The 288,358-nt window shown below is 42.1% G+C and overlaps 14 protein-coding genes and 2 long non-coding RNA genes across 38 annotated transcripts; 9 read left to right on the plus strand and 7 right to left on the minus strand.

Annotated features, from left to right (window-relative positions):
• The first annotated feature begins 11,843 nt into the window (after positions 1 to 11,843).
• On the plus strand, positions 11,844 to 18,432 carry LOC103994430 (mannose-P-dolichol utilization defect 1 protein homolog 2). Its single transcript, XM_009414757.3, has 8 exons — positions 11,844 to 12,087; positions 13,291 to 13,444; positions 13,570 to 13,642; positions 13,830 to 13,896; positions 14,026 to 14,085; positions 16,041 to 16,101; positions 16,544 to 16,585; positions 18,027 to 18,432. Exons 1-8 carry the CDS (start codon positions 11,935 to 11,937, stop codon positions 18,128 to 18,130), a joined length of 714 nt encoding a protein of 237 aa, XP_009413032.2. The 5' UTR covers positions 11,844 to 11,934; the 3' UTR covers positions 18,131 to 18,432.
• A 6,749-nt stretch (positions 18,433 to 25,181) lies between these two features.
• LOC135587544 (probable protein phosphatase 2C 60) lies at positions 25,182 to 28,469 on the plus strand. 5 transcript variants are annotated; one of them, XM_065079085.1, is made up of 7 exons: positions 25,182 to 25,313; positions 25,408 to 25,511; positions 25,610 to 25,758; positions 25,949 to 26,352; positions 26,610 to 26,977; positions 27,639 to 27,875; positions 28,044 to 28,469. In XM_065079085.1, exons 4-7 carry the CDS (start codon positions 26,049 to 26,051, stop codon positions 28,311 to 28,313), a joined length of 1,179 nt encoding a protein of 392 aa, XP_064935157.1. In that variant the 5' UTR covers positions 25,182 to 25,313; positions 25,408 to 25,511; positions 25,610 to 25,758; positions 25,949 to 26,048; the 3' UTR covers positions 28,314 to 28,469. The 5 variants fall into 5 exon arrangements, with proteins under 5 accessions (XP_064935157.1, XP_064935155.1, XP_064935156.1 ...); XM_065079083.1 differs by having other exon boundaries at positions 25,408 to 25,758; XM_065079084.1 differs by having other exon boundaries at positions 25,185 to 25,313; positions 25,453 to 25,758.
• Positions 28,470 to 29,287: 818 nt separating this feature from the next.
• On the minus strand, positions 29,288 to 61,310 carry LOC135587545 (protein CHAPERONE-LIKE PROTEIN OF POR1, chloroplastic-like). The gene is made up of 3 exons (XM_065079088.1): positions 60,938 to 61,310; positions 58,850 to 59,210; positions 29,288 to 29,719 (listed from the first exon to the last, which is right to left on the minus strand). Exons 1-3 carry the CDS (start codon positions 61,271 to 61,273, stop codon positions 29,544 to 29,546), a joined length of 873 nt encoding a protein of 290 aa, XP_064935160.1. The 5' UTR covers positions 61,274 to 61,310; the 3' UTR covers positions 29,288 to 29,543.
• Positions 61,311 to 64,592: 3,282 nt separating this feature from the next.
• On the minus strand, positions 64,593 to 67,729 carry LOC135587546 (uncharacterized). Its single transcript, XM_065079089.1, has 5 exons — positions 67,563 to 67,729; positions 67,339 to 67,461; positions 66,590 to 66,850; positions 66,323 to 66,487; positions 64,593 to 65,204 (listed from the first exon to the last, which is right to left on the minus strand). The coding sequence occupies exons 1-5, from the start codon at positions 67,689 to 67,691 to the stop codon at positions 64,890 to 64,892; spliced, it is 993 nt and encodes a 330-aa protein (XP_064935161.1). The 5' UTR covers positions 67,692 to 67,729; the 3' UTR covers positions 64,593 to 64,889.
• Positions 67,730 to 68,344: 615 nt separating this feature from the next.
• On the plus strand, positions 68,345 to 74,330 carry LOC135583358 (probable 26S proteasome non-ATPase regulatory subunit 3). 2 transcript variants are annotated; one of them, XM_065079090.1, is made up of 10 exons: positions 68,345 to 68,445; positions 68,558 to 68,657; positions 68,766 to 68,956; positions 71,662 to 71,799; positions 71,889 to 72,025; positions 72,159 to 72,213; positions 72,290 to 72,400; positions 72,589 to 72,828; positions 72,904 to 73,430; positions 74,063 to 74,330. In XM_065079090.1, the coding sequence occupies exons 2-9, from the start codon at positions 68,576 to 68,578 to the stop codon at positions 73,411 to 73,413; spliced, it is 1,464 nt and encodes a 487-aa protein (XP_064935162.1). In that variant the 5' UTR covers positions 68,345 to 68,445; positions 68,558 to 68,575; the 3' UTR covers positions 73,414 to 73,430; positions 74,063 to 74,330. The 2 variants fall into 2 exon arrangements, with proteins under 2 accessions (XP_064935162.1, XP_064935163.1); XM_065079091.1 differs by having other exon boundaries at positions 68,369 to 68,657; positions 74,106 to 74,330.
• Positions 74,331 to 75,391: 1,061 nt separating this feature from the next.
• Positions 75,392 to 79,518, plus strand: LOC135587548 (uncharacterized). 7 transcript variants are annotated; one of them, XR_010475901.1, is made up of 8 exons: positions 75,392 to 75,911; positions 76,031 to 76,693; positions 77,326 to 77,411; positions 77,660 to 77,763; positions 77,893 to 78,030; positions 78,408 to 78,990; positions 79,098 to 79,255; positions 79,379 to 79,518. It is a non-coding gene; the product is annotated as an uncharacterized LOC135587548 (long non-coding RNA). The 7 variants fall into 7 exon arrangements; XR_010475902.1 differs by having other exon boundaries at positions 77,692 to 77,763; XR_010475904.1 differs by having other exon boundaries at positions 76,031 to 76,307; positions 76,420 to 76,693; positions 77,326 to 77,763.
• On the minus strand, positions 78,464 to 81,246 carry LOC135587547 (F-box protein At4g35930-like). Of its 2 annotated transcripts, XM_065079093.1 has the most exons (6): positions 81,063 to 81,244; positions 80,940 to 80,976; positions 79,311 to 79,732; positions 79,161 to 79,235; positions 78,805 to 78,914; positions 78,464 to 78,710 (listed from the first exon to the last, which is right to left on the minus strand). In XM_065079093.1, exons 3-6 carry the CDS (start codon positions 79,662 to 79,664, stop codon positions 78,464 to 78,466), a joined length of 786 nt encoding a protein of 261 aa, XP_064935165.1. In that variant the 5' UTR covers positions 79,665 to 79,732; positions 80,940 to 80,976; positions 81,063 to 81,244. The 2 variants fall into 2 exon arrangements, with proteins under 2 accessions (XP_064935165.1, XP_064935164.1); XM_065079092.1 differs by having other exon boundaries at positions 78,474 to 78,914; positions 81,063 to 81,246.
• A 3,546-nt stretch (positions 81,247 to 84,792) lies between these two features.
• Positions 84,793 to 87,655, plus strand: LOC135587549 (uncharacterized). The gene is made up of 3 exons (XM_065079101.1): positions 84,793 to 85,385; positions 86,307 to 86,735; positions 86,823 to 87,655. The coding sequence occupies exons 1-3, from the start codon at positions 85,296 to 85,298 to the stop codon at positions 87,504 to 87,506; spliced, it is 1,203 nt and encodes a 400-aa protein (XP_064935173.1). The 5' UTR covers positions 84,793 to 85,295; the 3' UTR covers positions 87,507 to 87,655.
• A 962-nt stretch (positions 87,656 to 88,617) lies between these two features.
• Positions 88,618 to 94,872, plus strand: LOC103994423 (SKP1-like protein 1). Its single transcript, XM_009414749.3, has 2 exons — positions 88,618 to 89,078; positions 94,468 to 94,872. The coding sequence occupies exons 1-2, from the start codon at positions 88,746 to 88,748 to the stop codon at positions 94,639 to 94,641; spliced, it is 507 nt and encodes a 168-aa protein (XP_009413024.2). The 5' UTR covers positions 88,618 to 88,745; the 3' UTR covers positions 94,642 to 94,872.
• LOC135583350 (uncharacterized protein At4g18490-like) lies at positions 93,849 to 106,442 on the minus strand. Of its 8 annotated transcripts, XM_065079098.1 has the most exons (18): positions 106,310 to 106,441; positions 106,028 to 106,174; positions 105,883 to 105,924; positions 104,294 to 104,393; positions 103,905 to 104,028; positions 103,627 to 103,803; positions 103,311 to 103,414; positions 102,818 to 103,226; positions 102,063 to 102,242; positions 101,873 to 101,975; positions 100,808 to 100,872; positions 99,964 to 100,110; positions 99,716 to 99,875; positions 98,030 to 98,091; positions 97,911 to 97,950; positions 97,614 to 97,784; positions 95,402 to 95,553; positions 93,849 to 93,985 (listed from the first exon to the last, which is right to left on the minus strand). In XM_065079098.1, exons 4-18 carry the CDS (start codon positions 104,352 to 104,354, stop codon positions 93,937 to 93,939), a joined length of 2,004 nt encoding a protein of 667 aa, XP_064935170.1. In that variant the 5' UTR covers positions 104,355 to 104,393; positions 105,883 to 105,924; positions 106,028 to 106,174; positions 106,310 to 106,441; the 3' UTR covers positions 93,849 to 93,936. The 8 variants fall into 8 exon arrangements, 6 of the variants coding, with proteins under 6 accessions (XP_064935170.1, XP_064935169.1, XP_064935167.1 ...); XM_065079097.1 differs by lacking the exon at positions 93,849 to 93,985 and having other exon boundaries at positions 95,108 to 95,553; positions 106,055 to 106,174; XM_065079095.1 differs by lacking the exon at positions 93,849 to 93,985 and having other exon boundaries at positions 95,108 to 95,553.
• A 421-nt stretch (positions 106,443 to 106,863) lies between these two features.
• LOC135589012 (SKP1-like protein 1) lies at positions 106,864 to 109,088 on the plus strand. Its single transcript, XM_065081337.1, has 2 exons — positions 106,864 to 107,296; positions 108,687 to 109,088. Exons 1-2 carry the CDS (start codon positions 106,865 to 106,867, stop codon positions 108,852 to 108,854), a joined length of 600 nt encoding a protein of 199 aa, XP_064937409.1. The 5' UTR covers position 106,864; the 3' UTR covers positions 108,855 to 109,088.
• A 2,215-nt stretch (positions 109,089 to 111,303) lies between these two features.
• On the plus strand, positions 111,304 to 112,742 carry LOC108953510 (uncharacterized). The gene is made up of 2 exons (XR_010475909.1): positions 111,304 to 111,481; positions 111,557 to 112,742. It is a non-coding gene; the product is annotated as an uncharacterized LOC108953510 (long non-coding RNA).
• A 6,989-nt stretch (positions 112,743 to 119,731) lies between these two features.
• Positions 119,732 to 134,756, minus strand: LOC103994421 (E3 ubiquitin-protein ligase UPL3). 3 transcript variants are annotated; one of them, XR_672461.3, is made up of 18 exons: positions 133,467 to 134,756; positions 132,754 to 132,864; positions 132,486 to 132,602; positions 132,176 to 132,343; positions 131,945 to 132,106; positions 129,789 to 130,037; positions 129,586 to 129,707; positions 128,067 to 129,483; positions 125,051 to 125,140; positions 123,222 to 124,790; positions 122,914 to 123,141; positions 122,721 to 122,825; positions 120,881 to 120,961; positions 120,726 to 120,794; positions 120,510 to 120,638; positions 120,291 to 120,413; positions 120,055 to 120,214; positions 119,732 to 119,883 (listed from the first exon to the last, which is right to left on the minus strand). XR_672461.3 is itself a non-coding variant. In XM_009414747.3 (17 exons), exons 1-17 carry the CDS (start codon positions 134,340 to 134,342, stop codon positions 120,149 to 120,151), a joined length of 5,679 nt encoding a protein of 1,892 aa, XP_009413022.2. In that variant the 5' UTR covers positions 134,343 to 134,756; the 3' UTR covers positions 119,885 to 120,148. The 3 variants fall into 3 exon arrangements, 2 of the variants coding, with proteins under 2 accessions (XP_009413022.2, XP_009413020.2); XM_009414747.3 differs by lacking the exon at positions 119,732 to 119,883 and having other exon boundaries at positions 119,885 to 120,214; positions 125,054 to 125,140; XM_009414745.3 differs by lacking the exon at positions 119,732 to 119,883 and having other exon boundaries at positions 119,936 to 120,214.
• Positions 134,757 to 238,389: 103,633 nt separating this feature from the next.
• LOC103994419 (U11/U12 small nuclear ribonucleoprotein 25 kDa protein) lies at positions 238,390 to 249,774 on the plus strand. The gene is made up of 5 exons (XM_009414742.3): positions 238,390 to 238,524; positions 239,040 to 239,273; positions 239,905 to 240,010; positions 240,669 to 240,768; positions 249,552 to 249,774. The coding sequence occupies exons 2-5, from the start codon at positions 239,057 to 239,059 to the stop codon at positions 249,645 to 249,647; spliced, it is 519 nt and encodes a 172-aa protein (XP_009413017.2). The 5' UTR covers positions 238,390 to 238,524; positions 239,040 to 239,056; the 3' UTR covers positions 249,648 to 249,774.
• On the minus strand, positions 249,722 to 252,995 carry LOC135586572 (uncharacterized). Its single transcript, XM_065079102.1, has 3 exons — positions 252,787 to 252,995; positions 250,419 to 250,776; positions 249,722 to 250,341 (listed from the first exon to the last, which is right to left on the minus strand). The coding sequence occupies exons 1-3, from the start codon at positions 252,847 to 252,849 to the stop codon at positions 249,830 to 249,832; spliced, it is 933 nt and encodes a 310-aa protein (XP_064935174.1). The 5' UTR covers positions 252,850 to 252,995; the 3' UTR covers positions 249,722 to 249,829.
• A 585-nt stretch (positions 252,996 to 253,580) lies between these two features.
• On the minus strand, positions 253,581 to 275,545 carry LOC103994418 (DEAD-box ATP-dependent RNA helicase 28). 2 transcript variants are annotated; one of them, XM_018830485.2, is made up of 20 exons: positions 275,167 to 275,545; positions 273,991 to 274,164; positions 272,424 to 272,492; positions 272,238 to 272,344; positions 270,030 to 270,108; positions 268,226 to 268,399; positions 266,369 to 266,517; positions 265,466 to 265,561; positions 264,533 to 264,635; positions 263,984 to 264,046; positions 263,643 to 263,704; positions 258,790 to 258,886; positions 258,085 to 258,203; positions 257,964 to 258,006; positions 257,741 to 257,842; positions 256,366 to 256,464; positions 256,180 to 256,260; positions 255,585 to 255,874; positions 254,186 to 254,269; positions 253,581 to 253,873 (listed from the first exon to the last, which is right to left on the minus strand). In XM_018830485.2, exons 1-19 carry the CDS (start codon positions 275,437 to 275,439, stop codon positions 254,251 to 254,253), a joined length of 2,199 nt encoding a protein of 732 aa, XP_018686030.2. In that variant the 5' UTR covers positions 275,440 to 275,545; the 3' UTR covers positions 253,581 to 253,873; positions 254,186 to 254,250. The 2 variants fall into 2 exon arrangements, with proteins under 2 accessions (XP_018686030.2, XP_009413015.2); XM_009414740.3 differs by having other exon boundaries at positions 253,581 to 253,876.
• Positions 275,546 to 288,358: the final 12,813 nt, after the last annotated feature.

A 288,358-nucleotide genomic window follows, 5' to 3' on the forward strand; every position in this document is an offset into this window, starting at 1 on the left:
GAACACAGCCCCCATATGCTGACGACCAAGGTTTTCATCCGATGTAAAATTCAATGCACGCAGGGAAGACCCGCCTCTACGGTACCATGGCCTTCACTCCTTGAATCCATAGCCCTTCTTGTCGTCGTGTTGTTCACCGAAGTGGAGCTTCCAGTAGCTCCCAATCATACCTCCATATGATCTAGTCCCTTACGGGACTAGGTTGTGTGTATCGCCTTGGGATGGTCGCGAACATTCCATCGTCCACATACAAACCCATGCATGAGTACCGAATTCTTTGAGTTAACAATTCCCCTCACCTCTGTGAGCTTTACACAACTCTTTCGGTCACTAAGCAACTCATTCCACCTTGGATGGTCTCATCCTTTACCAAGCGCCTCACTTGCCTTGAGCACCATCAAGTATGGTTGTCAACGTTGAGTCGTAGCTCAAACTCAGCCATCCCAACCTTTGTGCGCCCCGCATTCTTCTAAGCTTGTCTATTCTCATGGTGCCTCTTACGCGAAGGGTTAGCCATTCCTCTGAATGCCAATCTCAGATGCCCACTCTTCCGAGTGACTCCTTTTCCCTATATCTCCATGCTCGTTTTCCCCCAAACGATCGCACGTGTGCTGATTGCCCTCAACGCAGCCCCGCTAGGTCCCCCACGTTTGCATGCTAAGTGTTTCTATGAGTGCTTGTCCCGCTCTGATACCATCTGTCATGGACTTAGCTGGTTTTGCCTAAGTCGTGCGGCACCTTTGCGTGTCCATCCGCAAAGGTCAGCCTCCTCGAAGCCTCCCATGGTCCCTTAGGACCTACAAAAGAGAGAACATGATAGAGAAAATACCTCACTCGGGATCCACAAGCAAACATCTCCGAAAACACTTCATAGACAATGCAAATTACAAACAGACTTTACAAGCTCTGAACAGTTGCACAACAAAGGGTAAAATGGTCTATTATAGATCAAAAATCTATCACACGTGTCCACATGACACAACCTTTATTTACAAGCCTAAAGCGGCCACCAACCTAACTAAAATGGGACTATTAAGCCTTCGGTCGTCCTTCTACATGCTGTACAAAGCATGAACATACCAAAAGACATGGACATACATAAGCATTACATCAAACATCCTGTTTAGAAGTTTGTCCGTGACAACGTGGTGAGGAAGGTCGCCATCTATCCTAGAGACGAGCAGACACGTCTTCCCACAAACGGAGCTCGGGGTCGACGGACCTTGGAAAGTCAACCATTGTATTCCCACCAAAAGTTCCCGACGTCGGCACGTGGGCCTAACCGTGCTGACTCATCAGTCGTAGTACCTTTGTTAACTAATAGATTGGTGCTAGAAGGAGGGCCCATGTCGCAGGAATAGTTGGCAGGAACGCGCCCCGAGAGGGAGCTCCCGACCGACCCCCCCTTCCATTGAGCCAGAAGGACAAGCCCTCTTCGCCTGATCGTTATTAGTGCCTGTTCAATGACTTGGGACTGTCGCCCCCGGGGCTCGCCCTGGGGGGCCCGACCGTGACACCCGAGGCGTTCCTTAGCCTAACCAAGCAAGTATAGACCGTGGCAGGCATGATGCACACACTCGCTCCGGTCATCCCCCAAATCGGATGGCCCCCGATGCCCCCAACTGATCCGGCCCGACAACCCCCGAACGAGGAACAACTCGGGGTTGGGGTAGCCTCTGGGCGGGCAACGGACCCGAGGGGTCCTCCCGAGCAGAACGCACCCACACCTTGCCGAGCCACCCCATCTCATCTGGAGCCCGACACTATATCATCCGACTCGGCAAACGACTCACTTAGAGCCTAGTTGTCCTGGGTCAATCAGCGCCTGGACGTGTTCTAGTGCGAGCTTCGGAGATCGCGTAGTAAGCCCAGTGAGGGCGCTTCGGGTGGGTCCCCCTTTACCTAGGAAGTACAAGACAAGCCGATACCCCTCAACTTTAGGTTCCCGACATTGGAAACATACGATGGAAGCTCCGATCCTATGGAGAATGTCTCTATATTTCGGGCCCATATGGCCCTTTACGGCGCCTCCGATGCGTTGATGTGCCGAGCATTTCCGACCACTCTGCGCGGCCCAACACGGACGTGGTTCAGCTGGCTGCGCCAAGCTTTAGTCTCGTCCTTCGACCAGCTGGCTCAGGAATTTGAGCAAAGTTTCCTCTCCAGCGCGTGGCCCAGGCCCTCCAAAGCCACTTTGCTCGCACTATCTCAACGCGAGGACGAGTCGCTCTCTCAGTTCGTGGCACGGTTTGTCGTCGAGATCCAAGGTTTTTCGGATGCTCACCCTTCTCTAATCTTGCAAGCCTTTCTGATAAGTCTCAAACCTTCAAGGTTCTTTTGGTCGCTGATCGAGAAGTTGCTAGCAACCATTTCTAAGATGCTTCAATGCGCCAACCAGTATGTTGCTACCGAGGCTTTGGTGGCAGGGAGGCACGTTGAAGGCAAGAAGCCGAGGATGGAGTTGTCTCGAGGAACAACCTCGGTTGTCCCGATGCCTCCCTGTCGGGGGCCCAACCGATAAGAGTTGTTGCTCCCAAGACCACCACCTCTCTCCCTAAACACATCCCGCATCGAGATCTTCATCCAGATCTCCCAACGGGCCTCTTGCAGTAGCCTCGCCCTATGAAGGCCGCCGTAGAGACCAATCTAAATACTGTAGGTTCCATTGGGACCACAGCCATGACACAGAGGACTACCATGACCTTCGAAACTAGATAGAAGCCCTAATCCAGAGAGGCCACCTCGGACGCTATCTCAAGTCCCGGGAGGCAACTTCGCGCCCCAGAGGGCCCCCCGAGAGACAGATCAACGTCATCTCTAGTGGGCTAGCAGCCGGCGGCACTAGCACGACAGCAAGAAAGGCCTACGCACGCAACGTAGTGGAGAAGCGTCCTCGGCTTGAGCATGAGCCTACAATTACCTTTGGAGCTGGAGAGGTCGAGCGCTCCCACCATGACAATGCTTTGGTGCTCTTCGTCCAAATTGCCAATGCTCGAGTCAAGAGGGTGATGGTTGATACAGGGAGTTCCGCCGACGTCCTCTACTTTGATGCTTTTGGGAGGCTCGGTTTGACCCAGGAAAACCTTACCCCTGTGACGTCAGCTCTTATAGGGTTCATCGGAGATTCCATCTCTTGCTCGGAACCACAGTGCTCCCCATCACCCTCGGGGAGGAACCAAGGATGAAAACAGTAATGACCATCTTCATGGTGGTCGGCCTACCATCGGCCTACAATGTCATCCTTGGTCGCCCGATCCTCAACAGGATCCAAGCGGTGGTCTCTACCTATCACAGAACCATCAAGTTCCCAACCTCGGCAGGGATTGGGGAGGCTTGGAGCGACCCAAGGGAGTCAAGGCGATGCTACCTCACTACAGTCGCTCTCCCACCAAAGCCTCGCCCAACCCCGATTCCCGACCCCCGTGAGGCACCTATACCACAAATGACGCTGGAGCCCCCGGAGCCGCTTATCGAGGTGCACTTGAAGCGGGGCAGACTCGACCAAATCGTTAGAGTCGGGACTGCGCTCCCCGAAGCAGACCAACTCCACCTTGTCGATTTCCTGAAGGAGAACACTAACCTATTTGCATGGTCCCCCGAGGAGATACTTGAGATCGACTTGGAGGTGGCGCAACATCGACTCAACGTTGACCCTGGGGCACGACCAGTAAGGCAAAAGCTTTGAAGGTTCGCCCTCGACTGGTAGAGGGTGATTCGAGACAAGGTCGATCGCCTCATAAAGGCCGGGTTCATCGTCGAGGTTAAGTACCCCCAGTGGTTACCTAATGTAGTCCTCGTCAGACAACCTAATGGAAGTTGGAGAATGTGTATTGATTATACCGATCTCAATCGAGCATGCCCCAAAGACTACTATCCACTCCTCAAGATAGACCAGTTGGTCGATGCCACCGCCAATCATGAATGGCTTATGTTCTTGGACGCATTCTCCGGCTACAACCAAATCCAGATGGCGACCCAAGACCGGGAAGATACTACCTTCATCACCAACCAAGGGGTGTACTGTTACAAAGTAATGTCTTTTGGCTTGAAGAACGCTAACGCGACCTACCAAAGGACGATCGATAAGCTTTTCAAACACCAGCTCGGGAGAAACATGGAGGTGTACATAGATGACATGAATGTAAAAAAGCAAGGTCCCAGGGACACATTTGGTCGACCTGGCGGAAACATTCTAAACCCTCAGACAGTTCAACTTGCGTCTGAACCCAGCAAAGTGCGTCTTCGGGGAATTGACGCCATCCCAGAGAAAGTTCATGCCATTACTAAGATGCACTCCCCTCACTCGGCCAAAGAAGTGCAACGACTTGCCGGGAGGCTGGCGGCGCTCAACAAGTTCGTATTGCATTCGGGCGACAAGAGCCTCCCCTTTGTCTGAGTTCTGCAACGGGCCGATAGCTTCATTTGGACCCCGGAATGTGAGGAGGCCTTCGAGACGTTGAAGGAATGCCTCATCCGCTTGCCCCGACTCACCTCAATTGAACCGGGCAAGACCCTCGACCTCTACCTAGTGGCCTCGCCACAAGCCGTCAGTTTAGTACTAGTTTGGGAGGTACCACCGATGCAATAGCCGGTGCATTACATTAGCCACGTCCTCGAAGGGCCTAAAATATGCTACCCCCCGATCGAAAGGCTAGCTCTTGCCCTGGTCCTGATGGCCCGGAAGTTGTGGCCCTACTTCCAAGCTCATACAATCAGCGAATTCGACATCCAGTACTCCCCCAGGATCGTCGATAAAGCTCAGGTGCTAACCGATTTCATTTCTGAGCTGACACCTGAGGACTAGGCTGTAGGAAGGCAAAGTGGCCGGGGCACGTGGACGTTGCACGTAGATGGCTCTTCCACTTCTGAGGGGGTCAGGGTCGGTTTCGTCCTCAGAGGTCGGTCGGGAGAGGCCTATGAAAGATCTCTCCAATTAAAGTTCCGGGCCACATCAACGGGGCGCTACTCCACGGTCTGCGTCTTGCTCTGGAGTTACATATGGGCGACCTTGAAGTCTTTAGTGACTCCCAACTAGTAACAGGGCACATCAACGGGAGCTACGAAGCCCGAGACCCCACAATGATATCATACCTGATGGAGGTAAAGCGGCTCGCATGCTATTTCGACCACTTTTCAATCACCAGAATACCTCGGGCGTAGAACGAGCGGGTCGGCGCGCTAGCCAAATCAGCCTCCACCTGCTCCCCTGAGTTGGTCCCGGCCACTAAGTCCATGGCAGTCCCGACCATACAGACTCATGAGGTCGCCGAAACAAATCTACCTCCGAATTGGATAGAAGAGATCCTCCGCTACAAGGCGGGTGGGAAAGAGCCCAATGATCCCGCGGCTGCAAGACGGCTGAGGCGAGCTCAAGCGTGGTACTGCATCATCGGCGGAAGATTGTACCGAAGGGCATTCTCTCAACCCCTCCTGCGCTGCCTCGCACCGTCGAAGGCTAAAGCCGTCCTCGCCGAGCTCCATGAGGGAATATGTGGGGAGCATGTTGGGGGGCGGACCTTGGCCTTTAAGACCCTTCGGCAGGAGTACTACTGGCCGACAGTGCACCAGGACGCCATGACGTACACACAACAGTGCCCGCAATGTCAGTAGCACGCCCGACTGCCACACCAGCCGACAGTCCCCCTGACCCCCATTGATGTGGCTTGGCCCTTTGCCCAATGGGGGCTCGATCTCCTCGGGCCTTTCACTTCGACGTCGGGCCAGCGATGTTTCCTCATTGTTGAGGTCGACTACTTCATGAAGTGGGTCAAGGCTGAACCCTTGGCCTCCATCACCGAGAGGCACATTCAGAACTTCACATGGAGGAACATTATCACCTGGTTCGGGATCCCAAGGGCTATCATCGCCGACAACGGGACCCAGTTCAACAATAATAAGTTCAAGGCATACTGCCAGTCCTATGGGATTCAGTTGAAGTTCAACTCGGTCAGACCAAGGTGATGAACCAAGCAATAATTGAAGGTCTCAGAAGAGAATCTCACGCACGCGCGGGGCCTAGGTGGATGAGCTCCCCAGCGTCCTATAGGCGATGTGAACTGTTGGGAAATCATGGGGGCAACATCACATGCACAACGGAAGAACAAGAAAACAAAATCCTCGATTCCCAAAAAGATGTTCGTCGTCGTGCGAAGATTGGTGCGCAAAATCCGCGAAACTTAAAACTGCGTATAGAGTAGATTGTGTTACCTAGGGAGATCGTATATCCCTGTTTCCTTGCAGATCCTTAGGAGAGGGTGAAGGAGGTCAAGCGTCCTCCTCTCTAGCGGTGATCCACACAGGAGGGTTGCGATGACGCTCCTCAAAACTCCAGGCCTGCTCTGAGGTGGAGAGGGAGAGGAGAATAGGAAAGGCAAGCAAAGGCTCTAGCCTATGAGGCTCTGAATCCCTCCTATTTATAGAGATCCCCTATCAAACCCTAATGGGTCCTCCCCTAGTGGGTATTGGATCTGCATCCAATAAGACAAGGGCTCCGTCGGATATCTCATATCCAAACCTCTACTCATCGCAATGCCTACCATATGTGTGTGATCCTCTAGGCCCAATATCGAGCTGGCCGTGAGTCATACCTGTCAGAACTCCTTCTAACTCAGTAAATTATTATCTCTGTAATAATTCACTCGACTCATCGACTACGGACGTACTAGGCCACTACGCCGTAGTCCCCAGACGATACAGGGGAATCCAATCCATTGGACCTGTCTGTCCTCAGTTACCGTGTACCTATAATCCCTCATCCATCTAATATCCCAGAGACCGTATATCGAGCATGGTGTTGTCAGACCCATACGGTTTCTACTCGAGTCTCGCTCTAATCGGATTCTCCCGGAGAACTCTTTCTCTCTCAACCCGAATGACCCTGGCTAGGGATTTGTCTGAGCAAGAACACATGGGATATTCCTCTCATGACGCCGAGAGTGGATGATCATCTATCGACACTCAATATTCCTCATAAGGTCGACTACCACTCCTAATGACCAGCTATACTAGATCTGGGACAGCCAAACCTATAAGTCTGGTATCAAAGAGTGGAGCACTCATACAGGACATCCTTGGTGTCTCAAGTCTAAGGACCAAATACACCACTAGGACTACGGAATCACTGTCTGACAATAAGGCATCATCAACCATCCAACATTCCGTAAGCGGATCAATCAGTGAACTCATTCTCCAATGAGCACTTGTACTGTCTCCCTAGTGTCCCTACATGAGCAGCTATGAGACCAGCAGCATCCATCATATGGACGGGTATACATCACACCAGTCTATCCGGTTATCACGATGTCCCTCTTGAGTAACCTATGACCGGGATTATTTAGGATATGTGTTTAAAGATGAATCGATCTCATTATCGTGATCTCATCACGATCCGATTCTCATTGCACAAATCCAAGGACATCACAATATATATATATGCACATATGCAATAGTTATAAAGTGATATACGCCAAAATATAATAAGCAAAATGATTCTGTATCAAGTCACATGTGCCATCACTCACGTGATTGGCTTGCTGGGCACCTATGACTAGCATGAACAACCCCCAAAGCCGCCTCAGGAGAGTCCCCGTTCAGCCTAGCGTACGGGACTAAAGCGGTTCTTCTGCCCGAGATGGTATTCCCAACCTTGCGCACCTCCCACTATGAGCGAAGGCACTCAGAGGAGGGCCTGCGGGCCAACTTGGACCTCCTCGAGGAGAGAAGAGCCGAGGCACACCTACGCACCCTGGCATACAAGAAAGCGACTGCTCGGATGTATAACCGAAGAGTTTGTCCGCGGCTGATTCAAGTCAGAGACATCATCCTCCGAAAAGCAGAAGTGAGCAATCCAGCCCAAGCAAGGGGAAAACTCGCACCCAATTGGGAAGGCCCCTACCGAGTCTACGACATGATGTAAGAAGGCACCTACCGACTTGAAACAATGGAGGGAAGCCCCCTCCCGAGGACGTGGAATGTCGTGAACCTGAAGAAATTCTACCCTTGAGGGGGGAGGAGTTGATTAGGATGCAATAAAGGTATAGAGAACTCGCACATACGTGGTCAGAGGAGAAGAATAAGCCAGGGTTCCCAAAATGAAATCGCTTCTTGATTGCAAAGTATGTACATATAGTGGTCGGGCGACCCGCCTCCGAGCCCGACCGGACAAAAGGAAAACGAAGGAAAGACAAAACAAAAACAAGGGAAGGTAGCCCCTAGCCCGAAGGAGGAGTTGGTGGCCCGTCATCAAAAGGCACATTCGCCGGCATGTCGACATTCTGGTCCGTAGGGTCTTCGGCAAATGGGTCCAGTTCCAGGTCCAGGTTCGGGAACTTCACCCAGAAATGAGCACAGGCCACCCGGAACCCGTACTCGTACGTGACCCGGCCTAACCTCACCAGGTCGTGCTCGAATGATCATGGACCACAACCTAATGTAATTAGATCCGAGCCAATAGGTCTGATCACTCACATCAAGATCTATGTATGTAATGATACATCTTCATGCCCTATGACCGTCCATCTCATCCTCGTCGGTTCCGTCAACATCTCGATGCATCTCCATGTATCGCAATCGTCCGTCTTGTGGGTCCCGCTATTGCATCCACGCTCCCGCTGCACCTCATCATGTGATTACAACTTAATCATTAGGCATGCAGGCCCGACAATAAATGAGAAATTTAATAAAGGCTCGCAGGCCCCAGTAATAATAATCACAAGTACACACATCGCACGGTCCATGATCATCCGTCCACACATCATACATCACATGTATAAATTATTATCATGCAGGACTACTAGATAAAAATAAAAATAATAATCAACAAAGCCTTTTAATTAATTAATATTTTTTGAAATCAAGGACATGTAGGGAATTTCTGAATTTCTAGGGGTATTTTTATAATTTGGACAAAAGACAGAAACTGGAATTTCTCAAATTCACAAGGGCAAAACTATCTTTTTGCCCAAGTATGCCCTAATGCCATACTCCCCTTTGTTGCTGTTGCCGCCGCCGCCCCCCAGCTGGCGGCGACCTGTGCGGCGGGGGCAAGGGCGCCGCCCCTGCAGGTGGGCGCCCCCGTGGGTTGGCGCCCCTGCGAGTGGCGTTGCCCCCGCGAGCGTTGTGCCCGCGGGTGTAGTGCCCCACCGGGCGGCCACCCCTGTGGGGTGGTTTGCCCACAGGAGCAACAACCGTAGGCACCGTTGCCCTACGACGCCTCAGTCCGCGGGCGCTGCGGCTGCAGGCGCCTCGCCCCGCGGGTCCAGCACTCGCAGGTGTCAACTGTGCCCGCACGCAGGTGGCCACCTTGCCTGCAGCCCTGCCTACCGGCGTCACTGTAGGCAGCGACCGCGGGTGGGGCTACGCTGCATGCACACAGATCGAAGCCAATGGAAGAACAAGAAAAACAAAATCCCTTATTCCCAAAGAGATGTTCGTCGTCGTGCAAAGATTGGTGCGCAAAATCTGCGAAACTTAAAACTGCGTATATAGTAGATTGTATTACCTAAGAAGATCGTATATCCCTATTTCCTTGCAGATCTTTAGGAGGGTAAAGGAGGTTAAGCGTCCTCCTCTCTAGCGGTCCTCCTCTCTAATAGTGATCCACATAGCTCCTCTCTAGCGGCTCCTCTCTAGCAGTGATCCACACAGCAGGGCTACGACGACGCTCCTCAAAACTCCAGGCCTGCTCTAAGGTGGAGAAGGGGAGGAGAATAGGAGAGGCAAGCAAAGGCTCTAGCCTATGAAGCTCTGAATCCCTCCTATTTATAGAGGCACCTTATCAAAACCTAATTGATCCTCCTCTAGTCGGTATTCGATCTGCATCCAATTATCCAAGCCTTTTAGATTAGTAGATCTCTATCTAATAATCTCTCATGGGCTCTTATTGGATCTCGTCTATAGGATCCAATAATTCAGGGGCTTCTTGGATATCTAATAAGATAGGGGCTCTGGTAGATATCTCATATTTGAACCTCTACTCATCGCAATGCCTACCACATGTGTGTAACCCTCTAGGCCCAATATCGAGCTGGCCGTGAGTCATATCTGTCAGAACTCCTTCTAACTTAGTGAATTATTATCTCTGTAATAGTTCACTCGACTCATCAACTACGAACGTACTAGGCCATTATGCCGTAGTCCCCAAACGATACAGGGGAATCCAATCCATTGGACCTGTCTGTCCTCAGTTACCGTGTACCTATAATCCCTCATCCATCTAATATCCCAGAGATCGTATATCGAGCATGGTGTTGTCAGACCCATACGGTTTCTACTCGAGTCTCGCTCTAATCGGATTCTCCCGGAGAACTCTTTCTCTCTCAACCCGAATGACCCTGGCCAGGGATTTGTCTGAGCAAGAACACATGGGATATTCCTCTCATGATGCCGAGAGTGGATGATCCTCTATCGACACTCAATATTCCTCGTAAGGTCGACTACCACTCCCAATGACCAGCTGTACTAGATCTGGGACATCCAAACTTATAAGTCTAGTATCAAAGAGTGGAGCACTCATACAGGACATCCTTGGTGTCTCAAGTCTAAGGACCAAATACACCACTAGGACTATAGAATCGCTGTCTAACAATAAGGCATCATCAACCATCTAACATTCCAAAAATGAATCAATCAGTGAACTCATTCTCCAATGAGCACTTGTACTGTATCCCTAGTGTCCCCACACATGCAGCTATGAGACTAACTGCATCCATCATATGGATGGGTATACAGCACACCAGTATGTCTGGTTATCATGATGTCCCTCTCAAGTAACCTATGACTGAGATTATTTAGGATCTATGTTTAAAGGTGAATCGGTCTCATTATTATGATCTCATCACAATCCGATTGCTATTGCATGGATCCAAGGACATCACAATATATACATGCATATATGCAATAATCAATATAAAGTGATAAATACCAAAATATAAGCAAAAAGATTTTGTGTCAAGTCACACGTGTCATTATTCACGTGATTGGCTTGCTGGGCACTTATGACTAGTATGAGACACATCCACCATGAGGCGACGTTTGGGCTCCCCGAGGGAAGAGATGATCACAGCATTTAAAACCCATCATGACTCCTTGGATTCCCCCAGATTCTCCAATCTCAAAGCTCCCGCCAAAAGCCACTTGTGGCAAGAGGCCTCCCGCCAGAAGCCGCTCATGACAAGAGATCTCCCACCAGAAGTCGCTCGTGACGAGAGATCTCCCGCCAGAAGCCACTCATGACAGGTCCAATCTTTACCCGAGTCACGCAGCTCAACCCTCGACTTGCGACTCTCCAGTCTCAAACCTGAGCCCAAGATCAGTCCCTCGTCCAACAGGTCCAGTTTTTGTCTGAGTCGCATAGCTCGACCCTTGACTTGTGACTCTCCAGTCTTATACCTGAGCTTGAGATCAGTCACTCGGCCAACAGGTCCGATCTTTACCCGAGTCGCATAGCTCGATCCCCTAACTAATGACTCACCAGTATCATCCTGCTTGGGCCCAGCCACTCGGCCAATAGTTCCAACCTTTCCCAAAGCACAGGGCGCAGCCCACCGAGCTGCCCCACGATGAGCTAGCCCGACTTTTGCGAGCAATCAATACATCTACGACACTTCGACCTAGGCGTGCCCCTTGCCCTCTCGCAAGGATTAGGCTCAGGTCTTGCCTACGTGGACAGCGTGGAAAGATTTGGGGTCGTATATCGCAGTCTCCCTCCGTTCATCGTGTGTTGTGCGCTCTTCGCGCTGTATGATTCGTGCAAAATCGATCGGCTCTCTTGGTCCCACAAAAGATACTAGCCCGGATCACTGGACCTGGCGCGAATCTTGTGGCACGGATTGTCGTAGCCAAAGCAAAGGATCTTCGCACACAAAGACGAAGCGGGGCATCGGAAAGAGGGAGAGAGGTAGAGAGAGAGAGAGAGGAGACGACGAACGGGAGACGATGGAGTTGGAGATCTTGGGAATCAACTTTGGGTGCGTGATCGGGGCGCTGCGAGCGTGGGAGTTCCCGGAGAAGGATTGCCTGCTTCCCCTCGTCGCCAAGATCCTCGGCTACTGCATCGTCGCCGCCTCCACCACCGTCAAAGTGCCCCAGGTCTGGTTGGGAATGTCCCTCCGATTTCCGAACCCTGATATTCGTTTCATATAGTCCTTGATCTATTTGATCTCCCACGTCTTGTTTCTTGGATACGATATTGTGAATTCTTACTGGTGCCATTAAGGATCTGGGCTACTTGCGATCTCAATTCTTCTGAGAATGCCCCTCCGATTTCCAAACTCAGATTGCGGTATAATTTGGAGGGAGATCCCTCTTCTTGGTTATTTTACGGGATGGGAAGCGAAAGGAGAAAGGACAAAAGAACTCGAGACCGGGTGAGGTGTTTAGGGTTTGTAGATAGGTTGGGGGTGAGACAACTCATTTTCACATGGATCTTTAGAATTGAATTATGCACAAGTGTTGAGATTTTGGGTTCTTACCAGAGAGTTAGTTGGCTGGGGAGACGTTTCATGGAATATTTGGAGCGGTCACTCTTTGGGATGGCAGCGGATCTGAGCCCGTCGATCAAATGGTCATGGCAAGGCCGTGAGTTCTTCACACATGGAGCAGTAGGAAGTGGGCTCTACTTTCACCCTTGTGCCAGGACAAAGAGTGACCTGTAATGGTCAAACATTTCAAGCATACTAGTTCATGGACATTATATGAAAATGTGTTTTTTTTTGTCTGAAAGCGTAACAAGATGTTAAGCGACACCATATTAAGCCGAGACATCTTAATATTTTTCGCTTTTTGTAGTCCATCAGCAGCTTTGATGTCCTGACTTACTCAACTATCTCATTGGTCTTCTGATCTTTGAATCTACAAGTGTTATGTTAACGGCATTCTTCTTAATTGTTTATTACCTTTTGTTTGGTAATTGGTAGTAGTTGCATTCTTTATTTTCTGAATGACTCTTGGCATGGTCAATCTAGAATTCTCTGTGCAAGATCGGAAGGATCCAAAACATCATTGTTCTTGTGAAATATATGCAGTTGCCTGCAGATAAGTACCAGGAGAAGGTTCCACATGTACATATTATCTCTAGAATTTAACTTATATTAATATGATCACGTATGTGATTTTGGCTGACTTCAGTATTCTTCTTTTGATCTCTTATTGCCATTTACCTCCAGTTGTTGCAAAGTAGCTTTTTCATTGGAGGCTTTGTTTATTTCTTTACTGTTATGACCTGTGAGCATCTGTGCATATTCTGTTAGTTTGTTATTAATCCCTTTTATTAATGCTTCTTTCCATTTACAGATACTTAAAATTTTGAAAAATAGCAGCGTCAGGGGACTTAGTGTTGTGGCCTTTGAGTTAGAAGCTGTTGGTTACACAATTGCTTTGGCATATTGTATTCACAAGGGGCTTTCCTTTTCAGCTTATGGAGAATTACTTTTTCTCTTAATTCAAGGTACATATGCTTCATTATCCAAGGGATGTTTTGCTAAAAACCATGCAATTCTCTTATTTTATTCAAATTTAGTATCTGCATCATTTCGTTATGGTTGTTCATGAATTTTATGGTTTCCCTTGCAGCCATAATTTTAGTTGCAATTATCTACTACTATTCCCAGCCAGTGGGAGGTAAAGCCTGGATAAAGCCTCTGCTGTATCCTGCATATAATTAGACAACTATGTCATTCAATGTTTTGTGAAATAGCTGCCTGGTATGTCGGGTTAAATTTGAATGCTGACTAATCCTTTATAAGGAATTGTCAGAGGCCTTTTGAATTTCCACATCTTCTTTGTGATTCATGATGTGCTGATTTGTTTTTCCTCAAGCAATGGTCTATTAGATATTGTGCTGTAGCACCAACTGTTTTAGCTGGCCAGATTGACCCATTACTTTTTGAAGCCCTATATGTAAGTAGGAACCAGTTCTACCATTTAGTTACATTAAATGTTATTTTATGGGTTTTATATTTTAATTTATTTAGGATTACATTTGTATTTCATATGCTCTTACTGCTGCTGACTTTCATTTTTTTACAGGCTTCTCAACATGCGATTTTTTTCTTTGCAAGAGTACCACAAATATGGGAGAACTATAAAGTAAGTAAACATTTTCGTAAGGTTTGAACTTTAAGCTCTAATTTCTGATGTTCAATCAACATATCCTCCTGTCTATGATAAACATTAGTTCTCTTTTCCTTATAGCAAAACATTAAAAATAAATACAGTGCGTGGTCTGACTAAAGAAGTTAGGCAATAGATCTTCAGAACAAGACCATCTTTAAGGCTTTGTGATAATTTTTGTATAGTGGATATTGCATTAAGTAGGACATCCTTTAGTTTCGAGCTGGTACACATCTTGGACAGATGATTTGTGGATTAGTAGTTGTCATACTTGAGGAATATCCTTATGTCCATACAAGAAATTGGACTTCTATATTGTGCTAGCTTTAGTTGTGCTACTTAAGTATATTGTACTGTATATACAGACCTAACACATTATGATCCATTAGAAGGTGGTATGTATTTCATCAGCACATGTGACGATGTTGTATCTCCAGAAGCACTCCGATAGCAGCAGATAGATATAGGAGGAGGAGGATGACGAGGAGATAGAAAGAAAAAGGGGAAAAGTGAGAACAAATAAAGAAGGGATTTATCTATAACTCCCGGATGATTAAGAGATCTGAACTAACACGAAAACCCATAAATAACAACAAAAATCCCTTTTAGGGGCCAGTGCTTTGCTGATAAAAGTTGTCGATATCAGGGGTACAGTTCTGATGCATTGTCATAAAATTGCAACATGACCAGGGAAGCAATTTATATATGTGGTATATAAAAAACACTTGAATTTTTTATTGGTGCCTCCTATCTCATAATTTTTTTTCTATTTCTTGGAGCAACTTTGTCATTCTTCTTAATTCCGTTGGAATATGATTTGCATATTTTTAACTAATTTTGTATGCCTAGTCTCTGAAAAGAATATGATTTCCTAATACCAAGGCCCGCCCTCAATGTATTTTATGGATACCACCAAAAATCCACCGAGAATAAGATATTATGCACTAAAATAAAGATATTGGTCTTGAGGCTTGAAACATGTCCTCAAAGTTTTTTGATAGTAGAGCTTTTAGTGACTAATACTGCCTTATCGCATTTAGCTAATCTATTGAGACTGGTTGCTGCACATAGTGCTTGGCGTCTTTCAACATGCATGTTTGCAAGTATCTGTCAATCATTCATCCATATTATTTTATTTGGGAGCAGGAAGATTTTGCTTTTTTTGGTATTCAGTCTGCTGATCATGGTGTTGAATATTAGTTGGATGGGTCCTTTCCCCCTTTCTGCATCAAGCATGTCAAATCTGGCCGTATGCTCTGTGTTCTTTATTGACTATGTTCAACAAATCTGAGCTAGTATTTTTTTCTTAAATCTGCAATAAATTCTTTACATGCCTGCATTATTATTATTATTTCTTTCTTTTCTTTCAACTGTTGCACAATTGTACACCAATGCTTCCTCTGGCTTACTTTTTCCTTACTCCATATTTTATTGTTTTTAGAGTATAAACTCTTGCACATGCCTGTACGATTTTTGTTTTCTTTTCTTTCTTTAAATTTGTCACACAAGTGCACACCGATGCTTCATCTGATAGACTTTCGTTTATACTCCATATTTTCTTGTTTTAAGAGTATCCATCAGTATAATCACGTTTCTTGTGTTGTATGCTACCACAGTTTTTTAAGTTTATTTTTTCTCTATTGCAAAATTTGTTTGGTTTCCTTAGCAAGAAATAGGCTCCAGTGCAAGATCATTGTCATTTCTGTCCTCTGTTATTACTCTGTGGTTTAAGTTTATATACTAGTCTTTCTTAAAGTTCATTCATAAATTATGAGAGAACAGGACAAAAAAATCCCAGGTTACTGCCAATATTCTTTAGCTCATTATGAACTTATATTGTAAACTTTAATCAAAACATGTTCAATTTAGGTTTCATTTATTCTTTATAAAATGAATGTGTCTTTTTTATGATCCGTGTCACATGTGTGCAGAACAAGAGTACTGGGGAATTGAGCTTCTTGACATGTTTTATGAACTTTTGTGGCTCTATTGGTAAGTCCCAGCACATAGTTCTTAACAAGAGATTAATGAGTTTGTGTCACTCATTTTCATCCCTAAAGCACTCCCTGAGCTTCAGCTTTCTTGATTTTACAATATTGCGGTGACTGACAATGACATCTTTCTTTTGTTTTCTAGGATAAACTAATTTTGACTGTTCTAATTACCAATGAAATTTCCTTATACCAACTTTTAACCATGTTTCAATCTTTCTTTTTCTTGCATATCCACTGGTAATATGTTGCTTACAGTATCTAATATCTTCTGAAGTTCTATTGGTTATTTTTTGGTTAAGAACCTTTACCGGATAGGTCATGGATTATTATAATATGCTTAAACTGCTGAGAATAGGTTATTGTTTTTTTCTGCAACTGTTGCTGCTTTATTCTTCCGGTTTTGATGACTTATGTGAACCTTCTATTTCTTTTCTTTGCAGTGAGAGTCTTTACTAGCATTCAGGAAAATGCTCCACTTAGTGGTATCCTTCAACTTGCAAACATAATTAGTTAATACTCTGATTTCATATGCTTAGTTTCATAAAATTGTTTAGTGCTGCACTAGTTGCCTAAGAACTCTCACATCCATTTTTCTTTTTTCTTTTCCTGATATTTGAGCTGCAGCTTCAGTTTAATAGAAATTTCATGACTGTTCCCTTCATGCAATTTTTATGATACTCTAAATTGCTCTCTTTTGTTTATGACTTTCCACAGCAATTGTTTTGATGCAGTTTTATGTATACTTGGGTTCTCTCCTATTTAATTAAAAAAGATCTCTTGTAGTGTCCGCACATTGCTAACCAAACACTGTACATATATCTCACAAGAATAACCATAACAAATAGGCACCATAAACAGATGCAAGGTCTTAATGAGTTTCTGTCATAAATTCACAATAACTATTATACTTATGTTGAATTTTTAAAAGTTTCCAATTGGAATGAGTAAGAACAGTAACTAAATTCTTGCTCTTTTGCTTACATGACTCTTGCCTAAAATGGAGGCCTTTTTGCCTTTTGACCCATATTTTTAAGAATAGCGATGATTCTGACTTGACCTCTCCTGTCTCTTCCAATACTTATAAGAAGCTAAAGTTTCACCTTCTGTTTTCTCTTTCTTATACATCCTTGCACAATAACAAACTGGAGCTCAATATCTCTTCAATCTCCTAACTGCCCTGGAAAAAACAGAAAAAGAACCAAAAGAGATGGGAAAACATGTACACTGGAAGGTTGTGTAACAAAGGTTACTACTCCTGTGCTTAATATAGATTTAAGTTGCATCTCAAGTCGAGCAGCAAGATGGCAGGAATATCAAGACCATTGCTTAAAAGAACTGCTTAAAGCAAGTATCTTCAACCACTTTCAAATGCTGATATTCTAAATCCTTGATAACCGGTTGGTATTATGACTGAATCTTGTTATCATCTGAATGCTTTCTTTACTAATTATATACCTATATATCTATGAATTACATAAATAGTTCTTGAGAAAGTATTGCCAAAGAAGCATGATTTTTCTCTAACACTGCTGTGTGCCAACATGCCAACATGGATCACAGTGTTGGCTGGCACACACTAACAATTTGAAAAGGGTATAGCAGGACATGCTTCACACGGTATAAATTCTTGCGCAATGCTACCTTTCACATATTACAACTTCCTGAAATGTCAAGAGATTATTAATCTTAATAGTTTTTCTGCCTATTTATCTTGTCCTTATCTTTTCCATTGAATGTGCAAACTACATACAAGATTGGTTAATTGTTTTGCCATCCTAAGATGTAATTATGTATGTTTATGTGCCATGCATCTTGCTACCAATTTAAGCAAGTCTATGACAAGAAAAATATTCAAACATCATATTCATAGTATACTTGCTTTGACGAATGAGCTGCCTCAGTTTGCCCTTAATTCATGCCAAGTGATTATGGGTTCGGTCATTGGTATTGCGACGAATGGCACCATCTTGAGTCAAATACTCGTGTACCAAAAACCAGATGCAAAGAAAGAGAAGAAAGTACAGTAAACTACGCCATTTTCATCCAAAGATTTGCTGCAACTTGTTACAAGATTACTTGTCAATGGAGCACTGGGAAGTCTTACCTGTTTCACTTTTCAAGACTATGAAAATGCAACTTGTACAATATTTATCCCTTGACCGAAGGCATTTCTTCTTGTAAGGCGACATATTTATAATCTGTACGAAATGCTTTCTGCTATACTGCTCAACAGTTTACATTTTAGATTGAGTTGTAAGTTATAATCATGGTCCTCATTTACATATGACGGGAAGGAAACATTTGATTCAATTATAGCCAGTTTTATCAACGCCTTGATTGCCAATTAACTGTTGTCTCTTATTTCTAGAATATTTTTTTTAAATAACTTAATATTCATTCTTGTATTATTATGCCAGAGCTTTCTTATCGGCTTCACGAATTGTGACCAACCGAACCACCAACCCCATTTGCACATACGCGTTTAATGTACGTCTTTGATTTGCATCTTTTTCCTGTTAATCAGTGCGTCATTCTTGTTTACATGTTTCTTAGCATTTGCATTAGAAATCCTGGAGATGCTTTATTCCGTGACATTCGTATTGGTAGGATATCGGGACGGTGACAGAGAAGTTAGAATGTGAGCATAAGGTGTGGATGCCGAAGCTGTGGTGCAAGCAAATCATATACGATGTACATAGAGAGAGAGATTGTTACGATGAATCGGTCCGACCCCGACTGCTTTATCTTCTCTCCTCTTGATTTATCCATATATATACGAATGGTCATTTCTTCTTTTGAAATCGAGATAGACAGACGCCAGCATGGTGGAACTCATCAGCCCGAAAGATGAGGTAATCTCAGTTCTATTTTGTTTTTTTCCTTGTGGGCTCAGCTGGGATTGGGATATAACCTTGTGATATCTATCGATTCTCCTGTCAGTGTGGATTGAAATGGGCTTCGATAGGACTTATTGGATGTGGGTCTATGGATTTGGGTTGTGATTCAGTGACGAGCCAAGCTGCAGCTGCATTGATCCAAGGCGGACAGGACAGGTATAATGTCACCATATAACAAGATTGAGCTTACGGTGATTGTGGTTTTAGCCTCCCGGTGGTCGGGATGTCTGTTTGCTGGCGATGCGAAGATGTCGATGCTGGTGCTCCTCTACGCGGTTGCAGCAGCGACAAGACTTTTGTTTATGGTATGACTCGATTGAAATGTTCTGCCTCTTCTTCTTCTTCTTCTTCTTCTTCTCTGGATTTCGTTTTTTTGGGACGCGACTTGATCCGTCTGAAACCTATATGCGATCGAAGAGAAGCCGTCACGAGGGACAAGGCCACATGTGACACCGTATTGCAACGATCAAACTAAATATGCTATCAGCATCCGCAAGCAAATGTAACACAATCGGACGATACGGAGTTGCCACCCAAGCAAAAGTTGCGAGGTGAAAGGAGGAGGAGGAGCAGCAGCAGCAGCAGCATCAGCATCAGAGGAGTGACGGTGATCGCATCCTGCTCACAGCGTGCCTCGGGATGCATCTCATCAAAGGAGAACATTGGGTTCCGCTTTAGGGAAGCAAGACAAGGAGCCTTTCCATGTGGATTGTTAGCTGCACTCAGCCATCGCTCGTCCTTGGAGAAAAAGAGGAGCGAGGGTTTCACTCCTCCATCACCCGAGATGACTGACTCCAACCCATAATATCCACCGAGGAGCAGACAGTGCCACCCTGAATCGTCCTCTCCATGTCCATGTCGAGGAACACTTGCTATTCCGAAAGAAAAAATACACGTGGTCTCACCTGCTATAGTTCCCATCAGTGTCGGAGTCTTACCTTCATCACCAGATCGACAGGAAGCGCAAAAAAATTATTGCAAAAACAACTTCTCGTCGTTGGGCTCCAAGTGTTCTCATGTTTAATATTTTATGTTGGATCTCAGTATTTATTAAATAAACGGGACACTTTCTTTTTCATCACCTGTATTGAATTTATTATTCTCCCATATCCAGGATATATTTTGACCAGTAAAATCTTATCGAACATGTTTTTATTTATATTTATCATCTCGGACGAATGATCAAAATGCTTCCATCCATCCATTAGATTAATTATTTGATTTAAATCTTCCATTCCACTTAAATGTATGTGCATTCGGTTTGCACATGAATATGATTCAGTCTGGACCGGACCCTATATAAATTGGGTCGTGGCGCTCCCAACAATGTCTCTCCTCTCCATAGCTTAAGTATGTTGATAAGTAAAAAAAATCAAACATTGAATATTCAATGTGTTTGCATGTACCTATTTACCCCCTTTTATGGTATGCACTTGGGGTTGTTATGTTCGTTCATTATATATCGTATAGTAACGAGAATGTGAAGTTCAATCAATACTGTCATCAGCCTACGTACTACATGACTCTTCTCCGTGTAGCATTCATTAGACGTAACCAACTAGCTTCACTTTCTAGTCAGTCAATGCGATGCGACCAAATGGGTTTGACATATCAATCAAGTAACTACCAACATGTCAACTCCGTCGAGCCACCATGTGGAGCTAACGTGTTAACAGTACCATTTTTCCATGATAATATATATATATATATATATATATATATTTGGTCGAGATCATAGTTAGGTCAGTTTCCAAACACTTTGGGATAGGCGTGACCAAGCTCGTGTGACAATTGGGTCACAAGTCGGTGGGCTCCAGCACAAATTAGCCCACATGTAAACCTTCTCCAACCACTCACGTCCCCATCCAAACCTAAACCACTTTATTTTCGCAGCTAAGCAAGTTTGGGATGTCCAAAGGTCGGGAGGGTTCGGCGAGAGATCCTATTAATAATATTAACAGAATTTCTCGAAACTTAAGTCAATAATAAAAAAAAAAGTATTTAGAAAATATTAATATGTTGTACTTAAATTGCTGGTGAGAGTTTAAAGAGTGCTCTTAAGTAAAGTGGGCGTTAAATAAGAAATTAATATATATGATGATTGTTGCAAGAAACAACTTAGAGCCGTGGCCTCGGGGCCGACGCGACTCGGTTCGGATCCGAACGACGGGGGATCTTTCCGGGACGGCCTTCGAGTCCGCGGGGTCGGTCTGATGCGGCGGTCCGATCGGGACAGGGTCGCCGTTTCCTCCGGGCAGGGACTCCTCGTCCGCGCGTCCGGCGGGGACCTTCGGCTTCGCACCTGCACAATGGTCGGGTCGGGAAGCACGACCCGACCCCTCCGACGATCAAGTTAGTGGATGCGGAGGGGATTTTTGTATGAAGAAGTGCTCTCTCCCCTTTCGTTTAAAACTCGGGGGTATTTATAAGTAAGTTTAGTGTTACCTGATGTGCCTGCCCGCTAGAGCAAGATTGTACCTCTGATGGCGTCTGACATTGCCGTTGGCGTTGCGTGGAGAACCGAACTGCCGCAGGGTATGGCCGAGCCTCGGTCGTCGTCCTCCTCTGCCCCGGCCAAGCGTGCGGGGTCAGGCAACGATGAAGTCGTTGTCCGAGAGTGGGTGACGTTGGCGCACATCGAGTTGGCATTATTGCCCTCTTCCTCGGGCAGAGTATCATCCAGGCGTGGCTGACGTTGTGGCACGTCATGTCGCCATTATTACCCTCATCATATTCCCCCCCCCCCCTCCGAAAGAAGCTATGCGTCGGCTGTCGCAAAAGGGGGAGTCTGAGGCATGGCTTCAACTTCCAGTACCGCGGTAGTTTCAGGCGACACGAGGTCGAGCACGTCCCGGGCGGCATGAGGCCGAGGAGCACGTCTCGGGTGGGCAGGCTGCACCGAGGAGGTGGTCTCGGGGAGCATGGAGCCGAGGAGCACGACGCAGGCGGGCTGGCCGCGCAGGCGTGTCTCGGGGCCGAGGAGCACGACGCAGGCGAGCTGGCCGCGTAGGTGTGTCTCGGGAACATGGAGCCGAGGAGCACGACGTAGGTGGGCTGGCCACGCAGGCGTGTCTCGGGGAGCATGGGGCCGAGGAGCACGATGCAGGCAGGCTGGCCGCGCAGGTGTGTCCCAGAAAGCATGGGGCCGAGGAGCATGACGCAGGCGGGCTGGCCACGCAGGTGTGTCCCGGAAAGCATGGGGCCGAGGAGCACGACGCAGGCGGGCTGGCCACGCAAGTGTGTCTTGGGAACATGGAGCCGAGGAGCACGACACAGGCGGGCTGGCCGTGCAGGTGTGCCCCGGAAAGCATGGGGCCGAGGAGCACGAAGCAGGCGGGCTGACCGCGCAGGTGTATCTCGGGGAGCATGGGGCCGAGGAGCACGACGCAGGCGGGCAGACCGTGCAAGCATGGTCTCGAGCATCATGCGGCCGAGTAGCATGACGCAAGCGGGTAGACCGCGCAGGCGTGGTCTCGAGCATCAAGCGGCTGAGTAGCACGACACAGGCGGGCAGACCGCGCAGGCATGGTCTCGAGCATCAAGCGGCTGAGTAGCACGACACAGGCGGGCAGACCGCGCAGGCGTGGTCTCGAGCGTCATGTGGCCGAGGGATGAGGTTCGGATGGGAAGGCCGCCCTGAGTGGAGCTCGGTCGTCTACGACCGAGGGAAGTGGCTCGGGCCGAGAGACACAACTCAGGCGGGCAGGCCACGCTGAGGTGGACTCGGGTAGTCCATGGCCGAGGGAAGTGGCTCGGACCGAAGGACAACTCAGGCGGGCAGGCCGCGCTGATGTGGACTCGGGCAAGGGCACTGCTCAAGCCGAGGGACACGGCTCAGGTGGGCAAGCTGCACTGAGGTAGACTCAAGTAGTCTACGGCCGAGCCGTGTAGATTCAGAAGGGTTTAGGCCGGGGCTAACCGTGAGCCGGGAGGTAGTCAGGTAGATACTGAACCTTCGCTCGGAAGAGACTGAGGCAGGGCTTAGATTTCCTTTCACGAGGACTACATCGGATAGCCACCGTGGGTGCTTGGCCTCTCTTATGGAGCCTGCGGTCGGAGGTTGTCCCTTCTCCTCACGGCCGCCCAGGCCTCGGCTGCGATGTACCGGTTAGCCCGCTGGAGCATCTCTGGCACCGTAGTGGGAGGTCGCTCCGCGAGGGACCAGAGGAATCTGGAAGGTCGCAGGCCTATCACAAACGCCTGCACTAACAGAGAGGGGTGAGTGTCCGGCAAGCCCCGAATTTGCATGGCAAAGCAATCCACAAAATGTGAGAGGGGTTCATCCTCCCTTTGTTTGAGTCCGAGGAGCAGTGCCGCAGAGGGCTTTGGCCGTGCATAGGTTACGAAGTGGAGCTCGAAGTCATTGGCGAGCTGGACGAAGGAAGTGATCGTTCCGGTCTTCAAGCCGCCATACCACGCGTGGGCTGGCCCTCTTAGAGTGGTAGGAAACGCTCTGCACATCAGGGTATCAGAGGTTCCATATAGCGCCATTTGGGCGCGAAAAGCAGCTACATGGTCCGCTGGGTCAGTGGAACCATGGTAAGCATCCAGAGAGGGGAGCTGGAAGTCCGGGGGGACTGTCAGATCCCGTATCTCGGGTGAGAAGGGAGACCCTCGGTGTGCGTCCTCCCCGAGCTCTCCCTTGGATCTGCGAACCTCTTCCTGCGCCTCGTCGAGGCGCTGGCTGACGAAGCACAACTGGGCCCATAGGGAGTCCAAAGAGAGTGCCTCGGGTTCCGGGTGACTTCTCGGGTTTACCATCACTGGATCCCCGAGTGGGGCCGGTCGGACCCGAGGAGAAGTGGGGGGCTCCGGTAGTGTCATGTGGGCCCGAACGGGCGCCTTGCGTTGTCGCAGTGGTTCGATCGCGGGCGGGTGCACCGGATGAGAAACGAGCGGGATAATGGTTTACACCATTTCCATCAGAGCTCGGACTTGACGGGCGAGGTCCTGAAAGGCCTCGGGTGACACGGGCGTTGAGTCGGCTAGGGCACCGTCGGGTGGCGACAAGCCCGGGTCGTTGAATATTCGCCAATATCGTTCATAGGTCGTGGCGAGGTGTTCGTCACAATGGTCTCCGTGCGAGGGATGTCCCCCCGAGGCTTCGATCGGGTGTGACCTCTTAGCCGTGGGCTCATCTGAGCCGCTCGGGTGATCACCCGACATTCCGGGCCCTCCTTTAGCGCCAATCTGTTGCGGGAAACAACTTAGAGTTGTGGCCTCGGGGCCGACGCGGCTCGGTTCGGGTCCGGACGACGGGGGATCTTCCCGGGACGGCCTTCGAGTCCACGGGGTCGGTCTGGTGTGGCGGTCCGATCGGGACGGGGTCGCCATTTCCTCCGGGCAGGGACTCCTCGTCCGCGCATCCGGCGGGGACCCTCGGCTTCGCACCTGCACAAAGGTCGGGTCGGGAAGCACGACCCGACCCCTCCGACGATCAAGTTAGTGGATGCGGAGGGGATTTTTGTATGAAGAAGTGCTCTCTCCCCTTTCGTTTAGAACTCGGGGGTATTTATAGGTAAGTTTAGTGTTACCTGATGTGCCTGCCCGCTGGAGCAGGATCGTACCTCTGATGGCGTCTGACATTGTCGTTGGCGTTGCGTGGAGAACCGAACTGCCGCAGGATATGGGCGAGCCTCGATCGTCGTCCTCCTCTGCCCCGGCCAAGCGTGCGGGGTCAGGCAACGATGAAGTCGTTGTTTGAGAGTGGGTGACGTCGGCGCACATCGAGTCGGCATTATTGCCCTCTTCCTCGGGCAGAGTGTCGTCCAAGCGTAATTGACGTCGTGGCGCGTCATGTCGCCATTATTACCCTCATCAATAATTATTTGAATTCATCGATTATTTTGACATCGAGATCGAACCCTCGAGCATTACGAGTGCTATGTGGATGGCACATCCATGATGGCTGAATGTCCAGGATGACATTGAGATGATGTCGGATGGATGGCGTGACATAATGTCGGATCATCGACATGTGAGAATTGTTATTTTGTTAATTAAAAAAATGCTTTTACGTCAAATCATAGATGAAAAGAAGCACGAGTTAAATCGCGAGAATTTCACTCGGTCAGTCTCTCCGTTACGACCGGGGAGATTCCTATTTTCCTGTACGGCATGGCATCCATCAAGCTTCCCTCGGGGGCTATATAATCCCATGAACTCGTTCTTCTGAGTCGGTCAACCTAAACACAGCGACGAGTGTCTCCTGTCAGTTATCCCCTGAGCTCTGATGCAGATGAGCAATCAGACGTAGAGCAGAAAGGAGGCTCCTTTTGCCTTCTCTCCGCCCTGGTTCTGCGGAATCAGAAAGGTAAGCATCGTGCGTTTGTGTTTCTGATCTCATGGCATTGTCTCTCACAAATTCTAATCTTAGAAACGTGTTCATTATAAATCTGATTTTTTAGTGAGAGATAATGGTGAGAACTGCGGCTAAAAGTGTCCTCTCACAGAGAGAGAGAGAGAGAGTCACTGTAAAGAGAGCGAGGAGGAACGATGGCAACATAACCCCGTAAACTTTTCCCAAGTGATTCAGTCACTTTTAGTAGCGGAAGAGCGATTCTTTGTTATTTATCCCGAGCTTCTTCTTCTGATTCTTTCCCCCGGCAGAGCTCGACGACGACGAGCGATTAGAACTGAGGCAAAAAGGAAGCTCCTTCGCGTTCTCTCCTGTTTGTTCCTGAGGATTTCTTGGACAAGTTTTTTCTTTGCTTCTTCTTCTTTCTCACGCATCCCATGCGATTTGGTGGCTCCCAAAGGTGCGGTTTTTACTGTTTCTTTTCTTTCCCTTTTTTTGCTTTGCCAACAAGTTTTGCTTCAATTCCTTTCTATTTGGTGGTATTACTCCATTGCCAAGATCAAAGAAAGGGGAAAGGAACGATCTTGCTGACATTAACGAGGGCAAATCCGGGTTTTGAGTGTTCTTTTTCCTCGTTTACCTGATTGCAGGGGAATTTGAAGACAAGGCAGCAATCGTCGAGATCGATGGATCGATGTTGTCGGGTGGTGGAAGGTGTTCTGGGGTGAGACGAGTGAGGTGGAGGCGCTTATGGACCTGCTCCGATACTGCTGGGGGCCGTCGTTAGCTCACTACGTCAACTCGGGCTCCGACGCCGTCGGGCGGCGGGACGGGCTGCTCTGGTACAAGGACTCAGGGCGGCACACGTGCGGCGAGTTCTCCATGGCCGTCGTCCAGGCCAACAACTTGCTCGAGGACCAGAGCCAGATCGAGTCAGGGCCGCTGAGCTCGGGTGAGTTGGGCTTATATGGCACATTTGTCGGGATCTATGATGGGCACGGTGGTCAGGAGACCTCGCGGTATGTCAACGATCATCTGTTCCACCATCTCAAGAGTAAGGTTCTGCAGCCGGAAGCTAATCCTTCTTCATCTGCTTCGCTACTTTTTCTTCTCATTGCATCTGTTGCTGCTGGTGAAAACCTGCCCGCATTCAATCCATTACCATCACCATCACCATCACCATTTGAGCTTTGCATACTAAATGTGCAGAGCGGTTATTGCACCTTCATATGACATGTTCTGATTCTAACATTCAAGAAACAACAACAATCCACCAAGTTTTCGACTGATTTCGCAGCAAATTGCTGTCAGGATTTGCGTCGGAACAGCAGACGATCTCTGTTGACGTTATTCGAAAGGCGATCCAAGCTACAGAGGAGGGGTTTTTAGCTCTGGTCGCCAAACAATGGCCTGCGAAGCCTCAGATTGCAGCTGTGGGTTCTTGCTGCCTGCTCGGCATAATCTGCAGCGGAACACTATACATTGCCAACCTTGGGGATTCTCGTGTTGTTTTGGGGAGGCTTGTGAAGGCAACCGGAGAAGTTCTTGCTGTACAATTATCGGCAGAACACAATGCAGGATTGGAGTCAGTCAGACAAGAATTGTGTTCTCTGCATCAGAATGATCCTCAAATTGTAGTCTTAAAACATGATGTTTGGCGTGTCAAAGGCCTCATTCAGGTAATGGACTACTTTGCTCATGCAGCACAGAGATCAAAAACTCAACATTGCTAGATCTTAGCTGCCACCTACTTATTTTGTTTGAATGTTTCATCCTTATCATGTTAGTGTTTCTCGAGTTGAATCGCATTTTTGCTTGGTAATGCACCTAACACTGGTTTCTTCTGTAGCCTAGCTTAGGTGTAGGATGGTATGGATCCTGTTTTCTTTATCTTCTTCTGACTTTTCTGCTACAGTTGATTAAGTAATGATCGATACATACAATTGTTCGTCATTGTCTACGCAGAGTTTAGTATAAATTAAGTGAGTTTTCGATGGACATGAACTCTATGAAAAGACAAGGGTTGCTTGAGAAAAAGATTGAGGATGAGGAAATACATCTGATTTCTTTTTCTATGTTCATTTACTGAATACAAAAACACAGGTGATGTTGGCCAAATAAGACCAATTAATCTTACAATGCACCTCATGCGGCACAGTGAAGTATGTTGATGCCTATGCAACTAGTTTTGGTGCTATAGATCGATACACTAGGTTATGTTCTTGATGCTACAACAGAAATAGCCAAACGCTAAATGCTCAGAATGCAAAGATTGTGTTCTTCTCTTTTCATCCAAAAATTGGTCATGTATCCACAGGATGTATGATTGTTTTGGTGCAGGTTTCTAGGACGATCGGAGACGCATATCTCAAAAGGGCAGAGTTCAACAGGGAGCCTCTGCAAGCCAAGTTTTGCCTTCAAGAACCTTTCAAGAAGCCAATACTTAGTTCTGAACCCTCCATTTCTGCACAACCGCTGCAACGAGAAGACCAGTTCCTTATATTTGCCTCCGATGGCCTTTGGGAGCACCTAAGCAATCAGGAGGCAGTCGACATCGTTCAACACCATCCCCGCAGCGTATGTTGTGCATTCTTCACGTCTATTAGACCATTGGTCACTAGACCAGCTCTGAACGTTCGATCTTTGTGCTTCTTATGGTTTTCGTATGATTATGGTATAGTGATGAGTTGAGACATTACGGCTTTGTTGAATCGATACTCTTGTATCGTTGGTTGATTGGTGCAGGGGAGTGCCAGGAGGCTGGTTAAAGCTGCACTGCAAGCAGCCGCAAAGAAGAGGGAGATTAGGTGCTCCGACCTTGAGAAGATCGATCGAGGGGTTCGCAGGCACTTCCATGATGACATGACTGTGATTGTTGTGTTCCTCAATTCAAATCTTACAAGCAGGGTGAGCTCGATCCGAGGTCCAAAGACGTCGATCAGAGGTGGTGCTATCAGTCTGCGTCCAAACTCTCTCACGCCATATGCCAAGCTCATACATCACAATAATTCTTGATTTCCTGTACTATAGTAAAGCAGATCCACCTACATGGCTCCCTTAGAGCGAAGTCGTTGTTGATGAGAGCTGCTAATAAGATTAAGCAGCTCTTTGCCTGTTTATATCTGCTTCGGTACAAATTACATGATGCGGCAAATCATTTCCAGCTTTCTAGTGCTCCTTGTTTAGAGGAATGCAATCTCTACGAACTTCTAGCTATTCTTTTTGTACTTTCTTCTTTGGGTTTGTCGTTCTTCGGGTTATGGCTAATTACTGCTCTGCTCTTAAGCTATGATGCAGTACATCAAATTCGTAGCATTAAATATTAATCTTCCTTCATTAGGTTGAAAATGAGTGCCTAATCTAGAAGAGGCTATCGTGCAGTCTGAGAATAACATAGTTGTCATTATACATCTTGATGTTTAATACAGGTTAATCCCTTCAAATATTAAGATCCTGTACATGCCATTTTGTTTGATATCCATCCACAAAATACAGGTTAGATATTTCTAATCATGATTAACATTAGTTTGTTTTAAGTATATTTCTAATATATATATATATATATATATATATATATATATATATATTAGAATTTTAACCAACAGTTATTTTACGAAAGCTAATGAAAATTAAATGCAATGGTGTATATGAAAGGATTTAGGTTTCCAAAAGATGTAAATGCTGAATTTGTAAAAACAAAAAAGTAGAATGACATATACAAAAATCACCTACAAATCCTTGTTTTTTTTCAATGAATCAGAGAGAAAACACTTGAATCATTCAACAAATTGCATGGTACGGAAAAAGGTATCCTTTTCCAATAATTTCTACCCTACTTGTAATTTACCAGTCCCTAAAAGTAGGAAAAAATGAGACTGAAAGAAGAATTATTTTAGCTCACTAAACAACCATTTAAACGGCATTCAAAGGCTGTTTGGATTGCCTACATATAATGTGACGATTTCACCAGCACAGACACAAATGCACAGTTAGAGAACCAAAGTTCAGCAGAACCGTATACAGGTGACAACTACAGAATTCAAAGCAGCCAACACAAATGCACAATTTGACCTTTGATCTACATACGTGCATATACCTATACTGTTTTAAAAGATCAAGTACTACATGGTTGCTATGCAAATTATTTTCAACATTCTGGATACAGTTGGTGGCTCTAATCATGATGAACAATGTACAAGAAAAATGGTTTCAGCTAATTGCAGGACACATGACTATTATTTGAACCTATCTTAGATACACAGACACCAAGAACTGTGAGAAGAGAATGAACTCGCTCACGACTACTGCAGGTGAATGAAGACCATAGAAAGGAACTATATCCACCTGCAACCAATGCTCAACTGCTGATCCAATTACCGCGCCTACCACAATGCCCCCGATAGTGATTACCGCCGCTTTTCCTGCAAAAAATGGCTCAAAAACCTCATTTCTAGATTCAGAATATGCAGCAGCGCGGAACATATTAAAACGGTAGCAAAAGCATGTGATGACATTAACATTACATTTCATGGTTTCCACTGGTGAGAAAGCTCTGTATGAGGATCGGTCAAGTAAAATTTGTCATTACAAGTTAACCAGACTTCATGCATGGGGGGCACTTCTGCATTTAGCAATGGAAAAAAGATAGGTGCTCGATGGGAGAATTATCATGGGCAGAACTGACATCCTAAACCTCAAACTAGTACTTTTTGTAATAGTATCTAGTTGGTTTGCTAATATACTCCGTCTTCATGAGAGAAACCTAGACAGTAACTAGTATTTGCTAGATGGCAAGTTCACTTTGCTCTGCAAGTAATTTATTGCAGATTCTTTGTGGCTATATACATAATGGTCATACTGGTCAGCTATAGAACTTTGAACTTTGGTTGATGGATTGAACCATGTTAAGATCCACACCAGCCCTGACCATGGCTCACCAAACACAATACGAGTTCGCCAGTGGCTGTTTAGCTCTTCCATCAAGTAGTTGGAAAGAGGAGAGTCTTGGCTACTGATTGACATGTGGAGGAGAGGAAGAATGGGAAGAAGTGCCATCAGCGAGTTGCCTAACTTAGGACACAACAAACAACAAGAAGAAATCATAAGCATCCCAAATCTCAGGGTCAACTCCTTGGATATTTTTCCCATCATTGAGCTTTGTTGAGAGCAATTCACTCGATAAATCGATCCTCGATTGTTTGTTTTATTCATTGCTGACTGTTTTTTTTCATTGCACGACAGATACCATTGGAACAACTAATATGGGTCTAAAGTGATTGCTATTAAAGGTGAGATAGGTGTGTGTGTGGACTTGTGGATAGGTCTAATAGAATACGGATGGTGGAATCACGCTATTGTTCATACATGATATGGCTGGATTACCATCTGAAAGGATATTGATGAACCAAACAATGGGCCACAGTGACATTTCTCATGTTCATTTTGCTCTTGAAGGAAACATATAGGGTCGAATAATTCTGGCATGTTCCTTAATTACTTTGGAATATGGAAGTTAACAACATCATCAAGGCTCACATGATCTCTAGAATCATTCCCTAATAGATGGCACATGGGACATATCTTATAGAGGCGGCTCCATCTTATGATGCACATATGCATTCATGGGAAGCTCTTCTTACTTGGCCCACTACCTGCATGTTCATCGTTCTGAGTTGGCTATGAAACCATAATTGTCAAAACTCAATAAAAAACATGTGGTTTTTACACCCAAATACAACTCAGGAATCAGTGTTTGAAGGTAGGTAATAGCTTGATTAACTTATTTGATAACTATTTGTAGCAAACATCTAATGCCTTTTCAGATCCCAGACAAAGACGTCCACTAGATTGATCCAACATGTGGCCTACTAATGCAATAACTGATATAGCATGTGACCTCAATTGTCACAATTGTTATGCTTCAAGTCTTTTCCTTTGCAAATATATTTAATCTAATAATGTCAAGGTTAAAGGTGTAATTACAAAGAGAGGAAGGCTAATTAAAATCAGTTTTAAGTCTCACTATGGTTTCAAGTGTTAGGTACAGAATTTATCTTAGATAAAGAGTTTCGACCTTGCTGTTCGGTCATGATTTACTGTTCGGTCATGATTTACGTATACTGCAAAATATTTTTGACATGTAATTGCCTAAATAGCAACCAAGGGAACCAATAAAATATTTTGTTTCTTGTAAAAAAGGTGATTCGACTCTATGGAAGCTGATCAGCTGAAATAAGACATCATGGAGATAGCATGAATAGAACAGGCTCTTGCTAGTCATAGGTGTCCTGCAAGCCAATCACGTGAGTGATGACACGTGTGACATGACACGTACTCTTTTTGTTTATTATATTATTATGACATTCTCTCACTTTATATATATATATATATATATATATATATATTGTGATGTCCATGGATATGTGCATTGGGAATCGGATCGCGATGAGATCACGATAATGAGACCAATTCACCTTTAAACGCACCCTAAATAATCCTGGTCATAGGTTACTCGAGAGAGACATCGAGATAACCGAACAGACTGGTGTGCTATATACTCGTCCATATGATAGAGGCAACTGGTCCCATAGTTGCTCGTGTGGGGATACTAAGGATACAGTGCAGGTGCTCATTAAAGAATGAGTTCATTAATTGATCCGCTCACGGAATACTAGATGGTTGATGATGCCTTATTGTCAGATAGCGATTCCGTAGTCCCAGTAGTGTATCTAGTCCTTAGACTTGAGACACCAAGGATGTCCTGTATGAGTACTCCACTCTTTGATATCATACTTATAGGTTTGGAAGTTCCAAATCTAGTACAACCGGTTATTGGGAATGGCAGCCAACCTTACGAGGGCTATTGAGTGTCGATAAAAGATCATCCGCTCTCGGTATCATGAGAGGAATATCCTATGTGTTCTTGCTCAAACAAATCCTTGGCCAAGGTCATTCGGATTAAGAGAAAAAGAGTTCTCCAAGAGAATCCGATTAGAGCGAGACTCAAGGAGAAACCGTATAGGCTTGACAGCACCATGCTCGGTATATAATCTCTGGGATATTAGATGAATGAGGGGCTATAGATACATGGTAACTGAGGACAGATAGGTTCAAAGGATTGGATTCCCCTGTATCGTCTGGGAACTAAGGCGTAGTGGCCTAGTACGTTCGTAGTCGATGAGTCGAGTGAATTGTTATTGAGATAATAATTCACTAAGCTGGAAGGAGTTCTAACAGGTGTGACTTACGGTCAGCTTGATATTGGGCCTAGGGGGCCACACACATATGGTAGGTGTTGCGACGAGTAGAGGTTCGGATATGAGATATCCGCTGGAGCCCCAATCTTATTGGATATCCAATAAGCTTCTGAATTATTGGATCCCATGGATAAGATCCAATAAGAGCTAATAAGAGATTATTGGGTAAAGACTCACTAATCTAAGAGGCTTGGGTAATTGGATGGAGATCCAGTACCCAATAGGGCAGAATCCATTATGGTTAACTGGGAGCCTCTATAAATAGGAGGGAACTAAAGGCCCATAGGCTAGGGTTTCTTGGTTGCCACCTCCTATTCTCCTCTCCCCTTCTCCTCCTCGAAGAGCAGGCGTGGAGATTTGAGGAGCGTCGTGGTAGCCCTACTGTGTGGATCACCACTAGAGAGGAGGACACTTGACCTTCTTTATCCTCTCCAACAGATCTATAGGGATTCAGAGATATACGATCTCCCTATGTAACACAACTTTCTGATATGTGATTTTGCGGGTTTCGCGCAACAATCTTCGCACGACGACGAACACATATTGGGAAATTTGGGTTTTTATTTTTTTGTTCTTCCGCTGCGCATGTGATGTCGGCCCTAGATTTCCATACAGTGGTATCAGAGCGGGGTTGTTCATGCGAAAAATTGGTTTTGAACTACGTGTGTTGTGTTATAGGAAGAGATATTGTCATCAAAATCGTTGACGCAAAAGGTGAGAGAGGGCAGCAATGAGGCCTGGCCACTTGCGTGCTGGTGGCTAGAAGGGCAGCAGCCGGCAGCCTGTAGCTCGCAGGCAGGCAGCCGCACGGGCGGGGCAACGATGCCTACGAGCGCTGCACCTACGGGGGCGGCGGTGCCCGCAGGGGCGGCACCCCCTCCCCCCGGCATCGTGGCCGTCGTCGGCAAGGTGGCGACGACCACAACGCAGCAAGCGTAGGGAAGGGGTTTAGGGTCTTTGGGCAGAAGGCATTTTTGCCCCTTGGAATTTAAGAAATTCTAATTTTTGTCCTTTTATCCAAATTACAAAAATACCCCTCATAATTTAAAAAATTCTCTACATGTCCCTAATTTCAAAAAATATTAATTAATTAAAAAAAGTAATTAATTATTTTTATTATTATCTAGTAGTCCTACATAACGATATTTACATGTGATATATGATGTGGACGGATGATTATGGACTATGTGATGTGTGTGTACACATGATTATTATTATTATTGGGGCCTACGAGCCTCCAATTTTATTCTCGTTTATTTTCGAGCCTGCATGCCTATGATTAATTGTAATCACACGAGGAGGCGCAACGGGAGCGTAGAAGTGATAGCGGGACCCACGAGGCCGGGACAGACGATCGCAATGCATGGAGACGCACCAAGATGCTGACAGAATTGACGAGGACGAGATGGACCATCACAAGGCATAGAGATACGCCTTGATTATTATCTAGTAGTCCTACATAACGATATTTACATGTGATATATGATGTGTACGGATGATTATGGACTATATGATGTGTGTGTACACATGATTATTATTATTATTGGGGCCTCGAGCCTCCAATTTTATTCTCGTTTATTTTCGAGCCTGCATGCCTATGATTAATTGTAATCACACGAGGAGGCGCAACGGGAGCGTAGAAGTGATAGCGGGACCCACGAGGCCGGGACAGACGATCGCAATGCATGGAGACGCACCAAGATGCTGACAGAATTGACGAGGACGAGATGGACCATCACAAGGCATAGAGATACGCCGCTGCACACATAGATCTTGATGTGAGTGATTTGACCCACTAGCTCGGGCCTGATCACATTAGGAAATGGTCCATGATCATCTGGTGTGATTGCTCATGTGATGTGTGATTATTTATACACTTACTCTACATATATATATATATATATATATATATATTTGCATGCAATGTAGATATATATTAAATATGTATGTGTGTGACACGTCATATTAGGAGACCAAATTAAAAATCCCCTCCCTTTATAATATTAAGTCAGTAAACATGAAGCAATTAGATTGACCCACGTTGTCACGGACAAACTTCTAAACAAGATGTTTGATGTAATGCTCATGTATGTCCGTGTCTTTTGGCATGTTCATGCCTTGTACAACATGGAGGGGGGCAGCCGAAGGCTTAATAATCCCATTTTAGTTGGGTTGGTGGCCTCTTTAGGCTTGTAAATAAAGGTTGTGTAATGTGGACACGTGCGAGAGATTTTCGGTCTGTAATGGACCATTTTACCCTTTGTTGTGCCACTGTTCAGAGCTTGTAAAGTCTGTTTGTAATTTGCATTGTCTATGAAGTGTTTTTCGGAGATGTTTGCTTGTGGATCCCGATTGAGGCGTTCTCTCTAGCCCGTTCTCTCTTTTGTTGGTCCTAAGGGACAATGGGAGACTTCGGGGAGGCTGACCTTTGCGGACGGACACGCAAGGGTGCCGCACGACTTAGGCAAAACCAGCTAAGTCCGTGACAACGTGGCCTTCCATCGTTATAGGTAGGGACCGATTCTCGACGTAGGTTGAGTTGGTCGAGTCACTCGTGGCTCACCTATTTCGTGATTTGCTATCTTGCCTACGACATAGAGATGTCACCGATGACCTGAGGACATGGTATGCTTAGTCGAGTCACCCGAGGGCATATTGTTGAATTAGACTCATCTTCTAACGATGGTGATAACTTAACCGAACACCATGGATGGTCGAGTCACTCAAGGTCATGGTGATTCGGAGGTCGAATAGGACGGGAATCACAAAGAGTTGTGATTGGCAAGAGTTGCCTACCTTTACGGGCTTAGCGTAATTGGTCGAGTCACTCAAGGTTACGTTAAGACGCCGATTGGATCCCAATCACCACAAGAGATCTGCTGGGGGTCTCCAATTCACATACCAGAGGGAGTTGTGTGATTTGCGAGAAAATAGTTGGAGTAGATTAAGATAGAAGTCCTTATCTTAATTATTTGTTTTTCTACAAAATCTACATGTTATTTATTTCTACTACATCTTTATTTTCAGAAATATGTCATATTTAAATCCCTTACGAGGCATACTTGATGTCAACCGCCTCACTGGTCTAAATTACTCTTATTGGCTCTACAACCTGAGAATCGTTCTCACAGCGGAAAAAATCGCGTACGTCCTTGATACAGTGATGCCTACGCCCGAGGAAGGGGCAAACAAGGATGAGATCGCTCGCTACGTGAAGTACATAGACGATTCCACTCTTGCTCAATATTACATGTTGGGCTCTATGACTCCGGAGTTACAGAGATAGCATAAAAACATGGATGCTAGATCCATTCTCCTATATCTCCGCAAATTATTTGAGGAACAGGGAATGACTCAATGATATGAAATATCCAAGTGTCTCTTCCGTATTAGGATGACTAAGGGGACACCGGTTCAGAACCATGTCATAAAGATGATTGAGCTGATAAAGAAACTCATAGGTCTAGGGATGGCCCTAAAGAATGACATGTATGTAGACTTTGTACTTCAGTCCCTACCAGATTTCTTTTCTCAGTTCATAATGAATTTTAATATGAACAAGCTTGAGGTGACTCTCCCTGAGCTCCTCAATATGTTGAGGGAGGCAAAGAGCACCATCAAGAAAGAGAAATTAATTCTCTGTGTTGGTGTGGCATTATAGGCCAGGTCATATTCATGAGAGAAGGATTCAAAAGTTGCTAAAGGATGAATAACTAGATCCATTCGACTATGAGTCATATGCAACTTGCGAGCCTTGCCTTCGTGGAAAGATGACCAACTCTCCATTCAGTGGAACTGGAGAGAGAGCCACAAAGTTGTTGGAACTCATACATAGTGATGTATGTGGTCCCATGTCAACTCATTCCATAAGTGGTTACTCCTACTTCATTACTTTTACTGATGATTTCTCAAGGTATACACATATGTACTTGCTGAAGTATAAGTCCGAGGCCTTCGAGAAATTCAGGGAGTATAAGAATGAAGTGGAGAATCAAACTGGAAAGAGTATCAAGACTCTTCGATCAGATCGTGGAAGTGAGTACTTGAGTACAGAGTTTACCCAGTTCCTCAAGGACCATGACATAATGTCTGAGTGGATACCTCCTTATACACCCCAGCTCAATGGTGTATCCGAAAGGAGGAATCACACACTATTAGACGTGGTGCGATCCATACTGAGTTTCGTCGACCTCCCCATCTCAATCTGAGGATATGCCCTAGAGACCGTAGCTTACCTTCTGAATAGAATTTCAACTAAGTTGGTGGTATCTACTCCATATGAGATATGGAAAGAGAAAAAGTCTGATCTTAAGGTTGTTAAGATTTGAGGTTGTCTTGCCCACATTAAAAGACACAACCCCGATAAGTTAGAATCAAGGACGGAGCGGTGCAAGTTCGTGAGATACCCCAAGGAAACTTATGGGTATTATTTATATTATTTCGAGGACCAAAAGGTCTTTGTAGCCAAGAGAGAGATGTTCCTTGAGAAGGAACACATTCTTGGCGGAGACAATAGGAGCGTGATAGAGTTGAGGAAGGTTAGAGAACCTAGCTCAAGCACCAGTCCACAGCCCGAGTCTGTTCAGGTACCTAGCACACAAGTTCCGACTTTATGTAAGTCCGACAAAGTATCTCATCCTCCTGAGAGATATATGGGACATATTAGAGGAGAGGATTGTCACGAACAAACTTCTAAACATGATGTTTGATGTAATGCTTATATATGTCCGTGTCTTTTGGTATGTTCATGCTTTGCACAACATGTAGAAGGACGGTCGAAGGTTTAGCCCCATTTTAGTTGGGTTTGGTGGTCGTTTTAGGCTTGTAAATAAAGGTTGTGTCATGTGAACACTTGTGAGAGATATTCGGTCTGTAGTGGACCATTTTGACCCTTTGTTGTGCAACCGTTCAGAGCTTGTAAAGTCTGTTTGTAATTTGCATTGGTTATGAAATGTTTTCTGAAATGTTTGCTTGTGGAAACCGAGTGAGGCGCTTTCTTTAACCCGTTTTCTCTTTTGTACGTCCTAAGGGACCATGGGAGGTTTCAGGGAGGCTAACCTTTGCAGACGGACACGTAAGGGTGTCGCACGACATAGGCAAAACCAGCTGCAAAGGCGGGTACTCTTGAAGAATATGTCACAATGCTACTATTCAAGTTGCCATAAAGGGAGCAGTGCGCAACAGAGATTGTGCTGGTAGGGGCAAAGGTCCAGGATCCAAATAATGGTACACCAATTTCAGCGAAGTCGGTAGACTTCGGGAGCTACTAGGCGACGGACTGTCCTAGAGCTGTGTTTCGTTTGAGTGTGACCCGAGAGCGGGTGGACGAAGGCCAATTGCCAAAGGAGCGAACAAAATTGAAGGTGGAAGAGACCATGCGATGTGTTGGCAGAGGCCACACATGGAGGGATCACAATCCGAGTTCATCCCACAATGATCAGACTGCAATGGAGATGTCACCAGGAAGCGACATGGTGCAGCGGATCGTGGTGGAACAGTTCGTGGCAATGCGATACGCACGAATATAGTCCTGTGAGGTATCATACGGAGGTATGATTGGGAGCTATCGGGAGCTCCACTTCTGTCACGGCCTTAGCTGGAATTGCCTAAGGCGTGAGGCACCCTTGCGGCCAAAGGCGCGAACTTAGCTTGCGTTGCCTAAATCGTGAGTCACCCTTGCGACAAAGACGCGAACTTAGCTTGCGTTGCCTAAGTCGCGCTTCGCCCTTGCGATATTGCTCCGCAAGGATCAGCCCACTTGTAACCTCTCGCAAGTCCCGAAGGACCTGTAAAAGAGAAAGTTGGTTAGTTCGAAAGAACGAGCAACGGACAAGTCCCGAAGTCTCGCGAAAAGGGGAAGCTTTACAAGCAATTCAGCGAGCACCTTGTGTGCACAAGAGAAAAGAGGGAGAGGGAGAAAACAAGGCTTTAGAAGGATGAACGAACAGCTGCAAGCCCACAAACAGCCGCTCACCTGGTCCCGGGCGCAAAGACAAGTTCCCGTAAAGGCCACGTGCGAACTTGCGAAAGAGAGTTCAACGTCCGGTATATAACCGAAGCCCCATCCAGCCCTGTGCCACCCGGGGGGTTCAAAGGGGCTGAGATGGCTGACGTTTTGGTGAGTGGAGGCAGATTGCAGAAATCAGCCCGCGGAACGCGAAAACGGAGCTGTTTTGGGCTGTTTTGGAGCTGTTTTGCTCGGTTCGGTGAGCGGTCGCTTTGTAACGCTGCAGCTTGTTCGAACTTACATTTTTACAAGCAAAATGACCCAAAACCAAGAGAAAACATGCTGTCAAGCAGCTGTACATGTAGGTGTGAGCGACGAACGGTTCGTTGAACGGAGTTGTTGCGGGTGCGCGACGACCGTTCGTGACATTCTCCCCCACTTAAACTGTCGACGCCCTCGTCGACGCTTGTTAGTAGTGGTTGATAACTTCTTCTTCTTCATGTCGCAGGGCGTTTTCAGGCTCCCAACTGGCTTCAGTTCGGGGAAGCTTTCGCCACTTCACCAAGTACTCTATCTGCTCAGCTCCGTTGGGTAGCTTCATCTTGCGGTCCGCTAGAATGGTTTCCACTCGCTTCTCGTAGGAGGCTGTGATGGGAGGTAGCCGAGTTGGAACACTTCGAGAAGCATCTTGCGGATCCGAATGGTAGGCCTTCAGGTTGCTGGCGTGAAGAACATTGTGAATTTTGAACCACACCGGCAACTGCAACTTGTAAGAAACATTGCCTACCCTGCTGATAATTGGGAAGGGCCCTTCATACTTACGCACCAATCCTTTGTGAACTCTGTTCCTGAAGAATTGGAGTGATGCTGGTTGGAGCTTTACCAACACCAAATCGCCAACTTTGAACTCTTGCGGTCGCCTTCCCAAGTCGGCCCACTTCTTCATCCTCTTTGCCGTCTTCTCCAAGTAAGCCCGCGCAATATCTGCATTTCGATGCCACTCCTTTACGAAATGATAGGCTGAAGGACTACTTCCAGTATACCCAATTGCCATGGTGTGCAGAGTCGACGGTTGTTGTCTTGTGATAATTTCGAAGGGGCTCTTGTTGGACGCAGAGCTCCGCTGCAAGTTGTAGGAGAATTGGGCAATGTCCAATAGCTTCACCCAATCTCGTTGATTGGCACTCACGTAGTGCTGGAGATATTGCTCCAAGAGCGAGTTTATTCTTTCAGTCTGACCATCCGTCTGGGGGTGGAGGCTTGTAGAGAAGTATAACTTTGACCCCAACAATTTGAATAGCTCGGTCCAGAATCGTTCCAGGAACCGAGCATCTCGATTACTAATGATATTGTGCGGGACTCCCCAATACTTCACTATATCCTTCATCATCAGTCTGGCCGCCTCTTCTGCTGAATAGTGTAGGGGAGCAGCAATGAAAGTTGTATACTTTGAAAACCGATCGACCACCACGAGTATCGATCCGAGTCCCCCTACAGGTGGCAAGCTTGATATGAAGTCTAAGGAAATGCTCTCCCATGGACTTTCTGGTACGGGCAACGGCTCCAAAAGTCCCACCGGCTTCCGCTGCTCCACCTTGTCTTGTTGGCAAATAAGGCATGTTCGAACATACTCCTTCACATCAATCCCCATCTTTGGCCAGTAGAAGGCCCTCTCCACGAGAGCCAACGTTCTGTGAATTCCGGGGTGTCCAGCCCAAAGGGAATCATGACACTCTTTTAAGAGTTAACGCCTTAAATTATCCATTCGGGGAACATAAACCCTATTCCCTTTTGTGTAAACAAGTCCCTCCTGGACCCAAAATCGTCGTGCCTTGCCTTCTTTGATGAGCTGCATCAGGATAACTACCTGGGGATCACTATACAGTCCATCTCTGATTCGGGAAAGGAAGTTGGAGTGTAACTGACTTGCTTGGCCTCTGCCCTCCAGTTGTGTAGCATTCACGCATTCCACTTTCCGACTCAGTGCATCGGCCATGACATTCGCCTTCCCGGGCTTGTATTCCATTGCCATATCAAATTCAGCCAGGAAGTCCTGCCACCGTGCCTGCTTTGGGGAGAGCTTCTTCTGAGTTTGGAAATAGCTCAGGGCGATGTTGTCTGTCCTCAGCACAAATCGTGACCCGAGAAGGTAGTGTCGCCAAACTCGTAGACAGTGGATCACTACTGTCATCTCCTTCTCATGCACTAGATACCGCCGCTCGGTCTCGTTGAGTTTACGACTCTCGTAGGCCACCGGATGACCTTCCTGCATGAGTACCCCCCCGATAGCAAAGTCCGAAGCATCTGTGTGGACTTCAAACGGCTCTCCATAGTTTGGCAATTTGAGCACTGGTTCTTCTAGAACAGCAGCCTTTAGATCCTGGAATGCTATCTCACATTTGTCAGACCACTTCCAAGGTTGCTCCTTCTTCAGCAACTCCGTCAGTGGGGTTGCCCGCTTCGAATATCCCGTAATGAAGCGTCGATAGTAGTTGACGAATCCAAGGAAGGATCTCAACTCTGGCACCTTCTTTGGAGTTTGCCATTCCGCAACTGCTTGCACCTTCGACTTATCCATCCGAATGGAGCCATCACCGATTCGATGCCCCAAGAATAGGATCTCAGTTTGAGCAAAGTAGCATTTCTCCTTTTTTATGAACAAAGTGTTCTCCCTGAGAACCTTGAAAATCGTCCGAAGGTGCTTGACGTGCTCCTCGAGCGTTTAGTTGTAGACGACGATATCATCCATGTAGACGACCACGAACTTATCCAGATACTCCTTGAATAGCTGGTTCATGAGAGTACAGAATGTGGTCGGAGCGTTGGTTAAGCCGAAAGGCATCACCAAGAACTCAAATGCTCCATATCTGGTCACACAAGTAGTCTTTGCTTCGTCGCCTTCAGCAATGCGCACCTGCCAATATCCCGACCGAAGGTCGAGTTTTGAGAAATACTTCGCCTTGCCCAATTGGTCGAACAAGTCTGCAATGAGCGGGATGGGATACTTGTTCTTCACTGTTACTTTATTGAGGGCTCGGTAGTCGATGCATAATCGGAGGCTCCCATCTTGTTTCTTCTGGAAGAGAACTGGAGCTCCGAAAGGTGCTTTTGAGCTGTGGATGAGATCACCGCTTAGCAGTTCACCTAACTGCTTTCTGAGTTCTGCCAACTCTGGCGGGGGCATGCGATAGGGTGGTCTCACTGGAGGCTTCACTCCTGGCTCCAGCTCGATACTGTGATCCACGCCTCTACGTGGTGGAAGAGTCTTCGGCAACTCGGGTGGCATAACGTCTTTGAACTCCTTCAGGACGTTTGCCACCATAGCAGGTTCTTGAATGACCTCTTCGTTGAGTGGCTCTAGCTTCATAGCAGCCACGAATGTCCGTTCGCCCTTTCGCACCCCTTTCTTCAATTGTAATGCCGAAATGTGTTGGGGCTCCTTGGTTCCTCTCCGAGAGACGGGAACCACGCAGGGGTCATCGCCTCCCATCATACATAGGGAATTCAAGAATGGCATCGGCACCAACTTCGCCGCGTGCATAAACTTCATTCTAAGAATCACTTGGAAGTCGTCCAGTGGCACGGCCATCATGTTGGTGTTCCCGCTCCATGTTCCGATTTTGATGGGAACTCCCTTCGCCAACCCGGAGATTCGCCTGGCCTCCGAGTTCACCGCTTTCATTCGGCTTGGGCTCTTCTCCAATGTCAACCCAAGTCGCTGTGCTTCACGATCGGCTATGAAGTTGTGGGTAGCGCCCGTGTCCACCATTGCACGGGTCGTTTGGCCATTCAGCTTGATGTCCACATACATCAGTTCACTACTTCCTGCTTTTTGTGCCTTTGTCTTCATATTCTCCCCCACTTGACCCCGCATAGCATTCAACAAACGCATGGCTCCCATTCGGGGTCCTTGCGATTCCTCGTCGTCGCTGCTGGATTCTGAACTGCTCGAACTAAGAGCAACAGCTTTGCCCTTGTCCGATCGGGGGGGGGGGGGGTGTATGGAAGCTGTTAAAGCATTGAGTGCCTGTTTTTGTGGGCACTCCCTTACCATGTGCGGTCCTCTGCACAAGAAGCATCCTCCAGGTTTTGAGGCCTTGCCTTTCGGGTTCGGCCCTTTGTGGGAGCTCTTCTTCTTCTGTTCGCCCCCGAGCTCCTTCCCTCGAGAATGTTTTGGAGGGCGATTGCTTGAAGATTGTTTCCTTCTCGCTGGGTCTTCAGAGGAAACAAAGTCGGTGAGCCTTTCTGCAGCTGCAATTGCCCCGACCACGTCGGTAACATTCCTTCGATTCAGCTCCTGTTGAGCCCATGGTTTCAAACCATCAAGGAAGCTGAACAACTTGTCCTTCTCGGACATGTCCTGTATGTCCAGCATTAGTGCAGAAAACTGCTTCACATAGCCTCGGATGGTGGTACTTTGGCGGAGTTATCTCAACTTCCTTCTTGCGATGAACTCTGTGTTCTCCGGTAGGAACTGAGTTCTCAACTCCCGCTTCAAGTCCTCCCATGTGTCGACTCGACACCGACCTTGTTGGATCTCCTCCCAACGAGTTCGCCACCAAAGTTTTGTATCTCCGTTCAGATACATTGTTGCTATAGAAACTTTGGTATCTTCAGAATCGGGCCTCGTAGCTCGGAAGTATTGCTCCATGTCAAACAGAAAGTTCTCGAGCTCTTTGGCATCTCTGGCCCCTCCATATCCATGAGGCTCAGGTGCCCTCAAATTTTGTGACGGTGCAACGCGGGTGTTGCCTCCTCCCGCATTTAGCGTTCTTGTGAGCATGGCCACCTTTGCAGTGAGTTCCGCCACAACATCCTGTAAGTGCTGCACGGAGTCCTTGGTGTCATCAGACAGTCGGTCGACTAGGGCCTCGACCTTGTCGATCCTGGACTTCGCTTCCTCTTGCGAGCTCTCTACCCTAACAAGTCTTTGTTGGCCATGGTAGAGTTCCTCCATGCTCGCTTCCAAAACATCCAGGCGGGTTTCCGCCGTCGTGAGTCTCTCCTTATGACTCTTTTTTCCAGTTAGCGCACCAGATTGCGCTTCCTCCGCTCGCGGAGAGTTGCCAACTTCTCGCTCATCCTGTTCGCTGCTGCGATCCTCGTGAGCGGCTCCAATAGCATGAGAGCGAGTGTGCACATGCAGCCCACCTGCGGCTGCTTGGGGCAAGGGTCCGGCTTGCCCCGTCTTGCTTGATTCGCCACGATGCTTTGCCATGGCGAAGTTGCGAAGTTCGTTCGCTGTTCGATCGAAGAGCTTGCCCGCTCTGATACCACAATGTCACGACCTTAGCTGGAATTGCCTAAGGCGTGAGGCACCCTTGCGGCCAAAGACGTGAACTTAGCTTGCGTTGCCTAAGTCGCGAGTCACCCTTGTGGCAAAGACGCGAACTTAGCTTGCATTGCCTAAGTCGCGCTTCGCCCTTGCGATCTTGCTCCGCAAGGATCAGCCCACTTTGTAACCTCTCGCAGGTCCCGAAGGACCTGTAAAAGAGAAAGAAGTTAGTTCGAAAGAACGAGCAAAGGACAAGTCCCGAAGTCTCGCGAAAAGGGAAGCTTTACAAGCAATTCGTCGAACACCTTGTGTGCACAAGAGAAAAGAGGAAGCGGTCGGTGAGCGGTCGCTTTGCAACGCTGCAGCTTGTTTTGGGGCTGTTTTGCTCGGTTCGGTGAGCGGTCGCTTTGCAACGCTGCAGCTTGTTTGAACTTACATATTTACAAGCAAAATGACCCAAAACCATGAGAAAACATGCTGTCAAGCAGCTGTACATACGGGTGTGAGCGACGAACGGTTCATTGAACGGAGTTGTTGCGGGTGCGCGACGACCGTTCGTGACAATAGGGCTACGGTACCTACGGCCGCTGCTCCCACGGGCAAAACCCCACTATAGAGGCGGTCGCCCGATGGGGCAGCACCACCAACGGGCATGTCGCTTGCAGGTGAGGGCACCGCCCCCGCCCTCCGCCGTATAGCCTACCACCGGTAGGGTGGCGGCAACGAAGGTGACGGCTGTAGCAGGGGAAAGGGGTTAGGGTTTTAGGCAAAAAGATATTTTTGCCCCTCGGAATTTGAGAAATTCCAATTTTTGTCTTTTGTCTAATTATGAAAATACCCCTAAGAATTCAGAAATTCCCTACATGTCCCTATTTTCAGAAAATATTAATTAATTAAAAGGTTTAGTTGATTATTATTTTTTTTTATTATCTAGTAGTCCTACATGATAATGATTGATACATGTGATGTTTGATGTGTGGACGAATGATCATGGATCGTGTAATGTGTGTACTTGTGATTATTATTATTGAGGTCTGCGAGCCTCCATTATATTTCTTATTTATTGTCGGGCTTGCGTGCGTATGATTAAGTTATAATCACATAAGGAGGTACAGCGGGAGCGTGGATGCGATAGCGAGACCCACGAGACAGATGATCGCGATGCATAAAGATGCATCAAGATGTCGATGGAACCGACGAGGATGAGATGGACGATCATAGGGTATGAAGATGCACCATTGCACACATAGATCTTGATGTGAGTGAGTAGGCCTACTGGCTCGGGCCTGATCACATTAGGTTGTGGTCCATAATCATCTAGTGTGATTGCTTATACACATATTAGATATGTATATATATTTGCATGTGATGTAGATATATATTAAATATGTATATGTGTGACATATCATATTAGGAGGCCAAATCATGGAAACATCTCTCTCAATAATATTAAGTTGGTAAACGTGAGGCAATTAAATTGACCCACGTGGCCTTCCATCATTATAGGTAGGAATCGATTCCCGGTGTAGGTTGAGTTAGTCAAGTCCCTCGAGGCTCACCTATATCGTGATTCGCTATCTTGCTTATGACATAGAGATGTCACCGGTGACTTGAGGATTTGGTATCCTTGGTCGAGTCCCTTGAGGGTATATCATCAAATCAGACTCATCTTGTAATGATGGTGTTAACTTAACCGAGTATCATGGTTGGTCGAGTCCCTCAAGACCATGGTGACTCAGAGGTTGAACAGGACGGGAATCACAAGGAATTATGATCGGCAAGAGTTGCTTACCTTTTGGGATTAGTGTGATTAGTTGAGTCCCTCAAGGTTACACTATGATGCTGATTGAATCCTAATCCCCATTAGAAGTCTACCGGAGACTTTCGTTTCACATGCTGAGGGTGTCGCATGACTCGCTAGTAAAATAGTGGGAGTATATTAAGATAGAAGCCCATATCTTGATTGTTTATTTCTTGTAAAATCTGTATGTCATTCATTTCTACTGCATCTTTATTTTCAGAAAATGTCAGTTTCAAATCCCTTACGTGGCATACTTGATGCCAATCGCCTCACTAGTCCAAATTATACGGATTAGCTCCACAACTTAAGAATTGTTCTCACGGTGGAGAAAATCGTGTACGTCTTTGATACAGTGATGCCTACACCCGAGGAAGGGGCAAGCGAGGATGAGATTGCTCGCTATATGAAGTACATTGATGACTCCACTCTTGCTCAGTGCTACATGTTGGGCTCTATGACTCCTAAGTTACAGAGACAACATGAAAAGATGGATGCCGATCCATTCTCCTACATGTTCGTAAATTATTTGAGGAATAGGGAAGGACTCAGCGATATGAGATATCCAAGAGCCTCTTCCGCACTAGGATGACTAAGGGGACACTAGTTCAGAACCATGTCTTAAAGATGATTGAGTGGATAGAGGAACTCATAGGACTAGGAATGGTCTTAGAGGAAAATTATGTGTAGACATTGTGCTTCAATTCCTACCAGATTCCTTTTCACAATTCATAATGAATTTTAATATGAACAAGCTTAAGGTGACTTTCCCATAGCTCCTCAATATGTTGAGGGAGGCAGAGAGTACTATTAAGAAAGAGAAGCCAGTTCTCTACACTAGTGAGACTAGAAAGAAAAGGAAAGTAGAAAAGTCCCTTAAGAAGGGCAAGGACAAGGGCAGACCAGGTAAAGCAAAGGTTGCTAAGAAATACCTAGCAAAGGACAAGGCCAATGCTTCCACTGTGGCAAAGATAGGCATTGGAAGAGGAACTGCAAAGAGTACCTTACAGAGAGGGCGAAACAAAAGCTTGGAGAAGTTCAGGTACATTCATGATCAGTCTCAATTTGTCAGACTCTTATGATAACACATGGGTATTGGATACCGATAGTGCTTATCATATATGCAATTCATTACAGGTTCTGGCAAGGTCTAGGAGACTAGAGAGAGGCGAGATGGACCTCAAGATGGGCAATGGAATAAAAATTGATGTAGTAGCTATTGACGAGATCGCTCTACATCTGCCTAGTGGAGCTTTTATTATATTAGATGCATGTTATTTTGTTCCTTCTATTATCAAAAATATTATCTCTATTTTATATTTGATAGTTAGTGGATATAAATTAGTTTTTGAGAACAATGGTTGTTCGATATTATTAGATGATGAAATCATCACAAAAGGAACATTGTATAATGGTTTATTTATACTATACACTACTCCACATATCATAAATGTAAGTGTGTCTAAGAGGAAACGAGATGAGGTGAACAGTGTATACCTATGACATTGTAGGCTAGGTCACATCCATGAGGAAAGGATTCAAAAGTTGTTAAATGATGGATATCTAGATCCATTTGACTATGAGTCATATGCAACTTGCGAGCCTTGCCTTTGTGGAAAACTGACCAACTCTCCATTTAGTGGAATTAGAGAGAGAGCCACTGAGCTGTTGGAACTCATACATAGTGATGTATGTGGACCCTCATACCATTGGTGGTTACTCCTATTTCATTACCTTTACTGATGATTTGGATATGTATACATAATGAAGTATAAGTCCGAGGCCTTTGAGAAATTCAGAGAGTATAAGAATGAAGTGGAGAACCAAACTGAAAAGAGTATCAAAACTCTTCGATCAGATCGAGGAGGTGAGTACTTAAGTACAGAGTTTACTCTGTTCCTTAAGGACCATGAGATATGGACTTCAAAGGGCTCTCCATAGTTCGGCAATTTGAGCACCGGTTCTTCTAGAACAGCAGCCTTCAGATCTTGGAATGCTATTTCACATTTGTCAAACCACTTCCAAGGCTGCTCCTTCTTCAGCAACTCCGTCAGTGGGGTTGCCCGCTTCGAATATCCCGCTATGAAGCGTCGATAGTAGTTGACGAAACCAAGGAAGGATCTCAACTCTGGCACCTTCTTCGGAGTTCGCCATTCCGCAACTGCTTGCACCTTCGACTTATCCATTCGAATGGAGCCATCACTGAATCGATGCTCCAAGAATAGGATCTCAGTTTGAGCAAAGTAGCATTTCTCCCTTTTCACGAACAAAGTGTTCTCCCTGAGAACCTTGAAAATCGTCCGAAGGTGCTTGACGTGCTCCTCGAGCGTTTGACTGTAGACGACGATATCGTCCAGATAGACGACCACGAACTTATCCAAATACTCCTTGAATAGCTGGTTCATGAGAGTGCAGAATGTGGCCGGAGCGTTGGTTAAGCCGAAAGGCATCACCAAGAACTCAAACGCTCTATACCTGGTCACACAGGTAGTCTTCGCTTCGTCGCCTTCAGCAATGCGCACCTGTCAATACCCCGACCGAAGGTCGAGTTTTGAGAAATACTTAGCCTTGCCCAATTGGTCGAACAAGTCCGCAGTGAGCGGGATGGGATACTTGTTCTTCACTGTCACTTTGTTGAAGACTCGGTAGTCGACGCATAATCGGAGGCTCCCATCTTGTTTCTTCTGGAAGAGAACTGGAGCTCCGAAAGGTGCTTTAGAGCTGTAGATGAGACCACCGCTTAGCAGTTCGCCTAACTGCTTCCTGAGTTCTGCCAACTCTGGCGGGGGCATGCGGTAGGGTGGTCTCGCTGGAGGCTTCACTCCTGGCTCCAACTCGATGCTGTGATCCACGCCTCTGCGCGGTGGAAGAGTCTTCGGCAACTCGGGTGGCATAACGTCTTTGAACTCTTTTAGGATGTTCTCCACCACAGCAGGTTCTTGAATGGCCTCCTCGATGAGTGGCTCTAGCTTCATAGCAGCCACGAATGTCAATTCGCCTTTTCGCACCCCTTTCTTCAGTTGTAATGCCGAAATGTGTTGGGGCTCCTTAGTTCCTCTCCGAGAGACGGGAACCACGCAGGGGTCATCGCCTCCCATCATACATATGGAGTTCAAGAACGGCATCGGCACCAACTTCGCCGCGTGCATAAACTTCATTCCAAGAATCACTTAGAAGTCGTCCATTGGCACGGCCATCATGTTGGTGTTTCCACTCCATGTCCCGATTTTGATGGGAACTCCCTTCGCCAACCTGGAGATTCGCCTGGCCTCCGAGTTCACCGCTTTCATTCGGCTTGGGCTCTTCTCCAAGATCAACCCAAGTCGCTGTGCTTCACGATCGGCTATGAAGTTGTGGGTAGCGCCCGTGTCCACCATTGCATGGGTAGTTTGGCCATTTAGCTTGATGTCCACATACATCAGCTCACTGTTTCCTGCTTTTTGTACCTTTGTCTTCATGTTCTCCCCCACTGGACCCCGCATAGCGTTCAACAAACGCATTGCTCCCATTCGGGGTCCTTGCGACTCCTTGTCGTCGCTGCTGGATTCAGAACTGCTCGAACTAAGAGCAACAGCTTTGCCCTTGTCCGATCGGGGGGGGGGGGTGGATGGAAGTCGTCAAAGCATTGAGTGCCAGTTTTTGTGGGCACTCCCTCACCATGTGCGGTCCTCCGTACAAGAAGCATCCTCCAGGTTTTGAGGTCTTGCCTTTCGGGTTCGGCCCTTTGTGGGAGCTCTTTTTCTTTTGTTGGCCCCCGAGCTCCTTCCCTCGAGAATGTTTTGGAGGGCGATTGCCTGAAGATTGTTTCCTTCTTGCTAGATCTTCAGAGGAAACAAAGTCGGTGAGCCTTTCTGCAGCAGCAATTGCCCCGACTACATCGGTAACATTCCTTCGATTTAGCTCCTGTTGAGCCCATGGTTTCAAACCATCGAGGAAGCTGAACAACTTGTCCTTCTCGGACATGTCCTGTATGTCCAGCATTAGTGCAGAAAATTATTTCACATAGTCTCGGATGGTGGTACTTTGGCGGAGTTGTCTCAACTTCCTTCTTGCAACGAATTCTGTGTTCTCTGGTAGGAACTGAGTTCTCAACTCTCGCTTCAAGTCCTCTCATATGTCGACTCGACACCGATCTTGTTGGATCTCCTCCCAACGGGTTTGCCACCAAAGTTTCGCATCTCCGTTCAGATACATGGTTGCTATAGAAACTTTGGTATCTTCAGAATCGGGCCTCGTAGCTCGGAAGTATTGTTCCATGTCGAACAGAAAGTTCTCGAGCTCTTTGGCATCTCTGGCCCCTCCATATCCATGAGGCTCAGGTGCCCTCAAATTTTGTGGCGGTGCAACGCGGGTGTTGCTTCCTCCCGCATTTAGTGTTCTTGTGAGCATAGCCACCTTTGCAGTGAGTTCCGCCACAACATCCTGTAAGTGTTGCACGGAGTCTTTGGTGTCATCAGACAATCGATCGACTAGGGCCTCGACCTTGTCGATCCTGGACTCTGCTTCCACTTGCGAGCTCTCTACCCCAACAAGCCTTTGTTGGCCATGGTAGAGTTCCTCCATGCTCGCTTCAAGAACATCCAGGCGAGTTTCCGCCGTTGTGAGTCTCTCCTTGTGACTCTTTTTCCCAGTTAGCGCACCAGATTACGCTTCCTCCGCTCGCAGAGAGTAGCCAACTTCTCGCTCATCATGTTCGCTGTCGCGCTCCTCTTGAGCGGCTCCAACAGCATGAGAGCGAGTGTGCACATGCAGCCCACCTGCGGCTGCTTGGGGCAAGGGTCCGGTTTGCCCCGTCTTGCTTGATTCGCCACGATGCTTTGCCATGGCGAAGTTGCGAAGTTCGTTCGCTGCTCGCTCGAAGTGCTTGCCCGCTCTGATACCACAATGTCACGGCCTTAGCTGGAATTGCCTAAGGCGTGAGGCACCCTTGCGGCCAAAGACGCGAACTTAGCTTGCGTTGCCTAAGTCGCGAGTCACCCTTGCGGCAAAGACGCGAACTTAGCTTGCGTTGCCTAAGTCGCGCTTCGCCCTTGCGATATTGCTCTACAAGGATCAGCCTACTTGTAACCTCTTGCAGGTCCCGAAGGACCTGTAAAAGAGAAAGTCGGTTAGTTCGAAAGAACGAGCAACGGACAAGTCCCGAAGTCTCGCGAAAAGGGGAAGCTTTACAAGCAATTCAGCGAGCACCTTGTGTGCACAAGAGAAAAGAGGGAGAGGGAGAAAACAAGGCTTTAGAAGGATGAACGAACAGCTGCAAGCCCACAAACAGCCGCTCACCTGGTCCCGGGCGCGAAGACAAGTTCCCGTAAAGGCCACGTGCGAACTTGCGAAAGAGAGTTCAACGCTCGGTATATAACCGAAGCCCCATCCAGCCCTGTGCCACCCGGGGGGTTCAAAGGGGCTGAGATGGCTGACGTTTTGGTGAGCGGAGGCAGATTGCAGAAATCAGCCCGCGGCACGCGAAAACGGAGCTGTTTTTGGACTGTTTTGCTCGGTTCGGTGAGCAGTCGCTTTGTAACGCTGCAGCTTGTTCGAACTTACATTTTTACAAGCAAAATGACCCAAAACCAAGAGAAAACATGCTGTCAAGCAGCTATACATGTAGGTGTAAGCGACGAACGGTTCGTTGAACGGAGTTGTTACGGGTGCGCGACGACCGTTCGTGACACTTCGGTGAACAACACGATGACAAGAAGGGCTATGGATTCAAGGAGTGAAAGCCATGGTGCCGCAAAGGCGTGTCTTCTGTGCGTATATCGAATTTTGCATCGGATGAAAGCCTTGGTCATCAACATATGGGGGCTGTATACCACCGAGGGAAAAGTTCGAATGTAAGTACCAGTAAGTCCCATGGGAGGGACTTGGTCATGCAGAGGTATGATCAAAGAAGCTGGAGAGTTGGATTGCTCTAGAGCCTATATTCGCTTAAGGAAGCCCGGCAAAGTCAGAGGACAAGGTTGAGTAAACGAACATTGCTACCAAGGAAGCTAAGGAGAACAGAATCGGTGCAAACCCTACAACATGATGGTAGAGGCCATGCATGGGAGTTGTAGTCTGTCTTTCTATCGACCAAGGGGAACTGCTTGGAGAACACAGATGTGTTGAAGCAGGGGGTCGAAAGGGGCGAGGAAACGACAACAAGTCCAAAGGAACTTAGCTACGCAAAACAAAGCATCGGTTAGAATGGAGGTGGACTCGAAGGAGTGCCACACAGGCAGATCTATAGATCATGAAGAAAAGGGATGTAGATGCGAGGTGACAGATAGTAGGGCCATGGGAATGGCAACGCCATAGTACCACAGAGGCGGGACTTCCGTGAAATCATCGATCCCTTGCTCTCATGGAGGGAGAGTGCTTGATCGTGAAAGGGGCCGAGGAGGTGGAGCATGCAGAGACAAACTCCAAATACCAGGACAAGGTTGAAGGGCAGAGGCTAAGGAACTTCGTAAGACCGGTGTCAACAAGCTTCTCATTAAGATAGCCGAAAATAAAGGACTCCGGGTCATGCAAGAGTGCACGACCAAGAAACGAAGCAGGCAGTACGCGGTGTTGTACCTTTGCTACTCAGTGGAGTAGGTGGCAGGGTTGATGGCGAAGACGGTACAATCCTAGAGGCGACCAAAACTATTAGAGACTTACTCCAAGTTGGGGTGAAAACTTCCTGCATTCTAAAAGTTCGATAGCATTGAGAAGGCGAATCATAGTAGCTAACTCAATGCAAGGAGTGCAAACAATTCAAGTGCTTCAGAAGTGTGAGCAAAGAGCAGACGAAGGCCAGTAACCAGCTCGATGCATGGAGTACAACCCTCGAGGAGATGGGCGAAGTCAAGTAACCTTTATCTTCTCAACTCTTAAGAGAATGGGCAAAACCGAGTACCTCAATTCTCTTATCTATCCAGCAGAGGAGCTCTGCGCAGGTTCAAAGACCCTTCGAAGATAATGGAAGATAATAGTTGTCAAATCCTCACCAATGGTGATCAGTGCCACTGAGAATAGATTATCCGCTTCATTTCCCAACAGAATGTCAATCGAAAGCGGACGTGATGCGAATATATTTGGAAGTGACAACTAAGTGAAAGAAGAGTTAATGGACAAATTTTATGGAGGAATGACCCAAAACTTTAAAAAGTTTACGAGGCGATGCTCGTTAAAGCTCCAACAAGTATCCACCTAGTTCAAGCAGCACGAGGCATTTGAGAGACTGACACAAAGTAAGGATAGTCTTTTCCTTCATCTAAAGGATCCGCAGGAACCAACAGGGATCAACACAACTCAGCCAACCCCACACTAGAGTCAGAGTCATTGGTGAGTTAAAGTAGCATGGCAGATCAAAAATTCGACTACTCAACAACAACAGCGGAGAGCAGTTGGGAGCCAAGAGGCGCATTACAGCTGGAGTAGAAGATTGGAGACTCAACAAAGGCGAGGAGTTGCAATGGAGGCAAAGGCTTCGACGAGGACGTCGAAGGAATGAGTGGGGGAGAATGTCACGGACAAACTTCTAAACAAGATGTTTGATGTAATACTTCTATATGTCCGTGTCTTTTGGTATGTTCATGCTTTGCACAACATGTAAAGGGACGATCGAAGGCTTAACAGCCCCATTTAAGTTGGGTTTGGTGGTCGTTTTAGGCTTGTAAATAAAGGTTGTGTCATGTGGACACTTGTGAGAGATATTCAGTCTGTAGTGGACCATTTTGACCCTTTGTTGTACAACCGTTCAGAGCTTATAAAGTTTGTTTGTAATTTGCATTGGTTATGAAGTGTTTTATGAAATATTTGTTTGTAGATCCTGAGTGAGGCGCTTTCTTTAACCCGTTTTATCTTTTGTACGTCCTAAGGGACCATAGGAGGTTTCGGGGAGGCTGACCTTTGCGGACGGACACACAAGGGTGCCACACGACTTAGGCAAAACCAACTAAGTCCGTGACAGGATGTTGAGGATATTGATCCTTAGACCTACGATGAGACTATTACGAGTATAGACTTCGGGAAGTGGCAAGAGGTCATGAATTCTGAGATAGATTCCATGTACTCCAACAAGGTTTGGAACCTAGTTATGCACCCAAGGGTATTGTACCCATTGGTTGCAAGTGGATCTTCAAGAAGAAGATTGGAGTAGATAGAAAAGTAGAGACCTATAAAGCAACGCTAGTGGCTAAGGGGTATTGTAAAAGACAAGGAGTTGACTATGACAAAACATTCTCACCTGTAGCCATGCTAAAATTCATCCGAATTATATTGGTTATTGCAGCACACTATGATTATGAGATCTGACAGATGGACGTGAAAACTACATTTCTCAATGGCAACCTCGAGGAGAAGGTGTATATAATACAACCTGAGGGATTCGTGTCCAAGGATAGTCCAGATAAAGTGTACAAGTTGCTTAGGTCCATCTATGGACTAAAGCAAGCTTTCCGAAGTTGGAACATAAGATTTGATAAAACGATCAAATCTTATGACTTCATTAAGAACGAAGATGAGCCTTGTGTGTATAGGAATGTGAGTGGGAGAGCTATCACCTTTTTGGTGTTATATATGAATGACATCCTGATCATTGGGAACGATGTATGAATGCTCTCCACAGTAAATGCTTGACTATCTAGACACTTCTCCATGAATGACTTAGAGGAAGCATCCTACATATTGAAGATTCGGATCTATAGAGATAGATCTAAGAGAATGCTTGACTTGTCTCAATCTAGGTACATAGACACCATTGTCAAAAGGTTTGGCATAGAAAATTCCAAGAGAGGACTTATACCGATAAGACATGAGATATTACTTTCTAGGAGTATGTTCCCAAAGACTCCTGAAGAAAGAGCAGACATGGATATGGATATAATATCCTATGCTTCAGTGATAGGGTCTATCATGTATGTTATGCTATGTACCAGGCCTAATATAGTGTATGTTCTGAGTGTCACGAGCAGGTATTAGGTGAATCCAGGCTTGGAGCACTGGAAAACAGTAAAGTGTATCCTTAAGTACTTGAGAATGACTAAGGATCTTTTACTGGTATATGGAGGAAGTAGTCTTAGGGCTAAGGGCTACACAGACTCGAGCTTCCAGTCCGATGTCGATGATAGCAAGTTTAATTCAAGGTATGTGTTCACCTTGAATGGAGTAGTGTGCTGGAAGAGTTCCAAGCAAGATACTACTGCTGACTCGACCATATAGGCGGAGTACATTGCTATGGTAGAGGCAGCAAAGAAGGGAGTCTGGATGAAGAAGTTCATCACAGATTTGGGAGTCGTGTCGGGCAACGAGTCAATTCCCTTATATTACGACAACAAAGAGGCGATTGCTCGAATGAGAGAACCCGGGTCTCATCAGAAACGTTCTGAGGAGGTTCCACCTGATTAGAGAGATTGTTGCCTAAAGAGATGTAGCAGTAGAAAGAGTTTCATCTAAAGATAACATCGCAGATCCACTAACAAAGTCGTTGTCTAAGATTATCTTTGAGCGTCACAGAGGTCTGATGGGGATCAGACATATAGGTGATTGGCTTTAGTTCAAGTGGGAGATTGCTAGTCATAGGTGCCCTGCAAGCCAATCACGTGAGTGATGACACGTGTGATATGACACACACTCTTTTTGTTTATTATATTATTATGACATTCTCTCACTTTATATTGCTTATTGCATATATATATTGTGATATCTATGGATCTGTGCATTGAGAATTGGATCGTGATGAGATCACGATAATGAGATCGATTCACCTATAAACACAGACCCTAAATAATCCTGGTCATAGGATACTCGAGAGGGACATCGAGATAACCGGACAGACTGGTGTATTGTATACCCATCCATATGATGGAGGCAGCTGGTCTCATAGCTGCTTGTGTGGGGGACACTAAGGATATAGTGCAGGTGCTCATTGGAGAAGAGTTTATTGATTGATTCGCTCACGGAATACTAGATGGTTAATGATGCCTTATTGTCAGACAGCGATTCCGTAGTCCCAATAGTGTATCTGATCCTTAGACTTGAAACACCAAGGATGTCCTGTATGAGTACTTCATTCTTTGACACCAGACTTATAGGTTTGGAAGTTTCAAATCTAGTACATCCAATTATTGGGAGTGGCAACCAACCTTACGATGGTTATTGAGTGTCGATAGAGGATTATCCGCTCTCGGTATCATGAGACGAATATCTTATGTGTTCTTGCTCAAACAAATCCTTGGCCAAAGTCATTCGGATTGAGAGAGAAAGAGTTCTCCAGGAGAATCCGATTAGAGCGAGACTTTAGGAGAAACCATATGGGTTTGACAGCACCATACCCGGTATATGGTCTCTAGGATATTAAATGAATGAGGGATTATAGGTACACGGTAACTTATGACATATAGGTCCAAAAGATTGGATTCTCCTGTATCGTCTAGGGACTGTGGCGTAGTGGCTTAGTATGTCCGTAGTCGATGAGTCGAGTGAATTATTATTGAGATAATAATTCACTGAGTCAGAAGGAGTTATAACAGGTATGACTCACGGCCAGCTCGATATTGAGCCTAGAGGGTCATACATATATGGTAGGTGTTGCGACGAGTAGAGATTCGGATATAAGATATTCGCTGGAGCCCCTATCTTATTGGATATCTAATAAGCCCCTAAATTATTGAATCACATGGATGAGATCCAATAAGAGCTAATAAGAGATTATTGGGTAGAAACCCACTAATCTAAGAAGCTTGGGTAATTGGATGGAGATCCAATACCCAATAGAGCATGATCCATTAGGGGTAACTAGGAGCCTCTATAAATAGGAGGGAATTAAAGGCCCATAGGTTGGAGCTTTTGAGTTGCCACCTCCTATTCTCCTCTCCCCTTCTCCTCCTCAGAGAGCAGGCGTGAAGATTTGAGGAGCGTCGTCGTAGCCCTGTTGTGTGGATCAGCGCTAGAGAGGAGGACATTTGACCTCATTTATTCTTTGCAATAGATCTATAGGGACTCAGGGATATACGATCTCCCTAGGTAACACAATTTTCTGACATGCGATTTTGCAGATTTCGCGCACCAATCTTCGCACGACGACAAACACATATTGGAAAATTTGGGGTTTTATTTTTTTTATTCTTCCGCTACGCATGTGATGTCGCCCCTAGATTTCCCTATAGCTCTCCTCTTATTTTCCTTCCTTCTAATTTCTTTTCTTATCCATTTCTCATTCTTTCACTCTATCATGCCTCATCCGAAAAAAAAAAACAAAAAAAAAAAAGAGCAAAGCTCTAGAAATAAGCCTGGTTTCATATCTCTAAAGCATGGGCACAGATTTTTCGAACAAATGTGTGCATATTTTATATTCATTTAAAAACTTTTTATATTATGTAATTTAGACCAAGGATTACAATTTCGAATAATACCGCCCGTACTAGGCGATATGTACCGGTCCATCAGTTGACCGGTATATAAACCGCTCATTACCGGATGGAATATATATATATATATATATATATATATATATAAAGCGATGTCACCCCGCGTGGGAGAAGGAAAAGGCGACGCAACGTCACCTTTTATAAAAATATTTATATATAAATATATATTTATTAATATATATATATATATATATAAACGAGGCGACGTCGTCCGCTTGGGAGAAGAGAGAGGCAACGTCGCCGAATTATATATATATATATATATATATATATATATATATATATATATATATATATATATATATATATATATATATCATCCATGGTATACCGCTCGGTATACAATATCGTATCGTACCGAGCGAATGTCGAAACTCCAATACAATACGATATTTCAATCTTTGATTTAGACAATCTATTATTATCAAAAATACAATTTTATAAGATGCATAACAAACAAACCTTTAGTATAAATTGCAAAATATTCACAAAAATACTTCAAATGCACCTTGAGTATTTAGAGATGTTAAAGGTAAATCTGTGTAACTCAAAAGCCTGCATACTTATTGTCAATATTCAGCATGTTTTGAAGCCTAACGAAGTATCCTATATATGCACCACGTGAATAACGTTAATAAGCATAGACCAAAATAGTTTGAATATCTAACATGTTGGGAAGTATCAGACAAGTGATTATATGCAACATGGATATGAAATGTATAAACAAGTATTTTGAAGAATTCTTGCTTATCAAACCATGAACGAAATATCCAGTCTGAATATGAGAACCGAAAACATGTTCAAAAATTTGTCTTTTGGTTCCATTTTGATCTTTTTACAATTATCCCAATATGTGTGTAGCTATCAAGAATTTATATAAGCAGACCTGTTGCGAGTATTTTGAAAAACCTTTTTTTTTCATTGACTTCTGTAAATGTCACTGCAACTAATCCTGCACCCTCCCTAGATTAACCACCTTGCCTTTCAAAGGAAAATTCTGATTTTGAATGCATATAATATCATCTTCATTGCTGTTCCCAATGAGCTTTATTTCATGAGTTTAATCAATTACGTTCATTCCTACAAAACATCTATCACAAATTTCTCATTTCCATTATATACATTTTTTCATAGGCCCCTCTTCAGCATCCAACATTCTGAACAGTGTCGTCTATGGCTGTCATAATGTAACATTCAATTGCTAGGAGCACCACCAGTCAGTTATATATTAACATGACCATCTAACTCTGGTACTTTTATGTAATCTGTGAAGTTCTTCTCTCCAACATCTTGTATGACAGGCCCTACATAGATAAATAAAGTTCCTTGCATCTCCTGTTTATTTCATCTAAATTCCTCTTGTAACAGATGAAAACTTCATGTGCTCTTGTAAGGTTTTAAATATCAGTCTGATACTGGTTTTGGTAATACGGCCAGGTATATCAGACAGTACACCAACATGTATCTCCTGGTATCATTGAATTGAATAATAAAAAAAGATGAACTGTATATCTGCCAGTATCGATCAACATCAAGTACTCGGTCAGACTGGTACTTAACAGTCAATATATAAACCTCTCTCTCTGCCAGTATCGATCAACATCAAGTACTTGGTCAGACTGGTACTTAACAGTCAATATATAAACCTCTCTCTCTCTCTCTCTCTCTCTCTCTCTCTCTCTCAATATATATATACATATATCATCCTACTGACTTTTAGACACTTATACTTCAAGGCTTTACTTCAAAAATCCAACATTTAGTTGTATCTTATGTAATATATATTTCTTTATAAATATTAAGCAAGACACTGCAGATAGTTTCTTTGCATTAAACACGACTTTAACTAAAATGAATAGGATAATAAGAATCTACAGTTACTTACCTAGGCTCATTCTCTTCTTTGACAAAAAGTACAAGGAAGCTCCAAAACTTGTAGCTAATAGTAGCCCAGAAACATCAGCTCCAATGTATTGACCTGCAGAAGTTGGGGAAGCGCCACTAACAAATGTAGAAACCATCAAGGCTCCATAAACACCTGCCTGTATGCCCAAATTGTTGGCAGATGGAGATTCAACAGAAACAGGAATGTTCTTGACCATCTTCTGCAGCCACTCTGGCATTGCACCTGTTGCTGTACTTCTTATAGGTTTAACATCGGCATATCTAATACTACTGTTTGCAACTTTGCCAGCTCTCCGTTGTGACAACCTCTGCATGAGCAACATGTCATATGCAGCCTCCACCTAAAACATAGCAACTAGCATGGCTTTAGGAGAAAACTATTAACACAATGAAGAAAGAGCAACATCATTTTTAGAGTGCTTTACCTAAGAAATAATAGCAACTAAGTCTAAGCAACATATGTTCAGTTCTATAGACCAGGGTAGATATAATCAGAAACTAGCTTGTATCATACTATCAGCTTGTTACCATCTGAACCAGCTCATGCTAGTAAGAATGGGAATGCCAGAAGTTTGCTATGAAACATTAGAGTGCTTTACAATTGTTCCAGGATTCAACTTTAAAGAAAAATACTCTAAGGCACTCTGTGGTATTGGTAAACGTACAGACGAAGGGGGAAAGAGAGAGAGAGAGAGAGAGAGCAGTGTACAATAGCAAAGCTTGGGGTTTCCTGCACTATGGCAGTAATTTCAATAAAAGAAAAAAATTTCATTTAAATGTAACCTAACTCACTAAAGCTTATCAAAGAAAACCTTCCTTTTTGTTGACTACAATTATGCAGGAAACTGGCCTTGAGAAATTTCAACAAGTTTAGCTGTGCATGGATCGTTTGCCTTTGCATAATTCTTGCATTTCCTTGTGTTAAGATCATAATCCTTATAGTCACCATAAACAGACACAGGATACGAAAACAACATGATCCAAACTCATGGTATGTCAATGTAAACAAGTGAAAACTAAAGATACACTACGATAGGTATATGATAACAGAAAATTATTACATATATATGACATAGATGATGCTTCTTATCTATAAACATGTCTATGTCACTTGAATTTATCTAACAAAATTGACTTGACAACAAAAGCATTGGTAAGCTTTATTCCTTCCCTTCCTACAAGCATCCCAAAAACATCCACTGGACCAACGAACAAAATGAAAGATAACTCAGTTTCATCTCCAATGGAAGCCTCTTTTTTAAAACCTAGAAGGCATCATCTGGAGATACCAACTCACAAGATTAACATTGGGCCACATATTTCATCACTCAAATGACTGATATCAGCACTATCATATCAGCAAATCAAGGGAAAGTTTCTATCATTTGCAAATGATAAGAGGAAAATAGAACATTTTCATTGTGTCATACCTGAGATACCCCTTTTAAACTCTACAAACCACAAAGAACTCATAAATGGCAAATTAGATCAAACCCTGAGGCAATAAGAAAACTAGAATTGCAGAGGATTACCTAAACTACATGTATCATCATTTGAGTTATGCATTTTGACCATTACTTAAACTATATCTTTTACAGGTTTCACTCTATATAACATACCAATTATCAGCTAATTGAAGTTACTTGTTTTTCCCAACTGATAGATAAAGATCGAATATTTCCATTGACCATTACCTAAATTATGCAATTAAAACCCTACAAAGAACCCACACATGGCGAAATAGATCGTACCCACGTTCCAATAGATACCCTAGAAGCTAATAGGCAAGCTAGAAATGTAGGCAATTATCCAAAATTGCCACTTACTACCGATCAGGAAACCAACGTAAACGATTTATGGAACCCAAAATTATACTTAATGAAAGCAAACTGCTTTAATATTACCCTCTTTCTTGAACAATAACCCTTTCTCATCGCGTTATGCTCTGCATTCGCCGGGATCACTTTCATTCGATGGCCAGCAATCACAACAAAATCCCACCAGTGAGGCACTAAAATACGACCCATGCTAAAAGATATCAAAGATTCCGAAGGAAAGAGGAAGGAACCTGGGCAGCGGATTCCACGTCGTCCTTGCAAGAGGCGAGGACAGCGTTCTTGGCCCCAAGGATGTCGTCAAAGGAGGCGCTTTCCGACACGCCGAGGAGCTTGAGAGCGCTCTCCACCGTCATCTCGTACGGGGCCGAGGAGTCGTCGGCCCTCGACCCCGCCGCTGGCGGCCGGCCAGCCGGGCCGATCCGGCGGTGGAAGATCCCCGGTCCCCACCACCGTCTTCGCCGCCACTGCTGCGCGACGCCGCGGGCGGCAACGGGGAAGGTCGCGGCCGTCTTCGGCAATGGGTGGACGCAGAGCACCGGACCCGAGAGAGAGAGAGGGGCCGCCATTCTTTTTTGTCTTCTCGCTCTCGCTTCTCATGGTCCTACTTTTTATTATTCTTTATGGAGCGATATACAGTTTTTGTTGTTTGTTTATTGGAGAGCGACATATAATTACGTTCGGTACCATCGTGTTTTTAATTTTTCCTGCTTTTAGAAAAAGAAAACACTTTATAGAACGATTTACAATTAACGTCAGGTAGATTTGTTTTTGTTTTTTGTTTTTTACAGAGCGATATGTAATCACGTTTGGCACCATCATGTTTTTATTTTTCTTGCTTTTAGAAATAGAAAAACACGACTAATGTTTCCATTTTGTTTGTTTTCCTCTCCACTTGGTTTTGATGATCCATGAGTTTGAAGCATGGGTTGCTACAGAATTCAAAATTTCTATGTAAATAAAAAAAATTAGAATGTCCATTGTAATCAAATCTCCAATTTAAGCATAATTTTTTTAATAATTTTTAAAAATAATTATTTAATATCTCGAGTAGGGATATTATTTTTATCAGTAAATTAAATGAAAATAAAAATTAAATAAATATACAAATGAAAAATCCTACTCTCACCTTCATAATTCTCCTTTTCCAAGTCTAGTAGTGAGATGAGTGAATAAGGAGAGGTAGGTTCTTTGTCCTTCTCGAAATTTTTTTTTTTATTTTTTGATGTATTTCAAATTTTGTTTTTAGATTAAAAATATTATGATTATTCGTATTATATGTCATTTCTAAAATTTTCTTCTATTCCTTTATATATCTAAATTTTTATTTTTATATTAAAAACATGTTTTAATTATTGATGTTATACGAAGTTTCTAAATTTTCTTTTATCTTTTTAAAGATTTAAAATTTTATTTTAGGATTAAAATATATTATAATTATTCATGTCAATTGTAGTTTCTAAAATTTTTATCTTAGATGCATAATAGTTGATTAAAAATATTATTCTCTCTCTTATGTAATTTTTTTAATCGATTACTATTTATTATTTTTTAGTGACTCAGAATAAATATTTTGATTATAATTTCATAATATTCATATTTTAAAATTTAAGAATTTAATTAGAATTTGGATTGAAATCAACTAGCCCAACCAATACATAAGTTGACCCAATCTAGTTTAGCTCATTGTCATTTTTTGTTTGATTTAGGCTAAAATGTTAATTGAATTAAATCAGATTTAAATCAACTCAGAATGCTTCCGAATACTTATTATAAATCTATCTAACCTAAATTAAATTTAAATCAACTCTCCTAAATTTAAAAACTGGATGAGATATGTTATATATCTGACACAATTTAGATATTATAGTTTTTCTCCTTGCATATTGATAACTGTTTTAGATCTAAAGACAATATCTGTGTAGATCATACATAAATCATTTTTAGATAGTATCAAAAGGTACACATCGTAAAATCAGATCTAATGTTATTTGATTTCAATCATAACATAAAAGATTATTTCTGCATTATATATAGTATATAATAGTTTTATGCTTATAAAAAAAAAAAACCTTCATACAATTTGATGAATTGTGTAAGGAGTGTTTTTTTTTTTTGTCCAATTGAACTTTTTCAGCATGGTAAATTTTATCTGTTTTGTTTTTTTTTTGGGAAGGGAACATGCTAACTAGTTGGCATATTTTAATCGAACCTCCAAGTCCTCTTATATTTGGAGTTCTTGAAGAGTGAAGCTTGATCCATTTTTGTGACACGAGAGTAGGACTTAGCTTGTCTTAGATTTCTTCAGTAATATTTTATATTTTTTTAAGAAATATAATATTTTCTTAAAACCCGTGTGATCGGAATTTTAATGTTGTGTCATAAAAAAAAAGAGATATATATGTCTACTAATTTTGTCAATAGGACAACTCTATTTTTTTTTTGAGTTTATGGTTGACTTTGCTATCATTTATTTGCAAAGGACATCCATTTTTATTTGAACACAATAGTTTTATGTGTATAAAATGACTAGCAAACATAGAGCATTTGTCACAATAACTTTTGTAATTCCAGGATTCCTTTCTACTACATAAGCTGCAGCTGCCTGTAACAAATACAATCATCTCCAAAACATGCAACTGGATTCTGGAATCATCAAACTTTGCTTTATTCCCACCCTTGCCTAAAAGAAACCTCATTCTTTGGTCTACAGTCTATAATGCTTCTGCTTTGGATATTGCAGTTATACAGCAATACTTTGTTCAAGTTTCAAGTAAACCTTGCTACATCTTCAATATAAACATGCTTCAATTAGTGAATGTAAAACATTTCAATCAGACTGGCATTTTTGCTACTCCACATATTAATCTCTTATGTCAATCATGGACATCAAACTTTGTTCTATAATGCTACATGCCTAAAAGAAGCCTTATTCTTTGGTCTACAGTCTATAATGCTTCTGCTTTGGATATTGCAGTTATACAGCAATACTTTGTTCAAGTTTCAAGTAAACCTTGCTACATCTTCAATATAAACATGCTCCAATTAGTGAATGTATAACATTTCAATCAGACTGGCATTTTTGCTACTCCACATATTAATGTCTTATGTCAATCATGGACATCAAACTTTGTCCTATAATGCTACATGCCTAAAAGAAGCCTTATTCTCTGGTCTACAGTCTATAATGCTTTTGCTTTGGATATTGCAGTTACACAGCAATACTTTGTTCAAGTTTCAAGTAAACCTTGCTACATCTTCAATATAAACAAGCTTCAATTAGTGAATGTAAAACATTTCAATCAGACTGGCATTTTTGCTACTCCACATATTAATGTCTTATGTCAATCATGGACATCAAACTTTGTCCTATAATGCTACATGCCTAAAAGAAGCCTTATTCTCTGGTCTACAGTCTATAATGCTTTTGCTTTGGATATTGCAGTTACACAGCAATACTTTGTTCAAGTTTCAAGTAAACCTTGCTACATCTTCAATATAAACAAGCTTCAATTAGTGAATGTAAAACATTTCAATCAGACTGGCATTTTTGCTACTCCACGTATTAATCTCTTATGTCAGTCATGGACATCCATAGCTGGTGACATGGGCTAGGCTGGCTGTGTGGTGGTGGTGGTGGTGTTATGATTCTAACAATGACAAGCATCAGATCTAAAGATTCAAGAATCAGTTTTAGAAATCTAAAATGTCAAGATTACGATAGTCATTAATGATTAGCAATCTGAGAAATAATCTATCAAGCTCTCCAGGAGTTAAAAAAGTTAAATTGCAGAATCTCACAAGCATCAATGCCATCCAATGGAACAATACGACAGCTTTCAAAACAAAGTTCATGGTATCTGTAAAAGAAAATATTATCGCTATTCACAATGTTGACGATCCTGATAATTTGATTTATGCAGTTCTGAGTTAAAAGCAATAGTTGCGAACACAGGTCCCATAGATGCATTCTATCTCAATACTACTCAAGTTTATGCAATACATATTTCAACACAGTGTTGGTCACATATCTGCTGATTTCTGAATAAGCAAACAATTATCCTCTTTTTAGGACAGTAAATACGTTTTTAAACAAGAGTGGGTGGAAATGAAAAAACAAGTCCGTGGCACAAATAATAAACAATCATCACAATTTTCATGGAAAGCCCACTTTCTGCACGTCATTTACGTATCGTGATGGATTTCCAAGTGCTCATCAAGAGATGAGAATAGTCCTAACTTACCTGTTGATGGAGTAAAGGGAACTTCACAATCACTATGGCCATTCTCGTCATCTATGTCTGATTTTGGCATAGGAGAAGAAAAATCTAGGCACATCCCATGTAAAGCAGCTTGCTCATATGATGCTGATAGATCCTGAGATGTTAGGTGATGATACTCTACAAGCTGGTGAAGGCATTGATTCTCTCTCATTAGATTAGCATTCTCATTTGCCAATCTGGACTTTTCGGCCAACAGAACCTCCAGTTGAAGTCTCACCTACAAGATAATGAATATATTACACAATGAACCAAACTAATAACAAACCAGTCAGCTCTAAAACTTACTAAAGACACAGAAAATAGAGAGATATTCCACAAGGAGACCAAGAATGTAAATCCACCAACAACAGTTTGTGACAAATGTTAGGAATAGTTTGTCTGAGTACAGAAGCCATTAAAAAGCATGCTTGCTTTGAGCTAATACGGGTGCAGAAATGGAAATCTGAACATCAGCGGAGGACAATTGGTGCCCTTTACCTCCTGGGAACTCAAAAGTTTGCAACTTGGGAACTACAGTTCCAAAAAACAGAGACGATATTAAGTTGGTCCATATGAGTTGGGAACTACAGTTCCAAAAGCAGATAAAGCAATTGTTAAACGAAAACAAGATGACTTAAGTTGGTCCATCAATATTTAAGCCAATTAGATATTAACTCATATGATGCATACTATGCCATTGTCTGGATCCATTCGGACGTAAAACAGAGACGACTAAATTAATCAACAACGAAACTCGAGCCACCTGAATCAACCTATGTTTGCTTCATTATCTTACTCACATCATAGCTGTCAGTGAAATTCCTAATAACTGTCAAAATTTGAACCTTAAATACTCGAATACATTGAAACCGTAACTGGGAGCGGACATTATCAAAATAAGTATGTCCACTTAAGTAATAGGATCTAGAGACACATGCTAAGATTTGATGTAACAAAAGAAATATAAGATTAGCAAATATTGGTGTTTTAAACAATGCTCATGTATATATTCTTCATCCTACAATTCAGATCTTATATTGTACATATCATTTTCTTCATTAGCAAATCAAGCTCACACTTAAAAAGGGATGGTCAACATTAATACAACCGACATAATCTATTTTAGAACTAGCAACTTATGGTATCCATCAGCCAGAATGTATTTTCTTCATAAACCAGTAATAAAGAAAAATGTGTCATGGACTACTGGGAAGAATGATTTAAAGTTAACCATTGCCGGTCTTTGTCAGCAGCAGAAGTAAAATTAGACTATGTGCATTAGATATAGGAGTCATTCCATGAAAAACATTATTTATTCAGAACTGATGTATGAGCAAGAGAAGAAAAGTGGAGTACCAGGTCATCTTCCTCTGGTCTTACACCTTTGTCAAAATCTTCTTGAAACCTCCTATTCTCCTCCTCAAGCAGGTTACATCTCTCCTGCATGAAAGATAACTCCGACTTTATGGTTTTAAGTTCTCTTGAGAGGTATGATGCCTTAGTGGCCATCATAACTGCAAGCTGCAATTTGCAAATTTGAAAGCATATGAAGGTGAGAGAAATTAACAAAACATGCAACCTTTAAGACAAATTGGAGAAAGCATATATTATCTATCGACTGACAGTTTTGGCCTTCTTCATTGTTGCATTTTGCATTGGATATGATGCAATCTCATTATCTCCTTCATTAGAATTTGCCAACTTATTGTTGTCTGCAGAACTTTTGAGAGCAGCTGCCTCATGCTTATTAGAGGAATTAGCTTCGTACTTGGTCTGCTCAGTGGAATCACAATGTCTCTTGGCTTTTGGTTCTTCACTTTCTGTTTTTTGACGTTCTCTCGGTAGTTCTTCTGCTACCGAGGATTTGGTTAGATAAGTTACTCTCTGTCAGACAGAAATATGGGAGCACTCAGAAAAAAGGGACTGCACATTTGACTGTAAGGCTAAACGAGTTAACCGAGCCATAACAAAATATTCAATATCTACGGCTACAATGCTGATGATTTAAAGTAGAAGTGGGATGATTAATGCATCATTGTATCTACGCGACAGACGATAATGAGCAGCACGATACAACCTTGAAGGAATGAAGTCTAAAGCATGTTTATAGTGATAAATGGTGAGTCAAATTCAACCGAGTTGCCTTTCTGTCACGCGCATCGATCACTTGTATCGTGCTATTTCTCCTACAAAAATTCCCACTAACCAATATATGTTCACCTTCTTTTGTAAAGCGTAAACCAAACTCCCTCAATATAAGCAAGGTGTCGAATCACATAAATATCAGAACAAAGTTAATTGGAAATTTGACATCTACGTAATTCTTTGACCCATTCTAGGTAGAAACCCTCAATAAGTACTCAGCCTTGTACCTGCTGCGTGCTGCTTAGAGTGCTGGAAAGCTGGGACAAAGACGAAGAGACCGAATCGAATCCTTTTATCAGAAGCTCAGAGTCTTCCCTTAACCTCTTCCCACACTCCGATTCCATCCTACACTGAAAAGAATCTCATAAAAGATTATTTTTTCCTCTCTCTTAGCTCAAGAAAATGGATCAGGAGCAAAAGAACAGAGGATCGAAAAGGTCGAATTCCATACGGAAGAGGAAGGTGGGAGGTCGATCTTGGGCCCACAATTATCGAGAATGGAGTCGACGCGGTCGCGGAGTCTGCTCCAGAGCCGCTCGTCGGAGGAAGGGCTGATGGCAGGAGCCGCAGAAACCTCCATGGGTGCGAGGAAGAAGCGATGGAGATCGAGATCGAGGAGTCGCAACGGCTAGTAAGGATGGAGAGAGGAGAGCGAGGGATCTTAAATAGGGCTTGGAGTTGGACCGTTGGGGCCGGGAGCTGTTGCCTACAGTTTTCTTAACGTTGGGATCTTCTTCGAACTCGCTTCAAGATTCGCGTAACGATCTAACGGCAGCAGAGGTCGTTGGCGATAGCGACGACAAGCTTCGGAGGCCCCACTCTCTGGTCGGCTTATAGCAGACAGGAATTCAAAATTGGAAACAGGAAACACCGGAGAGAACGGAGTGGATTTTGCTTCAAGATTCGGGCCTTCATCAGCCCATTACCTGCCCTACTTGGTCGCCTTCAGCCCAGTGGCCAGATCAGATCGGAATCTCAACGACATCAAGATGCGCACCATATGCGTGATCGACTGGGCTCGGCTCTCTCCCTTCGATCATCTAAACGCAAGAAGAAAGAAATCCCTCTTGCGGTCAATACGGTCGAACGAACCAAAGTAGAGTCGGATGGTTCGGTTCTCTTGCTTTTGGCTCTAGTCAACTCAAGCCAAACCGAACCAAATCGGTTCGGTCGAACCTTTTTCGAGGTTCATCTTAACCCGATCGACTCGATGAAAAATAATCATCGTTAAAGGACGTTGAAAAGGAGCAGACTGGATCTTAGTTTACTTGCGACGAAAGCAAGGACCCGGTGACCTACCCCCAAGCTCAGTTTCTCGTCCTCTTCGCCTCGTTGTGAGATTCTCACGACCTCTTGTCCCCCAAATCCCACTTCCGTTCCCCCATCTCTCTCTCTCGCTGATCTGTTGTCCTTTCTTGTCTCTTCTGATTTTCGCGAAATCTTAAGGGATTTCAAGGAGGAAAGATGACTGCCGATGTGGAGATGAAAGAGGTCCAGGCGTTTTCCAATTCCGTCTCCTCCGCCGGCGTTCCTTCCACTCTTCAACGTGCGAATGCTAAAAGAGAAGATTTTTGTTCGAATTGCATGCAGTTAATTCGAATGTTTTGATTTATTGACATAAAAGAATGTAATTGGTGATGTGGATTGGGTTCAGATATGAAGGAGATCGCGTCCCTGATCGAGTCTGGTGCGCAGGCCAAGGAAGTGCGCCGGATCGTGCGTGCGGTGCGCCTCACTATGATGCTCCGTCGGAAGCTCAGGGCCCCCCTGGTAGCCGCGTTCCTTGGCTACGTTCTTACCCCGGCCTCGGAGGTCTTTGCTAAGCTCTCGTCCTATCTTCCCAAGGTACTCTTCTTATTTCCCCCCTCTTTGTTCCACAACTTTTTAGCGTAATTTTTTCCTTGTGTGGCTAGAAATTATGCTGGTCGGTATGTCTCAAGGTTGTTCAAGTAATAGGAAAATTTTGTGCCTATAAGATGTTAGTCGTATCTTTGCTCGATGTAGCTTCAGTGTGTTCTTGTGGCCAGGCATTGGTCATGGAGATCCTTCTTAGCTGTTTGTAACAATTTTAAGGTTGTAAGATCACAAAGATTATTTCTGGCTTGTATGATAGCCTGGACGCAAAAATGACTAAAAAGTTCAAGTCATGAACATTTGAAAGCATCATCATGCTAGATTGTGTGATATACAGCGTTCTGGGAAACTTAATTCTTCAGGATGTTGAATGCTCAGCTGTTTTTGGCCTTCTTACGGGAATGGTGGATGATAGAATCATAGATCAGCAGTAGAAGCAAGATGTTTTTTGGTCCAAATTTAGGGTCTAGATTTGATTTATGATCTAGTTCATGGCCGACGGTTGATGCTGGACATGATATTAAAATCTTTACCTGAGCGAAAAAGAGAGGTAAAAAGAGAAATTTTTTGTTTCCATGACAAACAATTATAGCAAAAGCAATGCTCATTTTTAACCCTAAAACTCCTTTCTATCATCAGAACATGTCAACTATTGACATGTTAACCTTCAGCTAGATGATTTTATGGGAAGCATGACTAAATGTCTTGTCAACTAGGTTCAAAAAGGGTGGAATGGAGGTTGCGGTGCTTGTTGACCAATTTTTTCCATCTCTCAGGCTGTCTAAGTCTTAAGTGTGACCTTCAATTTTTTCGGTTAGAGAAAGAAATCAATATGGAAATTTTTGATATCTTTCAATTCTGAAATCTAGTTGTCCACACCTAGGTTAATTGTCTGCTCTATGTGTAGGGCACCTTGATGCTGGCTGCTACTTGTATGTTGGCATGGCTATCGTTTACAGGATGATATTAGTATTAAATTTCCAATTGGTTGACCATAGAAGCCAACATCAGATGTCTTTGTTCTCTATCAGCCGGTTGAGTATGGAAAAAGATGGTCAAATGGGTTGTATAACTAAGGTTTAGTCATTTCATTGATTTCAGAATGACTTATCTTATAAAGTTCCAGTGTTCTTAGAAAGATTCATGAAAAAGGTCTGCAGAAAGGTTTAGCTTATTACAGTATGGAAATCTTGTATCCTTGGTGATCATTGTAGAAAACATTTGAAGAAAGGTCCAAATATGATGTCAACTGATTTGGTTATACTCAATGAATTTTGATCAATTTTAATCGATATTTGGCCAACTATGGTCATTGATCCAGGATGTCCCTATGTCAAGAACCCATATTATATTGACTTTTGGCAGTTCTTATACTGGTTCAGTTCAACAAACCATGATACAAAATTTAGACATCCTTATTTTTTAAGTAATTTTAATCACAAAAATGAACTTTTAGATTCTATTGTATTGGCCTGAAAGGTGCCAATTTGTGTTCTTTCTTCTACTCCTGAACTTGAAAACAACGTACATATTTCTTGGCTTGTAGAAGGCCAATACCTATGTACCAACACTTTCAAGCCAATCTCGATTTTTTGATGTCTACTTTTGTCCTTAGTTATGCTATGTAAGAACCAAATAAAATGTACTTTTAGATTCTATTGTATATGCCTGGAAGGTGCCAGTTTGTGTTCTGTCTTCTACTCCTGAACTTGAAAACAACGTACATTTTTCTTGGCTTGTAGAAGGCTGATACCTATGTGCCAACACTTTCAACCCAATCTCGTTTTTTTGAAGTCTACTTTTGTCCTTAGTTATGCTATGTAAGAACCAAACATTAATTATTCATGTTTCCTGTTAAATTGTTTTTGTTATTCAAAAATTTCTTGACCTTTTTTTTCCAAGACCATTCTCTCTTTTTCTTTTCTCTATAAGATATCCGTTATTGAACTCATGCCTTGCCTTTTTCAGAATATTTTACCCCATGTTAGTAACAAAGTATAGATTTGAACAAAGGGCTTTTTGATTTGTGATACAACAATGTGCGTGATTCTGGGAGAAATTACAGCAGTCTGAGGGAAAAATAAAGTTGCCGCTTTTTTTGAAAATTCACATATTTGTTTTGTTTTGAACATTTCTTGAACTTCATTTTTAGTTCGGAAACAAGTTTGAGATCAGATAAATGACCTATTAAATTTTGCGTAGTCACGTTGTCAGGTAATTGGTTCATCCTGATTCTTTGTTGGCATAGTTTGATCGATGTTATTCTTTACTTTATCAAGTTTCCCAGTTAAGGTTGTGTATTAAATGAGCTTAGATGGAAGCAAGGAATGGCATTTTGCTCAAACCGGTACATACATATCAGTACCTACCAGTTTGCATATGAACTGGCATGCTGACCTCCCAATTTCTGATGGTCCACGTCCGAGACGGGGTTTACTGGGAACTGGCACATGGATCGCCCAATTTCGGATGGTCCACATTCATAGCAGGGCTTGATAAATGTGCTTTATAGAGGTCTACCTGTGTAATTTTGTGGGAGTTTTATTTCCATTTATAGAGGTCTTGTTAGAAGATAGATGTGCTTTATGATGCATGGAGTTTATTTGTGATGCATCAAACTGAGGTCGGTGACCACTTCATATTTCTGCATCTGGAAAGTTTTACTAATTTAGGCTTGTCTTTTTTCCCATTTAAAGGATGATGACCATGACATGGATGTGGATACAGCAGCATCAGCAGTCCAAGGTCCAGCCAAGCACTCTATACCGGAACTTGAAATTTACTGTTACTTGCTTGTTCTCATATTTCTTATTGACCAAAAGAGATACAATGAGGTGATTTTATTACATCGTAATTCTCTTCATTTTGTTGCTGAAATTGAAATGTTAAATTTTCTGATTATTTTATATCTATTGTGTACCAGGCTAAAGCATGTTCTTCTGCTAGTATTGCTCGCTTAAGGAACATGAACCGAAGAACTGTGGATGTTATAGCTGCTCGCCTGTATTTCTACTACTCATTCACTTATGAACTCACAAATAGTCTAGCTGAAATTCGTGGGTGCGTACAATGAACTTTTATGTCCTCATGAAATAGTACTTGTCTAGTGGAATACTGTAGAACTACAGGATAGCTAAGAAATCAGAATTTTTATCTACTGCTGATGTTTCCATTACATTGTTCTTCCCATCAGGACCCTTCTTGCTTTGCATAGGATGGCAACTTTAAGGCGTGATGAGTTGGGTCAGGTTTGTTGCTTGTAAAACATGAAGGTTGTGAACTATTATGAAGTTCATATTGGCTAACCATAATGGGTGATTGCAGGAAACCCTTCTGAATCTTCTACTTCGCAATTATCTTCACTACAACTTGTATGACCAGGCTGAGAAGCTGAGGTCAAAAGCACCACGTTTTGAGGCACACTCAAATCAACAGGCAAAAACCTCTTAGAACTTAATGTTTTCAACTTTTGCATGAAAAAATGTCATGAATGAAATTGTTTTTCTTCTTGGCTTTATACTTTTTGCCTTAGATGACATTCATATGATGATTATGTATTTATATCACGACACTGATCATTGTAAAAGCATAATGTTAATGTTTTCTGTGTTTCTCTCCTGCAGTTCTGTCGTTATCTACTCTACCTTGGAAAAATTAGAACCATTCAGTTGGAATATACGGATGCCAAAGAGAGCCTCCTGCAAGCTGCTCGGAAAGCACCAGTTGCTGCACGTGGGTTTCGGATCCAGTGCAACAAGTGGGCTGTCATTGTCCGTCTACTTCTTGGAGAGATCCCCGAAAGAACTGTTTTCATGCAGAAAGGCATGAAGAAAGCTTTGACACCATATTTTGAGCTTACTAATGTGAGTATTTGCTGACTGAGAAACAATACTTGATTGCAACCTTAGTTACTGGGAGTTCTATTTTTGTGGTTTTAGGCTGTGCGGATTGGAGATTTGGAGCTATTTAGAACTGTTGCAGATAAATATTCAGGAACTTTCAGTTCAGACAGGACCCGCAATTTAATTGTCAGACTACGCCACAATGTGATAAGGACTGGACTCCGCAATATTAGCATTTCATACTCTCGTATTTCCCTTGCTGATGTAGCTAGAAAACTGAGATTGGACTCTGAGAATCCTGTGGCTGATGCAGAAAGCATAGTGGCCAAAGCCATCAGAGATGGTGCAATAGATGCAACTATTGATCATGCCAATGGATGGATGGTCTCTAAGGAGACTGGGGATGTCTACTCGACTAATGAACCTCAGATTGCATTCAATTCCAGGATTGCCTTCTGCCTAAACATGCACAATGAGGCCGTGAGAGCACTGAGGTTCCCACCAAACTCCAATAAGGAGAAAGAAAGTGAAGAGAAAAGACGGGAGAGGCAACAGCAAGAGCAAGAGCTTGCTAAGCATATAGCAGAGGAAGATGACGACTTCTAATCGAGTCCCAAGAAAAGGTAATTCAAGTGCTTTAGGTGCATCTCTTGTACTGGAATTTGCATTGCTTTATGAGATGGTGAAAAGGAATCAAGTTACACTTTGTTCTTTGCAAAATGCTTTTGTCCTTGCTTCTTTCAGACCCCAAGCTTGCTTTTGGCATGTGATGGTCGACTTCAGATTTCTTTAAAACGCTGAATTAATGATCTCATTTTCTTTATTAAAGATGTGTGGCTTCCTTTGACTGAGATAATTTGTTCTTTTAGTTTGCTTTGATCAATGGCATTTTAACTTGTTTGGCTGCTGTTTAAGGAGTTTTCTGAATGGCTTTTCTACAATCATACTTGCACTTGGTGCCACCATTAGATATGCCGCTGTTTTAAGGATAAAACTTGAAATACTAGCTTGAGTTGTGAATGTTGGTATTTGGTTTAGAAAAATAAATATTATCGATCAGGAAATCATAATATTTTCTTATAGTTACTTTCCTCTCTTTGTTAATTGAATTTCCTGTTTGTGGTACTTATCTTTCCTGTTGTTTCTTTCCCCCCCCCCTTTTAACTCATCTGCTTTTGAGTGTTTGATGAATTTACACAGCATCAGAATCCTTAATGCGCTGGCATGCTGAAACATGCCACCTTGCTCCCTTCAGGTTCTTGCAGCTGTTTAACTTGTTTCTCTCTCCAATGGATCAGCATCCGAATTGAGGTTGGCGCAGACAACTATTTTGTATTGAACGTTGAACTCCGTTGGTTAACACTGGTTTCTGGTCATTTTCATTAAGTCACAAGGATCCGACCATACAATTATTGTTAGTGTGTTTCGTATGTGAGTTTTATATGGGATATGCAGTCCCTCATCATGGTACATTGTGAATTAATCTTCCTTGATGAAATTAGATTAAATTAATTTTATTTCAATTTTGCTACATTATTTACAGAACCCGCTAACATCTTGATTGGTTTGATGTTTCATAAAATCATATTTTTAGTGTTGTCATCCCGCTCTGAAGCTCGGGAAAAAATTTTTCTGATAAACTACGCATTTTTATTATTTTTGAATATTTTTAGTGCATTTTTTTATGACTGAAAATTTCTATCGAACTGAAATAGATTATATAATTGTTAACTTATTATTATTCCAGAAATGGTAAATAAAAAAATTTAAACATTGAGAAGGATGATTTGTTTTAGAAAAGATTCATTTTTCTCAATCGATAAATTTCATTTTACTATTTTTTTAAACAGTACCTCTAATTAAGAAATATTTAAATTATCTCTCAATTTTTTTTGTCAGTTATAATGTTTTGATCACTACAATAAAAAAACTGTAAAATCTACTTGAAAACATTATAAATGATCTAAATAGATTGTTAATCTTATTCAAACATTGATTTAAATAGACTTTTTACGTCAATCAAATCAATTATAAATTTTAAAATTAATATTATAATGATCTATGAGCAATAATAATGAAAAAAAGTATAATATGACATCATTTATATTTTTTTAATAATATTTACAGTATTTTTAGCATATCGATAAAACACTATAAATGTAATTGAATAACACTCTAAATGAGCTCTATGAAAAATACTATAATGGTTGAAAATTGATTTTAAAAATAAGAAAAAAATTTGACAAAAAAAAATTTTAGGGGTATTTTAGATTTTTTTTAAAATTTAAAGTATTGTTTGGAAAATAAAATAAAAGGTGGCATCGTTTGATAAATACCTAAAATATGAATATTTTCTAAGAAAATCTCTGAAGGAAAGAAAAAAGAATAACAACTTACTTTACTCAATTTGATCTATTTATAGTAGTCAATTAAAAATAAATATTAGTAAAAAATGATAATGGAAAATTTATTTTGTGGTCCTCGTTGATGTACGATGTTAGAGAGAGAAAGAGGAGCGGGAAAGAGAGCATTCGCGCTCACTCTTCGGCGTGTGTTTGGAACGAAGATAACTACGAATTATCGAGCGCCTGCCCCCAATTCGAATCCCTTCTCGCCCCCATCCGATCACCGAAGCTCCCCGACTCGCAGCCCTATCCCTAACCCGTCCCCTCCCTCCTCTCCCTTCGTGGCCGCTGTCTCCCCCGCTGCCGATCCCTCGACCTGCCGTTCACTGCGCTCCGAATGGGCAGCTCGCCACCCTTGGGCTAACCACGTCGTCCTCAACGACCTTAAGGGTTCTGCCGCCGCGACCCCACCTCTACGCTGCCGCTGGCCACTTTGATCCCCTTTCCGGAGCCATCCGATCGGATGCAGCCTCTGGAGGACGTGGCGCCGTCGTAGTTGGAAGCGGCCGCCCAATGGCTCGATCGAGGTGGGCGCAGCTGTGATGGGAGAGCCGCCGCTTGGCTCGTCCTTTCCGACTCCCTTAAATATCCCCTTCCGATGCTCTGAAACCCCTTTCCGATGGAACGCCATCCTCTTCGGATTTCCCAGGTTTTGGTCAAGAATTCGACGAGTTTTAGATGGAAGTGATTTAAACCTATGTAAGTGACTCTAATTTATGATTCTATTTTGTACTTGGGGGCTAACGATTTCGTTTTCTTCACCAAAGCCAAACTCGAATCCATCTTCAACCGTAATTAATGTGGTATCTTCACGCCAGACGTCGTTGGAACGATGCAGCGTGGATAGTAACAATGGTGCACCTCCCGATGGTAGAGTGGCGTCGCCCTCACCACCACAGACGTCGTATCTTATGCCTCTGGCGAACTCGAAAAAGCTGGCAGCCACGGAGCTCTCGGCTCGAGACCAAACTACCAAGAACGCGACCAATTGGGACCATGGTTCCGGGTTGGGATCAACACAACAACTACGGTAACAGGGTGCCCGGCCCTACCTTGGACCGCCTGCACCATCTGTCATTCCTCGGTCCTCCGCAGGTGCAGCCTTATGAGAATCCAATGGCCTTCCTGGTTTGGTTCATACGATGATGACAACGTTCTTAATCTACCTTCAGATATGCCTTATCCTATCTTTTATGTTGCCACGCAGCCACCCACCTTCTGGGGTCTGCCCGTTGTTGCTCATCCGGCAGGTGCAGCCTTCTGAGAATCCAATGGCCTTCCTGGTTTGGTTCATTCGATGATGACAATGTTCTTAATCTACCTTCAGATATGCCTTATCCTATCTTTTACGTTGCCACTCAGCCAGCCACCTTCTGGGGTCTGCCCTTTGTTGCTCATCCGGCAGTGCCCCTTGCAATGGTTATTTCAGCTGTTGAACCGCAACGTGCTAATCTATTGAAGCAGATAGATTACTATTTCAGGTGAATATTTGGTTCACAACTTGTAATGATCATATTTAAGGGATCTGTGCCTATATTTTATGTTCTGGTTTAATATTGGCATATTTTTCTGGTGATGAAGATAAAATCGTTGCTATACTCGTCCATTCTGACCTCTGGCCTGTTAGTATCTTAAGAACCTTTATGTCTGACCAGATTACCATTTGGTTGTCACCTGAATCTGGCCCTTGGAATTTTCTTTTACTGATTCTGGTAATCACTCGAATCGAGTACTGATTAATACTCATTTGAACTTGAGATCAAGCATATTTCTGCAAGTGTTTTTCAAACATATTTAGTTGATTCTTGTTCATGATTTTTTTCATTAGAAATCTTATAATGAGCCATTAGTTATTGAATTTTTTTCATGGAATCTTTTATGGATTTAGGGTACTTTTTTTATATTTGTAACTTTATATAGGTATCTATAATGTTTATGATTTGAAAGGCATATACCATGGTTGTGTAACTATGAAATATATTCGATAAGGGTTCATGATCTCTAACTGTGACTTTATAAAGCTGGGACTTGTCTTTTGCGTCAGACTTTTCTTTTTCTTCCTCGTTGATGGTTTCTACAGGTCCAAGATTCAATTGGCTGATGTGATATACAGGTTGTATGCTGGGCAGAGTTCTAATTGACGTCAATATAACAGACAGCTCCGGTCGATACAAAGTGACTTACCAACGGCTCTGATTGGTACAAAGTTATTGGCCAATGCATGTTTTGAATTGATTTACATTGTTTCTGTTGATCTAGTGCATTTTGATCTAAAAGTCATCGATACTGAATCATCTGATATTATCATGAACTTCCAGTCTTAGTTTGCTTGTGTAGTTAGGCATCAGATATCTTTTATGGATGTTTAATATGGTCTAAACTTGTTTCTATTGGCTTATTGTTTCTTGAATCTTCTTTCAATTCACTGCCCAAATATGTTGTTGCAGTATTGAAAAACTGCTCTTGCAATATTGTTCAGATCAGACAAAAAACAAGCAGCAAAAAATTCATGTTGGATATGTTGCAGTTGTCATCTGTAGTCGAAGTACAGGTACCTTCTTTATACCTTTTCTAGGTTAATGCTTGTGAGCTACCGCTTTATAGAAGTTCATTTGTCACAAATGGAATAATCGACAACGTTTTTCATCTTTGTTTAAAATCAGTGTTATGTTTGCCTCAGGTTGAATCAAAAAAAGAAAAAGAAAACTATAAAAGAGCGGATTTGAAGAGAAGATGTTGATGCGAGATGTCTGGTGGTGATGACCTTTTTCAGTCAATAGAACATTTAAAAGCTGATCCTTTAAAAGGCTTCTTTCAGGTATATCCACAATATTCAACACTTGACTAGTATATCCACAGATGCATTATTTATTAAGCACGGAAATAAGTCATTCAATAGAACATTACAAAGCTGATCCTTTAGAAAACTCTTTCAGGTATATCCACAGATGCATTATTTATTAAGCACGGAAATAAGCCGTTTAGAACATCCTGGGAACAAGTAGAAGAGGCAAACAAAACACTTTATATAGGAAGATCTATACAAAGAACCCAGCCTTTATCCAAGCAAAACATGGTGTATATATATATATATATATATATATAGGAAGAACTACCTATACAAAGAAGCCAGATGCCTCTTTAATGCACTTGTAGCCAACTTGTTCTTTGCTCATAATCCTACCTCACCTACAGATTATGAACGACCAAAAGGCATATACATATGATAGGCAGAAATATAGGGGAAAACCTCAGCGAAGCTTATTCTGGGCTACTGCCTGACACAGCTCGTCCTCGTAGAACAGAACTCGAGTGGAAGCTACGGGCTTGAAGATTGGCCTCGGCAGACCCGGTGGCATGATTCGCCCCGGACGGAGTGTCGACTCCTGGAACAGGACAGCTGCGATCTGCCTCATATCCATCAGGTGAAGGCGAGGACGAGGGCCGTGTCTTGGAGCTTTCGGTGTGTGCGGGGTTGGCCTCTTTCCATCTGCCTTGCTGGAAATCCACAAGGATGTAGTAAGCCGAGAAGAAGAGGAGGAATGAAATGAGTAGGAACGACGAGCTGCAATGTGTCCATCGAGTCATGTACCTCACAAAAGGCCAATGTTCGGTCGGCACCGGAGTCTTGGTGTTGAGCATCTCTTGCCTGGACCGGTCTGGGGTCGTGTAATTGAAATGCAATTGCCTGGCCAGTAGTACCTAGCCCAAGATTCAATTTTGAGTAATCGTTGAATCAGATGCAAGGCACCAAACATCTCAATTGAAAAAAGATATGGTAAAATCCATGCAGGTTCCAATCACATCAATTTTTTATCCATGTCATAGCCGCCATGATTTAGAGTTGGATTTTTCATAAATACTAATCATCTATCGGTTGATCAGTGGTGCTGCAGCTAACGGATGCAGTTGGAAGGGGAGAAGAAGCAAGCACGAGAGAGCACTTACAGCTGTTCGAATTCTCTGGGAAACATGGAAAACAGCTCGTAGCTGATCATGATGCAGGTGGCAGAGGATTTTGACCTTCCAACGAGAATAATCATGTTAGTATATTCCAGTACAGTAAAATACAACTACTGAGAAGAAACAATTACATACCAGAATATCCATAGGAAGAGATTCGAGTCTTGATTGACTATCACAATCTACACTCTGTGGTGTTTTAGGTGTCAGAGGAAGCTTCTGCTGCTTAGCATCATCTATTGCGAGATGAGAGCTGACCCTAATGGGAGACACGATCGGTGAATCGCTCTGAATGACCTCATCCCGATTAAGCAGATCAATCTCCGCCTTCTCTGACTGCAACACGATCCTTTTCTTCCCAATATCCGTGCACGATTTGCTTGAGCTCCTGCTATATCGGATCTGAGCAAGCGCACCAGGTTTTAGGTACTTGTTCTTTGTGTTCTTCACTCGCTTCTTTTGTTTGAAAGCCATAGATTCAACACTCATAGAATACACAAATAAATCAGAAATCCTTATGCTTCTTCAGTATCCCTTCAACCATTCTAAACTTGGAGCTACAATTTAACTCAGCCAAAAATACATAATTTCATGTCAGATGGGTCACTCGATAATTCCACAAAAAAAAAAAAAAATATGGTACTTTATCGAACAGAGAACTAAGAGACAGGTAGGTTTAGCCTGATGCAACAAAGCATGATACATGAGGAACTACTATAACACAGAAACATAAGAAGGTGAAGGCCACATTTCTACTCTTGATAATACTAAATTCTCGATACACAAGATAAGTATCTGCAATGAAAAATTGGTAAATTCATATGCATCCATAAAGGCAATGTTTTTGTCAAGGTTTTTAAGAGTCATTTGCAGTTTGATTCTTACCATTTTTATAGAATAAAAGAAAAGAGGAAGAAAGATGGATAAAGCAACAGTGTTTCTAATGTAGATTAAACCCCCTACAGATATAGAAAATGGTCATGAATGAGCCATGAAGAGATCTAATATACTCAATGTAGAAGCCTTACAAGTATTTGAGGTAAAAGCACAAAATACACCAAGAAAGCTGTTAATATGGATAAAGTTGAGCAACCCTATCAAGGAAGCAAATCTGCAACAATTAATAAAATCAAATAAACTACAATAAACTCTGAAACTTGTTGAATCTGATGATTCATGTCTCTCTTTAAAACGACACCAAATCTAGAATGGTTAGAGAAACAGCTACATCACTCACTGATATTGGTTTCATCTTCACACAAACCAATTGGAAACATATAAACCGATCATAGCTATCGAGGCAACTGAAAACAAAAAACCAGTCACTAAGAATAAAACTCACTGCATACATACCACGATCGATGTCTACCTTGCTTGTCCCTTACTAGTATAGTACATTCTGTGAGCAAACTAAAAGTGGCCAATCTTTACTCTTCCCTTGTACAAATCTCTCATTTCATTGTCGTACAATTCGCCAATGTTGCAAAAATGCAAACAATAACCATTTCCCGATCGACTCCCAGACTCTTTAATGCTCCCCTTTTTTTCACTACACTTGGAACAAACCCCATCGATCCCCATCCCAAAGACCACACACTGCGAACAAGCAAGCGCTACTAGCTACCGCTGGTTAGCGTAATCAACAGCGTTCATCCATTCCAGTCAAAAAATACCAGTTTGAATCGATGGCATTCCGACTAACAGTCAATCATTTCTCTGATGAATGAAAAATGATGCGGCAATAACAATGGAAGCATGACTTACAAGATAGCTCTACCATCCGCCTCCAGGCCGTCTTCACCTGCAACCCAAGACATCGGTAAAACTCGCACATCACAACATCGGATGATATATATAACAAGGACGGCGAGCGAGGAACCGGCTTACCTCCGCACCGGAAAACAAGCGCCAGAATCCGAATCCTGTAATCCAGATATCCCAAACGAAGCAACAAACCACGAAACGAACCCTAGCCAGCCGCTCGCGTCGGGAGGGAGGATGGGAGAAAGCCATGGGGGGCCGCGGGAACTTTTTATTCTCCTCGTTCGAATTCCCCGCGGATTCGCGCCAAACATTTTCGACTACAGTCGCGACTCGGGAAACGAAGCGGAGCGATAAGGGGCAAAAAGCGGAAACAGAACCCTAACGGACCCTAGCCCCACGGGTGGGTGGACTCCGACGTGGCGATCGATCATTGGTCTGGGTCACGTCATTGAGGGCACGCCGTTAGGGCCCGCGGACGGCGTCTCTCGTCCGCGTCGGACGGCGGAGACCGCGGCTCCTAAACTAATTCTTGTTTTCCTTTTTTTCGCTTGTATTTTGAGAGGGAACAAATTGGGGATTTCGATTTTTCGAAAATCATTCGTGGAGGGAAAATCCCGAATTAGTAATTTTTTTTGGGCCCAAATTTAAGTGATACACTGAGATTTTTTCTTACGATGGGCGGCTGTGATGGAGCCGAGGGGCCGAACACTCGCCGCGAAGCCTCGGATGCTCCTGCTTTGGTGGGTAGACAAGACAGCGATCGAATCCGATGTCACTTCTTCAGGTGTGTGTGTATATATATATATATATATTATAGGATAAGATATATATATATATATAATAGGATAATAAAATAGACTAATTTACCATGAGAACGAACAAATGAAACTGAAGTGAATATTAATTAATTCAATGATTATAAATTCGTTACCTGATGATTTTACAAAAAATACAAATTACACATAAATCCCTTCAAAAATGAATGATGTTTGTATTTATCCCTCGAAATATAAGTTGAACATTATTTTTAAAAAATAAATTACATAAATAAAATCAATTGCGATTCATGTAACAAATCACGAGGTGAGTGCCACAGTCGTCATAGTAAAATACAGTTGTTAACGGAGAACTTTGCTAGTAAAAACATTTGATGACCGGAAATTAATTACCCGAAAGATATCTCCTGTTTTTATTTTTTTTTATAAGGTGTTTTTATTTCCTCATAGCAATCACGCCATTGGCCTTTTCTGTCTCTCCTCTTGTGATATCGTTGCTCACTCTCCCTTCTATCGTTGCGGTCTTCATTCCCTTCACCCCCTTGTCGAAGGACATCCTCGACCAACTCTCGACCTCTTTTGTTCTCCTTAACTCGGGCTTTTCTAAACTTAGAGTTCATCCGCCTTAATGTCAACTCTTTATCATATCATAGATTTATAAATAAATAAATATTATTTTATATTCATAAATTATATATTTTTTACTTTTATATTCAAATATTTATCTTTATAATAGTAAATATTTTATTAACCAGAAATCATATCTCCTTACTAGAGTCATAAGTGATACAAATGCAAACTAGTAAATTACTTTCAAGATAAATATAAGATAAATATATATCAATAATCACATATATTGGTAGGAATATTTGAAAAATTATTTTAAAAATCTTTAAAATAATATACAATAATAATATATCGATTCATTATAAAACTCATACATCAAAATAATAATAATAATAATTTTATATAATAAATAAAATCATGCATAAATTATATATAATACATACAGAATAATCAGATGATAAAGGCGTACGTTACACCCAATGATACACTCTCCTAAAAATGGATGGTAAAACATACTCCATGAGATGAATTCCTCTCAATAGCAAATTGAGGTAACCAATATTGTACTCTCATTAACATATAAAGTGGCATTCCTCATCCATCCAACTTGAGACATGTTCCTCCATGGATGAAGGAATCATCATGTCCGACAACCTACTAATCCCGAATAGAATCGTCCTACCTGCTCTCAATATGGATACATAAAATAACCATGATTATTCATTTATATTCATCTATTCATTCATGCATGCATCATTTGATATATGATTTGCCATATTGTACTTCCAACGTTGACTAATAGCATAGTCACATATACTATATTATAACAATCATATTAATATTATAAACTAAAAAATTAAAAAATCAATAATTATTTTTAAATGATACATCAAAATAAAACTTTTAAGTTCATCAAATCATAGATATTAATATCTAAACGGTCCTTCATCAGTTAGAACTCTAATTAGAATAGCCCAATTGACTTGAACCAAGCACAATTCAATTATGACCCAACGAAACCGATCTCAAATCCTTATAGAACCAGTTTGAAATCACCGGTCTAATTTAGATTTGATTAATTTTGATTATGTTAATAAGTTTGAACTAATCAAGTTGGTATGGAATCATTCTAAATTAGTTTTAATCAATCAAACCTATCAAATTCAATCAAAACCAATAAAAAGAGAGAAATTGAACTATATTGGGTCATGTCTAAGTAGACTGGGTTGTACATGATAATATGAGTTGGACCATGCTTGACCACACATGTTGGATTTTATATTGCCACATGAGCTGAGTCGTATAATCATAGGGGTTTGGTCGACTCGATCTACTATATTAACCTATCTCAAGTCAAATCCAAATTAGACTCCTCTTTTCAAATTAGATTTAAATATTTTAAATTATTAAAGAATAATTTAAATTTAAATTTAAATTCATGATCTTAAATTTAAAAGTAATTAAATAATAAAAATTAACACATAATTCTTAAAATACAGATATATATAATTAAATAAATTAGAACTGTTATGTTAATCTAAAAATAAAAATTATAATAATCAAATCAATATTGAAATTCACTTAAACTTAAGATATAATTATAAGTTATATAATTATACTAATATCATAAATCAATTATCATTATTTATTAATCATAAAATTTTAAAATTAAAATATTATTATGTATCATAAAATTATAACAATAATAATATCAAGTATTTTATAATATGAATTAAAGTTAATTAGAAAAAAATAGAGGATCCTACCTCTCGTTGGGATATTCTCTTCGGAGAATCTTCTCTTCAATCCTCTCACTATTAGGCTCCATGTGAAATGAGGAAGGAAGAGCCTTCTTTCTATAAAAGAATATGAGCTTTCTTTGAAAGGCAAGAAATAATTTAATTTTTATTTTTAATTAATTTTTTTTTATTTTCACACACAAATATAGAAATATAATATTCATTTATTATAGTTCACATACAAAATAAAATATAAAATATTTACTTTCCAAAAATTATATTACTCATTAAGAAATAAATTAATTAATAATTGAATTGATTGACAAAATTTCTAACTTGTCCATATGATTAAGGAAATTAATTTTAATTATTTCTTTAACCATAGTACACTAATAAAAAAAAAAATAATTTTAAAAATATATATATATTATTTATAGTGATTAATTTATGTTAAGAGAGAAAATGATTTGTGATTATACTCTCCCTCTTCATTCCCCTAACTTTCGCATTCTCTGAACTCTTGCCATCCTTTTCTCTCCCGATTTTTTTAACTGGTATACCCTCTGCCTCAATTGCCTCCTACACCACCCTCAAGATCGCCCATGACACCCTCTATACCATTCATGTGGGCCTGGTGTTACTAATCTAGTATGTGATGTTTATTATGCTTAAATTGCCCTAATCTAGTGTGCTCCCTTACTTCTTCCTATATGGGGAGGACCCAACGACCGATGTGACAAAGGTGTGAGAGATATTTATGAAATTTAAAAAAAATTGACACCGACTATGAAAAATAAAAATAGGAGATGTCTAACAAAAAAATTTTAAAAAAGAGACTTTTTATAAGAATCACCCCATGTTCAAATTAGAATGGTTAAAATAAAATAAAAAAATCCACTCACACCTTTTTTTTTTTTTTTTTTTTCTTTCTTCACATTCTTTCATGAATGAACAAGAAGTTTGGGGATTGGGACAAATAATGTTCACAAAGTCCAAGACATGGAAAAGGAACACTGCCCCGAGTTCATTGGCAGCAAGGCTGTCAAAATTCGGCAGAATAAAGATAAAAGAAAAGAAAAGAAAAGAAAAGAAAAGAAAAGAAAAGAAAAGACGAATTAAAGGCCAAAGAAACCAAAGAATAAAGAGGAAAAGACGATGAACGGGCTTCAACCCCAAACACACTACATGCCGCCATTTTGCCTCTGAGGCGGAAACAAAAGAACAAACACTTGCCCTCCTCTTTTGTCCGTTTCGATCCGCTTGTTGGTGCCGAAATGGAACCCTTGTCTTTCGTCGCAGACAAGATCAAACGGTTCGGGAAGGCGGCTTTCACCAGGCACTCGAATTCGCTCAGGCAAAATCCTGTAATTTACTGCTTCTCCTTCGGTTTTGGTTGGTTTCCTGTCATCGCATCAAACAAATAATCCCGTTCTTTGGATCGATGCATGGTATTGTTGTCGAATTTGTGGAAGCTTAGTTGTGCTAATCTGGTAGCTTTATGTCGATCGATCTTGCGGCGCATCGGTACAGTTGTGTCATTGCGATCTTGAGCTGTTTTGCTTGTAAGGTAGGGTTACTCTCTTCGGTCGTTGCAGTGTATCAAGCACCGGGCCTGGCCTTGAGCGAATAATGTTGGAAATGCCCTTTTCTTTTATCGTCTTCTGAAGTCATTTTTCATTGCACCCAAGCCCACCACGAAAATTGAGAAGCTGCATCGCTGCTTGGTCTTCTGAAGTCATTTTTCATTCCTCTTTTGTTCTCATTTTTTGATTCTTCATGTGTAGATAAATCTACTGCCCGTTCATTGTAGGAGAAATTGCCAGGTCTAACTGTTGAAGGCATCCATTAGTTCCGAGGTGATCAGGCATTTGTGAGAAGGATCAACCATATTAATTGTTTGAAAAAGAGAGACCAAATGACATTATAGTCAGATCCCTTTTTTCTATTTGAGTGAGTTAATATATCTACTTGATACATGAAGTTTTTTATTTTTTATTTTTTTTATTTAGTAGTAGCTCTAAGAAATTACACATTGGAGCATCTCTGTAACTGTGAAGCAGGAAAGTCAGTGATTTCTTGAATTGATACACATAAAGGTCTTACATCTTTTTTCTTGTAGATTTCAGAAGTTAAAAGTGTTTATTGGGTCTACTCATCTGTGCTAATTAATTGTCTTTGGCATATTCTAACTTTTGCTATTTGTCTAGATATTCATCGCTTTGGATGTATTTAAAACTCCTCACTCTGACAGCTGTTATTATGTTTAATTTTGTTTACTTTTGTAGGTTGAAATAGTGAAAAGTTTACGACAAGAAGCACATTCTGAATTAGTGAAGTTAATGGAGAGGCAGGATAATGTCGAACACTTGCTTGCCTTTAAACTTGGCAAAAAAAGGCCATTCCACGAAGTCAGCATACAGATGAAGGGAATAATCAATGTGGTTGGATTTTTATTGTTTGGAGAAAATGATTTCCGGCAGTCCTGTGGTGTTCTACATCGAGCAGGAATCAAGACGGGCATCCATTCAAGATTAATGTTTGAGAAGGTTGTCGGGCAGAAAAATGATCTTGTCGCAGAGTTTGTGACCAGCCGAGAGCATCCTCTATCACTAGAAAGATTGATGTACTCAGCACACATCAATAAATTTTCTTCAGCCACGATAGCCTTAGGCGTCGAATGCAACGACTTTACCATCAGTCCTAGTAGTATGCAGGTAACAACACGTCCTGGAATGTTTAGATTGATCTAAAAGAGTTCACATATATCAGTGCTAACATACATGAGTTTTATTTTCACACAGGAGCAGTGTCTTAATGGGTTCATTCCATCTGGGCCACCTTTGTTTAACCAGAATCATGGTTGTGCTGCTGGCATAGTGCTTAAAGGAACAAAGATAGCAGGTTCTTTAGCCGAGTTGGTTTCTGGGATCGGAATGCAACGTGATGGCACTGGGCAGAGCAGTTGCTTGACCACATTTGGGCAAGTTTCTTACCAACTTTTTGAACGAGTAAAAGTAAATCTCTCTGGTGTCTGGCAAAAACCTGCATCTGGGTTTATCAAACTTGGTACGCTTACTATACCACTGAGCAATTTGAAACAACATACAGGAGCCGAAGCATCTCATGCTATTGCCGTGACAGAACCAGCAGACGGCGACTTAGCTAACTCTGCTGCTGGGTCGATCGCTATAATGTTGGATTCGGAGGTCGACGGTAGTAACAAATTAGGATTTTGGTTGGAGGTGCAGAAATCTAGCCCAGGTTCACCGAAGTTGGGTTTCTCTTTATCTAATACCCCTTCTGGTGAGCTAGGATGGGGTGTGAAACTGAGAGGAACGAGTAATGAGCAGTTGACCCTTCATATGGAAGGGTTTCTCATGTTCTGTCTTGGTGGAAATTTTGTGTTGCAACCTGGCCTAGTATATGTGATGGAAGGGGGAACTAGAACTCCTGCATTCATATGTCAATCAAGCTGGTCTTTGTAATCATTTCCAAAGTTCTCGTCGCTGTAGTTGATGTTGTTGCAGTTATGGTGGCACCAACTTTGCAAAGAAGTTCGTTCCACTGCTGCAGTTTCTTCATCTGGCATTCGAGCTGTATGATCGATTACAATGTTTAAAATCGCACTCTGATATCGATTTTGAGATATTATCCAAAATATATTGTGAGGAGTTCAACTGATATTTGAAATCTTGATTTGTGTGTTATTATTGTCGCAATATTTTGGAGGTTCATTGCAGTGCTTTTGTAAAATTGCTGTCCATCATCTCATCTCATCTCGGTCGAATAATGAGAAAGAAAAATGTAGTCTAAGGAGCATAATTTTTTATAGTTTATAGAAGGAAGAACCGATCGCAAGCAAGATATTCTTGTAATTACTCCATGATCGAACTTTTTTATGTTTCCAATTATTATCATTGAAATCATGGTTTAAGATGCAATCTACGATTAACACAATAAGATCGAGACATGCTTATTAAAATCTTTGTCAACCTATTATTTTCGGACAGATAATATCATTATGAGATATGATAAAAAAATCTACTAAATATGTTTTATTAATGGAACATCTAAAGGGTATGAATTGATACAAAAGGTTTCGCCATATAAAACTGAAGGACTTGAATAATTTGATCACAAAGGGCTTTTTGTTGTACAGACACGGGTAATAAACATTTTTTATCTTTAAACTTTCTTTTACTTTTAATTTTTGAATACTTTGATAATCTTTCTCCGGACAACATGATAATACTTGAAAATTAAATTAGGTTAGGTCAATTTTGTCAAGTTAAATTATTAGACAAATCTGTACATAATCTTTTATAGGAAAATGAGATACAAGTAGTACCTTTCGTTTTCAATCGAAGTAAAAATTTTCCTTAAAATTCATATTTTGAATGCTCAATGATATTACTCACGCGATAGATAATACTCCAAAAATATGTCACGTTGTCACATCAATTTCGTTGAACCGATTTGGCGACCAAATTACAGATTTATCTCTTCGATTAGAATAATAATATTTGAGTAAATGATCTGTGGGGCCCTGGAAGTTGTCTAGAGGATTCCAAACATTTTCGAGTTCCCACGTGGACTTTTCTTTTGGTGGGTTTCATCATCGACGCCTTTCTTTGAGAGTTGACGGAAATCGGTAGCAGCGGAGACTTGCGACTCTCCGGGCCGAAGTCAGCGGAGATCTCCAGCGCAGCGAGCGATCCGATCCGATGGCGTCGGCTGTAGCGGCGGACGGGGAGAAGAGGAAGGTGACGCTGAAAAGCTCGGACGGGGAGGAGTTCGAGGTGGCGGAGGCGGCGGCCATGGAGTCGCAGACCATTCGCCACATGATCGAGGACGGCTGCGCCGAGAGCGGTATCCCCCTTCCCAACGTCACTTCCAGGATCCTCGCGAAGGTCATCGAGTACTGCAACAAGCACGTCGACGCCTCCTCCAAGTCCGGGGAGGACGGCGCCACCGGAAGCGTCGCGGACGACGACCTCAAGGCCTGGGACGCCGAGTTCGTCAAGGTCGACCAGGCCACCCTCTTCGATCTCATTCTGGTTTGATCCTCTCCCTTTGCCCTTTCAATTTTTGAGTCTGCACCTCAGTTGCGATTATCTATGCCGATTTTTCCAAGTTCGACACGTTATCCTTCTCGATTCTGCATTAGAGTGTGCTCCTTGTTACTTGTGCTGCCTGATTTTGAGCCATATGGATCATTTGATGAAGCCCTAAATCTTTGATCTCAACGGATTTTTACCAGGAGTAGGGTAGGGTTAATGACTACTCTGTGTCGACTTGCTGCCTACATCGATGTTGGGTAATTAGCTGCTAGTGTGATGATTGATCCATGAGAATCCAGGATGTGTTGCTCTCTGTGGTATTTCAGATCGGGGCTCAAAGTAGTTAAGCAAACGGGAGGTTTGATTTTTTCCGACTCCTGAGGGTGTATGCTGATCCCCATATCTCGACATAAACAAGCCTATAATTTTGGCAGCTGATCGCCGCTTTGGGCAGCCAACCCAATTTACCACATACAATTCCTGTCGACAACTTGAATCCGAAATTTCTGCCACGGTGAAGTAGCAACTACGTGAATTCTACACCGATAGCGTTGGCTCCGATCTCCATTTGCACAATATCTATTTGGACTTCGAAATAACATGTAGTGCTTATGGAGTAATGCATTTCTGGCCGCATCGGATATATGTATGATTGGGCCATTAGTTGACTTATGGGACTACATGAAGGAAACCAACTGCCAGCATCGGATCTCTACTAAATCAGATTCGATAAGGATCTTGAGCGTTTTAGGTACTTAGATAGAATAGGATAGTTGAAAATAGACACTGAATGTATATTGTAGCCACTTGCTTTATTAGATATCCATAGTCTTGATTCAGTTCTTTCAAATTAAGATGAATATATAACTGAGTTTAAAAAAAAAGATTCAAATCTCGACAATTTTTGAACCTTTAAAAGAACACCAAAAACACCTAGAAAATTTGACGATATAATATATGGACGAAAAGCTAAGCCTAAACCAAATATTTCAACTCTAGATCCCATTTGATTTTTAAGGTCTGACTTTTCTCAACGCAGCTACAGGTTGTGGTTGGATGGATCATTCTTTGTGTATATTTATGTATATTGAATGACTTTGTGTATTGCTATTCCTGTATCAATATCAAAAATAAATTTCAAAATAATTCAAGAAAAAAAATCTTTGCTGAAATTTCCTCTCATTTCCCCCCCTTTTCCTTTATTCTTTTAAAATTTCATGTCATAAAGTTGAAATCCTGTAAGCTGGGCACTTGATGTAAATCCCCCTTCTCTCTCTCTCTCTCTCTCTCTCTCACACACACACACACACACACACACACACATACACACACGGTGAACTTGAGTTGCGGTGCTGCATGAATATGCAATCAGGTATGCTCCCCTTTCCTACTGTCACCTATCCATTGTTTTCATTTTTCTTCTTCCTTTTCTTGTCCTCCATCTCCGGTTCCAAAAGGGCAGCGTCCACGTGAACCACATGATTTTCCTTTTGTTCTTGTCTTCAAGCATAAACATGGATCGTGATTCTTTGTGGTTTGGATGGTGCAGCGATTTAAAAAGGCGCTCGCCTAGGCGCTCGGGCAAGGCGAGGCGAGGCGAGGCCCGAGCGCCTCACTAATCTACCAGGCGGCGCGCTTCAAACAGGCGCCGCCTGGGCGCTCGCCCGAGCCCAGGCGCTTGGCGCTTCGGGCGAGCGCCTGGGTTAACCAAGGCGATCGAACCAGGATTTTAGGTTTGGTTCGGTCCTGGTTCGGTCTCCGATGGTTAGTTGGTTCAATCGAACCAACTAAAACCGATGTAAGTGACAACCCAACCCTAACCCTCGCCGCTGCCGCTCCCGATCCCGCTGCTCGCCGCTGTCCCTGCTCGCAAACTCTGCCGCTGTCGTTGCTCGCAAACGCTGCCGCTGTCGCCGCTCGCGCCTCCCGCTGCTCGCCGCTCCTGCTCCTGCTCCCGCTCCCGCTGCTCGCCGCTGTCGCCGCTCGCGCCTCCCACTGCTCGCCGCTGCCGCTTCCTCTTTTCTCAGTCAGCAAGCTCAGCACCCCTTTACACTTCCTTTTAATAGTATACGTATATTGTATACTGTTAATATTATTAAGTTTATTTAAAATAATTAATTTTCAATATTGTTAATAGATTAATAATATATTATTTTGATTTTAATACTATTAATTTTCATTTATTTGAAAATATTGCTAGGTTTCTTAATACTGTTAATTTTATATCTTAGATTTTTTTAATTTAATAGCATATTTTTATTTAAAATTTTAAATAAGTATATTTATTAATTATATTATATATTTTTATATTTTAGCGCCTCGCTTCGCTCGGGCGAGCGTCTGGGCGAGCACCTAGCGCCTCGGGCGTTTTTGGATCTTGGCGCCTAGCGCTTTTTAAATCACTGGGATGGTGTATACTTCAGTTCTTGGACCAAAAAAGGTCTGTGAATTGGGTCATGCGTGAATGGTTTTTTATTGCATTAATTCTTTATGCTTCGTTCTCTTCCTCAAGATTCTCCACTCGAGCTATCTACTGGAATTGGACAAGAGCTGTCATATGTGATTGAATCCTCAAATAATTTGTTATAACTGGATCTGTTGATATATATCCAATGACTTATAGAAGATTATTCATCTTTTGACTTTGAAAAATTTGAACAAAAATATATATGATATCAGTATATGGCTTTTTGTACACACTACACAGTATATTGCTTTTGACTACTGATTCCTAGTGAATGAAATTCCTATGTTGATCTGATTTGTGGTTCTTGTGTTCACCTGTCTTTGTCAATTTGTTGTTATTATTATCTTTTTCTCCAATATTTATTTTTCTATAATCTTGATTTGTGCTTCTCCTTTCTTTTTTTACTTCTGCATTTATCTGTTATCCTTGATGCTATTATTGCATAAATGAAACAGGAAAATATAAATATAATAAATTTGAATTCAATATGCTGTGGTGAAAATCTCTGTATTATGATTTTTTATCTTGATGCAAGGTCAAGGCAAAGTTAAGAGTATTCTTCCATTACTCATGTTTTATGATAGATCAGCTGGTGAAAGAGATGTGATAGTATCAAGTTGTAAATATTTAAAAGGGTTAGAGCATTAGATGGGGAGACCTGGTTAGAGCACTAAATAGATGCTAACTTAGGAGATGAAATATGGTGATTTGGCAAAGGAATTCATTGCCTAATATGTTGGTAGGGTCCATAATGATCCTTTCTGGTCAGCATGTTATATGGCTTCAGGACAGAGAATGTTGGCATGTTTGAGTGTGTTTATATATCATGTTGTTGTTGGTGTGTGGCAGCCAGAAAGTTCCCATGCTAAGACTTATGTATCAGGCCATCATTAGACTCATGAGGTGTGTCATGGTAAATCAAACCAGTCGATAAAGGATGAGGAAAGTTAATCATGGAAAATTTAGAAAGATAGATTAGGAAAGGGATCTGTTAATTTGAGAAGGGAGTGTTATTGACAAGAGTTGAGGACTTGGTATCAACTAAAAAAGGGTACAAGTTGGGATTAATTAAAAGGGAAAAAGGAACTCTATTGACTTGGCTGGCATAAAAAAAAAAAAACTGTTTCAGGCTTTGATTGAGTAGCCCAGTTTCTTTTTTTTTATGATTTTGATTTAATTCTCCCCAGATGGAACGGGTTTATTTTAAGTGTGTTCTTAGGGCATCCGAATTGAGTCTTCACATACCTCACAAATTTATGCACTGGTCATTGGTAGCCTTATGATGAAATTGAACCAGAAGCGGTAGTCTTTTGGAGGCAAGTCTTCATTTTCTTTTTTACTCAAACAGCAAAATTGGCAGATCTGCTTTCTTCTCAGAATACATGGGACATATTACAGTCTTTGAACTAGTCCAGGAGACAAATATTCCAAATGACATTCTTGATCCTCCAAAGAGAATAGTTTCTTCTGGTCAGTAATTCAATCGTATTTGTAGAATTAGAATCTACTTGAAACATTGGCACCTGCTCCTCAAGTGCCAGTTTCAAGTCTTCAAGAACAGCAGCCACATCAAAGCAGAAGCTATCCCTCTTTTTTAGGTAATTGCCACATACAAATACAGTTTCCATTAGTCCCTTGCAGTACAAAACCTATACCTCCATCAGTTACAAGATCCGACATTCCATCACAATTTAGTTTGTACTAGCCTAGTATTGTCTCTCTCATTTCACATTGGAATGTCTTTCTCAGGGGTCCCTCAGAGGAAGGGTTTATCAACATAGCCTGTAGGAGAGCAACTTTGCCAATACCAGGAGAACAACAGGAGCCTTTGAATAAACCTTTGTTTCGGGCTTTCATAGCATCCGAAAGATGTATCAATAACAGCCTTCCAAGCAGCATACATAAAAGGTGACTCACCATCTTGTTCTATGAGCCAGGCCCCAATCCTCCTAGTTAGCAAGAAATTTAAATTTGATACCTAGCCTATACTCTCAAAGTTGCCACCTGTTGATACCGAAGAAATATCAGAAGATATGGTCAGTGGACTCACTACAGTTGATACAGAAAGAACGGACATTAGAAACACACATACAATGATGTTCTGACCTATTAGAGTTTGGGAGCAGTGATGCAGAAGCTACCAGCAGAATAGCTTTATACTGGGCATGATTGGAAATTTCCACAAACAATGTTGTGCATCCCACTTCTCTAAAGAATGAAAGCGTAGAGATTGCAAGAATAGAGCTGCAGATTTGGTGGTACTTCCAAATCCGAATGCCATCACTGAAACCTGAAGATATATCAATTCTGAGCACTCCATATAAGCGAATTCTAGATTGTCACTTTTCTTTGGGTGGATTGCTAGGGGAAGACCAATTCATCTTCACTTCATGTTGTGGGTTTCTCGAGGTGGTGAGCCACCCAGTTATAATTGCACCTGTTATCACATGGATGTTATGATTCACCTGCTAACTAATTTAGTTTCTCTGAGATCTAGTATTCAAATATCTAAAATAGAGATGAATGGTTGAAAATTGTGGCACAATGTACCAAATGATGTGGGAGTGGCAGAAGGTGATTTCTTGTAGCTGGCAATGATGTGGGAGCACTCTCTATGTTCAATAGCAAGCCATAAGTTCAGAGGATCATGATTGTTTCATAAATGACTGCTTGATTGTATGTCGATGAATGTATGTCATTGGATGTGGTGGTAGAATTTTTCATATAAAAAAATCATGGTCAACCCTTGAGCTGTTGTAGTTAGTGAAAATCATTGAGTTCACACCACACTGTTATTTTTGCCTTTGTTGTTTGTCAATCTTTTGTCAGATATAGATGCCATGACACCTTTTTGCGGCTTAAGTTTTCAGGTTTTGCATACTGACATGGCTGATTATATTTCTGTTCTGGAATCTACAGGCTGCAAACTATCTCAACATCAAATCTTTGCTAGACTTGACTTGCCAAACTGTGGCTGACATGATAAAGGGCAAAACTCCAGAGGAGATTCGCAAGACCTTCAATATCAAGAATGACTTCACACCTGAAGAGGAGGAAGAGATCCGGAGAGAAAACCAATGGGCCTTTGAGTGAGGAGCAGCGCTTAATTGCAAGTTCCTTAACTGAACAGCTATTTCACGGTTTAGTCAACGGGTTGTGTGTTGCGGACCTATTTCTGTTGGACCAAACTTTTTTACTTGGGGATGTTGATATGTCATTGATAATTTGGCTGTATTAAATAGTTGGTGTCGGTTGTGGTTATGGATGAGGATGGAACAAAGACATCGTACTAAGGGGCTGATGATAATTTATCAGCTTCATTAATTCTGGTCTTCCATCAACATGAGTCTTAGTGCATGGAAAAAGTAAAAAAAAATTAACGGACTACTTCGCGAAGATGACTCACACCAAACCAACGAACCAGGCAACCAGCTGGCTGGATATCTGATTCGCTAGTTTACGAGCATAGTATACGACAAAAATAAAATTTGGTCCAAAAAAGAAAAATTCTTGTACGTTTTCCGCAATGATGTAAATGCCAGCGACAGATCAATCACGATAGGACATCAAATCCAAACCATGAACAATTTGCTTTTCCTAGGGTAAGTGTCCGAGTGCCATTACAAATTGATCTTTACCTAGGGTTATGAAAAAATGCAACTTCATCCGGACCAAGTACCGGAAATGAAGACGTTGAAAGTGATATTTATAGAGACTAGTGATGGTTTGCTTGTCGATGATAGGATATCATGTTTTCCAGTGATCTTTGGACTGTAAACTGGTAGCAAGCCTCTGGAGCGCACGAATGTTTTGACGGTCAAGGAAAAGAGTCCAGATAAACATAGAGGCGTACCTGGGAACGAGAAAGAAGAGATCATAGAGACAGAAGGATATCTTCTCCTCGATCATGGGATGGTTCAGCATCAGCAGTTTGTTGTTGATGACGACAGCACGAACCATTAACTCCTTCGCTTCGTCATGTTTCTTTTTGAGCATGTTGCATAGCTGCAATGACCATCCAATGAGCAATTATATCTTGGGGATTAATGACATACGCATTTTTCGCATACAACTATATTTTGCTTCTAAACTTCCGGCAACGTACTCACTGTCCAAATGCTTATCTCACTTTAGTTCATCAGAATGAACCTCAATGATTGACATGATGTTGGAGTTTCAGAGTTAATTTATCTCATCAGAAAACATTTTAATTGCAGGGTCTAACTAGCTAAATTATTAATTGCTGTTATTTCTAAATAACTAAGTAAAGAAATCGTGGCTTATATGATCCTAAATTATTTTCAGATATAGAATTCTGTAATATAAATTGCTGTTATTTCTAAATAACTTCAACTTCTAAATAATTAAATATAGTACTAATCCAATTTCTAAATAACTTCTGTAATAAAAATTGGATTGAAGTTATTTAGAAAGAGATTACAAGAGGACCATTGCTCATTTCTTAACCTGGGGGACTTGAGCTCCAAGTCATGAAAAGAGCCTATAATAGAGGGAGCCTTGATCTGCCCTTTCTTATTTAGAAAAGAATCCTAAGGATGATGAGTAGTATTTCATCAATTCAACTGATCTTTGACAATTGCATAAATACATAAGGAAACAAACAATATAAAATCTTCCCGGACCTCACCGGAAGGTTTACAATGCAAGGCTTCTTCAGATCCTCAATGCTTCTACCCAGGTCCTTCATGATAGTTGTTTTGCATACTATGTTTTACCAATTCTCTCAATAGTGGCTCACAACATAGTGTCCGAGTCTCATCATGACTTTGATTGCAATTTCTATAACTATTCTTTCCTATAAATTTTATCATTAATTTAAATTTACCAAGATATCTACTTTATCCCTTCCAATCCAAATATGTAACACAGGTCGTTATATGTTTTCAATCTTTCTTTATTTGAGCGAATAATATTTTATTTTTTTTTTAATTTATTATATAATAATAAGACACTGTAACAAAGGTGTTAGCTAATCTAGTTGGTAAAGACTTTGGTAGTTTATCACAAGCATTTGGATTTGAATCCCACCTTTATCACTTACCCTTTACTAAAAAAAAAAGACTGCAACACTCAGGCAACTAATAGATTAGAAGTGTCAATATGTTGTTGCCTGGATACTTTGGTTTCTTGGCCAATAAATATGAGGTCCTATTAACTCATTTAAAGATTTTTTACTCTAACAAATATGATGTGAAAAACGTAAAACAATTCACTGCATAGTATCATTTTTCAGCATAGCTCGAATGCTATAGATATGGTCCAATATCTTGTATACAATGAGCTTATAAACCATGTGCCTCTAAATGCATAAGCTACTATTATACGCCCCAAAGTCTTATAAACTAACCTACCTGCCACACACTTGTAAGACTAACGAGGCCATCACATGTTTCCCATGCCATTGACTGACGTAGGCCTTCTTCCATAAAAAAGATCAACACGAAAATTGGCATTCAATATTTATTTGCCAGATAATTTTCATTTTCTTACCAAATCCCTTGAAGTAACCAATCAATTTTCCTGTGGAAAAAAAAAAACAATCTTTAAGAATGTTTATTGATACTTCCACACATGTTTTCCTTGTCTTAATCCAACTTAGAACTAGAAACATCTATTTGAAACATTAACCTTTTTCCTCTTTTTTCGTTTTAATATTGGGTCCTCCGTTTTATTTTGAAGACCTTAGAGTTTAAGCTTCAGAACTCTTTTTACAGGTACTAAAATGCTCCTCAAGTTGTTTGCAAATACTAAACATTGGATTTTGTAACCATAACATCTAGCCAAGAATGAATATTGATAACGCTATAAGATTGCAATAAATAATAAATGAACAAATGAACACACAAACAATATTACCACAGAAAATATGAGACATTAGGCCATGCGTCAAACAAGTTTGCAGTTTTCAATTATCGACAATGAAATAGGAAAAAGGCAAAACCAACTAACGTTGCATACTGATGAACTAATAAGCACATATGACCAATTTAATAATAACTCATATGAAATCATTCAGCAAACATCAAGGGAATAATGTTACTTACATCATCTAGCTCCTTTGAACAAGATTCAGCTTTCTCTACATTTCCATGGTCTTCTATTTGTACAGGCACTTCAATGTCCATGTTTTCTAGCTCAGAAGCACCATTTAGAGAACATAGATTCTGAAAAGAAGCATCATTTCTAGAATTTTCTGGATTTTCTTCCCTTTGTACCTAAGCATCAGAATTGGGAAAATAGACATGACTATATGATAAAATACACCAAAAATATTTTCAACTAAAAAGAAGTATGATAAATGGGATCCTAAAAGATAGCCCTTCGCAAAACCTAATATGTACCATTTCAGTGTCAGATCCTGGGGAGATTACTAATGATATCCTGCATATCAGGACAGCTATCATAAATTAAACACTCGGTGATGACAATAATTCAAATAGACAGAATGCCATCAACAAACCTTTCAGGTGAAGAGCCAATTTGTTTAGATGTATTGAAGGCCTTTGGATCTGTCAATGGCTCCTGAAGGAAGATGGAAGTTCTATATTACAACTACAAAATTGGGGGAAAATGAGTAGAAAATTTCAAATACAGTATCTTCTTTAAAGAACATATCATTGTTTCAAGAGAACAATAGTACAACACGTGATCCCCAAATATGACAGAAATATGGCATGTATTATCATCTCTTAAATAGCCTGCTTCTAAAATGAGGTCACATGATAGTCACATATTAGGGAAGGCTATAGACATAATACCAACATAAAGATAAGGGAAACTAGGAAAAAATCATGTCTGTGCAATCATTTAGAGAAACATAATAGTAAAAAGAAATATAAAAATGCTCTAATTTTGAAAATTAAACAAAAAAAGAAAACATGCCTTCACATTGCCTTTAGATAATAATTAAACTGATTGTTTTGCTTAAGAAACATCAACTGCCCATGCTTGACACCAGTTCAGATATTTAGCATGTGTCTATTTGAATGATAAAAATATAAATATGCAAAACACAAATAATAAAAACTGAAGTTAGAATTTAACAACAGCAAAACTTAAGGCTAAATTGTTTCATCTGTAAAAATGCATTATAAATGCAAGACTTAGAATAACTAAGGTACAATAGCAGGTTCTTTTTTGAAAGATCTGGTCGAATAAGGAAAGATTAAGAAAATGCGAATGGAAGATAGGTTGAATTCATGAAAGATCTTCCAGAAGGTCATCCATTGGTCACAAAAACAATTCATAAATATATGGGGCAATGTTTGTTTGAAGTGTTGGGCTTTATGAGTTAGTTCACGCCATTATTCATCATAATATGCTTCATTAGAACAAAAAGAAAAAGATCTCAGTCATAAGGCTTAATCACATATTTATATGTAGGAGATACACAAGATTATCCTAGAAATTAGAAATTTTATTTACTAAATTGGAACTTTAATCCAATTTTTATGGTAGTATGCCATTAAATGTCTATGTTACTAAAAAACTTGAACCAGCTTATAAGGATTTGATTAGTACACTATCATCAGTATTTTGAGTCAATGGTTCATTCCATTGCTATCAAAGCTGATCTACTATTGTACATTGTGAGTGGTTCAAATAAAAAATGACTACCTATGTATGTCACTAGCGACACATCATGATGTGGAGCCAAAGCCACCACTAAGCATGGGTCTCACGTGCACCATGGTATAGTTTAATTTTGGACTATGTTTTGGTTTCAACAAAGATGTCATCTTTTTAAGTGGGAGAAATTTTAATCCTTGTATCAGTTTAGTAACACAATGAGAGTGACTGAAAACTCAAATCAGTTTATAAGGGTCTGGGTATTAAAATTGGGCTCAAGCTTATCCCATCAGATTGAACCGTGACATAAAATGTAGTAACTCTTCCTAATTATTTTGTCCTAAAAGCTACTTGTCTTCATAGTAGTAGGAAAAACAACCAGCTTCTTGATTCATTAGGATGCTGTAATTGCACCAAAATTGTCCTCAAGTAAGAAATCAGAATGATGAATTAAAAGCTTCTCAACATGTCAAGCATATCCATTCATGAAGAGATCTAGGATAATAAGGAAAAAGCAGTACTATTTATGTTTCATGGCATCTAGATACTAATGAGAGTTTTTAGTAAAAGAAAGGACCTTGAGAGTCTTCATCTTCAGAGATGGGCTTAACAACACAGGCTTGTCTGTCATAGGAGAGATGACCAAGTTGGACGCTAAGTTTCCCTCTGTTCCTCCAACTGTGTTTCTTCCTTTGCCCATTGAGAAATTTGCTATGCTGCTGTTCTCTTTTCTCATTCTAGGGATTAGTTCAGTTGATAAGTGACTTCTAAACATGTAAAGAGACTAACTAGATTAGTCATATGAAAGGGATCCTGATACTCCACCTTGAAGTCATCAAGCCAGGTAGATGTTTTTTACCATCCTTCTGAAATATATGTTGGCCCTCAAAAGGAATGTTCTTTGGGCTACTCATAGATGCGGTTGAAAGAAAATTGGGCATGATAATCTTTGCAGAACCGGTTGAAGTAACCCTGCCAGCGAACATGAAAATTAAGAGTTAGAAACTAAAAGAACAGGTTTGCAGCCCCAGGAACAAAACAAGTTATCATAATCTGATGTACAAAAAACCACAATAATGATTGAACAACAAGGTATGTAATTTCGAATAATACTACCCGTACCAGGTGGTACGTACCAGTCCGTCAGCTTACTAATACACGGACTGTCTGATACCGAGCGAAACGAAAAAAAAATAAAATAAAAATAAATATATATATAGTATTCCGAACAGTATACCGCTTGGTATACAGTTTCGTACTGTACCGAGCGAACGTCGAAACTCCGGTACGGTACGAAATTGTATACCTTGCTGAACAATATAGTGAAGTTATAAATATAATATATGTACAAACAACATCTCTGTAAACAATGTCCTGTATACATGTATGCAGAAGAACGGGGAAAAAAAGCCTAATGTAAGCAATAAACCAACCAATTTATGGAACATATTGATCATTCAGAATAACAAGCAGTGTTATTCCCTCGGATCAATTTAAAATTAGTTGACAAGATATTTGTTTTTTTACTAAATCATCCTTTATGGAGCCTCTTTCTCTATATGAATCCCATCCTGTTAACTAACTATTAACTTTTGCTGCTAATTTATCATAATTAGATAAACAAAGAGAGACACAAGAAACAAAATGAGGTTTGGTGTTGTCAGTGAACCTTCCCTTGGGTGAAGAATTGATGTGTTTTAATGTACTGAAGGCCTTTGGATCTGTCAAAGATTCCTGAAAGAATATAAATGATAGAGGTTATATTTTAAATTTTAAATTACAGAAACAAAACAAAAAGCCTGAAACTCAGTGTTTGCTTCTTTCAAGAGTATAATTCTACTTCAGAAAGATATAAATTGCATACAATAGCGAAGAAGAATATGATATAACAAACTAGCCTGCTTCAACAAGGTTACATGACACTAAAAGGAAAGCTAAAACTTAACATGGCATATATTTCAGGTGCTTTGTAACGCTAAGTAAGCTTACTGCCTTGCTTGAAAAGCATCAAATGCCATCATCAACACCAATTCAAAAATGTAGCATAGTTGTTCTAACCTTTTAATAAAAGGCTGTATATGCAACATAGAGAGCAAGCTAAATATGAAGTTAGGATATTTGAAATAGCAGATATTGCTAATGAAGTGTTGCACCTGCAACTTTGCATTTAAAGCAACGAGTATAGAAATAATATAATATCACAAATTGACAAAAAGAATAGGTAATTATTTAAGTGAAATTCATGAATCAAATAGATTGGGACATTTAAAACGTTGGGTTTTTTATGTGTATTAAGTTATTTAACAGAAACAACCTACAAACCATATGTTTCACTGGAGCACTGTATCATCTTGTCTTAAAAAAAAAAGTTTATATTCAGTATGCAAAATATCAGACATGGTCCTACAAGTTATTGCTCAATGTTTTGATAATTTGATCTGATTTATAGAGTTGTTTGTCATTTCATGTATTTGTTAAAGCTTCTGCCTAGCATGACCTTCCGATTATGAAATCCTTTCCTAGTTTTTCAATACTAAATGCTGGTTATACTCATAAAAGTAGGACAAGAAACTAACATCAATTTAAATTGGGATTTTTTTTAGATGTATAGTTATGCCATGACAGCCTATACATTAGATTCACACTGTCAAGTACATCCAGTCATTAAAACAGATGTCGAGAAGAAAAGTTTCATCTGCCATTCATGGATCTGAAAATAAGCCAAAGAAAGGACCTTGGAAGTCTTCCTCTTCAATGTCAAGTTTCTCTCCGAAACTATAATTGTATTTATGACTCCATTAGATGAAGAGTTTGCTACATTGCTGTTTTCCTTAATCCTAGAATAGATTAGTTCAGTTATTACTTTGTACAACTTGCAAATAAACATACTAGAGTAGTCATAAGCAAGGATTCTGATATTCCACCTTGAAGTCATCGAGTTAGGTAGATGATTTTTATCATCCTTTTGCGATATGTTCTGGACTTCAAGAAAACTGTTCTCAGGCCTATTCACAGATGCAGCTGAAAGAAGATTAGGCATGGTACTCTTTGCATTAATGATTGAAGTAGCCCCACCAGGAATCTTAGAAATGGGAAATTGAAAACTGAAAAAAAAAAAGAGGTATGATTAACATGCCAAAAAACCATCTACTTAGCTAGCAAAAATTCAAAAAACCGAACTAATTGGAGTTACAAATTAGTATAATATGTATATAAACAATTCACTGATGATACAATTACACCAGGTAGAAGGAAAACAAGGATATGTTTAAGGTTATAGAGTAGACAAGCAATTTAGAAAAAAAAATCTCAAATAAATTAAGAATTAAGATTGATGCAAAATATTCATAATCACCAGGAATCATGTACTATTTGCCTCTTCCGTAAGTTTCTCACCAACTGCCAGATGTACAAAATGCAAAATCCTAATTCCAACAAAAGCTTTTGACACAGTGAAATAAGTGACAAAGGATACCGAACATAAATGCCAATAACTTCCTAACTATAACTTTGTCCAACAATCAAGCTTACAATCATTTTGTAAATGGTGATATGTTAATTTAGCACAATAGCAGCTGTTACTCTTGACAAGTCAATTACATCAAGAAATTCATAGAGGCCAATCAAAGAAAGGGAAATCAATATTTAAAAGAATATAGATGTCAACTAACATCCTTACCAAGAAGCATCAAAATGTTTATTCGTGACCTCCTTGACAGAATTTCGTGAAGCTTCATTGTCAACTTGAATTGAATGATCTGTGGGTTTACTTCCTTCAGTTATAACATATTCATCAACCTCATGATTCTGAAGTGTGCTACTGCAATCTTGTGATCCTGTGATATTATTTGGTGGGCAGCACCTCGAGTTGGATGACTTTACAGGACTAGAGTTACCAGATTGTAAACCATCAAGCAATCTCACACCACTATCTTTTTCTTTGGAGGTGTCATTCTTTACAGAATCCAGACAGAGCAGTTCTTTATGACCTTGACAAAGTGCTTCTTGTGCTGAACCATGTCTAATGACAGCATGATATGGTCCATCAGGCTCCAACATATGAGCAGATGTTGAAGTGGATAAACTTTCTGTATTTGATAATATTTGATTCCCATGACTTTCAAGTGAGTGGTTACTCACAGCCAAATGGTTTCTTAAATCAAAATGCTTACCATGCTTACGCATTTCATCAGAACAAGGCCCGCCATCATCCATGCATTTACTGGAACCCGTTGCAGTTTTCACCAATTTTGTATCAAGATCAAACTTATCCAACCTACAGCCACAAAAACAACAACTTGGCAATAGAAAAAGCTATAGATCCCAATTGTCTTGGTCAAAATAAATCATGATGAGAAACAATAAGACCCAGATGCATCAAATATGTAACATGATCAGAGAGGTACCTGACCAAAGGATTTCACAAATGAAATACAAAAGATGGATTATAAAACAAATTTAAATTATACGGGCATCCTGTACACATACACATTAAAATCAAATGCAAAGGAGAATTTCTCTTTCTTCAGGTCTTGCTTTCTGGGGAGAGATTCTTGTTCATTGGCATTTGCAGTCTTCTTGAGTGGAATAGAGAAGTCCAGATCGGAGATATCCATTCCAAAAGATGACAACTTTCCAAAGTCACCACCAAGATCAAAGTCATCACTGGAAAAAGTTAGCATTAAGTTCACTACTTTATCAAATGCTGTGTGGAGAATTACATTATGTAGGAACAAGTGAAAAAGTTATGCAAAATATATCCTAACAGTTTGTCAAAGTTAAAGGAACTTTTTCTATTTTGGGGGACTGTTTCCACATCAAGATCCATCGCCTGTTTTCCTGGTTTTGATGATTTCCATGAGATGAGGAAATCCTTTTCAAAATCTTCTTCTGCAGTAAAGCAAGACGTGGACAAGTTAAAAGGCCAAAAACTTGATTCACCATTGGTAGAGATTCAAGGAAATATAGACCAATAACAGTAAAATTACAGCCTTGTTTTCTGCATAACTTTCTGAATAATATTTCCACCATTTGTCAGATCACAGTCAATTCATTCGTAAGAAGGTCCACAGTGAATAAACTTTGTAACTAGAAAGTATATACTTCAAGAAAATGCCTAAAATGAAGATACAAGCATGCATCAGTAGAAACCTACCTATTGATGGACTTTTCATTTTTGGAGCAGAAGTAGGAGCACCTCTCTCTTGTTCTGCCATTTCTTTGCTTGAACAGGCCAGACTGTAGTGAGATTGAAACTACAAAATGGAAGTCAACCAATGAAGTCAATCGAAGAGATAAAAGCTATAGGAATAGAGATTGTTTATCGACTTTTATATGTTGTTGATCAATGATGAATTATGAACCAAATATGCTGCTTTTGCAGATAACTTTAGATTGTATAACCATTTATTTGCTATCTATTTGCTTCATGATAGCACAAGCATCAGTCCAGCATTGTCACTTACAAAATTCTTTAGATATTCAAAGAAATACTAATCAACATTTAAAATGAAAATAGATAGTATAATAATATGACAATACATGAACTAAACCTGATATTATTTACCAAAAGAAATTATTAGAATATCTGCTGCATTCTTAACATAACACACAAGAAAACATATCTAGCTTTAGCTACAATTTCCTATATGAGGTTATGCAATGTATACTATAACCTACTATTGATAGAAGCCCAAACTTGAGCTCCTGAAACTCTTGGCTGCAGTTCAAACTGACTTTTGGCTAGTAGCAAAGCTTATAAACTCCTAAAGTTATACCCTACACTGAAGAGGATTAGAAACAATTTCTTCTCCTAATGAAGTTTAAATGGACCTTGAACTGTTACTTGTTATTCTGAATTGCTTAAATACATTGCTAAAATAATACCAAGTTTGTTAAATAATGGAATTTGATCATCAAAAGCTATTCCGCAGAAAAGAAATAATAACTCCCAATTTAACATGCATTTGTAATAATGTGAAGGAAACTTCAAGAAACAACTCCTACAAGACCATCTGTGTGGAGAGATAAGCAAGAAGTTTCCATAAGCAAATGTGATCATATGAGTATGCAGAAATAGTTTGGAAAAAAAAAGAAAAAAGAATGCAGAAATAATCAATTCACAATGTGGTATCAGAGACTAGATGATACATTGCAATATTAAGGATCGAGATATGACCCAGACGTACTATAGTCTGTAGGCCAACAATCAACATTATGAGATGTAAAGGGAGAAAGCAATTTGGGTCATATAACTGTATTGCCTGACCATACAAACAGTCAGACTTTCTGATAATTTTTGAAGTAGAATAAGTGCTCTCAGTATGGACATTTACTTCATATTGAAGTCACAATAAACAGCAGGGAATCCATGAATAAAACTGGATCTAGGGCAATATTTAAGCATATTATCCATGTTAATCGATAATCCCTAACACAGAGCACCACAAACTGTACCCAATTCCGGAGTCAGAACATTTATATAACATCGGATAGCTAACGAAACAAATCTAGGACATCATGCAATAGCTAAGTGAATATAAAAGAAGAATCAAACCCCAATTATTATATTTATATACGAGATCATAAATGAGAAGAAAGAAAAGGAAAAGTCCATCCGATGGAAAACATAACATGAATTTTCCTCTATGATATTTCGAGAACGAAACCTAGGGTTATCACGATCTTGTGAAAGTAGGGTTCCACAACGAGAGATCTAACTAGAGAGGGAGACCGATAAAGGACCTTGATCTTTGTGGTGCCACCTCCTATCTTTATGCTCCTGTCCTGGTAAGACAACAGAGGAAGAAGATCGTGTTCTATCAAAGATCGCCAAAAGAGAAATAATACGGATCCGATGATCCCACCACAGGAAATACTTAGATCTCACCGATGAGAGGGAGAGAGATCAAAGGACCTTAGGATCTTGGCGTCATTCTCTCTTTCCGCTCCAGTCCTGGTGAAGACGACAGGAAAAGGAGATCATTACATCATGATCTAGCCAATTAGAAGGAGAGAGATCGAAGGACCTGGGATCCTGGTAAAAACAACAGAGAGAGAAGATCGGTACTCCACCAAAGATCGCCGACAGAGAAACAAATTCATGGATCCAACGATCGCAAGAAAGGAAATTCATAGATCAAACGAATGAGAGGACGAGAGATCAAGGGACCTGCGATATGGCGTCGTTCTCCCTTTACCCTCCTCTGCCGAAGAAGTCGGATATCTCGTTTGTTGGCTCGCCCAACACGCTGCACTCTCACCTTATTTATGTGTTACGAGAAAGGCGGGAAAAAGACCGGTTGAGGACATCACCTGTGTCTTGCTTAGGACGGTTGCTCATGAGAAACGTCTGGAATTATCATATTAGCCGTCTGATCATCTCAAATCACGATCACGATAGCAGTTGAGGTCAGTAAATAGAATATTTTGTTTTCTCCTTTGTTATTTCACTGCACCCTCACCTTATTTATGTGTTACGAGAAAAGGCGGGAAAAAGACCCGTTGAGGACATCACCAGTGTCTTGCTTAGGACGGTTGCTCATGAGAAACGTCTGGAATTATCATATTAGCCGTCTGATCATCTCAAATCACGATCAGATTGCAATTGAGGTCAGTAAATAGAAATTTTTGTTTTCTTCTTTGTTATTTCACACGATTTTCCCCTCTATAAATAAACACACACGAGAGGAGAGGAGAAGAGAAGAAAGGAATAAAAGGGGGGAAAATGAAGAGAGAGGCAGAGGAAACTGAGTCACCGCCTCTTGCAAAGAAGAAGAAGGAGATTACCCTGAGAAGCTCAGACGGCGCACTCCTTTCCGCGGACGAGTTCCTGGCAGAGCAGTCGGCCGTGGTCCGTAGAGCTATCAATTCCAATCCTGCTGACATTCCTCTCAACGTTCCCTCCGTCACCGAAAGCGTCCTCCATTTGGTCATCGAATTCTGCAAGAAGCAGGCCGAGTTCACCGCCGAGATTAATGTCGCCGCCAGTGCAGGCAAGAAAGCTAAGGGCGTCATTGTCGATTCCGTAGACAACACTGCAGAAGGTAAGGACGCGATCGCCGTCGATAATGGCACGGCTGCCATAGAGAAGAAGAGGAGGGACTGGGAGGAGGACTTCTTGTTGGTCGACCACGACGTTCTCTACTACCTCATCATGGTGAGGACCCTCTTGCTTGATTTCTTTTGATGTCCCTTGTTCTTGATCTTGATCGACCTCCAATATCTATGCTCCGCCGCATATATGCTACGATTCATGGGTGTATCATTCTCCTTCTTCTTCTTCTCCATCAACTGCAGCTTGTGTTCATTTCTTTCCTATGGATATGCATTGAGCCATTCTTGATTGATCCCTCGTGTTTATGCCACTGCTGGACTATGTTTGGGTAGGCTTTGACCTGGATAGTGGAATTCCATGATATGTTAGGAGTAGGCACGAACGGAAACCAAGATCAAGCAAAGAAACGTTGATTTAGTAGGACGGAATCGGGTGGGTGCTTTAGGTTGTGGACCTGAAGCTAACTTTACTGAAATGGGATCGACATCAAGAATTTTAGCGGAAGATTTTTTGGTGGATGTTGTCATTATATAATATATTATTACTAGTTAGTCCTTGATCTTGTTGGAAAAAGGTTATTTTAAGCTCAATTTTGAGTTATTTATGGAAATTTAGGGATTCTTGAAATTGATTTCTGTAGTACTTTGATGGAAATCGCTTGTAAAGAACAGGTTCGAATTACCTTGATATTTTGAAGGAGTAGAAGATATAGGCCTCAGTCTTGACCTTTTCTAAGGAGTAAAGAGGAAAACCCACCCCCCAAACCTTGCACCAAATGTTGATGTTTCTTAGGGAGTAACAATTAACTTCACGACTCATTGGCATAGAAGAGCTGATGGAATGTAGTCCTAGGATGATGAGTTCATGTTGGGAATGAAGCTAATAGAATTAGATGAAGCAGAACAAGGAAATATATTCTTGAATCTTATTGCTGCAATAGAACTTCTTTACTAGGTTCTTGTAATTTTCTTGACATGTATGTATTACAGTTTGTTGTTGCTACCTCGGTTAAGATGTAGTATGTCATCGGACTGTCTGACAACTTTGTCAAGGATAATACAAGAAGTTTCTGCTTTGTGTTGTCAATGTTATAGATTTTCTTTTTCTGTTTTGTAGTGGTTAAAATTGTCATCCTATATATTCTTTGTTAGAGACTGCTGTTCAAACTTATCCAGAGAAACTGAGAACTTGGAACCCTTGTATTGAATCTCTGCTCATTCTTGCTTGAAATCACTATCTAAACTGAAGATTTCCCAAGAGTAATAATGTCACAGGTTTGTGGGGGATACCTGGTAGTAGATTCATTTTGTTCCCTTGCTCACCTGTTGGTAGTACATGCAACATTGTGTTTCGTCAGAAGCATTGCCTTTAGACTATGAATTTTGAGATCGAATGAAACTGTTCTTATTGAGGTCATGCCACTCCTTTTAGCCAATTCAGGGTGCTACATGTACCAAATCTATCAGAAGAATTAATTGTTCCGATTATGCAGGCTGCAGATGATCTTGAGATCGATAGCCTCCGCAACCTGACATGTAGGAAGCTTGCTGACTTGACGAAGAATAAGAGTCCAGAACAAATCCGAGGGATGTTAGGCATTGATGATGACTTCAGTGAAGAGGAAAAACGAGAGATCATGAAGGAGCTTCAATTGTTTTGAGACTGATGATCTGATGGGCTGCTCATTTGTTGCCAGTGGAGAAGAATATGGAGTATTAGGACAGAATTCTTCTGTTCACTACAGTGGAAACTGAAAACCTGAGTCTATTCCCTCGAATAGAGAAGAAAATAGTAAACCAGAGATTTGATCCATATAATATCAGACTTAGGACCATTGCTTCTCCTTGATCTTTTGTCATATAATCTGAGCATCTACAGGTGTAGCTATTCTTCTTATGTTGATATGCAGCTCGAACTTTTGAATTCCATAAAACTATGGTTGAAACATGGGGAAATTGTACATTTGCATATCCTCTATGTTGCACTTTCTGGAGAGGCTTTCGTGATATAGATTCTGATGAAATGGCGTGGTTCTCTTGGCAGGAAAAGTGGCGTGTGCCTCCGGAGACTCTCTCTGCTTAAGGATTGTGTGTGTCCGCGTCGTGGCACTTTTGCTCAGCTATCCCGTCCTTAGCGTCCATGCAGCACATCACGAGGCGCATGGGTATGGAACAAAACCTCGCGCACAGCCACTGCTTTTCTACTTGTGGTTTCTTTCGCAAAGTAATCCTTACATGAATAATTTAGGGTTAATTTATCTTCTAGTTTGGTGTTACAGCAGCTTCGAAGCTAGTTTTCAGATAAGGTTCCACAAGATGTGCCATTTAGGTTCACTAACTCAGGCTATCCACGTCAACTTAAGGGTCATGTCACTTTCGATAGACTTGTTGTTTTGAGTGTCGGCTTTAAATGGGATTAAGTCTTTCCGTCTCCAGTTATAATTATCAAAAGGTTAAGGGAGCCAAATGAGTCAGAGCCACACATGCTGCATATCACGGTTCGGGTGCCTGACCTCAAGGCACAAGCCATGGAAATGGCATGTCCAACCCTAGAAGTTATCAGAGATTAAGCCAAGTGCAAGTTGGATTTTCTATCTTATTGGGCCATGTGTGAAGATCCAATGATTAAATGGATCTAACTTTAATGATCTATCATGTCCATGCTATTGGATTGGATCGGCCAAACGGGCCAATAGGTTCCGCTGGGCAAATAGGATGTGCACGTAATACGTACTTTAAGGTAACACTTCCGGCACGTAAATGTCTTTTAAAAGGCGGTCGACGCTGCTAAACCAAAGATAATGTAGAAACAGCGGCACGAGTCCCAGCTACGGAGGTCCTTTTCCTTGTGATGGTGGCCGTGCTTTTAGTTGAAATCGCAACTTGGATAGGATGTGGATGTGGGTTGATCTCAGAAAAGCTGGTCGGTGCTCACCCAACCAGAGACACATGGGAGGGGATAATATTCCGCAGAAAAGCGTTTCCCATTACGGGAGAAAGACTAGAAAAGGGTGGCGTGGACCGCTAGGAAAGTCTTCTCTAGGCATAGGACAGGAACCCGAGACAATAAAGTAGCAGAGACTTTGATTGCCTGTGATAAACTTATACTCACCTGCTGGGCAAGATGACGATAAAAAACAATTGGGCTGAGAAGCACGTTTTGTGGTTGGCATTGACCTGTTTTGGACACGAAAGTCTCTATCTAAGAAAACTGACCCTTCTTTCCTTCTTTTTTGATTATTTAAAAGGAAAAGAATACTGTGCTTATTAAGAAACCCAAGACCGTAAAAATGCTGACTTCCGATCTCATGTTTTTCCCGTTTCCTAACACGTTGAGATTCGTCCACACTCATCCTTTGCTTCTCAAGTCGTAGAAAATAATTGTGCAGACTCCCAACTCCCCGTGCCTCCCAAGTCATGCCTTTGGAAACCTGAAGTGGGGAATCATCTACGCCAAAGAAAGCCAAAACACTCGACCAAACCTTGGTTGCCTCACATCGTTCACTTCGAAAAAGATATCAAATCTAATTCCTAACAAGCGCACACAAGGTTTCGGCCGTTGGCTTGCGATGAACATGTTAGATCTTTTTCATTCTGGGTCGTTAGTTATTATGGTTGCCCAGTGCATCATTCATCCTCCATCTTCTATATGGCTGCCTGGCGAAGCTTCCAAGATGGATCAAAAATATTAGATATATATATATATATATATGTATATATAATGTATATATACAGACAGACAGACACTTGTATACAAGAATCAAGTGGCACCAAAGCATACGCGGGCAGCATCCATCACTTTCCGCGTGCCCCGGTCGAGGAGGCTCGAGAGCGATAGCTACGGTCGGATGGAGGTGCATCTCTCCTGGATCGGACGGTCCACAACGAAAGGTCGGTGGCCGTCCTCGTTTAATTAACTCACTTAAATTATTGTGCTTGTCCCGCGATTCCAAGTAGGAGAGAGAACCCTCGGTCGTCACAGCTCCTACAGTCCTACTTTAATCATCACTCGTCCTATTTCATCATGTTGTTTAAAACAAAGACAGTAAGATCGTCCCCCATGTCCTTGTATAAAACAGCAACTGCAACATCTCAGAATCATAGGTGAGGAGAGGAGAGGAGAGGAGAGGAGGGGATGGGCGGGGGGAGGAACTCCTCGTTGTTCGTTCGTACTCCTTTGGTGGCTGGTACCTGAGGACGGGAGGAGGAGTATTTATCGATTGCTTTCTGCAACCAATCTATACTCACAAACCAGATCATTGATAGGAATAATAGATCTGATCTTCCTGTGTGTGTGTGTGTGGTTTTTTTTTGGGATTAGGAAGACGTACATATATAACACCGATCTGTATGGTTTGTACAGCCTTTTGCTTCCGTTGCTATATACCACCACCACCACCTCTTCGAGGAGCTCCATGGACAGCATCCTCCTCGACCAGTCCCAGGTGAACCCAAGAAAAGTTTCTCTTGACGTCGCTGCTGATTCCGGAGGAAGGTTTGTGCCGAGAGCTATACACGGTTCTCTCGGCTCCTATTCTTCCTTGACCCAACATTTACCAGACCATCATGCTGCAGTAGGTGGCTTCCGGTCATGCGTGTCGCAGCCTCTGCAGCCGCCGCAGCGGCAGCTGCTTTATGCTTCTCTTCCCTCTTCGTTTTGCGTTGATCTAATGGGAGGAGTGCCTCCTCCTCACCATCATCATCTCCCTCCTCTACCACACCTTCAACAACCGCCTCTTCTCCCCCTTCCCTTGACCAAATCAGCAACCCTTCCCCCGTCTCCCAAGGTGACCAGAACGAACACCGGTACCGGGATGGCTCGGTCGAGAGACCACAGGACGAAGCCGAAGCCTTGGGCGAGTTCAAAGAAGGAAACACAGCCGTCGACCAAGGCCGCTGTTCAACCCCGCGAGCCAAAAGACGAGCCCCAGAAGACGATGAGAGAGGGGGTGGCCATCGTGTCCAACAACGGGGAAGGGAAGGAGGAAGAAGAGGAGGAGATCTATATGGAGTCCATTTACTCGCTCTCTCCGCCTCCGGCCAACCTTCCTCTGCCTAGTTTCCTTCTTACCAGGCACAGGGCCGCCTGTAACACCCAAGTTATCATGGAAGGTGGTGCTGGTGGCCGCGGTTGAGTGGACGCCGAAGCCGACGACGTCCTCCACCCCAAGAAAAAAAAACATTGTCGTGATATTTCCTTTCCTTTTTTTTTTTTTTTTTCTAATTCCACGTTTCGGCAGACTTCAATTGCTGAATCATGGGAATGCAAGTTATGAAGGGGAAGAAGGGCCATAGTTTTGTGATAGCCCTTCTTGTCTATGGAAGTGTGGATCAAGGTCATCGTCCTGTATGTATCCTCTTTTTATTGGGTTAAGATAGGGTCTGTGTCCATCGCTCGCTGTGTGTTCACTTCTTATGGCCTTCTTTTAAGTAAGGCTTGGAAAACCTGGGAGCCCCTCCCTCGATTTGCTTTGTTCACTCTTTAGCTTTAATCGCTGTACCCACTGTGGTTTTGTAGTATAAATAAACAGACTATGTTTCTTTCTTTACCCTATTATCATGATGTCTAAGTTCTGATATAGCATTGGGACGCCCCAATGTCCTATTTGCAAGTGCTGCTTCTAACCATCTCCTTGCAAAACATACACAACAGTATCTTTCTCCTGCGCTCTTTCCTTGATGAAACTTACGTCAAGTATTAATACTCGGGCGGCGGAATTCCAATATACGCCCCTAATAGAAGCCATATCTTCACTTCGCACGCAACTTTGGCAGCAGTGAAGATCCAAGTCAAAATAATTGAAGGGAGGAGAAAAGAAAGAATCATTGGCCTTGTCGACTCACAACGAAAACAAATGAGAACTCACAGATACGACCCCATAACTGATGGGATAAAAAAATAAATTTATATATGAATAAATATAAGCATATTGTAAGATACAGTAGAATTAAGCAACAAATCCTTCCGACGGCTAAAAATCACGAGGTAAATCAAAGAAAATTTATTATAAAAATAATATATATATAAATCTTAAAGTCTATTGTTCAAAATCCAAGTAACATTCGTAAGAGAATAATTAAGATACAAGGATTATGTTACTATGCATAATATCTAAAATCTTTCCAAATGATCACAGTAAAAATACGTAAATCTAATCTAACTTGAGATGAGAACACTGTTTGGATGGTTGAGATTAGCCTATGTGTTGTTCTTATCTTCTTTCATTTCCTTCTTCTCTTATTTTTCTGTCCTCAATTGTCACTGTTGCTTCTCTCTTTTTCACAGCCACCACTGTCCCTTTTTTCTATCCTAGCCGTCACACATCTTGGTTAAAGGAGTTAGGATTTAGGTTAAAAGAGAAGGGATTTTAATAGCTATGGGCTATGGGTTATTAAAACCCACTATGGGCTAAACTAATGGGCTATCTGCCCAACAACCTCCCCCTTCAACTCATAAGGGGGGCTATCTCATGACTCCTCTATGTGAAGCCATATCGATCAATCATCTTTTTATCTCCTACCTTTCTTTCGGTAAGATCTTTGTCAATATGTCTGTTTTATTATCATTTGTGTGAATTTTTTGAAGTTGCAATTGCTTCTTTTTAAGTACATTTCGAATCTAGTAATATCTGACATCTATATGCTTTGATTTGGAATGAAAGGTTGAGTTCTTACACAAATAAATGACGCTCTGGTTGTTATAATGCACTATATAATTTTCTTGTTTCAGCCCCAATTCTTATAAGAATTCTTTCAATTATAATATTTCTTTGCAAACCTCTGTAGCAACGATATATTCTATCTCTGTGGTGGAGAAAGCAATACACCTTTACAATCTGGATTGCTATGATATAACTTCCCTTGCAAAAGTGAGTACAAAACCTGATGTAGACTTCTTCGTATCAATATATCTTGTCGTATTTGCATCTATATAACCTATCAACATAGATGATCTATATCCAAAGCTTAAACAAACCTTAAAGCTCCCTATGAGATATCTAAAAATTTACTTTATTATTGCCTAATACTCATTGCTTGAATTTACAAGAAATCTGCTAGTAACACCCACTGCATATACGATGTCCGGCCCTGTAAATACCATCGCATATATTAAACTTCCAATTGACATTTTATCTTTCTCCTTATCACTTGACGGATTGTGCTCTAAGCATAACTTAAAGTGGCATGAGAGGAGAACTAACTAGCTTTGTATTTCTCATACTGAACCTTTTCAATACATTCTCGATGTATTTCTACTATGACAACCAAATCTTTTTGTTTTTTCTATCATGAAAAATCTGTATGTCCAGTATTTATTTTGCTAGCCTTATGTCCTTCATTACAAAGGATTCACTAAGTTCTTTCTTTAACTTGTCAATTGTAAACATATCTTTCCCAAGGATAAACATGTCATCAATATAAAGTAAGAGAATAATAAAATCCTCACCAAACCATTTGATATACACACAATTATCTGAAGCCATTCTTTTATATTTATTTTTAATCATAAATGAATCAAACTTTCTGTACGACTATCTTCGAGCTTGCTTCATACCAAACAAGCTCTTTCTCAACTTGTAGACAAAATTTTCTTTACCTTTGACTTTAAAACATTCTAGTTGCTCCATATAAATTTCCTCCTCCAAATCACTATGAAGGAAAGTTGTCTTCATATCTAACTGCTCAACCTCTATGTTCAAGCTAGTAGCAATACCAAGAGCGACACGAATAGAATACATTTTAATAACAGAAGAAAAAATATCTTCAAAGTCAATACCTTTCCTTTGACCAAAGTCTTTCACAACCAATATAGCTTTATACTTTAGTTGAGAATAATATTCTTGAGTCTTCAACCTGAAAACGTACTTGTTCTTCAAAGCCTTCATTCCCTTTGGTAGTTGCATCAAATCATATGTGTGGTTCTTTTGTAGAGCATTCATCTCTTCATACATAGCAACTAATCACTTCCTTTTCTGCTCACTTTTAACTACTTCTTGGTAACTCTCTGGTTCACCTGCATCAGTAAGTATCATATACTCATCTGTAAAGTATCTTTTGGAAGATTGGCATTATCCAGAAGATCTTCTCAACTGAGGTTTAGTGGGAAGTTGCTCTCCAACTACTTCTTGCTCAACATGTCCTATAGGTAAATTAACATCGGGCTATACACCATATTCCTACATATCTCCCCATCACCCTAATATATTGGAGGAGTAGCTAAGTCATAATCTACTAATCCTTCTGCATAAATCTTGGCTGGTGCCTCCTTCAAATCCTCAAGGGTTTGATCCTTAAAAAAGACAAAATCTCTGTTTCTAAATACTTTATGCTTTTCTGGATCCCAAAACCTATAACCAAATTGATCATATGAGTAGTCAAGAAAAATATATTCTTTTGTCTTACCATCCAACTTGGACCTCTCATTGTTTGGAACGTGTGCAAATGCACGATTACCAAACACTCTCAAATTCCTATAGGAAACATCTTTCCCTGACCATGCTTACTCTACAAAATCATCATCTAGGATTATACAGGGTGACAAGTTGATCACATCAACTGTAGTCCTCAAAGTCTCATCTCAAAACTTTTTGGGTAGCTTGGCTTATGAAAGTATACATTTTATCTTTTCTATGATAGTGTGGATCATACTATTTGTAATTGCATTATGCTGAGGTGTACTAGGAATAGTCATCTTATGGTAGATGTCATGTGATCTGCAATAATCATCAAACAATCTTGTGTACTCACCACCATTATCTGATTATATGCATTTCAATTGCCTTTTTGTCTTCTTTTCAACTCTGGTATGAAACTCTTTGAAGATGTTAATAATTTGATCTTTAGTGTTCATAACATATACCAAACTTTCTTGAAAAAATCATCTATAAAAGTGATAAAATAAAGTGCGCCACTAATACCAAGAACATTAACAGATCCGTCAATAGTTTTTATCCTCAAAGGACCACATACATCTATATAAACATGGTCCAAGACATGCATTTTTTTAGATAAAACAGAACTAGCAAAGGAAACTCTATGTTGTTTATCAACCAAACAATCAATACAAGGGTTTATACATGTACCTTTGAGGTCTGGCAATACCTCTCTCTGGAAAGAACTTACAGCCCCTTCTCGCTTATGTGTCCTAGTCGTTGATATCATAACTCAATGCTGAAGTCTTTCTCTATAACATTCAACTGCTCGCCACAAGCTTTAGCCTACAAGCTGTACAAAGTATGATATTTCTTCCCACTAGCTATAATAAGAGAACCCTTACTAAGCTTTCATTGTCCTTTGTGAAATCTACTATCAAAGTCTTCATCATCTAGCCTTCCAAGTGAAATTAAATTCAGTCTCAAGTCAATCACATGCGTCACATCCTTAAGCACTAACTTGCAGCCAAGATTGATCTTTATGTAGATATCACCCATGCCGATGATGTCTATCATGTCATAGTTGTCCATCTTAACAATATCAAAATTTCCAAACCTGTAGGTAGCAAAAAAACTCCCTCCATAGTGTAGCATGAAAAGAAGTACATGTATCAATCATATTGATTCTCGTAATGTCCTTTCTCACAACAATTGTAATAAACAATATCTTTTCTTGATATTGACTTGCTTCTATCCGTGCATGAGCCGCTTCTATCCTTGGACTTTATTATTTGTTCTCTAAGATAAGTACTTGTGAATCAATCTGAGATATTACTGAATTCTTTCTTCTCAACTCCTCATTCAACAAACTGTTTGTTACTTGACTCATAATGACAACACCATCCGGTGCAGAATTATAAAAGAAAACCACTATTGCCTTCCAACTTTTTGGCAATGAATTGAGAAGTAACAATGCTTGTAACTTATTATCAAGAGACATTTTCATAGAGGATAACTAGTTTGTGATACTGTATATTTCATTCAAATGCTCAGCAATAGAAGTGTCCTCTTTATATTTCAGGTTCACAAGTTTTCTAATCAAGAAAGCTTTGTTGTCAGTCGTTTTTCTTTCATAGAGATATTTTAACTTTTTCTAAAGAAAGTATGTAGAACTTTCAGTAGAAATATAGTGAAAGATACTGTCATCGAGCCACTATCGAATAAACCCTATTTTTTAGTTTAACCTCTTCCACTCATCATTTATCATAGTTGTGGGCTTTGTATTATCCTCTTGCAATGGTCCATACAAATCTTTGTAATACAAGATATCTTCCATTCTTGATTTTCATATCATCAAATCATTTCTATTCAAGCTAATCATGTGAGGAACACTACCTACCTCCATGTTCGAACACAAAAATTAAATACCACTAAAACCCTGTCTTAACACCAGTTGATGGGATGAAAAGAGAATTTTTATATACGAATAAGTATAAGACATAAAACATAATTAAATTGAAATCACAATCAAATAGGATACCAAGATTTACGTGAAAAACCCTTCCAACGTGAAAGATAAAAACCATAGGGCAAGTCAAAGAAAATCCACTATAAGAATGCTGAATATACAAATCTCAAAGTCTTTTACCAAAAACTCAAGCAATAATCACAAAAGAATAACTGGGATACAAGGATTATGTCACTGTACATAATATCCAAAATCTTCGTAAGTAATCATAGCAAGAATCCACTATAAATATAATCTAATATGAGATTAGAACACTAATTGAATAATTGAGATCAACCTATACAGTATCCTTGTCTTCTTCCCTTACTTTTTTCTCTCTTATTTTTCTACCCTCCATTGTTATCGTTGCTTCTCTTTTTTTCACAACCATGCTGTCCTCTTTTTCTACCTTTAACTGTCGAGCCTCTTGGTTAAAAGAACTAGAATTTAGATTAAAAAAAAAGATTTTAATAGCTGTGAGCTATAAGTTATTAAAGCCTTGTGTTACGACCTAGTCGAACCTGTTTGCATATAGAAGTCTTTAAATTCTTGGTTTCATGAATCATGCTTGCACGCGTCCAAAGAGGACGCAAAAAGCAACAAGAAGATGTTCGACAATAACCAAGAATGTGTGGATCCAACACACCCAATGTTCAAGCATTATTCCACACGCCTAAAAAGCTCAGGCTGGGACTGGTATGTTACCATATAGGAACTCGACGGATGGGGCTTCAAAACTTCGAGCCCATCAAGGTTCTAATTACGTGGTGCACACCGAGTTCTATATACTTCAGGCATCGCACTAGTTTAACAGAGGGCTTCATTCATCACACTATCCAGAGGTTTGGTCAGCCACCCAGACCACTACCACGTAGAAAATTTCCGAAGTGCTAGCTCATTTGTTTTTAGTAAAATACCTAATGTCTGCTCATGCTGGCTGCATCCTACTTTTGCATTGTTGTTCTTGAAAATATTTTGCATCCCTTTCTAGCACTGATTTACATAAGCTAATTACATATTATACTTTATAGTTGTCATTTTTAGAATTCTGATCCGTATATTTAAAAAAAACTTATATTGATATTTCTATAGTTACGAAGGTAAAATATTTATGTCCATTTATCCTAACGACATCAGTTTTAATAACGAAAAAAAATATATATAAAAAAGTAAAAAAATAAATTTAACATTGTAGTGGTGGTGACAGAAAACGACGTCACTAGCATCGATGCCGACATAATTATCGAGTGGCCCTTTCTCCCTCGTTGCCCTCCGCCTCCTCTCCCTCTCGTGATTGCCTCTACCTCGTCCACCTCTCCCCCTGGTACACACCTCTCAAAGAGGTGGACAGGGCGAAGGCAATAGCTAGAGCCCTCACAACCGCCTCCCCACCTCCTCTCCCCCTTGTGCTCAACGCTTAAAGAGATGGATAGGATGAAGGTGACAACCAAAGCCCTCACAATCAAAATCACCATCGCCCCGCCCACCTCCTCGAGGGGTGAACACTAACAATGGCAAGAGGGGTGAGTGCAAGGGAGAGAGAAGATGGACACCGACGATAATGAAAGGGGTGAGCACTAGGGAAAGAGAAGGCAACAACGAGAACGACAAGGGGAAAAAAATCGCTCAACAATTACGTTGACGTCGATGCTAACAACGCCATCATCTACCACCACCGAAATGTTAAATTTATCCTTTTATCTTTTATTTTCATATTCCGTTAATAAAACCAAATGTTTTATTTTCACTGTTAAGATAAATGAATCTAAATATTTTATTTTCGTAACTATAAAAATATCAATATAACTTTTAAAAATATTGACTAGCTACAAAAAAATAATCTATAATTAGCCCAATTTACACCGTCATTTTTCACAAAACAATAAAAACTAAAGTATATATACCCTGCTGCAGAATAAAATAAGAACAAGACTGCCCAACCAATGGATTTTGCTTGTAGCAGCTGAGTCATAAGTTTATTTGGATAGCCAAAGGAATCTTTTGCACTCCTCTTAAAAGCCTGAAGTTTCTACCTCCACCAGACCCATTCAAACAGCAGCAGGTTTTATTCCTCAACTGAATCTGTAGAACCAAGTGCTGGCTCTAACATTGATGATCAAACTTTTGATATATTAACGGATATCACAATAGAAGGGAATTCAATGCATCAATTCCTTTCCCTCTGGTCATTAACACAGGCTATCAAGTTGCTTTAACAGGTAATCGATCATGTTTTATTTACATCAATCGGAACACAGGGCTCTATATCCCTATCAAACTCCAAATGTTGTACTGGACAATCAGAATCACCTGAGTGAGAAACTAATATTATTAAAGCACAAAAAAGTATATCGACCAGATATAAAGGGAAAATTTGTTGGGCATAATAATACAAGAATAATTAGAATATACATGCCGAGCATCATGATAATTCCATAACAACAACAGATCTGGTGTGACCGATCAAAGGTAGCAACTGACCTCATTGTTACTAGTCTCCCTTTGGTTGAGAAACAGATGATGCTGAGAAGAATGGGCACAAGACAGTACCTGTGCTGATTGATGAGTCTCACGTTTATGACAGATCAAATGATCCCTGGCCTTCACTGATAGCATAAAGAAGCTTCTTGTACATTATTCCCTAAAAATGGATTTCATCAGAGAGGTTGCACACAATGAACATCAAAACCCCTAAATTTTGCAAAGACAACAAAAACCTTGGTTGAGTATGGGGGAAGTTTCAGGTAGTTAGCACAGGTCATAACACTGGGTAAGTCACCATCAGCTGACTCAGTTGCCCCAGTTCCATTTGTTGTTCTATTGGATAAATTTGAAGAATGCTGCCATTAACAGCAAAATCACATTGGTATACGACAGCATTAGAGTGAAGAATATAAGAAGCATGATGAACTTCAACCATAATGAGCGGGATATACCTTTTTCACTATAGTCAACTTTGGATTTAGTGCAGCCAGGCCACCAGGTGGAAGCCTTGGAGCACCAGTCACAAACTGGCAAAATGCGTGCTGCTGCTCTGGTGTAAATTCCCCCATTATCTCAAGCAGCTAAAGAAACAAAATGAATCATAATATACAAATTCATCCATCGATACAGTACGTATTAAATTCTAAACAAAGAAAGAAAGTACATACATTGACGATCGCAGGGCTTTTAGCTGTGTATCCATGATCAAATTTTATATGATCAACCAGCGTCTCAGGCTGCACAGAACATGGAAATGACAATTCTGTTGTTATAAGTTTAGAATAGCATAATAAAAGATAACAGCCAGCATAAGATTGTATACCTTCCACAATTCTCTGCGACCACAAATTAGGTAGTCAAGTTCATGTGGACAAAATATTTGCAAAGACGATATGTCAAACACCTGAAATGGAACGAAAACAAAAATTGTTACTCCTGGAATACTTGCTGGTGGAACAAAGATCCAAGTAGGTCAAACAATGACAGTAGTTTAAGGAAAGTAGTTCAAAATATGCTTCTTGAAGACATCATCAATCACCATATATCTGCATATCGACTAAAACCAAATTCTTAGGGAACTGGCATCGTGCCATGTTGAGGAAATATTCACATGTAAGCTGATACGAACTAGGGCACGCCACATTAAGTGGTATAGCACTACAATACAACATTGAAACAACAAAGAGACACACAAGATTATCGCAATATGATGAACAAAACTGAATGCCCACTCGTATTATAGTCAGGGAAGGAGTTGGTTTTGTGATGGTCACATCAACATTTCACGTGATTAAAAATCTCCTAAGAGAAACTAAAAACAAAATGTACAAATGGAGCTTTTCATGCTTTCCCCAAGCGATGCTGACAATAAACTGACAAACAATACAAATCAGAAGTTCAGACCACCAAAATTGAGCATTCCTAGCATTATTGGTTGCTTTAAAATAGTGTAAATTTAGAATACAAATTAAAGCTCATACTAGACAAGATGGAGGTAAGGACTTGGAATGTTCAAATACCAAAGTGGCATAGGAAACTACCAAGACAACAGAGCATGCAGGAATCTACATTTAGCAGGAAATATAGTATTAAGAGGGACATTGTGGTCCCTGTAAGATTACCTGTATTCGTATGATATAATTTGATCTTATTGTTGGCAACAGTCATTATTTTTGCTTTGAGCCATGGAGCTTCTTTTCATATGTGTATATAGCCACAACGAAAGCAAGTTATGCTGGCTTTTATTTCGCATGGTTCATTTATGAGGATACTTGTCTAAACCAGTGTCATTATTAGCCGGAACTGGTGTTGCCATGCAGGCTAGTTTTCTGTTCATTGATGCACTTCAACTACATTCTGAGCTTAGTGGAGGTTCCAGGAGTTATGCTGTTCTAACAATGACATTAGGTGATCAAATTTCATTTTATTCCAATAATTGCAGAAGATTCGGCCTCTTCACTGATAGAAAATGGTATGGACTCTTTTGTTTGCTTTTATATGTTTGGTTGTTGGACGATTGGTTCCAAAAATTAAGTTACATAAAAGTCCAATAGTCTTATCTGTTGCTAATAACCATTGGAAGTAGTCTATTATTTTGGGTGAAACACCAGAGAAATAATGAAAATTACATCCTTGACTAATTTACATTTTCCTATTTAATCATTGGTTGCACCACCATCTGTTCGTTTTAGTATTTTAATCACAACACTAACATATTGACATAGTTAGCCTTATTTCTTGGCAATCTGAAAAATAATGTGATTGCAATAGTTTTAACAAAAAGAAATAAGATGTGACTGTAACAGTGTTTAACAAAAATACCCTTCATACCTAAGATGTAGTTAACAATAAAAACAAAAGCAGCCTTAGCCAGTCTTCTCCAATCTTAGGTGTGGCATCCTCAATGATCACCCCTTCTTGCTCAGGGGATACTAAAAGTATATATCATTAGTGGGTTTTAACTTTTTATGTGGTTATTCTAGCAACAAAAAATAGAATAATGAAATTGATTCTTAAAATGTCACAGCTATATGTCTTGAGGATGCAAGAAACAGAACAATGCAAACCAGAATACAAACTCAACTTTTGCAAGATAAACTAAAGTGCAATGTAAGATCTCGGAAACAATCTTTTTAAGCAAAAAAAGAAAAAACAAAAGCTACCTGATTGAATCCTGCTCTAAATGCATCCATCTGCCTCGTAATTCCTGTATTAGTAATAGCATCAACAACCAAGGAAATGTACTCCTCCAAATTGTTGATATTAACCTGAAAAATGATCTCATCAAATACTAAAAAAGGTATCCTGGAAGTTACTGAAATAGAGAATATAAAACTATATTTCCTAAGCTCTCACCACAGTGCTTTCCTCTCCTTTAAGTATGTAATCAGGATAGCCAGGAAGAGTAAAATCTAAACATAAGTCTTCAATTGGAGCACCATGGAATTGTAAATCAGCAGTTGTCTTTCGACTGTCACCAGCAGTTGCATCCATAAACTGTTTGCAATGAACAAGAACTTGCATTTCTTGTAATGTCTTTCCAAATTCAGCATCAAATGACAAGATGTCATACAAATCAAGCTCCTGCAATCAGACATTACTTTCATTGATTGTTTATGATGACTAGATTTAATAGACACTTATGCAGGTACTCTATAACTTACTTGACCCAATACAAGTTTGTAAAATGCTGTAGAAAGTGGCAGATCCAAAAGCCTCCCATCTTGTAGAGCTTTTGCCATTGTTTGACCAACCAGACGAAAATACTCTAAAACCTTTGAAAACTGGCTACCATCAGAAGCACCTACATTAGGCGACCAAGGACGAGGAAACAAACCAAGAGGAGCTTGTATAATATCTCTTCTTTGAACAGAAAAGTTGTCATTATGTATCTTCATTACTGAACCATCATCAGTCTTTCCATCTTCCATTTCACCTCCATCAATTTGCATCACATTATTATCTGATCCATAGTTGGATCTCCATAACCCCAATTCAACCTTTTGCAAATCGTGACTCAACAAAGTATAAAATTCTAAGGTTGGACCCAACCCTGTTCCAACTTCACCAAAATATTCTACTTCAAGGACAGCCTTCTGACTAGAATACATCTCCATAACTTTTACTGCAGAGTCCAAGATTCTATTTCTAGAAACACGAACCTTTTGTCTTTGCAGTCGACCAATGCGGACCTCTCTTTCATTTGCTGAATTAGGATTATCAGCATTTTGTTGTTGCTGAAGTCGATGCAATGCACGAGATAGTCCAAAAGCTGTAGAATAGAAATACTGTCTTCTGATCTCAAAGGGAAAGAGAAAAGGGCATGCTTTTGTCATTTGGTAACACCATGGAGGAACACTACCACTACATAATGCCAGAGCATCCTGAATTTGGCGGGAAAGTTTCGGCGTTAACTTGGTATTAACAAACTCTTTTGGAGGGACACTTATACCAGTCCTATATAGCCCATCCACACCAGTAATCTTACCCTCGGCAAAATCATCACTTACTGCTTGCACTCTCAGGCGAGGAGTCAGCTGATTCAGACACTCTAAAACACGCAATAATGCCAATATATTATACGTAGGATTAGTTTTTTCAAGATCACAAGGAAGATCAGCTTGCAAAATGCTATCCAGTAGTGACTTCTTTTGCCACCTATTTTCACAGCTAGAATTGGAAGCAGAAGCAGATTTCGGAGTCTTTGACATTGAAGAAGTGGAGCCTCCTTGAGAAGTCCTGTCAGCCTGGCCATCAGCCTTTTGGTATGTGATGGTAAATACATCATTGCAGAATCTACTGCCATCACTGGGTAGATCAGATCCATTAAATCTTTCATCATCCTCTTCATCAAGAACAAGTTGACGTTGGAAAGCTTGATAAATGGTCCAATGCTTGCTAAGCTGCTTCCCTCCTGCTGTGAATATCAATTTGTTGCAGTTATCACTAGCACCAGTGCCTCGACCACCTCTGATACCTCTGCTGCTTAAAGAAGCAAGCCCAGCCATAGCAGCAGCAGCAAATGACATTCCCCTTGAACCAAAAGCATTTCCACTTCGTAGTTCAGTGGACTCTGAGTCTCTTGTAGAGATAGCCCTATCACTAGAACCTGATGAAGGTTGTGCCTGACTACCACTTGCAGAAGGATCAACAGCCGCATCATCAGCAGGATCTAATTTGACATCGTGTACCTTCTCTGGTACACAAACAGGAAGAGTCTCATCTTTGAGCTCCTGAAAGTGTGATAACAAATCAAAGCATCAATGGCAAAACCACCAAGATTGGATGAAACATGACCAACTAATTTGAAAATGTATTATTATAAATTTCAACTCCTAGACGCACATTTTACATTACAGTGAATCAACCAAACTCACATAAGCAGATTATCACTATATTGAACAAATCAGTACTAATGAAACATAACACTAATAGTAAAAAATGTAGAAGGACAGTAAATCAAACACAAAGGAAAATAAATAGTTTGACATACCACCTCCTCATGATCATCGTCTTCATCATCTGAGACATCCTCCTCAATCATAAGAGCATCAATCTCAACAGGAGACATGTCCATCTCATCCTGTACAGCATCAAGATGGTTCAATAACAAAAAATTAAAGCAAAAAATATTAGTAGGCGATTGATGGGTAAGACCCCTAAAACCAGTACTGGTCCATAACCCATGCAGCCACCCAATAACCAGAACATCACCTATAAAACATATCAACCTTAATGATGTAGATGAACTCCAAATTACATGCAATTTTGATTGATCAATTGCTTTGTCGTATTTCAAATTGTATCTATAAGATACCACTGTTAGAAGGCACCAATCCGCAAAAACAATATTAGCAAGAAAAAACATCTGAAGCTTTAACATATTAATAAAACCCTTAAAGAAGCACCAATTTAAATTTCTATAATACAACTAGTTCCCAAAGTAAACATAGTTCAGATAGACCTTGGTGCCACTGCAAATCATAGTGACAGAACTTGACATTGTAAATCCTTGAATTTAAGAAATTTAGATAGTAGAGCATCTTCAGACTCAGAGTAACCACCACTTCAAAATTGGCATCATTGTGTAGATATTTTGCATTCAGAAATTTGGAATGGCTTCTACATACTATATTTTCATATTGATGAAGCATTCAACTCAATTATTATTTGCATTTTGAAATCGAAAGAAATTGGACCTTTACATATAGGATCAAATGGTCTAAATCATAGGTGTTCTGACTCAAATACGAAAGCAGGAAATACATGTCCAGAAAACTTCATTATATGCCCCAACAAACAAAACTAAGTGAATTCAAGCTAGAAGTTACAGAAAAGAGTAAACTAAGAGAATTGTCATTAAGAACAATCTTTGGACTCTCAGGTGTTTCCCTTTATAGAACTAATGTCAGAAGAGTACCCATGTATCTTTCCCCCAAAATGATTGGGAAAAGAATCTTATCAGTTATCATCAATGTCGAGTTATTGTTGTCATTATCATTCTCATCACATATAAACCTCATGGGTTTAGAATTTACAATTTTGGTTATAATCAACAATATGGTGCTTTGTCTTGTTCCAGGAATGGGTCAGAACTAATTGTTTCAAACATTACCAATCAAAACATGCAACCATGATATCTGATATGTACACACAAACAACACACCAATACTTTTTAAGTCTAGAAGATATGATATGCACAGAGGCCCATTGGTTAGTCATGAAACTATTTTATTTTGTCTTGTTCTTCTTATTTTATGCACGTGGCTAAATCTCAACAGTCATTTTCAATAAAAAGTGCCTTCTCTAAGACCTGGCTTTCTTTGTGACAGTTTCACCAAGAATCTTGTCACCTTATAGCAGATTCTTCTTTTGTGCAAAATACAATCATGTCAAGCTTCATGAGTTTTATCTAGCAGCTTTCTCAAATATGTACATATACATACATATATGTGTATACCAGTGATTGCAAAAGGCGCTCGGGCGCTCGCCTAGGCGCTCGGGCGAGGCGAGGCCCGAGCGCCTCGCTAATGTCCCAGGTGGCGCGCTTCAAACAGGCGCCGCCTGGGCGCTCGCCCGAGACCAAGCGCTGGGCGCTTCGGGCGAGCGCCTGGGTAAACCAAGGCGACCGAACCAGAATTTTAGGTCTGGTTCGATCCTGGTTCGGTTGTTAGTTGGTTCAATCGAACCAACTAAACCGATATAACCCCAACCCTAACCCTAACCCTAACCCAACACTAACCTGCTGCCGCTCTCGATCCCGATCCCGATCCCGATCGCGATCGCGATCTCGTCGCTCGCTGCCGCTGCTCCCGCTGCCGCTGCTCGCCGCTGTCGCTGCTTGCGCCTCCCGCGAGCCCTCCCGCTGCTCGCGCCTCCCGCGAGCCCTCTCGCTGCTCGCGTCTCCTGCGAGCCCTCCCGCGAGCCTTCCCGCTGCTCGCGCCTCCCTCGAGCCCCCCCGTTGCTCACGCCTCCCGCGAGCCCTCCCGCTGCTCGCGCCTCCCACGAGCCCTCTCGCCTCCTGCGAGCCCTCTCGCGAGCCTTCCTGCTGCTCGCGCCTCCCGCTGCTCGCGCCTTCCGCTCCCTTTCCCTTTCCCGCTGCCGCTGCCGCCGCTGCTGCCGCTGCCGCCGCTCGCTGCTGCTACTGTCGCCGCTCGCCGCTGTTGCCGCCGCCGCTCGCCGCTTCCTCGTTTCTCCATCAGGCTCAGTATACTCTTAATATTAAGTTTATTTGAATTTTGAAATGATTAATTTTCTGTTAATAGATTAATAATATATTATTTTGATTTTAATGTTGTTAATTTTTATTTATTTGAAATTATTGTTATAATTATATTATATATTTTTATAATTTAGACCATTTCAAATAATTATATTATATATTTTTATAATTATATTATATATTTTTATAATTTAGCACCTCGCTTCGCTCGGGCGAGCGCCTAGCACTTTTTAAATCACTGGTGTATACAGTCCCAACAGAAAAGAGTTGAAGGAGAAAAAAAGCTTTACCTATCAGATGTGATAAATCTGATAGAGGTGAAAATACGAATTAGACTTCTCTACTACCCACATAAATGGAACAGCAAAACTTACTTTACCCTTGATAGTTGTGCAATAGATGAATATTTGCATGTGTATATAAAAGAAACTATTCAATATTAACATGGTCATAGAATAATAAAGTAGCAAATGTAATCAAATATGATAAAATACGCAAATTTCAAAGAACTCCAGATCCATCCTAAGATCTGGTTATTTCTTTCTTTTAAAAATTCTCACAGTACACTGTTCCAAACTGATAGTTTTAGTGAAAAAGTTCTGCATGATTATCCTGTATTTGACTCGGCAAATTTCAGTTCAGTTAAAGGTTGTTGCCTTAAATTGTGGCGACTATTTACTAACAAAGATTACAAAAAAGGTTCCTGGTTAGCATTTTTGTATCAGGACTAGAATTACTGCCTAAGAAAGTATATCCCAAACAGAAGGAATCAAAGATGTGAACCAACCTCAGATCCAGAGTCACTAAGTGCAGGTTTCATTTCTGCATCTTTATCTGAAGCAACTCTTCTACGAGTAGCTTTTCTTGTTTGAGGTCCTCTGGCTTCCTCAGATGTAGATTTCAAGACTGCCTTACCCTTCCCTTTAGAAGAATTCGAACTTCCCTCAGCAGCATCATTTCTAGCTGGACCTCCAATTGCTACTGATGACCTAGATCTAGTTGAAGGGCGATGGCCAGAAGCAGTTGATGCTGACGATAATTGGGTACCAGCTCCAGTAGCTACAGATCCAGAATCAGAATTTCCTGCTGATGCAGAAGACTTTTGTCCAGAGTCAATCCGCTTAACCCTTGGCCAAAGGAACTCTTCGACAACTGCTAGACTTGCCAGTGGTTCGATAAGTACAATATTTGATGAGTAATCACGAAGAGATTTCTCACCCGGTGCTCGACATAAACGCAACTTAAAATGCTGAGACAAGGCACTTAGACCTGATGACAGACGTGCACTTCCACTGGTAGATCTAGACAAATGGCTAAGGACAACTGGAAAACGTTCCAACGAAGTTAAAGCATTTTGAAGCTTTTGAACCAACACAGTCATGGGAGTTGTGTGTCCTCCCTTTGGTTCATCTGGAAGAGCAGTTGCGATAAATGACCTGTACCTCCTCAGTGCTTGTTTTCGAAGCTTTGGCAAGTTAGCTTCAGAAATTTTCTCCTTTCCAAATGTTCCACAAGACAAATAACTAAGAAGTGCCAGAACGACTCCACTTCCAATAAACTCAAAAGTGGACACGTCGCCTTTGCTAAGTTCAGCCAACATCTCTGATATTGCTCCATCTAATTCTTCCTCGATGCTAGATGATATATCAAAGGAAGAAACTAAGGAGGCTTTAGATTTTCCTTTGCCTTTTGTCCTTACAGTCTCAACACTGGAATTTAATTTTGTGCAAAGATTTTTCAAACGAAGAAGATCATCTGTAACTCCAACTTCAGTTGCACCAGGATATGCAGGAAAAAATTTATCTTTGAAAGACTTGGCACAAGCACTGACAGAAGCACGAAGACTAGAACTTGGAGGTGGGATTTCAAATAAATTAGGAGGTGAGCCGACAACTGATAGTGAACGCTTTGATTCATCCACTGACCCAGTTTCTGTATTCAAGCCACCACTACGTCGCCGATAACGCCGAGAACGTGAAGAAATTACAGGTGCAGAATCACCATCCTTCTCAGAGATGGATGTTTGAGAAGGAATGGAACTTGAGGTATCTGGGCATATCAAAGCATCCACTGCATGGACAACCCCTTCTCTCACAAATATCTTGGAAAATGTACCTGGAAGCTTTTCCATCAGAACCTCTGCTATCTGAAGAGCAGGTATCAAGACTTGTGGATCTTTCCATGCCAAAATGCCTGCTAAGAAGCTGCAAACATGGAGCAAAGAATCAGCAAAGACTAAATTATGGCAGTCAGAAGCTTACCTCTGAAAATGACCTGAACAGAGTACAGAACACGGAAATCAACACCTGGATATGTTTGTGGCACTAAGTAAAGATTGAATCATATCAGCTGAGCTGAAATACATCAACTTTCCGATAATAGCCAAACACTTGTGGCGGACTGAACCATTTACACTAGAAGCATACACCTACGTGACAAGATGCTTGGGTCAACATTTGGGCAGCAAAAGTACTTACAAGAGCAAAAGTCCAAACACCAGTATCCAAACCTGTGTTAGAACAGGGAGCAAGTCAGTTCCAAACTGTTGCAGAAGTTCAGGTTGTTCTTGCAGTAACTTTTCACGGGCTGAAACATCATTTGTTGCTAAACCAGGCTCAACTGGTTTACCAGGAGTGATGCCTGTGGATTTCTTTATAGATGATCCTTTCACAGTAATATTGTAGAATATTGGTGTAGAAATAGTTCCTTGAGGCAAGGGAGGAAGAAGCTCATCCACAAGGTTCACAATCTCATAAACCTAAATGGTAGAATGCAACACAAATTAGATACTGAATAAATCTAATGATGATCTTTCTAGTTTCTACATGAATGTAAATAGAACATTGAACTCACTAAATTTATTCCCTGCACAAGCATTTCTACACATTTCATGCATGTGCTGAGAGAATTGAAATACAAAAATCTTTAAAAGACATTAAAAGATAAAAGTTTGCAACCAATTTACTTATTGCACTATCAACTTCCATTTGCTAGCATCATCAGATCAGCAAGCAAGCAGGAATCAAAATATTTTCATGGACATGAAAATCATGAATGCTTAGGTATACAATAAAAATTAGACGAACACATTTTGTAAAAATACAAGTCCATTAATGAACAATATAGGAAGCTGGGAGAACACATATTAAACCAAACACCTGTCATTGAGGAGTCCTATCATGTGACTTGTATTACAGATAAAAAAGGGCTAATACCACTCCACATTCGATTAGCCAGCTAGCATTAGTCAATCTTAGAAGACAAGCAGCCAGCTTGAACTACAAAGAACATAAGTTTTGGCAGAATCAGATTGGTCAATAGTTTTGCAATAGAGACTCTGAAACACTATCCATGAGACTCCAAATACAGCGTTAACATAGAAATGCATAGAAAGCATGAAAAATAACCCAAAACACCTAAATTTAAAATTTAGGTCATAGGGTTAGATCAAATTGCTTCCACTATAACAATCACATGATACTAACCAGCCAACAAGGCTTTACCAATTTCACTGCACAGCCATAAAGTTCAGTGACGCTTCTCACAACTGAATCTTGGGACAATAATTTGATTCACACTAAAATTTAATGAATCAATTAAAAGTTTGGTTTCAGATTATGCTGCTCAGACTTGGCACTTTAGCCTGCCGGATTTGCATAAAGAGAAACCTGCAATGGTATGAAATACAAGTTTGACTGAACCAATATTTTATGACCTTAGCCGACATTGACCAAAACTTGACTGGACACATTCTAAATTGCCCAGACTTAGCCAATTCAGGCCAATATGTAGCTGGCTAGAAGAATAAGAGCCATTGTTAGAAAGGAAGAAAAATAAGAGAGAAGAAGAAGCAATCAGCTGCCTGTCGACATGCCTCTGCTGCCAGAGGAAGAGGGGATGAGGAAGAAAATTATGCCACCAACCATCTGCATCCACTTGTCCGCTGTGCTTTACTACTATCAGAGAGAGAGAGAAAAAGAGAGGAGACAGAGAGACGAAGAAATGCCCTCAAAACTCACATCGTGCAACTCATGGGATTTGAGACTAATGAGTCAAGGGTTCCAAATTCATGGGGATTGAATCCTTTTGGGTATCCTTAAATATCTCATGAAAGCCCATCTCAATGGTAAGAATAAAGGAAAGAAAAGATGAGGATAACAAAAAAGAAAAAAAAAAGGGAGAAAAATGAAAATTATTTCAACAAACCTTGAAATAACTTCAACCTATTTTTAGCTTGAAACAATTTTAAATAAATAATGTAAAAAATAAAAATTAAAGTAAATAAACATATAATATTTTAGATTTTTTTTAAACATATGTTTTATTTAGAACTATATGTTGAAAACATCTTGATTAGCACTCTTTCCAAGTTGTAATACCTAAATCCTATAGTTAAACAAAAACTGTGCATGCTCTATGATCCATGTTACACTCAGTGCATTTGCACCTGAGCCGGAGCAGCCTTAAAAGTGTGATCAAATTTGGTTCTGAGAATTCAATGATTTGAAGCTTATGATGGCTATTATGTATCCCAGCAATTTAAGATCACCTTGTTGGACATGTAACATACAGCAACTCATAGGCACAACAGTTTGTCAACAAAAGTCACTATTAAAGAATACAGTGACTTTAGCACTGGATGAAACCACATAAAAAGTAAGGTACCTGCTCAGGTGGCCTTGTCAAGGCAGGTGAAACAGAAGCACCAGCAACAAGCCCAGAACCAGAGAGAATGTCTTTAAGAGTGCCACTGATTCCTAAAAGTAGAAGAGTTTTAGCTGCTAGTGGGGATCCACTTGCACATGTTGACAAGAGTCGGATTAAACCCTGAAATAATTTTTTAGTCAATACTGGTGGGCCTCCATAATAAATTATTACAATTGCATGTATGCGTACCGTGTATGTCGATGTACTTAGAGAGGCTTGTCCTCCTGAATTACTAAGAGATATTAGCCCAGCAGCTTGTGCAACTAATCCATGTTTACATAACTCATCCAGTTTCTCAGGAGATGAAGCAAATGCTTCTGCAATTCGTGTCAAGCAGACAGAAGCATGTTCCAGCACCTGTCGTTGTAGCCAGCAGTAATCAAAAGATGAACATGAAAACTATCTTAGCTTATATAAACCCATAACACAAATTCATAATCCTACAGTCAATGACTCAAAAAAAGAGGCTTAGCATGTTAAATGCAAAGAACAGAATAACCTTTGAATCATGATAATTAAGAAGATTGATCAGCAGTGGAACTGCTTCCATCACAAAGTCAGCAGCATCTGATGGAAGTTTCTTGCACATATTTGCTGCAGTCGATAATGCTACTCTCTGAAGAAGAAATAAAGTGGCCAAATGATGATAACATGAGAGACCAATCATGACAAGATAATAAGCAATGAACAGACTTAGAATTAACATTCAACAAACACCTATACACTATCTCCAATATAAAATTTTTATAATTATACAAACACATTACCTGAACTCCTGTGGAGAAGAAATCAAGGTAAGACAGAACTGCCATAAGTGCGCCGGCACGCAAACATGCAGTCGGGTGTTCTTGTGATATCTTCTTCAGTGCTTGCAGAGACTGAAAAAAGTATAAGTGATTCAAGAGAATGGTAGATTAACTAGGTTCTAGGAACAACCAATAAGTAATAAGCCAAGTAAAACTTGCAATCATTCCACGGAAGAGACATAGTCGCATATATTAGTTGCACTTCTAGGCTTCTTGGAGGGAAAAAAATTTACCCCACAAAGATCATCTTGATTTCATGAAAATCAAAACATATTTCCTTTACTAGCCAGTGTCCAAGTATCACAATTACTTTCACCTTCATACCCTTTTTTTATTTTGATAACGAATGAACCCAAATTACACTTAAGAATGAAAGCATATGATGCGTTCACAGTAAGTGATTTGGATAAGGTCACATTCTGAAGGTCCAGGATCAGAATATAAAACTATAATCTGAACAAATTTGCTTTTCATACCACAGAATCGACATGTTGGCGGACTGGTACATACACTAGTGATGCAAGTGTTGTTATTAAAATATGATTGCTTTCAGGCCACAAATAAATGGAAATTAGGCAACCCAGTGTTATATTTTTGTTCACGATGGTGCTTTTTATATCGATATATACAAACAAAATGCTGAGATGATTTCAACATAAAAGAATTCGGCGCACCTGTTCTGCTAAGTCCATGTACTCAATTGTGAGGAGACGGGCACAAAAACATGGCACAGCACCATAATGCACCACAGCAGAGCATGATGATGGCAAGACGTCACAGAGGTGGGTGAGAGCCCTTGCAGCAAGCAGCATAATGTCAGGGTTGCTCTCATGGTTGAGTAGACCCACGAGCACGGGCACGAAGGAGTCCACCGAGAATGAACCAAGCGAATCCTCAGTCCCAATTGACAGCATCTCACAAAGCTGGGTCAGGGCCTCCACCTGCCGCCCTTCCTCTCCATCAGCCCTCAGCCCCGTCAAAATCTTCTTCAGCCGTGAGCTCTGCTGAGAAGAAGAGGAGGCCAACAAGGCCGACGATGGCAGCAGATCATCGAGCCCTGCGCCTAATTTCCTGAGAAGCCCTTGAAGTGCACTGCTAGTCGAAGTGAGATTCTGGTGGAGAGCACTAGCGCCGCCCTCGCTATCATTATCATCGTCAGCTCCCCCACCATCAAAGTTCAATCCCAAGATCCTCCCTGCATCCCGATCCCTGGCCCTGTCCCTGTCCCTGGACCGGGAAGCTTCCGGCTCCCTCTCCTTCCCCTTATCCGAGGCATCCCTATCCCTATCACGCTCCGCAGGAGGGTGGTGGTTTTTGCCAGAGCCACGGCGACGGCCAGAGGAGTCGCCGGCAGAGGAATCCATAGGGCCGGAGGGTGGCGGAGGAAGAAGCGGCGGCGAGGAGTTTCGGGAGCGACGAGAGCGGGTCAAGATGGTCGAGGGAGGCGGCGGGTTGGTGCGGGAGCGCTTGGACGGGCGACGGGCCGCGGGGGGCTGAGAAGAGGGCGCCGACGAGGAGGCCTCCGCCCGCTTCCGGCTGCGTGTTTCCATACAAGAAGGGACACCTCCCTCGCCCTTGGCCGAGGCGGCGGCGGCGATCAGGGTTCCGGCGGGAACATCAAAGATCGAAGGGTTAGGGTATTATAGAATCAAGGTTGGATATAATCGATTGAATCCGGCGGAGATCTACACGACTTCAAGATGCCTCTGCGATTTATCGATCGCCTGCGAAGAAGGGATTGGAAAGACGACAAGGGGAAGGAGGGATTGAGATTGATCGAGCGATTCGAGAGAGAGAGAGAGAGAGAGAGAGAGAGAGAGAGATGAAAAGGTAGGAGAAAGAGGAAGGGAATAGAGAGAGAGAGAGAGAGAGGCGGGGGGCGATGTGGGGTGATGGGGCTGCGGTGTGGGAAGGCTTCGTGGCGGTGAGAAAAGGTGGCTTGGAGGTGGTGGTGCGGTGCTTATGGACACAGTATATGCCGTTGTGGCGTGGCTTTTAGGTCTATTGGCTTTTGGTTGAATCAGACCGCCCCTCTTTTTTCTTTCTTTATTTTTTAGCGATTTACCGAGAAAATATCCTTCTCCAATCGTACTTACCGCCTCTCGTAATTTCCCATCAGTGATCTTTTCTTTTAAAAAACTTTTTAAAAAAATACTCCCCAAAGCTGTAATGTGTTTTTTCGGGAGAATTTTTTCATCCCCAAAAAACTGTTTAGCGTTTTAAAAATATTTATAGTATTTTTATGAATAAAAATACTATAAAACTAACTAAAAAATATTATATAATATTGTTTATTTTAAAAATATCATATAATATTTTTAAAATAAAATACTCTATAGTATTTTTTTATTTATAGTGTTTTGCAAATAAAAATCAATCCAAATTTTAGATTTGGGTAAGAAATAATGGTAACTTTTTAAAGAATATTTTTGAAACATTAAAAATAGGAAGTGATGGTTTATGAATTTCAATAAATAGATACCATTCGAAAAAAAAACCAAAAAAGATATTTTCTCGCGCAATCACCTTAGAAACTTTTCCTTTTGATTTATCATGTAATTATCTTTTTATTTTTCCTAGTTTTGAAAATTCAAATATGACACCTCAACCGTTATTATTTATTTTCTAATATTTTGTATACCTTGATACGGATACATCTCATTAATCATTATTTATTTTATATTCTTAATATGAAATAAATTTCCTGATTCAAGGAGGAGTGGAGCGTTCTCAATTTTTTTTTTATCTTAGCTTAAGTTTCGAATCGATCCGTACTATAGTTGAATAATAAATGTTTTAATATTTTATATCATGACGTAAAAATTAGTATATCATATTGATGTAATATATTATATTAGTTGGTTTGAAAAAAATATTTAGGTCTTGTTTTAAAAAAAAATCTGATTAAATTATAATATTTAGGGCGAAATGATTCGAGTCGGTTCATATTTGCTTAACTCAGTTTTGATTAACTCTAGATTGGTTTTTGATGATTCCACATCGATTCAAGTTGGTTCATGAAATTTACATCGATTTGACTTGAACCCAAGTCAGTTTGAAATTAGGTTATTTCAACTTGAGTTCAAATCAATTTTAGGTCCAGTGAGCTCACTATCTTTCAAAGATTCAGTATCTTTGAATCCAACAAAAACAAATATAATGGACTTTACTTGATGTGATGTGGTGGATTTTGATGATTTTTTAGAGATATAACAAATTCTTAATTTTAATCCTTAATTAAGACCGAGTTTGATATAATTTGTCTCATGTGTATGCTATGCCTAGTCAGCAATCCAAGTTGCACATGCTTTATGTAAGGAGCTACAGGCCTATCAAAGTATAGAATTCTCATTAGACTTAATCTTTCATGTCATCCTCCATATAATATATGTTAACATTTTTGGCACATTTGAATGTCTCATTGATTGCATGCACGAGTGCATGTGCCCCAAGGATAAACAAATAAATAATTATATGGTGATTCAATTGGGATATTAGTAGATTGTCAAATATGAATATTAAATAATATTTTAATTCATTATTAGAAAGAATGTGTCTCCGTAGGGTGAGAGATATAACTTCATTTATAACTTATTTTTATCATTTGTTGAAAGAATGTCATTTTAGATATTGAAATTGTTATGCATCATCAACAAAAGATTCATCAGCATGTATTAAGTGTTTCAAAGACTAAGAAAAACGAGAGAGAGAAGATGAGGAACAGACGATGCGGAGGAAGAGAAGAAAAAAGAAAGAAGATGAGGGGAAGGAGGGTGGAGGAAGAAGAGATGATAGTTAACGATGAGCTTGAAGCATACCCATGACCGTCAGCACACAATGAGCGTAAAGGATAATGACAAATGGCAACAATGGGGATGCATGCAATATCAGATAACAAAGCATTTAGAAGAAGGCTTGTGTTTGCTAATCGATAAGGAAAATTATTTTTTATTTTTTTTATTTTTTAATAAGTTGTGATAGGGCACATTATGGATCATCCTACGGGACCTGACCCCCGCCACATCTGCCTGAGCACAAGACCTCGGGAGGGAGATAGAGCCATGACAGATGTGCTGTCGATAATCCGAAATGCAATGGTTATCTCCCTGCACCGTTCTGTCACGGACTTAGCTGATTTTGCCTAAGTCGTGCGACACCCTTACATGTCTGTCCACAAAGGTCAGCCTCCCATGTCCCTTAGAACCCACAAAAGAGAGAACAGGTTAGAGAAAACGCCTCATTAGGGATCTACAAGCAAACATTTCCGAAAATACTTCATAGACAATGCAAATTATAAACAGACTCTACCAGAATAGTTGCACAACAAAGGGTAAAATAGTCCATTATAGATCAAAAATATCTCACAAGTGTCCACATAACACAATCTTTATTTACAAGCCTAAAGCGACCACCAACCCTACTAAAATGGGACTATTAAGTCTTCGACCATCCCTCTACATGCTGTACAAAGCATGAACATACCAAAAGACACGGACATACATAAGCATTACATCAAACATTCTATTTCAAAGTTTGTACGTGACATTCTCCCCCACTTATTCCTTCGACGTCCTCGTCGAAGCCTTTGCCGACACTGTAACTCTTTGCCTTTACTGAGTCTTCAATCTTCTGCTCCAACTGCAATGCGCCTCCTGGCTCCTAGCTACTCTCCGCTGTTGTTTTAGAGTAGTCGAACCTTTGATCCACCATGCTGTTTTAACTCGCCAATGACTCTGACTCTAGTGTGGGGTTGACTGAGTTGTGTTGATCCTTGTTGGTTCCTGCGGATCCTCCAGATGAAGGAAAAGACCATCCTTACTGCGCCAGTCTCTCAAATGCCTCATGCTGCTTGAACTGGGTGGATGCTTGTTGGAGCTTTAACGAGCATCATCTCGCAAACTTCTGAAGTTTTGGGTCATTTCTTCACAAAATTTGTCCATTGACTCTTCTTTAACTTAGTTGTCACTTCCAAGTAGGTTCGCATCACTTCCGCTTTCGATTGGCATTTCGTTGGGAAATGAAGCAGATAATCTACTCTTAGTAGCACTGATCACCGTTGGTGAGGATTTGACAACTATTGTCTTCCATTATCTTCGAAGGGTCTTTGAACATGTGCAGAGCTCCTCTGCTGGATAGATAAGAGAATTGGGGTATTCGGTTTCGCCCATTCTCTTAAGAGTTGAGAAGGTAAAGGTTACTTGACTTCGCCCGCCTCCTCAAGGTTATACTTCATGTATCGAGCTGGTTACTGGCCTTCGCCTGCTCTTTGCTCACACTTCTGAAGCACTTGAAGTGTTTGCACTCCTTGCATTGAGTTAGTTATTATGATTCACCTTCTCAATGCTATCGAACTTCTGGAATGCAAGAAGTTTTCACCCCAACTTGGAGTGATTCTCTCATAGGTTTGGTCACCTTTGGGATTGTACCGTCTTCTCCATCAACCCTGCCGCCTACTCTATTGAGTAGCAAAGGTACAGCACCGCGTACTGCCTGCTTCGTTCCTTGGTCATGCACTCTTGCCTGACCCGAAGTCCTTTACTTTCGACTATCTTGATGCGAAGCTCGTTGACACCGGTCTTACGAAGTTCCTTAGCCTTTGCCCTTCAGCCTTGTCTCGGTACTTGGAGATTGCCTCTGCATACTCCACCTCCTCGGCCCCTTTCACGACCAAGCGCTCTCCCTCCATGAGAGCAAGGGATCAATGACTTTCATGGAAGTCCCGTCTCTGCGGTACCATGGCATTGTCATGCCCATGGCACTACTCTCCGTCGCCTAGCATCTACATCCCTTTTCTTCACAATCAGTAGATATACCTCTGTGGCACTCCTCCGAGTCCACCTCTATTCTAACTGATGCTTGATTTTGGGTAGCTATGTCCCTTTGGACTCATCGTCGTTTCCTCGCCCCTTTCGACCCCCTGCTTCAACACCTCTGTGTTATCTAAGCAGCTCCCTTTGGTCGATAGAAAGACAGACTGCAACTCCCATGCATGGCCTCTGCCATCACGTTGTAGGGTTTGCACCGATTCTGTTCTCCTTAACTTCCTTGGTAGCAATGCTCGCTTACTCGAGTTTGTCCTTTGACTTGCCGAGCTCCCTCAAGCGAATATGAGCTCTAGAGTAGTCCAACTCCCTAGCTGCTTTGATTATACCTCTGCATGATCAAGTCCCTCCTATGGGACTCACTAATACTTACATTCAAACTTTTCCTTTGGTGGAACACAGCCTCAATATGCTGATGACCAAGGATTTTATCCATGCAAAATTCAATGCATGCACGGAAGACCTGCCTCTACGGTACCATGACCTTCATTCCATAAATCCATAGCCCTTCTTGCCATCGTATTGTTCACCAAAGTGGAGCTTCCAGTAGCTCCCGATCATACCTCTGTATGATCTAGTCCCTCATGGGACTATATCATGTGTATCACATTGCCACAAACTGTTCCACCACGATCCGTTGCACCATGTCGCCTCCTAGTGATATCTCCATTGCATTCTGATCCTTGTGGGATGAACTCAAATTGTGGTCCCTCCAAGTGTGGCCTCTGCCAATACATCGCAGGGTCACTTCCACCTTCGATTTTGTTCGCTCCTTTGGCAATCGACCTTCATCCACCCACTCTTAGGTCACACCTAGATGAAGCACCGCTCTAGGACAATCCGTCGCCTAGTAGCTCCCGAAGTCCCCCGACTTCGCTGTAATTAGTGCACCATTATCTGGATCCTGAGCCTCTGCCCTTACCAGCACAATCTCCATTGTGCACCGCTTCCTGCCTAGCAACTTGATTGGCAACACTGTGGCATATTCTTCAAGAGCACTCGTCTCTGCGTCCTCTTGTCCCGTGCTAAGGCCTTCTAAACCCAACTTCGCCTCCGCAAATTGAGTTGCCTTAGTTCCTCCATCAAATGCTTTTATGAGATAAGGTGCATGTGCCCAGAAGCTCCCTTCGTCTTTGGCACCATGCAAGATGAGTCCGCTCCGTCATAATGAAGGACCTATGGAACAACATGATTCTACTCTTGCCTCTGCAAGAGTTCATGTCCTTGACCTCTGTCTAAGGAAAGCACTGTGCCTCTGCTCCATGTTCCAACTTCTATGCTGGCTCCCTTCATGCGGCTTAGGTACTTCGCCAAGTTACACCCAAGTTGCTCCGCTTCTTATTTTTGCATTAAGTCGATGGTGGCCCTCGCGCCCACCATTCCACGGGTCAGTCCTCTCTTGAGTTCGATCTCCATATCAACTCCAAGTGTGCCTTCATTTGAGTTACTTTGGGTCGCTCCCCCACTTGATCTCGCAATGCATCTACCAATGCATTCTCTCGAGTGAGATCATGCGACGACTCCTCGCTGCTTGCTCAGTCCATTGAGCTTCGTGGAGTTGTTGTTTGTTGAGATACTCCTCCTCAATATGTGAGGTCCGTCCCACATGATTATCTCTCTGGAGAGCCGAAACTTATCCCTCCTAGATAACTGTCCCATTGGAGTAACATCTCTCATTGTTTCAAAGACCACCATCCCCTTGGACTACTCCGATTTGCTGAACAAACTGTGCATTGTTCTGCCTCCTGCAAATGCACTTGCTAGATTGCGACTCCACGTCAATACAGCCCCCGTTGCACCACTCAAGGCCTAGCAACATGCTGAACTCGTTGCACACTTCAACGTCCTATGGACGTATCCTTCGCATGCCGAAGAGAAAGTTTCAATGCTCCATAGCACCGAGTTTTGGTCGCCTTAGGATAGCCGCGAACATTCCATCGTCCGCATACAAGCCTATGAATGAGTATCAAATTCTTCGAGTTAGCAATTCCCCTCACCTCTATGAGCTTTGCACAACTCTTTCGATCGCTGAGCAACTCATTCCACCTTGGATGGCCTCATCCTTTACCAAGCGCCTCGCTTGCCTTGAGCACCATCAAGTATAGTTGTCAACGTTGAACCATAGCTCAAACTCAGCCATCCCAACCTTTGTGCGCTCCGCATTCTTCCAAGTTTATCTGTTCTCATGGTGCCTCTTGCACGAAAGGTTGGCCATTCCTCTGAATACCAATCTCAGATGCCCGCTCCTTTGAGCGACTCCTTTTCCCTACATCTCTATGCATGTTTTCCCCTAAGCGGTCACGTGTATGCTGACTGCCCTCAACGCAACCCCGTTAGGTCCCTCATGTTTGCATGCTAAGTGTTTCTATGAGTGCTTGTCCCGCTCTGATACCATCTGTCAAGGACTTAGCTGGTTTTGCCTAAGTCGTGCGGCACCCTTGCGTGTCCGTCCGCAAAGGTTAGCCTCCCGAAAGCCTCTCATGTCCCTTAGGACCCACAAAAGAGAGAACGGGTTAGAGAAAATGCCTCATTAGGGATCTACAAGCAAATATTTCTGAAAACACTTCATAGACAATGCAAATTACAAATAGACTCTACCAGCTCTGAATAATTGCACAACAAAGGGTAAAATGGTTCATTATAGACAGAAAATATCTCACAAGTGTCCACATGACATAACCTTTATTTACAAGCCTAAAGCGGCCACCAACCCTACTAAAATGGGACTATTAAGCCTTCGGTCGTCCCTCTACATGCTGTACAAAGTATGAACATACCAAAAGACACGGACATACATAAGCATTACATCAAACATCCTATTTCGAAGTTTGTCCATGATAGTTCGGTGTCGTGCCAACCAGTCTCACCGAAACAAGGATTGGCAGAGCCACGATAGATATGCCGCCGATAATCCAAGATACAACGGTCATCTCCCTACATCGTTCGGTGCTGCCCCAACCAGTCCCATCGAAACAAGGACTGTCCCAGGAAACTTGGGACAGCGCCGCATGGTGTCGTCCCACGTATCCCAGACAGCAAACACTTGAAGGTACATTTATCGCTCACCGGGTTTGGCTGTACGACCGACCCCTAAGAGTCACAATAAAAACCCCTCGCCAGCATCTAACGGGAGGCATGAGAACATTAGTAGAATACTGACTCAAGCTTCGGAGGGGCTGAAGTCGAGATCATCCCCATCCCGACCTAAGCCTATGCGCAGGAATCCAGGTGTAGCAATGGCAAACGAGTTTGAGGGAGAAGCACATCACCACCAAGTCCAATCTCGACCCGACCGACCGAGATCTTCGCCCTTAGCCCTCATGACGATCCTGGACGTCGCCAGTCGGACCAAGCCATGTCGGCCATGTAGCCACGACTCAAGGTTCGCAGAACATTTTGGTGCTAGAAGGAGGGCCAATATCGTAGGAACGTTTTCCAGCTGAAGAACCACCGGCAATCTACAACGCCCGTAAGCCCGAAGGGTAGCCGGCCACTCAAAGGGATGCTAACCCAGATGTCGGATCGCTACTAGCACCTATTCAACGATCCCAGACTCTCCCTGTCACGACCCGAGTCTGATGAGCCAACTGGCCAATAACTCCATTTTGGTCCTTCAACCACGGACCAAAATGCTTAAGCGGGAGTTAACGTAGTACACTCATCAGGCCCATATAAGCTAATCATACACATTGCCCACTTCCGATGTGGGACTAATGGGATGTTACAATATCCCCAACTCAATTAGCTTGACGTCCTCGTCAAGGCCTGACATAACCCAGATCGAACCCTAGCATAGTGCATGTGAGGTTTAACTCAATGGTGGCTCCACGCTGTGATAAGTTCTCGACTCCATCCACGGGTAACCCTTTCTTACTCGAGCCCTCTCACCCTGCCCAAATGCTAGGTCGGCTCTGATACCAAATGTCACGACCCGAGTCTGATGAGCCAACTGGCCAATAACTCCATTTTGGTCCTTCAACCACGGACTAAAATGCTTAAGCGGGAGTTAGTCCTCGTCAAGGCCTGACATAACCCAGATTGAACCCTAGCATAGTGCATATGAGGTTTAACTCAGTGGTGGCTCCACGCCGTGATGAGTTCTCGACTCCATCCACGGGTAGCCCTTTCCTACTCGAGCCCTCTCACCCTGCCCAGATGCTAGGTCGACTATGATACCAAATGTCACGACCCGAGTCTGATGAGCCAACTGGCCAATAACTCAATTTTGGTCCTTCAACCACGGACTAAAATACTTAAGCGGGAGTTAGTCCTCATCAAGGCCTGACATAACCCAGATCGAACCATAGCATAGTGCATATGAGGTTTAACTCAGTGGTGGCTCCACGCCGTGATGAGTTCTCGACTCCATCCACGGGTAGCCCTTTCCTACTCGAGCCCTCTCACCCTGCCCAGATGCTAGGTCGACTTTGATACCAAATGTCATGACCCGAGTCTGATGAGCCAACTGGCCAATAACTCCATTTTAGTCCTTCAACCATGGACCAAAATGCTTAAGCGGGAGTTAACGTAGTACACTCATCAGGCCCATATAAGCTAATCATACACATTGCCCACTTCCGATGTAGGACTAATGGGATGTTACACTCCCCCCCAGAGATACTATGGGACCCTCGGTCATCTCGCTTGAGGCGTTCCTCGGTCTCGCAAAGCAAGTGCAAACCATGGCCAGAATGATGCAGACAATCGCCCCACTTATCCCGTAGATCCTGCAGTTAGTGGCTCCTCCCCCGTCCTTACCCGCCTTCACCTTGCAGCTGCCCTATATCCCTCCAACCAACCTAGTGGCACAAATCCCGACCCACAATGAAATTGAGGAGCAGGTCGGGGCGAGAGCTCCAAGAGTGCCGCCCGACCAAAGCGCGCTTACATCACACCAGGTACCCCCGTCATATCCCAAGCCTGATACCCTATCATCGGACTCGGCGGATGACTCGTTTAGAGTCTAGCTGTCTACAATGAACCGTCGCCTGGATGAGTTCCAACGAGAATTCCTCTAGTCTCGAGGTAAAATCAGAGAGAGCAGCATGGGAAGATCCCCTCTCACTCAAGAGATCTAGGATAAGCCCATGCCGCTCAACTTCTGACTCCCAACATTGGAGACTTATGATGGTGGTTCCAACCCAACAGAACACGTTGTCGTGTTTCGAGCCCAAATGGCTCTCTATGGCACCTTTGTTGCCTTGATGTGCCGGGCATTCCCCACTACCTTAAGGGGGCCAACGCGGACATGGTTCAGTCGACTACAGCCATCCTTAGTCTCGACCTTCTACCAGCTCGCAAGAGAATTCAAACAAAATTTCTTGGCTAGCATCCGACCCAAAATACTCTATGACCACGCTCCTCACGTTGTCCCAGGGCGATGGCGAATCACTCTCTCAGTTCGTCGCCTGCTTCGCCAACGAGATCCGAAGAGTCCTTAATGCACACACCTCCTTGGTCATTCAGACGTTTCTAATGGGCCTAAGGTCCTCAAGATTCTTTTGGTCTCTAATCGAGAGGCCCCCCACGGTAGCCCCTGAGATGCTCCAGCGCGCCAACCAATACGTTGCGGCCAAAACTTTGCTGGTCAGAAAGTGGGAAGATAACAAAAGGACGCAAATGGAGCAAGCCTAAGGAACGATCTCGGGCCCACCTACGGTGCAACTCCGAAGGAGAACTGATCGCCCCAAGATGCCACTCCCGAGGCCCCCTCTTCCACCCTTAAATGCTTCTCACTCTGAAATCTTTCTCCAGATAAGGGAGAAAGTGCTGGTCATAGGTACCCAGCAAGCCAATCAAGTGAGTGATGACATATCTGACTTAACACGCAATCATTTTGATTTTTATATTTTTGTATTTATCACTTTATATTGACTATTGCATATAAGCATGTATATATTGTAATATCCTTGGATCTGTGCAATGGGAATCGGATCATGATGAGATCACGATAATGAGACCGATTCACCTTTAAACACAAATCCTAAATAATCTCGGTCATAGGTTACTCGAGAGGGACATCGAGATAACTGGACAGGCTGGTGTGCTATATACTCGTCCATATGATGGATACACCTGGTCTCATAACTGCTCGTGTGGGGATACTAGGGATACAGTATAGGTGCTCATTGGAGAATGAGTTCACTAATTGATCTACTTACGCAATGCTGGATGGTTGACGATACCTTATTGTCAGACAATGATTCCATAGTCCTAGTGGTGTATCTGGTTCTTAAACTTGAGATATCAAGGATATCTTGTATGAGTGCTCCATTCTTTGATATCGGACTTATATGTTTGGATGTCCCAAAGCTAGTATAATTAGTCATCGGGAGTGACAGTCAACCTTACAAGGGCTATTGAGTGTCGATAGAGGACCATCCACTCTTAGTATCATGAGAGGAATATCCCATGTGTTCTTGCTCAGACAAATCCCTGGCTAGGGTCATTCAGATTGAGAGAGAAAGAGTTCTCTGGGAGAATCCGATTAGAGCAATACTCGAGTAGAAACCGTATGGGTTTGACAGCACCATGCCCGATATACAGTCTTTGGGATTTTAGATAGATGATGGACTATAGGTACATGATAATTGAGGACAGACAGGTCTAATAGATTGGATTCTCCTGTTTCGTCTAGGGACTGTGGCGTAGTGACCTAGTACGTCCGTAGTCGATGAGTCGAGTGAATTATTATGAAGATAATAATTCATTGAGCTAGAAGGAGTTTTGACATGTATCACTCACGACCAGCTCGATATTGGGCCTAGAGGGTCACACACATATGGTAGGTGTTGTGATGAGTAGATGTTCGGATATAAGATATCCGCCGGAGCCCCTATCTTATTGGATATCCAATAAGCCCCTGAATTATTGGATCCCATGGACGAGATCCAATAAAAGCCCATGAGAGATTATTGGATAGAGATCCACTAATCTAAGAAGCTTGGGTAGTTGGATGAAGATCCAATACTTAATAGGGTAAGATCCATTATGGTTAAGTTGCTAGGGAACCTCTATAAATAGGAGAGATTCAGTGGTTCATAGGCTAGAGCTTTTGCTTGCCTCTCATATTCTCTTCCCCCTCTCTACCTCAGAGCAGGCCTAGAGTTTTGAGGAGCGTTGTCACAACCCTACTGTATGGATCACCGCTAGAGAGGGGGACGCTTGATCTCCTTTAGTCTCTCTTAGAGATCTGTAAGGATTTACGGATATACGATCTCCCTAGGTAACACAATATACTCTATACGCAATTTTAAGTTTCGTGGATTTTGTACACCAATCTTCACACAACAACAAACAAATCTTTGGGAAATTGGGGATTTTGTTTTCTATTCTTTCACTACGCATGTGATGTCGCCCCCAAAGATTTCCTAATAGCAGTATCAGAGCCAGGTTGTTCGTACGAAAGATTGGTTTTGAACTGCATGTATTGTATTTGTGTAATGCTTTTGACGTTAAAATTATTGATGTAATAGGTGGGGAAGGGCAGCAACTGTTGCTACCCTTGCTGCGCTCGAAGATGGTAGCCTGCTATCTTCATGCAGGCAGGTCGCTTGCACGCGGCAACTATTGCTGCGCATAGTTGCAACCGCAGGCCATCGACCGCTCGCAAGCAGAGCCGCCTGCAGTGCGCAAGGGGCGACGGCTAAGGGAGCAGCCCCCACGGGGGTGACGGTTGAGGGAGCAGCCCCCATGGGGGCGGTGGCTGCAGGAACAACCCCGCGGGCAAGGGCAAGCCCCCGTCCCCCCGCCGCACATGCCGCCACTAGTAGGGTGGCAGCGGCGGTAGAAGCAGGGGAGAGGGAGAGGGGTTTAGGGTTTTGGGCAAAAAGATAGTTTTGCCCTTGTGAATTTCTAAAATTTTAGTTCTATCCTTTTTGTCTAAATTACGAAAATACTCCTCAAAATTCAAAAAATTTCCTACATGTCCCTGATTTCAGAAAATATTAATTGATTAAAATATTTAATTGATTATTATTTTTATTATTATCTAGTAGTCATACATGATGATGATTTATACATGTGATGTATGATATGTGGATGGATGATCATGGATCGTATGATGTGTGTACTTGTGATTATTATTATTGGGGCTTGCAAGCCTCCATATTTCTCGTTTATTGTTGGGCCTGCATGCCTATGATTAAGTTGTAATCATACAAAGAGGTGTAGCGGGAGCATAGAAGCGATAGTGAGACCCACGAGATGGACGATCGCGATGCATATAGATGCACCGCTGCACACATAGATCTTGATGTAAGTGATTAGGCCCACTAGCTCAGGCCTGATCACATTACGTTGTGGTCCATGATCATTTAGTGTGATTGCTTATACTCCAACTATATATATATATATATATATATATATATATATATATATATATATATATATATATATATATATATATATATATATATATATGCGATGTAGATATATATTAAATATGTATATATGTGAAATGTCATATTAGGAGACCAAATCATAGAAACCCCTCTCTTGATAATATTAAGTCGATAAACGTGAGACAATTATATTGACCCACGTGGCCTTCCATCGTTATAGGTAGGGACCGATTCCCGATGTAAGTTGAGTTAGTCGAGTCCCTAGAGGCTCACCTATATCGTGATTCGCTATCTTGCCTACGGTATAGAGATGCCACCGGTGACCTGAGGACATGGTATGCTTGGTCAAGTCTCTCGAGGGTATATCATCGAATCGGACTCTATTAGGATCAGGGGTCGGTACTAACAGGGGGGGTGAATTAGTGCAGCGATAAAAACTACATCGGTTTGAAAAACTTCATACGATAAAAATCGTTTTTGACAAAAAATCGATTTCGGAAACTTAACTTGAAAGCATACGTAATGAATTGAAGGAAGTAAGCACTTAAAGAGGTTTATAGTAAGGTAATAGCAAGAATAAAATGCAAACCAGAGAACACGGTAGTTTTAGAGTGGTTCGGTCAACATGACCTACATCCACTTTTGGCTTCCTCCTCCGACGAGGTCACTGGCATCTACTAGAGGCCTTCCTTCAATAGGCGAAGGCCAATCACCTTTTACACCCCTCTTTTCCTTTTACCGGGTTTAAGAGATAACCCTTACAAGCACTCACTCTCCTCTCTAAACAGAAATCTAAGTTTAAGCTAGAGGAGGGAATACACTTATGATCGCAGTAGCGTTTTCTCTCTTTTAATCTCTCTGTGCTTGTGTTTTAACCAGGGATGAGAGGGGTATTTATAGGCTTCAAGTTGATTCAAACTTGGAGCCTAAAACTTTCCCATCCCGGGTTCCCCGGGCACGGGCGGTACTACCGCCTGCATTGGGCAGTACCACTGCCCAGGTCTAGTGATACCATGGCTTGGGGGGTAGTGCTGGGTAGTACTACCACCCAGACTAGTGGTACCACCGCTTGGCACCCTGCCAGGGGCGGTACAACTGCCCAGACTGGCAGTACCACTGCCTGACACAGTCTCGAAGACTATGCTATGATGGTGAGACTTCTTGGGGCACTGTTTGGGCCTCTAATTGGGCCTAACATAGTCCTTACATGGGCCTTGCTGGCCCCTAATTGGGTTGGTCCAAATCCAAACCCAATTACATGCTAACTATGAAATCTAAGACATAATCTGAGCTAAACAAGTCCGTAAGTCTATTCTTCCGGCGAGCTTCTAGCGATCTTCTGGCAATGTTCCGGCGGACTCCTGGTAAGCTCTTGGACTTCACGATGATCTTCTTGGTGAGTTCTGACAAGCTTTTCTGGCAAGCTCCGAGACTTCTCAGCTGGTTCCACTAGAACTTCCGACAAACGTCTGGACTTCCGATGAACTCTTGAACTCCTAACGAAATCGTGTCCTTGACTCCGGGAATTCATTTTGCTTCATGCCTTGCTATCGTAGTTAATCATGTATATTTAAAACACACTTTGATCTAGACAATTAATACTAAGCATTAATCATGTTGTCCGGCATGTCATTGGTCCCTCGATGTTTCGTCCGATTCTTCGGCGCATCGTCCTCTCTTGTGGCCTATTGCCCAATCAGCTAGTTGACTCCGCAACTCCGATATCCTTGGCGCATTATCCGCTCTTCTTAGCCCAATGATCGAATCCATGGCCCGAAGCCTTCTGTCGATATGTTGACCGATCCTTTGGCCCGACGTTCAATATTCTGACATGTTTTCCTCTGGCACAACATGATTCTTCCTGCTTTAATTGTCTCATCCTGATTGAAGCATCCTATGTCACTCAAAACACAAATTAAATCATAAGCACTATCAATTGGTTTCATCATCAAAATTCGAGATTCAAGAGACTCATCTTGTAATGATGGTGTTGACTTAACCGAACATCATGGTTGGTCAAGTCCCTCGAGACCATGGTGATTTGGAGGTCAAACAGGACGGGAATCATAAGGAGTTGTGATCGGCAAGAGTTGCCTACCTTTTGGGCTTAGTGTGATTGGTCGAGTCCCTCGAGGTTACACTAAGACGCTGATTGGATCATGATCCCCACTAGAAGTTTATCGGAGACTTCCGTTTCACATGCTGAGGGTGTCGTGTGACTTGCCAGTAAAATAATGGGAGTATATTAAGATAGAAGTCAATATCTTGATTATTTATTTTTGTAAAATCTGCATGTTATTTATTTCTGCTATATCCTTATTTTCAGAAAATGTCGCTTTCAAATCCCTTATTTGGCATACTTGATGTCAATTACCTCACTGGTCCAAATTATATGGATTGTCTTCGCAAATTGAGAATTGTTCTCATGGCGGAGAAAATCGAGTATGTCCTTGATACAGTGATGCCTATGCCCGAGGAAGGGGCAAGCGAGAATGAGATCACTTATTATGTGAAGTACATTGATGACTTCACTCTTGCTCAGTGTTACATGTTGGGCTCTATGACTCCTTAGTTACAGAGACAACATGAAAAGATGGATGTCAGATCCATACTACTACATGTCCGTAAACTATTTGAGGAGCAGGGAAGGACTCAGTGATATGAGATATCCAAGAGCCTCTTCCGAGCTAGCATGACTGAGGGGACACCAGTTCAGAATTATGTCCAAAAAATGATCGAGTGGATAGAGAAACTCACAGGTCTAGGAATGGTCCTAGAGGATAACTTATGTGTGGACATTGTGCTTTAGTCCCTAGCACATTCCTTTTCATAGTTCATAATGAATTTTAATATGAACAAGCTTGAGGTGACTCTTCCGGAGCTCCTTAGTATGTTAAAGGAGGCAGAGGGCACTATAAAAAAGGAGAAGCCAGTTCTTTACACTTATGAGACCAAAACGAAAAGGAAAGCAGAAAAGTCCCTTAAGAAGGGCAAGGGCAAGGGCAGACCAAGTAAAGCAAAGGTTACTAAGAAAGACCCGACAAAGGACAAAGGCCAGTGCTTCCACTATGACAAAGATGGGCACCGGAAGAGGAACTATAAAGCATACCTTGCAGAGAGGGTGAAACAGAAGTTTGGAGAAGCTTAAGGTACATTCATGATCAGTCTCCATTTGTTAGACTTTTATGATAACACATGAGTATTAGATATCGATAGTGCTTATTATATATATAATTCATTGCAGGTTCTTACAAGGCCTAGGAGATTGGCGAGAGGCGAGATGGACCTCAAGATTGGCAATGGAGCAAAAGTTGCTGTAGTAGCTATTGGCGAGGTCGCCCTACATCCGCATGGTGGAGCTATTATTGCATTAGATGCATGTTATTTTGTTCCTTCTATTATCAAAAATATTATCTTAATTTCATGTTTGACAATTAGTGGATATAAATTAGTTTTTTAGAACAATGATTGTTCAATATTATTAGATAATGAGATTATCACAAAAGGAACATTGCATAATGGTTTGTTTATGCTAGACACTACTCTACATATCATGAATGAAAGTGTGTCTAAGAGGAAACAAGATGAGGTGAATAATGTATACTTATGACATTGTAGGCTAGGTCATATGAGGAAATGATTCAAAAATTGTTAAAAGATGAATATCTAGATCCATTCGACTATGAGTCATATGCAACTTACGAGCCTTGCCTTCGTGGAAAAATGATAAACTCTCCATTTATTGGAACTAGAGAGAGAGTCATTGAGCTATTGGAACTCATACATAGTGACGTATGTTGACCCATGTCAACTCATACCATTGGTAGTTACTCCTACTTCAGTACCTTCATTGATGATTTCTCAAGGTATAGATATGTGTACTTAATGAATTACAAGTCCGAGGCCTTTGAGAAATTCAAAAAGTATAACAATGAAGTATAGAACCAGACTGGAAAGAGTATTAAAACTCTTCGATCAGATCGAGTAGGTGAGTACTTGAGTACAGAGTTTACTCAGTTTCTCAAGGACTATGAGATTTTATCCCAATGGACATCTTCTTATACACCTCAGCTCAATGGTGTGTCTGAAAGAAAGAATCTACGCTGTTAGACATGATACGGTCCATGATGAGGTTTGTTGACCTACCCATCTCATTTTGGGGATATGTGTTAGAACCCTTGCAGATTCTAAACTTGGGGTTGATCTCTTTAGGGGATCGGCCTCCTTGGAACTCTATAGGGGTTCCTCCAAGTTGCTGCTCAAAGGCTGCAGAAAAGATTCATCTATTGCTTATCAAAAGAGAAGGAATACATGGCTATTTATAGGGCTTCTAAACCCTAACTCCTAATAGGACTCATACTTAAGACTCTTACTTCTAACCAACTCCTAATAGGACTCCTAGTCAAGACTCCTATTCCCTTACAACTCCTAATTCTTCTCTAAGAAAACACCTCCTACATGAATGCCCCTCTCAATTAGGACTCTCCTAGCTAGAGTCCTAACAGAATATCCCTCTCAATTAGGACTCTCCTAGCTAGAGTCCTAACAGTTTTACATGGATGTCCCTCTTAATTAGGACTCTCCTAGCTAGAGTCCTAACAGTTTTACATGAATGTCCCTCTCAATTAGGATTCTCCAAGCTAGAGTCCTAACAGACCCGTCCTCTTCAAATCAGCCTTGTCCTCGAGGCTGATGATTCATGAATTCTGGGAATTTGATCTTCAAGTCGTCATAGTTCTCCCAAGTGGCATCTTCTATTGGTAGGTTCGCCCACTGTATTAGAACTTCATTAGTGGGTCGTCGTCGTCGAGTCACGATCCGTCGATCAATAATGGCACTTCGCTGGGTCTGGAGTTCTCTTTGGGTAGTCATATTTGGTGGGTGGCTTTGGGCTGTCTCCAAGCACCTATTTACAACTGTCTCGCCGTCGATTTGTGGGTGATATGCCATACTCCTTTTCAATTTAGTACCCTTATAGTGTAATTCTTTTGAGTCCCAATTGTAATGAGCCACGGAGCTTGGTGCTTCCTCCAATTTTTTTATAATCTTACTAGTCTCTGAATCTTCCTGCCATTCCATCTTAATATCCTTAAAAAAGTTGCTGGTCAGAAGTGAAATGGCCGGAACTTCAGCTTGCTCGGGTAGTTGCGAAAGCGCATCTGCAAGAACATTCTCTTTCCCCTTTTTGTAAGTTATTTCATAATCAAATCTAAGAAGTTTTGTTACCTATTTTTGCTGCTCAGGGGATGATATCTTTCGCTCTAAAAAGTGCTTGAGGCTTTTATGGTCGATTTTAATTTGAAATCGTTGACCAATCAAGTAGGGTCTCCACCTTGTTGCTACGCGCACAATGGTAAGCATCTCCTTATCATATGTTGACTTATTTTGATGGGAGGGAGATAATGCCTTGCTAGTGTATGTGAGTGGTTGACCATCTTGCATGAGAATGGCTCTAATTCTGACTCCAAATGCGTCGGCCTCAATAATGATGGGTCGGTTGAAATCTGGTAGTGTTAGCACCGGCATCGTCGTCATGGTTGCCTTAAGTTTCTTGAAGGTAGTAGAGGCTCTGTCCGACCATTGGAAGACATCTTTTTTCAGTAAGGAAGTAACTGGTGCACTAGTCTCTCCATAGTTTTTCACGAACTTGCAGTAGTAGCTTGTTAAACCCAGAAAGCCATGTAGCAATTTTATGTTTCTCGGGGTCGGCCAATTTTGCATTACTTTAATTTTGAAGGGGTCCACTGTCACACCTTCCTCTGATATGATATGCCCAAGATATCCCACCTTTTGTTGAAGAAAGTAAAAATTCGTAGTGGCCGTTGTGTGTTCGAAAGGCAGTTTTCGGTATGACTTCTTCGTACACTCGTATTTGATAATACCCGGATCGAAGGTCCATCTTTGTAAAGATTTGTGCTCCCTTTCATCTAGCAATTCATCTACTATTGGAATAGGGTATTTATCCTTGATGGTTATGCCATTGAGAGCTCGGTAATCAACGCATATTTGTCATGTTCCGTCCTTTTTGTGTACAAGTAGCACCGGTGAAGAGTAGAGGTTGCAACTCGGCCGAATAACTCCTGTTTCGAGCATCTCTTTTACAATCCCTTCTATTTCATCCTTCTAGAGATGTAGATACTGATATGGCCAAGTATTTGCTGAAGATTTTCCTGGAAGAATCATTATATAATGATCATGTCGACGGGTAAGAGGTAGGTTGCGCGGTTAGTCAAATATATCTGAAAATTCAGCAAGCAAAGGAAGTAGATTTGGATCTTCAAATTTTGTTGGCTCTCCCTTAGTTTGCTGCTCAAGTTGTACCAAAAAGCCACTGCATGCTTTATGCAAAACCTTCTCCATTTGTTGTGTGCAAATCGTCGTTACGTCGCCCTCACGTTTCCCGTGCAGTATCACCTGTTTCTCCTTACTGTAAAATTTTATAATTAGTTGCATAAAATTTCAAGAAATATCACCTAATGTCATCAACCATTTAATTCTAAGTATGGCCTCATGATCATCAAGAGGGAGGAGGAAGAAATCTGCAATTATCCCTTGGTCCTGCAGCAATAGTTTCACTTACAGGCACCTATGATCACACTTCAAAATCCGTCCGTTGGCGACCTTAACGACAAACCTGCTGCAATTCTCAATAGGCAAGTTCATATGGACAGCAACCTTACTGTTTAGGAAGTTATTAGTGCTGCCCGTGTCGATGAGAACAGTGATCAGTTGTTGTTTGAGAAGGCCTCCAACTTTCATCGTTTGCGGGTTTGAGTAGCCAGCTAGTGTATGTACCGTAACTTCGGTTGGTTGTGGCTCTTCTTCTGCATCTTCTTCTTCATGTTCAAGGCTCTCTTTTGGATATTCAATGACCTCTTCTTCTATCCGTTCAATCATAAGAAGTCCCCCTATACTACAGTGATGCTCACGGCTCCACGGCTCGTCACAATGCCAACATAACCCCTTCGCATATCGCTCTCGAAGCTCTTCTCTTGTTAACCTCTTTGGTGTAGGGACTTGGTCGATAGTAGGAGGGGCTAAGGGCTTCAATATTATTGGTTGAGGAGCGACCCTAGTCCTCCGAGCTTCATGGTTCAATTGCTCCTCTTGATGTCGTGCGAAAGAGATGGCTGCCATAAGCGTATATGGTTGTCGCGCTTTAACTTCTCCTCGGATCTCCGGCTTCAAGCCCTCAATAAAGGTCCTCAATAGCTATTTTTGAGACCAATCATGAGTTTGATTAGATAACCTTTCAAACCTGGTTTGGTACTCCTGAATGGTAGAGGTTTGTCGGATCTTTGCTAGTTGTCCGTCAATATTCTCATAATCGATTGGTCTGAAGCGAATCAGCAGTCCTTCTTTGAATTGTCGCCATGAAAGGACTCCATAAGTATGTTCAAACCAGTCAAACCACTGTATAGCATCCCCTTTAAGATGTATAGCTGCAATTTTCACCATAGATACATCCGCGGTTTTATGGTACCGGAAATATCGCTCCGCGCGCGAGATCCAACCAATCGGGTCTCCTTCTTCCCATCTAGGGAAGTCCACTCTCATGCATGGATAGTTGGGGTTGGTCATATAGCCTACCCTCCCTTGGAAGTCATCTCTTCAGGCTTGGTGTGATTGGGCAAAGCTCTCTCCTTGATATGATTTCTTCGGGCTTAGTGGTCGGCCCAATCTGAGTTCGGTAAAGAGCGTCCGAATCTTATCCTCCATTCGCGCCTCAAAGGCTTCGAATTTAGCATTGATTGCCTCCTTAGATGCCATAGTATATGGCCCCAAATCAATGATGTTAAGATCTCTCTTTTGCTATTGGGTTAAAGGCATGTATAGGTTGAGAGAAGTGATGGTCGAAAGTGTTGGTGGATTGGTGGATGTAGGCTGCGGTTTAGGCTTGTTTTGTGGCTGTTTTGGGTGCAGTTTGAGGGTGTGGTTTGGTAGAGTTTTAGGGCTGTGGATGAAAGTTTTGGATCTGTGGTAGATGGTAGCAAAGGTTTGACAGAAATCCGTGGAAGTTGCAGCAAGTATGTGCTGTCTTGTAAGAGTAGAATTGTCGTCGAAGAAACAACGGTTTCTCGACGTAATTTCCACCAAAAACTTGAGAGAATTGAGGAGGGAATTGATAGAAAAATCACAGTTTATATGACAGCAAGGATATCTAATTTAATCAAGAAAATTTCGGCAGTATAACAACAAGGAAATTGGTGCAAGTTGTAATTGCAGAATTATCGTCGAAAAATTTCAGCAGGTTACGATGAAAATTTGTAGCAACATAAAATTGTTTTTAGAGATGAATTTCTTAATAGATCAATCTTAGATAGAAGCTAAGATGATCTATGAAGTGTATAAGAAATTTCATTCAAAAAAGATTGCAAATAGATGGGTTAAGGCAACGATATGCAGCTGAAATTTTCTGCAGCATAGATTTTCAAGTGCAGCAGATTTGACATAAAAGATCAGTAGTTTATATTAAGAATTTTTCGATGAAACCAAAGGGAAATCTACTGTTAGGAAGTGTCAAAGATGTCATAAAAATTTCGTAGAAATTTGGATAGAAAAAGCATAGTAGCAAGATCAAACAGATGGTGCTATGCGGCTTGAATTCTGCAATTCAAGTGCAGCAGATTGGATATAAAAGATCAGTAGTTTATATTGAGAATTTTTTGATGAAACCAAAAGGAAATCCACTGTTAGGAAGTGTCAAAGATGTCAAAAAAATTTTGTAGAAATTTGGATAGAAAAAGCATAGTAGCAAGATCAAATAGATGGTGCTATGCGGTTGGAATTCTACAATGTATCTTTCGTCGTAGAGATGAAAACTTTGTGACGAAAAGTTTATGCAGCAATATAGGAACGATTTTTTTTTTTTTGGATTTTCGAATAAAGATAACTAAATTGCAGCAGCAGTAAGGTAGGAAACCAGAACCTGTTGCAATTCACGGGGAGATCAAAGGATGATCCGCGGTGGTGGAGATGATGGCGGAATTCGGTGATGATCTTTTAAGCAATTGTGGGAATTGCTTTGGATGGTTGAAGAGGGTTGATGGATGGCTGTGGAAGGGCAGCGAGACGCTAAGAACGCTGCTCTGATACTAGGTGTTAGAACCCTTGCAGATTCTAAACTTGGGGTTGATCTCTTTAGGGGATCGGCCTCCTTGGAACTCTATAGGGGTTCCTCCCTCCAAGTTGCTGCTCAAAGGCTGCAGAAAAGATTCATCTATTGCTTATCAAAAGAGAAGGAATACATGGCTATTTATAGGGCTTCTAAACCCTAACTCCTAATAGGACTCATACTTAAGACTCTTACTTCTAACCAACTCCTAATAGGACTCCTAGTCAAGACTCCTATTCCCTTACAACTCCTAATTCTTCTCTAAGAAAACACATCCTACATGAATGCCCCTCTCAATTAGGACTCTCCTAGCTAGAGTCCTAACAGAATATCCCTCTCAATTAGGACTCTCCTAGCTAGAGTCCTAACAGTTTTACATGGATGTCCCTCTCAATTAGGACTCTCCTAGCTAGAGTCCTAACAGTTTTACATGAATGTCCCTCTCAATTAGGACTCTCCAAGCTAGAGTCCTAACAATATGCCTTAGAGACCACAACTTACCTTTTGAATAGAGTTCTAACTAAGTCGATAGTGTCTACACTATATGAGATATGAAAAGGGAAGAAGCCCGATCTTAAGGTTGTTAAGATTTGAGGCTGCCCTACCTACGTTAAAAGATACAACCCCGATAAGTTAGAATCAAGGACGGAGCGGTGCAAGTTCGTGGGATACCCCAAGGAAACTTATGGGTATTATTTCTATCATCTCGAGGACCAAAGGTCTTTGTAGCTAAGAGAGCGATGTTCCTTAAGAAGGAACATGTTAGGAACCTTTTTATGAGCTTTTGAATAATGTTTATTGAGTCTGTTTAGTCTAGTTGTTTATTCAATCGGTTTGGTTCAGTTAGAGTCAAGTAGAGGTTTATTTAATATTTATTTATTATTAGAGTTTAAGTCCTGATGGACTCTGGGTGGAACTCTATAAATAGGGATGTAACTGCTTCTTTTCAATAATCTATGAAAAATACTATTCTGTCTTTGGACAAACCCTAGGAGGCCGATCCCCTCGAAGTGATCAAGGAGGGCCGATCCCCTCGAAGCGATCAAGGAGGGCCGATCGGCCCTCCTTGAGCAGTATCCTGCACTATTAAAAAGTGGAGATCATACTTACTTGATCAACGAGTTGTGATACGTTACAGATAGTCTATGGCTAAAGTGCTGAAAGAGAAGCTCCTAGAGATTGATACTGCTCAGCCTTGAGGACAAGGCTGATTTGAAGAGGGAGGAACTGTTAGGAACCTTTTTATGAGCTTTTCAATAATGTTTATTGAGTCTGTTTAGTCCAGTTGTTTATTGAATCGGTTTGGTTCAGTTAGAGTCAAGTAGAGGTTTATTTAATATTTATTTATTATTAGAGTTCAAGTCCTGATGGACTCTGGGTGGAACTCTATAAATAGGGGTGTAACTCCTCTTTTCAGTAATCTATGAAAAATACTATTATGTCTTTAGACAAACCCTAGGAGGCCGATCCCCTCGAAGCGATCAAGGAGGGCCGATCCCCTCGGCCATTTGAAGGGGCGGGCGGTATAATCTCCCCTCGGATCGGCCTCCTTGATCGCTTCGAGGGGATCGGCCCTCCTTGATCGCTTCAAGGGGATCAGCCTCCAAAGGTTTGTCAAAAGACAAAATAGTATTTTTCATAGATAAGCGAAAAGAAGCAGTTACATCTCTATTTATAGAGTTCTGACTTTAGCTAAACTAAACAGACTTAATAAATATGCAGAAAATAAAAGGAAAGCACAGAAAATAAAAGGAAAAATAAAAGGATCCTAACAATCCCGCCTCCTTCAATTCAGCCTTGTCCTCAAGGCTGAGCAGCATCAAATTCTGGAAACTTCTCCTTTAGCATGTTGTAGGACTCCCAAGTGGCATCTTCCTTTGGTAAGTTGGCCCATTGCACCAGCACTTCAGTTACAGGATGTCTGCGGTAAATGACAACTCGTCGATCAAGTATGACCTGTGGTTGAGCTTGAACTTCCCCAGTAGTAGAAGTGTCTGGCAAGTGGCACTGCACTATTGCATCGTCACCCAATTTCCTTTTAAGGCATGCAACATGAAAGACTGGATGTAGTTTAGAGCTAGCAGGCAAATCCAAGCGGTAGGCCACTGGTCCAATGCGTTCTAATACCTTATAAGGCCCAAAAAACCGAGGAGATAGCTTCATGGAAGATCGGATTTTTATGGAAGTTTGCTTGTAGGGTTGAAGACGAAGGAAAACCCAATCACCTACAGTAAATTCTTGTTCACTTCGGTGTTTATCAGCTTGTTATTTCATTCTTGCTTGTGCGGTTGTGAGGTTATCCTTTAAAAGCTGAATAATCTTATTTCTATCCATCAATTCCTTGTCCACTTGATCAACTTTAGAAGAACCAGGTACATACTTTGTAATTGTAGGTGGGGGTTGGCCATAAACTGCTTCAAATGGAGTCATTTTAATAGAAGAATGGTAAGAGGTATTATACCACCACTCTGCCCAGGGAAGCCATTTGACCCATTCCTTCGGTTTGTCGCTAGTAAAACATCGGAGGTAATTTTCGAGGCACCTATTTACCACTTCAGTTTGCCCATCTGTTTGTGGATGATAAGCAGTGCTCATATTCAGTTGAGTACCTTGTAAACGATAAAGTTCTGTCCAGAAGGAGCTAGTAAAAATCTTGTCTCTGTCACTAACAATTGAACGGGGACTCCCATGCAATTTAGCTATGTTTTCCACAAAAGTACGAGCAACACTTGCAGCAGTATAAGGATGTCATAAAGCACAGAAATGAGCATACTTTGTAAGTCTATCCACGACTACAAGTATAGTACTCTTTCCTTGAGATGATGGGAGACTGTCAATGAAATCCATAGATATGTCGGTCCAAGTAGCATCAGGAATAGGGAGGGGCTGTAGTAAGCCTGGGGTGGCTACTGTCTCACTTTTGTGACGTTGGCAAACATCACATTCAGCAACAAATTTCTTGATAAAATTTTTCATACCTTTCCAGTAAAAAAGTTGTCGAACTCGCTTATAAGTGCGGAGAAATCCCGAGTGACCAGCAATTGGTGATGAATGGAACTCCTTCAGAATTATTGCTTGGCAAGAAGAATGTGGGGCAACTACCATTCGGCCTTTATAGCGTAAGTCCACCGAATCCCAACTATAATTTGAGACAAAACCTAAGGCTTCTTCTAAGTTTTTAATGATGTTTTGGATCTCAGGATTATTTGACCATTCCTTTCTGATAACTTCCAAAGTCTCGCAAATAGGAATAGAAATAGCTACTAATTCAGCTTGTTCTGGAAGGCGTGAGAGGGCATCGGCTACTAGATTCTCACTCCCCTTTTTATAAATGATCTCATAATCGAATCCCAATAGCTTTGTGACCCATTTCTGTTGCTATGGAGAAGAAATCTTTTGCTCTAGAAAATATTTGAGGCTTTTGTGATAAGTGCGTATTTGAAACCGTCGACCAATTAGGTAGGGTCTCCACTTTGTGACTGCATGTATTATAGCTAGCATCTCCTTGTCATAAATAGATAAACTCAAATGGGAAGGGGAAAGAGCCTTACTAGCATAAGCGATAGGCCGACCTTCCTGCATTAATACAGCCCCTATTCCAGCTCCAGAAGCATCAGATTCAATTACAAACATCTTATTAAAATCGGGCAAAGCCAGCACGGGTGTAGTAGACATTGCAGTTTTCAAGAATTGAAATGCCTGAGTTGCCTCTTCTAACCATCTGAATGCATTTTTCTTTAGAAGTGACGTCAAGGGGGCACTAATTTTGTCATAATTCTTCACAAACTTTCGATAATAGCCGGTTAATCCCAAGAACCCCCTTAAAGCTTTGATTGACTTTGGAATTGGCCAATCTGTCATCACTTGGATTTTTGAAGGATCAACTGCAACTCCCTTTTGAGATATGATATGACCGAGGTACTCAACCTCAGGTTGCCCAAAACTGCACTTGGATTTCTTAACAAAAAGACCATGCTCACGAAGAATATTAAAGACAATTCGTAAATGTAATAAATGACTTTCTAAGGAATGACTGTATATTAAAATATCATCAAAGAAAACCAAAACAAACTTACGGAGATGAGCCCGAAATATATCATTCATTAAACTCTGGAAGGTAGATGGAGCATTGGTTAACCCAAAAGGCATTACTAGAAACTCATAATGGCCATTATGTGTCCTGAAGGCAGTTTTCTGAACATCCTCTTCATGTACTCTGATTTGATGATAGCCTGATCGTAGGTCCAATTTAGTGAAGACCTGAGCTCCTCCTAATTCGTCCAATAGTTCATCCACTACTGGAATAGGATATTTATCTTTCACTATAATGTTGTTAAGTGCTCGATAGTCGACACACATCCGCCATGAGCCATCCTTCTTTCTGACTAGTAAGACTGGGGAAGAATATGGGCTAACACTAGCTCGTATAACTCCTGTTTTGAGCATCTCCGTGACAATCCTCTCTATCTCTGCCTTTTGGAAATGTGGATATCTATACGGTCGGACATTAGTTGGCGCCTTCTCGGGTAATAGTGGAATCCGATGATCATGACATCTAAGAGGTGGAAGTCCGTGTGGCTCTGCAAATATATCCGCAAACTCTGTTAGCAATGATTCAATATTTCCAGCCAGAATGTTCACTGTCATTTCCTTTTCAATGTTATGCAATTGCACCAAAAATCCGGTGTGTGTCTTCCGAAGGACCCGCTCCATCCGATGGCTCGTGATAGTTGTAACCTTACCCCCACGTCTTCCTTTGAGAGTCACCTGTCTTCCATTAATAAAGAACTTCATAATCAGTTTAGAAAAATTCCAGGAGACATCACCTAGGGTTGATAGCCATTCAATTCCGAGCATCACTTCATAGTCTTCCAAGGGTAATAAAAAGAAATCCACAAATAATTCTTGACCTTGCAAAATTAGTTTTATCTTTGAGCACTTGCTGTCACAGGTTAAAATCCATCCATCGGCGACCTTGACTTCAAATTTGTCACAACATTCAATGTAGTAAGCTAATCGGGCTGCAATTTTTCTATCCATAAAATTATTAGTGCTACTCGTATCAATCAAAACAGTGACAGACTGGTGTTTAAGAGTTCCCCCAATTTTCATAGTCTGTGGATTAGAGTAGCCAGCCAATGCATGCACTGTATGTGTGACGGCTTCAACATCATCATTAATTTCCACTTCTTCATGATCGGAATCTGATACTTCTACTTCCGGTTCCTCCTCGATCGGTTCAATCATCAAAAGTCTTCCTTGTTTGCATCGATGCTCCTTACTCCACTTTTCATCGCAATGCCAGCACAAACCCTTCGCTAATCTTTCTTTGAGTTCTTCTCGGGTTAGTCTGCTAGTGTTATAGTTTCGACTTGGAGTAGATGAGGTAGGTTGCCTGCTAATCACCTGTTTATTGGCACCTCTATTTCGACGATATTCCACACTGATTTTTTTTTCATGTAGGCGTGCAAATGAAATCGTAGCCATCATAGTGTGAGGTTGACGAGCCTTAACCTCACACCGGATCTCGGGAATAAGCCCTTCAATAAATGTACCCAGAAGTTGTCGTTCTGACCAATCTCTAGCTTGGTTGGACAATCTTTCAAATCTACTCTGATATTCCAACACTGTAGAAGTCTGACAAATTTTGGCGAGTTGGCCATCAACATTCTCATATTCGGACGGGCCAAAACGAACAAGAAGTCCTCTTTTAAACTGCTCCCACGAAGGAATTCCATGGCAAGTTTCGTACCAATCATACCACTGGATTGCATCTCCATCGAGCTGGATTGAGGCCACTTCTACCTTAGATTCTTCTGGAGTTCTGTGAAAACGAAAAAATTTTTCCGCCCTAGAGATCCAACTGGTCGGATCCCCATCTTCCCATTGTGGAAATTCTACCCTGATACGTGGGTAGTGTGTGTCACCATCCTGAGGACCTTTTCCTGTATCTCTCGATCTGTTTAGCGTAGAATTTGAGCTTCCATCTTGTTGAAACCCTCTAAAGTGCTCTAACAAGTTGTTTTTGAAATCATGAAGAGTTTCTTGTAGCCGATTTTCAATTCTGGTTTCCAACGCTTCCATTTGTGCCTTCATTGAGTTATCGGTAGCCATTGCGTACGATTGTAAGTCGGTAATCCCTAGTTCTTGTTTCTGATGTCTAGTCAAGGGCATCTGCACAGTATCCGGGCAGTAGCAGCGACAGTGGCGACAGCCGGCAGCAAGGGAACCCACGCGACTGTGGCGCGGCTGAAACAAGGCCAGAGCAAGTGTGCTCTGTTTCGGTTAAATGCAGAGCAAGGTGTGGCGCGGCTGAAACAAAGGCAGAGCAATGTGTGCTCTGTTTCGGTTAGATGCACAGCAAGGTGAAGCGCCGGCAGCTGGGAGACGAGCGGCGGTCGTCGCACGGTGGCCCACAGCGGTGATGGGTCGGCTGGGCGGCAACGGCACTCGAGGGAAAGAGGAGTGCTGGAGGAGGCGCGGCTGGTGGAGGCGCGGCTGGAAACAAGGGCAGCAGCGGTGAGTTGCCCTGTTTCGGTCGCCGTGAAGAGGAGGGGGGCAACCGGCGGCTGCGGCTGCGACCCGGGGTCACGGTGGCAGAGAAGTTAGGGCAGCGTCGCCGAGAGTCTCAACGACGAAGGGGTGGTCCGTTGGCAGGGAGACGGCGCCAGCGATCCTTCTCGCTCGAGCGAGACGGGAAAGCGAGGATGAGAGGTCGCCGGCTGGGGGGCAGCGGCGGCGTTGGTCGATCGGCTGGGACGCAGCGCCGGCGGTGGAAAGGAGGCAGCAAGGAAGGGCGCGGCCTGCCGGAGAGCAGCGGCGGCGGTGGGCTGGCCGCAAGCAGAGGAAGCAGGGATGCGTGGCTGCGGCTGATTTTTCTCTTCCTTTCCTTCTATTTTTTTTTTTTTAGTTACGTTGCAGCGGGAACGTGCCAAGGATCGCTGCTCTGATACCAATTTATAAGACCCTAAAGTCTTATCGTAAAAAGAAGAAGAGAAGGGGATGATCACTTCGAGGGGATCGGCCTCCTTGATCGCTTCGAGGGGATCGGTCTCCTAGGGTTTGTCTAAAGACATAATAGAATTTTTCATAGATTACTGAAAAGAGGAGTTACACCCCTATTTATAGAGTTCCACCCAGAGTCCATCAGGACTTGAACTCTAATAATAAATAAATATTAAATAAACCTCTAAGGCTGAGCACTATTTCTGATCCCCTTCAAATGGATGATCCCCTTCAAATGGCCCCAACACTGAAAGGATCCCCTTCAGTGGCGACGCCGAGAGAGATGGGGACGCTAGGAGAAGAGGTCGCTAGCCAGGTAATCGAGCGGCGACGATGCGGCTGGGAAAAGTGGAGGTGACGTGACTGGGAACAAGGGCAATCCGTGAGTTGCCCTGTTTCGGTCGCCGCGAGGAGGGCGACAATCGGCGGCTGCGGCTGCGACCCAAGGGGAGGCGGGCGGTGGTGGAGAGGTAGCGGTGGTGGCGCGGCTGGGAGCAGCGGCGGTGATCGAGCGATCGGGAAGCAGCGGCGGCAGTGGAGAAAAAGGCAGCGAGCGTCGTCGTTGGCCGGGAAGTTGCGATGCTGGAGAAGGGAAACAGGGTGCTCTGTTTCTATTGCACCACAGTCGGAGCAGCTGGCGATGCTGGCAACGACGGTGCGGCGGTGAAGAAGGAGGCAACAGTGGTGGCGTGGCTGGAAGCAGCGTCACCAACGATCGCCGACGAGGGGAGGTCGAGCGGCTACGGCTGCGACCCAAGGGGAGGCGGGCGGCGGCAGTAGGGCTGGGATGGACACTGGCAGCGTTGTCTTGTGGCCGGGGAACAGCGGCGGCGTTGGTCGCCGGCCGAGAAGAAGCGGCGTCGGTGGAGAAGGCAGTGGTGGTCGGTGGCCGGAAGCAGAGCTTCCTTCTCGCGGTGGAGGTCAGTGGCCGTCGGCTTCAACCTTTCTCAAACGATCTCTCACTTTCTTTCTTTCTTTCTTTTTTCTCTTTCTTTTTTTTTTTTTTTTTGATAGCTTCGTTGCAGCGAGAACGCCAAGGATTGCTGCTCTGATACCAAATGATAAGACCCTAAAGTCTTATCGTAGGCTCTGATACCAAATGATAAGACCCTAAGATCTTATTGTGAAAGAAATGGGAGAAAAGGGAATGATAATGATCGCCGAGACCGCAGCGGTGATGAGTCGGCTGGGCGGCGACGGCGCTGGAGGGAAAGAGGAGTGCTGGAGGCGGCGCGACTGGTGGAGGCGCGGCTGCGATCGACGAGGGGCTGCGGCAACAGAGGAACTCTGTTTCTCCATCGCCGCCGCAGCCTTCTCCTCTTCCCCTCGAGCGCCGTCGTCGCCCAGCCGACCCACCATCGCTGCCAGCCATCGTGCGACGACCGCCGCACGCCTCCCAGCAGCCGATCCTCCTTGCTCTGCATCTTTTGTAACCGAAACAGGGCTATCACGACAACTCACATCTGCTGCCCTTGTTTCCAACCGCCGCCGTCGCCTCGAGCGCCGTCGCCGTCGCCTTCCAGCCGCTGCTCCCCCGTGGGCGCTGCTCTCCGGCCAGCGCCCACCATCGCCCCACTTCCCGGCCGGCGACCACCGCCGCCGCTGTTCCCCGGCCAGGAGACGACGCTGCCAACGTCCATCCCAGCCCTACTGCCGCCGCCCGCCTCCCCTTGCGTCGCAGCGCAGCCGCTCGACCTCTCCTCCTCGGTGATCGTTGGTGACGCTGCTCCCAACCGCGCCACCACCGCTACCTCTCCACCACCGCCCGCCTCCCCTTGGGTCGCAGCCGCAGCCGCCGATTGTCGCCCTCCTCGCGGCGACCGAAACAGGGCAACTCACGGATTGCCCTTGTTCCCAGTCACGTCACCTCCACTTTTCCCAGTCGCATCGTCGCCGCTCGATCACCCGGCCAGCGACCTCTTCTCCTCGCGTCCCCATCTCTCTCGAGCAAGAAGGACCGCCGGCACCGCAGCCGCAGCCGCCGGTTGCCGCAGCCCCTCCTTGCAGCGGTTGCAGAAACAGAGTTCCTCTGTTGCCGCAGCCCTCGTCGATCGCAGCCGCGCCTCCAACAACCGCGCCTCCTCCAGCACTCCTCTTCCCCTCGAGCGTCGTCGTCGCCCAGCCGACCCACCACCGTTGCCAGCCATCGTGCGACGACCGCCGCACGCCTCCTAGCAGCTGATCCTCCTTGCTCTGATACCAAATGATAAGATCCTAAAATCTAATCGTAAGCTCTGATACTAAATGATAAGACCCTAAAGCCTTATCGTCGAAGAAAGAGGAGAAATGAGGATGATAATGATCACTTCGAGGGGATCAACCTCCTTGATCGCTTCGAGGGGATCGACCCTCCGGGGATCGACCCTCCTTGATCACTTCAAGGGGATCGGCTCTCCTTGATCACTTCGAGGGGATCGACCTCCTAGGGTTTGTCCAAAGACAGAATAGTATTTTTCATAGATTTCTGAAAAGAAGCAGTTACATCCCTATTTATAGAGTTCCACCCAGAGTCCATCAGGACTTGAACTCTAATAATAAATAAATATTAAATAAACCTCTACTTGACTCTAATTGAACCAAATCGACTCAATAAACAACTAGACTAAACAGACTCAATAAACATTATTCAAAAGCTCAGAAAAAGAGTCCTAACAGTTCCTCCCTCTTTAAATCAGCCTTGTCCTCAAGGCTGAGCAGTATCAATCTCTGGGAGCTTCTCTTTCAGCACTTTAGCCGTAGACTATCTGTAACGCATCACAACCCGTTGATCAAGTAAGTATGATCTCCACTTTTTAATAGTGTAAGCAACAAGTCGGTCTTTCAATGTAGCAATCGTTGCATGAAACTTCTGGCCCAGTATAATCAATTTTATCTTTGAACCTTTGCTATCACAAGTGAAAATCCGTCCATCAACGATCTTTACTTCGAATCTATCATAGTCTTCAATGTGGTGGGCCAATCGGTCAACAGTCTCACTGTCCATAAAATTGTTAGTGCTACCAGTATCAATCAAAACTATAACAGGCTGATGTTCCAGAGTTTCGCCAACTTCCATAGTTTGCGGGTTAGAGTAGTCGGCTAATGCAAGCATTGTATATATGGTAGGTCCAACATCTTCATTAGAATTTATACCTTCATGATCGGAGTCCACATTCTTAGCTTTCGGTTCCTCTCCAATTGGTTCAATCATCAGAAGTTGCCATTGTTTACATCGGTGCTCCATACTCCATTTTTCATCATAATACAAACCCCTTGCTGATCTTTCCTTGCTAATTTTTTTCTCATGTAGATTTGCAAATGAGATCGCAGCTATCATAGTACGGGGTTGACGAGCCTTAACTTCACACCGGATCTCTAGAATAAGCCCTTCAATAAATGTATCCAGAAGTTGTCGGTTCGACCAATCTCTAGCTTGATTTGATAATCTTTCAAACCTACTTTGATATTCTAACACTGTAGAAGTTTGATAAATTTTGGCGAGCTGGCAATCAACATTCTCATATTCGGATGGGCCAAAGCGAACAAGAAGCCCTCTTTTGAACTGCTCCCACGAAGGAACTCCGTGAAAAGTTTCATACCAATCGTACCACTGGAGTGCATCTCCCTCGAGTTGGATTGAGGCCACTTCTACCTTGGATTCTTCTGGGGTTCTGTGAAAACGGAAAACATTTTCTGCCTTAGAGATCCAATTGGTCGGATCTCCATCTTTCCATCTCGGAAATTCCATCTTCATATGTGAGTAATTTGTGTCATAATCTTGGGGCCCTTTTCTAGTATTTCCAGATCTGTGCAATGTAGAACTTGAGCTCCCACCTTGTTGAAATTTACTAAAGCTCTCCAGTAGGCTCTTTTTGAAATCATTAAGTGTTTTCGGTTCTCAATTCTGATTTCCAATGCTTCCATTTGTGCTTTCACCGAGTTATCAGTGGCCATTGCGTAAGACTGCAAATCTGTAATCTCAACTCCTGTTTTTGGTATCGGTCAAGGGCATCAACACTATCAATGCGAAGTTGCCGAGGAGGTGGACACTAAGGGCAGTGCTGCGGTCGCTGCGTTAGAGGAAGAGTAGCTACCCTGTGTTTGTGTCACTACGTGAGATGAGAGCACCAAGGCTGAAAGGCGACGGTTGCGACTGTTGTGACCCAAAGAAGCAATCGCCGAGCAGCCGTGTGAGGCTGCGGTGATGGCAACCGACAACTGCAGCAGTGGAGGCAGAACAAGAGGGAGGTGGCGTTGAAGCGGCCGGGGTTGAGGCAACAGTGGTGGCAACCGGTGGCTGCGGCAACGATGCAGAGCAAGGGGGGCTGCAGCAACGGTGCAGATCGAGGGGGTTGAGGTGAAGGCTGCGGTGGCTAGCAGCAGCAGTCGTTGCTGGCCGGAGCGCAGCGGCGGCGGTGGAGAAGGAGGCAGCGAGGGTCGTGGCAGACTGGGCAGGGAGCGGCGTCGTCGCTGGCTGGGCAGCAGTGGCGACGGTGGTGGCAGCCGGCGTTCGCAGCAGCAAGGGGATCCACGACTGCGGCAGCAAGGGGACTCGCGACTGAGACGGTGGTAACTGCCCTGTTTCGGTCACCACCGATGCAGAGCAAGGGGAAGCAGCGGCTGGGAGGCGAGCGGCGGTCGTCGCACGGGGGAGCAGCGGCTGGAAGGCGACGGCGACGGCGCTCGAGGCGACGGCGGCGGCTGGAAACAAGGGCAGCAGATGTGAGTTGCCGTGATAGCCCTGTTTCGGTTACAAAAGATGCAGAGCAAGGAGGATCGGCTGCTGGGAGGCGTGCGGCGGTCGTCGCACGATGGCTGGCAGCGGTGGTGGGTCGGCTGGGCGACGACGGCGCTCGAGGGGAAGAGGAGTGCTGGAGGAGGCGCGGCTGTTGGAGGCGCGGCTGCGATCGACGAGGGCTGCGGCAACAGAGGAACTCTGTTTCTGCAACCGCTGCAAGGAGGGGCTGCGGTGCCGGCGGTCCTTCTTGCTCGAGAGAGATGGGGACGCGAGGAGAAGAGGTCGCTGGCCGGGTGATCGAGCGGCGACGATGCGGCTGGGAAAAGTGGAGGTGACGTGACTGGGAACAAGGGCAATCCGTGAGTTGCCCTGTTTCGGTCGCCGCGAGGAGGGCGACAATCGGCGGCTGCAACTGCGACCCAAGGGGAGGCGGGCGGTGGTGGAGAGGTAGCGGTGGTGGCGCGGCTGGGAGCAGCGACACCAACGATCGCCGAGGAGGAGAGGTCGAGCGGCTGCGCTGCGACGCAAGGGGAGGCGGGCGGCGGCAGTAGGGCTGGGATGGACGCTGGCAGCGTCGTCTCCTGGCCGGGGAACAGCGGCGGCGGTGGTCGCCGGCCGGGAAGCGGGGCGATGGTGGGCGCTGGCCGGAGAGCAGCAGCGGCGGGTGGGCTGGCCGGAAGCAGGGGACGCAGGGGTGGCTGCGGCTTCTTCCTCTCGTGTTTCTTCTTTCCCTTTTTTTTTTTTTTGGAACAAGATGGGGCAGCGGGGAGATCGAGCGGTGGTCGAAGGCGCTGGCCGGGGAAACAGCAACTAGTGGTGGTGGGGAAAAAGGGAAGTAAGGCTGCGGTAGGCTGCGCCAAGGATCATTGTTCTGATACCACATGATAACACCCTAAAGGTCTTATCGTCGTTCTGATACCAAACGAAGACCCTAAGATCTTATCATGGAAGAAATAGAAGAAATGGGGATGCTCTGATACCAAATAATAAGACCCTAAGGTCTTATCGTGAAAAAAATCCTTGATCTCTTCGAGGGGATCGGCCCTCCTTGATCGCTTCGAGGGGATCGACCCTCCTTGATCTCTTCGAGAGGATCGACCCTCCTTGATCTCTTCGAGAGGATTGACCCTCCTTGATCACTTCGAGGGGATCGGCCCTGACCCTCCTTGATCACTTCGAGGGGATCGGCCCTCCCTAGGAGGTCGATCCCCTCGAAGTGATCAAGGAGGGCCGATCCCCTCGAAGAGATCAAGGAGGGCCGATCCCCTCGAAGCGATCATTATCATTTCCTTTTCTCTCATTTCTTTCACGATAAGATCTTAGGGTCTTATCATTTGGTATCAGAGCCTACGATAAGACTTTAGGGTCTTATCATTGCTATGCTGCGATGGAGGAAGAGTTGCTGTCCTGTGTTTTTGTCACTGTGTGAGATGAGAACGCCGAGGCTGAAAGGTGACGGTTGTGACTGCTGTGACCCAAGGAAGCAATCGCCGAGCAGTCGGGTTGAGGCCGTGGTGATGCCAACCAACAACTACAGCAGCGGAGGCAGAACAAGAGGGACGTGGCGTTGAAGCAGCCGGGGTTGAGGCTGCAGTGGTGGCAACCGACGGCTGCGGCAAAGATGCAGAGCAAGGGGCCTGCAGCAACGGTGCAGATCGAGGGGGTTGAGGTGAAGGCTGCGGTGGCTGGCAGCAGCAGTCGTGGCAGGCTGGGCAGCGAGCGGCGTCGTCGCTGGCTGGGCAGCAGTGGCGACGGTGGTGGCAACCGGCGTTCGCCGCAGCAAGAGGATTGCCCTGTTTCTCGGTCACAAGGGGGAGTGGCGGCGGTCGTTCTCGCCCGAGCCAGGGGGAGCGGCGGCTGGGAGGCGAGCAGCGGTCGCCGCACGGTGGCTGGCAGTGGTGGTGGGTCGGCTGGAAGGCGACGGCGCTCGAGGCGTGGCTGCGATCGACGAGGGGCTGCGGCAACAGAGGAAGCTCTGTTTCTGCAACCGCTGCAAGGAGGGGCTGCGGCAACCGGCGGCTACGGCTGCGGTGCCGGCGGTCCTTCTCGCTCGAGCGAGATGGGAACGCAAGGAGAAGAGGTCGCTGGCCGAGTGATCGAGCGGCGGCGATGCGGCTGGGAAAAGTGGTGGTGACGCGGCTGGGAACAAGGGCAATCCGTGAGTTGCCCTGTTTCGGTCGCCGCGAGGAGGGCGACAATAGGCGGCTGCGGCTGCGACCCAAGGGGAGGCGGGCGGCGGTGGAGAGGCAGCGGTGGTGGCGCGGCTGGGAGCAGCGTCACCAATGATCGCCGAGGAGGAGAGGTCGAGCGGCTACGCTGCGACGCAAGGGGAGGCGGGCGGCGGCAGTAAGGCTGGGATGGACGCTGGCAGCGTCGTCTCCTAGCCGGGGAACAGAGGCGGGGGTGGTTGCCGGCCGGGAAGCGGGGCGATGGTGGGCGCTGGCCGGAGAGCAGCAGCGGCGGGTGGGCTGGCCGGAAGCAGGGGACGCAGGGGTGGCTGCGGCTTCTTCTTCCTCTCGTGTTTCCTCTTTTCATTTTTTTTTTTTTTTTTTTTTTTTTTTTGAACGAGATGGGGCAGCGAGGAGGTGGAGCGGTGGTCGAAGGTCGCTGGCCGGGGAAACAGCGACAACGGTGATGGTGGGGAAGAAGGGAAGCAAGACTGCGGCGGGCTGTGCCAAGGATCGTTGCTCTGATACCAAATAATAAGATCCTAAAGTCTTATCGTCGCTCTGATACCAAATGATAAGACCCTAAAGTCTTATCGTAGGCTCTGATACCAAATGATAAGATCCTAAAGTCTTATCGTCGAAGAAAGGGGAGAAATGGGAATGATAATGATCACTTCGAGGGGATCGGCCTCCTTGATCGCTTCGAGGGGATCGGCCCTCCTTGATCAAGGGGTTGTGATGCTTCTTTTCAATTGATAAGAAGGATCTCCACTATTAGGATCCTGCTACCAGTTTTGATCTCCACTATTAGGATCAAGGATCCTGCTATAGTTGATCCCGTTGATCAACTGTAACGCCTCCTCCAGCACTCCTCTTCCCCTCGAGCGCCGTTGCCGACCAGCCGACGCATCACCGCTGCGGGCCACCGTGCGATGACCGCCGCACGCCTCCCAGCAGCCGATCCTCCTTGCTCTGCATCTTTTGTAACCGAAACAGGGCTATCACGGTAACTCACATCTGCTGCCCTTGTTTCCAGCCGCCGCCGTCGCCTCGAGAGCCATCGCCGTCGCCTTCCAGTCGCTGCTCCCCTGTGCGACGACCGCCGCTCGCCTCCCAACCGCTGCTTCCCCTTGCTCTGCATCGGTGGTGACCGAAACAGGGTAGTTACCACCGTCGCAGTCGCGAGTCCCCTTGCTGCCGCAGTCGTGGATCCCCTTGCTGCTGCGAACGCCGGCTGCCACCACCGTCGCCACTGCTGCCTAGCCAGCGACGACGCCGCTCGCTGCCCAGTCTGCCACGACCCTCGCTGCCTCCTTCTCCACCGCCGCCGCTGCGCTCCGGCCAGCAACGACTGCTGCTGCTAGCCACCGCAGCCTTCACCTCAACCCCCTCGATCTGCACCGTTGCTGCAGCCCCCCTTGCTCTGCATCGTTGCCGCAGCCACCGGTTGCCACCACTGTTGCCTCAACCCCGGCCGCTTCAACGCCACCTCCCTCTTGTTCTGCCTCCACTGCTGCAGTTGTCGGTTGCCATCACCGCAGCCTCACATGGCTGCTCGGCGATTGCTTCTTTGGGTCACAACAGTCGCAACCGTCGCCTTTCAGCCTTGGTGCTCTCATCTCACGTAGTGACACAAACACAGGGTAGCTACTCTTCCTCTAACGCAGCGACCGCAGCACTGCCCTTAGTGTCCACCTTGTTAGGATCGAGAGCACTAAGAGGGGGGGGGGGGGTGAATTAGTGCAGCGGAAATCTTTGAGCGATTAAAAATGAAAGCTGCGTTCGTTCGATAAAAACGATTTCGATATAAAAGCCGATTTTAAGATCACTTAAGATTAAGCGCAGTTTTACTTCCAAACGCAGTTTACGTCTAAACCCAGTTTGCGTCTAAGCGCAGTTTACGTCTAACCGCAGTTTGCGTCTAAACACAATTTACGTTTAAATGCAGTTTACGTCTAAACGTAGTTTTACGTCTAAACGCAGATTTATGTCTAAACGCAGATTTACGTCTAAACGTAGATTTACGTCTAAACTCAGTTTACGTCTAAAACGTAGTTTTACGTTTAAACGTAGTTTATGTCTAAACACAGTTTTACGTCTAAACGCAGATTTACGTCTAAACGCAGATTTACGTCTAAACGCAGATTTACGTCTAAACTCAGTTTACGTCTAAAACGTCTAAACATAGTTTGGGCAGTTTTACGTCTAAACGTAATTTTACGTCTAGACGCAGTTTCAAAGGGATCTGAACTTAGAAACTCGTTCGTAAAAGCGTAGAAGACAGTTTTGCAGAATCAAGGCGTAAACGTAAACTGCAATGTAAATATCGTACGAAAACACTGGTTTACGTCTGAAAGCAGATTCGGACAAATCAGCACTTAGAAACTTGTTCGTGAAGGCGCAGAAGACAGTTTTGCAGAATCAAAACGTAAACGTAAACTGTAATGTACGAAAACACCGATTTACGTCTGAATGCAGATTCGGAAAGAACAGCACTTAGAACTTGTTCGTAAAAGCGCAGAGAGCAGTAGTTATGAAGGAGGTTTGCAGTAATGATAAAGTGCTAAAAAATAAACGCAAACCAGAGATTTAGAGTGGATCGGTCAGTCTTGACCTACTCCACTTTTGGCTTCCTCCACCGACGAGGTCACCGACGTCAACTAGAGGCCTTCCTTCAATAGGCGAAGGCCAACTGCCCTTTTACAGTTTCTCTCCTTTTGACAGGCTCAGGAGACAGCCTTTATAGACCTTTCTCTCCTCACTTTACAACTCAAAACTTGAAGAACAGAAGGAGGAGACTTAAAGGCTTTACAACACTTTTGAGCTCTTAGAATCACAGAAAAGATCAAGATTTCGGTGTAGGTCTGTATCTTTTCAGTGCTGAATGGGTGGGGTATTTATAGGCCCCAACCCAATTCAAATTTGGAGCTCAAAACGATCAAATCCCGGAATTCCGGGATCAGGCGGTTGTACCTCTTGATTGGAGAGGTTGCACCGCTTGGCAGAGCTCGAAGACTGAGCCCAGGCGGTTGCACCTCTCTGTCAGGGGCGGTTGCACCGCCTGAGTCTGGCTCGGAGACTGAGCCCCAGGCGGTGCCACCTCTTGACTGAGGCGGTTGCACCTCTCTGCCAGAGCTCGAAGACCGAGCTCAGGCGGTGCCACCTCTCTGTCAGGGAGGTTGCACCGCCCAGTCTTGCTCGAAGACTGGGCTCAAGCGGTGCCACCTCCTGGCTGGGGCGGTTGCACCGCCCAGTCTCGCTGGGAGACTTAGCCTTGGCGGTGCCACCTCCTGGCCTGGGCGGTTGCACCTCCTAGTGCAATCAGGGTCCGAATGGTTAGCTCCATTCGGCCCAATTTCAGTCTTTCAGGGGCCCAATTGCCCCAAGATTAAGCCAATGGGATCACCTCCCATTTTCCAACTTAATCAACGTGCTAACTACGATTAAATCTAAGACAATTTCTGCAGCTTTGCTTCGGTGCGTCAATCGCTTCTTCCGGCGAGTTTCCGGCGAACTTCCGTCGATCATCCGATGAACCCTCGGTGATGCTTCTGCGGACTTCCGGAAAACTCCTGGACTTTGCGACGATCCACTTGGCGAGTTCCAACGAGCTTTGCTTGGCAAGCTTCTGGACTTCTCGGATCTGTTCTCGCAGAACCTCCGACGACCGTCCGAACTTCCGTCGAACTCTCGAACTCCCAACGTGATCATGATCTTGACTCCGGCATAACTCCTGCTGCTTGTCTAACTTTCATCGTAGTTAATCCTGCACACTTATCTCAACACATAGATTAGACAACAAATGACAATTGACTTCATCATCAAAATCCGAGATTCAACAATCTCCCCCTTTTTGATGATGACAATCAATTGATAATGGAGTTATCCTTAACTCCCCCTGTCTATATGTCATAGTTGAGATAAGTCAACCTTGAATTCAAGACCCAAGAATTCAAGTGACGTATTGATAAGTTAGATCAGTTAAACTTATCAATACTCCCATCATGATACTCATCATGATGTATCTCTTCAAAGATGATGTCAAGGCTTGACATACATCATCAAGTTTGTATGATTGTGTTTGAAACTATTCATAATGTAGTTTGAACATTATTATATAAAGCTGTGAAGCACTATTACATGATGCACACATTTGAAATATTCTAGCAAGTTTTGCATTTTCTTCACACGATAAGATATCAACTCAGGGCATAATGCAAACTTTAGCACATGTTCATATATTTCTTGGTGATGCAAGGATGGCATAATCATAGCAGTGTTTATCAATTCATATATTTCTCCCCCTTTGTCATCAACAAAAAGCATAGTAATTATGATATCAGGAAAATAATATTAGCAAGCTTATAGAGGAATTTTACATAGATTGCTTTAAATACTTCTTCCCCTTTTTGTTATATACGTAAAGATTTTGCAAGATGGAATACATACACATTACTTCATCAAATTTATTCATGAAAGTGTACGAGAAAATCTGTTTTATAGCATTCGAATAAATAAGATGCATTCGGACAAGATTTTGTTGCAGATTTTCATATAGAAACATGGCAATCAAGTGATTTGATAATTCAATATAGTCCGAAAAATAATTTTAGCAAGTTTATCTATTCGGACATATCAACATTCCTAATTCTCTTCTAATGAAATCAAACCACAAGGTTTTCAAAACTTTTAGTTTCAAAGCACAACATTCTTAATTTGGACACATCACATACCAACCAGTAATGATACCATAAAAATCTGAGATAACTTTTACCACAAGGCGCAAGATAGATGTTTACCGCCAGCACATCAGAAGTGAGTAACATAAGAAGTTTACAACAACAACAGGTGTTCAACAAGTTCATTGATGAGGTGGAAAATTAAAGTGCCTAAACAAGGAGTCAAATTGACTATGAATTTGCTGCAGCTAAGATAGGATTTGATCTTGTCATTGTTCAATCCGTTCTTGTCTCTGTTTGAATCGATCCATTCGAATCCCAATTTCTTCGATGGATGTATGAGTTTGCTCAACTGGATGTGTTTCCTCAAAGGGAAGGGTCGGAGGAGATTGGGTACCCCTAAATACTGGTGTTTCCGGTTCTGGTTCAGGTTGAGGGTGATCAGTCCTTCTAGGGATTCTAACCCAGTTACCGTTTCTATAGTAACATCTTAGTCGGTGAAGTAGATTTTTGTTTATTATGATGAATCTATCTGCTTTCATTACTTCTTCTTCTGGTGGTATTAGAATGTCGTAAGCTTTCATTATTCTTGTGATTATACCACCATATGGGAGTATCATATCTTTCTTAGATAATTCTAACATGTTTTGTTGGATAAGATAACCAAGACAGATGTCATGTCCCTTCATGATTAAGTACATAGTTCCTAATTCTAATTGACTTACTTCATCATGATGGTATTGTTTAGGAAGAATTATACTAGTCATGATATGATGAAGTATCTTAGTGTTCAAAGGCAGTAGATGTTCACAACTTTTAGGAACCAATGCTATGTTTGGATTGGCAAAGATTGTTCCTAAGGCTTCAACATAGGATGTTCCAATACTTTCATCATCCTATGATCCTCTAAAGTAAAGTCCTATGCTGGGAATGCCTATCATATCACAAATGAACCTATCAGTGATTGAGATGTGTTGTCCTAAAAGATAGGTGGACATCCTTTCTTCATCATCTATTTGTATGTTATTGTAAAATAATCTAACTAGCCTAGGATAGATGGGTTCGTTAATCTGCAAGATTGGAAGTAGATCTAGGTTTGCAAATCATTGGATAGTCTCTAAGTCTCTTAGTTCATTTAGATCTACGTATTTTCCCTTATTGATACTTCTAAGTTCGAAAGAGGGAAATTTTTCAGCATGGTTTTTTGAATCGAAAAGGGTTAAATCAAACTCTTCTACTAATCTCCTCTTTCCCTTGTCCCTTGAGGATCTTCTAGATCCCATAACTACTGCTGTTTAGAGTGATGATGATGAGCAAGAGTAAATGAAGAACAAAACAGAATTTAAGGGCTTCTTAGAGAGTACCTTTGTGAAATCTTCAAGAGAAGGAAGGATTCTTGATGTTTTGCTCCGAAATGGGAGGTATTTGGAAGGCTTAGAGGAGTGAAATGAGAATGGAGGAGACTTGGAAGAGTAGAGGAGGAAATGGGAGTGAGTTGGGGTCGGTTCTACCGCTGGCCCTAGCGTGGGTTTAAAAAGGCAGAGTTGCGGGCGGTTGCACCTCTGGCTGGAGCGGTGCAACCGCTGGCAACCCGTGGTAGCTGGAGGTGCCACCGCTAGCTGGAGAGGTGCCACCGCTTGCAGCCAGTGAGCACCTAATGTGATTTGATCAGGGAGCCTTTGCCTTGAGGAGAGTTTTTCATTTCAGAGCAATTAACATTTCTTACGTGATTTCGTATGAGTTTTTATTTAAGGAAGAAGCTCTTGTACGATCAAGATAGATCTTTTAACGTGCGTATGTCATACGTATGTTGATAGTTTGTTCGGTATCCCTTTTAAGATCATGACATATTTAGTTTCTTCATGATACAAGAATTAATTCTTAGATGATATAGTTGACGGGTTCGAAGATCAAGGGGATATGTGAATTTGGGAATCATATGTTTCTAATAAGGTTGTATCCCAATCGCATTTGTGATTTCATAACTTCCACTTGTTACTTTAGTGTTGCGAGTTCCTTTTTGACTCTTGGTTTATGACTATCGAGAATCAAGGAGCAGAATATTATTTCTTGCTCCAGCCTAAAATTTTAATGGTTTTATAGGAAGGGATGATTTTTAGGTACCCATTTGCCTTTGGGTGCCTCACAAATATATCTACATTTCCTATCATGTTGCATAGAATTTGTTATGGTTCCTTTAGGAACCCAAATCAATTTGTTTGGACATATTTTCTTGAATGGACAACTATGTGTCTTGTGTCCAAATTTGTAACAAAAGTTGCATTTGTTTTGATGTCGAACATGTAAGATGGAGCCTTTTATGAAGGTGGTTGGATTTTGGTGAGAACTTCTCACGAATCCAATTCCACTTCTTTTGGGAACGTGACCCTTGTTTGTAAGGATCATGTTCAATGACTTGCTACCAACCTCGAATTTCTTCAAGGTGTCCTTAAGTAGCAAGTTTTCTTTTTGGAGAGTTTCTAGATCATGACATTTTATGCATGGGCTTAAACTATCATGATGTTCAGCATTTAACTTATCGAAATTGTAAATAAGACTATCATGCTCCTTCTTTAGCAATTTGTATTTACCACTGATAGTCTTACACTCATCAAACAATTCATGGAAAGCATTTAATAATTCATCGAATGATAAATCTGCATCTATTGAATTTGTTACCTCATTTTCGATGGCCATTAAGGCATAATGAGCAACTTGCTCGGTGTTGGACTCCTCTTCTTCGGATGCGCTCGAGTCATCCCATGTTGCTTGAAGCGCCTTCTTCTTCGATGTTCTCCTTTTGACTTGGGGACAATCACTCTTGTAGTGTCCTAGCTTTTTGCATTCATAGCAGATTACTTGGTCTTTCTTGGGTTCAAGTTTATTTTTTGCATCATTTTTAAACTTGTTTCTTTTAAAGAACCTTTTAAACTTTCTTGTTAGAAGTGCCAAGTCATCATCACAGTCCTCATCACTTGAGTTTTCTCTCAAGTGGCATTCAGAAGTTTTGAGTGCCATATCCTTCCAGTTCTTTGGAAGGATGTCTTCTTGCTCTTCATGAGCTTTACAAGTCATTTCGTAGGTCATTAATGACCCGATTAGTTCTTCAAGAGGGAAATTTCGCAGATCTTTTGCCTCTTGAATAGTAGTGACTTTAGGATCCCAACTCTTAGGAAGGGATCTTAGTATCTTATTAACAAGCTCAAAATCCGAAAAGCTCTTTCCGAGTCCTTTTAGACCGTTGACGACATCCGTGAAACGGGTAAACATGTTGCCAATGGTTTCACTCGGTTTCATCCGGAAAAGTTCGAAAGAATGTAACAGCAAATTGATTTTTGACTCTTTTACTCTATTTGTGCCTTCATGGGTCACTTCGAGTGTGTGCCAAATATCAAATGCAGTTTTACAAGTTGAAACACGATTAAACTCGTTTTTATCAAGTGCACAAAATAAGGCATTCATAGCCTTTGCATTAAGAGCGAAAGCCTTCTTCTCCAAATCATTCCAATCGATCATTGGAAGAGAAGACTTCGAAAATCCGTTTTCAACAAGATTCCACAATTCAAAATCTATAGAAATAAGAAAGATCCTCATTCGGGTCTTCCAGTAGGTGTAGTCCGTCCCATTGAACATGGGTGGACGCGTAATAGAATGCCCCTCTTGGTTTCCGGCGTATGCCATTTCTCTTGGGTTTTAATCCGTTAGAGAGTTAACCTTGCTCTGATACCAATTGTTAGGATCGAGAGCACTAAGAGGGGGGGGGGGGGTGAATTAGTGCAGCGGAAATCTTTGAGCGATTAAAAATGAAAGCTGCGTTCGTTCGATAAAAACGATTTCGATGTAAAAGCCGATTTTAAGATCACTTAAGATTAAGCGCAGTTTTACTTCTAAACGCAGTTTACGTCTAAACCCAGTTTGCGTCTAAGCGCAGTTTACGTCTAACCACAGTTTGCGTCTAAACACAATTTACGTTTAAATGCAGTTTGCGTCTAAACGCAGTTTTACGTCTAAACGCAGATTTACGTCTAAACGCAGATTTACGTCTAAACACAGATTTACGTCTAAACTCAGTTTACGTCTAAAACACAGTTTTACATTTAAACGTAGTTTGCGTCTAAATGCAATTTTACGTCTAAACGCAGATTTACGTCTAAACGTAGATTTACGTCTAAACGCAGATTTACGTCTAAACTCAGTTTACGTCTAAAACGTCTAAACACAGTTTGGGCAGTTTTACGTCTAAACGCAATTTTACGTCTAGACGCAGTTTCAAAGGGATCTGAACTTAGAAACTCATTCGTAAAAGCGCAGAAGACAGTTTTGCAGAATCAAGGCATAAATGTAAACTGCAATGTAAATATCGTACGAAAACACTGGTTTACGTCTGAAAGCAGATTCGGACAAATCAGCACTTAGAAACTTGTTCGTGAAGGCGCAGAAGACAGTTTTGCAGAATCAAAACATAAACGTAAACTGTAATGTACGAAAACACCGATTTACGTCTGAATGCAGATTCGGAAAGAACAGCACTTAGAACTTGTTCGTAAAAGCGCAGAGAGCAGTAGTTATGAAGGAGGTTTGCAGTAATGATAAAGTGCTAAAAAATAAACGCAAACCAGAGATTTAGAGTGGTTCGGTCAGTCTTGACCTACTCCACTTTTGGCTTCCTCCACCGACGAGGTCACCGACGTCAACTAGAGGCCTTCCTTCAATAGGCGAAGGCCAACTGCCCTTTTACAGTTTCTCTCCTTTTGACAGGCGCAGGAGACAACCTTTATAGACCTTTCTCTCCTCACTTTAAAACTCAAAACTTGAAGAACAGAAGGAGGATACTTAAAGGCTTTACAACACTTTTGAGCTCTTAGAATCATAGAAAAGATCAAGATTTCGGTGTAGGTCTGTATATTTTCAGTGCTGAATGGGTGGGGTATTTATAGGCCCCAACCCAATTCAAATTTGGAGCTCAAAACGATCAAATCCTGGAATTTCGGGATCAGGCGGTTGTACCTCTTGACTGGAGAGGTTGCACCGCCTGGCAGAGCTCAAAGACTGAGCCCAGGCGGTTGCACCTCTCTGTCAGGGGCGGTTGCACCGCCTGAGTCTGGCTCAGAGACTGAGCCCCAGGCGGTGCCACCTCTTGACTGAGGCGGTTGCACCTCTCTGCCAGAGCTCGAAGACCGAGCTCAAGCGGTGCCACCTCTCTGTCAGGGAGGTTGCACCGCCCAGTCTTGCTCGAAGACTGAGCTCAGGCGGTGCCACCTCCTGGCTGGGGCGGTTGCACCGCCCAGTCTCGCTGGGAGACTTAGCCCAGGCGATGCCACCTCCTGGCCTGGGCGGTTGCACCTCCTGGTGCAATCAGGGTCCGAATGGTTAGCTCCATTCGACCCAATTTTAGTCTTTCAGGGGCCCAATTGCCCCAAGATTAAGCCAATGGGATCACCTCCCATTTTCCAACTTAATCAACGCGCTAACTACGATTAAATCTAAGACAATTTCTGCAGCTTTGCTTCGGTGCGTCAATCGCTTCTTCCGGCGAGTTTCCGGCGAACTTCCGTCGATCATCCGATGAACCCTCGGTGATGCTTCTGCGGACTTCCGGCAAACTCCTGGACTTTGCGACGATCCACTTGGCGAGTTCCAACGAGCTTCGCTTGGCAAGCTTCTGGACTTCTCGGATCTATTCTCGCAGAACCTCCGACGACCGTCCGAACTTCCGTCGAACTCTCGAACTCCCAACGTGATCATGATCTTGACTCCGGCGCAACTCCTGCTGCTTGTCTAACTTTCATCGTAGTTAATCCTGCACACTTATCTCAACACATAGATTAGACAACAAATGATAATTGACTTCATCATCAAAATCCGAGATTCAACACACCTCCTCGGCAACTTCGCATTGATAGTGTTGATGCCCTTGACCGATACCAAAAACAGGAGTTGAGATTACAGATTTGCAGTCTTACGCAATGGCCACTGATAACTCGGTGAAAGCACAAATGGAAGCATTGGAAATCAGAATTGAGAACTGACTGTAAGAAACACTTAATGATTTCAAAAAGAGCCTACTGGAGAGCTTTAGTAAATTTCAACAAGGTGGGAGCTCAAGTTCTACATTGCAAAGATCTGGAAATACTAGAAAAGGGCCCCAAGATTGTGACACAATCTACTCGTACATGAAGGTGGATGGACAGTTGTCAAAAGTTTGTCAGACTTCTACAGTATTGGAATATCAGAGTAGGTTTGAAAGATTATCAATTCAAGCTAGAGATTGGTCGAAACGACAACTTCTGGATACATTTATTGAAGGTCTTATTCCATAGATCCGGTGTGAAGTTAAGGCTCGTCAACCTCGTACTATGATAGCTGCAATCTCATTCGCACATCTACATGAGAAAAAAATCAACAGGGAAAATCATGGAAACAGAAGTGACAATAACCAGATGATCAGTAAGCCACCAGCCCTATCTATTCCCAATCAAAGCCTTGACACCCGAAGACTAACCCAAGAAGAACTTAAGGAAAGATCAGCAAAGTGTTTGTACTATGATGAAAAGTGGAGTATGGAGCACCGATGTAAACAAGGGCAACTTCTGATGATTGAGCCAATTAGAGAGGAACCGAAAGTAAAAGAGTTGGACTCCGATCATAAAGGTATGAAAACTAATGAAGATATTGAAGCCATCACACATACAGTGCATGCATTGGCCGGCTACACTAACCCACAAACTATGAAAATCGGAGGAACTTTGAAGCATCAACCTGTCACTATTTTGATTGATACAGATAGCACTAATAATTTTATGGACAGGAAAGTTGCAGCCCAATTAGCCCACCACATTGAAGGATATGATATATTCGAAGCTGATGGACAGATTTTAACTTATGATAGTAAAGGCCAGGAATTTCTTACAACGATTAGTACATTAAAAGATCGACCTATTGCTTACACTGTCAAAAAGTGGAGACCATACTTACTTGATCAACGGGTTGTGATGCGTTGCAGATAGCCTATGACTGAAGTGCTAAAAGACAAGCTCCCCGAGATTGATGCTGCTCAGCCTTGAGGACAAGGCTGATTTGAAGAGGGAGGAACTGTTAGGACCATTTTTCTGAGCTTTTGAATAATGTTTATTGAGTCTGTTTAGTCCAGTTGTTTATTAAGTCAGTTTGGTTCAATTAGAGTCAAGTAGAGGTTTATTTAATATTTATTTATTATTAGAGTTCAAGTTCTATGGACTCTGGGTGAAACTCTATAAATAGGGATGTAACTGCTTCTTTCCAGTAATCTATGAAAAATACTATTATTGTCTTTGGATAAACCCTAGGAGGTCGATCCCCTCGAAGTGATCAAGGAGGGTCGATCCCCTCGAAGAGATCAAGGAGGGCCGATCCCCTCGAAGAGATCAAGGAGGGCCGATCCCCTCAAAGCGATCATTATCATTCCCTTTTCTCCCATTTCTTTCACGATAAGACCTTAGGGTCTTATCATTTGGTATCAGAGCATCCCCATTTCTTCTATTTCTTCCATGATAAGATCCTCATTTCTCTCATGACGATCGTTGCGCCAAGGGGATGATTACGTTGCAGCCCGTCTAGCTTTGATACCAAATGATAAGACCCTAAAGTCTTATCGTAGGCTCTGATATCAAATGATAAGACCCTAAAGGTCTAATCGTAGGCTCTGATACCAAATGGTAAGACCCTAAAGTCTTATCGTCGCTCTGATACCAAATGATAAGACCCTAAAGTCTTATCGTCGAAGAAAGGGGAGAAATGGGGATGATAATGATCGCTTCGAGGGGATCGGCCTCCTTGATCACTTCGAGGGGATCGACCCTCCTTAATCACTTCGAGGGGATCGACCCTCCTTGATCACTTCGAGGGGATCGGCCTCCTAGGGTTGTCCAAAGACAGAATAGTATTTTTCATTGATTACTGAAAAGAAGCAGTTACATCCCTATTTATAGAGTTCCACCCAAAGTCCATCAGGACTTGAACTATAATAATAAATAAATATTAAATAAACCTCTACTTGACTCTAACTGAACCAAATCGACTCAATAAACAACTAGACTAACCAGACTCAATAAACATTATTCAAAAGCTTATAAAAAGGGTCCTAACAGTTCCTCCCTCTTCAAATCAGTCTTGTCCTCAAGGCTGAGCAGCATCAATCTCGGGGAGCTTCTCTTTCAGCACTAGCCATAGACTATCTGCAACGCATCACAACCCGTTGATCAAGTAAGTATGATCTCCACTTTTTGACAGTGTAAGCAATAGGTCGATCTTTCAGTGTAGTAATCGTTGTAAGAAATTCCTGGCCTTTGTTATCATAAGTTAAGATCCGTCCATCAGCTTCGAATATATCACAGCCTTCAATGTGGTGGGCTAATTGGGCTGCAACTTTCCTGTCCATAAAATTATTAGTGCTATCTGTATCAATCAAAATAGTGACAGGTTGATGCTTCAAAGTTCCTCCGATTTTTATAGTTTGTGGGTTAGCATAGCCAGCCAATGCATGCACTGTATGTGTGATGGCTTCAATATCTTCATCAGTTTCCATACCTTCATAATCGGAGTCCAACTCTTCTGCTTTCGGTTCCTCTCTAATTGGCTCAATCATCAGATGTTGCCCTTGTTTACATTGGTGCTCCATACTCCATTTTTCATCATAGTACAAACCCCTTACTGATCTTTCCTTGCTAATTTTTTTCCCATGTAGATTTGCAAATGAGATTGCAACTATCATAGTACGGGGTTGACGAGCCTTAACTTCACACCGGATCTCTAGAATAAGCCTTTCAATAAATGTATCCAGAAGTTGTCGGTCTGACCAATCTCTAGCTTAATTTGATAATCTTTCAAACTTACTATGATATTCTAACACTGTAGAAGTCTGACGAATTTTGGCGAGCTGGCAATCAACATTCTCATATTCAGATGGGCCAAAGCGAACAAGAAGCCCTCTTTTGAATTGCTCCCACGAAGGAACTCCGTGGAAAGTTTCATACCAATCGTACCATTGGAGTGCATCTCCCTCGAGTTGGATTGAGGCCACTTCTACCTTGGATTCTTCTGGGGTTCTGTAAAGATGAAAAAACTTTTCTGCCTTAGAGATCCAATTGGTCGGATCTCCATCTTTCCATCTCGGAAATTCCATCTTCATGTGTGAGTAATTTGTGTCATAATCTTGGGGCCTTTTTCCTGTATTTTCAGATCTGTGCAACATAGTATGTGAGCTCCCACCTTGTTGAAATTTACTAAGGCTCCCCAGTAAGTCCTTTTTGAAATAATTAAGTACTTCTTGTAACCGGTTCTCAATTCTAATTTTCAATGCTTCCATTTGTGCTTTCATTGAGTTATCGGTGGCCATTGCGTAAGACTGCAAATCTGTCATCTCAACTCCTGTTTTTGGTGTCGGACAAGGGCATCAACACTGTAGATGCGAAGTTACCGAGGAGGTGGACGCCAAGGGCAGTGCTGCGGTCACTGTGTTGGAGGAAGAGTAGCTGCCCTGTTTCTATCACTGCGTGGGGTGAGAGCGCCGGGGTTGGAAGGCGACTGCGTTGATGTGGTTGCGGTTGCTGCGACCCAGGGGCGATCGCCGAGCAATGGGGTTGAGGCAAGGCAGCGTATTTGCTGCGGTTGCTGCGTTCGCTGTTGGAGGGCGGCTGCTGCAGAACGAGGGGTTGGTCGTTGACCGGGAGTGACGACGGTGGTTACAATCGGTGGCTGCGGCAGCCGAGGGTGCCACTATTTTTGTTGCTGCGTACTCTGTTTTTGTCGCACCACCGAAGGAGTTGGCCGGAAGGATCACGAGCAGTTGAGGAGAAGGCTGCGGTGACTGGCAGCAGCGGTGGTCGCTGGCCGGAGCGCAGCGTTGGCGGTGGAGAAGGAGGCAGTGAGGGTCGCGGCCGGGATCGAAGGGGGCTGCAGCAACAGAGGAAGCTCTGTTTCTGCAACCGTTGCAACGAGGGCTGCGGCAACCGGCGGCTGCGGCTGCGACCCAAGGGGGGGGCACGGCGACGGTTGCGGCTGGGAGGCGGGCGGCGGTGATAGAGCGATCGAGAAGCAGCGGCGGCGGTGGAGAAAAAGGCAGCGAGCGTCGTCGCTGGCCGGGAAGTTGCGATGCTGGAGACGGGAAACAGGGTGCTCTGTTTCTATCGCACCACAGCCGGAGCCGCTGGCGATGCTGGCAACGGCGGTGCGGCGGTGATCGTGCGGCCGAGAAGCAGCAGCAGCGGTGGAGAAGGAGGAGTCGGCGGCTGGAGAGGCGACCGACGCCTGCGGCAGCAGAGGGACCGGCGGCTGCTCTGTTTCTTTCGCACCACAGAAACAGCGACGCCGACAGATCGCACGGCTGAAGCTGCAACCAAGGGAAGCCAGCGATGGCGGTGCGGCTAGGGCAGCGTCGCCAACGGTATAAGCGGCGATGGGTGGTCCGCTGGCTGGGAATCGGCGGCGGCGGCCCTTCTCGCTCGAGCGAGATGCGGGCAGCGAGGAGGCGAGGTGCGAAGGTTGCTGGCCGGGGCACAGTGGCAGCGGTGGGCGCTGACCGGGGAGCAGCGGCGGCGGTGGTCGCCGACCAGGAAGCAGCGCCGGCGGTGGAGGAGAAGGGAAGCAGGGGTGGTCGGCGCCGGGAAGCAAATGTTCCTTCTTGGTTGAGAAGGAACAGCGTGCGTGGCTGCTGGCTTCGCACTCACGTTTTTTTTTTTTTTTTTTTTTTTTTTTACGACGAACTACAGCGAGAACGTCGAGGATCGCCGCTCTGATACCATCGGCTACGCTGCCCTAGCCGCACCGCCATCGCTGGCTTCCCTTGGTTGCAGCTTCGGCCGTGTGATCTATCGGCGTCGCTGTTTCTGTGGTGCGATAGAAACAGAGCAGCCGCCGGTCCCTCTGCTGCCGCAGGCGTCGGTCGCCTCTCTAGCCGCTGACTCCTCCTTCTCCACCGCTGCTGCTGCTTCTCGGCCACACGATCACCGTCGCACCGTCGTTGCCAGCATCGCCAGCGGCTCCGGCTGTGGTGCGATAGAAACAGAGCACCCTGTTTCCCATCTCCAGCATCGCAACTTCCCGGCCAGCGACGACGCTCGCTGCCTTTTTCTCCACCGTCGCCGCTGCTTCTCGATCGCTCTATCACCGTCGCCCGCCTCCCAGCCGCAACCGTCGCCGTGCCCCCCCCTTGGGTCGCAGCCGCAGCCGCTGGTTGCCGCAGCCCTCGTTGCAACGATTGCAGAAACAGAGCTTCCTCTGTTGCTGCAACCCCCTTCGATCCCGGCCGCGACCCTCACTGCCTCCTTCTCCACCGCCAACACTGCGCTCCGGCTAGCGACCACCGCTGCTGCCAGTCACCGCAGCCTTCTCCTCAACTGCTCGTGATCCTTCCGGCCAACTCCTTCGGTGGTGGAGATCAATGTGGTTGTGGCAGAGAAATGATCATTATCATTATTATTAGAGTTTAAGTCCTGATGGACTCTGGGTGGAACTCTATAAATAGGGATGTAACTGCTTCTTTTCAATAATCTATGAAAAATACTATTATTGTCTTTGGACAAACCCTAGGAGGTCGATCCCCTCGAAGTGATCAAGGAGGGTCGATCCCCTCGAAGCGATCAAGGAGGGCCGATCCCCTCGAAGCGATCAAGGAGGCCGATCCCCTCGAAGCGATCATTATCATCCTCATTTCTCCCTTTTCTTCCACGATAAGACTTTAGGGTCTTATCATTTGGTATCAGAGCCTATGATAAGACTTTAGGGTCTTATCATTTGGTATCAGAGCGACGATAAGACTTTAGGGTCTTATCAGAACACATTCTTAGCGGAGATAGTGAGAGCATGATAGAGTTGAGTGAGATTGGAGAACCTAGCTCAAGCACAACTCTATAGCCCAAGTATGTTTAGGTACCTAATACACAAGTTCCAACTTTACGTAGGTCTAATAGAGTATCTTATTCTCCTGAGAGATATGTGAGACATATAAGAGGAGAGGATGTTGAGGACATTGATCCTCAAACCTACGAGGAGGCTGTTATGAGTATAGACTCCGGGAAGTAGCAAGAAGCCATGAATTCTGAGATGGATTCTATATACTCCAATAAGGTTTGGAACCTAGTTGATGTGCCGGTTGCCGCAGCCCTCGTTGCAAGTGGATCTTTAAGGAAAAGATCGAAGTAGATGGAAAGGTAGAGACCTATAAAGCATGGCTAGTGGCTAAGGGGTATCATCAAAGGCAAGGTGTTGACTATGACGAAACCTTCTTACCCATAGTAATACTAAAATCCATCCGAATTCTATTGGCTATTGCAGCACACTATGATTATGAAATCTGGCAGATGGATGTGAAAATCGCATTCCTCAATGGGAACCTTGATGAGGTGTATATGATACAACCCGAGGGATTCGTGTCCAAAGATTGCCTAGATAAGGTGTGCAGATTGCTTAGATATATTTATGGACTAAAGCAAGCTTCCCGAAGTTAGAACATAAGATTTAATGAGGCGATCAGATCTTACAACTTCGTTAAGAACGAAGATGAGCCTTGTATATACAGGAAGGTAAGTGGGAGTGCTATCACCTTCTTAGTGTTATATGTGGATGACATCCTAATCATTGGGAATGATGTAGGAATGCTATCCACAGTAAAGGCTTGGTTATCTAGACATTTCTCCATAAAGGATTTAGGGAAAGCATCTTATATCTTGGGGATTCAGATCTATAGAGATAGATCCAAGAGGATACTTGGCTTGTTCTAGTCCAGGTACATAGAAACTATTGTCAAAATATTTAGCATGGAAAATTCCAAGAGAGGCCTCATACCGATGAGAAATGGGATATCGCTTTTAAGAGTATGTCCCTAAAGACTTATGAAGAAAGGGCGAACATGGATAGGATATCTTATGCCTCAGCGATAGGGTCTATCATGTATACCATGCTATATACCAGGCCTAATATAGCGTATGCTCTGAGTGTCACGAGCAGGTATCAGGTGGATCCAGGCTTCAAACATTAGAAAGCAATAAAGTGTATCCTTAAGTACTTGAGAAGAACTAAGGATCTTTTATAGTATATGGAGGTAGTAGCCTTAGGATTAAAGTCTACACAAACTCAAGTTTACAATCTGATGTTGATGATAGCAAGTTGAATTCGAGGTATGTGTACACCTTAAATAAAGGAGCAGTGTGCTGGAAAAGTTTCAAACAAGATACTACTACTGACTCGACCGTAGAGGCGGAGTACATTACTACAGTAGAGGCAGCAAAGGAGGGAGTCTAGATAAAGAAGTTCATCACAAATCTAGAAGTCGTGCTAGATAGCAAGGAGTCAATTCCCTTATATTGTGATAACTATGGGGCGTTTATTCAAATAAGGGAACCTGGATCTCATCAGAAGTGCATTGAGGAGGTTCCACCTTATTAGAGATAGGATGACCCGAGGAGATATCGCAGTGAAAAGAGTTCCATCCGAAGATAACATTGCAGATCAACTAACAAAGCTATTGTCTCAAATTGTCTTTAAGCGTCACAGGGGTCTGATGAGAATCAGACACATAGGTGATTGACTCTAAATTAAGTGGGAGATTGCTAGTCATAGGTACCCAGCAGGCCAATCACGTGAGTGATGGCATGTGTGACTTGATACACAATCGTTTTGCTTTTTATATTTTGGTATTTATCACTTTATATCGACTATTGCATATATGCATGTATAGATTGTGATGTCCTTAGATCTGTGTAATGGGAATCGGATCGTGATGAAATCACAATAATGAGACCGATTCGTCTTTAAACACAAATCCTAAATAATCCTGGTCATAGGTTACTCAAGAGGGATATCGAGATAACCAGACAGACTAGTGTGCTATATACTCATCCATATAATGGATGCATCTGGTCTCATAGTTGCTCGTGTGGGGACACTAGGGATATAGTACAGGTGCTCATTGGAGAATGAGTTCACTGATTGATCCACTTATGGAATGCTGGATAGTTAATGATACCTTATTCTCAAATAGTGATTCTGTAGTCCCAGTTGTGTATCTGGTCCTTAGACTTGAGACACCAAGGATGTCCTATATGAGTGCTTCATTCTTTGATACTGAACTTATAGGTTTGGATGTCCCAGATCTAGTACAACCAGTCATCGGGAGTAACAGTCAACCTTACGAGGGCTATTGAGTATTGATTGAGGATCATCCACTTTCGGTGTCATGAGAGGAATATCCCGTGTTCTTGCTCAGACAAATCCCTGGCCAGGGTCATTCGGATTGAGAGAGAAAGAGTTCTCCGGGAGAATCCGATTAGAGTAAGACTCGAGTAGAAATCATATGAGTTTGACAACACCATGCCCAATATACGATCTTTGAGATATTAGATGGATGAGGGACTATGGCTACATGGTAACTGAGGACAGATGAGTCTAATGGATTGGATTCTCTTATATCGTCTAAGGACTGCGGCGTAGTAGCCTAGTACGTCCGCAATCGATGAGTCGAGTGAATTATTATGGAGATAATAATTTACTGAGCTACAAGGAGTTCTGACAGGTATGACTCACGACTAGCTTGATATTGAGCCTAGAGGGTCACACACATATAGCAGGTGTTACGATGAATAAATGTTCGGTTATGAGATATCCGCCGGAACCCCTATCTTATTGGATATCCAATAAGCCCATGAATTATTGGATCCCATGCGCAGCTGAAGAATAAAAAAATAAAATAAAATCCTTAATTTCCTAAAAAGATATTCGTCATCGTGCAAAGATTGGTACGCAAAAATCCGCGAAACAAATTGCGTATTGAATAGATTGTGTTACCTAGGGAGATTGTATATCCTTGCTTTTTTGCATATCTCTAGGAGAGGGTGAAGGAGGTCAAGCGTCCTCCTCTCTAGCGGTGATCCACACAGTAGGGCTACGACGATAGTCCTCAAAACACCAGACCTACTCTGAGGTGGAGAGGGGGAGAAGAATAGGAGAGGCAAGTAAAAGCTCTAGTCTATGAACTACTGAATCCCTCCTATTTATAGAAGTCTCCTATCAAACCCTAATGGATCCTCCCCTAGTGAGTATTGGATCTGCATCCAATTACCCAAGCCTTTTAAATTAGTGGACCTCTATCCAATAATCTCTCATGGGCTCGTATTGAATCTCGTCCATGGGATCCAATAATTCAAAGGCTTATTGGATATCCAATAAGATAGGGGCTCTAGCGGATATCTCATATTCAAACCTATACTCATCATAATGCCTACCATATGTGTGTGATCCTCTAGGCCTAATATCGAACTGGCTGTGAGTTATACCTGTCAGAACTTCTTCTAACTTAGTGAATTATTATCTCTATAATAATTCATTTGACTCATCGACTATGAACGTATTAGGCCACTACACCATAGTCCCCAGACGATATAGGGGAATCCAATTCATTGGACCTGTCTATCCTCAGTTACCATATACCTATAGTCCCTCATCCATCTAATATCCCAGAGAACGTATATCGGGCATGGTGCTGTTAGACCCATACGGTTTCTTCTGGAGTCTCGCTCTAATTGGATTCTCCAGGAGAACTCTTTCTCTCTCAATCCGAATGACCCTGTTCAGGGATTTGTCTGAGCAAGAACACATGAGATATTCCTCTCATAATGCTGAGAGTGGATGATCCTCTATCGACACTCAATAACCCTCGTAAGGTCGACTACCACTCCCAATGACCAATTGTACTAGATCTGAAACATCCAAACCTATAAGCTTAGTATCAAAGAGTGGAGTACTCATACAAGATATCATTGGTGTCTCAAGTCTAAGGACCAGATATACCACTAGGACTATGGAATCGCTGTCTAACAATAAGGCATCATCAACCATCTAGTATTCCGTAAGCGGATCAATCAGTGAACTCATTCTCCAATGAGCACCTGTACTATATCCCTAGTGTCCCCACACGAGCAGTTTTGAGACCAGCTACATCCATCATATGGACGAGTATACAACACACCAGTTTGTCCGGTTATCATGATGTCCTTCTCGAGTAACCTATGACCGGAATTATGTTAGAACCCTTGCAGATTCTAAACTTGGGGTTGATCTCTTTAGGGGATCAACCTCCTTGAAACTCTATAGGGGTTCCTCCCTCCAAGTTGTTGCTCAAAGGCTGCAGAAAAGATTCGTTTATTGCTTAAGAAAAGAGAAGGAATACATGGCTATTTATAGGGTTTCTAAACCCTAACTCCTAGTAGGACTCCTACTTAAGACTCTTACTTCTAACCAACTCCTAATAGGACTCCTACTCAAGACTCCTATTCCCTTACAACTCCTAATTCTTCTCTAAGAAAAAACCTCCTACATGAATGCCCCTCTCAATTAGGACTCCTAGCTAGAGTCCTAACAGAATGTCCCTCTCAATTAGGACTCTCCTAGCTAGAGTCCTAACAGTTTTATATGAATGTCCCTCTCAATTAGGACTCTCCAAGCTAGAGTCCTAACAGACCCGCCCTCTTCAAATCAGCCTTGTCCTCGAGGCTGATGATTCGTGAATTTTGGGAATTTGATCTTCAAGTCGTCATAGTTCTCCCAAGTGGCATATTCTATTGGTAGGTTCGCCCACTGTATTAGCACTTCATTAGTGGGTCGTCGTCGTCGAGTCACGATCTGTCGATCAATAATGACACTTGGCTGGGTCTAGAGTTCTCTTTGGGTAGTCATATTTGGTGGGTGGCTTTGGGCTGTCTCCAAGCACCTATTTAAAACTTCCGTCTGGCTGTTGGTTTATGGGTGATATGTCATACTCATTTTCAATTTAGTACCCTACATATGGAATAACTTTGTCCAAAATCTGCTCTTGAAGATGCAAGTAGAATTTGTCACAAGCACAATGCGTCCCTTATAGCATAATTCTTTTGAGTCCCGATTGTAATGAGCCACGAAGCTTGGTGCTTCCTCTGATTTTTTTTGTATCTTACTGGTCTCTGAATCTTCCTGCCATTCCATCTTAATATCCTCAAGGAAGTCGCTGGTTGGAAGTAAAACGACCGAAAATTCAGCTTGCTCAGGTAGCTGCGAAAGCGCATCTGCAACAACATTCTCTTTCCACCTTTTGTAAGTTATTTCATAATCAAATCAAAGAAGTTTTGTTACCCATTTTTGCTGCTCGGGGGAAGATATCTTCTGCTCCAAGAGATATTTTAGGCTTTTATGGTCGGTCTTGATTTGAAAGTATCGCCTGATCAAGTACGATCTCCACCTCGTTGCTGCGTGCACAATGGCGAGCATCTCCTTATCATATGTTAACATGTTTTGATAGGGGGGAGACAATGTCTTGCTAATGTATGTGAGTGGTCGACCATCTTGCATGAGAACGTCTCCCATTCTGTCTCCAGATGCATCGGCCTTAATGATGAAGGGTCGGTTGAAATCTGGTAGCGCTAGCACCGGCGTCGTCGTTATGGCTGCCTTAAGTTTGTCGAAGGCAGTGGAGGCTCTGTCCGACAATTGGAAGACATCTTTTTCCAGTAAGGAAGTAAGTGGTGCACTGATCTTTCTATAGTTTTTCACGAACTTACGGTAGTAGCCTGTTAAACCCAAAAAGCCATGTAGCAATTTTATGTTCCTCGGGGTAGGCCAGTTTTGCATTGCTTCAATTTTGAAGGGGTCCACTATCACACCTTCCTCTGATATGATATGCCCAAGATATTTCACCTTTTGTTGAAGAAAGTAAAAATTTGTAGTGGCTGTTGTGTGTTCGAAAGGCGATTTTCGGTATGACTTCTTCATACACTCGTATTTGATAATACCCTGATCGAAGGTCCAGCTTTGTGAAGATTTATGATCCCTTTCATCTAGCAATTCATCTGCTATTGGAATAAGGTATTTGTTCTTGATGGTTATGCCATTGAGAGCTCGGTAATCAACGCATATTCGCCATGTTCCGTCCTTCTTGTGTACAAGTAGCACCGGTGAAAAGTAGAGGTTGCAACTTGGCCGAATAACTCCTGTTTCAAGCATCTCTTTTAAAATCCTTTCTATTTCATCATTCTGGAGATGTGGATACTGATATGACTGAGTATTTGCTGGAGATTTGACTGGAAAAATTATTATACAATGATCATGCCGACGAGTAAGAGGTAGGTTGTGCGACTCGTCAAATATATCTGAAAATTCAGCAAGCAAAGGAAATAGGTTTGGAACTTCAAATTCTATTGGCTCTCCTTTAATTTGCTGCTCAAGTTGTACCAAAAAGCCCCTGCATGCTTTATGCAAAACCTTCTCCATTTGTTGTGTGTAAATCATCGTTACGTCGCCCTCACGTTTCCCATGCAGTATCACCTGTTTCTCCTTACTGTAAAATTTTATAAATAATTGCATAAAATTCCAAGAAATATCACCTAATGTCATCAACCATTTAATTCTGAGTATGGCCTTATGATCATCAAGAGGGAGGAGGAAGAAATATGCAATTATCTCTTGGTCCTGCAGCAATAGTTTCACCTGCGAGCACCTATGATCACACTTCAAAATCCGTCCGTTGGCGACCTTAACGACAAACCTGCTGCAATTCTCAATAGGTAAGTTCATATTGACAGCAACCTTACTATTTAGGAAGTTATTAGTGTTGCCCATGTCGATGAGAAAGTGATCGGTTGTTGTTTGAGAATGCCTCCAACTTTCATCATTTACGGGTTTGAGTAGCCAGCTAGTGAATATACCGTAACTTCGGTCGGTTGTGGCTCTTCTTTTGCATCTTTTTCTTCATGTTCAAGGCTCTCTTTTGAATGTTCAATGACCTATTCTTCTATCGGTTCAATCATAAGAAGTCCTCCTTTACTACAGTGATGCTCAAGGCTCCACGGCTCATCACAATACCAACATAACCCCTTCGTATATCGCTCTCGAAGCTCTTCTCTTGTTAACCTCTTTGGTGTAGGGACTTGGTCAATAATAGGGGGGCTAAGGGCTTCAATATTACTAGTTGAGGAGCGACCCTAGTCCTTCGAGCTTCATGGTTCAATTGCTCCTCTTGATGTCGTGCGAAAAAGATGGCTGCCATAAGCGTATACGGTTGTCGTGCTTTAACTTCTCCTCGGATCTCCGGCTTCAAGCCCTTAATGAAGGTCCTCAATAGCTATTTTTGAGACCAATCATGAGTTTGATTAGATAACCTTTCAAACCTGGTTTGGTACTCCTGAATGGTGGAAGTTTGTCGGATCTTTGCTAGTTGTCCATCAATATTCTCGTAATTAGTTGGTCTGAAGCGGATCAGCAGTCCTTCTTTGAATTGTTGCCATGAAAGGACTCTATAAGTATGTTCAAACTAGTCAAACCACTATATAGCATCCCCTTCAAGATGTATATCTGCAATTTTCACCATAGATGCATTCACGGTTTTGTGGTACTGAAAATATCTCTCCGCGCGCGAGATCCAACCAATCGGGTCTCCTTCTTCCCATCTAGGGAAGTCCAGTCTCATTCATGGATAGTTGGGTTCAGTCATAGAGCCTCCCCTCCCTTGGAACTCATCTCTTCGAGCCTGGTGCGATTGGGCAAAGCTCTCTCCGTGATATGATTTTTTCGGGCTTAGTGGTCGGCCCAATCTGAGTTTGGTAAAGAGCGTCCGAATCTTATCCTCCATTCGCACCTCCAAGGCTTCAAATTTAGCATTGATTGCCTCCTTAGATGCCATAGTATATGCCTCCAAATCTATGATGTTAAGATCTCTCTTTTGTTGTCAGGTTAAAGGCATGTATAGTTGAGAGAAGTGATGGTCGAAAGGATTGGTGGATCGATGGATGTAGGCTACGATTTAGGCTTGTTTTGTGGTTGTTTTGGGTGCAGTTTGAGGGTGTGGTTTAGTGGAGTTTTAGGGCTATGAATGAATTGTTTTGGATCTGTAGTAGATAGTAGCAAAGGTTTGATAGAAATCAGTGGAAGTTGCAGCAAGTATGTGCTGTCTTGTAAGAGTAGAATTATCGTCGAAGAAACAACGGTTTCTCGACGTAATTTCCACCAAAAACTTGAGAGAATTGAGGAGGGAATTGATAGAAAAATCACATTTTATATGACAGCAAGGATATCTAATTTAATCAAGAAAATTTTGGCAGTATAACAGCAAGGAAATTGGTGCAAGTTGCGATTGCATAATTCTCGTCGAAAAATTTCAACGGGTTACGACAAAAATTTACAGCAACATAAAATTGTTTTTAGAGATGAATTTCTTAATCAATCAATCTTAGATGGAAGCCAAGATGATCTATGAAGTGTATAAGAAATTTCATTAAAAAAATATTGCAAATAGATGGGTTAAGGCAACAATATGCGGCTAAAATTTTCTGCAGCACAGATTTTTAGGTATAGCAGATTGGACGTAAAAGATCAATGGTTTATATTGAGAATTTTTTGATGAAACCAAAGGGAAATCCACTGTTAGGAAGTGTTAAAGCTATCATAAAAATTTTGTAGAGATTTGGATAGAAACAATGTAGTATCAAGATCAAACAAACAGTGCTATGCGGTTGAAATTTTACAGTGCAGATTTTCAAGTATAGCAGATTTGACATAAAAGATCAATGGTTTATATTGAGAATTTTTTGAAAAAACCAAAGGGAAATCTGCTGTTAGGAAGTGTCAAAGATGTTATAAAAATTTCATAGAAATTTGAATAGAAAAAGCATAGTAGCAAGATCAAACAGATGGTACTATGCGGCTGGAATTCTGTAATGTATCTTTCGTCGTAGAGATGAAAACTTTGTGACGAAAGGTTTATGCAGCAATATAGGAACAGTTTTTTTTTTTGGATTTTCGAATAAGGATAACTAAATTGCGGTAGTAGTAAGGTAGGAAACCAAAACCTGTTGTAATTCACGGGGAGATCAAAGGATGATCCGCGGTGGTGGAGATGATGGCGGAATTCAGCGACGATCTTTTAAGCAATTGTGGGAATTGCTTTGGGCGGTTGTGGAGAGCTGATGGATGGCAGTGGAAGGGCAGCGAGATGCCAAGAACACTGCTCTGATACCAGGTGTTAGAACCCTTGCAGATTCTAAACTTGGGGTTGATCTCTTTAGGGGATCGGCCTCCTTGGAACTCTATAGGGGTTCCTCCCTCCAAGTTGCTGCTCAAAGGCTGCAGAAAAGATTCATCTATTGCTTAAGAAAAGAGAAGGAATACATGGCTATTTATAGGGCTTCTAAACCCTAACTCCTAATAGGACTCCTACTTAAGACTCTTACTACTAACCAACTCCTAATAGGACTCCTACTCAAGACTCCTATTCCCTTACAACTCCTAATTCTTCTCTAAGAAAAAATCTCCTACATGAATGCCTCTCTCAATTAGGACTCTCCTAGCTAGAGTCCTAACAGAATGTCCCTCTCAATTAGGACTCTCCTAGCTAGAGTCCTAACAGTTTTACATGAATGTCCCTCTCAATTAGGACTCTCCAAGCTAGAGTCCTAACAGATTATTTAGGATCTGTGTTTAAAGGTGAATCGATCTCATTATCATGATCTTATCATGATCCGATTCCCATTGCACAGATCCAAGGACATCATAATATATACATGCATATATGCAATAGTTAAAAAAAAGTGATAAATATCAAAATATAATAAGAAAAAAGATTTCGTGTTAAGTCACACGTGCCATCACTCACGTGATTAGCTTGTTAGGCACCTATGACTAGCAATCTCCCACTTGACCTAAAGCAAATCACCTATGTGTCTGATCCCCATCAGACCCTTGTGATGCTCAAAGACAATTTGAGACAACGACTTTGTTAGTGGATCTGCAATATTATCTTCGGATGGAACTCTTTCCACTACTACATCTCCTCAGGTAATGATCTCTCCAATAAGTTAGAATCTCCTCAGAACACTTCTGATGAGGCTCAGGTTTCCTTATTTGAGTAATCTCCCCATAGTTGTCATAATATAAGGAATCAGCTCCTCGCTACTTAGCCTGACTCCTAGATCTGTGATGAACTTCTTCATCCAAACTTCCTCCTTTGCTGCATCTGCTGCAGCAATGTACTTCGCCTCTATGGTCGAGTCAGCAGTAGTATCCTGCTTGGAACTCTTCCAGCACACTGCTCCTCCATTCAAGGTGTATACTTTACTGCCCCCGAATTCGACTTGCTATCATCGACATCAGATTGAAAACTTGACTCCGTTAGCCTTTAACTCTGAGGCTACTACCTCCATATACTAGTAAAAGATCCTTAGTCTTTCTCAAGTACTTAAGGATACACTTTACTGCTTTCTAGTGCTCCAAGCTTGGATCCGCCTGATATCTGCTCATGACACTCAAAGCATGCGCTATATCAGGCCTAGTACATAGCATGACATACATGATAGACCCTATCGCTGAGGCATAAGGTATCATATCCATGTTCGCCCTTTCTTCTGGAGTCTTTGGGGGCATACTCCTATAAAGCGATATCACATATCTCATCGATATGAGACTTCTCTTGGAATTTTCCATGCCAAACCTTTTGACAACGGTTTCTATGTACTTGGACTAGGACAAGCCAAGCATCCTCTTCGATCTATCTCTATAGATATGAATCCCTAAGATATATGATGCTTCCCCTAAGTCCTTCACGAAGAAGTGTCTAGATAACTAAGCCTTTACTATGGATAGCATTCCTACGTCATTCCTAATGATCAAGATGTCATCCATATATAATACCAAAAAGGTAATAGCGCTCCCACTTACCTTCCTGTATACATAAGACTTATCTTCGTTCTTAATGAAGTCATAAGATCTGATTGCCTCATCAAATCTTATGTTCCAACTTTGGAAAGCTTGCTTTAGTCCATAAATAGATCTAAGCAACCTGCACACCTTATCTGGGCAGTTCTTGGACACGAATCCCTCGGGTTGTATCATATACACCTCCTACTCGAGGTTCCCATTGAGGAATACAGTTTTCATATCCATCTACCATATCTCATAATCATAGTATGCTGCAATAGCCAATAGAATTCGGATGGATTTTAGCATTCCTACAGGTGAGAAGGTTTTGTTATAGTCAACACATTGTCTTTGATGATATCCCTTAGCCACTAGCCTTGCTTTATAGGTCTCTACCTTTCCATCTACTTCGATCTTTTTCTTAAAGATCCACTTGTAACCAATGGGTACAATACCTTCGGGTGCATCAACTAGGTTCCAAACCTTGTTAGAGTATATAGAATCCATCTCAGAATTCATGGCTTCTTGCCACTTCCATGTGTCTATACTCATAATAGCCTCATCGTAGGTTTGAGGATCAATGTCCTTAACATCCTCTCCTCTAATATATCCTATATATCTCTCAGGAAGATGTGATACTCTGCCAAACTTACATAAAGTTGAAACTTGTGTGTTAGGTACCTGAACAGACTCGGGCTATAGAGTGGTGCCTGAACTTGGTTCTCCAACCTCGCTCAACTCTATCATGCTCCTACTATCTCCGCCAAGAATGAGTTCCTTCTCAAGGAACACTACTCTCTTGGCTACAAAGACCTTTTGGTCCTCGAGATGATAGAAATAATACCCATAAGTTTCCTTGGGGTATCTCACGAACTTGCACCGCTTTGTCCTCGATTCTAACTTATCGGGGTTGTGTCTTTTAATGTGGGCAAGGCAGCCCCAAATCTTAATAACATTAAGATTGAGCTTCTTCCCTTATCTCATATGGTGTAGACACTACCGACTTAGTTGGAACTCTGTTCAGAAGATAAGTAGCGGTCTCTAGGGCATATCCCCAGAATGAGATGGGTAGGTCTGCGAAACTCATCATGGACTGTACCATGTCTAATAGCGTACGATTTCTCCTTTCAGAGACACCATTGAGCTGAGGTGTATAAGGAGGTGTCCATTGGGATAATATCCCATGGTCCTTGAGGAACTGAGTAAACTTTGTACTTAAGTACTCACCTCCTCGATTTGATCGAAGAGTCTTGATACTCTTTCTAGTCTGGTTCTCCACTTCATTCTTATACTCTCTAAATTTCTTAAAGGCCTCGGACTTGTACTTCATTAAGTACACATATCCATACCTTGAGAAATAATCAGTAAAGGTAATGAAGTAGGAGTAACCACCAATGGCATGAGTTGACATGGGTCCACATACATCACTATGTATGAGTTCCAACAGCTCAGTAGCTCTCTCTCCAATTCCACTAAATGGAGAGTTTGTCAGTTTTCCACGAACGTAAAGCTCACAAGTTACATATGACTCATAATCGAATGGATCTAAATATCCATCATTTAGTAACTTTTGAATCCTTCCCTTATGGATATGACCTAACCTACAATGCCACAGGTATACACTATTTACCTCATCTCGTTTCTTCTTAGACACATTTACATTCATGATATATTGAGTAGTGTCTAGCATAAATAAACTATTATGCAATATTCCTTTCGTGATGATCTTATCATATAATAATATCGAACAACTATTGTTCTCAAAAACTAATTTATATCCATTAACTGTCAAACATGAAATGGAGATAATGTTTATAATAATAGAATGAACAAAATAACATGCATCTAATGCAATAAAAGCTCCACTAGGCAGATGTAGGGCGACATCGCCAACAGCTACTACAATAACTTTTGCTCCATTGCCCATCTTGAGGTCCATCTCGCCTCTCTCTAGTCTCCTGGGCCTTGCCAGAACCTGCAATGAATTGCATATATGATAAGCACTATCGGTATCTAATACCCATGTGTTATCATAAGAGTCTGATAAATGGAAACTGATCATGAATGTACTTGAAGCTTCTCCAAGCTTTTGTTTCACCCTCTCTGTAAGGTACTCTTTGTAGTTCCTCTTCCAGTGCCCATCTTTGCCATAGTGGAAGCATTACCCTTCGTTCTTTGCTGGGTCTTTCTTAGCAACCTTTGCTTTACCTGGTCTGCACTTGCCCTTACCCTTCTTAAGGGACTTTTCTGCTTTCCTTTTCTTTCTGGTCTCACCAGTATAGAGAACTGAATTCTCTTTCTTAATAGTACTCTCTGCCTCCCTCAACATATTGAGGAGCTCCGAGGGAGTCACCTCAAGCTTGTTTATATTAAAATTTATTATTAACTGTAAAAAAAATCTGGTAGGCACTGAAGCACAATATCCACTCATAAGTTATCCTCTAGGACCATTCCTAGTCCTGTGAGTTTCTCTATCCACTCAATCATCTTTAAGGTATAATTTTGAACAAGTGTCCCCTTAGTTATCCTAGCGCGGAAGAGGCTCTTGGATATCTCATATCACTGAGTCCTTCCCTGTTCCTCAAATAATTTGCGACATGTAGGAGAATGGATCTGGCATCCATCGTTTCATATTGTCTCTATAACTCTGGAGTCATAGAGCCCAATATATAGCATTGAGCAAGAGTGGAGTCATAATTGTACTTTACGTAACGAGCGATCTCATCCTCGCTTGCCCCTTCCTCGGGCGTAGGCATCACTATATCAAGGACATACGCGATTTTCTCCGTCGTGAGAACAATTCTCAAGTTACGGAGCCAATCCATATAATTTAGACTAGTGAGGCGGTTGATATCAAGTATGCCACGTAAGGGATTTGAAACCAACATTTTCTGAAAATAAAGATGTAGTAGAAATAAATGGCATGCAGATTTTGCAAGAAATAAACAATCAAAATATGGGCTTTTATCTTAATATGCTCCCACTATTTTACTAGCGAGTCATGCGACACCCTCAGCATATGAAACGGAAGTCTCCGGCAAACTTCTAGTGGGGATCAGGATCCAATCTGCGTCTTAGTGTAACCTCGAGGGACTCGACTAATCACACTAAGCCTAAAAGGTAGGCAACTCTTTCCGATCACAACTCCTTGTGATTCTCATCCTGTTCAGCCTCCAAATCACCATGGTCTTGAGGGACTCGACTAACTATGATGCTCGGTTAAGTCAACACCATCGTTACAAGATGATTCTGATTCGATGATGTACCCTCGAGGGACTCAACGAAGCATACCATGTCCTCAGGTTACCGGTGATATCTCTATGTCGTAAGCAAGATAGCGAATCATGATATAGGTGAGCCTCGAGGGACTCGACTAACTCAATCTACATTGGGAATCGGTTCCTATCTATAACGATGGAAGGCCACATGGGTCAATCTAATTGCCTCACGTTTACCAACTTAATATTATCGAGAGAGATGTTTTTATGATTTGGTCTCCTAATATGACATGTAACACATATACATATTTAATATATATCTACATCGCATGTAAATATATATAAATATCTAGTATGTGTATAAGCAATCATACCAGATGATCATGGACCACAACCTAATGTGATCAGGCGTGAGCTAATAGGCCTAATCACTCACATCAAGACCTATATGTGCAACGGTGCATCTCTAAGCCCTATGATCGTCCGTCCAAACATCAAACATCACATGTATAAATCATTATCATGTAGGACTATTAGATAATAATAAAAAATAATAATCAACTAAACCTTTTAATTAATATTTTCTAAAATCATTGACATGTAGAGAATTTTTAAATTCCTAGGGGTATTTTCATAATTTGGACAAAAGATAGAAATTAGAATTTCTTAAATTTCGATGGGTAAAACTATCTTTTTGCCTAAAACCCTAAGTGTTGGGAAATCTTGGGGGCGACATCATATGCGCAGCGGAAGAACAAGAAAACAAAATCCCCGATTCCTAAAAAGATGTTCGTCGTCGTGCGAAGATTGGTGCGCAAAATCCGGGAAACTTAAAACTGCGTATAGAGTAGATTATGTTACCTAGGGAAATCGTATATCCCTGTTTCCTTGCAGATCCTTAGGAGAGGGTGAAGGAGGTCAAGCGTCCTCCTCTCTAGCGGTGATCCACATAGCAGGGTTGCGACGACGCTCCTTAAAAGTCCAGGCCTGCTCTGAGGTGGAGTGGGAGAGGAGAATAGGAAAGGCAAGCAAAGGCTCTAGCCTATGAGCTCTGAATCCCTCCTATTTATAGAGGTCCCCTGTCAAACCCTAATGGGTCCTCCCCTAGTGGGTATTGGATCTGCATCCAATAAGACAAGGGCTCCGTCGAATATCTCATATCCGAACCTCTAATCATCGCAATGCCTACCATATGTGTGTGACCCTCTAGGCCCAATATCGAGCTGGTCGTGAGTCATACCTGTCAGAACTCCTTCTAACTCAGTGAATTATTATCTCTGTAATAATTCACTCGACTCATCGACTACAGACGTACTAGGCCACTACGCCGTAGTCCCCAGACGATACAGGGGAATCCAATCCATTGGACCTGTCTGTCCTTAGTTACCATGTACCTATAGTCCCTCATCCATCTAATATCCCAGAAATCGTATATCGAGTGTGGTGCTGTCAGACCCATACGGTTTCTACTCGGGTCTCGCTCTAATCGGATTCTCCCGGAGAACTCTTTCTCTCTCAACCCGAATGACCCTGGCTAGGGATTTGTCTGAACAAGAACACATTGGATATTCCTCTCATGACGCCGAGAATGGATGATCATCTATCGACACTCAATAGCCCTCGTAAGGTCTACTACCACTCCCAATGACCAGCTGTACTAGATTTGGGACAGCCAAACCTATAAGTCTGGTATCAAAGAGTGGAGCACTCATACAGGACATCCTTAGTGTATCAAGTCTAAGGACCAGATATACCACTAGGACTACGGAATCGCTGTCTAACAATAAGGCATCATCAACCATCCAGCATTCCGTAAGCGGATCAATCAGTGAACTCATTCTCCAATGAGCACCTGTACTGTATCCCTAGTGTCCCTACACGAGCAGCTATGAGACCAACTGCATCCATCATATGGACGGGTATACAGCACACCAGTCTGTCCGGTTATCACGATATCCCTCTCGAGTAACCTATGACCGGGATTATTTAGGATATGTGTTTAAAGGTGAATCGATCTCATTATCGTGATCTCATCACGATCCAATTCCCATTGCACAAATCCAAGGACATCATAATATATATATGCACATATGCAATAGTTATAAAGTGATATACGCCAAAATATAATAAGCAAAAAGATTCTATATCAAGTTACACGTGCCATCACTCAAGTGATTGGCTTGCTGGGCACCTATGACTAACAATCTCTCACTTGACCTAAAGCCAATCAGCTATGTGTCTAATCCCCATCAGACCCCTGTGACACTCAAAGATAATTTGAGACAACGGCTTTGTCAATGGATCTGCAATGTTATCTTCGGATGGAACTCTTTCCACTGCTACATCTCCTCGGGTTACGATCTCTCTGATAAGCTGGAACCTCCTCAGAACACTTCTGATGAGACCCGGGTTCCCTTATTTGAGTAATCGCCCATAGTTGTCGCAATATAAAGAAGTCGACTTCTCGCTATCCGGAACGACTCCCAAATCTGTAATGAACTTCTTCAACTATACTCCCTCCTTTGCTGCATCTGATGCAGCAGTATACTCCGCCTTTGTGGTCGAGTCAGCAGTGGTATCTTGCTTGGAACTCTTCCAGTACACTGCTCCTCCATTCAAGGTGTACACATACCCTGAATTTGACTTGCTATCATCGACATCAGACTGAAAACTTGAGTCAGTGTAGCCTTCAACCTTAAGGCTATTACCTCCATATACTAGTAAATGATCTATAGTCCTTCTCAAGTACTTAAGGATACACTTTACTGCTTTCCAATGCTCCAAGCTTGGATCAGCCAGATACCTACTCGTGACACTCAAAGCATACGCTATATCAGGCCTAGTACATAGCATGGCATAATAATAGACCCTATTTCTGAGGCATAAGGTATCATATCCATGTTCCCCCTTTCTATTGGAGTCTTTGGGGACATACTCGTACAAAGCGATATCCCATGTCTCATCGGTATGAGACCTCTCTTGGAATTTTTCATGCCAAACCTTTTGACAATGGTTTCTATGTACCTGGATTGGGATAAGCCAAGCATCCTCTTGGATCCATCTCTATAGATTCTAATCCCCAAGGTATAGGATGCTTCTCCTAAGTCCTTCATGGAGAAATGTCTAGATAACCAAGCCTTTACTGTGGATAGCATTCCTACGTCGTTCCCAATGATGAGGATGTCATCCACATATAATACCAAAAAGGTGATAGCGCTTCCACTTACCTTTCTGTACACACAAGGCTCATCTTCGTTCTTAATGAAGTCATAAGATCTGATTGCCTCATTAAATCTTATGTTCCAACTTTGGAAAGCTTGCTTTAGTTCATAAATGGATCTAAGCAACCTACACACCTTATCTGGGCAGTTCTTGGACACGAATCCCTCAGGTTGCATCATATACACCTCCTCCTCGAGGTTCCCATTGAGGAATGCGGTTTTCACATCTATCTGCCAGATCTCATAATCATAGTGTGCTGCAATAGCTAATAGAATTCTGATGGATTTTAGCATTGCTACGGGTGAGAAGGTTTCATCGTAGTCAACACCTTGCCTTTGACGATACCCCTTAGCCACTAGCCTTGCTTTATAGGTCTCTACCTTTCCATCTACTCCGATCTTTTTCTTAAAGATCCACTTGCAACCGATGGGTACAATACCTTCGGGCGCATCAACTAGGTTCCAAACTTTATTGGAGTACATAGAATCCATCTTAGAATTCATGGCTTCTTGTCACTTCCCGGAGTCTATACTCATAATAGCCTCCTTGTAGGTCTGAGGATCAAATATCCTCAACATCCTCTCCTCTAATATGTCCCATATATCTCTCAGGAGGATGGGATATTCTATCAGACCTGCGTAAAGTTGAAACTTGTGTATTAGGTACCTGAACAGACTCGGGCTGTAGAGTAGTGCTTGAGCTTGGTTCTCCAACCTCGCTCAACTCTATCATTCTCCCATTGTTTCCGCGAAGAATGTGTTCCTTCTCAAGGAACACTGCTCTCTTAGCTACAAAGACCTTTTGGTCCTCGAGATGATAGAAATAATACCCACAAGTTTCCTTGGGGTATCCCACAAATTTGCATCGCTCTGTCCTTGATTCTAACTTATCGGGGTTGTGTCTTTTAACATGGGCAGGGCAGCCCCAAATCTTAACAACCTTAAGATCAGGCTTCTTCCCTTTCCATATCTCATATGGTGTAGACACTACCGACTTAGTTGGAACTCTGTTCAGAAGGTAAGCTACGGTTTCTAGGGCATATCCCCAGAATGAGATGGGTAGGTCAGCGAAACTCATCATGGACCGTACCATATCTAATAACGTACGATTTCTCCTTTCAGAGACACCATTGAGCTGAGGTGTATAAGGAGGTGTCCATTGGGATAATATCCCATGGTCCTTGAGGAACTGAGTAAACTCTGTACTTAAGTACTCACCTCCTCGATCTGATCGAAAAGTTTTGATACTCTTTCCAGTCTGGTTCTCCACCTCATTCTTATACTCTCTAAATTTCTCAAAGGCCTCGGACTTGTACTTCATTAAGTACACATATCCATACCTTGAGAAATCATCAGTAAATGTAATGAAGTAGGAGTAACCTCCAATGGCATGAGTTAACATGGGTCCACATACATCACTATGTATGAGTTCCAACAACTTAGTGGCTCTCTCTCCAGTTCCACTAAATGGAGAGTTGGTTAGTTTTTCACGAATGCAAGGCTCACAAGTTACATATGACACATAGTCGAATGGATCTAGATATCCATCATTTAGTAACTTTTGAATCCTTTTTTTATGGATGTGACCTAGCCTACAATGCCACAGGTATGCACTGTTCAACTCATCTCGTTTCCTTTTGGACACATTTACATTCATGATATGTGGAGTAGTGTCTAACATAAATAAACCATTATGCAATGTTCCTTTCGTGATGATCTTATCATCTAATAATATCGAACAACCATTGTTCTCAAAAACAAATTTATATCCACTAATTGTTAAACATGAAATGGAGATAATGTTTTTGATAATAGAAGGAACAAAATAACATGGATCTAATGCAATAAAAGCTCCACTAGGCAGATGTAGGGCGACCTCGCCAACAGCTACTACAGCAACTTTTGCTCCATTACCCATCTTGAGGTCTATCTTGCCTCTCTCTAGTCTCCTAGGCCTTGCCAGAACCTGCAACGAATTGCATATATGATAAGCACTACCGGTATCCAATACCCATGTGTTCTCATAAGAGTCTGACAAATGGAGACTGATCATGAATGTACCTGAAGCTTCATCAAATTTTGTTTCGCCCTTTCTACAAGGTACTCTTTGCAATTTCTCTTCCAGTGCTAATCTTTACCATAGTGGAAGCACTGGCCTTTGTCCTTTGCTGAGTCTTTCTTAACAACCTTTGCTTTACCTGGTTTGCCCTTGCCCTTTCCCTTCTTAAGGGACCTTTATGCTTTCCTTTTCTTTTTGGTCTCACTAGTGTAGAGAACTGGCTTCTCTTTCTTAATAGTACTCTCTGCCTCCCTCAACATATTGAGGAGCTCTGGGAGAGTCACCTCAAGCTTGTTCATATTAAAATTCATTATGAACTATGAAAAGGAATCTGGTAGGGACTGAAGCACAATGTCCACACACAAGTTATCCTCTAGGACCATTCCTAGACCTATGAGTTTCTCTATCCACTCAATCGTCTTTAGGACATGGTTCTGAACCGGTGTCCCCTCAGTCATCCTAGCGCGGAAGAGGCTCTTGGATATCTCATATCGTTGAGTCCTTCTCTGTTCCTCAAACAATTTATGGACATGTAGGAGAATGGATCTGGCATTCATCTTTTCATATTGTCTCTGTAACTCAGGAGTCATAGAGCCCAACATATAGCACTGAGCAAGAGTGGAGTCATCAATGTACTTCACGTAGCGAGCGATCTCATCCTCGCTTGCCCCTTCTTCAGGCGTAGGCATCACTGTATCAAGGACATACACGATTTTCTCCGCTGTGAGAACAATTCTCAAGTTACGGAGCCAATCCGTATAATTTGGACCAGTGAGGCGGTTGACATCAAGTATGCCACGTAAGGGATTTGAAAGCGACATTTTCTGAAAATAAAGATGTAGCAGAAATGAATAACATGCAGATTTTGCAAGAAATAAACTATCAAGAGATGGACTTCTATCTTAATATGCTCCCAATATTTTACTAACGAGTCACGCGACACCCTCAGCACGTGAAACAGAAGTCTCCGACAGACTTCTAGTGGGGATCAAGATCCAATCAGCGTCTTAGTGTAACCTCGAGGGACTCGACCAATCACACTAAGCCTAAAAGGTAGGCAACTCTTGCCGATCACAACTCCTTGTGATTCCCGTCCTGTTCGGCCTCCGAATCACCATGGCCTCAAGGGACTCGACCAACCATGATATTCGGTTAAGTCAACACCTTCGTTACAAGATGAGTCTGATTTGATGATATACCCTCGAGGGACTCGACCAAGCATACCATGCCCTCAGGTCACCGGTGACATGTCTATGTCGTAAGCAAGATAGCGAATCGCGATATAGGTGAGTCTCGAGGGACTCGACCAACTCAACCTACACCGGGAATCGGTTCCTACTTATAACGATGGAAGGCCACGTGGGTCAATCTAATTGCCTCACGTTTACCGACTTAATATTATCGAGAGATGTTTCTATGATTTGGTCTCCTAATATGACATGTCACACATATACATATTTAATATATATCTACATCGCATGCAAATATATATACATATCTAGTATGTGTATAAGCAATCACAGTAGATGATCATGGACCATAACCTAATATGATTAGGCCCGAGCCAGTAGGCCTAATCACTCACATCAAGATCTATGTGTGCAACGGTGCATCTTCATGCCCTGTGATCGTCCATCTCGTCCTCGTCGGTTCCGTCGACATCTTCATGCATCACGATCGTCCGTCTCGTGGGTCCCGCTATCGCATCCACGCTCCCGCTGCGCCTTCTCATGTGATTACAACTTAATCATAGGCACGCAGGCCCGACAATAAACGAGAAATATAATGGAGGCTCGCAGACCTCAATAATAATAATCACAAGTACACACATCACACGGTCCATGATCATCCGTCCACACATCATACATCACATGTATAAATAATCATCATCATGTACGACTACTAGATAATAATAAAAATAATAATCAACTAAACCTTTTAATTAATTAATATTTTCTGAAATCAGGGACATGTAGGGAATTTCTCAATTCCTAAGGGTATTTTCATAATTTGGATAAAAGACAGAAATTGGAATTTCTCAAATTCACAAGGGCAAAACTATCTTTTTGCCCAAAACCCTAATTCCCTCTTACTGCTGCCGCCGCCGCCACCCTACTGGCGGCGGCCTGTGAGGCGAGGCGAGGGCGCTGCCCTCGCCTACAGGCAGCACGCCCGCTGGCGGTGCTGTCGCTGTAGGTGGGCGCCCCCCGCGGGCGGTTCTACCGGTAGGGCAACGCCCGCAGGCGGTGCTGTCCCGCCGGGCGGCCGCCCCTATGGGGGAGGGGGGGGGGGGGGGGGGGGGGGGGGGGGGGGTGTTGGGGTTTCGTCCGCGGGAGCAGCGGCGGCAAGAGCCGCTACCCTGCGGTGCCTCACCCCGCGGGAGAAGCGGCCGTAGGCGCCTCTGCCCGTGGGCTGCCAACCCCGCCGGACGCAAGCCTGTTGCAAGAAGGTCACCGGCCGGCTGCTTCAAACGCAGCCCCTATGCTGCCCGCCTTCGGCTGCGCTGCACGCACGTAGATCAAGGGCAGCAACTGTTGCTGCCCTTCCTTTTTTTTGCGTCAACGATTTTGACGTCAAAATTCTTCCTAAACACAACACACGCAGTTCAAAACCAATCATTCGCACGAACAACCTGGCTCTGATACCACTGTTGGGAAATCTTAGGGGCGACATCATACGCGTAGCGGAAGAATAAGAAAACAAAATCCCCGATTCCCAAAAAGATGTTCGTCGTCGTGCGAAGATTGGTGCGCAAAATCCGCGAAACTTAAAACTACGTATAGAGTAGATTATGTTACCTAGGGAGATCGTATATCCCTGTTTCCTTACAAATCCTTAGGAGAGGGTGAAGGAGGTCAAGCGTCCTCCTCTCTAGCGGTGATCCACATAGCAGGGTTGCGACGACGCTCCTCAAAAGTCCAGGCCTACTATGAGGTGGAGAGGGAGAGGAGAATAGGAAAGGCAAGCAAAGGCTCTAGCCTATGAGGCTCTGAATCCCTCCTATTTATAGAGGTCCCCTGTCAAACCCTAATGGGTCCTCCCCTAGTGGGTATTGGATCTGCATCCAATAAGACAAGGGCTCCGTCGGATATCTCATATCCGAACCTCTATTCATCGCAATGCCTACCATATGTGTGTGACCCTCTAGGCCCAATATCGAGTTGGCCGTGAGTCATACCTGTCAAAACTCCTTCTAACTCAGTGAATTATTATCTCTGTAATAATTCACTCGACTCATCGACTACGGACGTACTAGGCCACTACGCCGTAGTTCTCAAACGATACAGGGGAATCCAATCCATTGGACCTGTCTGTCCTCAGTTACCGTGTACCTATAGTCCCTCATCCATCTAATGTCCCAGAGACCGTATATCGAGCATGGTGCTGTCAGACCCATATGGTTTCTACTCGAGTCTCGCTCTAATCGGATTCTCCTGGAGAACTCTTTCTCTCTCAACCCGAATGACCCTGGCTAGGGATTTGTCTGAGCAAGAACACATGGGATATTCCTCTCATGACGCCGAGAGTGGATGATCCTCTATCGACACTCAATAGTGTTGGGAAATCATGGGGGCGACATCACATGCGCAGCGAAAGAACAAGAAAACAAAATCCCCGATTCCCAAAAAGATGTTCGTCGTCGTGCGAAGATTGGTGCGCAAAATTCGCGAAACATGAAACTGCGTATAGAGTAGATTGTGTTACCTAGGGAGATCGTATATCCCTGTTTCCTTGCAGATCGTTAGGAGAGGGTAAAGGAGGTCAAGCGTCCTCCTCTCTAGCGGTGATCCACACAGCAGGGTTACGACGACGCTCCTCAAAACTCCAGGCCTGATCTGAGGTGGAGAGGAAGAGGAAAATAGGAAAGGCAAGCAAAGGCTCTAGCCTATGAGGCTCTGAATCCCTCCTATTTATAGAGGTCCCCTGTCAAACCCTAATGGGTCCTCCCCTAGTGGGTATTGGATCTGCATCCAATAAGACAAGGGCTCCGTCGGATATCTCATATCCGAACCTCTACTCATCGCAATCCCTACCATATGTGTGTGACCCTCTAGGCCCAATATCGAGCTGGCCGTGAGTCATACCTGTCAGAACTCCTTCTAACTCAGTGAATTATTATCTCTGTAATAATTCACTCGACTCATCGACTACGGACGTACTAGGCCACTACGCCGTAGTCCCCAGACGATACAGGGGAATCCAATCCATTGGACCTGTTTGTCCTCGGTTACCGTGTACTTATAGTCCCTCATCCATCTAATATCCCAGAGACCGTATATCGAGCATGGTGCTGTCAGACCCATACGGTTTCTACTCGAGTCTAGCTCTAATCGGATTCTCCCGGAGAACTCTTTCTCTCTCAACCCGAATGACCCTGGCCAGGGATTTGTCTGAGCAAGAACACATGGGATATTCCTCTCATGACGCCGAGAGTGGATGATCATCTATCGACACTCAATAGCCCTCGTAAGGTCGACTACCACTCCCAATGACCAGCTGTACTAGATCTGAGACAGCCAAACTTATAAGTCTGGTATCAAAGAGTGGAGCACTCATACAGGACATCCTTGGTGTCTCAAGTCTAAGGACCAGATACACCACTAGGACTACGGAATCGCTGTCTGACAATAAGGCATCATCAACCATCCAGCATTCCATAAGCGGATCAATCAGTGAACTCATTCTCCAATGAGCACCTGTACTGTATCCCTAGTGTCCCTACACGAGCAGCTATGAGACCAGCTGCATCCATCATATGGACGGGTATACAGCACACAAGTCTATCCGGTTATCACGATGTCCCTCTCGAGTAACTTATGACCGGGATTATTTAAGATATGTGTTTAAAGGTGAATCGATCTCATTATCGTGATCTCATCACGATCCGATTCCCATTGCACAAATCTAAGGACATCACAATATATATATGCACATATGCAATAGTTATAAAGTGATATACGCCAAAATATAATAAGCAAAAAGATTCTGTATCAAGTCACACGTGCCATCACTCACGTGATTGGCTTGCTGGACACCTATGACTAGCAATCTCCCACTTGACCTAAAGCCAATCACCTATGTGTCTGATCCCCATCAGACCCCTGTGACGCTCAAAGACAATTTGAGATAACGGCTTTGTCAGTAGATCTGCAATGTTATCTTCGGATGGAACTCTTTCCACTGCTACATCTCCTCGGGCTACGATCTCTCTGATATGGTGGAACCTCCTCAGAACATTTCTGATGAGACTTGGGTTCCCTTATTTGAGTAATCGCCCCATAGTTGTCGCAATATAAGGAAGTCGACTTCTCGCTATCCGGAACGACTCCCAAATCTGTGATGAACTTCTTCACCCAGACTCCCTCCTTTACTGCATCTGATGCAGCAATATACTCCGCCTCTGTGGTCGAGTCAGCAGTAGTATCTTGCTTGGAACTCTTCCAACATACTGCTCCTCCATTCAAGGTGTACACATACCTTGAATTCGACTTGCTATCATCGACATCAGACTGAAAACTTGAGTCTGTGTAGCCTTCAACCTTAAGGCTATTACCTCCATAGTAAAAGATCCTTAGTCCTTCTTAAGTACTTAAGGATACACTTTACTGCTTTCTAGTGCTCCAAGCCTGGATCTGCCTGATACCTGCTCGTGACACTCAGAGCATGCGCTATATCAGGCCTAGTACATAGCATGACATACATGATATACCCTATTGCTGAGGCATAAGGTATCATATTCATATTCGCCCTTTCTTCTGGAGTCTTTGGGGACATACTCGTAGAAAGCGATATCCCATGTCTCATCGATATGAGACCTCTCTTGGAATTTTCCATCCAAACCTTTTGACAATGGTTTCTATGTACCTGGACTGGGACAAGCCAAGCATTCTCTTGAATCTATCTCTATAGATTCTAATCCCCAAGATATAGGATGCTTCCCCTAAGTCCTTCATGGAGAAGTGCCTAGATAACCAAGTCTTTACCGTGGATAGCATTCCTACGTCATTCCCAATGATGAGGATGTCATCCACATATAACACCAAAAAGGTGATAGCGCTCCCACTTACCTTCCTGTACACACAAGGCTCATCTTCATTCTTAACGAAGTCATAAGATCTGATTGCCTCATCAAATCTTATGTTCCAACTTCGGGAAGTTTGCTTTAGTCCATAAATGGATCTAAGCAACCTACACACCTTATCTGGGCAGTTCTTGGACACAAATCCCTCAGGTTGCATCATATACACCTCCTCCTCGAGGTTCCCATTGAGGAATGCGGTTTTCACATCCATCTGCCAGATCTCATAATCATAGTGTACTGCAATAGCCAATAGAATTCTGATGGATTTTAGCATTACTACGGGTGAGAAGGTTTCGTCGTAGTCAACACCTTGCCTTTGATGATACCCCTTAGCCACTAGCCTTGCTTTATAGGTCTTTACCTTTCTATCTACTCCGATCTTTTTCTTAAAGATCCACTTGCAACCGATGGGTACAATACCTTTGGGCGCATCAACTAGGTTCCAAACCTTATTGGAGTACATAGAATCAATCTCAGAATTCATGGCTTCTTGCCACTTCCCGGAGTCTATACTCATAATAGCCTCCTCGTAGGTCTGAGGATTAATATCCTCAACATCCTCTCCTCTAATATGTCCCACATATCTCTCAGGAGGATGCGATACTCTATCAGACCTGCGTAAAGTTGAAACTTGTGTATTAGGTACCTGAACAGACTCGGGCTGTAGAGTGGTGCTTGAGCTTGGTTCTCCAACCTCGCTCAACTCTATCATTCTCCCACTGTCTCCGCCAAGAATGTGTTCCTTCTCAAGGAACACTGCTCTCTTAGCTACAAAGACCTTTTGGTCCTCGAGATGATATAAATAATACCCACAAGTTTCCTTGGGGTGTCCCACAAATTTGCATCGCTCTGTCCTTGATTCTAACTTATCGGGGTTGTGTCTTTTAATGTGGGCAGGGCGGCCCCAATTCTTAACAACCTTAAGATCAGGCTTCTTCCCTTTCCATATCTCATATGGTGTAGACACTACCGACTTAGTTGGAACTCTGTTCAGAAGGTAAGCTGCGGTTTCTAGGGCATATCCCCAGAATGAGATGGGTAGGTCAGCGAAACTCATCATGGACCGTATTATATCTAATAATGTACGATTTCTCCTTTCAGAGACACCATTGAGCTGAGGTGTATAAGGAGGTGTCCATTGGGATAATATCCCATGATCCTTGAGGAACTGAGTAAACTCTGTACTTAAGTACTCACCTCCTCGATCTGATCGAAGAGTTTTGATACTCTTTCCAGTCTGGTTCTCCACCTCATTCTTATACTCTCTGAATATCTCAAAAGCCTCGGACTTGTATTTCATTAAGTACACATATCCATACCTTGAGAAATCATCAGTAAATGTAATGAAGTAGCAGTAACCTCCAATGGCATGAGTTGACATGGGTCCACATACATCACTATGTATGAGTTCCAATAGCTGAGTGGCTCTCTCTCCAGTTTCACTAAATGGAGAGTTGGTCCGTTTTCCACGAAGGCAAGGTCGCAAGTTGCATATGACACATAGTCAAATGAATCTAGATATCCATCATTTAGCAACTTTTGAATCATTCCCTCATGGATATGACCTAGCCTACAATGCCATAGGTATACACTATTCACCTCCTCTCGTTTCCTCTTAGACACTTACATTCATGATATGTGGAGTAGTGTCTTGCATAAACAAACCTTTATGCAATATTCCTGTCGTCAATCTCCCCTTAGCTTTGCTAGAATTTACAATAAATTGCAAATGTGATAAGCAATATTGGTATCTAATACCAATGCACTATCACAAAAATCTAACAATTGAAGATTGATCATGAATGTACCTGAAGCTTCACCAAGCTTCTTGTTTCGCCCTTTCTGAAATATACTCTTTGCAGTTCCTCTTCTAGTGCCCATCTTTACCATAGTGGAAGCATTGGCCTTTGTCCTTTATTGGGTCTTTCTTAGCAACCTTTGCTTTACCTGGTCTGCCCTTGCCCTTTCCCTTCTTAAGGGACCTTTCTACTTTCCTTTTCTTTTTTGTCTCACCAGTGTAGAGAACTGGCTTCTCTTTCTTAATAGTACTCTCTGCCTCCCTCAACATATTGAGGAGCTCTGGGAGAGTCACCTCAAGCTTGTTCATATTAAAATCCATTATGAACTATGAAAAGAAATCTGGTAGGGACTGAAGTAAAATGTCCACACACAAGTTATCCTCTAGGACCATTCCTAGACCTATGAGTTTCTCTATCCACTCAATCATCTTTAGGACATGGTTCTGAACCAGTGTCCCCTCAGCCATCCTAGCGCGGAAGAGGCTCTTAGATATCTCATATCGCTGAGTCCTTCCCTGTTCCTCAAACAATTTACGGACATGTAGGAGAATGGATCTGGCATCCATCTTTTCATGTTGTCTCTGTAACTCAGGAGTCATAGAGCCCAACATATAGCACTGAGCAAGAGTGGAGTCATCAATGTACTTCACGTAGCGAGCGATCTCATCCTCGCTTGCCCCTTCTTCGGGCGTAGGCATCACTGTATCAAGGACGTACACGATTTTCTCCACTGTGAGAACAATTCTCAAGTTACAGAGCCAATCCGTATAATTTGGACCAGTGAGGCGGTTGTCATCAAGTATGCCACGTAAGGGATTTGAAAGTGACATTTTCTGAAAATAAAGATACAGCAGAAATGAATAACATGCATATTTTGCAAGAAATAAACTATCAAGAAATGGACTTCTATCTTAATATACTCCCACTATTTTACTAACGAGTCACGCGACACCCTCAGCACGTGAAACGGAAGTCTCCGGCAGACTTCTAGTGGGGATCAGGATCCAATCAGCGTCTTAGTGTAACCTCGAGGGACTCGACCAATCACACTAAGCCTAAAAGGTAGGCAACTCTTGCCGATCACAACTCCTTGTGATTCCCGTCCTGTTCGGCCTCCGAATCACCATGGCCTCGAGGGACTCGACCAACCATGATGCTCGGTTAAGTCAAAACCTTCGTTACAAGATAAGTCTGATTTGATGATATACCCTCGAGGGACTCGACCAAGCATACCATGCCCTCAGGTCACCGGTGACATCTCTATGTCGTAAGCAAGATAGCGAATCGCGATATAGGTGAGTCTCGAGGGACTCAACCAACTCAACCTACACCGGGAATCGGTTCCTACTCATAACGATGGAAGGCCACGTGGGTCAATCTAATTGCCTCACGTTTACTGACTTAATATTATCGAGAGAGATGTTTTTATGATTTGGTCTCCTAATATGACATTTCACACATATACATATTTAATATATATCTACATCGCATACAAATATATATACATATCTAGTATGTGTATAAGTAATCACACCAGATGATCATGGACCACAACCTAATGTGATTAGGCCCGAGCCAGTAGGCCTAATCACTCACATCAAGATCTATGTGTGCAACGGTGCATCTCCATGCCCTGTGATTGTCTATCTCGTCCTCGTTGGTTCCGTCGACATCTTGATGCATCTTCATGCATCACGATCGTCCGTCTCGTGGGTCCCGCTATCGCATCCACGCTCCCGCTGCGTCTCCTTATGTGATTACAACTTAATCATAGGCACGCAGGCCCAACAATAAACGAGAAATATAATTGAAGCTCGCAGACCTCAATAATAATAATCACAAGTACACACATCATACGGTCCATGATCATCCGTCCACACATCATACATCATATGTATAAATAATCATTATCATGTAGGACTACTAGATAATAATAAAAATAATAATCAACTAAACCTTTTAATTAATTAATATTTTCTGAAATCAGGGACATGTAGGGAATTTCTGAATTTATAGGGGTATTTTCATAATTTGGACAAAAGACAGAAATTAGAATTTCTCAAATTCCGAGGGGCAAAACTGTCTTTTGCCCAGAAAACCCTAATGCCCTTTCCCCCTTTCGCTGCTGCCGCTGCCGCCGCCGCCACCCAGCCGGCGGCGGCCTGTGCGGCGGGGCGAGGGCACTGCCCTCGCCTGCAGGCGGCACGCCCGCTGGCGGCGATGCCACTGCGGGTGGGCGCCCCCTTCGGGCGCCGCTGCCTCCGTATGGCGGTTCTGCCGGCGGGGCAACGCCCGCAGGCGGTGCAGTCCCGCCGGGCGGCCGCCCCTGTGGGGGGGGGGGGGGGGGGGGGGTTTCGCCCGCGGGAGCAGCGGCGGCAAGCGCCGTTGCCCTGCGGTGCCTCACCCCGCGGGAGAAGCGGCCGCAGGCGCCTCTGCCCGCGAGCTGCCAGCCCCGCCGGACGCAAGCTTGCTGCAAGCAGGCCGCCGGCCGGCTGCTGCAGACGCAGCCCCTGTGCTGCCCGCCTTCGGTTGCTGCCCTTCCTTGTTTTTTTACATCAACGATTTTGACGTCAAAATTCTTCCTAAACACAACACACGCAGTTCAAAACCAATCATTCGCACGAACAACCTGGCTCTGATACCACTGTTGGGAAATCATGGGAGCGACATCACATGCGCAGTGGAAGAACAAGAAAACAAAATCCCCGATTCCCAAAAAGATGTTCGTCGTCGTGCGAAGATTGGTGCACAAAATCCGCGAAACATGAAACTGCGTATAGAGTAGATTGTGTTACCTAGGGAGATCGTATATCCCTGTTTCCTTGTAGATCCTTAGGAGAGGGTAAAGGAGGTCAAGCGTCCTCCTCTCTAGCGGTGATCCAAACAGCAGGGTTGCGACGACGCTCCTCATGGGTCCCCTGTCAAACCCTAATGGGTCCTCCCCTAGTGGGTATTGGATCTGCATCAAATAAGACAAGGGCTCCGTCGGATATCTCATATCCGAACCTCTACTCATCGCAATCCCTACCATATGTGTGTGACCCTCTAGGCCCAATATCGAGTTGGCCGTGAGTCATACCTGTCAGAACTCCTTCTAACTCAGTGAATTATTATCTCTATAATAATTCACTCGACTCATCGACTACGGACGTACTAGGCCACTACGCCGTAGTCCCCAGACGATACTAGAGAATCCAATCCATTGGACCTGTCTGTCCTCAGTTACCGTGTACCTATAGTCCCTCATCCATCTAATATCCCAGAGACCGTATATCGAGCATGGTGCTGTCAGACCCATACGGTTTCTACTCGAGTCTCGCTCTAATCGGATTCTCCCGGAGAACTCTTTCTCTCTCAACCCGAATGACCCTGGCCAAGGATTTGTCTGAGCAAGAACACATGGGATATTCCTCTCATGACGCCGAGAGTGGATGATCAACTATCGACACTCAATAGCCCTCGTAAGGTCGACTACCACTCCCAATGACCAGTTGTACTAGATCTGGGACAGCCAAACCTATAAGTCTGGTATCAAAGAGTGGAGCACACATACAGGACATCCTTGGTGTCTCAAGTCTAAGGACCAGATACACCACTAGGACTACGGAATCGCTGTCTGACAATAAGGCATCATCAACCATCCAGCATTCCGTAAGCGGATCAATCAGTGAACTCATTCTCCAATGAGCACTTGTACTGTATCCCTAGTGTCCCTACACGAGCAGCTATGAAACCAGCTGCATCCATCATATGGACGGGTATACAGCACACCGGTCTATCCGGTTATCATGATGTCCCTCTCGAGTAACCTATGACCGGGATTATTTAGAATATGTGTTTAAAGGTGAATCGATCTCATTATCGTGATCTCATCACGATCCGATTCTCATTGCACAAATCTAAGGACATCACAATATATATATGCACATATGCAATAGTTATAAAGTGATATACGCCAAAATATAATAAGCAAAAAGATTCTGCATCAAGTCACACGTGCCATCACTCACGTGATTGGCTTGTTGGGCACCTATGACTAGCAAATAGCCCTCGTAAGGTCGACTACCACTCCCAATGACCAGCTGTACTAGATCTGGGACAGCCAAACCTATAAGTCTGATATCAAAGAGTGGAGCACTCATACAGGACATCCTTGGTGTCTCAAGTCTAAGGACCAGATATACCACTAGGACTACGGAATCGCTGTCCGACAATAAGGCATCATCAACCATCCAGCATTCCGTAAGCGGATCAATCAGTGAACTCATTCTCCAATGAGCACCTGTACTGTATCCCTAGTGTCCCTACACGAGTAGTTATGCGACCAGCTGCATCCATCGTATGGACGGGTATACAGCACACCAGTCTGTCCGGTTATCACGATGTCCCTCTCGAGTAACCTATGACCGGGATTATTTAGGATATGTGTTTAAAGGTGAATCGATCTCATTATCGTGATCTCATCACGATCCGATTCCCATTGCATAAATCTAAGGACATCACAATATATATATATGCACATATGCAATAGTTATAAAGTGATATACGCCAAAATATAATAAGCAAAAAGATTCTGTATCAAGTCACACGTGCCATCACTCACGTGATTGGCTTGTTGGGCACCTATGACTAGCACTAAGCCCCTCTCCCTCTTTCCTGCTACTACTGTCGTCACCACCCTACCGGCGGTGGCATGTGCAACGGGGTCGGGGCGCCGCCCCTGCAGGTGGGCGCCCCCGTGGGTAGCGCTGCACCCGCGGGCGGTTCTACCCGCGAGGCAACTCCCGCAGGTGGTGCTACCTCGCCGGGTGGCCGCCCTTGTAGGATTTTTGCCTGCGGGAGCAGTGGCCATAGTCGTCGCTGCCTTGCGGTGCGTCACCTCGCGAGAGCATATGCCGCAGGCATCGCTGCCCTGTGGTGCCTCAACCCGCGGGCGCCGCTACCCCGTGGCACCTTTGCCCATGGGTCCAACACCCGCAGGCGCCGCCCTTGCACGCCACCATTGTAGGTGACCTGCCTGCACGAATATGGCAACAAGCAGGTAGCCATCTTCGAGCGTAGCAAGGGTAGCAACAGTTGCTGCCCTTCCTCATCTATTACGTCAACAATTTAACATCAAAATTCTTCCTAAACATAATACACACAGTTCAAAACCAATCATTCGTACGAACAACCTGGCTCTGATACCACTGTAGGGAAATCTTGAGGGCGACATCACATGCGCAGTGGAAGAACAAGAAAAATAAAATCTCCAATTTTCCAAAAAGATATTCATCGTCGTGCGAAGATTGATGCATAAAAATCCGCGAAACAAACTGCGTATAGAATATATTATGTTACCTAAGGAGATCGTACATCCTTGTTTCCTTGTAGATCTCTAAGAGAGGATGAAGGAGGTCAAGTATCCTCCTCTCTAGCGGTGATCTACACAGTAGGGCTGCGATGACGGTCCTCAAAACTTTAGGCCTGCTCTGAGGTGGAGATGGGGAGGAGAATAGAAGAGGCAAGCAAAGGCTCTAGCCTATGAACCACTGAATCCCTCCTATTTATAGAGGTCCCCTATCAAACCCTAATGGATCCTCCCCTAATGGGTATTGGATCTAAATCCAATTACCCAAACCTTTTAGATTAGTGGATCTCTATCCAATAATCTCTCATAGGCTCTTATTGGATCTCGTCCATGGGATCCAATAATTCAGGGGCTTATTGGATATCCAATAAGATAGGGGCTCCAGCGGATATCTCATATTCGAACCTCTATTCATCGCAATGCCTACCATATGTGTGTGACCCTCTAGGCCCAATATCGAGTTGACCATGAGTCATACCTGTCAAAACTTTTTTTAACTTAGTGAATTATTATCTCTATAATAATTCACTCGACTCATCGACTACAAACGTACTAGGCTACTATGCCGTAGTCCCCAGATGATACAAGGGAATCCAATCCATTGGACCTATCTGTCCTTAGTTACCGTATACTTATAGTCTCTCATCCATCTAATATTCCAAAGAACATATATCGGGCATGGTGCTGTCAGACCCATACGGTTTATTCTCGAGTCTCGCTCTAATCGGATTCTCCCGGAGAACTCTTTCTCTCTCAATCCGAATGACCATGGCCAAGGATTTGTTTGAGAAAGAACACATGGGATATTCCTCTCATAATGCCGAGAGTGGAGGATCCTCTATCGACACTCAATAGCCCTTGTAAGGTCGATTGCCACTCCCAATGACTAGTTGTACTAGATCTGGGACATCGAAACCTATAAGTCTAGTATCAAAGAGTGGAGCACTTATACAGGACATCCTTGGTGTCTCAAGTCTAAGGACCATATACACCACTAGGACTACGAAATCATTATCTGACAATAAGGCATCATCAACCATCCAGCATTCCATAAGTGGATCAATCAGTGAACTCATTCTCCAATGAGCACCTATACTATATCCCTACTGTCCCCACATGAGCAGCTATGAGACCAACTGCATCCATCATATGGACGGGTATATAGTACATCAGTCTGTCTGATTATCACGATGTCTCTCTCAAGTAATCTATGATTGGGATTATTGATCTATGTTTAAAAGTGAATCAATCTTATTATCCTGATCTCATCACGATCCGATTCCTATTACACAGATCCAAGGACATCACAATATATACATGCATATATGCAATAGTTAATATAAAGTGATAAATGTCAAAATATAATAAGCAAAAAGATTATGTGTCAAGTCACACGTGTCATTACTCACGTGATTGACTTGTTGGACACCTATGACTAGTAATTAGGGATTTTATTTTCTATTCTTTCGCTGCGCATATGATATCGTTCCCAATGATTTCCCAATAGAAGGGACTCCTGCGAGAACCCAACCTAGTAAAAACTACTCACATGGATTGGTCTAAATATTACAGGTTTCACCGAGACTACGGTCATGACACGGAAGAGTGCCGCGACCTCCGAAACAAGATTCAAGAGCTGATCCAGAGAGGACACCTCGGGTGCTATCTCAGAAAACCGATAGAGGCATCTCCATGACTCAACGACCCGATCGAGAAGCAGATCGATGTCATTATCGGTAGGCCGACCTCCGGAGGCAGCAGCGCCATAGCGCGGAAGGCCTATACACATAGCACATTGGAAAAATGACCGAGATCGGAGCCCAAGCCCTAGATCACCTTCGGAGCAGAAGAGGCTGAGTTCCCGAACCACGATGACACCTTGGTCTCAGTCCGTATTGCCAACACAGGGGTAAAGAGAGTAATAGTTGACACTGGAAGCTCCGTCGACATGCTATACTTCGAAGCTTTCAAAAGGTTAGGCCTCACGAAAGGAGATCTCTCTCCACTGGCATCATCGCTCACGGGATTTACTAGGGATTCCCTATCCCCACTCGGGACTACCTTGCTCCTTGTTACCATCTTGGAGGAACCGAGGACCAAGACGATAATGACCATCTTCATAGTGATCGATTTGCCTTCTGCTTACAATGTCATCCTCGGCCGACCAACTCTCCACAGGCTGAAGGCTATCATATCCACCTACCACCGTGCCCTGAAGTTCCCAACCTCTTTGGGGGTCAGGGTGGTCCGAAGCGACCCGAAAGAATCCCAACAATGTTATTTGATGACGGTTACTATGCCAAAAATGCCATGACCTGCCCAGCCTCCCTTGGACCCTCGCATTGACTTTAAAGCACTAACACACCCGAAGGCAACGGAGTAACTAATCGAGGTACCCCTGGGAGAAGACCGACCCAACAAGGTCGTTCAAGTTGGGACGGCATTGCCAGAAGCATACCAGATATAACTTGTCAATTTCTTGAAGGAAAACGCTGACATATTCGCATGGTGCCCAGAAGATATGCCCGGAGTCGACCTGATAGTCATTAAGCACTACCTTAACATCCTCCCCAAGGCCCGTCCTATGAAACAAATGTTGAATCTCGGATTTTGATGATGAAACCAATTGTAGAGTTGTTCTAATATGCGTTTGAGTGACGCATAACTAACGTCGATCAAGAGAGGCAAATTGATTAAAGTAGGAGGAATCAGACGTTGGGCCGAAGTGAATATGTCATAATATTGGACATCGGGCCAGAGGAATGGTTGATATGTCGGCAGAGGCTTCGGGCCGAGAATTCGGGCATCGGGCCAAGAAGAGCAGACATTGCACCAAGGAGATCAGAGTTACGAAGGTTAACATGCTGATTGGGCAAAGGCCGCAAAAGATGATGATATGGCGAAGGATCGAACGAAACGCCAGAAGAACCAATGACATGCCAGACAACACATGATTAGTGATTGTAATAATTTGCCTAGATCGAGTTAGGTTTTGGAGTCTAATTGAGTCAGTTTAGAATATAATTATACCAACTCAATTATAGGCCAATTGGGCCCAAAATAGGACTATTTTGGGCCAAGAGAAAGGCCCATTTAGTGACCCAAGTTTGGGCAATGTTAGGCTAAGTGGAAGGCCCAAAACAGTGACCAAACAGGTGGCACCGTCGTGATACAGTCTCTTAGACTATGTTAGGCGGTGGTATCGCCAGTCTGGGCAGTGGTACTGCCCAATGACAGTGTCAGGTGGTGGTACCGCCCAGACATAATCTTCCAAGTGGTGGTACCGCTAGACTGGGCGATGGTACCGCCTAGTGTCAGTGTTGCAAGCGGTGGTCCCGCCTAGCACAGGCGGTGGTACTGCCAGGACCCAAGAAACCCGGGATGAGACCTTTTTAGGCTCCAAGTTTGAATCAACTTGAGGGCTTTAAATACCTCTCTCATCCCTGATTAAAACACAAGCACAAAGAATTTAAAAAAGGAAAAACGTTATAGTAATCTCTTGTGAGAATCTTCCTCTTCTAGTCTAAGTGTTATAATAGTTTGAGAGAGGAATAGCTACCAGCTTCCCAGGATAGACTAGCTGGTCGATGCCATTGCGAGACATGAACTCCTCACATTTATGGATGCATTCTCTGGCTACAATCAAATTCAAATGGCACCACAAGACCGAGAGCACACTGCCTTCATTATTGATAGAGGGGTATATTGTTATAAAGTAATGCCCTTCGGCTTGAAGAACGCTGGAGCGACAAACCAGAGAATGGTCAACAAGATGTTTAAGCAGTAACTCAAGAGAAATATGAAGGTCTATATCGATGACATGATTGTCAAAAGCAAATCGGTGAGCACGCATCTAACCGACCTAGCCGAAACCTTCGAAACCCTTAAGGAATTCAACATGCACCTTAACCCTTCAAAGTGTACCTTTGGGGTTAGGTACAACAAGTTCCTCAGATTCATCATCCACCAAAGGGGAATAGACACCAACTAAGAAAAAATCCGGGTCATAATGGAGATGCAGCCCTTGCGATCGGCCAAGGAAGTACAACGGCTTACCGGAAGGCTAGTAGCACTCAGCCGATTCATGTCACGCTCGGGAGAAAAATACCTCCCCTTCTTCTAAGCCCTACACCAAGCGAACTGGTTTTCATGGACCCCGGAGTGAGTACTGGCCTTCGAGAATCTGAAGGCGCACCTCGGACAGCTACCGCACCTTGCCTCGCTGAACCAAGCGAGACCCTTGCCTGTATTTGGCAACCTCAGAGCAAGCTGTTAGCTCGGTGCTAGTACGGGAAGGTCCGAAGGCACAACAAGCCATCTACTATGTCAGCCACGTCCTCACTGGGCCCAAGGAGCCATGTTCCCCAATCGAGAAGTTGGCATTGGCATTGATAAAAACAACCCATAAGTTACGACCATACTTCCAAGCTCACACAATAAAGGTAACATCCGACTAGCTGCTCTAGCAAATCCTCTCCAAATTCAATGCATCGGGTTGGATGCTCAGGTGGTCAGTCGAGCTTGGACAGGTGGTCAGTCGAGCTTGGAGAATTCGACATCTAATATATACCCAGAGGCACCATAAAGGCACAAGTATTGGTCGAATTCATTTCCGAGCTAACCCTTGACGAGCACCTTGTTCAACAGGAACTTGCCGAGCACACCTGGTCCCTGTATGTAGATGGGTCCATGACATCAAGAGGAGGAGGGGCGGGGCTTATCCTAAAAAGCCCGTAGGGCGAAACATACGAATAGGCACTTTGGCTAGAGTTTAAGGTCACCAACAACGAAGCTGAATACGAGGCTCTACTCCTAGGACTACAACTCACCTGGGAAATACACATCCAAGACTTGAAGGCCTTCAGCGATTCACAACTGGTAGTAGGCCACATCAATGGCAGCTACAAAGCCCAAGACCTAACCATGGCGTTATATTTGGTCGAAGCAAAATAGCTAGCAGGCCATTTCGATCGCCTCTCGATTGAAAGAATACCGCGTGCCCAAAACATACAAGCCGACGCCCTAGCCCGACTAGCCTCCTCCCGCAGCTCGGGGGAACGCATGCTGAGAACTGAAGTCCTCTCGACCCTGATGATCTCAATTGAGACCGTCACTACAACTAAAGTTGCCCCGAACTAGATGGACGAGATCCTTCATTATAAAAGGGAAGCAGCGTAACCTAACGATCGAGCCACTGCCCGCCAACTCCAGTGCACCCAGGCATGATACTGTGAAGTCAGTGGGAAGCTATACCAAAGAGCCTTCTCTCAACCCCTCTTACGCTGCTTGGCGCCACCCGAGACCGAAACGGTCCTTGCTCAGGTCTATGAAAGCATCTGTGGGGAACATGGCGATGGCCGAACCTTAGCCTTCAAAGTCCTCAGGCAGGGGTATTACTAGTTGACCCTACGTTGGGACGGCGGTCATACGTGCAATGATGCCAGCAATGCTAGAAGCACGCCAGAATACAACACCAACCCGTGGTTCCTCTCACCCCGATGGACGCCACCTATCCTTTTGCCCAATGGGGCCTCGATCTCCTCGAGCCCTTTCCCCCCACATCTAGACAAAGGAGATTCCTCATAGTCAGGGCAGATTACTTCACAAAGTGGATCGAAGCCAAGCCGCTGGCGTCCATCACTGAAAAGCAAGTGGAGGGATTCGTTTGGAGGAACATCATTACCCGGTTCGGGATCCCAAGGGCGTTCATCACTGACAATGGAGCCTAGTTCAACAACACCAAATTTAAAGCCTACTACCAGTCTTATGGGATACTGATGTTCAGCTCAGTTGCGTAGCCCCAAACCAATGGCCAGGCCAAAGCCGCAAATCGAGCCATCATGGAGGGCTTGAAAAAAAGGATGACTGGGGCTTACGGGGCATGGGTTGATGTTAGGACTCTAGCTAGGAGAGTCCTAATAGAGAGGGACATTCATATAAAATCTACCTAAGCTGACCCCTATTAAAGAGGTAAAGAGGCCGGCTAGGAGGTTGTTTCTTGGCGAAGAATTAGGAGTTATAAAGGAATAGGAGTCTTGAGTATGAGTCATATTAGGAGTTGTTCTTAGAGAAGCATTAGGAGTTGTAAAGGAATAGGAGTCTTGAGTAGGAGTCTTATTAGGAGTTAGGGTTTAGAAGCCCTATAAATAGTTATGTATTCCTCATCTTTTGTTAAGTAATAGATAAATCTTTTCTGCAGCCTTTGAGTAGTAATTTGGAGGAAGGAACCCCTATAGAGTTTCAAGGAGGTCGATTTCCTAAAGAGATCAACCCAAGCTTAGAATCTGCAAGGGTTCTAACACCTGGTATCAGAGCAGCATTCTTAGCATCTCGCTGCCCTTCCACAGCCATCCATCAGCCCTCCACAGCCACCCAAAGTAATTCCCATAATTGCTTAAAAGATCATCGTCAAATTCCGTCGTCATCTCCACCACCGCGGATTATCCTTTGATCTCCCCATAAATTGCAACAGGTTCTGGTTTCCTACCTTACTGCTGCTGCAATTTAGTTATCCTTATTTGAAAATCTAAAAAAAATTATTCCTATATTGCTGCATAAACTATTTGACATAAAGTTTTCATCTCTACGATGAAAGATACATTGCAGAATTCCAACCGCATAGCACAATCTATTTGATCTTACTACTGCATTTTTTTCTATCCAAATCTCTACAAAATTTTTCTGACAGCTTTGACACTTCCTAATAGCAGATTTTCCTTTAGTTTTGTCAAAAAATTCTTAATATAAACTATTGATCTTTCACGTCCAATCTGTTATACTTGAAAATCTGCACTGTAAAATTCCAACCGCATAGCACAGATTGTTTGATCTTGCTACTATGTTTTTTTTATCAAATCTCTACAAAATTTTTATGACAATTGTAAAACTTCCTAACAACAGATTTTTCTTTGGTTTTGTCAAAAAATTCTTCATATAAACTATTGATCTTTTATGTCTAAGCTGCTATACTTGAAAATCTGCATTGTAAAATTTCAACCGCATAGCACAGATTATTTGATCTTACTACTATGTTTTTTCTATCCAAATCTTTATGAATTTTTTATGATAGATTTAAAACTTCCTAATAGTAGATTTCTCTTTGGTTTCATTAAAAAATTCTCAATATAAACTACTAATCTTTTACATCCAATCTGCTATACTTGAAAATCTGTGCTACAGAAAATTTCAGCCGCATATTGTTGCCTTAATCTATCTATTTGCAATCTTTTTTGAATGAAATTTCTTATATACTTCATAGATCATCTTGGCTTCTATCTAAGACTGATTTATTGAGGAATTCATCTCTAAAAATAATTTTGTATTGCTGTAAATTTTCATCGTAAGCCATTAAAATTTTTCGATAGGAATTCTGCTATCGCAACTTGCACCAATTTCCTTGCTGTTATACTACTGGAATTTTCTTAATTAAATTGGAAATCCTTACTGTCATATAAATTAAGATTTTTCTATCAGTTTCCTTCTCAAATTTCTCAAGTTTTTGGTGAAAATTTCATCGAGAAACCGCTCTTTCTTCGACGATAATTCTGCTCTTATAAGACAACACATATCTACAACAACTTCCATTGATTTTTATCAAACCTTTGCTGCCATCTATCACAGATCTAAAACTTTCATCTATAGCCTAAAACTCTACCAAACCATACCCTCAAATTGCACCCAAAACAGCTACAAAACAAGCCTAAATCGTAGCCTACATCTACCAATCCACTAACCCTTTCGACCATAACTTCTCTCAACCTATACACGCCTTTAACCCGACAACAAAAGAGAAATCTTAACATCACAGATTTGGATGTATATACTATGGCATCTAAAGAGGCAATCAATACTAAATTCGAAGCCTTCGAGATGTGAATGAAAGATAATATTCGGACTCTCTTTACTGAACTCAGTATGGGCCGACTACCAAGCCCGAAGAAATCACATCAAGGGGAGAGCTCTAACCAAAACCCAAAGAGATAACTTCTAAGAGAAGAGAGGTTCTATGATCGATCCCAACTATCCATGCATGAGGGTGGACTTCCCTAGATGGGAAGAAGGAGACCCGATTAGTTGGATCTCGCGCGCGGAGCAATATTTTTGGTACCACAAAACCGCGGACGCATCTATGGTGAAAATTATGGCTATATATCTTGAAGGAGATGCCATATAGTAGTTTGACTAATTTGAACACACTCATAGAATCATCTCATGGTGATAATTCAAAGAAGGACTGCTGATCTGCTTCGGACCAACCAAGTATGAGAACATTGACCGATAACTAGCAAAGATCTGACAAACCTCCACCATTCAGGAGTACCAAACTAGGTTTGAAAGGTTATCTAATCAAACTCATGATTGATCTCAAAAATAGCTATTGAGGACCTTCATTGAGTGCTTGAAGCCAAAGATCTGGGGAGAAGTTAAAGTGTGACAACTATACATGCTTATGGCAGCTATCTCTTTCGCACGACTTCAAGAGGAGTGATTGAACCATGAAGCCTAGAGGACTAAGGTCGCTCCCTAACCAACAGTACTGAAGCCCTCAGCTCCCCCACTATCAACCAAGTCTCCGCACCAAAAAGGTTGACAAGAGAAGAGCTTCGGGAGCGATCTGCAAAGGGGTTATGTTGGCACTACAACGAGCCATAGAGCCGTGAGCATTGTTGTAGTAAAAGGAGACTTCTTATGATTGAACTAGTAGAAGAAGAAGTCATTAAACATCCAGAAGAGAGCCATGAATATAAAGAAGAAGATGCAAAAGAAGAACCACAACCGACCGACGTTACGGTAAACGCACTAACTGGCTACTCAAACCCCCAAATGATGAAAGTTGGAGGCCTTCTCAAACAACAACCGATCACTGTTCTCATCGACACGGGCAGCACTAATAACTTCCTAAATAGTAAGGTTGCAACTCAGATGACACTCCACATCAAAGGTTGCAGCAAGTCCGATATAAAGATCGCCGGCGGCAGAACCCTAAAGTGCGACCAAAGATGCACACAGGCGAAACTATTGCTGCAAGACCAAGAGATAGTTGCATATTTTTTTCTTCTCCCTCTTGATGATCATGAGATCATGCTTAGAATTAAATTGTTGACGACATTAGGTGATGTTTCTTTGAATTTTATGAAACTAATTATGAAATTTTATAGTAAGGAGAAACATGTGATACTGCACGGGAAACGTGGGGGCGACGTAATGACGATTTGCACACAACAAATGGAGAAGGTTTTGCATAAAGCATGTAATGGTTTTTTGGTATAACTTGAGCAACAAACTAAAGGGAGAGCCAATAGAATTTGAAGATCCAAATCTACTTCCTTTGCTTGATGAATTTTCAGATATATTTGATGAACCACGCAACCTACCTCTTACCCGTCGACATGATCATTATATAATGATTCTTCCAGGCAAATCTCCAACAAATACTTAGCCATATCAGTATCCATATCTCTAGAAGGATGAAATAGAAAGGATTATAAAAGGGATGCTCAAAACAGGAGTTATTCGGCCAAGTTGCAATCCCTACTCTTCACTGGTGCTCCTCGTACGAAAGAATGACGGAACATGGCGATTATGTGTTGATTACCGAGCTCTCAACGATATAACCATCAAGGAAAAATACCCTATTCTAATAATAGATGAATTGCTAGATGAAAGAGAGCACAAATCTTCATAAAACTGGACCTTTGATCCGAGTATCATCAAATACGAGTGTGCGAAGAAGATATATTGAAAACCACCTTACAATGACCACTACAAATTTTTGCTTTCTTCGATAGAAAGTGAAATATCTTAGGCATATCATATCAGAGGAAGGTATGGTAGTGGACCTCTCCAAAATTAGAGCAATGCAGAACTGGCCGATCTCGAGGAACATAAAATTGCTACGTGACTTTCTATGTTTAATAGGCTACTACCGTAAGTTCGTAAAAAATGATGGAAAGATCAGTGCAATACTTACTTCCTTGCTGAAAAAAGATACTTTCCAATGGTTGGACAAAGCCACCACCACCTTCCATAAACTTAAAGCCATAATGATGACAATGCCCATACTAGCGCTACTCGACTTCGGCAAGACTTTCATTATTGAAGCCGATGCCTCCGGAGTCAGAATTGGTATTGTACTAAGGCAAGATGGCTGCCCCTTCGCTTATACCAGTAAAACATTATCTCCTTCCCATCTCAAAATGACTATTTATGACAAGAAGATGCTCACGATTGTACATGCGGTGGCCAAATGGAGATCGTACTTGATCGAGCGACACTTTCAAATCAAGATCGATCATAAAAGCCTAAAATATTTCTTTGAGCAAAAGATATCTTCTCTTAAGCAGAAAAAATGGATAACAAAGCTTCTTGGATATGATTATGAAATAACTTATAAAAAGGGGAAAGAGAATGTTGTTGCAGATATGCTTTTGCGACTACCCGAGTAAGCTAAATTTTCAGCGGTTTCATTTCCGACTAGTGACTTCCTTGAAGATATTAAGATGGAATGGCAGGAAGATCTGGAGACTAGTAAGATCATAAAAAAATTAGAGGAAGCACCAAGCTCCGTGGCTCATTATAGTTAGAACTCAAAAGAATTACACTATAAAGGACACATTGTACTTGTACCAAATTATACTTGCATCTTCACGAGCAGATTTTAGACAGAGTTATTCTAGATGCAGGACACTAAATTGAAAAGGAGTACAGTGTATCACCTACAAATTAACGGCCAGACAGAAGTGGTGAACAGGTGCTTGGAGATAGCCCAAAGCCATCCACTAAATATGACTACCTAAGGAGAACTCCAGACCCAGTCAAGTACAATGATTGATCGACGGATCGTGACCTGACGATGACAACTGACTACTGAAGTGCTAATATAGTGGCCGACCTTACAAGTAGAAGGTGCCACTTGGGCAAACTATAACAACTTGAAGATCAAATTCTCAGAGTTCATGGAATCTCAGCCTTGAGAACAAGTCTAATTTGAAGAGGGCGGGTCTGTTAGGACTCTAGCTAGGAGAGTCCTAATAGAGAGAGACATTCATATAAAACTTACCTAAGCTGACCCCTATTAAAGAAGTAAAGAGGCTGGCTAGGGTTAGGAGGTTATTTCTTGGCCAAGAATTAGGAGTTGTAAAGGAATAGGAGTCTTGAGTATGAGTCCTATTATGAGTTGTTCTTAGAGAAGCATTAGGAGTTGTAAAGGAATATGAGTCTTGAGTAGGAGTCTTATTAGGAGTTAGGGTTTAGAAGCCCTATAAATAACCATATATTCCTCTGCTTTTGTTAAGCAATAGATGAATCTTTTCTGCAGCCTTTGAGCAATAATTTGGAGGAAGGAACCCCTATAGAGTTCCAAGGAGGCCGATCTCCTAAAGAGATCAACCCCAAGCTTAGAATTTGCAAGGGTTCTAATAATCGATGAGCTCCTGAGCATTCTATGGGCATCCTAGACCATGCCCAAAATGGCCATGGGGGAATCCCCATTCAGCTTAGCATATGGAACCGAGGCAGTCCTGCCACCCGAAATGGTATTCCCCACCCTGCGCATCAAGAACTTCGAAGAAAACACCTCGGAGGAAAGCCTTCGGGTAAACCTCGACCCGCTCGAAGAAAGAAGGGTCGAGAAACACCTTTGTAACTTGGCATATAAGAAGGCCATGGCCCGACTCTACAATGCAAAGTTCGACCCTGACAAATAAAAGTCGGAGACCTTGTTTTACGGAAGGCCGAGGTAAACGACCCGACTAGAGCTAGAGAGAAATTGGCCCCAAACTGGGAAGGACCGTACTGAGTTTATGATATGATCCAAGAAAGAACTAACCGCCTCGAAACCACAAAGGGAAAACCTCTACCGAGGACATGGAACATCGTAAATCTCAAAATGTTTTATCCTTAGACATGTTGGTATGTCAAAAGCATAAACATGTTTTCCATAATTCAAAAGGCACATACATTATGCTTGGTCCAGGTATTACAACTCAAAAACTCAACCCGACTAAGGGACAAAAGGAGTAAAAAATAAAAAACACCCCTCAATTTGGGGGAGCCTCTAGGCTATCATCGAGAGGGACCTCGTCCAGCATCTTGACGTTTTGGTCCTCAGGAAGATCAGTGAAGGGATCCGACTCTACCTCCTGGTCGGGACACTTCGCCCAGATGCGAGCGAGGGTGACTCGATATCCAAACTCATAAGTCACTTGGCCCGACCTCGCCAAACCAAGCTCGAACCCCAAAGACTTATTGTATTCAAAGATAGCCCCTTTCACTCTTTCAGGTGCCAATCGGCGCTCCTCGGCCAAAGCCTCTTCCGCCACCCGGGATGCAAACCGCATAACTTCGGCGTTCCGCGAAAGGGTCAATAGCTCGTCATCCAAAGCCCGAACCCGCCCCCAACTCTCCTTCAATTGACATTGGGAATCGGCCAGCTCGACCTTCAGTTGTTCGACCTCGGCTTCCAAATCCATGGCATGCTGCTCGGCCGTCACCACGGTCGTTGGACCAGGCCCACCTTTTAACTCCTTGATCTCTCGGCGAAGGGCCGAGTTCATCTTACCCATGCGTTCGATCAACCTACTAGTGTCATAAACGTGGTCGATCAAGGCCATGGTGTAATGTTGACCCTACGTACGATTGACATCAGCACCAGCTTCCAAACAGTAACAAGAAAAACGCTTAACTCATCCAAATAAGGGACTTAGGCACCCGATCCATCAGCACAATGGAGGGTGAATAGTATAACTACTTCGCCAACGTCGGATGTAGCACCCCCCATGAGAACTCTTGGGTCGCTGACCCATCAAACCAGATCCTATTCTTAGCTTTGAGAGTTGGCCATCTGGTGCTATAGGGAGCCCCCGACTCCTCCTCCGCATGATTGGCCATACTAAGAGCCTGAAAAGGCTCCCCTTTTGAGCGAGCCCGAATGTGACACTAGTCCCGCATTGACTTCAGACGAACTATAGATCTCTCTAAAGGGCCTTCACCAGGAGAGCCGACATGCCCCCTCTCCCACGCACATGCTGAACCCTTGCCCTTGAAGCCGCCACCCGACTCACCTATCCTCGGGGTCACCACTCCACGGTTTGCCATGCCTTTCGACACCTTCTGGGTGCCGACCTTGGCCTTCTTCTTCGGTCGACCTGCCTCCGGCTCCCTAGGCGACTTCGACCCATGCGTCGGTGTGCACTTTTTCAAAGGAACCTCAAGGTTAGATCCTTCGCGCTCCCGGGTCGGCTACGCCACAATCGAAGGGCAAGGCATCTCCTTTAGAACCTGGAGGTTCACCATTTCTACAAAACAAAGGTTCGATTAGTAAGACGTCAAAAAAAAAAAAAAGGAGAGCACTCAGTGCACGAATCTGATTGTACCCTTAGTGGCTGGGCTTAGCCTCGCTTCAACCAGCCACTCCTCGGTCATTCCCCTGATGGTCCAAGAGGAGGACAGGATCTCTCTCAATCACTCCACGTGCTCAATCTCTTCATGTGAAAGAAATGAGGGAACATTGTTAATAGCTCGGGAGGTCCACCCGACGCAAAACCCCCACCCCGACTACAACTCACGAAGAGATGATGGGTCTTCCACCCCTTGCTGTTAGAGGGTGCCTCGCTAAACTTAAACCCACTTTGGGCGGTCAGGTAATACCCACCCTGCCCCTTGCATAGGTGAAAGCAAGCTAAGAAGAGGGTTCGGGTTAGTTTGATCCTTGCCCCCCGACACTCCCCAAGAAAAACCACCAGATAACGCTAGGAATTCGACGCCATATGGGATAGTGAGATCCCCCACAAGTGGAGGCATTCTTTGATAACCGAGTGCAACGAGAAGCGCAGCCCTGCCTCTAGAGCATCCGTAGTCAGCCCGAACCCATTGGGAAATAGATCGAAAGGATGTTGACTAGGACGCGGAGCATGAAGTCCATAATTCTTCGGGATACTGTAACGATCCCGAATCAGACCTAAAAGGTTTTTGGTCACCACCGATTCGACATCATGCCACAACCTCATCACTTGAATGGTCGCAAAAGCCTTCGAATCCGCTGGGGGCGAGTCACCCGACGAAGAACTAATAACCTCTACCATAGAACTATTGGAACCCAAGTTGCTGATCTCAGAAACTGACCGACCCGAAGAGGGGGAAGACGAGGAAGACGAAGACATCTCGACCTCAAAAATAATGAGTAGCTATTTGAGGCGTGAGCAGAGAAAGCGGCGATTGAGCAATGCCATCGCATTCCATAGTCATGTGTTTATAAAGAAGAAACACGCTGCCCCAAGCTGACGTTTGGACTCCCCGAGGGAAGAAGGAATGTCAGCATCCAATCTCGCATAAATCCCCAAATCCCCCAAATTCATCGAATTCCTGCCAAAAATTCCCGCCATAAATTCCTACCAGAAACATGTAATGAAGCACAAACGAATCAGTCCATCTAGTGCTTGAGTCATGCAACGTGGCCAAGAGTCATGCGAGTAGCGTCTCGTCTAATCAGTCTATCCAGTGAGTCACACAACTTGGCCAATAGTTGTACAAGCAGCATCTCGTCCAATCAGTCCATCCAGTGCCCGAGTCATGCAACTCGACCAACAGTCGTACGAATAGCGTCTCATCCAATCAGTCCATCTAGCTCCCGAGTCGAGTAGCTCAGCCAGTAGGATCAGTCTTTGCTCGAGTCATGCAACTCGGCCAATAGTCATACGAGCATTGTCTCGTCAATTAGTCCATCCAATGCCCGAGTCACGCAAATTCTTCATGTGATGATATGAATGCATGAAACACTCATGATATTATTTTGATGCATGCAATGATGAAATATTCATAATAAAAAATTATTTTGATATTCACGACTTGATTATCTTACCTTTATCATTATTTGAAAATTGATGTAAAGGGTCTTCCTTTCTTTTTGACAACGACAAAAGGGGAGCAAAACTTGCTAGAAAGCAAATTTGCTAGCTTGCACTTTGCAAAAGAAGCAAAAAAACAATGGTATTTCTCAAAAGAGAATAAAGAGCTTGCTCTCTTGAAACATCACTATCTTGCCTATCTCAAGAAGCAAAACTTGCAACTTGCATATTGCAATAGGAAGCAAGAATCATTAGCTTGCACACTTCAACAAGAAGCTATCCTACATTTGCTTTCGAAATTTTTCTAGCTTGTATGATATAGAACATGCTATCTTACTACCTTGCATATCTACAATTTGATAGCTTGAATGTTCTAAGCATGATGTGACACTTGCTAAAATTTTCTAGCTTCAAATTGCATGATGATAAAACTTGATATTATATTTTTTATGTAATGATTTAAATTTATATCTCAAACACATGATAGTTGGAACTTCTCCTTTTTGTTAATGACAAAGGGGGAGAAGTACGTTGATGTCATGCATGATTTGATCATGACATATTGCTTGGATTTTTGAATCCAAGAGTTTCTATCAATATGACATATTGATAGGGGGAGTTTGGTTAAACTCTAGGAGTTAAGGTTAACTCCGTCATCAATTGGTTGTCATCATCAAAAAGGGGGAGATTGTTGAATCTCATATTTTGATGATGAAACCAATTGATAAGTGTTTATGATTTAATCTACATTTTGAGTGACGCAGGATGCTTCGATCAGGATAAGACAATTAAAGCAGGAAGAATCATGTTGTGCCGGAGGAAAACATGTCAGAAGATTGGACGTCGAGCCGGAGGATCGGTTAACGTATCGACAGAAGGTTTCGAGCCATGGATTCAGGCATCGGGCAAAGAAAAGCGGATATTGCGCCAAGGATATCGGAGTTGCAGAGTCAACTGGCTGATTAGGCAATAGGCCGCAAGAGAGGACAATGTGCCGAAGAATCGGACGAAGCGTCGAGGGACCAATGACATGCCCGACAACATAATTAATGCTTAGTATTAATTGTCTAGATCGAAATATATTTTTACATGTGCAGGATTAATTACGATAGCAAGGCATGAAGCAAAATGAAGTCCCAGAGTCAAGGACGTGACTTCGTTGGGAGTTCGAGAGTTCTTCGGAAGTCCGGACATTCGTCGGAAGTTCTGACGGAACCAGCCGAGAAGTCTTGGAGCTTGCCAGAGAAGCTCGTCAAAACTCGTCAAGAAAATTATCGTGAAGTCTAGGAGCTTGCCAAAAGTCTACCGGAACATTGCTGAGAGATCGTCGGAAGTTCGCTGGAAGCTCGCCGGAAGAATAGACTTATGGACTTGTTTAGCTCAGATTATGTCTTAGATTTTATAGTTAGCACGTAATTGGGTTTGGATTTGGGCCAACCTAATTAGGGGCCAGCTAGGCCTATGTAAGAACTGTGTTGGGCCCAATGAGAGGCCCAAATAATGCCCCAAGAAGTCTCACCATCGTGGCACAATCTTCGAGACTATGTTAGGCAGTGGTACCACCAGTTTGGGCGGTGGTACTGCCCAGCACAGCACCCTAGGCCGTGGTACCACCTAGTGTAGTATTAGTGTCAGACTGACACTGGCAGTGGTATCGCCCAACGCAGGTAGTGGTACCGCCCGTGCTCGGGAAACCCGGGATGAGATGTTTTTAGGCCCCATGTTTGAATCAACTTGAAGCCTATAAATACCCCTCTCATCCTTGGTTAAAATACACAAGGCACTGAGTATTCAAAAGTGAGAAAATGCTACTGCAATCTCTTTAGAAATTTCCTCCTCCACTCTAAGTTTAGAATTCTATAAGAGGAGTATGAGTGCTTGTAAGGGTTGTCTCATAAACCCGTGAAAAGGAGAAGAGGGGTGTAAATGGTGGTTGGTTTTCCCTATTGAAGGAAGACCTCTAGTAGACGCCAGTGACCTTGTCGGAGGAGGAAGCCGAAAGTTGATGTAGGTCACATTGAGCGAACCACTCTAAAATCTGGTTTGCATTTCCATTGTTGCCATTTACATACTGCAAACTACTTTACTTAGTCATTACGCTTCCATACGCTTTTAAGTTAAGTTTCTAAAATCGTTTTTCAATGTAAATAGATTTTATCATATGAAAGTTTTTAAAGATGTGATTTTTTCGCTACACTAATTCACCCCCCTCTTAGTGCCGACCCTGATCCTAACAAAAACATTACATATTTCCCTTTGTTATTGATGATTTCAAGCATTATCATCCTTATAGTCACATATAAAAGGAACATCCGGTTACGTTTCCAAACACTACTTCGATGATCGATCTGATCAAATTAATCGGATCGAACTCAATAATTAACTTAATCATCAAAGAGATATTTATTGGAAATGATTCTGATTTAGTTTTATATATTTAATATTCTGCGAACAATGCAATAGAGTGAGACTGACTTGGAATCGACCTTGGTTAGATCCGAACCATCGTCCCAGTTCAGACAACCAAACTTATACTAAAAATATAATTATTTTTAATCAAAATAACGAGAAATGTCATCATAATATGGATATAAATTTTTTACCATTGGGTTAAAAAAATTATTCTCCTACGCTTCCACATTATAAGCGGTCAAAAGATTCAGATTGGCTCACTTTAAATTACTATAATTTAACTTTAAATATTTTGAATTAATGATCTAGTCTCAATTAAATTAGTGGGCCAGCCTTTATAGTATTTGAATATACTGAGAGGCTAAAGTAATCAACGACTCATCATACAATCAATACACATATAAATTTATGAGAATAAAAATATAAAAACACTAAATTTTGAAGGAAGATTGATGCAATTGAGAAAAAAAAACTTGCTCCAATTTTGTCTCACTAAAAGAGCTTAATTTTAACATATAACAAAAACTAAGGATTATGGATAGTTGGGAAAAAAATAATACGATGCACATCACAAATTAATAATGTATCTATCCATGAAAATCATAATACATCTCCAATTAATCTTGTAGTTAGTTTGTAACATTATAAATCTCTCCTCAATTTTTTGGTAGATAAAGTCCTCTCGAGGATTCATGATTATGATAAAAGGTTTAATTACTTGTAAAATCATGCTAATCAATTCCGTTATCAATTCGATTGATTCTTATCTGCTTTCTTATGAACATAAAATTCTTTAATTAAAATTTCAACAATATTAAAATAGTAACAAAAAAAAAAACCCTTATTGCATGGGACAAAGTCACTTCCTCTAAGTGCAATGGTGATTTGGGTATTCGAGACCTCCATACGGTCAAGAAGAAAAATTTGTACTAAAAGATTTATTCATTTGATTAACCAGAAATATATTCTAAGGATTAAAATTATCATCGCTAAATATAATATAATCAATTCTTGAAATTTAAAATAAAACCCTCATATATATTCTAATTCGGAAAAACTTACTTATTGACAAACTTAAATCAGGTCTTAGAAAGTGGATGGGTATACTATAAATAAAAACAAAAAAAAACTATGGATTATTAAGAATTTTCAATCTAAATGACTAACTAAATATCTATCCTTTGATATCCAATTCATGCAATTCTTCAGCACTCCAAAAATGTTACATCTAATCTTTATTTAAAAATTAAAACTTTTCATAGGTTTGGACTTTCAATCCAAATGATAAAGCTTCTTCCAAGAGCGCTTATCATTTGTTGAACAAAGAGAACTTAGCTTGGATGGAGGATGATGTGATATTTGAATATTTATCAAAATATTAAAATCTTTCCTTCAAATTTATTTTTGGACCGTCTCCCAACTTGTTTGTATCTTTCATATATCCTCCATTCACAAGTTGTCTAATATCATATAATAATTCCTTATAATCTTTCTTATTTTATACCATTATTGCTATTTCACTATGATAGTTTTAGATAAATATAAATAATATGTTTTCATATAATTTCTACCACAAATGACTTTTTTTCTTTATGAAAAATAAAACACTATCGAGGGATCTATTAGTAATATTAAATTAAAAATTTCTTCGTCGCCTCATAAATGAAGTTTTTATATCTAATTTGAGCTTTGCTTCACCCTCAAAAGATTCCCACACAAGAATAATAATTGTTGAATCTCGTTGCCATGTTACATGGTGTAGGCCTTTGCAAGAGACTTGCCAACATCAAATATCTTCTTAAAGCCCACTCCAATGGGCACTAAAATATTCTAACGCACTCGAGCTCGAGCTCAATAATAATCCGAGTAATAATTAGTTTATTAATTAGAAAATATTATAAAAACTTGGATTGATTTATGAGATTAAGTATCTTAGGTTAATGATCCACCTATTATTGAACCCTAAGGACATCCCTAGGTGACACGTCACGAGTTAGACCACTATGACCTCTATTATTAATTTGACTTTAGCATATAAATGTAATCGTGCGAAGTTGAAAATTTGTTTTTGTTTTCGAAAACTGTTTCCTGATTAAAGTGATCATATAACAAACACAAGCAAAATCATCCGCATTTATCCTCCCACTCCACCGCTTGCCCGATCGCAGTCCGCCGCTCCTCGCCCTCTCGCTCTCCTCCCACAGTTCGCCGCCGGTAAGCGTCTTGCCCTCTCTTACTATGTGCCCTACGCCCACGGGCCACTACAAATGGCCCGCCCCATGGCAGATCGCTTCTCACCCCGCCTTTCTCTTCGTTCCTCTTGATTCCTCCACACGGCCAACGCCGCTCGAGCCTGCTATGATTTCCGGGTGCTTCGTCGGTGACGAGAGCGGCACCGTGTTCTTCACCCCCGGAAACGAGCGGGTTTCGATGTCCTTCCTTGCCCTCGGCTCCGTCCGCCCTTCCTATTCTCCCTTTCTGTCGTTTTCATGTGGGTTGTGATGGATTTCCTCAAGCAACTTGGGCCTGTTTTGATGTTTCGGGAACAATAGAGAACTGGTGAATGTCTAACAACTGTTTTCCGAGAGCAAATCTGAACGGGGTTGCCGCCTTCGTTCAGAATTTCCTGTTTACGGAATGTAGAATGTTGCTTGCTGATTATAGCCGAAGAAGTGATATAGAAGAGAAATCTTTTTGATACAAAATGATGTTATACCTGATGCCTGTAGGATGTTGTTCTGAAGAGATGGAATCAGGGTCCAAAACCGAGGAAAATGTTGGTTACAGCAGCATCACTGCCAAGAAAGCCCAGCTACAGTCTATGCTCTCTGCTCTTCTAGATGATCCGATATTGTTCGATGTTCCTAAGAAACCTACACTTGCAGATGTTGACACCTTAATAAATTTGGAGCTCGGCAGTGCAATGAAAATATCTGTCACTAAGGTGGACAATACCTCTTTTGGTACGTGGTCTTGTTCTTGGTTTTCGGTAGAATTTGTTCTTTCATTCCATGTGCTTATGGAGTGGCTGAAGTAATTACCACCAGTCTTCTGAAGTTAAGATCCTTGATACTTAAAGATAATCTATAGTACCAGTATCGTGACATGAACTGAGCCAGCAAACAGGATAATGCACCTTATCTTGTGATCCTGCAGCTGCTTTACTCGTAGCATGCTTCATTATCATTCTTGTTTATAGGCAAGGATCCTCACCATATTGGAGCTTTTTCTTTGTACTGTGTTCCATTATCTTTTAAGTACTGCAAAAGTGGAAAACCTGTCTAGCACATTGTTTTTCTCAAATTAATAGATGCATCATTGCTGAAAAATAAGGTCCCAAAGTAGAACGTAGAAGTGACAACTATCGATACTTTTTTTTTCATTTCATTTTGAAGCAATGCATGTATAGTTTCAGATCAGGCTAAGGCATGTTTTTTATTAGTCTAGTAATCCATACTCGGTGGAAATTGCGGGTTTCAATATATCATGCAAGAAAGATGCTGTTTGCTTTTTTGGTAAAATTCTACCATGTTATTTCAATTGTTTCTACCTAAAGGGACTTAATCTAAAATGACCATGCTTTCCTTTCTGAAGATGTCGCAGTTCTGAACTCTGCTACTGTCAAGGATTTGAAATTAGCAATCAGGAAGAAAATAAATGAAATAGAGCAAGCCAAAATGGGTCATCGCCACATTTCATGGTACCTCCCCTATCCTTTCATTTTCTCAGCTAAAACTTTCAAGAAATTTTTCAAAAATCAGCAGGTATTTATTCCATGAAAAAATCGTGGCTATCATATCACCTTGTTCATACAAAGGGATAAGAGATCACTTTTATCAGTTTTGTGAGTTCTGACTTCTTGATATCTCGAGCAGTAAGAAATGTTACATCTTATTATACGTGCATTTATTTATTTTCGTATGTTGTGTAAACTAGCCCTGTTGACCTTCCTTCTCCTCAGCTTAAAAAAAGAAAAAGAAAAAGAATCCTTGTCCTGACTTTTTTTATCCAAAGCTTGTTGGTCGTTCCCATCTCAAGTATTTCCTCTGTTGCTCTTAGCTAATATATAAAAATCATAATGTTGATATAATAATTTACTATCCAAGATGATGGCTAAAAAACAAAAGGAATTGTTGGTTAAACTTGTGAATCAAAATACCTTGTAAAAATTGAAGCACATTATATGGTTATAAATTTAGTGCAATGTTGAGTATATCTTTCGCCTTTTGGTTATGATGATATATTTAAAAATATCATTCATGTGTATGTACATTTCTTCAAGTCACTGAAATTGGTTTATAAAATTTCCAAAACCTGCCATCTGTTAAAGATTTGGTACTGGTTCATTTACCGTGCAGGAGGCATGTCTGGGCAAATTTTTGCCTTGCTCACCATAATGAGAAGCTCATTGATGACAATTCTATGCTCACTGAATATGGCATACATAACAATTCTAAGGTAATTTTTTAAAGTCATATCTACATGTTTCTTTATATGAAGCGGCAAACTTCCACTAGCTATTGATTAATAGAACAGTGACCTTTCTGTTTTTCTTCTTTAATATAAACTTCCTTCCTAGTATGCCGCTTGGTAGTTGTCACTCACAATATCCTTCTCTATCACTTCAAATTTATTTCATCAGTAAGTTGCATGCAGCTCAGGAAATCAATTTCAACTAGTTTTCTGTAAATTGCATGTTGCACTGCTAATTTCTTATTAATTTTTGGAAATGAACTGTTACCAAAGGTTGTTATCGAGGGAAATTTGATCGAAAAAAAATAAAGGGTCAAAAGGCTATACCAAAGACTGGATAAAGGGAGATAACATCAACAGAACTATGCATGTCAATGACTTGATGAAGATGCCAAAGACAACTGCATAGATGAAGGACCCTGTAGAGTTAGCATCAGACTATTTGAAATATAATAAAATCTTAAACACCACGGAAATAAACTGTAATAGAGTAATAAATTCTTGTCAAATGTTCTGTCGGAAAGTAAAATGTTCAATAATGAAATAGAGGTAGTGTCACATGATCTTCTATATGATTGCTCATGAAACGATATATGATAGTCACAGTATGTTTTAGGGGAATTTTGTCCATAAAATGTCGAAGGTTTCTGCCAAAACTTTTCAAAAGTTTCATTTGTGTATATAAGATTCTGTATCCGTGTAGTATTTGAATACTTTGGTTTAAAGAGCTAAATTGTGATATACACATGGTGTCAATAATGTTCTGAAATGGATCTCAGAGCTGTTTTTCAAGAACTTTAGATATTTGATGTTACAATTATGTATGACTATCTTCATAAATTTTTCCTTTAATTTAACCTAACTGAGGTCCCTAAGTAACTTTCTTTCTAGGATTTTAGTAGTGGCTTGAAATCGTTTGGGTCTTGTTTTAATAGTCCTTGACGGTCAGGTTAGGGCATGGAAAATGCAGAGATAAATTTAGCAATAATCTTCAGGAATAACAAGTTGCATCCTTAAGAGATGACATTAATATGTGATCATAGTTTATAATGGCTCTATGATGCTCTTCAAATATGTAACCTAGAGTTGCTCAGGAATGCTTATTTTGTTTTATTTGTGATTTATCATATTGAAGTTTTTGAAGCATTGAGCATTTAGTATTCTGATCACAGGAATAGAACATGTCCGATATAGCAAAGTTTCTATCTTTTAATAAGATAGAATGGCAGCAGAGGAGGATTTTGATAGTTATATATTCTTTTGTTGGGACAATATAGATTTGCTGCCACTCCGATTCTTTTGTTCTTCCTCGTTACATAAGTTATGTTTCTATAGGATCCTACTGTACGTGGTAAAATTTTCGTATCAGGCAAGGTGGTATTTGTTGCATGCCCTTGTATACGGCAGAGGTCATATATCCTATCGAGTAGGGTGTATGTAACATGGTAATACCAATTATTGAGGACCAAGCAACCTTGCCTGGTCGGTTCTCAATAGGTCTTTGTTCTCAGGGAAAGCATCTGAGAGGACATTTCTCTGGCAATAGGATTGAACCTAGAAATGGTTTCCGGCTCCGGTGTATCATCAAGTCTAGGACGACTTTGAGACAGAATTCGAGTCAGCGAGCGGAGGGTTTAGATCTAGTTCCACAGTATTAAAACTATGCTCGAGGAGTTGTTTAAGGGCGTTTCACTGGATAAGTACGTGTATGTGAATAAATTTTGATGATTGATGATTGATGATGCATATGATCAGACATATAACTATTCTTAAGCAGCCTCCCTAGAATGAATTCCATATCTGGAGTTGACGAGAGATCACCAAGAATGATTAGCGATGATTAAACCAATTGGGTCCATGATGAAGCACGCTTTCTTGGTCCTTGGAATATTTTCTAGTCGTAGATCATCTGTTGGACTATAATGGTAATGATTTCTTGATCAGCTTATCTCATGGGGTGAAATGGACGAATCCTATCTGTTGGACTATGTTGCCACTTTTGTGGAAATGGACAAATGGAAAAAAAAAAATCCTTTTTTTGGGTTTTTTTTTCTAAGAGGTGTTCGCCTTTTTATAATTTTCAATCGATGTTCTTTTAGTTCCATATTTTTCAAATACCCTTGACAATTAAACGAAAAAATCTATTTTTTGGTTTTTTTTCCAATAGTTGTTCCCCTTTTTATATTTTTCAATAGATGTTTTCTTATTGCCATATTTTTCTAAGTACCTTGACAAGCCACAATAACAACTTCACTGGTTTTGGTGGATAAGTCCACGTGGTAAATCAATTAAATTTTTTAATTATAATTATTTTTCAATATGTTTATAATGTTTTGGTGGTGTTAGGGGAAAGAGTCATTGACGTCTTGGTCAACCTGAAGTGATCCGGACCAATGTGTGCAAGGTTGTCTGAGGTGTCTCCGAGATAGAAACATTGTGCTCTCGAGGTGTTTCCTGCATGAAGACCAAGGTCGGGAAGTATTTCCCGATCCGATCTCTTCGATGCTCAAGTTAGTAACCTCGGGTAAATGCAGACACGAGTAGTCAAAATAAGTAAAAACCTCTCATGTTGTGTTGGGGACGTGTTTTTATACCTAGCCTTAGAGGGGGGACAACCTATAATCGCTCTAACATCCCCTTCTTGATGTCTTATCCACATGGGTGATAAGGGGAAGACAACCTCGAAGTACTTGCCTTCTCTTGTTCTCACGGGTAGACAAGTGGAAGGTGACCTATATCTTTTTCGCCCTTTGAGAACACAATGTGGTGGCTATGTGTCGAATAATGATTGACTAATAGTATATTCTCTATCATTTGTCCTATCTCAAGGTATGCTTTGGGGCATGAAGTGCGATGTTTAGTTCATCTGACACGAGTGCGTTTAGGATCTCCTCATGCGAGTCAGGTTTTCTTGACTCACGCGCCTCGGACACATTTTGCCTTGTACCTTCGTCGTGACAAATTCTTCTCATGCAGGTCGAGTTTTCCCGACTCACGTGCCTTAAGCACATTTGGTCTTGTGCCTCTGTCGTGGCAAATTGCTCCTCGTGCGGGTCAGGTTTTCCTGACTCATGTGCCTCGTATACATTTTGCCTAGTGCCTTCGCCATTACGGATTTCTCTTACACGGGTTTAGTTTTTCCAACTTACTCGCCTTGGGCACAATTTGTCTTACGCTTTCGCTGTAACAAATTTCTCTTCACTCGGGTTAAGTTTTCTCGACTCACACCCCTCAAGCATATTATGCCTTGGGACTCCATCGTGGTGGATTTCTTTTCATGCTAGTCAGGTTTTTCGACTCGTGCTTGGGTCACATTTTGCCTTGCGCCTTCCTCGTGATGGATTTCTCTTCATGCGGGTTGGATTGTTTCGACTTATGCACCTCAGACATATTTTGCCTTGTACCTCGTTCGTGATAAATTTTTCTTCATGTGGGTCGGGTTTCCCAACTCATACTCCTTGGGCATATTTTGTCCCTTAGCGCCTCTGTCATAGTGGATTTCTCTTCATGTGGGTCAGATTTTCTCAACTCACACACCTTGGGCACATTTTGCCCTACGCCTCTATTATGGTGGATTTCTCTTCATACAGGTCGGGTTTTCCCAACTCACGCACCTTGGGCACATTTTGCCCTACGCCTCCGTCGTGGCGGATTTCTCCTTACACAAATCGAGTTTTCCCGAGTCATGCACCTCGGGCACATTTGGCCTTGTGCCTCCATCGTGATGAATTTTTCCTCATGCGAGTTAGGTTTTCTTGACTCACGCATCTTGGGCATATTTTGCCTTGCACCTCCGTTGTGGTGGATTTCTCTTCACGTGGGTTGGGTTTTTCTAACTCATGTGCCTTGGGTATATTTTGCCTTGTGCCTCCGTTATGGTAGATTTCTTGTTGTACGGATCGAGTTTTCTCGACTCGCGCCTTAGGCACATTTTGCCTTGCTTCTCTGTTGTGGCAAATTTCTCTTCATGCGGGTCAAGTTTTCCTGACTCACGTGTCTTGGGTACATTTGACCTTATACCTTCGTCATGGCGGATTTTCCCCTGCGCGGGTCAATTTTTCTCGACTTATGTATCTTAGGCACATTTGGCCTTGTGCCTCCGTCGTAACAGATTTCTCCTCGCATTGGTCAAGTTTTCCTGACCCATGCGCCTCGAGCAAATTTGGCCTTATGCCCCCGCTGTGTTGGATTTTGGCCCTTTTCGAGTCCTTCATTCGACACTTTTTGAGTCCTTCATCCAACACTTTTCGAATCCTTCATCCATCGTCATTCTTTCGGAATTATTCTTAGACTTGAAGCTTCTAGGCAAGCCGAAGCCTCGAGAGAAGTGCTTCATATTTGGCCTTATTGTTGGAGATCTTGAACTCAAACCGGAGGGCTTGCTCATACACTTGTTTGTTCAAGCATTTCAAGATAAGTCCAACACCGCCCCTTTCTAAGGTGGCAGAACCATCCATGAACATTGTCCATACCGAGGGGGGATAACTATCAGCCTTAAGCGAGGGAGTTAGCTTTGAGATAAAGTCTGTCAACACCTGGGCCTTTATGACAGTCCTCGGCACATATCGGATGTCGAACTCATTTAGCTCTACTGACCACCTCAACAATCGCCCTGAGATGTCGAACAACGAAAAGACTTACTTGAGTGGTTGGTCGGTGATCACCTGTACAGCATGCACTTGAAACTAAGGGTGGAGCTTCCTTACTGCTAGTACTAGTGCAAATGCAAGCCTCTCGATAGGGGGTATCGTTCTTGGGGTCCGCTTAGAACATGATTAACATAGTAAATAGGCTTCTGAACTGTCAAGTTGTTTCATACGAGCATCGAGCTGATAGTGAGGTTGATGGTAGTGAAATAAAAGTGTTTTGCCAGAGGTAGAGGAGAGTTGTGACAATTGAGCAAGGTGGTGCTTCAGCCTCATGACACTCCTCAGTCCATATAAAGCCTTTTGGGTTCTTTAATGCTCGAAAGAAAGGTAGACATTTATCACCTGATTGGGATAAGAATCAGTCAAGTGTTGATATTCGCCTTGTTAACTATTGGACTTCCCTTACTGACCAAGCTGGGCGTATCTTTAGTATGGCTCGCACCTTCTTAGGGTTTGCATCTGTTTCCCTCCGGTGCACGATGAATTCGAGGAACTTTCTCGAGCTGACTCCGAAGGCGCACTTGGTCAGATTAAGGCTCATGTTGAACTTCTTTAGAACTTGAAATGTCTCGACCAAGTTCGTCAAATGTGAGTCGGTCGTTCTGCTTTTGACTATCATGTCGTCTACAAACACTTTAACGTTCCACTTGATCTGGTGCTTGAACATCTTATTCACCATCATTTGATACGTTACCCCTTCATTTTTCAACCCGAATGACATGACTCGGTATCAATACATGTCTCGACGGTGATAAAGGAAGTGTGTTCTTGATCCTTTAGTGCCATTATTATTTGGTTATATCCCGAGAATACATCTATAAAGGTGAGGAGCTCGTGACCCGAGGTAGCATCAACCAACTAAACAATTCGAGGAAGAGGATAGTTGTCCTTCAAATATGTGATGCTGGGCTATATCTGGGTCGATTTTCGGCATGTCTTTTAGCAACCACGCAAACACCTCAACATTCTCCCTAAGGAAATTGATGGGTTGCCCTCATTTCTTTTCGAGAAGTGTCGCCCCGACTTTGACAACTTGATCGAAATGAGCCTTGTCCATGAGTGCTTTAATAAGTGATTCCACCAACTCCGGAGGTGGGAGGGACTTGGCGAAATTTCGAGGGTCCATAGGCGACGCCTTTGGTCGAGCCTTCATTGGTAGGGAGAGCGTCGTAAGGTAGCATTGGCGCAACTCCCTTGGGTTGCTTCTCAACTCTCCAACGTTGGTCCTCGTCGAGAATTTCATCACCATATGACAAATTGACACCATCACCCTTAGCTTGTTTAGCGAGGGCTAACCTATGATTGCGTTGTATGTCGAGGGGATATCGACCACTATTAATTTGATCATTACCATTTTGGAGCACGGCTCGTCCCCAAATGTGACATGCAAGGTCACAGCTCCAAGAGGGGGGTTCGAGTCGCTAGTGAACCCCGTTAGCGAAGAAGTCATAGGGGTGAGGTTGTTAGTCGAGAGCTTGAGTTTTTGGAAACATCAAAGTAGAGGGCATTAGCAAAGCTACTTATATCAATCATGACCCTCTTCACTCGAGTGTTGATCATCCTCACGGAGACTACCAAGGCATCGTCATGATTCGGGTCGAGGTACATCGTCTCTTTCTCCTTGAAGGTTATTTATGGTTCATCCCTCGTCCTAAAATTTTTTTCATTGGTAGCTCGGGCGTAAGCTTTATAACTCGGGGAGCTATATCCTCTGAAGGCGGGTCCACCAATGATGATGTCAATATGTCTCTCTATCGGTCCTTAAGGTCAAGGTGAAGGTTCCCGATGCCTCCAAACAAATCGCTCGCGGTGTCCTCGACAAATGAGTTCTTCAGTATGCTCTTTCATGTCATGACAATCTTTCGTGTCGTGATTGTAATCCCAATGGTAGCAATAGTATTTGGATTTGTCTTTCTTCGCCAATGAAGTCTTCATCGGTTGAAGGTCTTTTATGATCCTATTCTCTTTTATCTGCAAAAAGACTTCGGTTCTAGTCATATTAGCTCAGACCTCAAGCAAGGGAACTCGGGTTGTTCGTTTCTTCGCCGCTGTGACCTCGAGGTTGGGGCGGATTGTAGTCGCTCCTATCTCATCCTTTTGTGTGCTTCCTCACGTTTACCGGAGACCATTACCTCAGCGAAAATATGCTGATTGGCCCTTTGGAGTATCTCGGGTAAGTCGTTGGTAGCCTCTCTACCAACGACTAGAAAAGACGAGAGGGCTTGAGTCCCATCATGAAGGCCTATATTACGAGTAATAGATAAGCATCTTTTATGCCTCGAATTTCGTTGGTGAGCCGAGCGACAAAGTCCGAGAGCGTTTTCTCCTCCCTTGCCTAAGTTCGAGAAGCATTGTCGCTAATGGCCTCGTGCGCACATTCTTGAGAAAGTGAAGTTCGAACTCCCTTGCAAGCTGAGCAAAAGCAGCGATGTGCTTAGGAAGGCACGATACGAGTGTACCATTTTTGTGTTAGGCCTCTTAACGTAGTTGGAAAGGCACGACATAATAGGGCATCCGAAGTGTCATACAATGACATTTGGGCACAAAAAGCAACGATGTGCTCCATTGGGTCAGTACTGTCATCAAAGGTCTCCATTGATGGGAGGTGAAAGTTTGTCATGATCGACTCCTCTTAGATGTTCTAGGTGAATGACGACCGACCCGAGGTGGGATCGATCGGCCCTTCCGCTCTGAATTGTTGGAACTCTCATCGCATCTCCTCTAAACGCCGGTCCATTTGCCATAGTTGGATCGTTAGGGAATCATTCACCAAATCTGCTGATTGGGTCTCGGACTTAGGTGGAGCAAAGTCGTGGTGCAACGGTTCGTTGAACTCTACGGTTAGGGAGTAGGGTGCTCCCTCGATCGACAATTTGATGGGCCTCGGGCGCTCTTGAGATGTTGGCATTGCGTCGGGTGAGGGGACCCTGACGGGCATCGATGTTAATGGCGGTTGAGCTGTTGACCGCGACTAAGATGGTGGCATCGCCTGTTGGGCTAATTGGGGCAAGAGCAAAGCGACAGCTTACATGATGCTCATTAGCATCTATGACTGTTGGGTGAGGTTTAGAACATCGTAGCAGGGATGAGCAAGTGGCTTGAGGTCGCTCTTGGAGGCATGAGGCTCGAGTCGTTGAATAGACGCCAATATCGCATGGGCGTTTCCGTCGAGGTGGATGCATCCACGTGCGGAAATGGTGGTTGTTGCCCCCCTTGAGTGAAAGTATTATGGGTCGAGGGCAAAACCTCCTCGCTCGAGTGTTCGTTGGGAGGGTTGGTAGGCGGACTTTCCTGTGACATCGGGCCCTCCTTCTAGCACCAAAAATATTAGTGGAAAGAACCGTTGACGTCTTGATCAGCCCGATATGATCTGGACCTGTATGCGTAGGGTTGTTCGAGGTGGAAACATCGAGCTCTTGAGGAGTTTTCTGCATAGACCGAGGTCATGAGAGGTTTCTCGACCCGATTTCTCCGACAATCAAGTTAGTAACTCCAAGAAAATGTCCGCGTGAGTAGTTATAAGAAGTAAAGACCTCCCCTGTTATTTTGTTAGGAACATGTTTTTATACCTAACCTTAGAGGGGGGATAACCTCTAATCGTCCTAATGTCTCCTTGGCATCTTGTCCATGTGGGCTATAAGGGGGAGACAACCTTGAACTATCTATCTTGTAATGGGTGGGAGATGACTTATATTTCTTCCTCTCACCAATGACTTCAGTGATGATTATTTGACTGATAGTATATTTCCTATCAATTAATAGTCTTTCAGTGTTTTTAGTGAAAGATGTCTGATAGTATTGATGGTGGACTAAATTATATATGGGAGACTAAATTAGTTTACCTTATCGACCAATCAGAATGGTGCTCCAATTATCTTGTCAGACGCATTTGAGGATTAGTAAACAGGAGGTGTTCCTCCTAAAATATGAAAAAGGGAACACCTCTGTAAAATAAGATGAGACTTTTCCTGAAATTTTGATTCTTTTTTTTGGTGAGTGTATAATCATGCCTGAAGCTTTTGCATCTTTAAAATTGTCTTCACTACGCTGTTATGCTTAGAGGATCTGATTGTACCATCGCAAATCATGCATATTTATTTTTTACTTTTTCTCTTGCAGGTACACTTTTTTCCTTGCGTCGTGTCTCGGGCATCCCATAAACATTCCAAGAGAAAGAAACACCGGTTTTTTCATGGTCTTAGTAAACGATCATAGGGTAGCCAGTCCTTTTTCTCTATCTCAGACTATTTTTCCTAAACTTGTATTAAATCAAAGAATTGCCACAAACATAAGCAAGCGGAGATATTTGAGATAAGAACGTGAGTTCGATCACCTTGTTACAGATTCACGCCCAATCTAAATGTGGCATAGCCTTGTCATAGATACTTACGCCCCTCTCAAAAGGGGACAACATATGGCAGCTGGTACGCATCGAACTCGGGCAAGTAGCAGGCTCGGGGCTGCTGCAAAGAAATCCTACGCTCTCCACAACTCGACCCTCCCACTGTGATGGCCTCACACTCGTTGGTACAGGGAGTGGAGCGCCGCTTTGGATCGCCAAAATGCCACCACTCGCTGCTGACATCCAGAGACTCCAACTGCGATAGCGGCGGGTTCCAATTCACTATTAAATCTTCAAACTGTCCCCTTTGCCCAGTTCTCCTCCGAATCCGTTTTACATCGGAAGACAAATGTGACAGCACAGCTGCTTTCGCATCCTTGCCTGAGACACTGGGCTGCTCATGGACTTCAGGCAGCTCATGAACCATTTCCTTGGATTTGGCCACTACTACTTGTCCTGCTGTTTGCATGGCCGGTAGCCTCAATGATGGCTGCAATGGCTCTAAATCTACTCGACTCAATGATGCAGACCGTAATGGTAATGGCAACTTGATACGAAGGATATTCCCTATACGTCAATATGTAAAAAGTAAGCCAAGCTCAACAAAGGAGATGAAGACTACCTAAACGAGAAACGAGTCTTACCAAGACCATGCTTATTGTGACCGCAGATGGATGACACAAGTTTCCTCCTCTTGTTGCTGTCCTGAGAGCTCTCAGGGTAGTCATACTTGTCCCCAGTGAAACTCAGCAGCTCATGTTCTTCCGTAAGGCCGCTGCCTTCCAACTGCTCAATGGCATCATTGCTTGTCCTTTGGCTGTACAGATCTTTCTGTTCGGACGGGCTCTTCTCTTCATGCTTGCTCTTTCCCTCGTGCTGAGAGTTCGCGGATTTCTGCTCAACATTTTCCCTCTTCTCCTCCCTCCTTTTCCCTTTCTTATTCTCCTTCTTTACCCTTCTTCGTTCAACCTCCTTTGCCTTTTCCCTTTCCTCTTTCTTTGCCTTTTCCATTGCACCAGAACAACAGTCATGACAGAGGCAAACAAAGCAAGGAGCAATGCATAGGAAAAGATAGATCACATAGACACCCAGTCAAGGAGATCACAGTCGTTAAGCTCCAATAGCATGATATTTCACACTGAACCAGTGTCTGCAATACCGGTCCGAAAGGTTATCGGTACGCGGACCGTCCGTTACCGAGCAGAACGAATAATAATAATAAAATAAAATTATATATATATATATATATATATATATATATATATATATATATATATAATTTAAATAATCGAGGCGACGTCGCATCGCCTCGACGATGTCACCGAGGCAACACGACGTCGCCTTTCTCGGCATAAGTAAGATTACCAAATCTCGCTTTTCTTTTGAAAAGCGAGTACTTCCAACAAGATGAATATGTATTCGTCATAAATCCATTGCCAGGATTTGAACCCTGTTATCTGAGTAACTCCAGACTTCTAAGAAGACCAACATCGGAACATGATATAAGTTTCAACAAGAAAGAGATTATTCAAAACTTAAGTTTGGACCCAAGTAAGACCTACGATTGCTTCAATATATTAGACCAACCTTCTTCAACATCACTACTTCAAAATCTCAAGACACTCTCTAATATGCTATGAACTAATAACACATATAATTGTTGTTTGACAAAAGGTTTTACCACTGCAATTTGTCTAGAAGACCACGGCAGTGTAAACTCACAATCTGATTTAATTTGATATGCATTGATAAGGAACCAGTGGCTCACAATTAAAATTCATCCATTCAAGTTAGTTCTAAAGTTTCTTGCTCAGGGTTCTACTATTGAGATTTTTTTCCGAAACTAATACAAATCGACTGCATGTTAGGCCTCACCACTGACGAGGTCCGAACCAAGATAAAGTTGGACCATCAATCCAAACTAAGAAATAAGTGATCAAGAACCTTTTGTTAGACAATCAATGTAATGCAGATGTCTCACAGCTAAATCCAGAACACTGGACCAGAGAAGTTAACAAAATCAAACATGCACGAAAAATAGAAATTTGTAATGCCTAAGATGACCGAAGAAGATTAGACCTCCAAAAATGAATTCCTCTGTCCATCCTAATACTAAACTCCAAGTTTCCATTTTCCATGGCTTCTGCGGGTGAAAAACATACATGTTGTCAAACACACACATGAAACTCATTCCAGTGTTCACCCATGCCAGACATCTTTGTTGCCTTGTAACACATGTTCCACTAAACACATCAATGAAAAGATCCCACAACCACTCTCCCAGTGAAAAACTACATGATGATAGGCTTCCAAAAATTTCAGCTAAACTTCATATAAGTAAATATCAGAAACCATATAGTGTAAACGGTCACAATCTAAAACCAATACATGAACATAAAGTCCAACGTTCTTTCTAAAATCGATTCAAATTACTTAGCATTCCCAAACATTTCCAATTAGTCATCATATCTAACAACTAACTGTCACCAAAATACATGTCCATGTCTCCAATAAGATCAAGAAATATTGCATGTTTCTTATTAAGTCGAAGGATTCACAAAGAAGTATCATGTCTGCCTACAAGAATCAAATTAAAATCTCACGGTAAACCATTACAATAGGTCGTCTATATATTCCCCAGTGATCAATATTTTAGCTGCGACTACTTGTTGCAATCATGTTTCCACTAATCCCCCACGCAGCAGCTCATCATTAACCCAGAAAACTTATCAGATTTTCAGAGAAAAATCGAAACGAAATCAAGAAGAGTCCGAAAAAACACTCCACCCAACGAGAGCCCAATCGATACATACTGTAGTTAACCACACTTAACAACTGTCCGCTTTGGCATGTCTATTGAACAGACTGAGTACAGTCGTCTATGTTAGGAGTTAGTTTCTCAACGCTAAAAACCATATCGATCAAGAATCCCCATGGCGAACCGATCGCCAACCAAGGAAGTCGAGCAAGACTGCAAGAAATCAACCACAGCAGCATCGATGCTCAACAAACCTTAATGGATTCGATCAGGGACTCTTCCAAGAAAGGAGGCGGATACGGGAAACACCGCGACATCTCAGCACGGCAATCGAATCAGGGCAAGAAAGCACCGAGATCAGGCGATACGCGATATAGAGAAGGCAATCAAAGAAAGAAAGAGAGCAAAGCTAAGAAACAAGAAACCAGGGTTAGGGTTTCCCCGATCAAAACCGGATGGGGAAAGCAATAACCCTTCAATCGAAGGGAGGCACGGGTGCATTTATAGAGGCAGCGTGGCGGTCCGCTGCCACGCGGGCGCTAATTTGATCTCCATCTCGTGGGCATCTGTTGGTGGGACTCGCGAGGGTCCCACGCGGGATTTGGAACGGCGGTCCATGGAAGCCTGGTCCCGCGGGCCACAGACGCTAGGCAGCCGACCTCGACGAAATCAGGTGTAAAACACGTGAGAACCATCAGGCTCAGAAGAGGTTTCTCCTGTCGCGTGCGATACAGCGAACATAATGTTCCTTCGAATCAGCTATGCGAGCGGTGGGCCACACGTGGTGTTCCGATAATGGCGAGCCGTTCCGATTATGCAAGCAGAACGCAGAATCAATCCGTGCAGAAGTTGATATGATCGACCCGCGAAAGGTGAACGCATTATGCGAACACGAATAATATCAACATTTATTCATCTTAATGCCCATTGACCGTAAAGATAAATGGGGTAATCTATCGGGTTTGTGTTGCTAATGCAGCAAACGAGAAGAGGGATAACGTGACACTGTTTTCAAAAGCCGCCTCCAGAGAAACATTAATTCCGTAAATTAGCTTATCAAAATTATAACTTTATATCAAGAATTAACGCCATAGTAACTCAATAGTTATGTGATGATGGCTGCATAGCCATTTAAATCATGACAGCCATCTCGGAGGATATAGAAAGAAAAAGATAAAATCTCATAAGTTTACATGTTGTAAGACATGGCAGTATATGTAAGACATACATGTAAACATTTTAGTAATCAAAGTTACTGCCTACAGCCACGAATCAAAGTTGCTCCCTCACATTTGATCGATCCATCTTCAGGCAAACAACAGATGCTTCGAAAACTCAAACCTGCTGCACACAAACAGTAGGGAGGAAAGGTCTGAATTAGGCAAACTGGCAGCAGAATAGCATAAAACTCGGTTCAAAGAGAGAGGAACTATTCATTTCGAGATCAAATTCAACTTTTTGAGCTTTTTTGCATGAAATTATTGAACAGCATTTGAGCTTTTAGGCATATCAAGAAAAATAGCTCTATCACTTTCTGAACTATAAAAACTAGGTGTGGGAAAATCAAATCCTTTACCACAGCCACAGTTCAACATAAACATGAAACTCTCAAAATCATAAATATGAAATTAATATTTGAATAATGAGCAGAACCTTAATCGTGGTCCGACCGGGAAGCATCCCTGTCAAATTTTGTATATACTGTCCACAAATTTCTCCTACTTCTTGCGCTTGTACCTGCAAGAAATTCAAAAAGTAGAAATTAAGAAAAGATGGTGTTGAAATTATTCTTAACATTAATCCAAACATGGTGTTGAATCCCAGTCTCATTAGATGATGTATTATCACATGCGATTCCTTTTCAACTCAACTCAACAAGTTTTCCAAGATTTATTATATCCCAATATCCAGCAGGTGGATCAGTAGGAGTGGCAGCAGTGACACACTGGTGGAGGACATGGCAAGGGTGTAAAAGAAAAGAGGGAAGAGGATGAGAGAGCACGTTCAAGGAGAGAAAGAATGAAGAAAAAGACAATTATCAACTGAAATTTTTTTAAAAATTGATATCTATATTAGGGAATAGGCTAACCATCCAGCACCCTATTCCAAAAGTAAAAACCGGATCATATGTCCGGTTGTGAAACCATACTGAATGGTGAGCCCAGCATGAACTGAAACTGGGCGAAAACAGAATCGTCCATGCCATGGTTTCGAATTCGACCAGTGAATACAGGTTCTTACCGACTGGCACACCCAGTTTTTTGAACTTCGATCTTAAGTTAACCAAGTTACATCAAATTTGTTACAACTAATGATGACAAATGGGAGGAAAAGGGGCACTTGTTGTTTGATAATGTCTGCTGCCAAAGTGAAAGCACAAAAAAGGCAGAACATGAGTAAGCACCATATATTCCTGATCCCATCTAATTGTGATCAACTTTTACAGGGGCATCTTTGTTATTAGTAATTTATGTTATAGTTAAACCATTCAAAATAATACAAACATATGATTTAAGGTTCTGCAGGCTTCCCCCAACTTTTTAGTCCTTAAGCATTGACCAATGTTACTCATACTGGCCCTCCTGCTAGCAAAGAGTCCTTCCCTATTTGAAAAGTCAAGGACTTGCCACATTGCTTTCAGGTTTCCAAAGCTTCCTTTCATGACTCTAACCCTTCCCCACATATTCAGGTCTTCTTAAAACCCACATCCGCCAGCTATTGGTGCATGGTCCTGAAAAGTTTTTGACTAACTGATCCATAGTTCAAGCGTCAATATCATCCTGGCATAGCAAATGCTGGCCAACAAACAGGAATTGACATGCACCTTCTTGCAGATCTATGTTCCACAATTAGATATGTCATAAGCATCTGACTCAGGAAAAACAAAGTGTTCGTGGATTATGAGTATCAATTGTGCAAAACCAAGCATTAGCATATAACAATTTTAAATACAAAATGCAGAATTGATGCAAACAAGAAATGGATACAGTCCATGCACTCCTGCGGAAAAAGCAAAGTGTAAATGTAAACATACTAGAAGTGTCATCAGTACCTTGATTTGCTCTTAAAAGAGCTTTTTGATTTTCTCTGCCCTGAAACATTGCTACTTTTCTTACCGATACGTGCTTGTTTTTTATCACTCATATCATTTTGGAATAACTCGAGCATTTCTTCTTTCCTGGTCTGATCCTTTTGAACAGGTTTGTTTTTATACTTGATAGTCTTCTTCAAATTCCTCCCAGCTTCATGCATTTTCTTCATGGCTTTCACTGATTTGGCCCGCTTATAAGCTAGATCAACAAGTGACTGCCTTGTCTTTTTTTTATTTCCACCTTCAGTTTCCTGCATTCAATCAGAATTGACACAATCTAGATATTAAAGATCAACTTTAATCTGGCATACCATTACCTGATTCACTTTCAATACATCCTCGAGTACACCAGGAAATGCAGTATAAGAAATTAAAAGATAAGATTCCAAAAGAAATGATACAAATCAAGATCTCAAAAGAACATTCTTGCAGCTCAGCATTTGACAAAATTACACCAGAATCCGTAAGAGTGGAAAAATGTAAGCCAAAAATCAAAAAGATTTTCAAGATAATCTGAAAGTATATCGAACGGTAATACAAATATAGGCAACCAGACCTGATCCTCGTCGTTATCTTCATTCTCTAACATCTCTCTGGCTGCTTCCAGTCTACGACGTTTCTTCCGAGGCAGATTTTTCTGTTAAAAACCAAAACAAGCATCATATGCAACACAACCTCCAATCAATGTAGATACATGAACAATCAGCATGACCATCAAATTTAAATTGGAAGGAAAGTGTACCTCTCGCTCCCTCCTCCTTTTCTCCTTCAATTTCAGATCTTCTGCTTCCTGTAAACTCATTACCTCATTCAGACCATTTTGATCTTTACCCAGGGATGCCTGAAAAGGAACATTGGAGTGATATGAATCACAACACATGACATGGACCAACGTAACAACAGGATTTAAAGAGTGTGAAAGAGAAAGATGAATTAACCGGTAACCATCCAATATAAAATGAGAAAGCATCTAAAATAAAGAGAGCACCAATGCAGATATCCCTTTTCATCACAGAATGGTTTTGATGATACCACGCAAAACAATGCTGAAAATTTTCATATTCTAGAAATCGCAGAAGATACTTCAGAGATGAGAACACTATACAGACAGGAAAGCAAACAGAAGGTGATATATCAAAAGAACAAAAAGAATACCCAACATAGGACACACATCTAAGAGGCCCTAAGAGTCAACTCCTTACAGGCATGAAAATTAAAATCTAAGAGTGCTTATACTTCAACTGGATGATAGTTTTCAAGGCAAAGTGACAAATTTATACATGCATGAACCAAGAGAGAACTAGAGATCATCATAGTCAATCGATGCAACCAAGGAAAAACCATGACACATCAGAATTATAACTAAGGACTTTTTTAAGCTTCCACAACTAAGGCAAATTTGATTATGACAGTGTAAATATTAAGTCTTGAATGATCGATCATCAAACATTAATCAAATAGCCTCTCATGAAAATTAAATCACCCAAGCAACTCTAAATTTAGCCCATCCACTGCCTGATTTAAACAAAAGATAATTTCTAACCTATCCATCCACTCAACAAAGATGACTGTGAAAGAAGTGACTAAAAATATATGTAAAATAAAAAAATAGTAAGATTTGAATGATTTTTGCCAACAAAAGGACCAACAATTAAATTTTAATATGGATTCCAGGACCAAATCTAAAAAAAAGGTTGTTAGAATTTAGTACAACATCAAGTACTTTTGACATGTATGAACTCTACATATGATAAAATGAAGTTTGGAATGTGAATTTAGAACTGATGCATAGAGATACTATGAGATCTTTCCGAGAGAGTGGATAACTTCATCATTACATCAACAGGAAACAAATGGAAAGATGATTTAAAGCAAAGAAACAGAACATGAAAGAAAAGAGGGAAAAAAACAGGAAACTAAACACATGAATACAAGTCTCACACAATTAACCCCCCCAAAAAAATTACACAAATAAAAAGAAATTGCCTAAAAAGACAATTTTGCTAGTAGTGCTTCAACTGTTTGAGAGGAGCAATTAAAGCATAACATCGTGAAATCCTGGAAGCATGAATCAAATTGACCAACCAGATGATGGTTGTTGTGGTAAACAAACTTACTTTTGCAGCCTTAGCTAAAGCCTTTTTCTCCTTCTCAGTTGCAAACCAGGTTCTTTTGGGGCGTGAAAATATTTCTTCCTTATGCATGATCATGTTTTCTGCCTAAAAGTCAAAGAACCTTCCGATGAGAAGTGTCTTGTACAGGTCTAAAGTCATATTAGATACATGCTAACATCAGATTATTCAAAAGCTACAAATGACAATTCAAAGAAAATGCATATACCTTTGTAGCTTCCATTTCAGCTTTCCTCAAAGCCCTCTCTTCCCTGAACCAACAAATATTAATAAAAAGTTACTGACCAGTTCAACTTATTACTGAGTAAATCTGAAATAAGAAATAAGACCTTTCTTCTTGAAGAACTGTAGAAATTTGATCCTCCATTTGTTCTACTAATTTTGACCACTCAGCAACTGGTCTTTCTGCAACAATCCGATTCTTCAGCTGTGAGCCGGCTTTCTTTGCCTATTACATCAAACAAATAAAGAAAACCCAGTAATTATTCCTATTATTATGGCTGCATTGTTTTCTTAAATATGCCATAATACTAGAATCTTTAAGCCGGTCACACCGTCTAAATTAAAGAAATAAAAAAAAAGAGGTTAATTCAAGAAAAAAACTATATCGAAATTTTCTTAAAGCTTAATTATTCTAGCATAGCATATAATGCAATTTATGGTGAAAATTCAGATTCATCTGCACTAAACAAACAACAGAAAGTGCTAGGAAATAGAACCACAAACAGAAAAAGATGCCCCAGTGCATAAGGCTTTCCACCAATGATGGAACTTAGAAGAGCTTGTGCTCAAAATAGAACTCCAAAATAACAACGGTATATCTATATCTACCAAAAGCCACATCCTATTCACAGCTCTACAAAGACAGGGATTTGTGGAACACTATGAGATCCATATGAGAGAAAATATGCTGAACCAAGTAGTTGGGTTTTTTCTTTAAGTATAAAATTTCTCAATGTTTATTGCCTCCAGTTCTTGAAAGTTGAAACCATTCTCTAGAAAACTAAAAACTTATCACATTAGTAGAAGCTTACAATGGCCTTTAAGAGAGATCGATCGTCATCGGTGACAAATGTAACAGCATATCCTTCACGCCCAGCTCTAGCAGTACGACCAACACGATGAAGATAACTGCATAATGAAACATAACATATAAAAAATTGCAAGGGAAGAGCAGTGTGACATAGTAGCTGAGAGTCATTTTGATATGTGCCAGCATGCTACTCGATATAGAGCCCATCTCAGGCCAAGACATTTCTGACACAATGTCAGGCAATCACCAATATACACTATCATGAAATTAGAAACATTAATTTGCAATTTAAAACATGATTGCACGTGAAAAAAAGAGAAAAAAGTGGGTCATGAGAATTATTGGACAAATATGTGATAAGGTGATGATGCTTCAAGCTAGTTTAAAAGGAAATAAAAAGAACAATCTACTAAGTTGACCATACTGATATACATTCACAATATAAATGCTTAAACGTGTTTGTTCACTTAAATTTGTAGGATATCATCAGATTTAAACTGTAGCAAAATAAGCTAACTACCTTTTTCAAACAAGTAACTCAAGATGAAATGAAGACCCAACACTCACAAACTGTGCCCATTCAAATTATCCAGCTAATTTACTACCTGGAAATTCATACATTGAATTATTTCTGCATAATCACAATAATATAAAAGCTGTGAAGCCTCAAACAAATAATTTTTCAGCAAGACCAAATGCTCATGAACCAAAATAATTCTTTTGCTACCTACAGATTTTCTATGAAGAACAGTTGGAATTTGAAATATCAACTACAGAACTCAACTTTCAAGAATTCAAACTATCCTTTTCTGCCTTTCTCCAAACAGGCCCCAAAACTTACAAATCAACTTTTTACTCCTTAAAGCCTTAAACTTCATTTTTGCTGCAAAACCTCTCAAGAATAAATGAAACTAGGCTCCCAACATAACCATCCCATGCAAATCCTCACTTTACATTTAGAACCGAACATGCTTTCAGGCCCGTAGGAAGAGTTACCTGATTCTTTTTCCATTTATTATAACCTAGACTCCTATTTTCTAAATGCAAGCCAACTAGCTTACCCACACTTCTACAATGCCTCACTATTCAAAAGTCTTGAAATTCCATTCTTACCACGATCCACAAAAAAGGGGGATGACATCTCAAAATAACCCACTAAAAGAAGAAGTCAATGTCTACCTGACCAAAGTATTACTGATTCCAAATGGATTCCCATTACTCAGCTCAAGCCATTCCATGATAGCTCAAGCCACCACGTTGGGCCGACTATAGATCAGCAGATCCATAGAGTCCAGGTACTATGAGTCATGCCTTCCATGTGTCTCCTATGTTATAAAAGTTGACATGATTTGCAAGTAATTAGAACTTTAAATGTCACAAATTTCAAACTTAAAATTGCCTATGCCCTTGGGATAGTTTATCAACCAACAACAACAAAGTCATAAGGTCTCAATTAATAGTAATCATTTCATCTCTTCTAATTAGCATCTATAAGTGTCGTGAGTAAGGTATGCAATACCGTACCGTACCGATGTTTCGAGGTTGGCTCGAGCGGTACATTAGGGTGTACCGAACGGTATACCAGCACTGTAGCACTGCTATAGTGTACACTGTAGCATTGTAGCACGGTCCATCCGGTAGCGGGCGGTCCACATACCGGTAGCCTATCGGATCGGTACGTACCACCCATACCAGGCAATACGATTCGGTATGGGAGACCTTGGTCGTGAGTACATGGGCCTATTATCTCATCATAGAGAGCAGTTGTTAAGAGCGAATGCTAATGAAGGTCTCTAACCATAATTCACAATGGCAGAACAAAAGTTGTGATCTGCCTGGCAGTGATACAATATACAACAGAAATCACTAGGTGGATTGAGGGAATCTAAATTGGCCAAGCAAAGGATTTTAAAATAAATAATAAATCACAAAATAAGCAAAAAAAACTTGACATACTTATCATAAGGATATAAAATTAAAATTTCCTCTAATATGAATTGTAAACTATAAAAATATTAAAATACCTTACAGCATGAACACAGTAGCCTCCTGCAATCCACCATTGTAACTGTAAGCCTCTTCCTAATTTTATATTTTAAGAAAATTAAAACTATATTGTTTGTGTTACCTTATAAACATAGCTATAAATAGATCTTTCATTCTCGCCTATGGCTTATCTACCCAACTACCAGTTTCAGGTAGCAGTGGCCGCATTATAATATTTTTTATAACAAAAGTATTTTTTAATATGTCATCTATGTAAGCATTTATAATATTCTACATTAGTTGCTTGCATTTTATATTCGACCAGATCTAGGGCATGGGCTAGGGAAGTGAAAGTAAGCAGATGGGAACAGGTGATGACAAGTGGACACGAGCAGAGGGCAAGGTGTGACGACAAGATGTGTAGCAGGCAAAGGCAACAAGGTGGTAAATGTCCCCATTCCTTGCACTCGTTGGTCTTTCTCCTTCCTGCATCTCCTGTTCCTGATGGCTAAATCAGATCAAGAAGTTGTTCATATTCTCTTTCTATTCAACTTTCATCCTTTTCTTTTTCCTCTTCTTTGCATTGCATTAGACACTTCTCCATCCTCCAAGCGATGGCCAATCACACTTCTATGATGGATATTCTATGCCAAAAACACCCAGACTCGACCTCTACCCATCAAAATTGGCTGATTCTTTATGGGATCAGTTCATCCTGGTAAGTTATAGCCAAATGAAATAAATTTCTAAGCAATTTTAAACAACAAAGATATATAATAACCAAACCATTTGCGGTGAACCACATGGATCTTTTCATACTGTAGAGCTCTGTAAATTCCAAATTTAAACCCACTATTAAATTTGGTCTTTCTAAGGAATCAGGATTGCTTGATGGTTGATCAAATAATAATCAGCCATTTTTAAAACCATGTTATTTGATTCTTCACTAAATACCAGAGCACAAATCCTCGGTATTTGACAACACATGAAACATCATTAAAATAAGAGGTGCTCAGTCTTTATGCACTCTTGTCAAACTGGAATCAATAGTCTCAGACTGAGTTATCAGTAGAATAAAACTAATCCAACCAAAAACACTAAATCAAAATGCATGATAGAATCAGAAAGACACCTATGGTGCAAGAATTCATGCTATATAAACAGTCAATAAAAGCATTAAAATAGCAGGTGAAATCAAGGGTGACTACTAAACTAATTATTATCTCTTTCTAAATTGTTCTATAATTACTCATTTCTGCTTTCCATCAGTCTCTTCAGTTAGTTTTACCCCCTCAACTCTCTCCCCCTCGATTTGCAGTTAAACTGAAACAACCTCATCTTCCATTCCACATCATAATATTATGGATGCAGTAATGCCTTTGGTAAAGGACTCATGTTACATAGGCAACCCTCAATCTAAAGACACCCACATAAAATCTGCTTTTACCCAACTGTCTTCAAGGTTTATAAATTGTGTATCCATGCCTTTCCCATCCTTCATTGATCTTGTGGTTTTGTATAACTGATACCAATACATAAGGATCCCATACATGTCTGATATTTGGTCCTGGTATGTTAAAAGCTTGTAATAATTGACCATTCTCATGCAGCTGCTTATTGTATTTAGAACCAAACAATGAAGGGCTCATGACAGTGGTTTGTAAAAACACCTGGACCACTAAAACACATACAGTGAGAAGCTGCAGATGCACAGTTCAGATGCATCTGATGGACAGGGTGTTCGGCAACTTTAATCGAGGCTACAAAGTAGCTAACAGAAACCATAATAAATTTTCCCCAAGATAAGATTGTAAAAGTAATAATACATGACCAAGAACAACCAACATGGTGCAGAAATCTGCAAAAGTTGTAAGACCTTGCCGATAGTGTTGAAACCAAGGTTCGTAATTTCGTATCGTACCGGCCGGCGTTTCGAGTTTTGCTCGATATGGTAGGAGCGTACCTCGTATATATATAATATAAAAATATAAAAATCAATATTAAAAATATTAAAATAAAAAAGGAGGCGTACGCTGCCTCGGCGACGTCGCCTCCTTTCCTTCTCCTCGTCACGTCAAACGAGAAGACCACGGTCTTCTCCTCATCTGCAACATTCAACGAAGACGTCGAGGGTCACAAACATCTTCGGCCTTTGGCAAAGAACACGACAAAGAAGAAGCCGAAACGCCACCTTTCCGTTACCTCTTGGATCAGGATCGTCGAGGGAGGGCACAGTTGGAGTAAGAAGTGTCGAGGTTCTCCCGATTCTCCCTCTTCTTCGAACGCCTTCTCCCTCGTCGCAGCCAAGCCACAGTCAGGCTGATACCGCTCGGTAGCGGGCGACAACAATCGAAATCGATTGTTACCACCCGATATGGGCCTAGATCGACAATACGCCTGGAAGCGAGCGGTCCGCGTATTGATCTGCTGGCGGACCGATACGTCCCGCTCGGTACGAGCGATATCATTCGGTATTATAATCCTTGGTTGAAACAATATATATCAAACTTGTCTATAATGGAGATTGGCATACTTAGAAAGCCACGGGTCGAATGGCCATAAACATTGTTATCTTGAAGTCATATAGATACAATGATTTTGACAAGAGGTGGATCCTGGGGCCATCAGCAGTCATACAACCAAAAAGGTTCACCACAAAGCTACAAGGAAAATTCTAATATGTTTGTTACATGCAGATTAGCCATACTTAACATGTTGAACATGTCTTTAAAAAAATATTCTGACTCTTACAACCAAACACATTGAGAAAAAATGGTTGACAGATCAATGATAAAAAATTCACTTAAATAATCAGGTAACAAAGATGTACTTGTAACAATTAACAAGAGAGAAGTATGTGTTGTAAACCTTTTATAATCACGAGGGCAAGCAAAATTAATTACTGTCTGAACACCAACTATGTCGAGACCCTGTTCGAGAAGACAATAAAATATTGTCATCAATTTGGACAGCAATATATAGATTCCAAAAGTTTCCATCAGAGGATCACAGGAAAGAAGAACGATGTCATTATGATACTTTGCAAAATCTGATTAGCACTAACTAGTTAACTAATAGAACAAGCTAACACAAAAAAAGAAGTGACAGACATATTGTTGATGACATATACAGGGAAGCATGGAAGATTTCAAGAGCACATGCACTTTTTCAATAAACGTACCCTCAAAACATTTAACCAAATTACTTACACGAGCAGCAACATCAGTTGCAATTAGAAAATCCACTTCTTGCTTTCTAAATTGTTCCAAAGCCTGCAAAGCAGCCAAACTAAACAAATAAAGAAACAATGAAAATGCAAATCAAGGCACACAATCTGACTAGAGATTGGTAAGGGTATCAGTAATACAGGTGTAAAATTCATGTAGCCAAGCAAATTCATGCATTAAAATGATGAAATTTCCAGGCCCACTGTGACCATTTCCATGTAATAAAGCAACAAATCAACATAATATAAAATAAATAAATGATTGGAACAACCATGTCTATAAACTATATTTGTAACAACTTATCAAACTTAAAAAGCACAGAACTGTGTAAAATATTAAGATCACAGTTAGCATAAGCAAAAGTAGGTAAGCAGAAGTCGAGCTTAACGGAAAATCCATTTCAAACTTTAAAAGTTTAAGCCTAGTCTCTCCTAGTCAAAATAATTTTCAGGACGTGTCATAAGTCAAACTAAAGTTAACAGATTGCATGCGTATAGAAATGGATTATAAATCACATAGAAGGTTACTCACATCAAGACGTTGTGCTTGAGTAAGATTTCCATGTAGCTCAGCAGCTTTCATTCCAGACAGACCAAATATTATTTTCAACCTATGTGCAGCTTGTTTCGTTCCACTGAAATTAAAAACCTTGACTGTGAGATAGGTCGCGCTATACCAACCAGTTAACAAGAAGAAAGAAAAAATTAAAATACATTTTTTAAACATCAAAAACTACATGCCCAAATAAAAGAAATTATAGATAGCAATGAATTCTTGTCAAAGTTTTTTATTTTGCCCGGTTCAGTACGGAATGGTCGGTATTTGCCAGTCCAATCGCCGACCGGGATGCCAACTGCTTAAAATCAACTGGTCCAGTTTGTTAAATGCTTGCATCATCTGATGGGCTAGGGTTCACAAGGAGCTTCTGGGCCACAACTTCTCGCAAGCACCTTCCCTCCGCTGCCCGCGTGCCTTCCATTCCCCACCTGGTGCCCCTGTCTTTGGTGTATCTTCTTCTCCTCCCACACCTCTTCCTCCATCGCCTCCTCTTCTTCCTTTTTCCCCTTCCTTCATCTTCCACTTTCTTCTTCCTCTTCCTTTTTTTTACCCATCCCTCCCCCAACAGATTGGTACCAAGGTGCATTCAGCTTCAGCATATCATATGTCCAATATGCTGATACCCAAAATTTCACCCGTTGGTTCTTATTACATAAATCTCAGGATTAACTGAATGAGGATATCAGATTATATTTGCAAATATAAGACGGGAACAACAAAATCAAAACCTAAGCCAGAATCATATAAGTTATTCCAGTTTACACCTTAATGAATAATTAATTCTAGCTCTTTTGGCCAATCATTTCCTACATAACCTTCCTCTACCAAATAAATGCAAGAGACCACTGATAAGATTATTTAGTGCTCAAGATAAAGTCATGCAAATCATGTCACATGAAATAAAACCTGAAAATTATAACTTTCTGAGTGAAAGTCTTTGAGCAGAGTGAAAGAAGAACTGCTTCCTGGTTTATTTCACGTGCACGACGTATTCTGACAAACCTGCAAAAGATTGAAACAAATTTCTCAAAGATTAGATATTATTTCATGCATGATGAAACACCAGTTTTAAAAACAGTAACAATACTACGCCTGATATAATATAAAACTATACAAATAGGCTTTTTTTGTCATGTTGGCAAATTTGAATGCCACAAAATCCGACCTTGGATCTACTTGCACTGAAATCTTTAGTTTAAGAATTGTCTCTGTAGTTCAACTTTATGCTTAAATCCATTGTTTTACCAATCAAAACAACATCATCAGAACACAACAGATGTGTCTCATAAGTTCATCTATTATGAAAAACGTTTATAATTTTAAGCTAATCCTTGATGCATAAACAATCTTGTTAGATACTCCTATTTGCTAACATGATTTAGTTGCCAAAATACAACCAGCCAAGTGAACAAGAAATCCTTTCAAAATGCTGGGTGAACAAAGGCAGGTATAGCGATCTCAAAGGTTTGTGTAGTTTCAGATATGAGACATCAAATCTAGACCTATGAAATCCCTTCCTCATTAAAAAATTATCAGGAATCATATATATTATCCAATTGGAACAAAGAAAAGGCAATAATCATCACAATTTTGTCAGCTTTAAGTTCTCCATCAAAAAATATGAAAAGGAAGCCAAAATTTATTACTGAAGGCACAAGGACATGTGAAGTTGTTGACAGAAATTTAAATAAATTAAAATCAATTGTTAAAAGATTCACATTTTACGAAGTCACTGATTCCAGAAAGAAACATAAGACAATCTGAAACATATCGCCAAAACATAATTGAACAAAATAAAAGAGAGATTACTCCTCTGTTAATGTAGCTGGTCTCTTGGAAGATGGATCAGCCTCCAGTCGTACAGGTTTATTCAATGAAAGCTTGACAAGCTTATCTACTTCTTCAGTCATAGTTGCAGAGAACAACATAGTTTGCCTCCGTTTTGGACACATCCGCATCTACATTATAAAACAACATGGCTGAGCAAGCAAAACACTATTTTACAACCTCAGGCTAGTAAAATGCTAGTCCAAAATACTGTGTCAATATGCTAGTGTAAAATTGTGTGAAATTTTGAAATATTTAGTTGGTACTTGGTACATTAGCTCCATCACTAACTAAGGTGAAAATAGCTAATACCAATGAGGTTTCCTCTTGCATGTACACCTTTCATATTCTTGTGAATCACCATATATCCAGATTAGAGGAAAGTAAATCATGGTTATATCAGACATAAGAGGTCAACGTAGGCCAAAGAAGACCAAGAAACAGGAAGAAAAGCTATCATGGGATTAAATTACCAAGTGATGCCCCAAAATGGCACCTGACAGCAGGAAACTGTCCCTGCAGCCATTCCCAACTAGCCCAGATAAAAACAACTTGTTGTAACACTGTCATTAACACACATAAGTTTTCTGATCACCTAATACCTTCAGTTTCCATCAGTAGCATTATCCTGAAGAAAATGTGCAGGAGAACTTCTAATCTTTCGGTCGTTTTAGACAACACTCAATATTTCTGTTGTCATTGTTTTCTATACATTTTTCTCCCTTATTTTCCTTTTTTAGTTGTCAGAGAGGGAAAATATATCAAATATATCAAACATGAAATGAATCACATTATGCAATCACAAAACATATGCAGGGAAGGAAAGCGTTTCCGTATGCTAGGATAAGATAGAGACTGGAAGAAGATCACTTTTTCTTACCATGCGAACTTCACACATCTAGCACTACCAAACACTACTTGATAAATTTTGTTCTCTTTATTTATGCAAACTTTTTCCTAATAACTACTTATTTATTACTGTTCAGTAGTTGTTTTAATGCTCACATGTGCAATCATTCTTCTGCCACTAAGATCTCTCTTGAAGCAAGGACCAGCATTTTCAAGGCCTATAGGCCATGGTGAAAGGAGAAGCATTTACCAAAAGGAGAAATTGTAGCAAATTGTGCAATCATGTTCGACAGTTGAGTAAATGAGGAAAGTGTCACTATTGAGAAGATCAAAGCTTAGTAGACAGTCAAGCACGATGTTACGATTTGTTCAATCATGTTGGACCAAACTGACCCAATAGAAGCTATTTTACATATCAAACAACACAATAAATCAACACAAGACAGATAAGTATTTTAAGGTACCACCAAATTGCCACACAATGTATCAGAAACAAATAATTCAACTACCACTATAAGTTCTTCCAAGATGATTCAGCAAAATGCAACAAACACTTTTTTTATATTTAGAATTTGAAAAAAAAATATAACATTAATTTTAATTTTAATATTTGTCTCACAATTAGGATAACCATGATCTGAGAGAATGAGATAATCACTTAATGAGGCATATGCATACTCGAAGAGACTTACAGATGCACCAGTTAAATAGAGAACTAAAAATTAGCAGCATAAGGAGAGGTATAGAAGGCCCAAGAAAACTTCTATTATCAACACTAAAAGGAAAGATCTGATTGAAATTAGTATCGTAGTGATAATGCCCTCGATACAACTCAATGGCATTATTAGATCCATGCCACCAACCCCATACATTTTGGACCTTACAGTGACATTGTTGTTGTTTATAATGTTAATAAATCCCAATAACTTGTTAATGAGGTGTGTTTGCAGTTGTGACTACAATAGCCAAAAAAAGCAACAAGGAGAATACCAGCTCTTGTATTTCAGCACTAAAACCTAATTCCAGAAGGCGATCTGCCTCATCAAGGATTACAACAGCAAGATCTTCAAGTCCAACCGAAAGCGAATTTCGTAAATGATCTATTATTCGCCCTGGAGTAGCTACCACAATATCAGGCATTGATCTTAAGGCTGCTTCTTGAACCTGAGAGAACAGAGCATTGCCAAACCCATAAGAATAGCTACAGTATGCTATTAGAACTTTATGATATAATAGCAATTCTAAAAGAATATATAACTTGATGTAACAAACATGAAGACAAATTTTAACCAAAACCTTGTTGACAAATACATAATGCAACCAATATCAGAAGATAGTTGTTGGGTAGCAGAGGTGTACTTATGAGTGTCATCCAAGACCAATATGATTTTAGCCAATTTCTTGACCTTATAGATAGACATTGATCAGAATAAACCAGAATTAATCAAACTTCACCGAAGGCAAATTTTGGTCAACTCTAGATAACTGACAACCTCAAAAAAGTGAAAAAAAGAAAAGAGAAAGGATTATCAGATACTACCATGCAAAAAAGTTATTTTTTTGTATGACATAAATAATAGTCATTTAATAGATACTACAATACGACCTTAGCCTCCACATTCCACAAGATAGAGGGTAGTCTTAAGTCTTAACCTGTTAGGGAAATAAAGATACCACCACAGGAAAGGGATGTCAAAATATGCAATTCATACAAAATCCAAAGTGTGCTCTCTTCAAATAAAGGTTTTTTTTTAATTTATCACTACCTAATACTTCACCAGCATGGTAATCAGCAAAGTAGCCAGGAGACCACTATCTACAAAACTGCATGTGAAGAGGTTTCTGGTCTTCTACATGACATATATAATAGTTAGTTAATAGTTAACCCCATGATACATTTGTATTATACAACTACCATTAATTTTCTAACAATATCATAGATACTTCTTTAGTGAACTATGAAATTCACTATTTTTTCATTGTTATCTTCTATACAGCTTCTATCTTTTATACTTTGGTTTTTTTAAGTTACATATCTTAAAAAAGTTAACGTATGACTTTGAATGATAATTTTGCTAATGTGGACAATGATAAGTCAACAGGGAAATAGGTATATATAATTTTGTAGATTATGTACATTAAACTTACCAATTATGAATAAACAAAAAAAATGCCATTTTGATGATGGACAAAACCCCGGAATGCCTACTGTTGATGGACAAAACCCTGAATGCCTACTAAGATCATCATCGAGATTGAAATACAATGGTTTTGTAGGTTAGTCCTCAACTATAAGAAAATTTTAGTACTCAATTGACAAATGAACAGTGGTTAACAGCATAAATAATGGACCATTTACTCTCTTATATGTTAATTGAGAAGTGAGTTCAGTTAAGAAGAACATGTAGAAAAATATTCCTCGTACATTTAAAATTCAACAAGCAATACACCAAATCATGCCAAGTTTCAGCATGACATAACCAATTGCATATACTGAGATCAATGTTGAAACCTTTTATGCGTATGGATACTCCACCCATAGGAATATGGTAAATAACACTATAAACAAAATTATTGGCTACCAAATTGTAAGAATCCGCTCCTAGTCAAGAATACTCCAAGTCCAAGTTAACATCCAAAACATTAAAATTGATTAATAATCATTTAGATTCATGTTTGAATCCTCATTGAATATAATAATTGTTAGTTTGTGTCTTCAGATTTGGAAAGAAGAGTACATTGATAACATTGGGCTTATACACTACAACCACAGAAGATGTAAATTACAACAAACCTTTGTTGAAAGCCCACCAACAACAAGGCAACATCTGATGTCTGTAAATTGAGCAAGTTTCTCAATCATACTATGAACCCTGCAATTAAGTAAAAGGTGATCAATTCTGCTTAATTATGTAGCAAGAGTTGGTTCATTATAATTGCACGAGCTAGTGAACTTATAACTAACAACACAAGTGCTGCTGTATTGCTGCAGGTTCAAGAGCCATGACAAGAAAAATTTAGTGGAACATTATAAAGAATCTTAATGGAAAAATCAATTCATTAAAGTAACACTTCATATTTCCTTTTCCACAAGCAAAAACAGAAGTTGCTTTTCAGCTTCTTTGTCATTTTTTCAGATTGCCAGGACCACTGTTCATGGGGCTATGGGTGAACAGGGCTCAAAATTCAAGTCAGTTAAATTACAAAGAAAAACCATGATGAAGACAACCGAGTAGAAGAACAAACTAGCACACTATTTCTCTCATGCATATATCTGTCTTATCAATTAGAACAAAATGCTCCGAAGTAAAGCACGAGGCCCAGATATCCTCCATGACTATAATACAAGAAGCTTTTTGGTGAGCTGTTCATGAGACTATGGTAACACAAGACTCCATGAAAGTCGAAACAACAGAGAACTGAGATAGTCACCTCACTAACAAATCTAACCAACTAGCACTCTGTTTATCCCAATAAATTTGCCTCTCTTATCTGTCCAAGGAAAATGCTCCCAAGTATAATACAGCTCCAAAATCTCTTCCATGACGACAGATGACAAGCTTTTATGTAAACCAACTACAAAGTAGGCTCCAACCAGCCATGTGATTTCATCAATTTCAAAAAATGGATAAAAATTGCTCTCCCAAAGCCAGTTACAAGCATATCGTCAAGACGGCCAATCAATCATGCACAATGCACATTGACTTATGACCTTTCCTGTTTGACCCCTCCATCTTATTTTCCAAACTAAAAATGATATGTTTGTAAACCAGTAATTCTTAAAAACATATATTGAAACATAACATTAGGAAAGATATCAGATACTGAGTTCGAACATTAGACCAGGTTTCCATTTTGTGATAATAATACATTTTGGACCACATTCTAATCCTATTTCAATAACAATAAAACAGTTAAAACAATACATCCTAAAAAATAAATGATCTTTACTAATGTAAGTTCTTTAAGCATATATTCCATTTTCAATCTACAAGATACACAATCTTGAGTCTTTTATAAGCTCACTGCGAGTTGCACCCCCATGCAAATCATGCCTCTGCCCCTGTCCAGCTATAGGTAAATTGTTTTGTCTGTCATACTAAAGAACTGTAATTTTATTCCACTAATCAATCAACTTTCAAATCAACAGAAACTAGCCTTCATACAATCTTAAGAGTCCCATACCAAAAAAGTCCTGAAATACTAAAACATCCAGCTTTGCAGAATCCTAGCCAACAAAACATATAGATCTTTTAGAACTTGATTTTAATAACTTAATAATTCCCTCAAAGTATATAATCTTAAATACGATTCAAAAGCTACAAGCCAACTCAAACTGGATTCTTTAAAGGCTTTAAGCACAACAAAAAAAGGATGAAATCATCTTAAATGTCAAAACAAAGAAAACTACAGGGCTCAAAACCATTTTTCCTAAAAGTCAATCTAACTTAGATCAATCATACATCACATATGCTATGCTCCTAAATAATTTTTATATGTCGGTGCTCACATGCTAGTGAAGTTACATCGACACAAATGAAGTTACATCCATAAAAACTATGCTAACTGGCAAGCAAAAGGCATACATAAATCGAAAGGAATACAATAACTGGATGTGATTCATAGACATTTGGCATGTCAACGTAAAATGCTGATGACCAAGAAACAAAGCATTGTGTTCCCCTAGACAAATGAACTAACAGGTGTACCCAATGCACGAGATTCCCACCAATGGAGGGTCTAGGGAGGGTCAATGTATGCAGTCTTTTATCTTTAAATATTTAAAAGAGACTGTTTCCGTGACTCGAACCCTGTTCTCCCAAGTCGCAAAGGAGCAACCTCACCATTATACCAAGGCCCACGCTCCCCTAGATGAATGAACTATAATACATAATAACAATTTGACGTCAAAACTTCATCTACATGATGTAAAGAAAGAAACAAAAGAATAGCTAAAGAAATGCTGCGAAGAGCTACAGTACAATGAAATTATGTAACATACTGTGCAGCCAGCTCCCTTGTTGGGGTTAGAATTAGCACTCTGATTGCAAGGATACGCTTTGGGCGGAAAAGTAGACGTTCCAATACAGGGAGAGTGAAAGCAGCTGTCTGAAATAACAGGCTTAAAAATAAGGTTTGAAGACTCTGTAGAGCTAATGTAAGATAATTAAGAATATATCAGGGGTACCTTGCCAGATCCTGTCATGGCACTTCCACATATATCACGCCCAGTTAATGCTAATGGTATGCATGCAGCCTATTCCAAACAGAGAGAAATCAGAATAACACAAATGACGGGATACATAAACAATATAAGTTATAGAATTTTAGACAAATCAGTAAAATGCCCCACAACTATCCCTCACATGCCCACATCTAGCACAGAAGCACAAGTTTGGCATCACACTTTGATTATGTACTCTACAAGCAATGCATTGTATGATTGCCATGGAACTAACTCAGGCACATGAAATTGGTGATGATCCTAATCTTTCATCTATATTTCATAATCCTCTATGCTGCACCTTAGAAAAAACTTAACTGCTATCCACTAATAAAAAAGTTGGTATTTCTGTACTCTTATCAGTGAAATGTTTGGAGAAAGTATCATCTACGATCTCATGAAAAGACAAGTTAAATAAGCTTGTCAAGTTTCAACTTTTGTTTAACCAAGATAATTCAAATGATCTTTCTATTTCATTGGTATTTCATATAAATAAATTAAACTTTCCAACCGCAACCTCCAAGGCTTTCTGAAATCCTTTTGTTGATGCACAACAAAAGGCCAGCTAAAAAAGCAGAAAATCAATCCAGATCATGGTAAGTCTAAATCGCCTCTGTTATTCTTGTCAACATTTCCAGCAAAAAACTTCTTAATGTAATTTTTTGCTCATCTTAAAAGCCTCACTGTTAGTTACTTTCATTCTAGTTGAAGGATGTCTGATGCAATCAGATCAAGATGGAAAACTTTAATAGAATTCATTTTGGATTAAAATCAAAACCAAATACTCAGCAATAGGTTTAGTACTGAGTTATTGCATCTTTTTTTCTTTTTTTCCAAGCATATTACAATGATCTTAGTTACTGGGTTAAAGTCAAAATAAAAGCATTCAAGCACGTGTCACTCACTTTTCATCGATCATCAATATGACCCTAAATCTTCACAGAAGTATTTTGCAAGGGCACCATGGCCTTTGTCCAACAATTGACCTACATGTCCTAGCTTGTGTCAACCAAACAGCATGGGTAGCCAAAGCATCAGCAGGGTGTTGTAAACTATTTATAAGTTTTTTTCGCTTTCTTTTTAGGGAAAAAAACTGTTTTCAGCAATTTTAGGCCTTCCTCCTCATCGACCAACATGTGGTAGAACTCAAGCCTTTCCACCTCTATTATTTGCATGACATTTTTGTTGTGTAGACCTTTAAGCAATCTCTCACTTTGTGCAACCTACATGGACTGTCCTACAACTAACTACTTCATTTTCATCAAAGCCTCATATGTTATATCCACAGAATATATCAGAACAACTAAATTTGGTAAATCACAAAGTTTAGATAGAAAAGAAAAGTAGTTCCAGTTAAGAAATAGCAATGTGCAACTATACATGGCATAAGCAGTATGGTATATGAACTGTGAGACCTTATTTTGATGCAGTTAGTACCCATGACCCTTCAGAAAGAAACTAACTTGTGTAACTCGAACAAAATCATGGCAAGCATAGTGAATCAAATATATTCATTAACGACAAACAGAACCTGGATGGGTGTTGGCTTCTGATATCCCAAGGCTTCACATGCTCTAACTAAAGGGCGAGACAGATTTAATTCGAGGAAAGAATTTGCATGGAAGGACGCTCCATGTGATGCAAAAAAAGAATGAGCCCTCGCACCCGAATTTCCACCATCAGCCATACGAGATTTATTATTCACCTGAGGATTAAAAAAACAGCTGTAAGATACAAAATCGGCATCTCAGGCGCAATTCAAACTTTAAATTACAGCTTTTAAAAAATTATACAGATAATTAAAACATCTTGACAGCAGTTCAAGTGAAGTTGAAACTTCAAATGACAATTTTTCTCTACGGATATATAAAAGCAAAAATGGCAGAGAAAGAGCTCAAAAACTAAAAAATCACAGCATTCATGCTAAGGCACCATAGTACTGCATCAATCTACAGTTTCTCTTTGCATGCACCCTTATAACCAGCCTTAGTTGCCATGGTCTCCATATGAAATTTTTAGAACAACAATTAAGCATTTACATCACATTTAAATGAAGAGAGAGATTATATCAAGATTAACCTAATCAAAATTTGTTAGGACACCAAAATCCAAATTACCACACTTTCCTACAAATATTAACACATAGCACATCATTGCAGGACCCTCACATGGTACCTCTTTTGTTCATTCTTCTTGTGCATTTGACACCAGACTTTTCTTTGCTGATTAGTGATCTCATATGTTCTTTGATTAGGCTCATATTATGTGGGCGTATTAATTACTTCTCCAAGACAATGAACCAGTGTGGAGTACCAAATTGCAACATCTCGTACAGAAGTTAAACAACACTATTTTGAGCTACGGCTGCAATTTCCATGCTAATATTACAATTCCTTAAAACAATAAACCCGGCATTTTGGTGATTGATGTGTCTAACGATCTTCCCTTCGAAACTAATGAGTCTCTATGACATGGAATACTTCAAATGTTTTCGGAAACAACAAACATAGTTTCCAAAAAACAAAATACAAGTCTTGCGACCGTGTCTGCATCTTGCAGTACACCAAGAAGAATGGTTGGCGGCATCATTCAACCTAATCGTGCAGAGGAAGTAGAAAGAAAGACAAAAGAAAACCTTATTTTCCCAAGAGAAACCACAACGGCAAAGAGCAAGAAGAAGAAGATGGGTTCAAACGGAACGACTCACTTGTTTCCCAAGTTCGTCACCAAAAAGAATCTCGTCACTGAGTTCCGGCTCCTCCTCCGCCTCTTCACCGTCTCCATCTTCGGGAAGAGAAACGGCGCGCTCCTGGAGGGCCTTGGTGATCTTGGCGTCGATGGAGGTAGTGTTCCTGCGGGCGTGTTCCTCGGCAACGGACTCCGAGTAAGAGGCGAACTCCCACGGGGACTGGGCCGCCCTCTCTTCAACCCCCGCCTCCTCGTCGGAGCTCGCCCCGTCGAATAGGAACTCGGGATCCATTAGAGAACCGCCGTGGGAGAGGAGGGGATGTGAGAGATGGCGACGACGAAGTGTTCACAAGCGAACGATGCGGACGGAATAGGGTTCTCGAGGGTTTTCAAAAGGGGTGCGGTTAACCGCGTGCGGCGGTGCCAATGAGTGACTCGCCTGTGGCCCTGTTGGAGTCGGAGCACTAAACCTAATCTAACGGTCCAGTTTTCCTAAGTTAAACGGTGGAGATCCTTCGTCCGGGGTACTTTGATGATGATCTTTTTGATCATCGATCACACACGCAGGGCAATGGAATTGTATTTGTGCTGGTCTTGATAGCAACGAAACTTCAACCCTATTTTCAGGCATATGCTATATAGGTGATGATTGACGAATCATTGAAGTAAATTCTCTCGCAGTATGATATCTCGGGTCGGAGGTGATCAATAGAAATGACTCTTCCTTCGTTCAACAAACACCATATCTGCATACACATTGTTCGTGGATAGCTCTGTCACCTCAAAGGGAGATGGCATCGGACTCATATAAGTAAGCTCTGTAGTTTAAGTTTAAGATTTCTAATAATAAAATCGAGTATTTGATACTTCTTTATAGTCTTCAACTCACTCGAGAACTTTAAGTTTAATACCTAATGATATTTAGCAACTCATAGTTAGTCTTGAACTAAGTGAAAATGAACTATAAGCCCCGAGATACAATCATAGCAAAATATCTCGTTGAAGTGTAGAAACTAACCACTAGTTTCTTTCAACTTAACGTGTTATAGGTTTCCCATGGTGAGAATGCCTAGATCGATGTGCTTACTATACTAGCATCAGTTCGAGCTACAAATGATACTTAACTGTTAAGTTGAGACGCTGCCAACTTGAACCATAAATATGTATATGTATAAAGTAGTTATGATCAGGGAAGAGCCAAGCTGGATGGACCAAATCCTATGCTACAAAAAAGACGGAACACTCTAAATAGACCATGTGTCAACTTGGAAAGTCAAGTATTATCCAGCATAATATTGCCTAATTAACAATTGCTTGTACCGTAGGTCTTTTAGTTAATAATTTTTTTATATGTCTAACATCTCAAAAAACCGAGATGGGTGCTGGTCGAGGTGCATGATAGTATATATGAGAAGCACATTAGCAGATGAACTCTCACCTTCAAAGTACTTCGATAAAAATTTTATTGATCAATATTGTGCAAGGACGTAAAGCCTACGCCGAAAAATGTGATAGGTGCTAGAGGTTTATATGGATACAACATCAATTGCCAATCTCTTTGAGTTTGATTGATTGCATATAGCCCTTCACTCAATGGAGTATTTGCTAGTCATATGTGCCCTGCAAGTCAATCACATGAGTAATGACATATGTGACAAGACATCCAATCTTTTTGCTTATTATTATTATGGTATTTTCTCACTTTATATTGCTATATATATATATATATATATATATATATATATATATATATATATATATATATATATATATTGTGATATTCGTGGATTTGTACAATGAGAATCGGATCGTGATGAGATTATGATAATAAAATTGATTTACTTTTAAACATAGACCATAAATAATTTAGGTCATAGGTTATTCGAGAGGGACATCGAGATAATTGGACAGACCAGTTTACTATATACATATCCATATAATGGAGGCAGCTATTCTCATAGCTGCTCATGTGGAGACACTAGGGATACAGTGCAAGTGCTCATTGGAGAATAAGTTCATTGATTGATCCGCTTATGGACTGCTGGATAGATAATGATACCTGACATCAAACAACGATTTCGTAGTCTCAGTTGTGTGTTTGGTCCTTAGACTTAAGATACTAAAGATGCATTATATGAGTACTCCATTATTTGATGTCAGACTTACAAGTTTGGAAGCTCCAGATATGGTATAGCTAGTTCTCGAGAATTATAGCCAACATTACAAAGGCATCCGCTCTTGGTGTCATGAGAGGAATATCCCAGTATTCTTGCTCAAACAAATCTCTACCAAGGTCATTCAGATGGAGAGAAAAAGAGTTCTCTGGGAGAATCTGATTAGAGCGAGACTCGAGTAGAAACTGTATGGGCATAACAGCATCATGCCCGATATACGGTCTCTAGGTATTAGATAGATGAGGGACTATACATACATGATAATTATAGATAGACAGGTTTAATGGATTGGATTCCCCTTATTGTCTGGGACTGTAGTGTAGTAGCCTAGTCGAGTGAATTATTATGGGGATAATAATTCATTGAGCTAGAAAGAGTTCTAACAAATATGACTCACGATCAGCTTGATATTGGGCCTAGAGGGTCACACACATATGGTAGGTGTTGCGATAAATAAACGTTCAGATATAAGATATTCGTTGGAGCCCATATCTTATTGGATATCCAATAAGCCCCTGAATTATTGGATCATATAGATGAGATCCAATAAGAGCCAATAAGAAATTATTGGGTAGAGACCCACTATTCTAAGAGGCTTGAGTAGTTAGATGGAGATTTATTACCCAATATGGTAGGATCCATTATGGTTAAATTGACAATGAGCCTCTATAAATAGAAGGGAACCAAAGGGCCATAGGCTAGGCTTTTTTGGCTACCACTTCCTATTCTGCTCCTCAACATGCAGCCCCTATTTAGGGCGTGTTATCACGGATTTAGCTGGAATTGCCTAAGTCGTGAGGTACTCTTGCGGTCAAGACATGAACTTAGCTTGAGTTACCTAATCGCAACACACCAATGTGCCAACTTCACGGACTTAGTTAGGATTGCATAAGTCTTGAGGTGTCCTTGCAATATATGCGTTCGTAAAAGTTCAGCCTAGTTGCAACCTCGTACAGGTCCTGAAGGACCTGTAAAATAGAAAGTTGATTAGATTAAAAATGAGCGACGGACAAGCCTAAAATGACTACTAAACCCAACTAAAATTGGGTTGTTAAACCTTCGACCGTCCCTTTATATATTGTGCAAAGCATGAACATACCAAAAGACATGGACATACATAAGCAATACATCAAATATCCAGTTTAGAAGTTTGTTTATAACATTCTCCCCCACTCATTCCTTCGACGTCCTTGTCGAAGCCTTTGCCGACACTGTAACACCGTCCCTCTACAGAAAGAATGGCTCCCAACTGCTCTCCACTACTGTTGTTGAGTAGTCAAACTTTTGATCCGCCATGTTACTTCAACTCGCCAATAATTCTGACTCTAGTGTGGGGTTGGCTAAGTTGTGTTGATCACTGTTGGTTCCTGCGGATCCTTCAGATGAAGGAAAAGACCATCCTTACTTTGCACTAGTCTTTCAAATACCTTATGCTGCTTGAACTGGGTGGATGCTTGTTGGAGCTTTAACGGGCATCGCCTCATAAACTTTTTGAAGTTTTGAGTTCTTCCTTCACAAAATTTGCCAATTGACTCTTCTTTTACTTAGTTGTTACTTCCAAGCAGATTCGCATCACTTTTGTTTTCGATTGGCATTCTATTGGGAAATAAAGTGGATAATCTGCTCTCTGTAGTACTAATCACCATTGGTGAGGATTTGACAACTATTATCTTTCATTATCTTCGAAGGGTCTTTGAACCTATGTAGAGTTCCTCTACTGGATAGATAAGAGAATTAGTGTAATCATCGATAATTTTTTTCCTTAACATAAATTAATTATTATAAATGATATATTTCTTTATTATTAACTTCTATATTTGTGTATTATAGTTAAGGAAATGATTAGATTTGGTTTCCTTAATCATATGGATAAGTTAGAAATTTTACTAATCAATTAAATTATTAATTGATTTATTTCCTAATGAGTGATTTGATATTTAGGAAGTAAATAGTTTACATTCCATTTGTGTGTGTGAACTATAAGAAATAAATATTATATTACTTTTTTGTGTGTGAAAGCAAATGTAAAATAAATTAAAAATAAAAATTAAATTATTACTTACCTTTCGGGGAGATCTCATCTTCTCCTATATAAAGGGACTATTCATCCCTCATTCTCTACTAGGCCTAACAATAGAAGGATTGAGGAGATGACTTTCTAAGGAGATGATATCAAGGAAGGGATAATCGAAAAGAGATAGGATCCTTTCTTTTTAATTAGTTTTGATTTGTGTTTTGAAATCTTGACATTGAGATTGTTACAATTTTATAATGAATAATGATGTTTTAATTTCGAAATTTCATGATTTTTGAATAATAATAATTGATTTATGATGTTAGACTAATTATTTGATTTGTATTGATCTTTTAAGTTTAAGTGAATTTTAATATTGATTTAATTATTAAAATTCTTATTTAGTATAATAGTTCTAATTTATTTAATTAGTTATATCTATATTTCAAGAATTATGTGTGAATTTCTGTAATGTAATTAGTTTTAAATTTTAGATATGAATTTAAAGATTTAATTAATGTATTTGAATAATTCTTTAATAATTTTAAATATTAAAATCTAATTTGATAAGAGGAGTCTAATTGGGGTCTGACTTGAGTCAAGTTGATCGATCAGATCGAATCGACTCAGACCATGTGATCATGTACAACCTAGCTTATGTGACTAAGTACAACCTAGCCCATGTGGTCAGGCATGACCTAACCCATGTGGTTAGGTACGATCTAATCCATATGGCCATCTATGACCCAGCCCATGCGGTAAGGTACAACCCAACCATGTGATTAGGCATGGACCAGCTCATGTGGCTAGATACAATCCAGTCTATGTGGCCATGTATAACCCAACTCATATGGTAAGGTACGACTCAACCATGTGGCTAAGCATGGGCCAGCTTATGTGGTTAGGTACAACTCAGTCTAGGTGGTCAGATATGACCCCAACTCATATGTCTATGATCAATTCGTGAGCTAAGCATGACTTAGTTCAATGGTAAGGCCCAGCCCAACTTATAAGTGAGGCTTAGCCTAGTCCATGAAGTTAAGCCTGCCCAGCTACACGATTGATATTAGACATATCATCGCTCCTTTTATATAGCCCGTCGTACCTCAACTCAACCTAGTATTTGGAACAGGTATATGCAATGTATATGACCCGCCCAAGACTCAAGTGGGTTGGTTCGGTTTGGGTTAGTACTATACGACATAGCCCAATCTCCTTCTCTATTGGTTTAAGCTCATTAATTGATGAAATCAAACAGGTTTGATCAGTTAAAGCTGATTTAGGGTGATTCTAAACTAACTTGACTGGTTCAAACCTATTTGACCTAATCGAGATCAATCAAATCTAAATTAGACCGGTTTAGGGTGATTCCAGACTGGTTCCATAAGGATTTGGTATTGGTTCCGTTAGATCATAATCGAATTGAGTTTGGTTTAAGTTAATTGAGCTATTCCAATTAGGGTTTTGATTCATTGAGGACTATTGAGATATTGATATTTAATGTTTTTATGATATGATGAATTTAAAGGTTTTATCTGAAGATGTTATTTGAAAATGATTATTGGTTTTCTATGTTTATGATATTGATATGATAAGTATCATGTAGTAGATGTGACTAGACTAGTAGTTCACATTGGGAGTGCAACCTGTGAAAGGAGCTACGGGCTCATCATAGTGCGGAGCCACCAATGAACATAGTCTAGTAGATTTACATCAAGTATAGTCTCTCATAATATTTAATCATATTGATTTCTTGATGTATGCATGAGTGATTGAATGAGTGTAAATGAATGATCATGGATGTTTATGTATCCCTACCGAGGGCAGGTATGGCGATTCCCTTCGGGGATTAGCAGGCCGTCAGACGTGATGGTTAGACGGTTCCTCCATCCGCTGTTGGGAGGAACGTGTCCCCACTTGGGCGGGTGAGGGATACCACTCCATCCGCTGTTGGGAGTGCGATATGGATTATCTCCATCCGCTGTTGGGAGGAATCCATCCCGTGGAATATGCCTCTCCATCTGCTGTTGGGAGAGCGCACCATTGGGTGATGTACGTTTTTCTGATGCATAAGTTTTATGATGAATAGATATATTTTCATATTGAATTATTGATATTTGTTTATATTTCATGAATATTAAAGATTATTTTTATGACTTTTCTTAGGTTCCTACCAGCATGTGTGGTTGCTGATGTGTTTTTATTTTATATTTATTTTTAGAGTAATCGACTATTGTGTAATAGATCTAAAGCTTGGGTGGAAGAGACTTGTGACCCTGTGAAGAAGATGTCATTTTTCTAGCTAATAGAATATTGTTAGGACTCTAGCTAGGAGAGTCCTAATTGAGAGGGACATTATGTTAGGACTCTAGCTAGGAGAGTCCTAATTGAGAGGGACATTCTGTTAGGACTCTAGCTAGGAGAGTCCTAATTGAGAGGGAGTCCTAATTGAGAGGGACATTCTGTTAGGAGGTTTTTTCTTAGAGAAGAATTAGGAGTTGTAAGGGAATATGAGTCTTGAGTAAGAGTCCTATTAGGAGTTAGGGTTTAGAAGCCCTATAAATAGCCATGTATTCCTTCTCTTTCATAAGCAATAGATGAATCTTTTATGTAGCCTTTGAGCAGCAACTTGGAGGGAGGAACCCCTATAGAGTTCCAAGGAGATCGATCCCCTAAAGAGATCAACCCCAAGTTTAGAATCTGCAAGGGTTCTAACACCTGGTATCAGAGCAGCGTTCTTGGCATCTCGCTGCCCTTCCACTGCCATCCATCAACCCTCCACAACCGCCCAAAGCAATTCCCACAATTGCTTATGAGATAGTTGCCAAATTTCCGCCATCATCTCCACCACCGTGGATTATCCCGTGAATTGCAACAGGTTCTGGTTTCCTACCTTACTGCTGCTGTAATTTAGTTATCCCTATCCGAAAATCCAAAAAAAAAAAAAATTCGTTTCTATATTGCTGCAAATTTTCATCGTAAGTTGCTGAAATTTTTTGACGAGAATTCTGCTATCGCAACTTACACCAATTTTCTTGCTGTTACTGCTAAAATTTTCTTGATTAAATTGGACATCCTTGCTGTCATATAAATTGAGATATTACTGTCAATTCCCTCCTCAAATCTCTCAAATTTTTGTGGAGATTTCGTCGAGAAACCGCTATTTCTTCGACGATAATTCTGCTCTTACAAGACAATACAATTCTGCAGCAAACTTTTACGGATTTCTATCAAACCTATACATGCCTTTAACCCATCAACAAAAGAGAGATCTTAATATCACATATTTGGAGTCATATACTATGGCATCTGAGGAGGCAATCAATGCAAAATTTGAAGCCTTTGAGGCACGAATGGAGGATAAGATTCGGACTCTCCTTACCGAATTCAGTTTGGGCCGACCACCAAGCCCGAAGAAATCACATCAAGGAGAGAGCTCTAACCAATCACATCATGCCCAAAGAGATGACTTCCAAGAGAGGGGAGGCTCTATGATAGACCCCAACTATTCGCGTATGAGAGTGGACTTCCCTAGATGGGAAGAAGGAGACCCAATTGGTTGGATCTCGCGCGCAGAGCGATATTTTTGATACCATAAAACTGCGGATGCATCCATGGTGGAAATTGTAGCTATACATCTTGAAGGGGATGCCATACAATGGTTTGACTGGTTTGAACACACTTATGGAGTCCTTTCATGGCGACAATTCAAAGAAGGACTACTGATCCGCTTCGGACCAACTTATTACGAGAACATTGACGAACAACTAGCAAAGATCCGACAAACCTCCACCATTCAGGAGTACCAGACCAGGTTTGAAAGGTTATCTAATCAAACTCGTGATTGGTCTGAAAAACAGTTATTGGGGACCTTTATTGAGGGCTTAAAGCCAGAGATCCGGGGAGAAGTTAAGGCGCGACAACCTTACACGCTTATGGCAGCCATCTCTTTTGCACGACTACAAGAGGAGCGATTAAACCATGAAGCCCGGAGGACTAGGATCACTCCACGACCTACAATACTAAAGCCCTTAGCCCCCCCTACTATCAACCGAGTCCCTGCACCGAAAAGGTTAACAAGAGAAGAACTTCGGGAGCGATCTGCGAAGGGGTTATGTTGGCATTGCGACGAGCCGTGGAGCCGCGAGCATCGCTATAAAAAAGGTAGACTTTTTATGATTGAACCAGTAGAAGAAGAGGTCATTGAATATCTAGAAGAGAGCCATGAACATGAAGAAGAAGATATGGAAGAAGAGCCACAGCCAACCGACATTACGGTATACGCACTAGCTGGCTACTCAAATCCGCAAATGATGAAAGTTGGAGGCCTTCTCAAACAACAACCGATCACTGTTCTCATTGACACGGGTAGCACTAATAACTTCCTAAATAGTAAGGTTGCTGCTCGGATGACACTGCACATTGAAGGTTGCAGCAAGTTCGATGTAAAGGTTGCCGACGGCAGAATCCTAAAGTGCGACCAAAGATGCCCGCAGGTGAAACTATTACTGCAAGACCAAGAAATTATCACCGATTTCTTCCTCCTACCAATCGATGACTATGAGGCAGTGCTTGGTATAGAATGGCTGACTACACTAGGTGATGTCTCTTGGAACTTTTCTAAATTAATTATGAAATTCTACTGTAAGGGCAAACAGATCATCCTACGCGGGAAGCACGGAAGCAACGTTACCATTGTTTCGACCCAACGAATGGAGAAAGTTTTGCACAAGGTAAATAGTGGCTTTTTGATGCATCTCCAGCCACAACAAGATGAGAAGAAAATAGAAATTGAAGATCAAAATCTTGCCCAATTGCTTACTGAATTTGCCGACATATTTGCTGAACCGCACGGTCTTCCTCCTTCTCGGCAACATGACCATCGAATTCCAATCCTTCCGGGCAAGCCACCAGCGAACACTCGACCGTACCGATATCCTCACCTCCAGAAAGATGAAATTGAAAAGATCGTAAAGGAGGTGCTTGAAACAGGGGTGATTCGGCCAAGTTGCAGCCCCTATTCCTCACCGGTGCTACTTGTACGCAAGAAGGACGGAACTTGACGGATGTGTATCGACTACCGAGCTTTAAATGACATCACCGTCAAGGACAAGTACCCAATACCAGTGGTGGATGAACTTCTTGATGAATGAAAAGGAGCTCGAGTCTTCACGAAGTTGGACCTCCGATCCGGTTACCACCAAATTCGGGTATGTGACGATGACATTCCAAAAATTGCATTTCGCACACATAATGGCCATTATGAATTCTTGGTAATGCCTTTTGGACTCACTAATGCTCCTTCAACCTTTCAAAGTCTCATGAACGATATTTTTCGAAGCTTTCTTCGTAAATTTGTGCTGGTATTTTTCGATGATATTCTCGTTTGCAGCCCTTCTCTTGAGACTCACTTTCAGCATTTATGGATTATTTTGACGATCCTTCGGGAGAATACTCTTTTTGTAAAGCAACCAAAGTGCAACTTTCTCCAGCAAAAAGTAGAGTACCTTGGGCATATAATATCAGAAGAAGGAGTGGCGGTAGACCCAACAAAAATTGAGGCAATGCAAGGCTGGCCGAAACCTACAAACGTGAAATTACTACGGGGGTTCCTTGGACTAACGGGCTACTACCGAAAATTTGTTAAGGACTATGGGAAGATCAGTGCACCACTCACTTCTTTACTGAAAAAAGATGCTTTCCAATGGTCGGACAAAGCCTCTGCTGCCTTCGACAAACTTAAAGCAGCCATGACAACGACGCCGGTGCTTGCGCTACCAGATTTCAATAGACCCTTCATCATTGAGGCCGACGTATCTGGAGTCGGAATTGGAGCCATTCTCATGCAAAATGGTCGACCACTCGCATACACTAGCAAGGCATTATCTCCCTCCCATCAAAACATGTCAGTATATGATAAGGAGATGCTTGCCATTGTACACGCAGTAACGAGGTGGAGACCCTACCTGATCGGCCGACGATTTCAAATTAAAACTAACCATAAAAGCCTCAAGTACTTTTTGGAGCAAAAGATATCATCTCCTGAGCAGCAAAAATGGGTAACCAAACTTCTTGGATTTGATTATGAAATTATTTACAAAAAGGGGAAAGAAAACGTTGTTGCAGATGCACTCTCACGGCAACCTGAACAAGCTAAGGTTTTAGCCATCTCCCTTCCTACCACCGGTCTCCTCGAGGATATTAGGGAAGAATGGAAGAAGGATCCAGAGATCAGCAACATCATAAAAAAATTAGAGGAGGATCCAAGTGCAATAGCCCAATACACCTGGGATTCGAGGGATCTACGCTACAAAGGTCGCATTGTGCTTATACCTGACTCCCCTTGCATCACAATCATTTTGCATGAAATGCACTCCATACCTTCAGCAACGCACTCTAGATTCCTAAGAACCTACAAAAGAGTGAAGCAAAATTTTTATCGGAGAGGGATGAAAAAAATTATTGCTGAATATGTGGCACAATGTGATGTATGTCAACAGCACAAGGGTGAAACTGTGGCAAATCCAGGGAAGCTACAACCACTGCCCATACCAGACTCAGTGTGGATTGATATCTCCATGGACTTCATTGAAGGGCTGCCATCTTCCAAAGGTAAAAGCACGATTCTCGTGGTGGTTGATCGACTTACGAAATATGCTCATTTTTATGCTGTGAGAAATCCCTACACTGCTGCTAGTATTGCCCAGATTTTCATAGAAAATATTGTTAAACTACATGGGATGCCAAGGTCCATCGTAAGTGATCGTGACAGGATCTTCACTAGTAAATTTTGGATTGAGTTATTTCAGTTACAAGGCACCAAACTCAAGATGAGCACAGCGTATCATCCACAAACTAACGGCCAAACAGAGGTGATAAATAGGTGCTTAGAGATGTACCTTCGGTGTTTCGCTAGCGACCGACCAAAAGAGTGGGCGAAATGGCTTCCCTAGGCCGAATGGTGGTATAATACTACATATCATTCATCTACAAAATGTGCCCCTTATGAAGCATTGTATGGTCGACCAGCCCCTGTGATTCCAAAGTATGTAATTGGCTCAGCCAAGGTAGATCAGGTTGATCAAGAATTGATTGATAGGGACAAACTCTTACAACTGTTAAAAGATAATCTCTCTACCGCTCAAGCCAGAATGAAGCAGTAAACCGACACACGACGAAGTGAAAGAGAATTTTCAGTAGGAGATTGGGTTTATCTTCGCCTACAACCATACAAGCAACTCTCTATCAACACTCGAGCCTCCATGAAGCTATCCCCACGTTTTTATAGGCCCTATCAGATCACAGAGCGTATTAGAGCCGTGGCGTACAGACTTAAATTACCTGAGGATGCCAAAATTCACCCTGTCTTCCACGTATCATGCCTAAAGCCCAAGTTGGGAGAACATGAGTCACCCCAGATCCAACTGCCCAATACAACGAAGGATGGAGTTATTCAAGCCCAACCACAAGCCATCCCCGATCGCAGGATCGTGATGCGTCGCCGACATCCCTCTACTGAAGTACTAGTGCATTGGAATAATCTACCACTTGAAGACGCCACATGGGAACCATATGAGGAGCTGAAGACCCGGTTCCCTGAGTTCATGGAATCTCAGCCTTGAGGACAAGGCTGATTTGAAGAGGGCAAGTCTGTTAGGACTCTAGCTAGGAGAGTCCTAATTGAGAGGGACATTATGTTAGGACTCTAGCTAGGAGAGTCCTAATTGAGAGGGACATTCTGTTAGGACTCTAGCTAGGAGAGTCCTAATTGAGAGGGAGTCCTAATTGAGAGGGACATTCTGTTATGAGGTTTTTTCTTAGAGAAGAATTAGGAGTTGTAAGGGAATATGAGTCTTGAGTAAGAGTCCTATTAGGAGTTAGGGTTTAGAAGCCCTATAAATAGCCATGTATTCCTTCTCTTTCATAAGTAATAGATGAATCTTTTATGTAGCCTTTGAGCAGTAACTTGGAGGGAGGAACCCCTATAGAGTTTCAAGGAGGTCGATCCCCTAAAGAGATCAACCCCAAGTTTAGAATCTACAAGGGTTCTAACAAATATCTACTACTGTAAAGACAATAATTTGAATTCAAAGACGAATGAAAAGAAAAGGAGGGAGTTTATTATGTAAATTATGGATAATAAATTATTAATTTATTATTCTTTTTATAAATTCAGGATGTGACAGTTTGTACCGATTCTATTCTCCTTAGCTTCCTTGGTAGCAACGTTCACTTACTTGACCTTGTCCTCTGACTTGCTGGGCTCCCTTAAGCAAATATAAGCTTTGGAGCAGTCCATCTCTCCAGCTGTTTTGATCATCCCTCTATATGATCAAGTCCCTCCCATGTGACTCACTAGTATTAGCATTCAAACTTTTGCTTCGGTGGTACACAGCCCCTATATGCTGATGACCAAGGTTTTCATCCGATGTTAAATTCGATGAACGCACGGAAGACCCGCCTCTACGATACAATGGCTTTCACTCCTTAAATTCATAGCCCTACTTGCCATCATGTTGTTCACTGAAGTGCAGCTCCCAGTAGCTCCCGATCATACCTCCATATGATATAGTCCCTCACGGGACTATATTCGTATGTATCGCATTACCACGAACTATTCCACCATGATCCGCTGCACCATGTCGCCTCCTAGTGACATCTCCATTGCATTCTGATCCTCCAAAGTGGCTCTAATGACATGAGAGTGAGGTCGCATTTGCAGCCCACCTATGACTGCTTTGGGCAAAGGTTTGGCTTGCCCCACCTTGCTTGATTCGCCACAATGCTTTGCCAAGGGGAAATTGTGAAGTTCCTTCGCTGTTTGCTCGAATTGCTTGCCCGCTCTGATACCACAATGTCACAGACTTAGCTGAAATTATTTAAGTTGTGAGGCATCCTTGCGGCCAAAACTATGCAGAACAATGCATAGTTTGTTCAACAAGGCAGAGTAGTCTAAGGGGATGGTGGTCTCCGAAACATTCAAAGAGAAGGAAGCAAAGAGAGAACTTGCTCCAATGGGATAG

Source organism: Musa acuminata, chromosome BXJ1-8 (genome assembly GCF_036884655.1).
Source record: "Musa acuminata AAA Group cultivar baxijiao chromosome BXJ1-8, Cavendish_Baxijiao_AAA, whole genome shotgun sequence".
NCBI lineage: Eukaryota > Viridiplantae > Streptophyta > Magnoliopsida > Zingiberales > Musaceae > Musa > Musa acuminata.

Coding starts and splice junctions, on each gene's coding strand:
- LOC103994430 (XM_009414757.3), top strand. CDS start 11,935: ATGGAGTTGGAGATCTTGGGAATCAACTTTGGGTGCGTGATCGGGGCG. Junction 13,897..14,025: donor TACTTTTTGAAGCCCTATAT/GTAAGTAGGAAC, acceptor ATTTTTTTACAG/GCTTCTCAACATGCGATTTT. Junction 14,086..16,040: donor AAATATGGGAGAACTATAAA/GTAAGTAAACAT, acceptor ACATGTGTGCAG/AACAAGAGTACTGGGGAATT.
- LOC135587544 (XM_065079083.1), top strand. CDS start 26,049: ATGGACCTGCTCCGATACTGCTGGGGGCCGTCGTTAGCTCACTACGTC. Junction 26,353..26,609: donor TCTGTTCCACCATCTCAAGA/GTAAGGTTCTGC, acceptor AATTGCTGTCAG/GATTTGCGTCGGAACAGCAG. Junction 26,978..27,638: donor GTGTCAAAGGCCTCATTCAG/GTAATGGACTAC, acceptor GTTTTGGTGCAG/GTTTCTAGGACGATCGGAGA.
- LOC135587545 (XM_065079088.1), bottom strand. CDS start 61,273: ATGGCGGCCCCTCTCTCTCTCTCGGGTCCGGTGCTCTGCGTCCACCCA. Junction 59,211..60,937: donor ACGTGGAATCCGCTGCCCAG/GTTCCTTCCTCT, acceptor GCTATGTTTTAG/GTGGAGGCTGCATATGACAT. Junction 29,720..58,849: donor AAAGAAGAGAATGAGCCTAG/GTAAGTAACTGT, acceptor CATTTTTTGCAG/GAAAAGCGGCGGTAATCACT.
- LOC135587546 (XM_065079089.1), bottom strand. CDS start 67,691: ATGGAGGTTTCTGCGGCTCCTGCCATCAGCCCTTCCTCCGACGAGCGG. Junction 66,851..67,338: donor CTCTAAGCAGCACGCAGCAG/GTACAAGGCTGA, acceptor TCTGTCTGACAG/AGAGTAACTTATCTAACCAA. Junction 66,488..66,589: donor CAATGAAGAAGGCCAAAACT/GTCAGTCGATAG, acceptor TGCAAATTGCAG/CTTGCAGTTATGATGGCCAC.
- LOC135583358 (XM_065079090.1), top strand. CDS start 68,576: ATGACTGCCGATGTGGAGATGAAAGAGGTCCAGGCGTTTTCCAATTCC. Junction 72,401..72,588: donor AGGCACACTCAAATCAACAG/GCAAAAACCTCT, acceptor TCTCTCCTGCAG/TTCTGTCGTTATCTACTCTA. Junction 72,829..72,903: donor CATATTTTGAGCTTACTAAT/GTGAGTATTTGC, acceptor TTGTGGTTTTAG/GCTGTGCGGATTGGAGATTT.
- LOC135587547 (XM_065079092.1), bottom strand. CDS start 79,664: ATGAGTGTTGAATCTATGGCTTTCAAACAAAAGAAGCGAGTGAAGAAC. Junction 79,236..79,310: donor CTCTTCCTATGGATATTCTG/GTATGTAATTGT, acceptor TCTCGTTGGAAG/GTCAAAATCCTCTGCCACCT. Junction 78,915..79,160: donor CCCAGAGAATTCGAACAGCT/GTAAGTGCTCTC, acceptor ATCTTGGGCTAG/GTACTACTGGCCAGGCAATT.
- LOC135587549 (XM_065079101.1), top strand. CDS start 85,296: ATGGAACCCTTGTCTTTCGTCGCAGACAAGATCAAACGGTTCGGGAAG. Junction 85,386..86,306: donor ATTCGCTCAGGCAAAATCCT/GTAATTTACTGC, acceptor TTACTTTTGTAG/GTTGAAATAGTGAAAAGTTT. Junction 86,736..86,822: donor TCAGTCCTAGTAGTATGCAG/GTAACAACACGT, acceptor ATTTTCACACAG/GAGCAGTGTCTTAATGGGTT.
- LOC103994423 (XM_009414749.3), top strand. CDS start 88,746: ATGGCGTCGGCTGTAGCGGCGGACGGGGAGAAGAGGAAGGTGACGCTG. Junction 89,079..94,467: donor CCCTCTTCGATCTCATTCTG/GTTTGATCCTCT, acceptor TGGAATCTACAG/GCTGCAAACTATCTCAACAT.
- LOC135583350 (XM_065079097.1), bottom strand. CDS start 104,354: ATGGCAGAACAAGAGAGAGGTGCTCCTACTTCTGCTCCAAAAATGAAA. Junction 103,227..103,310: donor TGATGAAATGCGTAAGCATG/GTAAGCATTTTG, acceptor TATCAAATACAG/AAAGTTTATCCACTTCAACA. Junction 101,976..102,062: donor CCTAACTCGATGACTTCAAG/GTGGAATATCAG, acceptor AATCTATTCTAG/GATTAAGGAAAACAGCAATG.
- LOC135589012 (XM_065081337.1), top strand. CDS start 106,865: ATGAAGAGAGAGGCAGAGGAAACTGAGTCACCGCCTCTTGCAAAGAAG. Junction 107,297..108,686: donor TTCTCTACTACCTCATCATG/GTGAGGACCCTC, acceptor CCGATTATGCAG/GCTGCAGATGATCTTGAGAT.
- LOC103994421 (XM_009414745.3), bottom strand. CDS start 134,342: ATGGAAACACGCAGCCGGAAGCGGGCGGAGGCCTCCTCGTCGGCGCCC. Junction 123,142..123,221: donor ACAAACTTGTATTGGGTCAA/GTAAGTTATAGA, acceptor GTCTGATTGCAG/GAGCTTGATTTGTATGACAT. Junction 120,215..120,290: donor TTCCCCCATACTCAACCAAG/GTTTTTGTTGTC, acceptor ATCCATTTTTAG/GGAATAATGTACAAGAAGCT.
- LOC103994419 (XM_009414742.3), top strand. CDS start 239,057: ATGGAATCAGGGTCCAAAACCGAGGAAAATGTTGGTTACAGCAGCATC. Junction 239,274..239,904: donor GGTGGACAATACCTCTTTTG/GTACGTGGTCTT, acceptor TCCTTTCTGAAG/ATGTCGCAGTTCTGAACTCT. Junction 240,769..249,551: donor GCATACATAACAATTCTAAG/GTAATTTTTTAA, acceptor TTTCTCTTGCAG/GTACACTTTTTTCCTTGCGT.
- LOC135586572 (XM_065079102.1), bottom strand. CDS start 252,849: ATGTCGCGGTGTTTCCCGTATCCGCCTCCTTTCTTGGAAGAGTCCCTG. Junction 250,777..252,786: donor CCCTGATCGAATCCATTAAG/GTTTGTTGAGCA, acceptor GCAATGGAAAAG/GCAAAGAAAGAGGAAAGGGA. Junction 250,342..250,418: donor TCACAATAAGCATGGTCTTG/GTAAGACTCGTT, acceptor ATTGACGTATAG/GGAATATCCTTCGTATCAAG.
- LOC103994418 (XM_018830485.2), bottom strand. CDS start 275,439: ATGGATCCCGAGTTCCTATTCGACGGGGCGAGCTCCGACGAGGAGGCG. Junction 264,636..265,465: donor CAGAAAGTTATAATTTTCAG/GTTTTATTTCAT, acceptor TTTTAATTTCAG/TGGAACGAAACAAGCTGCAC. Junction 263,705..263,983: donor CAACTGATGTTGCTGCTCGT/GTAAGTAATTTG, acceptor CTTCTCGAACAG/GGTCTCGACATAGTTGGTGT.